Genomic DNA, 227,463 nt, shown 5'->3' with positions numbered 1-227,463 from the left:
GTTTTGGTTTTGTCATATGTGGTTTTTTTTTTTGTTCAAAGTAATATTAGTCTATTGAAGAGGACAAGGAACGGGACATTATGGAGATATGTGGAGCTGACATTGCTGAAGTTTCTCTGGTTATTTTGTAGCAATAATTTTGAAGAATGGGTTTTATTTAAAAGAAATTGTAGAAAAAAAGAAATGGTGATGATATTGAGTATTTGTGTATTTTTTGCTCTTTAGAAAGAAACAGAACCCATTAAGAGGTGGCGCTTAGGCTGGAAGTGGTGGCTCATGCCTGTAATCCTAGCACTTTGGGAGGCCAAGGTGGGAGGATCACTTGAGATCAGGAGTTCAAGACCAGCCTGGCCAACATGGTGAAACTCTGTCACTACTAAAAATACAAAAATTATTCAGGTGTGGAGGCGCATGCCTGTAATCCCAGCCACTCGGGAGGCTGAGGCAGGAGAATTGCTTGAACCTGGGAGGCCGAAGTTGCAGTGAGCCAAGATTGTGCCATTGCATTCCATCCTGAGGCATGAGAGGGAAACTCTGTCTCAAAAAAAAAAATAAATAAAAATGGAGATTATAAGGCAAATACATTAGATTTGCCAAATTTTCCTTCCGCCTTGCCCACCACTTGAGCAAGAACATTTGCTACCAGATCCCACGGAGTTCTCATCTCCTTTCACCCAGTCCATATGAGCCCTTGTCTTCTCTCTTCCAGAAAGCCATTATTTCTATTAGCATCCCAATCTTTATCACCAAACACCGTCAAGAACTAAGAAGAGTCTGAAATTTTACTCTACTTTGGAAGCTAACAAGTTAGCCTCCCACAGTTTTATAGATACAGGTTGAGTATCCCTTATCTGAAATGCTGGGGATCGGAAGTATTTTGGGTTTAAGATTTTTTTTTTTTATTTTGGAATATTTTTATTATATATACTTTCCAATTGAGCATCCAAAATCTGAAAACTTGAAGTCTGATACCCAAATCTGAGCATTTCCTTCATACATCATATCAGTGCTTAAAAAGCCTCAGATTTCACCAGCTTGGGCAACATAGGGAGATCTTGTTACTAAAAAAATAAATAAGTAAGAAAATCAGCCAGGCATGATGATCATGCCTGTAGTTCCAGCCACTTGGAAGACTGAGGCCCGAGGATCACTTGAACCCAGGAGTTCACTGTAAGATATGATCATGTCACCACACTCCAGTCTGGGCAAGCAACACACTGTCTCTAGTAATAAAAATTTTTTAATTAAAAATGTCAGATTTGAGAGCATTTAGGATTTCAGAGTTTTGGATTTGGGGTGCTCAACCTGTACTGATGACAAAAGATATGGGACTCCTGCCTCAGAGATTAAAGACTTTATTACTCATGGCATAGCAAGCATCAATTATCTTCATATTTACGTTGGTTCTCCTTGCCTCGTAAGTCCTGTGAGGAGCATTTCAGGTTCATCCTGTGAATGCAGTGGTTTGTGGTAAAGCAGAAGAACCTCAGGCTCAGGAAACCTGAGTCTTTCATAATAGAGTGGAAGTAAACCTCTCTGATGCTTGTCCCAGAGGAAAATTATTTTCACGATGTTTGATCGTTGGACAAAACTGCCCTCTGCTGTGGAGGGAGACACCATCTCTGTCTTACAACAAAAGCCACAGTGTCTCTGCTTGTAACACAAACAGAAATGAGAAACCTATTTAGAATTGTCTCCCAATAATAAATTCGTTATTTTGATTGTGGCAATGGTTTCATGGGTGTATGCATACATCAAAACTCATCACATTGTTCACTTTATGTACAGTTTATTCTATGTCAGTTATACCTCAGTACAACTGGGGGAAACAAAGTCTTGCTACTCAAATATGTCATTGGGACCAGCAGTCTCAACATCACCTAGGTGCTTTTTAGAAAAGCAGAATTTCAGGCCTTATCCCAGACCTACTGAATGAGAATCTGTATTTTAATAAGATCCCCTGGTATTTAATCATTAGCTTTTTGTTTTGAAACAATTTTAGAGTTACAGAAAAGTTGTAAAAATAGTACAGAGAGTTCCCTTTTCATTAGCTTCTCCTAATTAACATCATGTATAACCATAATACAATTACTCAAATCAGGAAATTCACATTGATACAGTGGTCTTAACTAATCTGCAGACCTTATTTGAATTTTGCCTGTTTTCTGAGTGATGTCCTTTTTCTCGTTCAGAATTCAGTCCAGGATCCCACATTGTATTTAATTTTCATGTCTCCTTAGTCTCCTCCAATCTGAGACAGTTCCTCAGTCTATTTTTTTCATGCCCTTGACATTTTTGAAGTGTACTGGCAGTTATTTTATAGAATGTTCCTCACTTTGGCTTTGCCTGATTTTTTATTGTGTGTAGATTGAGGTTTTGCACTTTTGTTAAAATACTGCAGAAGTGATATTGTGGACTTCTCAGTGCATCCTATCATGAAGCTATATCCCTGTGTCTTATTACCGATGATGTTAACCTTGATCACTTGATTAAGATAGATTAAGATAGTGTCTTCCAGATTTTTCCACTGTAAGATTACTATTTTTCTTTAGTAGTTATTAAGAATTTTCTGAGAAGATACTTTGAGACCATGTAAATATCCGGTTTGCCATCACACTCTTCACTCACTAGTTTTAGTGTCCATGGATAGTTTTCTCCTGCAACAATCATTCCGGTGTTGAGTGCCTAGTAATGGTGATTTTCTATTTCCATTATGCCTTTTTATTTATTAATTGAATTCTACTGTATGGAAGAGCTGTCTCTTATCCTCCATTAATTTATCACTCAATTATTTATATCAGTTTTGGTCACCTCTTGCCCCACTTCCTATCATCTTGGCCCACCTTTTTATTCCACTTGTTGCAGCAAACAGCTGCCCCGGTGTATGCTGACAACACCTTGCCTCATTGTGCCTTACCATATCTCCCGTTCTGGACTAGGATTTCCTTGCCTCTCAGCTTGGAATACTTGTCTGAACTTGCTCTGTTATTTTCACCCATGTCCAAACCTTGAAGTACTAGAGAGTTGACACCCGACAGAGCAACTTTTTCACAGCGAGGATGGGAGCCAGTGTGTAAATATGCCCCTCTTCTGTCCTTCAAGTGGACAGTTTTGAAGTGTGCTCTTCAAAACTTCTTGGAGAGTTCCGTCCAGGATCAAGCCTCAGTAGCCTCCAGCAGTGATCATCTCAGTAACACATCTCAGTAACCCATAACACATGGGGTTGGCTTTTCCTCCTTCATGTTTCACGCTTGCCGTCTCCCACTCCAGTTCGTTGGAATCATCTCCCAAAATAAACCAACTGCATGTAAGAAATTGTGTCAGGGTGTTTGTGGGGAAGGAGAACCAGCTAAGATCTGTGCATTACCAGTTGTTAAATATTTTGACTGTCACCCCTGTTCATAATCTAAGACCCTATGGAAAATTTCACATGTACAAAGGAGACAGGAATATTCATAGCATCAGAATATGAAAAAAGGTAAAAACTCCCAAATGCCTTTCAATAAGAGACTGGATTATGTGCCGGGCATGTTGGCTCACATCTGTAATCCCAGCACTATGGGAGGCCAAGGCAGGTGGATCACTTGAGGTCAGGAGTTCGAGACCAGCCTGGCCAACATAGTGAAACCCCATCTCTACTAAAAATACAAAAATTAGCTGGGATTGGTGGTGCGCACCTGTAATCCCAGCTACTTGGGAGGCTGAGGCAAGAGAATCACTTGAACCTGGGAGGCAGAGGTTGCAGTGAGCTGAGATTGTGCCACTGCACTCCAGCCTAGGCAACAGAGCAAGAGTCTGTCTCAAAATAAAATTAAAAAAAATAATAAAATAGAATGGAGTACGTAAATGTTATTTTTGCATTACTGAAAATGAATGACCACCCATCAAGATAGATGACCCTCTTAAACAAAATGTTGAACAAAAAAAAATTGGCAGATGAATAATAAATTTTATTCTAAATTTATGAAGTTCAAAAACATGAAAAGCTAAGCAATATATTATTTGGATATACATACACGTGTGTTAAGATTATAAAGAAGAACATGGAAATTATACACAGAATTTAAGATGTTATTTTGGAAAGGGAAAGTTGTGGGGACACACTGGTAGGGGGCACATGAGGCTTCAATGGTGTTAATAATATGTTGCTTCAGCAGGTACATGAGGGTTTATCATGATTCCTCATATCTCACATTTACTTTATATTTTTTAGGGTGAATAAAATATTTTATCCTAAAAATATTTTAGGTTTGATATTAAGGGGTTACTTTTATTAAGGGTGACTTTGAAACCTTTCTACTGCTCTAATGGAGTCATTCCAGAAAACTGGGGAGAGGTTGAATCCCTCCCTGAGGAAATTCCGAGGCTTCGATTCTACTCTGTCCTATTAAGGTGATTAAACTGCACATAACAGGATTGTCTCTAGAAGCAAGACCCAGATTTAACACTTATAAGTGTTATTTCTTTTGTCAGTCACTAGATGGATTTGGTGTGAAAAGAAGATGCTTTAAAAAAAAAATCTGAAACTGTTCTGACAACTGCATATCTTTTCGTGTGATAAAAGGTGTCACTAAGGACCTTCTTCCTCCAAGTGTGATTTTTGGCTGCTGAGGCAGCACCAGCATCACTTGGAAGCCTGTTGGAGATGCAGAATTGAAACCACACCTTACAGACTGAATTGTAAGATTCCCTAAGTGATTACTGTGCACCTCAAAGTTTGAGAGGCAGTGGTCCAGGAGTCTGGTACTTCCACCTGCAAAAGCAGTATCCAGTGCCAGGAGAGGGGGCAGCACATGGAAATGCCTCAGGTTTAACTGTAATGGACCCGTCTTTTTCACAACCCTCTTTGTGTTGGCTATTCTGTGGCCCACATATTTCTAAATAGAGTAGACTTTATTATACCTCTCTCCTCTTTCCAAATTTGCTGGGCTGTGGACTCTCATCTATTCAATAAAAACATTGAACTTCCGTTAAGCACTGAGGAGATGATAGTGAATAGAATGATATGACTTTGACTCTAGAAGCTTACAGTCTAATGGGATGCAGGTAGCAAGTGAGTAATTACAAGTTTAATGAATGTTGGAAAGTCAAAGAAAATTTTACGGGAAAACAGTTGGAGATGGGGACTCAGGGGAAGCTTTTCTGGAGAAAGTGCTGTTTAAGTTTAGATGAGAAGGCATGTGCAGGTGAGTTGTGGGTGAACTGGGGGATTGTTCCAAGCATAAGGAATGCCAATGAATGGAGCTCTTTGGACATTTGTGTTTGTATTGCCAATGCCTTGCATAGTTCTTGGCATACAATAAGTGCTTAATAAGTGTTTGCAGAATCAATAAATGTTCTGTCACATTTCAGATGTCTACTCTCTGGCACTGGAGATGGTGGAAACTTTATTTTCGTTTTCAAAGGAAATAAGATCCCTTAATGGGGAAATAAGAAAGAAGACAGAAAGCTGACTGTTGTGCAAATTGCTAAATTGGAACTATGAGTGGGAATGAAAAATTGATTTACATGAATTTTCTTCCCTGTAGCAACTTGACAATTTATTCTGTTCTGGAGAATTCTCAGTTTTTGGCTTAAAAACCAAGCTGTTCCTCCTTATTCTGAATTTCTTGGCCTGCTGTGAAACTAACATTTACTGTCTTTTACAACATGCCCTGATTAGGTCATGGAAATTCACAACTAAATCAAACTAGGATATGGAAAATTTGAAACTTTCACTGCCCATTTTATGTAATGGCGTTGGAAGGTGTTATAAAACATTGACTTTTAAATCTTTTTTTCAAAATCTATATTATACAATGAATATAATAATTGCCATCATTTATTGAACCCTTACTACATGCATTACATAGCAAAATCCTCATACTACCTCTGCAAGAGAGTAAGTTGAACCATATGAAAATTGCCCAATATCAGCAGTTTCATATGGTTCAACCTAGTATCTTCAGACTCTGACCTATAAAGAGGTTAGGGAATCCCTGATAGCCATAACTTCACTCCAAATTTAGTACTGAATCTTTTAGTACTATCTTTTATAGATAAAGAGATCCTAAGATAGTTACAGCTCCTCTATGACAGCGACCCCTTTCCCTATATTAGCCCAAGCACTTTGTGTGTGCAATTCCATCATGGTTATTTACACATTGAATTGAGGTGGTTTACAATCCATTTCCTCTGCTACACTGAGTTCCTTGAGGGTGGATGTTTTGTCTGTCTTGCTCATTTTTGTGTATGTAGTACCTAGAGTGAAAAGTATTTGTTGAATATAACTTTAAGAAAATTTTTTGTGGAAACTAAATTTTTATTGATTTGTTACTGGAGAATGTGAAGTAATCACTCCATTGGGTTTTTTGCATTTTAGAATCAGTCAGTGGAGTACTGCATTTGACATTCTTGGACTCTCAGGACTAGTTACATGCAATCATGCATACAATTGTCTCTCCACCCTGCCCCAGAGAAAGATCTGAAAGTGCTCTCTTAACTATCTCATCTCCTTTAGGCATTTGCTTAAATACCACCTTCTCCGTGCCACCTTCCCTGATCACTCTATTTAGGACTGAAGCCATTCCTCCAACACCTCTGCTTATATATATTTTTTCCCATAGCACACATACCAGCATGTAATATAGTTTTTGTTTTGCGTATTCTTTTGCATATTATCTTTCCCATCCTGCTAGAATGTAAGCTCCATGAAGGCAGGAGTTTTTGTCTCTGTTTTGTCCACTGATGTCTCTCCACGTCAAGAATAGTGTTTGGGGCCGGGCGCGGTGGCTCACACCTGTAATCCCACCACTTTGGGAGGCCCAGGCGGGAGGATCTCTTGAGTCCGGGAGTTCCGAACCAGCCTGGGAAACATGGCGAAACAGCCGGGTGTGGTGGCGCGGGCCTGTAGTCCCAGCTACTCGGGAGGCTGTAGTGGTAGGATCACCTGAGACTGGGAGGTCAGGGCTCCACTGAGCCGTGATCCTGCCACCGCACTCCAGCCTGGGTGAGAGCAAGACCCCGTCTCAAAAATAAACAAAGTGGCATATAGAAGATCTATAAAATTTGATTGGAGTAAAATGAGAAAGATCTAATCGTTTTAACGCGCTGTTCACACAGGGTTTTTCACATCGGCACGAATGAATGAACAAAATCTTTTCATATGGAACCAAGTGTACGGGTATTTGGGGTGTGTGCAGTTTCCGCGGGACATAATGACCTGTCCTGGTTTGGGTATTAACTTGCCTGGATATTGAAGAACCTCCACATTCCCAGTGGTCTCTAACCCATTGTCTGAATAATTGCAAGGTGTCCCACAGTTGGCCCCACGCATAGCCTCAATCACGATCACTCGCCCCCCGTCCCTTATTGATGCTCCCCCAGGGCGACCCCGCAAAGGCCTGGGGACCGAAATGGAACTGCCCCAGTCCCCCTCCTTCCAAGAGAGCTGGGTTTTCTGGCTTCTGGGTCAGTTGGAAAAGAGATTCCCACCCAAGTCGCAGGGTGGGAGTAGGAGGGATGAGATAGGAGTGATGAAGGAAGTGTGTCTAAAATTCTAGGCCTCAGGCCCGCAGCTGTCCCTGGAGGCGGCGGGGAAGCGGGGTGGTCGGGTCCTGCGGAGGGCTCCCAGGGAGGCCACAGGGGAACCAAGGGGCGGTGGCTGAGTGCACGAGGCCCGCCCCTCCGTCTGTTGGCCCCCTACTCTCAAAGGGAAGCCTGGGGGCGGGGTTTGTTTACTCCGTGCACGCAGGGCAGGCCCGGCCAATCCGTGGGGAGCGGCGCCTGGCGTTGCACATCCCGAGGGCCAATCGGCGCGCACTGTGCTGCTCCGCCGCCAAAGCTCGCGCGGGGGAAGCGGGGCTGTAGCTGGGCAGGGAGAGGGCGGACGAAATCGGCAGCGATCTCGGCTGCGGCGCTGCCGCAGCTGCCCGACCCGCGGGGCGCGCCCTGACCCTTCCTCTTTGGGCAGGCTCCAGGGCGCGCGCACGGTCGGCGTTCCGGGGCCTCAAACTCCTGGGCCTTGACCGGGCAGGCCGCGTCTCCCCGGGTGTGAGTCCACCGGGACCCGGCCGCCGCCTAAGCGCTGGCGCCACAGAAGCGGCGGCGCCCGAAGACGCGCTCCTGGCTCGGCCCGACAGCCTCGCTTGGCCGCCAGTTCTTCTGCAGCCGAAGGCGGTAAGGTCTGGGGCGACGGCGCGGGCCGCGCGGAGGGCCTTTGGACCCGGCCGGGCGCGTTCCTGGGTAGGTTTCCCTCCCTGCACCCAGGGGCCCCCTTGTTCCCCCACGAGTCCCATCTGTTTAGACCTGGCTTCTCCAGGCCTGGCCGGGTAACCCGTGAGTGTCTGGGCCAGAGTCGAAAGCAGAGGAGGGTCACCCTCTTAGTGCATAGAGCAAATCGGGGGAGGTAACGTCCCTGAGTCACGCCTCGTGGAAGAGGGGAAGGGCTGCTTTCTACTTTCTCGTTCTCTTCAAAGGATGGCTTCTAAATCTGGTTTTCCGATTTTTCCCTTCTCCTTTCATGACTCGCACGCCTCTGTCTCCACCAGGTGTTTGTTTTTAAAGAGTTTCTAAGCTTTGTGTGCTTGGAAGAACCTCATATGCCCCATAAAGGAACTTTTCTCTGAAGTAGAGGATCGCTTTTTGGGCCCAGACTCCTTTGAGAAAATCTGGAAAGCCAAGGTCTGTCTTCACAAAGAAGTGTAAGGGTTTTCCTAGGATCTCGCTGAGAGACAGTACAACGAAGTGGATGAGCGCCCCAGTCTCTCTTACCAGCCTGTGCTATCTTCCATTGTGTGATCTCGGTTTCTTCATCTGTAAATTAGATGCATCCACCTATTCGGTGTGTTTCGGGGAGTGAATGGACTAATGTATGGAATGCAATCGTAAGAAAATTCTCCACGTATTAAATGCCTTGCATTAGTTAGGCACTTTTATTATTGACTGCCATGGATGCTGGTTTAGAAAAAGACCCTATATTATTTCCCTGTTAGTGTTGAGACGGTGAACGGGCTCATTCCTTTTCCATATTCACTGCTGAAGCTACCTTTGAGCCCATGAATACTTTTATCTTTTCCTCATTCCATCTCAGAGGGCACAGACTCCCTGTCTCACTTATTTGCTTGCTTTCAGTAAGGCTCTCTTTCAGCTCAGCCTTCTCCTTCCCTTGTCTCCCCGAGATCTGAGTTTTGTGTCTTTTCATTTGACTTGCACAACCTATTTTTTTTTTTTTTCTGGGCCATGTGTTTTCTCTTCATGACTTGAATTTATCTTCGCCTAATAAATAAAGTTATTTACCTGCTTTTTTTTCAGCTCGTGAATATATATTCATCTGTTTTCTATATGGCATAATCATGTCCCTGTCTCTCTTTAAAAGTCAACCTAAAAATAGTTTAATTGATCTATATTGCAGCTTCCTTTTCCATTTAATTGGTTAGCCTGTTATTTAGCTAAACTTTATCACTATCAGATTACTATAATTAATCTTTAATGGCAGTGTCCATTCTCAGACAGCACCAAGAGAAAAATCAAATGCCTAAACCCCAGATTCTGTCACACTTGTGTATTGGCTCTGGATGTGTTTGTTATTTATTAGAACATCTTGTGCCTGTAACTAGTCTAGTCTAAGAGTAGACATGGTGTCTGTAGCGTTGTTCTGGCTGTGCAGTTGCAGTTTGAGCACTGTGGCCCTTACATTTGTTAATAAAAGGTTCAAGACTTACTAAACTCTTACTTTTCAGTTCTCTTCATTTCTAGGTGTTTAAAAAGGAAAGCTGAATTTTTCTAGTGTGTAATACTTCATATTCTCATTTTGTGATCATGTAATTCCTCCCACCCCCACTCTTGTGAATGTGTAGTCCAAGTGGCACATGGAAGTTTTTCTCTGGCAGCTAAAATTCTTAACTGAGCTGTGTGCCCTCAATATAACTGATGAAGTGGGATGTACTTCCTTGTCATCATCTTTTAAACTCTTATTGCAATATGTGTTATAATGGATCTCAGAAGAAACTAGAAAGCATAGATTGAGAGTTCTTTTAGATCATAGAATTTTAAATTGTAGTAGATTTTAAAGAGAATCAAATACACTCACCTCTTCATACTTAAATCCTTTCCATTTTAATCTGGGATACATGACTCTAGGTGTGCGGCATGAATACATATGAAAGTAGGCTTGTGAACTCTTGGAAATATTATGCAAAATTATGCATATTTGTATATTTTTTGGAGAGACTATTTATAGTGTCATAGTTTCTTAGGCAAAGATATTTGGTCAATTCTTTTTTTTTTTTTTTTTGAGACAGGATTTCTCTATGTTGCTCAGGCTTGTCTGGAACTTCTGGGCTCAAGTGATCCTCCTACCTCACCCTCTCAAGTAGCTGGGGTTATAGGCACACACCTCTCCATGTTTGGACAACTCTAATTTTTATAAAATTATTTCTTTCACTGAACTAGAAATTGTGTCCTCACTGTCTCTTCTGTATTGTGGGTTTTCAACTATTTGAAGATACTTATATTCCACTGAGTGTTAGAAAATATCAGTCTTTAACCTCTGCTAGTGACTTTTGTGTCATTGTTTTCGTTCACATCTCCTCACAGAACTCATAGCCCACTTGTGGATTTGTTTAGTTCATCCACATTCTTCTGACAAGCATGGTGCCCCAAATTAGGTATTAACTAGTATAGAAGACCAAGTTACCTCTCTGATTTTAAAGCATGTACTTTAAGAGTAGACTTGCTTCTTTGGCAACCACATTACACTGTTAATTTATAATAATTTACTAGTTAAGAAGATTAACTTTGGGGCTCACCTTCCTGTGTTTAGATCCTAGCTCTGCAGTTTATCAGCTGGGTAACCCGAGTAAATTATGTAAACACTCTGGGCCTAAGTCTCCTCATCTCTAATATGGGGTTAATAATAGTGTCTATCTTACACAATTCTGAAGATAATTAAATTAATGTATATATATAAGTCATTTAGAATGGGTTGTGGCATCCAAGTACTATGTATGTATGATACCTATTTTACTATTGGTTTCCTTGTCAACTAAAATTGTTGAATTATTTTGTTCATGCTCTCTCCGTTCTTAAAATCATACTTTCTGAATTCTTTAATAGAATATTTTTTGGTAGGACTTTACATGTATCTGTATTTTTATTTTGTAAGATTGCTTCTAGTCTGTTGACATTAAAAAATCCTGATTTGGTCATCCAATAAATATCAAATCTATGCATTTGATAAACATACAAGTTTGATAATTTTGGCATTGCCTTCATGCAAATTTTTCACTAAAATGCTCTCTAGGCAGGGCTGAGGGCAGAGTTCTTTACCTGCTAAAGACCTCTCTTAAAGGTGATAAAAAATTTTATTATTAATTCTTTGGTTCAGGTTGGTCAGCCAATTAGAAATTCAGCTAATTTATCATCATCTACCTCATATGTTTCCAAGTTCTCATAAGGAATATGTGAGGAACTTTGACAATTGCCTTAGTAAAACCCAGATTTTATATGCCTCGGTTTTTTTACCCTATCATTACTTGTCCTTAGTGAAACTATACTATATTCCAGTAGCATATGTTAATTACTACTTTTTTGTCTTTTTTTTTTTTAGAAAAGGATTTTTTATTATTTATTTATTTATTTATTTATTTATTTATTTATTTATTTTGAGACAGAGTCTCTCTCTGTCACCCAGGGTGGAGTGCAGTGGCCTCCTGGATTCAAGCAATTCTCCTTCCCCAGCCTCCCGAGTTGCTGGGTCTGCAGGCACTTGCCACCACACCTGGCTGATTTTTATATCAGAAAAGGATTTCTTAATTCAAGTAAAAATGTGGAATGCTTTATGAATTTGTGTGTCATCATTGCACAGGGGCCATGCTAATCTCTGATTTGTTCCCGTTTAGTATATGTGCTGCTAAGGGAGCACTGATTACTACTTTTTGTAAATGTTCACAAACTTCTCTTAGTAATGATTCTAGAATCATGTCTAAAATTACATTTAACTTCAATGATCAATAGTTGGCAGGATCCCATTTCTCTTTTTTTGAACACAAGTACTACATTTTTCTGTCTTTAGTCTTCTGGCAACCTCTCCTGCTCACCGTAGTTCCTAAATGATTGCCAACAGCTGTGTGGAATTTTATTTGGAGCAATATACCTTGTTGAAGGTTTACTTAGAGCAGTTAGGAACTGTCTTTTATCTTCATGTTCATATTGAGCTTTCATTTCCGCCAGTTCATTGATAAATTTATTAAATGCCCGTTTTGCACAAGATATCAATGCTTGTTTTACTTGAGCCATTGGAAGACAATTTTTCTTAATAAAAATGCCTGAAGAAAAAAGGTAATGTACATCTATTTCTCTCCATTCCTCCTATTGTTAATATTACCGTAGTCTGCCACCATTCCTTTAGTGTACTGCAGTAATAGCTTCCTGTTAACCTTCCTTCTTCCAGTCCTTTTCCGTCTCTGGTCCTTATGTATGGCAGCCAAAGTTATCTTTGTTTTAAAAATGCATATATGTTTTAAAAGTTGTTTCTGGGAGGTGCAGTGACTCACGTCTGTAATCCCAGTGCTTTGGGAGGCCGAGGTGGGCGGATTGCTGAGCCCAGGAGCTCAAGACCAGCCTGGGCAACATGGCGAAACCTGTCTCTACTAAAAATACAAAAAGTAGCCAGGCTTGGTGGCATGTGCCTGTAGTCCCAGGTACTCAGGAGGCTGAGGTGGGAGGATCTCTTGAGCCCAGGAAGTCAAGGCTGCATTGAGCTGTGATTATGCCACTGCACTCCAGCCTGGGCAACACAGTGAGACCCTATCTCAAAATAAATAAATAAATAAATAGGAATAAATAAATAAATAAATAAGTCTTTTCTTTCCTAGTGGCATAAGCTGTAATCTAATTAGAATTTTATTTCTGAGCATAGTACTTTCCAACTCCCTTTTTCTGTTTTCTCTTTACTGTCCTTTTAAACTCAAACCCCTCCACCCCCACTGCCCTGCTTTTTTTTTTTTTTGAGACAGAGCCTTGTTCTATTGCCCAGGCTGGCAGTGGTGCAATCTCGGCTCACTGCAACCTCCGCCTCCTGGGTTCAAGTGATTCTTGTGCCTCAGCCTCCCAAGTAGCTGGGATTATAGGCGTGTGCCACCACACCTGGCTAATTTTTGTATTTTTAGTAGAGACAGTGTTTTGCCATTTTGGCCAGGCTGGTCTTGAACTCCTAACCTCAAGCAATCCACCTCTCTTGGCCTCCCAAAGTGCTGGGATTACAGATGTGAGCCACCGCGCCCGGCCTTAAGCCCTTTTTTACCTTTGGTTTTCTTAGGGATGATATGAACCAGCAGCCAGATAGTAGGCATAGAGAGATGGTAACTCCCCACCAGTTGCTCCTTGTGTGTATTACTCAAAAGACACGTGTGAAGTGCTTGCTATGTTACAGGCAGTGTGTGAGGCACTAAGTTGACAAAGGGACATAACATAATCTCATCCTTCAAAGAATCCTAAGTGCAAGAAAAGATGAAATAGGGGAAAGTAGCTTGGAGAACCCAAAAATACAACTTTTTTTAGTTGGGTCTTTTCCAGTGTAGCTTCTTTTTTTTTTTTTTCTAAAGTGTTACGAATTCATTCAAATATAAGCGAGTGATTTGAAAATTAGCCATTGTTGATTAATCATTCTTTCACTAGTGCCACTGTTTACTATAATTGAAAAAATAGGCTGGGCGCAGTGGCTCACGCCTGTAATAATCCTAGGACTTTGGGAGGCCGAGGCGGGTGAATCGCTTGAGGTCAGGAGTTTGAGACCAGCGTGGCCAACATGGTGAAACCCCATCTCTACTAAAAATACAAAAATTAGCTGGGTGTGGTTGTACATGCCTGTAATCCCAGCTACTTGGGAGGCTGAGGCAGGGGAATTGCTTGAACCTGGGAGGCAGAGATGGCAGTGAGCTGAGATCTTACCACTGCACTCCATCCTGGGCGACAGAATGAGACTGTGTTTCAAAATAAATAAACAAGCAAACAAACAGGCTGGGCATGGTGCCTCATGCTGTAATCCCAGCTCTTTGGGAAGAATTACTTTGAGGCCAAAAGCTTAAGACCATCCTGGGCAACATTGCAAGGCCCCATCTCTACAAATGAAAAAAAGTTAGCCAGAAGTGGTGGCACGTACCCATCATCCCAGCTACTAAGGAGGCTGAGGTGGGAAGATTGCTTAAGCCCAAGAGTTTGAGGCTGCTGTGAACTGTGATCACGCTGCTGTACTCCAGTTTGGATGACAGAGCGAGACTGTTTAAAAAAAAAAATTTTTTTTTAAATAAGAAAATATATATAAAAGACCATTTCTGTGTAATCTTAAGTTTAAGATACGTGTTATCTTAAGTTTGGTAGTATTTCAGCTAATTGATTAAATCATGATTATGAGCTATATTACTCTATTTTACTGACTGGTGTACTGTGAACAGAAGAAAGTACATAGATAAGATGTATAATGCTAAACTCAATCATCTGAACTTTTAATTTTTTTAGTTTTAATTTTTGTGGGTACATAGTAGGTGTATATATTTATGGGGTACATGAGATGTTTTGATACAGGCATGCAATGTGAAATAAGTACATTATGGAGAATGGGGTATTCATCCCCTCAAGCGTTTATCCTTTAAGTTACAAACAATCCAAATACACTCTTTAAGTTATTTTAAAATATAAAATTAAGTTATTAATGACTATAGTCACCCTTTTGTGCTACCAAATAGTAGGTCTTATTTATTCTTTGTATTTTTTTGTACCCATTAACCATCCCCACATCCCCATACTACGCTTCTCAGCCTCCGGTAACCATCCTTCTACTCTCTCTATCCATGAGTTCGGTTGTTTTGATTTTTAGATCCCACATATAAGTGAGAGCGTGTAATGTTTGTCTTTTTGTGCCTGGCTTATTTCACTTAACATAATGATCTCCAGTTCCATCCATGTTGTTGCAAATGAGTGGATCTTATGCTTTTTTTTTTTTTTTTTTTTTTTTTTGAGACAGAGTCCCGCTCTGTTGCCCAGGCTGGAGTGCAGTGACAATCCTGGCTTACTGCAACCTCTGCTTCCCAGGTTCAAGCGATTCTCCTGCCTCAGCCTCCCGAGTAGCTGGGATTACAGGCACGCATCACCACACCCAGCTAATTTTTGTATTTTTAGTAGGGACGGGGTTTCACCATGTTGGCCAGGCTGGTCTCAAACTCTTAACCTCAAGTGATCTGCCTGCCTCAGCCTCCCAAAGTGCTGGGATTACAGACGTGAGCCATTGTGCCCGGCCATAGATCTCATTCTTTTTTATGGCCAAATAGTACTTCATTGTATATATGTACCACATTTTCTTTATTCATTCATCTGTTAACGAACACTTAGGTTGCTTCCAAATCTTAGCTATTGTAAACAGTGCTGCAACAAACATAGGAATGCAGATATCTCTTCAATATACTGATTTCCTTTCTTTTGGCTATATACCCAGCAGTGGGATTGCTGGATCATATGGTAGCTCAATTTTTAGTGTTTTGAGGAACGTCCAAATTGTTCTCTATAGTGGTTGTACTAATTTACATTCTCATCAACAGTTTGGGAAGGTTCCCTTCTCTGCACATCCCCACCAGTATTTGTTACTGTCTATCTTTTGGAAATAAGCCATTTTAACTGGGGTGAAATGATAGCTCATTGTAGTTTTGATTTGCATTTCTTTGATGATCAGCAACGTTGAGCACCTTTTCGAATGCCTATTTGCCATTTGTATGTCTTCTTTTGAGAAATGTCTATTCAGATCTTTTGCCCATTTTTTAATGGGATTATTTGATTTTTTTCCTAGAGTTGCTTGAGCTCTTTATATATTCTGCTTATAAATCTCTTGTCAGATAGGTAGTTTGCAAATGTTTTCTCCCATTCTTTGGGTTGTCTCTTCACTTTGTTGATTGTATCCTTTGCTGTGCAGAAACTTTTTACTTGATGTGATCCCATTTGTTTATTTTTGCTTTGGTTGCCTGTGCTTGTGGGGTACTGCTCAAGAAATTCTTGCCCAGACCAATGTACTGGAGATTTTCCCCAATATTTTCTTCTAGTAGTTTCACAGTTTAAGGTCTTAGATTTAAGTCTTTAATCCATTTTGATTTGATTTTTTTTTTTTTAGACAGGGTCTTGCTCTGTTGCCCAGGCTGGAGCGCAGTGGCTTGATTCCAGCTCACTGCAACCTCCGCCTCCCAGGTTCAAGCAGTTCTTGTGCCTCAGCCACCCAAGTAGCTGGGACTACAGGCATGTGCCACCACGCCTGGCTAATTTTTGTATTTTTAGTAGAGATGGGGTTTCACCATGTTGGCCAGACTGGTCTTGAACTCCTGACCTCAAGTGATCTGCTCGCCTTGGCCTCCCAAAGTGCTGAGATTACAGGCGTGAGCCACCGTGCCCAGCCTGATTTGATTTTTGTGTATGGCAAGTGATATGGGTCTGGTTTTTTTCTTCTGCATTTGCATATCCAGTTTTCCCAGCACCATTTATTGAAGAGACTGTCTTTTCCCCAGTGTGTGTTCTTGGCACCTTTGTGGAAAATGAGTTAACTGTAGGTGTGTGGATTTGTTTCTGGATTCTCTGTTCTGTCCATTGGTCTGTGTGTCTGTTTTTATTCCAGTCCCATGCTGTTTTGGTTACTATAGCTCTGTAGTATAATTGAAGTCAGGTAATGTGATTCCTCCAGTTTTGTTCTTTTTGCTCAAGATAGCTTTGGCTATTCTGGGTCTCTTTTGTGGTTCCATATAAATCTTAGGATTGTTTTTTCTGTTCTGTGAAGCATGTCATTGCCATTTTGATAGGGATTGCCTTGAATCTGTAGATTGCTTTGATAGCAGTGTTGACATTTTAACAATATTGATTCTTTCAATCCATGAACATGGAATATTTTTCCATTTTTTTGGTGTTCTCTTCAATTTCTTTCATCAGTGTTTTATAGTTTTCATTACAGAGATCTTTCACTTCTTTGGTTAATACCTAGTTACTCAGTTTTACGTGTGGCTGTTGTAAATGGAGTTACTTTTAAAATTTCTTTTTCACATTGTTCACTGTTGGCATATGGAAATGCTACTGATTTTTGTATGTTGATTTTGTATCATGTAACTTTACTGAATTTGTTTATCACTTCTATTAATAATATTTTTCTTGTGGAGTTTTTAGGTTTTTTCCAAATATAAAATTGCATCATCTGCAAACAGGGATAATTTGACTTCTTCCTTTCCAATTTGGATGCCCTTTATATCTTTCTGTTGTCTGATTGCTCTAGATAGGACTTCCAGTACTTTGTTGAATAACAGTAGTGACAGTGGGCATGCTTGTCATGTTTCAGATCTTCGAGGAAAGGCTTTCTAGTTTTTCCCCATTCAGTATGATACTAGCTGTGGGTCTGTCATATATGGCTTTTGTTATGTTGGGGTGTGTTCCTTCTATCCCCAGTTTTTTGAGTATCTTAACTTCTTTGAAACATAAGTATTTTATTTAAGACCTATATGTCCTTTTGCAACATGTTTCATGCTCTTTTGACTTTTTTTTTTTTTCTTGAGACAGAGTCTTGCTCTGTCACCCAGGCTGGAGTGCAGTGGCATGATATCGGCTCACTGCAACCTCTGACTCCCGGGTTCAAGTGATTCTTGTGCCTCAGCCTCCCAAGTAGCTGGGATAACAGGTATGTGCCACCATGCCTGGCTAATATTTGTATTTTTAATAGAGACAGGGTTTTGCCATATTAGCCAGGCTAGTCTTGAACTCCTGGCCTCAAGTGATCTGCTACCTCCGCCTCCCAAAGTGCTGGATTACAAACTTAAGCCACCACACCCGGCCTATGTTCTTTTGACTTTAAAAGAAATTAAACAGATCTTTGTCCAAGATGGCCGAATAGGAACAGCTCCAGTCTGCAGCTCCCAGCGTGATTGATGCAGAAGACGGGTGATTTCTGCATTTCCAACTCAGGTAACTGGTTCGTCTCACTGGGACTGGTTGGACAGTGGGTGCAGCCCACAGAGGGTGAGCCGAAGCAGGGCAGGGCGTCACTTCACCCAGGAAGCACAAGGGATCAGAGAATTTCCCTTTCCTAGTCAAGGGAAGCTGTGACAGACTGTACCTGGAAAAATGGGATGCTCTCGCCCAAATACTGGACTTTCCCCATGGTCTTAGCAACTGGCAGACCAGGAGATTCTCTCCCGTGCCTGACTTGGCAGGCCCCACATCCATGGAGCCTTGCTCACTGCTAGTGCAGCAGTCTGAGATGGACCTGTGAGGCTGCAGCCGGGTTGGGGGAGGGGCGTCTGCCATTGCTGAGGCTTGAGTAGATAAGCAAAGCGGCCAGGAAGCTCAAACTGGGCAGAGCCTACCCCAGCTCAGCAAGGCCTACTGCCTCTATAGACTCCACCTCTGTGGGCAGGGCATAGCAGAACAAAAGGCAGCAGAAACTTCTGCAGACTTAAACATCTCTGACAGCAGTGGTTCTCCCAGCATGGCGTTTGAGCTCTGAGAATGGACAGTCTGCCTCCTCAAGGGGTCCCCGACGCCCGTGTAGCCTAACTGGGAGACACCTCCCAGTAGGGGGCGAAAGACACCTCATACAGGTGGGTGCCCCCCTGGGACGAAGCTTCCAGAGGAAGGATCAGGCAGCAATATTTACTGTTCTGCAATATTTGCTGTTCTGCAGCCTCCGCTGCTGATACCCAGGCAAACGAGGTCTGGAGTGGACCTCCAGCAAACTCCAACAGACCTGCAGCTGAAGGACCTGACTGTTAGAAGGAAAACTAACAAACAGAAAGGAACAGCATCAACATCAACAAAAAGGACATCCACACCAAAACCCCATCTGTAGTCACCAACATCAAAGACCAAAGGTAGATAAAACCACAAAGATGGGGAGAAACCAGAGCAGAAAAGCTGAAAATTCTAAAAACCAGAGCGCCTCTTCTCCTCCAAAGGATTGCAGCTCCTTGTCAGCAATGGAATAAAGCTGGACGGAGAATGACTTTGACAAGTTGACAGAAGTAGGCTTCAGAAGGTGGGTAATAAACTTCTCTGAGCTAAAGAAGCATGTTCTAACCCATCGCAAGGAAGCTAAAAACCTTGAAAAAAGGTTATGGCTAACTAGAATAAACAGTGTAGAGGAGACCTTAAATGACCTGATGGAGCTGAAAACCATGGCGTGAGAACTTCGTGAGGTATACACAAGCTTCAATGGCCGATTTGATCAAGTGGAAGAAAGGATATCAGTGATTAAAGATCAAATTAATGAAATAAAGCAAGAAGACAAGTTTAGCGAAAAAAGAGTAAAAAGAAATGAACAAAGCCTCCAGGAAATATGGGACTATGTGAAAAGACCAAATCTGTGTTTGATTGGTGTACCTGAAAGTGATGGAACCAAGTTGGAAAACACTCTTTGGGGTGTTATCCAGGAGAACTTCCCCAACCTAGCAAGGTAGGTCAACATTCAAATTCAGGAAATACAGAGAACACCACAAAGATACTCCTGAGAAGAGCAACCTCAAGATACATAATTGTCAGATTCACCAACGTTGAAATGAAAGAAAAAGTGTTAAGGGCAGCCAGAGAGAAACGTTGGGTTACCCACAAAGGGAAGCCCATCAGACTGACAGCGGATCTCTCGGCAGAAACCCTACAAGCCAGAAGAGAGTGGGGGCCATTATTCAACATTCTTAAAGAAAAGAATTTTCAACCCAGAATCTCATATCCAGCCAAACTAAGCTTCATAAGTGAAGGAGAAATAAAATCCTTTATAGACAGACAAATGCTGAGAGATTTTTTCACCACCAGGCCTGCCTTACAAGAGCTCCTGAAGGAAGCACTAAACTTAGAAAGGAACAACTGGTACCAGCCCCTGCAAAAACATGCCAAATTTTAAAGACCATGGATGCTATGAAGAAACTGTATCAATTAACGGGCAAAATAACCAGCTAACATCATAATGACAGGATCAGATCCACACATAACAATATTAACCTTAAATGTAAATGGGCTAAATGCCCCCAATTAAAAGACACAGACTGGCAAATTTGATAAAGAGTCAAGACCCATCAGTGTGCTGTATTCAGGAGACCCATCTCACATGCAGAGACACACATGGGCTCAAAATAAAGGGATGGTGGAAGATCTACCAAGCAGATGGAAAGCAAAAAAAAGCAGGGGTTGCAATCCTAGTCTCTGATAAAACAGACTTTAAACCAACAAAGATCAAAAGAGACAAGGCTATTATGCAATGGTACAGGGATCAATTCAACAAGAAGAGCTAACTATCCTAAATATATATGCAGCCAATATAGGAGCACCCAGATTCATAAAGCAAGTCCTTAGAGACCTACAAAGAGACTTAGACTCCCACACAATAATAATGAGAGACTTTAACACCATACTGTCAATATTAGATCAACGAGACAGAAGGTTAACAAAGATATCCAGGACTTGAACTCAGTTCTGCACCAAGTGGACCTAGTAGACATCTACAGAACTCTCCACCCCGAATCAACAGAATATACATTCTTGTCAGCACCATATCACACTTATTCTAAAATTGACCACATAATTGGAAGTAAAGCACTCCTCAGCAAATGTAGAATAACAGAAGTCACAACAAACTGTCTCTCAGACCACAGTGCAATCAAATTAGAACTCAGGATTAAGAAACTCACTCAAAACCGCACAATTACATGGAAACTGAACAACCTCCTCCTGAATGACTGCTGGGTACATAATTAAATGAAGGCAGAAATAAAGATGTTCTTTGAAACCAATGAGAACAAAGACACAACGGACCAGAATCTCTGGGACACATTTAAAGCAGTGTGTAGAGGGAAATTTATGGCACTAAATGCCCGCAAGAGAAAGCAGGAAAGATCTAAAATTGACACCCTAACATCACAATTAAAAGAACTAGAGAAGCAAGAGCAAACACATTCAAAAGCTAGCAGAAGACAAGAAATAACTAAGATCAGAGCAGAACTGAAGGAGATAGAGACACAAAAAACCCTTCAAAAAATCAATGAATCCAGGAGTTGGTTTTTTTGAAAAGATCAACAAAATTGATAGACCACTAGCAAGACTAATAAAAAGGAGAGAAGAATCAAGTAGACGCAATAAAAAATGATAAAGGGGATATCACCGCCAATCCCACAGAAATACAAACCACCATCAGAGAATACTATAAACACCTCTACACAAATAAACTAGAAAATCTAGAAGAAATGGATAAATTCCTGGACACATACACCCTCCCAAGACTAAACCAGGAAGAAGTTGAATCTCTGAATAGACGAATAACAGGCTCTGAAATTGAGGCAATAATTAATAGCCTACCAACCAAAAAAATTCCAGGACCAGACAGATTCACAGCCAAATTCTACCAGAGGTAAAAAGAGGAGCTGGTACCATTCCTTCTGAAACTATTCTAATCAATAGAAAAAGAAGGAATCCTCACTAACTCATTTTATGAGGCCAGCATTATCCTGATACCAAAGCCTGGCAGAGACAAAACAAAAAAAGAGAATTTTATACCAATATCCCTGATGAACGTTGATAGAAAAATCCTCAGTAAAATACTGGCAAACCCAATCCAGCAGCACATGAAAAAGCTTATCCAACACAGTCAAGTCGGCTTCATCCCTAGGATGCAAGGCTGCTTCAACATATGCAAATCAATAAAAGTAATCCATTACATAAACAGATCCAATGACAAAAACCACATGATTATGTCAATAGATGCAGAAAAGGCCTTCAACAAAATTCAACTGCCCTTCATGCTAAAAACTCTCAATAAACTAGGTATTGATGGAATGTATCTCAAAATAATAGGTATTTATGACAAACTCACAGCCAATATCATACTGAATGGGCTAAAACTGGAAGCATTCCCTTTGAAAACCAGCACAAGACAAGGATGCCCTCTTTCACCACTTCTATTCAACATAGTGTTGGAAGTTCTGGCCAGGGCAATCAGGCAAGAGAAAGAAATAAAGGGTATTCAGTTAGGAAAAGAGGAAGTAAAATTGTCCCTGTTTGCAGATGACATGATTGTATATTTAGAAAACCCCATCGTCTCAGCCCAAAACCTCCTTAAGCTGATAAGCAACTTCAGCAAAGTCTCAGGATACAAAATCAATATGCAGAAATCACAAGCATTCCTATACACCAATAACAGACAGAGAGCCAAATCACGAGTGAACTCCCAATCACAATTGATACAAAGAGAGTAAAATACCTAGGAATCCAACTTACAAGGGATGTGAAGGACCTCTTCAAAAAGAACTATAAACCACTGCTCAAGGAAATAAAAGGACACAAACAAATGGAAGAACATTCTTTGCTCATGGATAGGAAGAATCAATATTGTGAAAATGGTTATATTGCCCAAAGTAATTTATAGATTCGATGCCATCCCCATCAAGCTACCAATGACTTTCTTCACAGAATTGGAAAAAACTACTTTAAAGTTCACATGGAACCAAAAAAGAGCCCACATTGCCAAGACAATCCTAAGCAAAAAGAACAAAGCTGGAGGCAACACGGTACCTGACTTCAAACTATACTACAAGGCTACAGTAACCAAAACAGCATGGTACTGGTACCAAAACAGAGATATAGACCAATGAAACAGAACATTTACAACCATCTGATCTTTGACAAACCTGACAAAAACAAGAAATGGGGAAAGGATTTCCTATTTAACAAATGGTGCTGGGAAAACTGGCTAGCCATATGTAGAAAGCTGAAACTGGATCCCTTCCTTACACCTTATATAAAAATTAATTCAACATGGATTAAAGACTTAAATGTTAGACCTAAAACCATAAAAACCCTAGAAGAAAACCTAGGCAATACTATTCAGGACATAGGCATGGGCAAGGACTTCATGACTAAAACACGAAAAGCAATGGCAACAAAAGCCAAAATAGACAAAGGGGATCTAATTAAACTAAAGAGCTTCTGCACGGCAAAAGAAACTGCCATCAGAGTGAAAAGGCAACCTACAGAATGGGAGAAAATTTTTACAATCTACCCATCTGACAAAGGGCTAATATCCAGAATCTAAAAAGAACTCAAACAAATTTACAAGAAAAAAAAACGATCCCATCAAAAAGTGGGCAAAGGATATGAACAGTTACTTCTCAAAAGAAGACATCTATGCAGCCAGCAGACACATGAAAAAATGCTCATCATCACTGGTCATCAGAGAAATGCAAATCAAAACCACAATGAGATACCATCTCACACCAGCCAGACTGGCGATCATTAAAAAGTCAGGAAACAACAGATGCTGGAGAGGATGTGGAGAAATAGGAATGCTTTTACACTATTGGTGGGAGTGTAAATTAGTTCAACCATTGTGGAAGACAGTGTGGCAATTCCTCAAGGATCTAGAACTAGAAATACCATTTGACCCAGCAATCTCATCACTGGGTATATACTCAAAGGATTATAAATCATGCTACTGTAAAGACACATGCACACGTGTGTTTATTGCAGCACTATTCACAATAGCAAAGACTTGGAACCAACCCAAATGTCCATCAATGATAGACTGGATTAAGAAATTGTGGCACATATACACCATGGAATACTATGCAGCCATAAAAAAGGATGAGTTCGTGTCCTTTGCAGGGACATGGATGAAGCTGAAAACCATCATTCTGAGCAAACTAACACAAGGACAGAAAACCAAACACCACATGTTCTCCCTTATAGTTGGGAACTGAACGATGAGAACACTTCGACACAGGGCGGGAAGCATCACACACCAGGGCCTGTCATGGGGTGGGAGGCTGGGAGAGGGATAGCATTAGGAGAAATACCTAATGTAAATGACGAGTTGATGGGTGCAGCACACCAACATGGCACATGTATACCTGTGTAACAAACCTGCATGTTGTGCACATGTACCCTAGAACTTAAAGTATAATAATAATAAAGAAAAAAGAAATTAAACATATGTAGGCTAAAAGGAAATATGGATGTCAAGAAATGACATATAGTTTTAAGGTTTTGATGACAGAAGAGAAAAATCTAAAAGTTTTCCCAAAGGTAGGAAAAATAAAAACATAATAGTTCTGGGCACAGTGGCACAGCCTATAGTCCCAGCTACTTGTGAGGCTGAAGTGGGAGGATTGCTTGAGCCCAGGGATTCAAGGCTGTAGTATGCTATGATTCTGCCTGTGTGTAGCTACTGCTTTCTAGCCTGGACGATGTAGTAAGACCCCATATCTTCAAAACAAAACAAACACTATAATAGCAATAATAGTGACAATGTCTGTTAGTCACAGAGCAGGAGTACGATGTCTGGAAAAACGATTGTACTTCATGGAAATGCTGTGGCTAATGATGCTGTTATGAACAGGGATATTGGTATGTCTGGTAAATTGAATATGGAGCCAGAAAAGTTACTGTGTTTGAGAATAAAAGTGATAGTACATGTCTCTGTCATCAAACTAGGAAATGTAGCACAGACAGATTTTTTTTCTTTTTGCTTAACTGTAGGTATATAATAAAGTGTTCTGACAAACTGTTAGACAGAGCCTTGATAGACTATATATCTAGGTTCGTCTGTTGTCTGTCTTTCTATCTACCTATCTATGTGTTAATATTAGGAGCTTCTGACTTACTTAATACTTCTTCCTGTTTGTATAAAATTAACTGCAGTAATTGACTCAGATTGGCTGTGAGCAAAAACAGAACTATTACATTAATTTGACTTACTAATTTATGTAAAACATTTTCTGACTTTTAAAAATCATCTTAATTAATGCAAGGGTAGAGTAATTATCAGCCCACCAACTATTTATTTATTAGGATTCCTATTGCTGTAGGCAGAATAAAGCAATTTTTCATATTGTGACTAATGGCAATTTTGATTAATTTTGCGCAATTAGCTTACATCTATCATAAGTAACCAGTCTGCTTTTGGTAAAATTTTCATGTCTGAAATAGGAAACTCTCAGTTTATATTTTCTTTTTTTTTTGAGATGGAGTCTCGCTCTGTTGCCCAGGCTGGAGTGCAGTGGCACGATCTCGGCCCACTGCAACCTCTGCCTCTCGGGTTCAAGCGATTCTCCTGCCTCAGGCTCCTGAGTAGCTGGGATTACAGGCATGTGCCACCACGCCCAGCTAATTTCGCCCACCTCGGCCTTCGGTGTAGCTGGGACTACGTGGAACTCCTTCTTCTATATTTTTTTCAGCCCCACTTTCAGTTTGCTTCCACTATACTTAGAGGGAGTTGCTGTTGCCTTCAGTAATGCTTCCTCCTCTTCTTTTTTTTTTTTTTTCTTTTCTGGAGACGGAGTCTTGCTCTGTCACCCAGGCTGGAATGCAGTGGCGCGATCTCAGCTCACTGCCACCTCCACCTCCAGGGTTCAAGTGATTCTTCTGCCTTACAGGTGTGAGCCACCACGCCCCGCCCTCAATTTTAAAATATTCTTAAAAGAAAAATCTTCCTCCTGTTTTTAGTCCCACTAGCCAGAGGTAAAACCGTGGTTTAAAAAACAAAACAAAACCAGAACACTTTTGAGGCTGGGTGTGGTGACTCACACCTGTAATCCCAGCACTTTAGGAGGCTGAGGTGGGCAGATCACTTGAGGTTAGGAGTTTGAGACCAGACTGGCCAACATAGCAAAATCCGTCTCTACTGAAAATACAAGCAAATTAGCCAGGTGTGATGGCAGGTGCCTGTAGCCCAGATACTTAGGAGGCTGAGGCACAAGAATCACTTGAACCTGGGAGGTGGAGGCTGCAGTGAGCCAAGATTGTGCCACTATACTCCAGCCTGGGCAACAAAAAACCAAACAAACAAACTGCTTTTGGGCCTGGTGCAGTGGCTCACGCCTATAATCCCAGCACTTTGCAGGGCTGAGACAAGCAGGGGGTTTGAGCCCAGGAGTATGAGACTGGTGAAACCCCTTATCTACTAAAAATACAAAAAATATTAGCGGGGTGTGATGGCGCACACCTGTAGTCCCAGCTACCCGGGAGGCTGAGGCAGGAGGATTGCTTGAGGCTAGGAGATCAAGTCTGCAGTGAGCTGTGATTGTGCCACTGGACTCCAGTCTGGGTGACAGGGTAAGACTCTGTCTCCAAAACATCCTCAAAAAATACTTTTATTTGAAATTCGATAACTCAAAAAGTTATATATATAGTATTATAATTACAGAGCTTGATGAATTTGTCTATTCATGCACCTGTACCACAGTGTTTTAGTTACAGAAGCTTTATAGTAGGTTTTAATGTCTGGTAAGTCTAGTCTCGTTTTGTAGTTTTTCTGTTTTAGTACTTTCCTGTTATTCTTACATGTTTGTTTTTTCATATCAATTTTAATATCAACTTGTTCAGCTCCATAAAATGGTTTGTTAGTATTTTTATTATTATATTGAATTTATAAATTAACTTGGGAGAATTTATATCTTTATAATGTTGAATTGTCTTATCCAAGAATATCATATATCTTTCTATTGTTCATCTTCTTTTAGTTTTTTTTGGGAGTATTTTAACATTTTCCTCATACAGTTTTTTTTTTTAAAGCTTTATTGAGATATAATTCACGTGTCATAATATCCTTTTTTTTTTTTTTTTGAGATAGAGTCTTAATCTGTTGCCCAGGCTAAAGTGCAGTGGTGCGATCTTGGCTCACTGCAACCTCTGCCTCCCGGGTGCAAGCGATTCTCCTGCCTCAGCCTCCCGAGTAGCTGGGACTACAGGCGCTTACCACCACGCCAGGCTAATTTTTTGTATTTTTTGTAGAGACGGGGTTTCACCGTGTTAGCCAGGATGGTCTTGATCTCCTGACCTCGTGATCTGCCCGCCTCGGCCTCTCAAAGTCTCAAAGTGCTGGAATTACAGGTGTGAGCCACCACGCCCAGCCCTATAACATCATTTTTTAAAAGATATATAAAGATGTGGTTTTTAGTATATTTACAAATATGTGCAGCCATCATCACTACCTAGTTCCAGAACATTTTCATCACTCTTAAAAAAACCCCATACTCATTAGCAGTTACTTCCCATCCCCTTCTCTTCCCAGCCTTGGAAACTACTAATCTATGTTCTGAGTCTGTGGATTTGCCTATTCTGAATATTTCATATAAGTGGAATCATATAGTATGTGGCTTGGCATAACATTTTCAAGGTTTATGCATGCTGCAGAGTATATCAATAATCATCCCTTTATATTGCAAAATAATATTTCATATATGCCATATTTGTTTATCAGTTGGTGGACATTTGGATTATTTATACTTTTTTACTATTTTGGTAATATTGCTATGAACATTTTTATACAAGGTTTTGTTTAGACTTTTTTTGTTTTTTTTTTTTGAGATGGAGTCTTGCTCCATTGCCCAGACTGGAGTGCAATGGCGCGATCTTGGCTCACTGCAACCTCTGCCTCCGGGTTCAAGCGATTCTCCCACCTCAGCCTCCCGAGTAGCTGGGATTACAGGCATGTGCCACCACGTCCAGCTAATTTTTGTATTTTTAGTAGAGATGGAGTTTTGCCATGTTGGCCAGGCTGGTCTCGAACTCCTGACCTCAGGTGATCTGCCCACCTCGGCGTGAGACACTGTGCCCGGCCAGACGTGTTTTTAATTTTTTCTTATAGGCGTTACGCATTTCTTACTACATTTATTACTAAGCATTTATTCTTTGTTGGCGTTGGGTTTTCTTTACCATTATATACTCCAAGTGTTTGTGCCACCACGCCCAATTAATTTTTGTATTGATCTGTATTAATTTTGTTGCTAATCATAAATTTACTTACAATTTAACATATGGGTCCTTGTTGACATTGTTTGTGAGATAATTCTTTGGTAGACAAGGTGTACTCTCGCATTTTGGGAACAGATTTCTGCCTGTATCTCTTAGATCAAACTTACAGAGTTACTCACATTTTATATGCCCTGATTTCAGTTTTTGTCTCTTTATTACTGAGAGGTGTGTATTAAAATTGTCTTATATGATTGTGGATTTCTTAGTTTCTCCTTGTAAAATAGTCAGTTTTTGCTTTATATGTTTATAAATTATGTTATGAAATGTATTCAAATTTGGATTATTTTTGTCTATTTGTGTCTTCCTGCTAAATACTACCTTTCTTTAATCACTGTCTTCTTTATCCTCAATAATATTCTTACTGTGAAGACAATTTGTCTATGTTTATAGAGACACATCATCTTTCTTCAGTTTGTTACTTTCTATGTATACTTTAGGCATGTTTCTTGTAAATAGCAGTTGTATTTTGTTTTCCCTTTTTTTTGAGACGTAGTTTCGCTCTTGTTGCCCAGGCTGGAGTGCAGTGGCGTGATCTTGGCTCACTGCAACCTCCGCCTCCTGCGTTCAAGCGATTCTCCTGCCTCAGCCTCCCAAGTAGCTGAGATTACAGGCATCCACCACCACATTTGGCTAATTTTTTGTACTTTTAGTAGAGACGAGGTTTCACCATGTTGGCCAGGCTGGTCTTGAACTCCTGACCTCAGGTGAGCCATCCCCTTCGGCCTCCCAAAGTGCTGGGATTACAGGCATGAGCCACCGTGCCCGGCCCATCTTAACCATTTTTAAGTACACAGTTCAGTGTTAGGAAGTACATTCATATTGTTGTGTAACCATCACCACCATCCATCTTCAGAACTTGCATCTTGCAAAACTGAAACGCTGTACCAATTAAACAATAATTCCCAGGATAGCATTAGGAGATATACCTAATGTTAAATGATGAGTTAATGGGTGCAGCATACCAACATGGCACATGTATACATATGTAACAAACCTGCACATTGTGCACATGTACCCTAAAACTTAAAGTATAAAAAAAAAGAAATAGTAAATATGGTAAAAAAAAAAAAAATAATTCCCCATTCCTCCTTCCTCCCAGCCACTGATAACCACCATTCTACTTTCTGTCTCTGTGAATTAGATTACTTTGGGTACCTCATATGTGGAGAATCATACAATATTTGTCTTTTGTGACTGGCCTGTTTCACTTTGCATAATGTCTTCACAGTTCATCAATGTAGCATATGTCAGAATATCATGCCTTATTAAGGCTGAGTAATACTCTATGTATATGTTACATTTTGATGATCCATTTATCTGTCAGTGGACACTTGTGTTGCTTCTACATTTTAACCATTATGAATAATGCTGCTGTGAATATGGTTATGCAAAAAGCTCTTTGAGACCTTGTTTTCAATTTTTTTGGAGTATATACCCAAAAGTATATGGGTATATGCTGCATCATAAGGTAATTTTATTTTTACGTTTTTGAGAAACTGCCGTATTATTTTCCACAGTGACTGTACCACTTTACATTCCTACCAGCAGGGCACAAGTATTCTAATTTCACTACACCCTTGCTAACACTTGTTATTTTCTGTTTGATGGCAGCCATCCTAATGGGTGTGAGGTGGTATCTCATTGTGGTTTTGATTTGCATTTCCCTAATCATTAGGGATGTTGAGCATCTTTTCACATGCTTCTTTGGGGAAATATAAATTTAAATCCTTTGCCTAGTTTTAATTTTTTTGTAAAAGATGGGATCTTGCTATGTTGTCCAGGCTGGTCTTGAACTCCTGGGCTCAAGTGTTTCTCCTGCTTTGGCCTGCTGAGTAGCTGGGACCACAGGCACAAGCCACCATGTCCTGTAGTCCCAACTACTCAGGAGGCTGAGGCAGGAGGATCACTTGAGCCTAGTTTTTAATCTGGTTGTTTGGGTTCTTTTTTTATAAATTGTTGCATTATAGGAGTTCTTTATATATTCTAGATATGAAATCCTTATCAAATATATGATTTGCAAATATTTTCCCCCATTCAGTGGGAGCATTTTTACTCTGTTAATACTGTCTTTTTGTGTGTGGAATTTCAACTATTTCATTGTCTAGTATGTCTATCTTTTTATTGCCTGTGCCTTTGGTATCATTCTCCACCTTTTTTTAAGATCTCTATATTTTTAATGTTTTGCTCTGTCTAGGAGAGTTATTTTTGTTTTTTCTTTAATTGGGAGTCATTGTCATTTCTGAATCTGAGGATTTTTAGGTGTTACTTCCCCCAGCAACCCCCAGTTTCTAGAGTCTGTAGCTAGGCAGAGACATTTTCTTGTTATTCCTTTGCTGTTGGTTGATTTTTTTTTTTTTTTTTTTTTTTTAACCAGCCTGCCCTGTCCATTCTTGCACTGAGAATGTGTAAAAAATGGTGGAACCCTCAATACCAGCTCTGCACTTCATGTGGTTTCTGAGGCCTTGTCTACTTTAAGGGCATTAAAAGCCAAAAATCTTAGTTACTCATATTGACAGGTTCCTCCAGGGTCGCTGAAAGCTTTACTCTTTTGTGAGCTCAGCATTTGACAGACTAATTTATCCAGCATTTCTAGATGTTTTATTAAGGTGACATTTTCATATTAGTTACCGTGTTGCCAAAAAAAAAGTTGCATTTCTTTTTTATAATTAATTTCTTTCCCTTTTTTCCTCTTTTTCCTTTGGAATTCCTTGTAGTTGGATCTCCTGGATGGAAGAACTCTTCTCAAGCTTTTCTACTTGAAAAAAAAAATTCTTTGTTTTACTTTGTGGGAGAATTCCTACCCTTCCTTTGCTTCTTTCTCCTCCCCAAATCCCCTGCTTCTGTTCTACTTCCCCTCCCTCCCTCCCTGTCTTTCTTTTTTCCTTCCTTCTCTTTTTTCTTTCTATTTTGTCTGTTTATTTGGTGTCTCCTGTTTTGTTATCTTGACCTCTATTTCATGTTAGAGATTTTCCTCAGTTGTTTAGTAAACTTTGGCCATCTATTCAGATTAAAGACCGAATCAATAAAAAGCTGAGTAAAAACTCTTTGTCCATGGGAGTTGTTAAGTGTAAGCCTTACACGGGGTGATTGAGCGCTTGCAGGTCTTTTCTCTTGGATTGCTTTCCCTCGCAGAGCAATCTCCTAGTCCCAGGCCGATTGGTCTGCGTTCTGGAAGCTGGTTTGGGGAAGAGGCCTGAGGTCCACTGTACAGCATGTAAATCTTCATTTAATCTTTTTTGTGAGATGATATAATACACAACCCTTTTGTGTACCTAGTTTCTACATCTAATCTGATTTTATGTCCTTAAAAGGTAAACCATTTGTTTCTTGCTGGGATGCAGAAGGGGCATTTTCTGTCTTTCTTTCCTTTTTGAGACAGGGTGTTGCTCTTGCCCAGGCTGGAGTGCAGTGATGTGATTATAGCTTGTTGTAACCTCAAGTTCTGGGGTTAAGCAGTCCTCCCACCTCAGCCTCCTGAGTAGCTAGGACTATGGACAGACATGTGCCACTACACTCTGCTTTTTTTTAAAAATCTTTTTGTTAAGATGAGGTTTCACTGTGTTGCCCAGGCTGATCCTGAACTGGCCTCAGGCATTCCTTCCACTTTGGCTTCCCAAATCACTGGAATTGTAAGTGTGAGCCACTGGGCTCAGCCAGAAGGGGCAGTTTCTTAGCTACATGGGTTAAGACTTTATTCAAACTTTCAATCAAGTCTTTTTATTAACAGCCCCAACTGAGATTGTTACTTTCAGATGGCTTCAATTCTTAAGCCTTTGTGATGAGATATATGTAAGATATATTTTAATTATGTATATATAACTTATAAACGGTTTGGGAGGCTGAAGTGGGAGAATTGCTTGAGGCCAATTCAGGACCAGCCTGGGCAACACAGTGAGATCCCATCTCAACAAAAAGTTTTTTAAAAAAAGCAGAGTACTGACCGGGCACAGTGGCTCACTTCTGTAATCCCAGCACTTTGGGAGGCCGAGGTGGGCAGATCATGAGGTCAAGAGATGGAGACCATCCTGGCCAACCTGGTGAAACCTCATCCCTACTAAAAATACAAAAATTAGCTGGGCGTAGTGGTGCACACCTGTAATCCCAGCTACTGGGGAGGCTGAAGCAGGAGAATTGCTTGAACCCAGGAGTTGGAGGTTGCAGTAAACCGAGATCTTGCCACTGCACTGCAGGCTGGCAACACAGCGAGACTCTGTCTCAAAAAAAAAAAAAAGCAGAGTATAGTGAAACATGTCTGTCTGTAGTCCTAGCGACTCAGAAGGTTGAGGTGTGAGATATAGATATCTGTAATATCTATAATATGTTAATATATAATATTAATATATATCTTATAGATAAGTTATATAATTAAGATATATCTTATAGATACATATATCTGTATGTTTCTAGGGATATAGATATATCTGATCATCTATATATAATTATATAGGTAGATACATCTAATTATATATACATTACATCTTATAGATATCTATAAGATATCTGTATATATAACATATATGTTTTTGATGGGTTTATCCTTTTTTATCTTTTTAACATCATTTTACTGTAATCTTTTTTTTTTTTTTGAGACAGGGTCTCACTCTGTCACCCAGACTGGAGTGCAGCGGCAAGACCTTGGCTCACTGCAACTTCTGCCTCCCAGGTTCAAGCGATTCTCCTGCCTCAGCCTCCTGAGTAGCTGGGATTACAGGCACGCCACCACTGCCTGGCTAATTTTTGTATTTTCGGTAGAGACGGGTTTCACCATGTTGGCCAGGCTGGTCTTGAACTCCTAACCTCAAATGATCTGCCCGCCTCAGCCTCCCAAAATGCTGGGATTACAGGCATGAGCCACCGTGCCCGGCCAATTTTACTGTAATTTCAAGAAGGAATGGATAGAGACCTGTGTGTTCATATTTAACCAAAGAACCTTATAGTACATTTTAATTATGTTATTTTCATGTAAAAATAGTATTATTATAAACTCAGGAGTTTTTTCTGTGTTCATTTCTACTAATGGTTATTGCAGTTTCAGAACTATAGAAAGGCATCCAAAAGGGCAATAAGAGACATAAAGAAGAGGAAAAACAGGTTAATAACAAAGAATAGGAGGCTCAGATACATGTATCAGAGGGACTTTGATGAAGTAACGTCGCCACCTTCTGGCTTTTAAAAAAAACTGTGTTGTTTCTGTAATAAAATCTGGGAACTTGTAGTCCCAGCTACTCGGGAGGCTGAGGCAGGAGAATCGCTTGAACCTGGGAGGTGGAGGTTGCAGTGAGCCAAGATCATGCCACTGCACTCCAGCCTGGCGACAGACAGAGACTACGTCTCAAAAAAAAAAAAAAAAAAAAATTCTGGGAACCCCATGACTAGTAAGTAGCTAACTTGCATCCTGTGTCAGATTTAGTGGATTTGGTCTTGTTTAGTTATTCTCTGCACTATTGAAGAAATACACTTTTTTTTGACATACGATTTGATTACAATATAACAAAGTCTTTTCAAGCCCCCTAAGAAAGGGTTCTATCTAAAATATCTTAAAATATGTCTGTTATTTTAGGTTATTTCTGCTTGCATTAAGAAAACAGAAATATTGTTTCTATGTGAAGGAAAATATACAATTTTAAAAATTAAGTTAATTTGTTGCATAGGTAGTTTGTGTTCATGGTACAAAATACAAATGATATGAGAGGCTATGAGTCATCCTACTATTTTGTAAGAATTAATAAAAAAGAAAAGAAAATTAAAATGTTTTTCTCTCAGCTAGCCAGTTCCTTTGCCTTGAGAGAATCTTTTTATACAGATGGTAATGTACTACACATACTTCTTTATAACTTTCTTTTTTTCACAGAACAGTTTATACTGGAGGTCACTCTATATCAATACACAATGAGCTGCCTCATTTTTTTTAGGCCATGATGTATTTAGCTAGTCTACTATTGATAAGCAGTTACGCGTTTTCCAATCTTTTGCTTTATAAATGACACTGTAGTGAGTATCCATATAGATATATGTGTGAGTGTGCGTGTGTGTGTGTATGATTTCATATGACTCTAGAAAAAGCTCATAGAAGGATGTATACATTTCTGTTTGTGTTGGATATGGTGACACTGCCCTCCATAAAAGATTATGCCTATTTATTCTGCTACCACTAATGTAGGGCAAACTCTGTTTTCCCTCATGTTTCTCAGGACAATGTACTGGTATCAGTCTTTTCATCTTGTCTTGAAACCTTATTTTACATTTCTCTTATGAGGGGGCTGAACATATTTTTATATGTTTAGAAGCAATTTGTGGGATTTTTTTTTGTTTGTTTGAGATAGAGCTTCACTTTGTCACCCAGGCTGGAATGCAATTACATGATAATAGCTCACTGCAGCCTTGAACTACCGGGCTCAAATGATCCTCCTGCCTCAGCCTCCCAGATAGTTGGGACAGCAGGCACATGCCACCATGACTGGCTAATTTAATTTTTTTTTTTTTTTGGTAAAGGTGGAATCACCTTATGTTGTCCACACTGGTCTCAAACTCCTGGCCTCGAGCAATACTCCCACCTTGGCATCCCAGAGCACTGGAGTTACAGGTGTAATCTACAATGCCCAGCTCATTTGTGTTTTCTGTTATATATTCTTTGCCTACTTTTTCTTTAGGCTCTCACTCTTCTATTTATTTTTAGGAGCTCATAGTTCACAAGGTAGAAATTAACTTTCTATAGTATGAGTTGCAGATACTATTTTTCCAGTTTATTTTCTCATGATTTACATAGTGATGTTTCCTTTGAATGTAAAAAAAAAAAAATGTGCATTTTTTGTAGTCATATGAGTCTTTACTTTGAAGACTTCTGGGCTTGGCTTCATATTTAGAAAGATCTTCCACACTCAGAAAGTTAAAAAATTTAACTTCTGTGTTTTCTTCTCTTACCAAAAAAATTACGTTGAATTCTATGGGCTATCTGAAATTTATTGTGAGTGAGGTATAAATTATGGCTCTAACTAATTTTTTCTATATGATTACTCAGTTGTCACTTCTTTATTGAAATAATTCACCCAATGCATTCATACCTCACTGATTTGAAGTGTCAGCTAAATTTCTTTGTGGATTTGGGTCTTTTCCTATACTTTTCTGTTCCCTCTATCTGTATGCTTTTTCATTTATCAGTGTACGATATTTTAATTATTGTGACTTTACAACTGTTTTAATAATTGGATGAGGTCAGTCCTTCTGTGTTTCCATAATTTTATGGCTATTCTTGCTTATTTTACCACATTAACTTTTGAATCAGTTGAGCAAATTAAAAGGAAAAGATATTGTTAATTTTATTGTGATTCATTCTATTCATAGATTAATTTGGGGGCAGTTCTATTGTTATGATTTTGCGTTTTGTCACTCAAGAACCTGGCATTTTTTTCCATTAATTTTTTGTATCCCTATGTATTTCTTGCTGAGTTTCTTCCTGATTTTTTTTCTATGTAAATGAGTTAATTTTTTCCATTATTTCTTTACATAGTTGTTATTAGAAGACATGGTTCTTGTGTATAAGCAAGCCGCTAATTTGGGGGGGTTAATTTTGTTATCGGTCATCTCCAGTTGAATCTCTTGGGGTTTCTCTGTAAACAGTTGTAATCATATGTAAATAATAATAGTTTTACCTCTTCAGTTCTGCTTTATATACTTCTGTCTTTCGTCCGGTTGTGTTGGTTAATAACCTATAGAACACTGTTAACTAATAGTGGTGAGTGATAATAGTAGAAATCATTTCTTACTTTTATTTAATGGGATTGTTTCTTTAGTGATGCATAATGAAAAATATATCCATAGATTCTTGAGAGGAATTTGACAAAATTACATATACATTCTTGGTAAAATATAATCCTATTAAGTAATTATTCATCACTTTTCATTATTTCATCATTTTGCATGCCATAGCTTTACATAAATGGGCCGGGTGCAGTTGCTCAAGCCTGTTATCCCAGCACTTTGGGAGGCCTAGGAAGGTGGATCATTTGAGGTCAGGAGTTCAAGACCAGCCTGGTCAATGTGGCAAAACCCCGTCTCTAATAAAAATACAAAAATTGCTGGGTGCAATGGTTCACGCCTCTAATCCCAGCACTTTGGGAGGCTGAGGCAGGTGGATCGCGAGGTCAGGAGATCGAAACCATCCTGGCTAACATGGTGAAACTCCGTCTCTACTAAAAATACAAAAAATTAGCCAGGTGCAGTGGCACACGCCTGTAGTCCCAGCTACTCGGGAGGCTGAGGCAGGAGAATCACTTGAACCCAGGAGGTGGAGGTTGCAGTGAGCTGAGATCACGCCGCTGTACTCCAGCCTGGGCGTCAGAGCGAGACTCTGTCTCAAAACAACAACAAAAATTAGCAGGGCTGTAGTGGTGCGCGCCTGTAATCTCAGCTACTCAGCAGACTGAGACAGGAGAATTGCTTGAGCTTGGGAGGTGAAGGTTGGTTGCAGTGAGCCGAGATCGCGCCACTGGACTCCAGTCTGAGTGACAGAGAGACCCTGTCTCCAAAAAAAAAAAAAAACTTTATATAAATGTAATCATACTGTATGTGTTAGTTTTTAAATTCTGTTACATTTATAAGGTTTATCCATGTTGTTGCATGTTACTGCAATTAATTAATTTTAATAGCTATTTAACTATACTCTGCCCAGATCTCTTCATATTAGAATACCCATTCTCCACCTGCTTAGGCTGACAGCTGCATTCCTTATTGGGAATTGCCCTTGGCCCCGAGTACTGTCTTGTTCAAGGTTATGCTTCCTCCCAGAGGTGTCCCTGTGGCCAGTAACTGTGTGTTGCTTGGATGTAAGATCCAACCTAACTTGTCTCTATTTGGGACAACTCCAAAGGACTCTGGGGCCATATCAGCTGAGGCCCCATTTGCAACATCATTGGTTCAATTTCTTCCCTAAGTCCAATCCTGCCGCCTTCTCTTGTTATAGATATATCTCCCCAAAGCAATTCCCAGGAAACTTTCTGCATGATAGTCTCCCTCTCAGAATCTGTTTTGGAGGAATGATTCTAACACAGTTGGTATTGGAAGTGATACTAGGTAGCAGACTAAATTTTAGAGATAGGTTTCTAAATTTTAGAGATAGGGATTTTAGAGATAGGTTTTTTTATGGCTGGTTGGCAGTGAGGACCCTGTCTCTGGTGGTAGGTAGAGTACAGATAGTGTAAGTTTGCACTGAATTTATCGTTATGTGGGACCCAAGTGAGCAGGTAAACTTTTGATGCACTGTTATTTAAACTGGTATCTGTAGACCTGGTTATAAAGTTATGGATTTTCTTGAGCTTAAGATACTCTGGTCTGTATTATTCTATCATGCCTTTTATTTATTTCATTTAAATAAGTGAGTTTTTTGTTCTTTGGGATCAAGGATCCTTTATGCTGACTTCCTACCAAAGTAGGATTTAAGAGAATCCTAACAGTGTGCAAAGATCTCCACTATTTTCTCCTTAACCAGAGGGAAAGTTGGCATGGTTGAACTTGTTCTCTGAGGTCTTATAGACAGGTGGCTGTAACTGATAGGTGTTTTCTTTCCCCTTCTTTAGATTGCCTAGGTCAGACTAGAACCTCAGAAATGTCTACGATGAAGTTTTTTTTTTTTAACTTTGTATTTTTAGTAGAGTCAGGGTTTCTCTGTGTTGGTCAGGCTGGTCTCGAACTCCTGACCTCAGGTGATCCGTCCGCCTCGGCATCCCAGAAGTGCTGGGATTACAGGTGTGAGCCTTTTTTAAACTTCATATCCTAATCATATGCTACTCCTTGAAAGAGTCTTCCAAACTGTATAGTCAATCTGTATAGCCTATGGAAGCACAAGGGAGGACCTCTTCTTTGCTCACCTGCTTACAAAAGCATTAGAAGCCACTTTAGCTGGTTTAATACAATAGTTGGGTTGACTGTAAAGTGCTTAGGTTTCTGTGTTAACTCTTCTAGTTTGATGGCATTTTCATCTCATAGTTCTTAATTCTGTAATTTTAACTAATTATCTCTATTACTAATTTAACTCGAGTTAGAACCTGATTCCCACCCTTTAGCTGAATTAGAAGCTGTTCCTTTGTGCTTCCATAGTGCCCCGAATATCTGTCTAGTGTCGTAGTATTGTAGCATGTTATACTGTATGCATTTGTCTTGCTCATTTGTTTGTGAACTTCTTGAAGAGTGGGACTCTGTTATGTCTCTTGGGTAGAGCACAGTGCTGGGTACATGATGGGCATTGACTAAATGTTTGTTGAATAAATAAATAGCCTGACTCTCATTACTCCCCATCACCCCTCAGTTGCTGGTTAAAACTTCTGACTTTTTAAAAATTCATCCAATGTGAGTCTTTCCCAAATCTCCCTGGTGAATATCCATACCTTAAAGCTGGCACACACACGTCTAGTTCTCTTCTCTGTCGTCATAAACTATTGCTGTCTCCTGCTTGCAGCTGCCTCTTTCATTGAGTTCCCAATATCTGCAGATGGCTCTGTCTGATGAGCTCATGGGAGAATTTAATTTTCCATTCTACAATCCAAATAAATTAGTCTGCTATAACCCCAGAGCTGCTGGTAAAGCAGTCGTTGCAGCTTTAGAATTCTGATGCCAAAAAGGGGTTATATGCACAGTGAATGAATAGTGCCATGGGGTTATGAACGGTGGTTGTTCCCATCACTGCAGCTGCTTGGGTGAGGCATCAGAAACCCCTTCAAGTGCACTACTGCTACAGTTAGCTATAAAGGTTTTCCCAGCACCTTCAGCTGCCATGGTCTCCACCTCAGTTCTCTTTACATCTTATTAGTAAAATGTCTTAGGAAAAAGCTATAAGCAAAGATACAGTTTAATAGCTATATGGAGAGTTTGACAAACATGCTGGATAGTTGCTTACAACATTTTAGTCACCTGATTCTATTACTAATAAAATATTTTTTACTGATGTCTTGGCTGGTAAATGGCATGTTTATCTAATTTATGGGTTCATGCTTATTACTAATGAATGCATCCCTTGATGTGAATCTTTCAGTTTTTCTTGTTCATGTTAGAATAATTGCATTTATCTGTTAAGAAAATATAACACTATATCATTGATATGTTTTCTTTCTTTTTTCTTTTTTTTGAGACGTAGTCTGGCTCTGTTGCCCAGGTTGGAGTGCAGTGGCGCGATTTCGGCTCACTGCAAGCTCCACCTCCCGGGTTCACGCCATTCTCCTGCCTCAGCCTCTGGAGTAGCTGGGACTACAGGCGCCCGCCACCAAGCCCGGCTAATTTTTTGTATTTTTAGTAGAGACAGGATTTCACCGTGTTGGCCAGGATAGTCTTGATCTCCTGACCTCGTGATCCGCCCGCCTCGGCCTCCCAAAATGCTGGGATTACAGGCGTGAGCCACCATGCCCAGGCTTCTCTTTTCTTTTTTTTTTCTTTTCGATGGAGTCTTGCTTTGTCGCCCAGGATGGAGTGCAGTGGCGCAATCTCGGCTCACTGCAACCTCCGCCTGCCAGGTTCAAGCAATTCTCCTGCCTCAGCCTCCCGAGTAGCTGGGACTACAGGTGCACGCCACCATGCCCGGCTAATTTTTTGTATTTTTAGTAGAGACAGGGTTTCACCATACTGGCCAGGCTGGTCTTGAACTCCTGACCTCGTGATCCACCTGCCTTGGCCTCCCAAAATGCTGGGATTACAGGCGTGAGCCACTGCACCCGGTCTCTTTTTCTTGTTTTAGAGACAGAGTGTTGCTATATTGCCCAGGTTGGAGTGCAGTGACTGTTCACAGGCAAAATCATTGCGTAGTACAGCCTCAAACTCCTGGGCTGAAGTGATCCTCCCATTTCAGCCTCCCAAGTAGCTGGGACTACAGATGTGTGCCACCACATCCAGCTACTTTAATATATTTTCTATGTTGATCAAATGGTAATTCTATATTTAATTTTTTTTAGGAATTGCCATTCTATTTTCCACAGCAGTCAAAACTGTTTTTTGATGACCTTGAAACTCTAAGGACAGATTGGCAGGATATAATATCTTTGGTTTACATTTTTTTCCCTTAAGTTTCTTGGAAGTGCTGTTCTACTGTTGTCTTGCTTTATATGTTATTTTTGAGAAATACAGTGTTAGTCTAATTCCCTTGCTTTTGTAAATAATTTATCTTTTTGCTCGGATACACTGAGAGTTTTTTCTTTAAATAATTTTATAAGGATATGTGTGAGAGTTGATCATTCTGAGTCAGTTTTCTCAAATATCTGGTAGGATCTTTCATTGTATAGATTCAAGTATTTTATTTCTGGAATCTTTTCTTGGAATGTACTTTTTTTTTTTTTTTTTGAAACAGTGTCTTGCTCTTTCACCCAGTCTGGAGTACAGTGGCGCAATCATGGCTCACTGCAACCTCCACCTTCTGGGTTCAAGCTGTTCTCATGCCTCAGCCACCCAGGTAGCTGGGATTACAGGCGCCTGCCACCACACCCAGTTAGTTTTTTTGTATTTTTAGTAGAGATGGGTTTCACCATGTTGGTCAGCTGGTCTCGAACTCCTGGCCTCAAGTGATCCACCCGTCTCGACCTCCCAAAGTGTTGAGATTACAGGCGTGAGCCACTGCACCCAGCCAGAATGTACTTTTAATATTAGTTCTGTTCCATTGTTTTGATTTTTTTTTATTAGGGACACCAGTAATACTAATGTTCAACCTCCTTTGCCTATCATTCATTTCAATCAATTTCTGTTTTTTTTAAATTTTATTTTCTTCATTATTTTCTTGCTCTTTGTTCAATGTCTTTTATTAAGTTTTCGTTCAATCTGTTCTTTCTACATACTTTATAATTTAGTTTTTATTTTTGGTTCAATGCCAAAGTAAAGCAAAAGAAAAAATAATTTAATAATTTAACTTTCATTTCTTATATGATGTTCATTTTGTTTGTTTCTTTCTATTTCTTTAATCAGCTCTTATTCATTTCTTTCTGTTTTTGTCCATTTTGGTACTTAGTTTTTGTACTTCCGTTTCAAGGCCTTCTTCATATCCTCAAATTCTTGTTTAAAATATTTAATCCAGTTCAGAGGATTGTGTTACAGTTGTTTTTCAACCTCATGGTTTGTTTTTATGGAGAAAATCATCAGCAGAAAAGCTTTTGTTTGTATTTTCTGACTTTTTGCAGTACATTTGTATGCATATGGTCTGCTTGTTTGTTTGTTTTTAATCATTTTGTGGACAGAGTTCCTAATTTGAGAGTGCTTCTTTTGCCAGTGTGCTTTCTTTTGTGAAGGTTCTTTTCTGAATTTGTAGTGATGATGGTGAGAAAAGGGGGAGAGGAAGAGTTGTTCCTTGATTCTATTAATATTTTGTTTTTGCAAGCTCTTTAATCCTCCCCCCGGCCCCCTGCCTTTTCTTCTTTTGAGACAAGGTCTCACTCTGTCACCCAGGCTGGAGTGCAGTGGTGCAATCTCACCTCACTGCAACCTCTGCCTCCCGGGTTCAAGGGATTCTTTTGCCTCAGCCTCCCGAGTAGCTGAGATTACAGGCGCATGCCACCACACCTGGCTAATTTCTGTATATTTTTGTAGAGACGGGGTTTCACCATGTTGGCCGGGCTGGTCTCGAACTCCTGACCTCAAGTGATCCACCTCCCTCGGCCTCCCAAAGTGCTGGGATTACAGGTGTGAGCCACTGTGCCTGGCCTAATTTCCTCCTATCGCCTGTTTTTTTCATTCATTACCTTGTTTACAAGAGAAAGCGCTTCTTTATATATGTATACCTGGTTCTCCCCCAGAAGCACTGTTTCTAGGAGGCTGCTGCTTCTGGTCCAGAAGTTTCTAGACACAAGACACACTTCACCAGGTCTATTAGCTATCAAGTCCTAACCTCCTAACGTCTGTTTAGCATTTTTGTATTTATTGTTTAACTCTCTTTCTGGGGCTGATTTTGTCTGTGCTTTCTGCAAATCCCCTGTGCCCCTCTGCTCTTTCTCACCGAGTCTTTCACCTCCCTTCACTCTCCCTATACATCCACAGGCTTGCAGAGGTAAGGAAGTGGGGTTTCTTTTGCTATTTGCTGCTTTTTTTTTTTTTCTGCTTGACTTATAGGTAATTTGAAGGTGAAGGTTGCTGTGTTTTCTGTCTCCTAGCAGTGCTAATGTTGATGGCCTAGATCCTTTGTGGGTTTTAAAAATTCTTGTGGTTTATTTTATGTTTGTTCAGGGAAGGTGAGGAGGAGAATTGGAGTCAGATTACCTCCATTGTTCTACAAACCTGGAAAGGTTCAAAAATCTTTTTCGGGCGGGTGCAGTGGCTCATGCCTTAATAATTTGAGAGGTGGAGGCGGGCAGATCACTTGAGGTCAGGAGTTCGAGACCAGCTTGGCTAACATGGTGCAACCTCGTCTCTACTAAAAATACCAAAATTAGCCAGGGGTGGTGGTGCACACCTGTAATCCCAGCTACTTGGGAGGCTGAGGCAGGAGAATCGCTTGAGCTTGTGAGGCTGTGGTTGCAGTGAGCCAAGATCACACCGTCGCACTCCAGCCGGGCAACAGAACGAGACTCTGTCTCAAAAAAAAAAAAAAAAAAAAAAAATCCTTTTCCAGATGACCTAATTTTACACCTGAAAAATCCAAGAGTCAACTGAACTCATAGTAAAATTACTTTAAGCAGTAAAATAATTAAGTTGTGTAATGGAATATAAAAGTAGTAAAAAGAAAAACATAACTTTCTTATATGCATACAGCTAGGAAAATATAATGGGGAACCCCATACGTTACAGGAACAATAACAAAAAGGAAACAAAGAGAAAAAACTCAAAACCAAAAAATAAAATACCTAGGTGTAACTATAATAGTGTGCAAAACCCATTGTATTACTTTCCTAGGACCACCATAACAAAATGCCACAAACTGGGTGGCTTAAAACAACAGAGACTTATTTCCTACGGTTCTGTATGCTGCAAGTCTGAAATCAACTTGTCAGTAGGGCCGTGCTCCCTGTAAAGCCTCTAGGAGAGGATCCTTTATTGCTTCTTCCAGTTTCTGGTAGCCCTGGGCATTCCTTGGCTGTGGCCCCATAATTCCAATCTCTGCCTCTGTCTAGGAAACTGCCTTCTTCCCTCTGTCTGCATCTCTTGTTTCTTTTTTCCTCTTAAGAGAATACCAGTGGCTGGACTCTGGCTCACACCTGTAATCCCAGCACTTTGGAAGGCTGAGTTGGGAGAATCACTTGAGGACAGGAGTTCAAGACCAGCCTGGGCTACATAGCGAGACTCTATCTCTACCAAAAATTTTAAAAATTAGCCCAGTGTTAGGGTATATGCCTGTATACCCAGCTACTTGGGAGTTAAGGCGGGAGGATTGCTTGAGCCCAGGAGTTTGAAGTTGCAATGAGCTGTGATTGCACCACTGCATTCCAGCCTGGGTGACAGAGCAAGACCCTGTCTCAAGAAAAAAAAAAAAAAAAGTTGCAAAATGAATACAGAGAAATCCCATTTACCCGTAGCCCAACTTCCCCCAAGTGGTAACATCTTATGTAATTATAGTACATTGGCCAAATCAGGAAATTGACATTGGTACAATATAATTAACTGGACTACAGATCCTACTTGGATTTCACTAGTTTTTGCATGTGCCCATTTTTTGGTGTGTCTTTGTGTATAGTTCTATGACATGTTATTAGATATATAGATTCATATAGCCACCACCACAATCAGGATACAAAACTGTTCTGTTACTGCAAGAAGGTAGCACTATTGTAACATTTAACAGCAATAGTAAATCTATCATTGTTAATTGAAAAAAATCAACATCATAGTATGATACTATTGAACAAGACTAAAATTTAAAAAGACTAAAAACAACAAAAGTGTATTTCTCTACATGCAGGTACTTATATGAAAATGCATGGAATGGTCTGGGCGCGGTGGCTCATGCCTGTAATCCCAGCACTTTGGGAGGCGAGGCCAGCGGATCACGAGGTCAGGAGATCGAGACCATCCTGGCTAACACGGTGAAACCCCGTCTCTACTAAAAATACAAAAAATTAGCCGGGTGCAGTGGCGGGCGCCTGTAGTCCCAGCCACTCAGGAGGCTGAGGCAGGAGAATGGCGTGAACCCGGGAGGCGGAGCTTGCAGTGAGCTGAGATCAGGCCACTGCACTCCAGCCTGGGCGAGAGAGCGAGACTCCGTCTCAAAAAAAAAAAAAAAAAGAGAAAAGAAAATGCATGGAATGAGCTCTGTGCAAGGATATTTACCAAACTGATAACAATGAAGTTTAGAAATGATATTTGAGGTGTTCAGATGGGGAGATTTTCTTTATCTGTATGGACTTTTTAATAACCAGAATGTTTTCATGTATCTATAATTTAAATGTTTTTAAAAGAATATATATAAGAACGCAAATATAAATGTCAGTGAATTCTATTAATGGTATTCATCTGCTAGTAAGAATTGTAGTGGAAGTGGAGGGGGCCGGAATTAAGGAAGACTTGCTTTGTATTGTATTTTCTTCTGCACTGTTGAGTTTTTTTTTCTTATGAGCATATATAATTTTTTTATTGAAAGAATTTTTTTATGGAAGGCTTTATAGGACATCTTGAAAACTGGCAGTAACAGAATAATGTATATGACTTGCTTATGTACATTTTCCTATATATACATATACCTTTACATTTAAATATACATCTGTGCATATACATGTACCTGAAAGTGTCTGTACAAATATCATTAGGTTCTTATCTTACAATAATAAGATTTAGAGTAATTTTTATTTTCTTCTTTGTGCTCTTCTATATCTTTGAATTATTTTGTAGTGAGCATATATATCATTCTACTTTCCTTTCCCTTTCCAAAGGAGTTTTTAAGAAGGTAGGAAAAAAAGAAAAAAAAACCCTGTATCCTGCCTGAAAATTGAGAAAAATGATGACAACTTTTGCAGTTAACCTATAGTTAGTCTAAAATTTCACGATCTCCATCATATCCTGTGGAGTCTGATAGGGGGTTGTGATTGTTAGGGAATTTCAGTATATGGTACATGAAAAAAATAAAGTGGATGAGGAGCATATGCAAACAAGGCAATTGTTCATTTTTCTATGAGGCTTTTTTTTAGTCATTTAAAACTATTTAATACTTTATATTCTTAAACATTTATAATACAGATAACACAAATATCCTATAATATATTTTTTAAAACCTTAAATTACTTTAAAATGAAAACTGCTTAGGACATGTCTTTTTATGATATCATGGAACATGTATATAGTAACATTTATTTAAACTTCATTATACATTTTGCTTCTCTGTGACCTTGGGCAAGTTACTTAAGCTGACTCAATTTTCCCTTCTATAAAATGGAGATAACTATTACTTTTTTTTTTTTTTTTGAGACGGATTCTCGCTTTGTCACCCAGGCTGGAGTGCAGTGGTGCGATCTCGACTCGCTGCAAGCTCCTCCTCCCGGGTTCATGCCATTCTCCTGCCTCAGCCTCCTGAGTAGCTGAGACTACAGGCGCCCGCCATCACGCCCGGCTAATTTTTTTGTATTTTTAATAGAGGCGGGGTTTCACCGTGTTAGACAGGATGATCTCGATCTCCTAACCTCGTGATCCGCCGGCCTCGGCCTCCGAAAGTGCTGGGATTACAGGCATGAGACACCCCGCCCGGCCCTATTCTCTGTAGAGTTATTTTGAGGAATTGCTTATTAAATACCATGATGACGCTGATTATATAATTGTTTCATTTTCATTTGAATGTAGATTAGGTATTTGTATAAGTACAGTCGTATTCTAAATAAGCATTAGAAATGGTGCTATTTTCTTCTCCAATTGCTTCCTTTTGAATGCCCCATTTTTGTCATCTTGGAATCTTTTGTTGGTCACAGTAATCACATTTTAATGACTCAGATTGAACATTTCATGCTTGCATAGTTCATTATACAACAGTTTGTCTATAAACATATATTAATACCAAATAATATTTTAAAAAGTCGGCCGGGCACAGTGGCTCACGCCTGTAATCCCACCACTTTGGGAGGCCGAGGCGGGGCAGATCATGAGGTCAAAAGATCGAGACCATTGTGGGCAACACGGTGGAACCCCATCTCTACTAAAAATACAAAAAAAATTAGCTGGGTGTGGTGGCGCATGCCTGTAGTCCCAGCTACTTGGGAGGCTGAGGCAGGAGAATCGCTTGAACCCGGGAGGTGGAGGTTGCAGTGAGCCAAGATCATGCCACTGCACTCCATTCTGGTGACAGAGTGAGATTCCATCTCAAAAAATAAAAATAAATAAAAAATAAATGTCATCTAGCTTGTTTTGATGGTTCAAGTAAAGATAAGTCTTAACATTTGTGATGCTAATCTAAAGCTTTGTTAATCTGGAAATGAGACTTTGCTAAGCAGCATGTGTATAACAGGTGATCTGATCCATGTAGTCATTGTGCATGAGTGAATTAATGGTTTAAAATTTAGCTTGTACTGCTTGATAAAAGAATGTTTCTATTAGGTTCTTTGCAGGGTCTCAGAATGTGATTTTATTCTTAGTTTGTGTGCTCTCATCTAATATTGCTTCTTTGGGTAGGGACAAAAGTAAGTTTTTGCCCTCAGTCTTTTGTTTTCAGTAATTAAGAACAAATAATACATATTGATAATCTGTTAATATTGCATAATATATTTGAAACGAAAGTAGCCTTTAGGTTTTATTGTAGAACATATCAATCCAGTTTTGGCTGGGTGTGGTGGCACGTGCCCGTAGTCCCAGCAAGCTACTCAGGAGGCTGAGACAAGAGGGTGTCTTAAGGCCAGAAATTTGAGACCAGCTTGGGCAATATAGCAAGATCTCTGTCTCAATTAAAAAAAAAATCAATTTGCCAGGGAGTGACAAAAGAATTCTACCTCAGTGAATTTATTTGGTGAGATAGCACTCTGTATCTAATCTTCTTTTAGTATTAAGCTGCTTGTTGTCAATCACTTTGTCAATGTGTTTACCTGTAACAGTGTTAGCCCATTTGCTCCCTATTACCACGTCTTTCTGCTAAGTATAGTTGGCTCCTAGCCTGAAAATCAAAGCACATGTACTAAGAACTTTATGCTAAATAAAACATATAAGATGAGGGAAGGCCAAAGGACTTGAGTTACTAACTAGTACATGGTTTTGTGAAAGCTGTGTTGAGCTCTGGGGAATTTTTTTTGTTTTTCTTATTTCTGAGCTGAGAATCTTGTTACAGAGGTTTAAGGTGGTTTGACTGCTAGATAAATAGATAGTGAATAGAAACTTATTTGGTATAGTCAAGAAATGAGTGAGCATTTCAGTTACTGAAGAATTACAAGATATGGCTAATATTACTGGTTTTTAAAGAATTAGAATGCAAATAATTTTTACTTAATCTTTGGTGAATTTGGTTCTGTCTGGTTCAGATGCTGTAGCTCTCTACTTAAAATCATTCTGAGGCTTCCCACTAATCTGATTTAATTTTTTTTTTTTTTTTTTTTGAGACAGAGTCTTGCTCTGTCGCCCAGGCTGGGGTGCAATGGCACCGTCTCAGCTCACTACAGCCTCTGCCTCCTGGGTTCAAGTGATTCTCCTGTCTCAGCCTCCCAAGTAACTGGGATTACAGGCATGCTTCACCACATCCAGCTAATTTTTGTATTTTTAGTAGAGATGGGGTTTCACTACATTGTCCAGGCTGGTCTCAAACTTCTGAGTGCAAGTGATCTTCCTGCCTCAGCCCCCCAAAGTGCTGGGATTACAGGCGTGAGCCACCACACCCGGCCAAATCTGATTAAAATTTTGAAAAATCAGTATCCTGCATGATCTGGCTTCCTACCTCATCTCTTAGCAGCCCGTTGCCTTGCCCTTTGTTTTTTGGCACATATTATTAGGACCTTCCTTAGACCCTGGAACCTCCCACAAACTTTTCTTCCTTTGATCTTTCCTGTGCTGTTTCCTTTGAGTAGAATATATCCCTCTTTCTTTGCCAGTGGTTTACTCAGTTTGTGGTTTTTTTTTTTTCCTTTTTTTGGTGAGCTCAGCTCAAACTTGACTTCTTCAGAGAAGTCTTCTGTAAAACCACCAGAGTTCAAGTCCTCTATTTTACATGTTTCTATGAATCTTTTTTTTTTTTTTTTTTTTTTTTTTTGAGACAGAGTCTAACTCTGTCGGCCAGGCTGGAGTGCAGTGGCACGATCTCGGCTAACTGCAACCTCCGCCTCCTGGGCTCAAGCAATTTTCCTTCCTCAGCCTCTGAGTAGCTGGGATTACAGGCATGTGCCACCACACCCGGCTAATTTTTGTATTTTTAGTAGAGACGGGGTTTCACCATGTTGGCCAGGCTGGTCTCGAACTCCTGACCTCAGGTAATCCGCCTGCCTCGGCCTCCCAAAGTGCTGGGATTACAGGTGTGAGCCACTGCACCCAGCCTGTTTCTATCAATCTTTTATGTCTCCATCATAGCACTTGTAATGATTGTCATTAAGTAGTTAATTGTGAAATTTGTCATTTAATGCATGCCTTCATAGCTGAAATATGGGCTCCATGAAGGCAGGGACTGTCATTGTTTTCCATAGTATATTTAAGGATGAACATTCAATGCTCAGTATCTTTTTTTTTTTTCCGAGGCAGAGTTTCACTCTGTTGCTCAGGCTGGAGTGCAGTGGCGTGATCATCACTCACTGCAGCCTCTACCTCCTGGGCTCAAGGGATCCTCCTGCCTCAGCCTCCAGATTAGCTGGGACGTGTGTGCCACCATGCCTGGTGAATTTGTTTGTATTTTTTGAGAGAGAGGATCACACTATTTTGCCCACGCTAGAATCAAACTCCTAGGCTCAAGCAATCTGCCTACCAGGGCCTCCCAAAGTGCTGAGATTACAGGTGTGAGCCCCTGTACCCAGCCAGTGCTCAGTATTTTTAATACTCAGTGTTTGACGGGTAGCTGGCTATCAATAAGTATTTATCCAATAAGTAAATGAATGAGTAGTGCTCAGATAACATTATTCATGTGTCTCATTATGTCATTATTCATTATTATATAAGTCTGGGCTTTTTTTTTTTTTTTTTTTTTTTTTTTTTGAGACAGAGTCTCGCTCTGTCGCCCAGGCTGGAGTACAGTGGCATGATCTCGGCTCACTGCAACCACCACCTTCCAGGTTCAAGTGATTCTCCTGCCTCAGCCTCCCAAGTAGCTGCAATTATAGGCGCTTGCCACCACACCCGGCTAATTTTTGTATTTTTAGTAGAGACAGGGTTTTGTCGTGTTGACCAGGCTGGTCTCAAACTCCTGACCTCAGGTGATCCGCCCGCCTCGGCCTCCCAAAGTGCTGGGATTACAGACGTGAGCCACCGTGCCTGGCTGCATTTTTTTTTTCTTCAATTTTTAAAAGTGAGCAATGGACTGGGTGTGGTGGCTCATGCTTGTGATCCCAGCACTTTGGGAGGCTGAGATGGGTGGATCTCTTGAGTTTAGGATTTCAAGACCAGCCTGGGCAACGTGGTGAAACTCCATCTCTACAAAAAATACAAAAATTAGCTGGGTGTGGTGGCATGCGCCCACACCTGTAGTCCCAGCTACTGAGTAGGCCGAGGTGGGAGGATCACTTGAACTCGGGAGGCGGAGGTTACAGTAAGTTGAGATCATGCCACTGCACTCCAGCCTGGGTGACAGAGTGAGACCCTGCCTCTAAAATAAAGGGAGCAATGAATATAAAAATAAGTCTCTTTTTTTGTTTAACGTGTAAAATGCCAGTGGTTCTAGGAAGAACAGCTTTTAGTAAATAAAAGTGTTTTTTTAAGAAAAATTCTTGCCTACTATTTTTTTCTGCTAAAAATTAATGAAACTAATTGTGCTCTATTATAACTTTTTAAAAATTAACGAATACAAATAAAATGCTGGTCCCAGGACACTTTTTGTTCATGAAAGAAAGATGACATTCAAAACACTATGTAGCTGGCCAGGTGCAGTGGCTCATGCCCGTAATCCCAGCACTTTGGGAGGCCGAGGCAGTTGGATCACCTAAGTTTGCTAGTTTGAGACCAGCCTGACCAACATGGTGAAACACCATCTCTACTAAAAATACAAAATTAGCCAGGGGTGGTGGCGCATGCCTTTAACCCCAGCTACTTGGAAGGCTGAGGCAGGAGGATCGCTTGAACCCAGGGGCCAGAGGTTTCACTGAGCCGAGATCGCACCATTGCCCTCTAGCCTGGGTGACAGCGAGACTCCATCTCAAAAAAAAAAAAAAAAAAATGTAGCTTACTGACATTTCAGATGTGTGATGTGTTAAATGTTTGCATGGCCTTTCATTTTCTGCTGCCAAGTCATACTGAATGGGATTATCGTACATTTTTAAAGGATGAAAATAAATAAAATACTGAGTCTATAATTCATTTAACAAATATTTCTTGAGCTTCAACCATATGCCAGGCATTTGATATGTAAGAGTGAACAAAATGGGCAGGGTTCCTGCCCTCAAGGAATTTATACTTTAGTTGGCAGAGACAGACCACAATCTGATTATCACAGAAATAAATAGACAATGGCAACCCAGTGTGTACTATTAAAGGAGAAAGTAGGAGAGCAATAGGTTGATACCCCTGACCTAGACTGGGTAGTAGAAAATGGATGGTTTTCCCCGAGGAAGTGACACTTGAGAAAGGGTCTAAAGGAAGATGAGTTTGTCAGGTAAAGGTTCCAGACAGAAGGAACAGCATGTACAGAGGCCCTTGAGGCAGGAGGAGCATGTTTTTGAACTTATAGAAGCCAATGGAACTGGATCAGAAAAGAGGTGTGGGAAAGGAGTTTAATAGAGCTGGAGAGGTAGGCATATACCACATCAGCATGCTAGACAACATTAAAGATTTGAGTCATTAAAATGTCATTACTGTCACCAGTTTAGATTATGAAATCTAAATGTCTGTCAGTAGAGGCTAGTGAAATAAATCACAGTATAACCATGTAAAGGAATACTGTGTAGCTGTGAAAAAAGTGAATGAGGAAATTTACAACTGTCAAGTTAAAATATAGAGACAAATCTCTGAGATTAAAATATTTTATTTGAGAAGAAAATTGCAGGCTGGGCATGGTGGCTCATGCCTGTAACCCTACCACTTTGGGAGGCCGAGGTGGGCGGATCACTTGAGGTCAGGAGTTTGAAACCAGCCTGGCCAACATGGTGAAACCCCTTCTCTACTAAAAATAAAAAAATTAGCCATGCGTGGTGGCAGGCTCCTGTAATCCTAGCTACTTGGGAGGCTGAGGCAGGAGAATTGCTTGAACCCAGGAGGGAGAGGTTGCAGTGAGCCAGGATCACGCCACTGCAGTCCAGCCTGGGTGACAGAGCCAGACTCTGTCTCAAAAAAAAAAGAATTGCAATTTGGAAAATACACACAGACCATGTGGTCTTGGCTGTGTCTGAAGAACAAAGAGGTTAGAGGTTTTATAAAAAGGAGAAATGTTACATATCACTCTTCAAGAAAGCTCATTGGCACTAGTAAGGTTTTGGGGAGCTGGCAAGCTCTGACTGGCATGTAATCAACTTTCACACAACCTACTCAAAAAATAAAAATTCAATTTAATATTGAAATTTCAAAAAACGGAATTGAAAAGGAGAAAAATTCTGTCATATGTATATGTCCTATATGAGATTTTAAAGGATTCTTTCAGCATAGTAGGTTATCATTTTCTCTGAATTTATTGTAATAATAATTATATATCATTTTGTTATAATATCTTGAGAATATATTATATCTCAAGTCAGATATATTTTGTAAAGTATTATAGTAGTTAAGAACACTGTTGCTGGTGTGAGATCCTGGGTTCATATTCTGTCACTGTAATTTGTACAGTTGGTTAACTTGGAAAATTGCTTGAACTCTCTAAAACTGTTTTGTCTTCTGTGAAATGAAAATAATATTTATCTGATAAAGTTGTGGTGTGAATGATATGATATACATGTGAAGCACTTGAGAGAATGCCTAGATACACTGTTCACCTAAGTAAAAGTTACATGTTATCCCTGTCTATGAAAATATCTTCTAGGGCCGGGTGCGGTGGCTCATGCCAGTAATCCCAGCACTTTGGGAGGCTGAGGAGGGTGGATCATGAGGTCAGGAGTTCAAGACCAGCGTGGCCAACATGGTAAAACCCCGTCTCTACTAAAAATACAAAAAAATTAGCCAGACTTGGTGGCACGCGCCTGTAATCCCAGCTACTTGGGAGGCTGAGGCAGGAGAATTGCTTGAACCCAGGAGGTAGAGGTTGCAGTGAGCTGAGATTGAGCCACTGCACTCCAGCCTGGGTGACAGAGCAAGACTCCGTCTCAAAAAAAAAAGAAAAGAAAAAAAAGAAAATATCTTCTAATTAATACCACATCTCAAAAGTTTGAATGCACAGAGAGAATACTGAAAGGATTTATGCCAATAAGTTATTGTAGTTGCTTCTGACAAGTAGGATTATGGCTGATATTTGTTTCATGCTTTTTGTTTTGTATATTTTCTAAATTTTGATTCATGAGCATGTATTTAAAATTAGTAACGTTTGCCATTTAAATATGCTACTTTTCCTATTAATTTTTAGTAGCAGCTTTTTTGGCAGTGTTAGAAAGTCTACAAATCCTGATTCAAATTATGTTACTGCTTGATTCCACAAATTTATCCATAACTTTGTGCTTTCTTCCTTGTGTTTTGATTAATTTTAAAAGGCTTTGTGGCTGGAGCTGCTAAATTGTGATTGGAATGGGAAAGGGCTTGCATTTTGAGACCATCTGTGGGAGTTGCATTGTCTGAAACTGACAAGAGATCATGGCAGATGGCGAGGTCAAAAGATTGACTTTTTGAGCTTGACATAATGTGTTCATGAAGCTGGAAGAAGAAATCCAACTTATTTTTTTAACTAACAGAAGAGCTTGGTGACAGGAAGAAGTGTGCAATTGTTGAGTCTGGATAAAACATAATGCATCAGTGCACATGACTGGTTTATCTCTGAGAATCATCCATACTGCCAAAGATGGCAACTTCTTGAACCTTTCTGTGCCAGATTTATTTAATTTCTAGACACTTTTGAAAGTTTAAGTCATACAATGCAAATAATTTATAGATTAAAGACAATGTCAAAAAAGACAAAAACTTTAAAACTATTTGGAAATGTGTATTTTTAAATTAAAATGCTATAAAGTATCACTCAAAGCCAATACAGCATACTTAATTTTTAATTGAATGTAGAAGGTCTCTATCACAATCCCATTTGTTTTTACAATGTCTATCTTAATGTAACTTTATTTCTTTAAAATTACATTTGAACGTTTGGTGATTACAGTCTTTCTCATATACTAGGCTGTCTTCATTGCCTGAGATAGTGCCATGCACATAGTGACTGTTCAGTATTTGCTGGATGAGTAATGAATGAATGAAGTTATTGCCTACTCTTGTTAATTTTAGAAGAGCTTTTTTTTTAACCACAATTAAACAGGTTTTTTTTTTTTTCTATTTTGAAATTGGGTTTATCTTATGGTATTTTTCACTTCTACCATGTGGGAATTATGTATTATTTATCTTAGAGAAGGAAGCCTTAATTTGTCATGAGAAATCAATGAACAGATTTTTTTTCCCCCTCTAACATTGAATACTTACCTTGTGCTAGGCAGTGTCTTAGTAATTTTACATGTATTGACTCATTTAATTAAGTGGCTGACTCTTACTATTTTAGAGATGAAGAAATTGAGACACAGAGATGTTAAGGTAAATTTGCTTAAGAAATCCATGTGCTTTGGCTCTATTTCAAACATTTATTATTTAGGTAATACTTGGAGATTCCAGTTTGTGCTGTACTCTGGTGTGGAGATTCAAAGGAATACCAAACAAAATTGTACTTTGTTCTGTGAAGCTCATTAATGTGGCTATTTTTATTGGTACCCTCTTACTATATTGTGCTGAAATAGTAATACTCTGTTAATTTCATTTTATTTGCGTGAATAACACAGTGACCCTCATTAGCCCAGCCCTTAGGAAATATAACATCATTGAGTACTGAATTCAGAAATGGAGCAGATGCCCGGAGACAAGCAGCTCTAGCCATCACAACTATGCTGTGGGCACAAAAAAACATAAAGGGTGGGGAAAAAAGGACACCTACTAGTTGAATCTGGTAGCCCACACCAACAATGTCTGCTTATATTTCATTGGCCAGAATTATGTTATCTGTGATATGGTTAGCCCATCTGAGAGGAAGGTTGACGATGTAGTATTTGTAATTGAGGGCACATTGCCACTTCAGCTTGTAAGGAAGAAGAGGAAAATGATATTGGGTAGGCAATAGTATTTCCTTTGGAAATATAGAGGGTTTCTAAAATATAACATGTTCAAACCATTTGATGGAAAAGACTTAGTAGTTTTTTTATTATAACTGTATTTCAGCAGGTCATGAGATAGTCTTAAATTGGTTAAAATTGAACTTTTTTGTTGTTAGGAGTGTTCAGAATATGTATAAACTGGAGGGCGTATAAACTCCTAACATAACTCTGAAGCATTCAGTGTATCAGTTTTTCAGATGAAGACATGGAGGCTCTAAGAGGTTAGGTTACTTGCTCAGGATCACACAACTAAGTATCAGAGCTGAGACGGAGCCAAAGTCCATACTCTTTCCACCCTACTGCACTGCTGCTTTATTTATTAGACGCTGACTTTAAGCAGGACACTTAGAACCAGGCTGTTAATTTGTCGATTTTTTTTCTATTTCATTAATTTATGCTCTTTGTTTCTTTTCATATTTCTTTGGGTTCTCACTGTTCTTTTATGTATTTAAATTGATTGATGGCTTAATGAACAAAAAGAAATATAAATATACCCTAAGTACTAGTTCTGCTAGATTTTATAAGTTTTTAAAATTTTCATTGTCATTTCTTTCTGAATATTTTATTTTTTATGTTATTCTAGTTCTAAATATTTCACATTCATGGACTGTTTAATAATATAGCTAAATATATGACTTTTAACTTTTTAAAAAATAGTTGATTCCGAATTTAATTGCATTGTAGTCAGAGACCATAATCTGTGTAATATTTCCTCTCTGAAATTTTTGCTTCCCCTTGGTGATAGCATATATGGAAAAATTGTATAAATTTGTGCCTAAAGAGATGTTTCAGATCTATTAGATACAGAATTCTGTATAGATCTGTTAGATCAAGCTTGGTTGAAATATTAATCTTCAAAATGCAATACTTAACGTTTTAACTTTAAATTATTAGTTTGAATATGCCAGATAGTCTGTTGAATGGGATATCAGGAATTTGTGCTTTATTATTTATCTCACATTTAAATTTATATCACTATAGAGGACGTAAGAAATAATTGATAAATGTAGAACAGATATAGCATAAGAACTTTATTTTTAGATTAGGTCATAATAGACATTGTACAACTACTGTGAGAAAGCAAAACTTGTAATTGTGGTTCAGGTTTTACTTCGATTTTTAAATTTATGCTTTATCATTGAAAAATTACAAATTCAGTGTTTTATTGAAAAGCAAAAAAAAGGAGGGGGAAGCATCAGGACAAATAGCTAATGCATGTGGAGCTTAAAACCTAGGTGATGGGTTGATAGGTGCAGTGAATCACCATGGCACACGTATACCTATGTATACCTATGTAACAAAACTGCATGTTCTGCACATGAAAACACAGAAAAAAAACCTTGCTTTTCTTCTACAAAATTTTACTTGTAGATTCAAATTCTAGCATATAAGACAGCCATTTGAAGCCCCCATTTCTTTGAACCCCCATTATTTATGATCTTTTTGAAGTTAAGTTTTATTTTATCCTTCCCCTTGAATGTCTTATTAAAGTTTAATTTTGAGATAATTTTAAAATAAAAGTTACAAAAATAGGTCAAAGAACTCCTAGATGCCCTTCACCCAGATTCACCACTTGTAACCATTTTGTCATATATTCTTTATTATTCTTTCTCTGTATAGTGAGATCATATTTTTGTCATCATTTGAGAGTAAGTTGCCACCATTATACCCCTCCACTCCTAAATATTTTAGTGTATTTTTTGTAAGAAAAAGGACACTCAATTGTAGAAAACTCCATAGTTATTGGAATCCAAAAAGATGTGAAGAAAACTCCAAGTTCATTGATCAAAGTCAGGAAATGTAACATTGAAACAATACTATTATCCGGTCTGTAGATCTAATCTCCAATTACCCAAATAATGGTCTTCACAGCAGTTTTTTTTTTTTCTAGTTCAGTGTTCTGACCAAGATCACAGGTCGAATTCAGTTTTCATATGTTTTTAGTCTTTTTATTTATTTTTTATTTATTTAATTTTTTTTGAGAAGGAGTCTCTTTCTGTTTCCCAGGCTGGAGGGCAGTGGCGCGATCTCGGCTCACTACAACCTCTGCCTCCTGAGTTCAAGCAATTCTCCGGCCTCAACCTCCCAAGTAGCCAGGACTACAGGCACGCACCACCACACCCAGCTAATTTTTTTGTATTTTTAGTGGAGAAGGGGTTTCACCATGTTGGCCAGGATGGTCCCGAACTCCTGACCTCAGGTGATCCACTTGCCTCAGCCTGCCAAAGTGCTGGAATTACAGGCGTGAGCCACCGCGCCCAGCAGTTTTTAGTCTTTTTAAATCTGGAAAGTTTCTCAGCCTTTATTTGCCATTCATGACACTAACATTTTTTGAAGAATTCAGGCCATTGTTTTGTAGAATGCCTCTCAATTTGGATTTCTCTGATGCTTCCTCATTATTAGATTTAGATTTTGCATATTGGGCAAATGTACCTCAGAATTCATGCTGTATCCATCTCAGTGCGCTTGAAGAGACACATGTTGGCTTGCCCCATTGTTGGTAATCATTTGGTAACTTTGATCACTTGGCTAAAGTGATTTATGCCATATTTCTTTCACTAGAAAATTTGAATTAGTAGGTATTTTGTAGGGAGATATTTCTAGGCTATGGAAATATCCTATTTTTCACCATGTTTTCACTGACTAGTTTTACCGTGTATTAACTATTCTTTTCTTATTAGTTATGATGGTTCCAAAATGGAAGTTTTACTAACTGTATCACTCATTTATATTTATTAGTTGGCGTTCTACTGCAAAGAATTTCTCTTCTCCCCCTTTAGCCCCAATAATCCTGGATTATTATTTTATTCAATGGGTTTATAATCTGTTACTATCATTATGTACTTTGGTGTTCAGTTGTTGAAAATTGTCCAGCTGTAGGCTCTTTAAGTTGATTTCTGTGTACTTTTGACATGTCTCCATCATTTTTTGAGCCCTTCCTTACTTTAGGCACAATGAGATGTTCTAGGTTTATCTTGTACTAGAATCAGCTATTTCTCCAAGAAGCCCTGGTGTTTCTTTCAGTGGATTTTCTAAAGCAGCATAGCCTAATACCATTTCAAAGCCCAGGCTCCATCACTTGTGAACTGAGTTGATATGGTCAAATTACTTAACCTTTCTAAGCCCTAGTTTTTATCTGGAAAATGGGGATTAAGATGGTACAAACCTCATAGTGTTGTTGTGAAGATTAATTTAGACAGTTCACTTAGATAATAATGCATGTCACATAGTAAATATGACATAAATGTTGCCTATTATTATTATTACATTACTATTCCCTCTGTTTTCCTTTAACAGGTTGTTCTTTTAAAGAAATTTTGAAGACGAAGGTTTTTTTCTTTTTTTCTTTTTTTTAATGGCTTTACAGAATCTTAAATAGAATACAGTTTGACATGACGGCAAAAAATGTAAGTATTTGTAAATTTTTTAATGTAAGTATTTTTTAAAGTAAGCTGTGCTTTTTCCTACATATTTTCTCACCATTCTGGTTAATCAGATTTAATTTACTTGCATGGATTTATAATTGTATTTGTTTATGTTTATGCAGAATATGAGATAAGCTTTAATGCGATTGAATATAGTGCCCTAATGGAGATAGTAGCATTCTTGCAAGTTGGCACCAAGTTACTTCTCAACAGCTGCAAATTGCTATCTCCAGAAAGTTTCCCACCCCGCCCTCCTCTTTTGGATATTGTAATAAATTTGTTTTGGTACTTGCTGGAGGGTTACTTGGCCTTTTTGAGCAAATCACTGTTTTCTTTGGCTTAATTTTTTTATTTTTATTTTTTGGTTACTCAGGGAAATGTATGTGCTCAGATATTGTCTGAAAATAGCTTGCTACCTTCCATGAGATGGTTCCTGAAGAAACATTAGATTTTAGATGTTTTGGAGAAGTTATTCAAGTTTTTCCCTCTACTTGAGGTGATCATTTCTGAATATACCTCCTTTCAAGTTGTATGTCACTCTTTATTTATTTATTTATTTGTCACTCTTTATTAATGAGTTTGTTTCCAGTTATGGTAAAGAATTGTGCCTTAAGAGTACAACATATGGGGAATTATTTATAAATTGCTTTACTGTTCCAATGTTATATGTATTAAAGTATAATTGCTTTACTGTTCCTATATTATTATGTAGGAATCTTTGACTAGGAATTAAACAAAAAGAGAATTTGTTATAAAAATACAGGGATGTCTCAAGGAATTTAAGAGTGGGAATTTTGTGGGCCTTCAGAAAGATCCAGGCCCAGAAACTAGAAATCCAGCAGGAATTGAAGCAGTATTTGGTTTCCATTTCTCATCTCTCTCAGCTTGTTACTGTGTACCTGCTTCATTTCTCCCTCTGTCTGTCTGTCCAAATCATCTTTCTCAGTTCCCCAGCCAGGGTGGTAGAACATGGCGCCACTCAGCATTTCCATCTACATGTTAGGGGACCAGCCTGTCCAGAGAGAGGTGCGAAGAAAGGGAAGGAGGCAGGCCGGGCACGGTGGCTCATGCCTGTAATCCCAGCACTTTGGGAGGCCAAGGTGGGCGGATCACCTGAGGTCAGGAGTTCGAGACCAGCCTGGCCAACATGGTGAAACCCCGTCTCTACTAAAAATACAAAAAGTAGCCAGGTGCAGTGGCAGACGCCTGTAATCCCAGCTAGTTGGGAGGCTGAGGCAGGAGAATCACTTGAACCTGGGAGGCGGAAGTTGCAGTAAGCTGAGATTACCCCATTGCACTCCAGCCTGGGGGATAAGAGCGAGACTTTGTCTCAAGAAAAAAAAAGGGAAGGGGGTAGCCTGATACATCCTGCCTGCCTGTATCAGCTCCAGTTTCAGACTCCTTAGGAGGAGCCTCTGGCACAGTTAAAGTCTCATGTTGACTAGTGCTTTAGTTAGTTGTGACCAGGAGAAGCAAGTGTTGTTGCATGAAATGGCTGCTGAGGGCCCAGCACAGTGTGTGAGGAAAGATGATAAAGGGTTTCTTGTGAGTCAGACCGATAGTTCTAAATATTGCCCATCATGCAGCCGAACAATAGCATTAACAAACAAACCCTTATTACATTATGTCTGTTTGCTTATTTTGGGTTGTAATTCAGAACATTGCTTTTAACATGCATTGGTAACTAGAAGCAGATACAGATTTTGCTTCATTATCATTTAGGGACAGTCATCAAGATTTATTGAGTCATTAGGATATGAGGGCAGGAAAGAAGTTAGAGACGTCTCAGTATTTGACTTGTGTAACTGGGTAAATGACTGTGCTGTTTAATTAGAAGAGGAATTCTTAGGGAGGTATAGGATATTGTGATAAACTTAAACATTCTGTTTTGAACGTACTAAGGTTGAGAAACCTAAAAACTTCCAAGTGGAGATATTGGCTGGGCAATTTGATAAGTGACTCTGGCGCTCAGGGGAAAGCTTAGGAATGGAGGTAGAAATTTTTGGGTCATTTCTTTTTTTTTTTGAAATGGATTCTTGCTCTGTTGCCCGGGCCAGAGTACAATGGCAGAATCTCGGCTCACTGCAACCTCTGCCTCCCAGGTTCAAGTGATTCTCCTGCCTCAGCCTCCCGAGTAGCTGGGATTACAGGCATGTGCACCATGCCCAGCTAATTTTGTATTTTTAGGAGAGATGGGGTTTCTCCATGTTGGTCAGGCTGCTCTCAAACTCCCGACCTCAGGTAATCTGCCCGCCTCAGCCTCCCAAAGTGCTGAGATTATAGGTGTGAGCCACCGCGCCCGGCCCGGGTCATTTCATATTAAAATTATTGTAAAGCAATGGAACTACATGTGATCATATAGTGAGTGCATGGACAGCAAATATATAAGGACCAAGGTCTGAGCACAGGGATTCTCCAACAAAAAGATGGAAAGCAAGAGAAGCCATAAAGGATACTCAAAGGATGGGCAAAGACAGGAAGAAAAGAGTTATCCTGATGATCTGGAGGCCCAGGTGAAGAAAGTGTTTCAAGGGGAAGTGATCAGTTGTGTCACATGTTACTGAGAAGTGACTCACAAACACAGAAGAGATTATAGATAGGGAAGAGATTGCCCTCTTACAGAGGCATTACTAAACATGTATTCAAATATGTACATTTTAAATTTTCTCATTTTACATGTCTCTGATGACAACAGTTTTTTTGTGAAGAGTTACTTTTGTCTTATCCATGCTTTATTAGGTCTCTTATAGTTGCAAATGATCAAAACCCTATCAAAACAGCTTAACACAAAAAGTGGAATGTATTGACTTATATAATTGAAAAGTCTAGAGGCTGCTTGAAACACGTCTAGATTCCGGGGATCAAACAATGATGTCAGGGGTCTGTCTTCTTCCATCTTTAGGCCTTCTGTATGGTGGCATAATGGCTTGCATTGGCCTCATAATACTTGTCTCAGAAGGAGAGAGGGAACTTTTGTTTTTTAAAGAGATGGAGTCTGGCTATGTTGCCCAGGCTGGTCTCAAACCCCTGGCTTCAAGGGATCTGCCTGACTTGGCCTCCCACAGTGCTGGGATTACAGGTGTGAGCCACTGCACCTGGCCCCTTTTTAGTATTTATGTTTCAAAATCTATGGAGGAGCTTGAGGTGACCTTGCTTCAACTCCGTGGAGAAGGAAGTGGGATACGGTAAGTGGCCAGGCTTTGAGTCATGAGCCCACTTTGAGCCTCTAAGATTAATTGTCCTACTAGAACTACATGAGATGTAGGATTGATCACTTTGCAAAAGGAAGAGGTGAGGAGCTGGCAACATATTTATTGTATCTGGGGTAAAATTGCTATCAAATAGTATCTAGTATCCAGTGATATTTTTCTAGACCAAAAATGCAATTGTGTTCTAATTTAAGCAATAATACAGTAAAGAATTTGAAATATAATTTTTGAGGGTTTTTTTTTTGCCTTGTCAATGAATCTTTAAGAAAAACATGTAGGCTGTAATACTCATTATGGAAAAATTAGAAAATACAGATAAAGAAAAGAAAAAATAGCCTAGAAACTGTCAGCAAAATTTTGCTTAAGAAGATATCTGATTTGTATACAAATTTGTATATATAGCAATCAAAATGTATAGACATTGGCCCAGCGCGATGGCTCATGCCTGTAATCCCAGCACTTTGGGAGGCCAAGGCAGGCGGATACTTGAGGTCAGGAGTTCGAGACCAGCCTGGCCAACATGGTAAAACCCCATCTCTACTAAAAATACAAAAATTAGCTGGGTGTGGTGGCAGTGTGCCCGTAATCCCAGCTACCTGGGCCAGAGGGGCAAGATAATCACTTGAACCTGGGAGGTGGAGGTTGCAGTGAGCCGAGATCGTGCCACTACACTCTAGCCTGGGTAATAGGGACTATAAAGTGCTGGGTTTATGGGCATGAGCCACCGTGCCTGGCTACTATTTAATTTCTGTGATTAATGCATTTTCTTATCTTGATATCTCTGGAACATCATTTTAAGTGTCTATTTTAGTTTAGTTTAGTTTAGTTTAGTTTGGGACAGGGTCTTGCTCTGTTGCTCCGGCTGGAGTGCAGTGGCGTGATCATGGCTCACTGCAGCCTCGACCTCCTGGGCTCAAGCGATGCTCCCACCTCAGCCTCTCCAGTAGCGGAACTACAGGCACCTTGCCCACCTAATTTCTTCTGTTCTTTGTAGAGACAGGATCTCACTATGTTCCTTAAGGCTGGTCTCAAACTCTTGGGCTCAAGCAATCTTCCTGCCTTAGCCTCCCTAGGTGCTGCTATTACAGGCATGAGCCATGGTGCCTGGCCTAAGTGGCTATTTTATGTTATTTATTGTATGGATATTACACCAGTTTCCTAATATTGACCATTAAGTTACTTCTGCTTTTTTCCTTTTTGGAACATTTTGTCCATTTTTGCTCACTCATCATATTATCTCCAGAAGACAAAATTCTATGAAATTACTGAGCCAAAGTGTGTATAATTTTTTAGAGCTTTTGATTCATATTGCTAAGATTGCACAGATTTATATATATACTTGTGGCGTATGAAAGTGACATTTCTTTTTATATGTTTATAAACCTTTGCCAATTTAATCAGCAAAAAATGATGTGCAATTTATTACATTTCTCTGATTACTAGTTAAGTAAACTAACATTCTGTATGTTTATTGGTCATTTGCATTTCTCTTTTGCATATGGTCTGTGTCAGGGTTGAAGTGTTGGAAGCCATTGCCATTTGAATGACAACCCACACTTAAATATTGCTTTGTCATATTAATAGATATATTTTTGCCAAATTAACAGATATATTTACATAATCATTTGACTTGATCCTATGAGCTCTTTAGTTTGTCTTGCACATACATTCTATCATTCCCATTTTGTAGTGACCGTTCCACGATCACCTTGCCTGTGTAAGGTAGAGCTTAACTGAGCACAGATGATCTTACTCTGAACATTTCAGTAATGTTATGTCAGTCAGAAATGTTGAATATCAATGAAATTACAATATTATTAGTCAATATGATCTGATTCTTAAAAATTGAACTTAGATACTTTGAATTCAGTAGACGCATAGTGACTGCTTACATAGTACACAACACAGCATTGGAATACCCAGATATTGTTCCACTATAGTAACCATTTTATATATATGTATCTTATAACATCATGTTTTATACCTTAAATACAGACAATACAATTTATTTTTAAAAATTGAGAAGAAAGAGAGGAATACTCAGCATATTTTCCTCAGGACATGATTAGGCAAAGAATTTAACGTGAAATATGAGTTCACTTTTTTCTCTCGTTCATTGAAAGATAGGTCCTTTTTAAATAGGTAGAATAAGGGAAGAATTGCTAATATTTTAGGATGCTTTCGCTAGCCAACTTTTTCTACTCTCAAATAATACAGCTTTTTTGAATCTTTACAAAGTGTTTATGATAGTAGAAATTAATACATATTTTGAAGTTTTAATATATTTTGGTTTTATATATATAAGCTTTAAATACAAACACCTCCCCTCCATCTATGAGACTAAGATTAGCATGCAGTATGGACTCACAGTTGACTTTTATCTTTTTGGAGTACAATTTGTTGGTTCTTAAGATGCAGGTGTACAACTGCTTAAAAAGTTTCCACATTCGTTGGCTGTTTTACTCTGCAGAAGTTGGATATTAAGAACAGATGTTTAAGCATAACGGTAACCCAGTAACTGAACTCTCTATTATGAGTGTGTGGTTTTAGTTGAGGTTTTTGAGGTTTAGTTGAGGTTGTATAATAACAAAAAGGTATAAACTGATCCTTTTGAAGTTATTATAATACATGTATTTAAATGGTTATATTGTATCAAGCATGGAATTTATTAAAGGCTGTCTTTGCCTTCTTTGCTTTCTTTTTAAAGTAGAACACCAACAAGTTTTGCCTCTGTCATCTTTCTATAGCAGAAGAGTTTAAAAAGGAGGGGGGAGTTATTAGTAATGGCACAATAAACTCTTCAACAAATCAACAACTTGGATATTTAACATTATTTGTGAGCAACTGAAGAGCCATAACATATAGTTATTTGTTGCAAATTTTGTTGGAAAGTATTGTCTTTATTTCTAACTGAAAACTGACAAGAAGCTAGACAAAGTTAAGTATCTGCACTATTATCTACATAGAATTAAGAGGCCATTTTCTAGATGACTTAGTCTCAGCTACTGTCATAAAAATTTGATGATGATAGATTCTAGAGATAGATTTGCATCAGAATCACTTGTTAGGATATGAAAAATATGTAGAAATATTACTGCTAACATACTTCTTGACAGAAAGAAACAGCTATTAGTAGAGCATTTGAATTCTTAGTAGAGCATTGAATTATCAAATAATGAAATAATTAGCTCTTACATTGATATTATAAACTATCAAATAATTGCTTATGAAAAATATAAATACAGCCAGGCATGGTGGCTCACGCCTGTAATCCCAGTACTTTGGGAGGCCGAGACGGGTGGATCACTTGAGGACAGGAGTTCGAGACCAGCCTGACCAACATGGTGAAACCCTGTCTCTACTGAAAATACATAATTAGCTGGGCGTGGTGGTGCACGCCTGTAATCCCAGCTACTTGGGAGGTTGAGGCAGGAGAATTGCTTGAACCCAGGACGCAGAGGTTACAGTGAGCCGAGATTGTGCCATTGCACTCCAGCCTGAGCAACAAAAACGAAACTCTGTCTGAAAAAAAAAAAGAAGAAAAATATAAGTAGTCAGTGTTTAAAACAATAAGTGGATAGTTATAAAGTTATAAAGCTTTGTGTGCTTTAAAGTCTTTTCAGATTGCTGGAGATCTGATGTGCTGCACAGTGATGATAATTAATAGTACTGTATTGTGTGCTTGTAATTTGCTAAAAGGATAGATCTTAAATTGAGTCTTCACAACACGCATATACACAATAATAGCTATATAGAGGTAATGGATATGTCAGCTTGACTGTGGTGATCATTTTACAATGTATACATATATCAAAACATCAAGATGTACACCTTAAATGTATGCCATTTTTATATATCAATGATATCTCAGTAAAGGGGTTAAAAAATCCTTTCCATGTGGTAGTATCTTGAAAGTATAGTTTGAGGGCCGGGCATGGTGACTGATGCCTGTAATCCCAGCACTTTGGGAAGCTAAGGTGGGCGGATCACTTGAGGTCAGGAGTTCAAGACCAGCCTGGCCAACATGGTGAAACCCCTTCTCTACTAAAAATACAAAAATTAGCTGGGCGTGGTGGTAGGTGCCTATAATCCCAGCTACCTGGGAGGCTGAGGCAGGAGAATCACTTGAATCTGGGAGGCGGAGGTTGCAGTGAGCCAAGATGGTGCCATTGCACTCCAGCCTGGGCCACAAGAGTGTAAACTCCATCTCAAAAAAAAAAAAAAAAAGTATAGTTTGAGGTATCATACCACAAACTTGTGATGTTACAAGTTAGTGTAATGTAATAAAATTGTAATGTTTCAAGATTACAAATCTTCAATGCTTACAAAAAGTATTTGATAGTAATAATAGAGCCAATTTTTGGATGTTTGCATTCTGCCAAGTTTTCAAAAATTGAGGGTTTTTTTTTTCCTCCAGGCTTTGTAATATATTTCTGATATTCGGTTTGATGATATTATTGTATTCAGCTCTGTGATGCCAAGTAGTGTAGTGGATATTACCTTAAATGAAATAAATTATCTAAAAGTGAATTCATAAATACTTGCTGTGGGTAGTCCCTCAAGTATAATACTAACAGTAACGTATGCTGACATGGATTGAGCAGTATGTGCCAAATCCTGTGCTATATGCTTTACATGAATTATTTCATTTAGTGTTTATAACAACCTGAATTGGTAAGTACTGGTATCACGCTCCAATTTACAGATGAGGAAATTGCATGACTTGACCAAGGCCAAACCCCTAGTAGGCTTGATGGTCCAGAATATGAATCCAAGCAGTTGGACTTGAGGCCAATGTATTTTACTTCCGCATTGTGGTATTAATGGTCTTTATTTGATTCCTCACATGTCATAGTATTGAAAGCATTTTAGATAGTGATTAAGAATAGTACAAATTAAGGGCAACAGTGAGGATGGAATTTTGAAATATCTATCGGCAACTTCACGGCTGCCACATTACTTATTTGCTTTCAAAGAACTGTCAGTAAAATCTATAAAATCTCAGTTCTGCTCATAAGTAATAGTATTTCATTAATTTTTATCTTAAGCTGGACAATTCATATTCCCCTCACCTTTTTTTTTGAGACAAGGTCTCACTCTGTCATCCAGGCTGGAGTGCAGTGGCATGATCTCAGCTCGCTGCAACACCCTTGCCTCCCAGGCTCAAGCGATCCTCCCACCTCAGCCTCCCAAGTAGTTGGGACTACAGGCAATATTTTTCCCCTTTTAAATAATATGTCAACATTTCATTTTAAAATAATACTCCTGTGGTTAATATAATTAATTCATTTGATGTGGCTATATATATTTGATATGGACATCTGATGGAAGATATAAAATAGCTTGTTAAGTGAACTATTTTTAACTTTTTAAACGGTTTTATTCAGGTTGGTTTGACTTCCACAAATGCAGAAGTAAGAGGATTTATAGATCAGAATCTCAGTCCAACAAAAGGTAAGGATTATTGAATAAAAATTTTCTGAATTAAGTTAGTTTTATTGCATTTGTTTTGTAAAATATGCAGCTACATGAATTACTTTAGGTATAATAATTTTATGATATTAGCACGTTGTTCCATGCCACATAACTTGTGCTGTATGAAAGTCATTTACCTCTGACAGACGGAGGATTTTTGTGTGTGATTTTTCTCTTTCCTGAGAGATCTCTAAGATCCCTTATCAATGATCTTATTACAATTGAAACTATTCAGACCACTTTTTTCTTGATTTTCTTGTTTGAGAGTCCTACTTTCAAATGGTTTAAGTTGTAAGGAAGTACAGTAGAGAAAATACATATATATGTTTTCTATATTTTATATACGTGTGTATGTGTGTATTTCTTTGACTAATATATGTCTTACTGGAAGAATGCTTATATCAGAAATCTGGCCCACTGGCTTGGTGCAGTGGCTCACACCTGTAATCCCAGCACTTTGGGAGGCCGAGGCAGAAGGATCACTTGAGCCCAGGAGTTTGAGACCAGCCTGGGTAACATAGTGAGACTCTGTCTTTACAAAAACTTAGCCGGGCATGGTGGTGTGTACCTGTAGTCCCAGCTACTCAGGAGGCCATTGTAGGAGGATTGCTTGAGCCTGGAAGGTTGAGGCTGCAGTGAGCCATAATCATGCCACTGTACTCCAGCCTGGGTGACAGAATGAGACCCTGTCTCAAAAAAAAAAAAGTATTCTGACCCACCAGTACAAGAACTTACACAGGAACCAGCAGTATCTTTCAATATGTCTCCTTGAACATTATCTTGTGGTATATAGAGATACATGCTGAAATGTCTGCGGATGATATTATATGATGTCTGGAATTGGCTTCAAAATAATCCACTAGGAGAAGGAGGGTAAAGTGGGTGGTATTATAGATAAAACAATATTGTCTTAAGTTGATTATTTGTTTAAGTTAGGTAATATTTCTGTGGGGTTTCATTATTCCTTTCCTTTCTCTTTTGTGTATATTTGAAATTTTTCATTATAAACTGTAGGAACAAGATCTATTACAATACAAATAGCTATGAGAGAAATATCAGCTTCCTTAAAGGGTTTATGTCTAAGGTGCGAGATGTACTCTAGAGCAGGGGTCCCCAATTCCCGGGCTGTGGGTTCACGGCCTGTTAGGAGCCAGGCTGCATAGCAGGAGGTGAGCGGCCAGCAAGTGAGCATTAGATTCTCATAGGAGGGCGAACCCTATTGTGAACTGCACATGGGAGGGATCTAGGTTGTGCAGTCCTTAAGAGAATTTAATGCCTTATTATCTCAGGTGGAACAGTTTCATCCTGAAACCATCCATCTCTCTCCACCCCTGCCCATGGAAAAATTGTCTTCCACAAAACTGGTCCCTGGTATCAAAAAACGCTGGGGACCACTGTTCTAGAGAGCAGGCTAGAGACATCTATATTCCAATATAAAAAGGTCTAGCTTAATTTTTTTTTTTTTTTCTTTGGTGGCAGAGTCTCACTCTGTTGCCCAGGCTGGAGTGCAGTGGCATGATCTTGGCTCACTGCACCCTCCACTTCCCGGGTTCAAGTGATTCTCCTCCCTCAGCCTCCCGAGTAGATGGGATTACAGGCACATGCCACAATGCCCGACTACTTTTTATATTTTTGGTAGAGACAGGGTTTCCAGGGTTTCATCTTGTTGGCCAGGTTTAAGCCACCACACCTGGCCTAGCTTAATAATATTGATAGTCCGTGGGAATGATTCTGAGAGTTAAGGTATGTATTATGAAGCCATTTAAGAGATACTTTAAGCCTCAATGCTCCTCATTTTTTTTCCCACATGACAACATTCATAGAAAATGATAACATTTGTGGGATGCACTAGGGCTAAACAAAAAGGCTGCTTAAGGTCAGGATTAAGCTACCTAGAAGCTTCAGCTGCCCTAGGCCACTCCAGACTGCCATGAGGGCTGAGGGACTCCATACTTTTGTATACTCATAGCTTATTCACAACACGTAACTGGGAATCTCTGCTCTAATAAAATGTAGTAATCAGGTCAGGGGAAGGAAGTGGGAACAATAAGCTTGGTAGACATGGAAGACTATGATATTGAGTATTGCGATAATGAGAATAATGGAATGATGCAGCAACCTTGAAAATAAAGAGAGGATAGCAAGTCATAAAGGGGAAAAGTGACATAGAAAAATGCTTTTGGCTGGGCATGGTTGCTCACGCCTGTAATCCCAGCACTTTGGGGGGCCAAGGTGGGCAGATCACCTGAGGTAAGAAGTTTGAGACCAGCCTGAGCAACATGGTGAAACCCCGTCTCTACTAAAAGTACAAATATTAGCCAGGTGTGGTGGCAGGCGTCTGTAATCCCAGCTACTGCGGAGGCTGAGGCAAGAGAATCGCTTGAACCCAGGAGGCGGAGGCTGCAGTGAGCTGAGATCACACCATTGCACTCCAGCCTGGGCAACAGAATGAGAGTGTGTCTCCAAAAAAAAAAAAAAAAAAAAGAAAGAAAGAAAAGTGCTTTCAAAAGACAGAAGACAAAGAAAGAGAATGGGGGTTTAGGTGAGAAAGATTGTCTTTGATGGTAGAATAGGCATCTGAAGGGTAAGTACTAGTTATAAATGTTAGCCCTGGACAGATGTTAACACCAGTAAAGTTTAGTTACAGAGTAAAACCTTCTCAGTTTGTTTAACTTTATAGAACAAATGGAGAGGAAGACAGAGAATCATTTAAGAGTGGACTAGAGAGGTCAGGTTTTGAAATAGCTATATGCGTGTGTTTGTTTTTGAGACAGGGTTTTGCTATGCCCAGGGTGGTTTTGAACTCCTGGAGTTCAAGCCTCTGGAGTAGCTGAGACTACAGGCATGTGTCACTGTACCTGGCTGAAATAATTATATGTTTTAAAAGAAAACTGTTGCTCTTCTTTGAGCTGTTAGCTAGTAACAGCAGAAGGAACTTCACATTAAGTGAACCAACAAGATTTGGAAGAGATTTCTTTTAAATATTTTTTAATTGGTAAAATTCAGTTAATATTTGTTACAGGCCCAAGATGAGAGTTGTATTGGAAGTGAGATGTAGAAAAGTATTTTTCTTAATTGAAATGATGATGTAGCAATGATATTATAGAAACTTTTGAAAAATAGAAAAAAAATTCTGCCTTTCTAATACAACCCTTTCTTTTTTGTAATTTTTCGTAATTATTTATATAACTATGTTTTAAAGTTATAAAACTGGTATATATTATAGTTGTCTATTTTCCTTTTTTGACTGAATCTAAAAAACACAGTTTCCATGTTTTGACATTTATAAATACCTTTCTTAGAGCTTCATACTGTTTCACTGTGCTTATGAGTAATGATTTATTAAACATTTTTTCATTTCCTTATTGTTGGATATTTGTCTTTTTTGTTGGTTATATATGATGCATATATATTTCTATATATGATATAAACCTATGATGTTGGACATCATAATGAATCTTTTTTTTAACAAAAGCTAAGTTTTTGTTTCTTTTTATTTATTAAGATAAGTACTCAGAAGTGCAGTTACTGGGTCACTCCCCTGGCTAATTAAACCCTTTTAAGCAACTTCCTATTTAAATTAAAATAAAATCCCAAATCCCTTACCTGCAACACCCTGAAGTTAGGTCCTGAAGTTAGGTTCATTTTTTTTTCCTACCATTTTTCCTCTGTGTTCTTCACATGTGACAATTTTCATTAATCTGTCTTCAAGTTAGCTTATTTTTTTTTCAGTTATCGCTATTCTATTAATCCTAGCCAATGATTTTTTTTTTCAGACATTGCATTTTTCCATTCGAGAATTTCCATTGGGTTCTTTATGGTTTTTTTTTTTTTTTGCTACTGAGGAGAGAGGGTGAAAGCACAAATGCAAGAGCATTGACAAAGAAATTGTAGAATGTTAGAGCAGCACTGAACTCAGTTGAGGTTAAAGATCTTAAATCCTGCTGGACGTGGTGACTCACACCTGTAATCCCAGCATTTTGGGAGGCTGAGGGGGTGGATCACCTGAGGTCAGGAGTTTGAGGCCAGCCTGACCAACATGGTGAAACCCTGTCTCTACTAAAAAATACAAAAATTAGCTGGGCATGGTGGCGGGCACCTGTAATCCCAGCTGCTTGGGAGGCCGAGGCAGGAGAATCGCTTGAACCAGGGAGGCAGAGGTTGCAGTGAGCCAAGATCACGTCATTGCAATCCAGCCTGGGTGACAGAGCAAGACTCCGTCAAAAAAAAAAAAAAAAGATATTAAATCCAGGAGGTTGACTACTTTTGTCCAGCAACACTAATAAGAAAGATAGCTGGTCTGGGCACAGTAGCTCATGCCTATGATTCCAGCACCCTGGGAGACTGAGGTGGAAGGATTTCCTGAGTCCAGGAATTTGAGGCTGCAGTGAGCTATGATTGCACAACTGCATTCCAGCCTGGGTGACAGAGCATGACCCTGTCTCAAAAAAAAAAAAAAAAGAAAAAAAAAAGACCTGGCACAGTGGCTCACACCTATAATTCCAGCACTTTGGGAAGCCAAGGCGTGCAGATCTCTTGAGCCCAGGAGTTCGAGCTCCCAGCCTAGGCAGCATGGTGAAACCCTGTTTCTACTAAAAATACAGAAATTAGCCAGGTATGGTGGCGCATGCCTGTAATCCCAGCTACTCGGGTGGCAGAGACACAAGAATCACCTGAACCCGGGAGGTGGAGGTTGCAGTGCGTCAAGATTGCGCCACCGCACTCCGGCCTGGGGGATAGAGTGAAACTGTCTCAAAAAAAAGAGAAAAAAGAAAAAAAAGATAGCTGTACTGCTCCAGGGTTGGGTTATATCCAGCCAGTACTACAGAAGGGAAAACGTGTAGATGTGAGACACATATAAAGAAAGATTGTTTTGTGGCAACAAATGAGACCTGAGAGGTAGGCCACGTTCTTTCATTGATTCAGCAAATATTTGTTGAATAGTACTTACTTACTATGTGCCAGGCATTTTTCTAGGTGCTAAGGATAAACAAGGAATAGAACAAAGTCCCTTCCCTCATGGAGCTTACATTCTGGTGAGGAAGATAGATTACAAACACATACACATAAAAGACTGGTTATGTGAAAAAATCTATATATCAGGGTATAGGACTGAGGATACAATAGCAAGGAGATTCACCTTTAGATGGGGTGGGTCAGAGAAGAATGCACTGAGGAAGTAACAATGTAGCAGAGGAGGTGATTACACAGTAGAGACCTAGATAATAAAGTTATTACTCATAATCTGTAATGCTAATTAGACTGCGACTTAATGAATCAGTAAAGAAGTATGCAAAATAGGCTGGGTGCCATGGCTCATGCCTATAATCCCAACACTTTGGGAGGCCAAGGTGGGGTGGATTGCTTGAGCTCAGCAGTTCAAGACCAGCCTGGGCAACATGGCAAAACCCTGCCTCTACAAAAATTACAAAAAAATTAGCTGGTGTGGTGGCGTGTACCTGTAGTCCCAGCTTCTCTGGAGGCTGAGGCAGGAGGATCACTTGAGCCTGGAAGGTGGAGGTTGCAGTGAGCTGAGATTGTGCCACTGAACTCCAGCCTAGGTGACAGAGTGAGGCCCTGTCTCAAAAAAAAAAAAAAAAGAAAAGAAAAGAAGTATGTGAAATAATAAGAAATGCAGTCATGTGCTGCATAATGATGTTTCAGTCAATAATGGTTGGCTATCCAGTGGTGGTCCCATAAGATAATAGTCTGTTTTTACTGTACCTTTTCTATGTTTAGCTATGTTTAGGTACACAAGTTCTTACCATGTGTTACAGTTGCCTACAGTATTCAGTACAGTAACATGCTACACATTTAGGTTTGTGTAAGTATACTCCATGATGTTTGTACAACAATGAAATCGCCTAACAAAGCATTTCTCAGAACTTATCCCCATTGCCAGTTGACACATGACTACATATATTAGTCTCTGCCCCTACTCTCTGGCACAGAACTCTTACAACCCTTGTAATTTCCTGAATGATAGGGGTGTTAGGAGAATCATTTGTCATATCATTTGATCGCTGCCCTGATTCCTGAGACAGAGTTCCTAATACCCTTGTAGATAGGAGTACTAGGAGTATCTTTTGTTGTAATATTTGGTCTTTGACCCCAGTTCCTGACACAGAACTCCTAAGACCTTTGTAATTTCCTTAGTGATAGGAGCATCTGATACAGAGCTCCTAAATCCCTCAGGATTTCCTAGGTAATTAGGAGTGACTTTTGTACAAATGAAGTGACCCTTGGTGGACTCCTGGATGGGGGCTAGTGACCAGAAAGATAAAGCCACGATTGTAAGCTTGAAGCTTTCAGCTCTACCCTCTATCCATTGGAAATGGGAGAAGGGCTGGAAATTGAGTTAATAATTAATCATCACCTCTGTGATGAAGCCTCCATAAAAATCCCTGAACTGTAAGGTTTGGAGAGTTTCCAGGTTGGTGTAGACACCCATGTGTCAGGAGGGTGGTGCACCCCAACTCTGGGGACAGAAGCTTCTGAGCTTGGAGCCCTTCCATACCTTGCCCTATGTATTTCTTCATCTGGCTGTTGATCTTGTTCATCTATGTCCTTTGTTATATCCTTTAAAAATTAACTGATAAACATAAGTAAAGTGCTTCCCTTTTGCTAGAGTTCTGTGAGCCACTCTAGCAAATTAATCGAACCTGAGTAGGGAGTTTGGAGAACCCCAATTTATAGCTGGTTGGTCAGAAGCAGAGGTTACAACCTGGTGCTTGCAACTGGCATGTGAAGTGGGGGACAGTATTATGGCTCTGAGCCCTTAACCAGTGGGATCTGATGTGATCTCCTGGTAGTGTCAGAATTTATTTTTTGCTAGTAGGGAGAAATCCCCACACATTTTGGTGACCAGAGGCAAAGTGTTTTGTGTTAAATGGTGTACAAGAGTTGGAAAAACACTTTGGTTTTTTCCCCATCCTTAATAAAGTGATACCATCAGAAAGAGAACCCTAGAAGCAGAATGTAGACAAAACTAGAAGTGGAGGTGATCCTGAAGAGAGAGAGGCAGTAAGTTCTCAGAAGTTACCACCAAATCCAGGTGAAAAAGAACAAGGGCGGAAAATAGTGGCAGAAGGGAAGGGAAAGAAATGATAAGCATGAATAATATTTTAAAAGTAGATTTGGTGACTGAGGTTTGGTCAACTCAGTCAGAGGCAAGGTACTAATCAAGGTAGATTGCTGGGATCGCAGTTTGATTGACTGAGTAGATAATGGGTAGAGATTTTCCATCCATTCTCTGTTTTACCAGCAGAACCCTTTTCCCAAGTAAAATCTTACATGGAATCCATTATATCAGTTAGACAAAATGAGGCTAATGTGGGTGGAGGACCTGGAGCTTCCTGAGGTTATTAGCAATACTTCTAATGGGAAGTAGGACAAGAGGCGTTATATGCATATACCCTGAAGAGCTCTTTTTTTAAGATTTAACTGTTTCCAGCTTCCCTTGTCCTTGCCCTCAGATATACAGTTGGCAGGGGAAATTTTTGTTACTTTTCCCCCTTAATAAAAGAGTAATAAATGCTCATTAAAAAATACAAAGATAAATGAGAAAAATACAAAATCTAGTTCAAATATACAAGATTAAAACAATATATTTTCTTTTATTATTTTTTATGTGCAGCTTAAAAATAAGGTTATAATCATATTTGTTTCTAATGTTTTGAAGTTTTGATTAAAAAATTTTTAAATTTTTTGTGGGTACATAGTAGATGTGTATACATATATATTTATGGAGTACTTGAGTTACTTTGATATAGGCATTCTTTATCAAATGTGTAATAATCACATCGTGGTAAATGGAGTATCCATCCCCTCAAGCATTTGTCCTTTGTGGTTACAAACAATCCAGTTACACTCTTTTAGTTATTTATAAATGTATAATTAAATTATTGACTGGCTGGGTGCAATGGCACATGCCTGTAACCCCAGCACTTTGGGAGGCAGGCGGATCACTTGAGGTCAGGAGTCTGAGACCAGCCTGGCCAACATGGTGAAACCCTGTCTCTACTAAAAATATAAAAATTAGCCGAGTGTGGTGGCACTCGCTTGTAATCCCAGCTACTTGGGAGGCTGAGGTGGGAGACTTGCTTGAATCTGAGAGGTAGAGGTTGCATTGAGCTGAAATCACACCACTGCACTCCGGCCTGGGCGACAGAGCGAGTCTCTGTCTCAAAAAAAAAAAAAAAAAAAAATCAAATATCAAATATTAGTTATTCTTTCTGTTTTTTTGGTACTCGTTAATCACCCTCACTCCCCCTGCCATCCCTGCCACGCCACTATGTTTCCCAGCCTCTGATAACCATAGTTTATTTTTTGTCTCCATGTGTTCAATTGTTTTAGTTTTTAGCACCCACAAATAAGTAAGAACATGTGAAGTTTATCTTTCCATGCCTTGCTTATTTCACTTAACATAATGACCTCTGGTTCCTTCCATGTTGTGAATGACAGGATCTCATTTTTTTTTAATGGCCGAATAGTACTCCAGTGTGTACATGTACCACATTTTCTTTATCCATTTGTCTGTTGATGGACACTTAGATTGCTTCTAAATCTTGGCCATTGTGAATAGTGCTGCAACAAACATGGAAATACAGATGTCTCTTCAATATACTGATATCCTTTCTTTTGGGTGTATACCTAGTAGTGGGATTGCTGGATCATGTGGTAGCTCAATTTTTAGTTTTTTGAGGAGCTCCCAAACTGTTCTCCATAGTGTACTAACTTACATTCCTGCCAACAGCGTACAAGGGTTCCCTTCTCTCCGCATCCTCACCGACATTTGTTATTCCCTGTCTCTTGGTTAAAAGCCATTTTAGCTGGGGTGAGATGATATCTCATTGTAGTTTTAATTTGCATTTCTCTGGTAATCAGTGATTTTGAGCACTTTTTATATACCTGTTTGCCATTTATATGTCTTCTTTTGAGAAATGTCTATTCAGATCTTTTGCCCATTTTTTAATTGAATTGTTAGTTCTTTTATATTCTGGTTATAAAACTCTTGTCAGATGGGTAGTTTGCAGATGTTTTCTCCCATTCTGTGGGTTGTCTCTCACTTTGTTGATTGTTTCCTTTGCTATGCAGGAGCTTTTTACGTGATATGTTTGCATTTGTCCATTTTTGCTTTGGTTGCCTGTGCTTGTGGGGTCCTGCTCAAGAAATTCTTGCCCAGGCCAATGTCCTGGAGATTTTCCCCAAGGCTTTCTTGTAGTAGTTTCATAGATTGAGGTCTTAGATTTAAATCTTTAGTCCACTTTGATTTGATTTTTGTATATGGTGAGAGATAGGGGTCTAGTTTCATTCTTTTGCATACGGATATCCAGTTTTCCCAGCACTGTTTATTGAAGAAACTGTCTGTTCTCCAATGTATGTTGTTGGCACCTTTGTGGAAAATGAGTTCACTCTAGGTGTATGGATTTATTTCTGGGTTCTGTATTCTGTTCCATTGGTCTATGTGTCTGTTTTTTTTGCCAGTATCATGCCATTTTGTTTACTATAGCTCTGTAGTGTAATTTGAAGTCAGGTAATGTGATTCCTTCAGTTTTGTTCTTTTTGCTCAGGATAGCTTTGGCTATTCTGGGTCTATTGTGGCTCTATATAAATTTTAGGATTGTTTTTTCTATTTCTGTGAAGAATGTCATTGGTATTTTGATAGGATTGCGTTGAATCTAAAGATTGCCTTGTGTACTGTGGACATTTTAACAATATTGATTCTTCTAGTCTATAAATATGGAATATCTTTCCATTTTTTGTGTCTTCTTTAATTTCTTTCATCAGTATTTTATAGTTTTTATTGTAGAGATCTTTCATTTCTTTGACTAATTCCTAGGTATTTAATTTCATTTGTAGCTACTATAAATGGGATTACTTTTAATTACTTTTTCAGATTGTTCACTGTTGCCATGTAGAAAGCTACTGATTTTTGTATGTTGATTTGTGTCCTGCAACTTTACTGAATTTGCTTAGCAATTCTAATAGTTCTTTTTGTGGAGTCTAGATTTTTCCAAATATAATATATTATCTGCAAACAGGGATAATTTGACTTCTTCGTTTCCAATTTGAATGGCCCTTTATTTTTATCTCTTGTCTGAATGTTGTAGCCAGGACTTCCAGTACTATACTGAATAACAGTGTTGAAAGTAGGCTTCCTTGTTGTGTTCCAGGTCTTATAGGAAAGGCTTTCACTTTTTCCTATCCTGTATTTTACTAGCTGTGGGTCTGTCATGTATGCCTTTTATTATGTTGAGGTACATTCCTTCTGTACTCAGTTTTTTAAGGATTGTATCATGAAGGGATGTTGAATTTTATCAAATGCTTTTTCAGCATCAGTTGAAATGATTATATTGTTTTTGTCTTTCATTTCATTGAAATGATATATTACATTGATTGACTTGCATTCATTGAGCCATATTTCATCTCTGGGATACAGCCCACTTGGTCATGATCAATGATCTTTTTAATGTGTTGTTGAATACGGTTTGGTAGTATTTTGTGGAGGGTTTTTCCATCAGTGTACATCAGGGATATTTGCCTGTAGTTTTCTTTTTTTGATGTTTCTTTGTCTGGTTTTGGCATCTGGGTGATACAAGCCTTGTAGAATGAATTTGGAAGTATTCATCTCTCCTCCATTTCAGTGGTCCCCAACCTTTTTGGCCCCAGGGATTGGTTTTATGGAATACAATTTTTCCATGCACTGGGGTGAGGGGTGGTATGGTTTCAGAATGATTCAAGTGTATTACATTTGTTGTGCACCTTATTTCTAGTGTTATTACATTGTGTTATATAATGAAATAATTATACAACTCACCATAACGTAGAATCAGTGGGAGCCCTGAGCTTGTTTTCCTGCAACTAGGTGGTCCCATCTTGGGGTGATGGGAGTCAGTGACAGATCATCATCAGGCATGAGATTCTCACAAGGAGCACACAACTTAGATCCCTCACATGCACAGTTCACAACAGGGTTTGCATTCCTGTGAGACTCTAATGTCGTGGCTAATCTGACAGAGGTGGAGGTCAGGTGGGTAATGCAAGCAGTGGGGAGCAGCTGTAAATACAGATGAAGCTTCTTTCACTCGCCTGCCACTCACCTCCTCAGTGCAGCCTGGTTTCTAACAGGCCACGGACCAGTACCAGTCTGTGGCCCAGGGGTTTGGGACCCCTGCTGTATTTTTTGGAATAGTTTGAGTAAGATGGATATCAGTTCTTCTTTAAATATTTGGTAAGATTTAGCAGTGAAGCTGTCAGGTGCTAGGCTTTTCTTTACTGAAAGCCTTTTTATTACTGCTTCAATCTTGTTACTTGTTATTGGTCTGTTCAGGTTTTGGATTACTTCATGGTTCAGTGTTGGTAGGTTGTATGTGTCTGGGAATTTATCCATTTCTTCTAGGTTTTCCAATTTATTGGCATATAGTAGCTATGTTGCTCCTAGTAGCCACTAATGAATTTCCGTGGTATCAGTTTTAATGTCTCCTTTTTCATCTCCGATTTTATTTATTTGGGTCTTCTCTCTTTTTTTCTTAGTCTGACTAAAGGTTTGTCAATATTTTCTTTTCAGAAAACCAACTTTTTGTTTCATTGATCTTTTGCATTGTTTCCTGTGTTTCAATTTGTTTTATTTCTGCTCTGATCCTTATTCTTTCTTTTCTTCTACAAATTTTAGGTTTGGTTTGCTCTTGCTTTTCTAGCTCTTTAAGATGCATCATTAGGTTATCTATTTGAAGTTTTTTCACTTTTTTGATGTAAGCACTTATACCATAAACTTCCCTGTTAGTGCTTCTTTCACTATATCCCATAGGTTTTGGTGTGTTGTGTTTCTTTTATCATTTGTTTCAAGTAAATTTTAAATTTCTTTCTAACTTCTTTTTTGACCCTCTGGTCAACTGGTAGCATATTGTTCAGTTTCCATATCTTTGTACAGTTTCTAGAATTCCTCTTGTTATTGATGTCTAGTTTTATTCCATTGTGGTCAGAGAAGATGCTTCATAATATTTCAATTTTTTGAATGTTTTAAGACTTGTTTTGTTACCTAACAAATGGTCTACTCTTGAGAATGATCCATGTGCTGAAGAAAAGAATGTGTATTGTGCAGCCATTGGATGAAATGTTTTGTAAATATCTTATTAGTTCCAATTGGTCTATAGCGAAAATTAAGTCTAGTGTTTCCTTGTGGATTTTCTGTTTGGAAGATCTGTTCATTGCTGAAAGTGGGATGTTGAAGTCTCCAGCTATTATTGTATTGGGGGTTTATCTGTCTGTTTAGCACTAATAATATTTGCTTTATATATCTGGGTGCTCCAGTGTTGGGTGCATATATATTTACAATTGTTATATCCTGTTGCTGAATTGACCCCTTTAACATTATGTAATGACCTTCTTTGTCTCTTTATAGTTTTGTCTTGAAGTCTGTTTTATCTGATACAAGTATAGCTACATCTGCTCTTTTTTGGTTTCCATTGTCATGGAATATCTTTTTCCATCTCTTTATATATCTGCGTTTGTCTTTATTGGTGAAGTATGTTTCTTGTGGGCAACAAGTCGTTGGATCTTGTTTTTTATCCATTCAGCCACTCTATGTCTTTTGATTGGAGAGTTGAGTCCATTTTCATTCAATGTTATTGTTGATAAGTACGGACTTACTCCCGCCATTTTATTGTATTCTGGTTGCTTTGTGATGTTCTCTTCCTTCCTTCTTCCCTTCCTTCCTGCGTTCCTTTTAGTTAAGGTGATTTTTCTCTGGTGGTATGATTTAATTTCTTGCTTTTTATTTTTTGAGTATCCATTGTATATTGTTTGATTTGTGGTTACTATGAGGCTTGCAAATAATGTAACCCATTATTTTTTAAACAGATGACAACTGGCTGGGTGTGGTGGCTGATTGCTGTGATCCCAGCACTTTGGGAGGCTGAGGCGGGCAGATCACTTGAGGTCAAGAGTTCGAGACCAGCCTGGCCAACATGGCAAAACCCCGTCTCTACTAAAAATACAAGAATTAGCCAGGCATGGTAGTGTGTGTCTGTAATCCCAGCCACTTGGGAGGTTGAGGCATGAGAATCACTTGAACCTGGGAGGCAGAGGTTGCAGTGAGCCGAGATTGCGCCACTGCACTCCAGCCTGTGTGACAGAGCAAGACTCCATGTCAAAAAAATTAAAAATAAGTGCGTTTTGTACCTTCAGATGATTTCTTATTGCTCATTAACATCCTTTTCTTTTAGATTGAAGGACTTTCTTTAGAATCTCTTGTAGAACAGGTCTGGTGTTGATGACATCTCTTCGCTTTTGTTGTCTGGGAAAGTCTTTATTTCTCCTTCATGTTTGAAGGATATTTTTGCTGGATATACTATTCTGGGGCAAAAGGTTTTCTCCTTCAGCACTTTAAATATGTCACGCCACTCTCTTCCTGGACTGTAAAGTTTCCACTGAAAAGTCTGCTGCCGGGTGCTTTGGAGCTCCATTGTATGTTATTTGTTTCTTTTCTCTTGGGGCTTTTAGGATTCTTCTTTATCTTTGACCTTCAGGAGTTTGATTATTAAATCCCTTGAGGTATTCTTTGGGTTAAGTCAGCTTGGTGTTCTACAACCTTCTTGTACTTGAATGTTGATATGTCTCTCTAGGTTTGGGAATTTTGCTGATATTATCTCTTTGAATAAACTTTTTACCTTATCTGTTTCTCTGCCTCCACCTAAAGTTATTAAGGCCAATACCTTAAGTTATTAAGGCCAACAACTTTTAGATTTGCTTTTTTGGAGGCTATTTTCTAGATCTTGCAGGTGTGCTTCATTCTTTTTTATTCTTTTTTCTTTTGTCTCCTCTGATTGTATGTTTTTTGTTTTTTGTTTTTGAGATGGAGTCTCACCCTGTCACCTAGGCTGGAGTGCAATGGCGCAATCTCGGCTCACTGAAACCTCTGCCTCCCGGGTTCAAGCCATTCTACTGCCTCAGCCTCCTGAGTAGCTGGGATTACAGGTGCCCGCCAGCACACCCAGCTAATTTTTGTATTTTTATTAGAGATGGGGCTTTACCAGGTTGGCCAGGCTGGGACTGTGTATTTTCAAATAGCCTGTCTTCAAGCTCACTAATTCTTTCTTCTGGTTGATCAATTCTGCCGTTAGAAGACTCATACATTTTTCAATATGTCAGTTGCATTTTTCAACTCTAGAATTTCTGTTTGATTCTTTTTAGTTATTTCAATCTCTCTGTTAAATTTATCTGATAGAATTCTGAATTCTTTCTCCGTGTTATCTTGAATTTCTTTGAGTTACCTCAAAACAGCAATTTTGACTTCTCTGTCTGAAAGGTCACATACCTCTTTTCCTCTGGGACTGGTTACTGGTGTCTTACTTAGTTCATTTGTTGAGGTATTGTTTTCCTGGATGGTCTTGATGCTTGTGGATGTTCATCGATGTCTGAACATTGACGAGTTATATATTTATTGTAGTCTTTGGTGTCTGGGCTTGTTTGTACCTGTGCTTCTTGGGAAGGCTTTCTAGGTATTCTAAGGGACTTGGGTGTTGTGATTCAAGTTTTTAGTCATGGCAGCTGTATCTGCATTAGGGGGTACCTTAAACCCAGTAATGCTGTGGTTCTTGCAAACTTGTAGAGGTGCCACCTTGGTAGTCTTGGATAAGAACTGGGAGAATTTTCTGGTTTACCAGGCAGAAACTCTGATTATCTTTCCTTACTTTTTCCCAAACAGAGTGTCTCTGTCTGTGCTGAGCTGCCTGGAGGTGGGGGAGGGGTTACATAAGTATCCCTGTGGCCACCACCACTGGGACTGCACTAGTTCAGACCTGAAGCCAGCACAATACTGGGTCTTGCTCAAGGCCCTGGGGCTCTACAATCAGCGGGTGATGAAGCCAGCTAGGTTTGTGTTCTTCCCTTCAGGGCAGCGAGTTCTCCTGGGCCCCATGCAGGTTGAGAGATGCCATCTGGGAGGCAGGGCCTAGAGTCGGAAACCTTAGAAATCTACCTGGGTCTCTATTCTGCTGTGGCTGAGCTGGCACCCAGACCACAAGACAAAGTCCTTCTCACTCTTCTCTCCCCTTTCCACAGGCAGAGGAGTCTTTCCCCCAGCCACCACCACAGGTCCATAAAGAGTACTGAGAGGCCACTTCCGGGGTTTACTTAAGGCTCAAGGGCTCTTCAGCCAGCTTGTGGTGAATGCTGCCAGGCCTGGGACTCACCCTTAAGGTTGATGGGCTCCTCTCTCATCCAGAGCAGGTCCAGAAATGCTGTCGAAGAGCCCAGGCTTGGAATCAGGGACCCCAAGAGCCCACTTGGTGCTCTACCTCAGCTGGTGGCTCAGCTGGTACCTAAACTGTGAGACAAAGTCCCCTTTATTTCTCCCTCTGCTTTTCTCAAACAGAAGGAGTTTCTCATATGACCCAGCTTGGAATGTTCTGGGTCATACGTGAAGCCAGCATGTCTCAGAGTCTCACCCAAGGCCCATGAAGTGTACTTCCTGGCTACTGCTACTGATTATTCAGGACCCAAGAGCTCTTTAGTCAGCAGGTGAGGAATCCTGCCAGGACTGGGTCCTTCCCTTCAAGGCAGTAGGTTCCCATCTGGACCATGGTGTGTCTAGAAGTGTCTTCTGGGAGCTAGGGCTTAGAATGGGCTCATGATTCTGCCAGGTGCCCTATTCTACTGTGGCTGAGCTGGTATCCTAATTGCAATACAAAGTCCTCTCTACTCTTCCTTCTCCACTCCTCAAGCAGAAGGAAGGAGTGTCTTTTGGAGGTTGGAGCTGTGCAGCCTGATGTTGGGATAGGGGTGGCGCAAGCACTCCCTTAGCCACCCCTGTTGATGTCTCACTAGGTTGTGTGCCCCCGATGTCCACTGGCTCTGAGCCCAGCACAGCACTAGGACTTGCTGAAGAGTTGTAGTCTTTTTGGCCTAGACTGCCTTTTAAGTTTGTTTAGGACCCCAGAGCTCTGCCTGTGGTGGCAGAGCTTGCCAGAACTCAAGTTCTTACCACTGGGATAGACGATTCCTTCTGTCTAGAGCTGTTCTATATGTTCCCTCTGTGGGTATCAGCTGAATTCTGCCCAGTGTTGACAGCACTGAGTTCCAATGCAGAGTCCCACAGTCACTGAGCTCTCCCTCCGCCAGGTGCATAGATTCTCTCTTTCTGCCACATGGCTGCTGCCAGGGGATGGGGGAGGGGTGGAGTTGGTAGTTCAAGACTCTCTTTCCTACCCTCTTTGGTGCCTCTTTCAGCAATATGAAGTTAAAACCAGGTATTATGATCGCTCCTGATGTTTGTTCTTATGAATGTACTTTTTTTGTGTAGATAGTTGTTAAATTTGGTGTTCCTGTAAATGGAGGGACCATGGGTAGAGGCTTCTATTTGGCCATCTTGCTCCATTCCCCAGCTAATATTTTCAAGTTTGAGAAACATTTTGTGACAACTGAAAAAACCGCACACAGAACTACATGTTAAGTCATAATCTTAGAATGTTGATTGAGGAACATATTGTTAAGCTAATGTTACTTCATTAACACTTAAAAATTAATTTGTGTTTTACTAGTCACAGCCTCATCTATATATATAGGCAAGATTGTTTGCAATAAATCTAAGATTTAAGATTGAAACCACTATCACATTATTTCTGTGTTTCATTTTTTTCATCTTGCCTTAAACTTGAAACACTTCTTCCATTTTATTTATAGCTGCATCAAAATATTTTAATAGTCATATGCTGTTCCATTAAGTGGATACATTACAATTTACCTATCCATTCCCCCATTGTCCGACACTTAGATTGTCTCCATCTTATTTCTGATAAATGGTACCACAGCAAATATCTTTCTGAATTACTTTCTGGTTCTGCTTCTGGTATGGGTATTTAGCTTCTATTGGACCAAAGCTATTGCAGATAACAACTAGAAATTCCGGATAAAACTTTTTTCTTTTTTTTTTTTTTGGAAACGGAGTCTCACTCTGTTGCCCAGGATGGAGTGCAGTGGCATGATCTCAGCTCACTGCAACCTCTGCCTCCTGGGTTCAAGTGATTCTCCTGCCTCAGCCTCCCAAGTAGCTGGGATTACAGGTATGCACCACCATGCCCGGCTAATTTTTGGAATTTTAGTAAAGACAGGGTTTCACCATGTTGGCCAGGCTGGTCTCAAACTCTTGACCTCAGGTGATCCGCCTGCCTCAGCCTCCTGAAGTGCTGGGACTACAGGCGTGAGCCACCATGCCGGGAAAACCTTTTTTTTTGAGGCAGATTCTGGCTCTGTTGCCTAGGCTGGAGTGCAGTGACATGATCATATCTCATTGCAACCTTGACCTCCTGGGCTCAAGCAATCCTTTCATTTCAGCCTCCTGAGTAGCTGGGACTACAGATATGCACCACCACACTGGCTATTTTTTTTTTTTTTTCTGTAGTGACAGGGCTTTGCCACATTGCCCAGGCTTGTCTCGAACTCCTGGTCTCAAGAGATCCTCCTGCCTTGGCCTCCCAAAGTATTGGGATTACAGTCATGAGATACCATGCGTGGCCTGGATACAATATATTTTTTTAAAACTATCTCAAAGCAATAGAGAGGGACTAACAGAGTTGTACTTGTTTAGCCAGGTGAGTTTACCATTTTTTAGTTTTTAGTTTTAGTCAGAGGGCAGGCACTAGTGTGCTCTATGCAGGATACTAAACTTTTGCAGAAAAAACAAAATCTTATTGGCTGGAAGAATTTGATGGCAGAGATTGAGGCAAACATGATGGCTCAAAAGAGGGGAGAAATTAGGTTGTTTTTTTTGTTGTTGTTGAGTTTGAGGAGTTCTTTATATATTCTGGATATTAACCTCTTTTCAGATATATCATTTGCAAATATTTTCTTCCATTCAGTAGGTTGTATTATCACTTCTTTATAGTATCCTTTGATGCACGAAATTCCTTAATTTTGATGGATTACAGTTAATTCATTTTTTCTTTTGTTGCCTGTGCTTTTCGTATCTGTCATATTCATGAAATCATTGCCAAATCTGATGTCATGAAGATCCTTCTAAGAGTTTTATAGTTTTAGCTCTTAAGTTTAGGTCTTTGGTCCATTATGAGTTGATTTTTTTAATGGTGTAACGTGAGAATCCAACATTATTTTGCATGTGGATATCTAGTTTTTCTAGTAGCGTTGGTTGAAAAGACTGTCCTTTCCTCATTAAACGGTCTTGGCACCCTTGTCGAAAATCAGTGGATTGTATTTGTGATACTTTATTTTTGACTTTTTAAATTCATTCATTCATTGTTATTTTATTTTATTTTTTGAGACAAAGTCTCACTCTGTCGCCCACGCTGGAATGCAGTAGCACAATCTCGGCTCACTGCAACCTCTGCCTCCCAGATTCAAGCGATTCTCATGCCTCAGCCTCCCGAGTAGCCGAGATTACAGGCACCCGCCACCATGCCTGGCTAATTTTTGTATTTTTAGTAGAGTCTGGGTTTCACCATGTTAGTCAGGCTGGTCTCAAACTCCTGGCCTCAGGTGATCCACCTGCCTCGGCCTCCCAAGGTGCTGGGATTACAGGTGTGAGCCACCATACCTGGCCTGTTTTTTTAATTTATATATTTAGAGATGGTGCCTTGCTCTATTGCCCAGGTTGGTCTCGCACATCCAGCCTCAAGCAATTCTCCCACCTTAGTCTCCCGAAATGTTGGGATTGCAGGTGTGAGCCACTGCATCCAGCATATTTCTGAGTTTTGTTTTTTTGTTTTTTTGTTTTTTTTTGAGATAGAATCTCACTCTGTTGCCCAGGCTGGAGTGCAGTGGTATAATCTCAACTCACTTCAACCTCCACTTCCTGGGTTCAAGTGATTCTCCTGCCTCAGCCTCCTGAGTAGATGGGATTACAGGTATGTGCCACCATGCCTGGCTAGTTTTTGTATTTTCAGTAAAGACAGGGTTTTACCACGTTGGCCAGTCTGGTCTCGAACTCCTGACCTCAGGTGATCCACCCGCCTTCGGCCTCCCAAAGTGCTGGGATTACAGGCGTGAACCACTGCACCTGGCCTATTTCTGATTTCTTGATTTTATTCCATCAGCCTGTGTCTGTCCATATGTCTGTACCATAATGTTTTTATTACTGTAGTTTTGGTAAGTTTCAAAATTGGGAAGTGTGAGTTTTCCAACTTTATTCTTCTTCGTCATGATTGTTTTGCTATTTAGGGCTCCTGGAATTCCATGTGAGTTTGAGGATCAGCTTTTCTATTTCTCTGAAAAAAGACACTTGACATTTTGATGGAGATTGCATTGAATCTCTAGATTGCTTTGGTTTTATTGATCTTAATGCTCCCTTCAAATGGAACATTTATCTAATCTTTAATTCACCATTTCATTTGCAGTGATGATAATGTTCTGAAATTAAATAGAGGTGATGGTTTTATGATTTTGTAAATATACTAAAACCTACTTTCAAAGGTGAATTGTTTGCAAGTGAATTATACCTTGATTTAACAAGACAAAAGCAAAAACACTTTCTTCAACTTGACGTCTACTTCCAGCTGTGATTTGTTCTTCCTCTTATAATCAGACTTTTTGGAAGAGGGCATATGCTTTCAGTGCCATTGTCACCTCTCATTCACTCGTCTGTCCAATATAATCTGGCTTTTGTTTCCATCAATTATATGAAACTGCCCTTAGTCTTTGTCTTTTTTTTTTTTTTTTTTTGTGGGGAGGGGTTGTTTGTTTTTAAGCATTTAACACAGTTGATATCTTTCTTTTGTTTTTCTTAATAACCTTTTCATTTTAGAACAGCTTTAGGCTTACAGAAAAATTTCAAAGATAGTACAGAGTTACTTTATACCCTTCACTCAGTTTCCCCTAGTATCAGTAGCGTACAAAACTCAGACTGGGCAATATGGTGAGACCCTGCCTCTACAAAAACATTTTTAAAAATTAACTGGGCATGGTGGCACATACCTGTACTCCTAGCTACTCAGGAGGCTGAGGCGGGAGGATCACTTGAGCCCAGGAGTTTGAGGCTACAGGAGCTGTGATTTTGCCACTGCACTCCAGCCTGGGTGACATTTTCATCACAGCATATTAAGGCACATACTATCAACATGACTTATCACTGTTGATGTGAACCTTGATCAGCTGGCTGATGTCGCTTTTGTCAAGTTTCTCCACAGTAAAGTTAGTCTTCACCCCTCTCCTTTTCTACATCATAGGCTTTGGAAGGAAGTCATTGTGTGGAGTGCACACTTGAGGAGCAGGGAGTTATGCTCTCCCTCCTTGAGGGGAGTTTCTACATAAGTTAAATTAACATTTACATCAATTAAAACTCTTTGGTGCTCTAGATTTGTCCCTTCTCCTCTATTTATTCAATCATTTATTTAGATTAGTATGGACTCATGGATATTTAGTTTATACTCTGGGTTATAATCCAGTACTACTTTTATTTTCTTGCTCACATTTCCAGATATGGCCATTGGAAGCTCTTTCAGTTGGTTTCCGTGTCCCTTGGACACATCCTAATCATTGTGTTTGTTTTTGATACTTCCTTACTTGTTGGCACTGCAAGATGCCCCAGACTCATCTTGTGTATTTCCTGCCCAGTCCTCAGATCAGTCATTTTTCCAGAGTATGGATTCCTTGTCCTGGAGAATGTTATTAGAAACCAGTATCTCAGTGCTAAATGAGCTCATTGCTACTGGAGTGGTGCCTTTCTTTTTGAATCACTGTTTTATCCTTTGTGTCTGTGATACTACATTTTCTTAGTCTTTCATAGAAGGTAGTACAGTGTAGTAGTTAAGAAGAAGAGCTCTGGAGGACTAAAATGTAATCTTGGTTCCATTTCTTACACCCAACCAAATGTGTGATCTTGAGCAAGTTGATCTTTCTAAACTACAGTGTCCACATCTGTAATGATACATATTATAATAGTAGGTTGCTCATAGAATGTGTAAAGATTAAATGAGCAACTGCACATAGTAAGTTGTGCCTAGCACATAGTAAGCATTCATTCTGTGCTTGCTTCTTTTTCTCTTGTTTATAATATTTTCACCTTCCTTTTTGGCTGTTCCCTGACAGTCTACTCTATTAGATTTCCTTTGTCTTCTAAATGCTATGGTGTTCCATGGTCTTAGGTTTTCTTCTCACCTTGTGTATTCTCCCCAGGTGATTTCACCTATTCTTATAGCTTTAATTGTCATCTGTTTTGTATATGTATGATTCCCAAATCTATACCTGTGGCCCAAATACTTGTCTTAAGATTTCGTATATCCGATAGCCTATTGGGCACCTGCATTTGGATAACTTTAATGTACCTTAGACTCAGTCTGTCCAGAATTAAAGTAATTATTTTACCCTCCCAAAATCTGCTGTCCCCCTTCACCCGCCCTTTATCCCAGCCAGAAACAGAGGTATCATCTTTAATTCCTTTCTCTTTCTGTCTACTCCCAGTCAAATCACTTACAAGGCTTGTTGATTCCACCTAACTCTCTGAGCCTTCCTCACCCATTTTCTCTGCCTTCACTGCTGCTGTAATAGGTCAGACTACTATAAACCATTTCCTGGATTACTGCAGCTGATTTTCTGTTTCATTCTCTGTACTGTAGCTGCATACTTTTTCTCAAACACAGATCTGCACAAATCTTTTCATGTTATAAAACATTTTAATAGTTGCTTATTGCCCTCAAGATAAAGTCCAAACTCCAATTTAAATGATCCTTTATGGCCGGGTGCAGTGGCTTACGCCTGTATTCCCTGCACTTTGAGAGACCAATGCAGGTGGATCAGTTGAGGTCAGTAGTTCGAGACCAGCCTGGCCAACATGGTGAAACCCCATCTCTACTAAAAATATAAATAATCAGCCAGGTGCGGTGGTGTGCGCCTGTAATCCCAGCTACTAGGGAGGCTGGAGAATCGCTTGAACCCAGAAGGCAGAGCTTGCAGTAAGCCAAGATTCAGCCACTGCACTCCAGCCTGGGTGACAGAGCAAGACTCCATCTCAAAAAAAACCAAAAAAAAAAAACAAAAAAACAAAAAAAAAACTCTTTTAAGATAATGGTTCTTGTTTTCATCTGTACTCTTATCCCAGACACCTATCCTTCTGCCACATTGAACCGCTTTTAGTTCCCTGTTCTCTTTTCTCTGTCTCATTTAGACTTTCTATATGCTCCTCTCTGGGTCTGGAATTTTATGCTTCCTTGACACCATCTTTCATGCCACTCCTGCTATATTTATACGTATCACCTAGCTAATTCCTGTTCATCCCTTGCATCTAAGCTTAGGTCTTACTTCCACTGGCCCGTAAGCCTCTCAAATAAAAATATTTAAAACTCCTAAATGGAAAGAAGATTAAAAATAATGGAAATGGCCAATGATGTACCAGGAGCAAGAATATAATATTGATATTAAATAAAATAAAACATACTTCAAACCTCAAGGCATTAAAGGGACAAAGAGGATTATTATATAATGATAAATAATCAAAACAACAGTCCAATTTTCAAAAAATGGACAAAACTTGTGAACAGAAAGTTCACAGAAATGGAAATATTAACAGTTCTTACACATATGTAAAGGTACTCAACCTCATTCATAAGGCATATGTAATTTAAAATTACACTGAGGGCTGGGCATAGTGGCTCATGCCTGCAGTCCCAGCACTTAATGAAGCCAAGGCCGGAGAACTACTTGAGCTCAAAGTTCAAGACCAGCTTGGGCAGCACAGGGAGGCATTGCCTCTATAAAAGATAAAAATAAAATTAGCCAGGCTTGGTGGCATGCATCTGTAGTCCCAGCTGTTTGGGAGGCTGAGGCAGGAGGATTGCTTGAGCCCAGAGGTGTAGGCTGCAGTGAGCCAGCTGTGTTCGTGCCATTGTACTTGTACTCCAGCCTGGGTGACCCTGTCTCAAAAAAATAAAAACACTGATGTATCGTATTTCACTCTATGATTGGTGAGTATTAAGAAGTTTGTGCAGGATTGAAAAAGAGAAGTTTGGGCCAGGTGTGGTGGCTCACGCCTATAATCCCAGCACTTTGGGAGGCTGAGACGGGCAGATTACTTGAGGCCGGGAGTTTGAGACCAGCCTGGCCAACAAGGCGAAATCCCGTCTCTACTAAAAATACAAAAAATTAGCCGGGCATGGTGGCACATGCCTGTAGTCCCAGCTACTCAGGAGGCTGAGGCAGGAGAATAGCTTAAATTTGGGAAACGGAGGTTGCAGTGAGCCGAGACCACGCCACTGCACTCCAGCCTGGGCAACAGAGCAAGACTCCATCTCAAAAAAAAGAAAAAAGGCCAGGCGTGGTGGCTTAAGCCTGTAATCCCAGAACTTTGAGAGGCTGAGGTGGGCGGATCACCTGAGGTAAGGAGTTCAAGACCAGCCTGGCCAACATGGTGAAACCCCGTCTCTACTAAAAATACAAAAAATTAGCCAGGCGTGGTGGTGCATGCCTGTAATTCCAGCTATTCAGGAGGTTGAGGCAGGAGAATCACTTGAACCTGGGAGGCAGAAGTTGCAGTGAGTTGAGCTAGCACCATTGCACTTCCAGCCTGGGCAACAAGAGCGAAACTCCGTCTCAAAAAAAAAAAAAAAAAGGGAAAGAAAAAATGTTTGACAAAAACACTCTTATCAAGGGTGTAAGGTAACATGCTTTCCTATACTACTTGTGGGAACATAAATTAGTACAACCTTTATGAGAGGGAATTTGCAATATTTATTAATTTAACATTAACATATCTTATGACTTAGCAGTCACAATTCTAGGAATTTATTTTATTGCTAAGCTCACAAATTTAGGAAATAAAAGTTAATCTTTACAGTATAATATGTAATAGTAAAGTATTGGAAACAATGTAAATCCATCACTAGGATCTAGTTAAATAAATTGTGTTCAGTACATATAATGGAATGCTATGCAGATGTAAAATTGGGAATGAGAAAGGCTATGTACAAATATAGAATGATCTAGAGGACACATTGAATTAACAAAAGAAACTGCGCACGGTGGCTCACTCCTGTAATCCCAGCACTTTCGGAGGTCAAGTCAGGTGGATCACGAGGTCAGGAGTTCGAGACCAGCCTGGCCAACATGATGAAACCTTGTCTCTACTAAAAATACAAAAATTAGCCAGACATGGTGGTGTGCGCCTGTAATCCCAGCTACTCAGGAGACTGAGGCAGGAGAATCAGTTGAACCAAGGAGGCGGAGGTTGCAGTGAGCCGACATTGCGCCACTGCACTTTAGCCTGGGTGACAGAGCAAGACTCCGTCTCAAACAAGAAAAAGAAAAGTGCAAAACAGTGATCTGGGTATGTAAGTATTTGTTTAAAGAAGTGAGGAACAGGCCTGGCGTGGTGGCTAACACTGATAATCCTAGCACTTTTGTAGGCTGAGGCGGGCAGATCCATTGAGTCCAGGAATTTGAGACCAGCCTGGGCAACATGGTGAAACCCTGTCTCTACGAAAAATTAGCTGAGGGTGGTGGTGTGTACCTGTAGTCCCAGCTACTCAGGAGGCTGAGGTGGGAGGATTGCTTGAGCCCAGGAGGCAGGGGTTGCAATGAGCTGAGATTGTGCCACTGCACTCCAGCCAGCCTGGGTGACAGAGTGCGACCCTTTCTAAAAAAAAAAAAAAAAGTGAGAAATAATGACACAACATACAAACTTGAAAACATATAATGTTTCTTGTAAGGATACACAGAAACTGTTGACATTGGTTATCTGGTAGTGGAGAAACAGTGTCTTTCACAGAGGAGAAATTTTTAATTTTAATGAAGTTCAACATGAATTTTTCTTTCATGGATGATGCTTTTGCTGTTGTATCTAAAATGTAATTGCCAAAACCAAGGTCACATAGATTTTCTTTTTTATTGTCTTCTAGGAGTTTTATAATTTTGTATTTTATGTTTTAAGTCTAGAATCCATTTTGGATTTTTATGACAGGTATAAAGAATCTGTGTCTAGATTCATTTCTTTACATGTAGATATCCAGTTCATTTGGCCTCATTTATTGAAAAGACTCTCTTTTCTCCGTTAAATTTCCTTTGCCCATTTGTCAGAGATTAGTTGACCATATTTTTATTGTTCTGTTTCAGGGCTGTCTATCCTGTTTTGTTGATCTATTTTGCCGTTCTTTTGCCAGTGCCACACTGTCTTGATTACTATGGCTTTATAGTTACAGTCTTTTTTTTTTTTTTTTTTTTTTTTTTTTTTTGAGCTAGAGTCTTACTCTGTCACTCCAGATGGAGTGCAGTGGCACAATTACAGCTTGCTGCCGCCTTGACCTCCTGGGCTCAGGTAATCTCCTCACCTCAGCTTCCCAAGTACCTGGGACTACAGGCACACGCCGCCATGCCCAGCTAATTTTTAAATTTTTTTGTAGAGACAGGGTCTCACTTTGTTGCCTAGGCTGGTCTTGAACTCCTAGGCTCAAGCTGTCTTCCTGCCTTGGTCTGAGTCAGTGCTGAGATTACAGGCATGAGCTACCATGCCCGACCTACAGTCAGTCTTAAAGTAATATAGTCCTCCAGCTTTTCTTTACTATTGTGTTGGCTCTTCTGAGTCTTTTACCTTGTCATATAAATTTTAGAATCAGTTTTTTGATAACTACAAAGTAACTTGCAGGATTTTTATTGAGATTGCAATGAATCTGTACATCAAGTTGAGAATAACTGAAATCTTAATAATATTGATTCTTCCTATTCATGAGCATGGAATAGCTCTACATTAATTAGGTCTTGTTTGATTTCTTTTATCAGAGTTTTATGGTTTTCCCCCAGAGATCTTATATATATATATTTATTGGATTTATACCTAAGTATTTCATTGTCGGTGCTAAGGTAAATGGTCTTGTGTTTTTAATTTCAAATATTAATTGTTTATTGCTGGCATATAAGAAGGCAATTAATTGTATGTTAAACCTTATATTCTGTAACCTTGCTATCATTGCTTATCAGTTGCAGGAGAGTTTTTGATTATAAGTGGTATTTTAATTTTCAATTTCTAGTTCTTCTTTGCTAACATATAGGGATATAATTGCTTTCTAATTTCACTGGTTAGGACTTTCAGCACAAGGTTTGATAGAAATGGTGGCAGCAGAAATCCTTGCCTTTTTCCCCATATTAGGAGGAAAGTGTTAAGTCTTTTATTTTTAGGTATTATTTTAGCTGTAGATTTTTTTTATAGCTGCCCTTTTTCAGATTGAGTAAGTTTTCCTTCTGTTCTTGGTTTTCTGGGAGTTTTATACATGAATGGTTTTTGGATTTTGTTAAATGCTTTTTCTGCCCTTGTTGCAATGATTACATGGTGGAGTACTGTTAATATGGCATATTATTACATTGATTGATTTTTATATGTCAAATCAGCCTTGGATTTCCTGGATAAACCTCAGTTATGAGAGAAGTACACAAATTCTCCATTTGGAGAGTATTGGTGATTAGATCCTGTTTTGTATTATTTTTAATCCTTTATAATCTTAGACATGATTCTGGGGATCCCGGGGTCACAGCAAGGAACCAGCTGAAGTTAGAGTCCCTAGAAGATAGATGATCCCCAACTTAACGATGGTTTGACTTAAAAATTTTTGACTTTATGATGGTGCGAAAGTGATACACATTCAGTAGAAACCATACTTTCGAGTACCCATACCACTGTTGTTTTTCACTTTCGGTACAGTATTCAGTAAATTACATGAGCTATTCAACACTTTATTATAAAATAGGCTTTGTGGTAGATGACTTTGCCTAACTGTAGGCTAATGTAAGTATTCTGAGCACCTTAAGGTAGGCTGAGCTAAGCTATAATGTTTGATAGGTTAGGTGTGTTAAATGAATTTCCAACTTACAATATTTTCATCTTACAATGGGTTTATCAGGATGTAACCACATCATACATACCTTCATAGCATCTATACATACATTTATAGTGGCACCAATTGTTTCAGGTTTTATAACATTTTTGAACAAATCTTCACAGCCTGGGAACAGGAATAAAAGAAGCATATTGTGGGCAAAGCATTAGGAGCAGAAGGAATTCAGAGTTCTGCTGAAAGAGTTGCTGGAATGGCTCCCTGTAGGGACCATAATAATGCATTTCTGGTGAGATGCAAATGTGAGAACTGTGCTTTTCTTGATGAGAGTAAGATAAAGTTTAAAGGGAGTAGGAAAGGGAAAAGAGTAGAGAATTGGTATTAGAAATTACTTCAGTGTTTAAAATCTTAAAAATTCAGTAGCTTATATGTTTTAGAGTTTCATGTTTACTTAAGCTGCTAACTTTTACCCGCATTACTTTTTTGGATTTTACTTCACAAATTTAAGCCCCAAAATATCTAGTAAGCCTCTGTTTTATTTTGTATTATTTTGAGTAATAGGTATAAGCAATATTTGGTTGCTATTTCAATAAAAATTCTTTGGCAGGTGTCCGAATCCCAGCGCTTTGAGAGGCCGAGGCAGGCAGATCACTTGAGGTCAGGAGTTCGAGACCAGCCTGGCCAACATGGCGAAACCTCCTCTTTACTAAAAAATACAAAAATTAGCCAGGTATGGGGGTGCACACCTATAATCCCAGCTACTCAGGAGGCTGAGGTGGGAGCATTGCTTGAACGTGGGAGGCAGAGGTTGCAGTGAGCCGAGATTGCGCCACTCTGCTCCAGCCTAGGCGACAGAGTGAGACTCTGTCTCAAACACACACACACACACACACACACACACACACAGAGTGAATGGTTCTAGCTTTCCTCTTTTTTTGGTTTAGGATAACTAAAATTACACGCCTGTAATTCCAGCACTTTGGGAGGCTGAGGAGGGTAGATCACTGGAGCTCAGGACTTTGAGACCGGCGTGGGCAACACAAAACCCCATTTCTACAAAAAGCACAAAAATTAACCAGGCATGGTGGCCTGTGCCTGTGCAGTCCCAGCTCCTTGCTCCTTGGGTGGCTGAGCTGGGACAATTGCTTGAGCCTGGGAGGCAGAGGTTGCAGTGAGCTGAGATCACACCATTGCACTCTAGCCTGGGTGACAGAGTGAGACCCTGTCTCAAAAAAAAAAAAAAAATCTTAATGATCTGAAAACAGAATTCCATTCTGCAAATAATTTTATTTATTGACCAGTTCATCCCAGTGAGTTGCTTTACCTGAAATACCTTTACCATCTGATCCTTTTTCTTGTTTGTATTTTTCCTGTTTATCTTCAGATACATTTTATTTAAATTAATAGTGGTTAGTTTGTTACCATATTAAATACTTAGATACTAGAATTCAATAAGAACTACCTTTTAAAAATGAAAATCAGAGGAGTTCCTGATTTAAAACAAAAAATAAAGGAAAATATTAAAGTGTTTTTAAAGAGACTAAGGTTACCACATCTTTTATCTTCCTGTTAACTACTTTTGCAACATATATTGTTGTGATTAGGTAGAATTATACAACTTTGCTCTGTTTCTTTGATTGCGTATTGGAAACTCTTATTATCCCTTTTTTCAGTGACGTTGTTTTACATTGGATAACATCCAGTGACACTTGTGTATTCTTTACATCCTTTAGTGAGTCCATTTGGGACCATTTACATATGAAAAGCAGCATGACTGACATTGCAGACATGTAAATCACAAATCTAAAGGAATTAGAGAAGATGAAAACATTATTTATCAATAAGGTCCTCAGTCTCCCAAATGAACAAAGTAGGCACTTGAGTAATAATTTGAAAAAAGTGATTCATCTTTTTTCTACTCCCTGATTAATAAAGGTGATATTTTCTTAGTATGCTTGGAGGTTGGGAATACTGTAAGTCAGTAGTTCTTGAATTGTATCAAGCATGAGAGTCACCTAGAGGGTATGTTATAAAGATTACCAGGCATCACCTCCAGAGTTCTGATACAGTAGGTCTGGGGTGGGACCTGAAAATTGGTATTGCTAACAAGTTCTCAGGAGAAGCTGATGTTTACTAGCACTGGACCATACTTTAAGTACTACTGGTGGCCAGGCATGGTCATCTCAGCATTTGGGAGGCCGAGGTGGACAGATTGCTTGAGCCCAGGAGTTTGAGACCAGCCTGGCCAACATGGTAAAACCCATGTCTATAAAAATACAAAAATTACCTGGATGTGGTGGCACATGTCTGTTGTCCCAGCTACTTGGGTAGCTGAGGCACAAGAATCATTTGAACCCAGGAGGCAAAGGTTGCAGTGACCCAAGATTGCACCACTGCACTCCGGCCTGGGCGACAGAGTAAGACTCTGTCTCAAAACAAGAAAAAAACCAAAAACCAAAAAACTACTGGTATATGGTAGGGTATATGAAAGTGGAGAATGAGCAATAAGTAGGATCAGCCTGATTTTCCTGCCTAAGGTTTTCATTCAATTCAGAAAATGTTTTTGGTTTTGTTTTTGTTTTTGTTTTTAGTACCTGCTATGTGTCTAATACTACGATGTCATCAAGCTTTACATGTCTTAGACTTTTCGACAGTGGATCTTTTGCTTTATTGAGAGGCTTCACCAACTAAGGAGCAGTGTCTAAAATAAAAGACTAGTAAAGAAAGAAAGTTATTCATTTTGTTGCTTTTTCAACCCTCTGTTTTTATGCTAGGCAATATTTTACCCTTTACCAATTTTAATGTGCAAACATTATTTCTGGCAATTCCACCTCTAGGTAGCTATCCTAAGGAAATAACTTTGAACAATTGATTAATGTAAACACAGACAGAGATGTTTATCATAGATGTTTATTATAAAGAGCAGAAAAGTAGCTCCTACACTGAAGTCTGTGGTTTTGCAATTACTAAATAAACTGTGTATGTATGTATATGATAGCTAATTTTGTAGCTGTAAAGTTTTGCTTATGAAGAGAAGCATTTTAAAGTTAAAAATGCTTGATATACAATAATTATTTTATGTAAGCATATTTTAATAAAATTTAACAGCTCAAATTTAAGTGAAATTGTATTTTAGGTTCTTAACTATGTGAGATTTATTTATAGAGAAAAATGAGGAAATGTAACAAATTACTTTTTACAAAGTATCTTTAGAATGTGAGATTATGATTGACTGTTACTATATATTCTCCTCTATTTGTAACATATCCATAACTGGATATTACTTTTATAATTAAAATATTCATGTTTTATATTTACATATTATTTCAAGTTTTATTTACACACATATATTAGTGTACAGCTCAGTGAAGTTTTATAAGCCAGCGCTCATATCTAGAAGCAGAATATAACCAGCACCCTAGAAGCATGCCTTGTGCTCTATTTCAAGGATAACTGCTATCATGACTTCTAAAAGCACAGATTATTTTCTCCTGTTTTTGTACTTTATATAAATGTAATCATACAGTATTTATTCTTTTGTGACTGGCTTCTCTTGCTTAAGAAGATGTTGTGAGATCAAGCTTAGTAATCGTAGTTCATCCTTTCTCATTGCTATGTAATACTCCATTGTGTGAATAAACCATTATTTATTCACTTTAATGTTATTGGGCATTTGGGTAGGTAATTTTAAGTTTGGGAATATTATGATTAGTTATGTCATAAATATTTTAGTCCATGTCCTTTGGTGAACACTTGTGCATATTTCTACAGGGCATATACCTAGGATTGGAACTGTTTGGTTGGGGTTCAGTTTTAGTAGATACTCCCAGATGATTTTTCTCAAAGTGGTTATACCAGTTCACACTCCCACTGGCAACAGGTGAGGATTTCTGTTGCTCCACATCCTTGCCAATACCTAACGTGTGTTAGTCAGGCTTCTCCAAAGAATCAGAACCGCTGTCTCTCCTATTGGTTTTTTATGACTATATGTATATATACACACACACACACAGAGACACACACACACACATATATATTTTTTATATATATATAATATATATATGTATATATACAGCTGACCCTTGAACAACGCAGTGGTTGGGGCACTGACCTCCCTGTGCAGTCAAAAATCTGTGTGTAATTTTAACTAGTAATAGCTCACTGTTGGCCAAAAGCCTTACCCATAACATAAATAGTTAAGTAACCCATATTTTGTATGTTATAGATTGTGTACTGTATTCTTACAATAAAGTAAGCCAGAGAAAGTAAAATGTTATTAAGAAGATCTTAAGGAAGAGAAAAATATGTGTACCATTCATTAAGTGTAAGTGGTTTGTCATAAAGGTCTTTATTCTTGTCATGTTAATGAAGAGTAGGCTGAGAAGGAGTAGGAAGAGGAGGGGTGGATTTTGCCGTCTCGGGTGGCAGAGGCAGAAGAAAATCTGTGTATAAGTGTACCTGCACAGTTTGAACCTGTTATTCAAGGATCAACTCTGTGTGTGTGTGTGTGTGTGTGTGTGTGTGTGTGTGTGTGTAGAGAGAGAGAGAGAAATTGATTGATTATAGGGATTGGCTCATACAGTTATGTAGGTCAAGAAGTCCTGTGACCTGCTGTCTGCAACCTGGAGAACCAGGAAAGCTGGTGATGTCATTCAGTCTGAGTCTGAAGGCTGAGAATCACGGGAGCCAGTGGCACAAGTCCCAGCTCAAGTCTGAAGGGCTGAGAACTAGAGGGGCTGATGGTACAAGTCCCAATTCTAGGCCAGAGGCCTCAGAACCAGTATGCCAATGTTCACAGACAGGAAAAGATGAATGTCCAGCTCAAACAGAAGCAGATACTCCCTTCTGTTGCCTTTTTGTTCTATTTGGGCCCTCAACAGGGTGGATGATGCCCCCTTCCATTGGAGAGGGTGATTTTCTTTATTCACTCTACTGATTCAAATGCTAGTCTCTTCCGGAAACATCTCATAGACCACCCAGAAACAATGTTTTATCAGCTATGTGGGCATCCTTTAGCTCAGTCAAGTTGACACAAAAGTTAACCATCACAGTATTTTTCATCTGTTTTCTTATACTTAGTGTGATGAGTGTGCAGTGGTAATATATGGTAGCTTTAATTTGTATTTCCCCGATGATTAATGAATTGAGAGCCTTTCCTATATTTTTGGTTGTAAATTATGCTAAAACGTTGTTGTAGTTTGCAGCTCAGTATCAGATATATTTTAGCTTTATTTCGAGGAACTTAATTATAGGAAGTATTTTACAAAATATATCAAAGGATATTATAACTTGATCCAAGGTTATGAGTATGAAACTTAAAAATAGCATACATTTAATTTTTAAAGTAAGTCTCAAGTGTTAATGTCCTGTAATATGATACCTAATGAGATTTAGTTTGAGTTGAATTATATTTTTATGATTGAATGTTATTTTCCTGTTGGCTTCAGCTATAAAAATTAAAGACGTTCTCATATGAAAATTGTTCAGTAGACGGAGTTGAAATTTTTTGCCAAAGACAAATAAGTAAGTTGATAACCAGTCTCTGTTGGCTGTTGTCATCAGGAACACTGCTAGACTCAAGTAAGATAATATTTGTAAAGAACTACCCAGATGTTTGTGTTACTTTTAGAGCTTTAAAATCTTTGAAATGTTCTTAACATCTTGGTTTTCTTTCTGTTTTATCCACTGGTACCTTACTCTAACCCTCCATGTGTAGTTCTCAGAATTTATTCCATTCTTGCTATTGTCTGAGTTTTTAGAACAAGGTGGAAGGCACAGAACAACCCAAAAACTGCCCCCCTCCACACACACATTTTTATATATTTAAGTATAATTTAAATAAATAAATACAGAATGCTGCTAACCTCATTGGCATTTTAAGATCATATTGTAATGGCAGGCTATTGAGACAATATGGGACTTGTACCTAGCATAGTGCCTGTCTCACAGGAGCTCACTGTATATTTGTTGAGTGGATAAGACAATGAAAAAATTCTACTGTTGGGTTTTTCTCTTTTTAGGTTTTGTTAGGAGCTTCCATTTGTTGTCCCCTGCCTGCCAGTTTTGGATCTTTAATTTTAAAAAGAGTATTTAAGATGGATATGAGAAAGTTACTATTATGCTGGGCACAGTGGCTCATGCCTATAATCCTAATGCTTTGGGAGGCTGAAGTGGAAGGATCACTTGAGGCAAGGAGTTCAGGAAAGTTTCTGTTAGTAAAATTTTCAAGGTGGAACTTTCTCTCAAGATAACCTCATACAGACAAGTCAGAGAGAGAACAGTAAAATTGTAAAATGACTGGAAAATAAATATACATTTTAGTCATTTTTTTATGTGGTACTTATTTTGGGAGAATCTAATTATTCAAGTACTCATTAAAATAAAAAGCAAAGTTAATGTTATCTTTATATTATTTAAGATGTATCCATGAGATAAAATAAATTCTACAATATATGTTGGATTACTTATGAACAAAGAGAACTAGAAAAAACATGTTTTAAGAAAGAAGGTAAATGAAAGAAGTTCCAAATAGAAGGAAAGAAAGCTGGAGAGGGGCCGGACACAGTTGCTCAAGCCTGTAATCCCAGCACTTTGGGAGGCCGAGGCAGTCAGATCACCTGAGATCAGGAGTTTTTGAGACCAGCCTGGCCAACATGGCAAAACCCCATCTCTACTAAAAAGACAAAAAAATTAGCTGGGCATGGTGGCCGACGCTGGTAGTCCCAGCTACTCAGGAGGCTGAGGCAGGAGAATCGCTGGAACCTGGGAGGCAGAGATTGCAGTGAGCCGAGATTGCACCATGCACTCCACCCTGGGCGACAGAGCAAGACTGTCTCAAAAAAAAAAGAAAGAAAGCTGGAGAGAACAGTGACACTTGTGTCTCAGTAGCATCTGTTATCCTAGATGATGTTAAAGAGTTCTGTTGAATGTTTTTTTTCACAACTCTCTTCTACTCTGAATTATAAAATGTAATAGTGTGGTATTAGAAAAGACAGCTAATCCTTTAGAAGTTGGTCGTATATTATTTTGACCATTGGTCATTGATTGTTTTACTGGCCAGTTTGTGAAGCTTTTCTTGATTTTTTTTTTTTTTTTAATTCCAGATCTTTAGACCTCACTATGAAAAAACCCACTTGTTAGGAAACATTGATACAGTCATTGGAAAATCTTAACCATATGTGGTAGAATGGCCACAAGCAAATGCATGAGGCTTAGGCCTGAAACTTTAGGGCTTTGTTTGATACTTGTACCAATTTATATAGAATTGATCAAAGCATATCTATGACTGCTACTGATTACCATAGAAAAATAGCTGAGTAACTGTTGCTTTATTCTGTAATATCAATGTGTATAATAAAAAATAAATTTTGTTCATTGCCTCCAGTTCTGGCACACAGTTCCTAAAGCCCTTTCAATCTCCAAAGTAATGAGTGTCTTTTGTACTTTAATGAGAAGATTGTTGACTGGGGTCCCGTAGATAGCTTTAGGATGGGGGCTGGTGCCAGAAAGACCAAGGATTGAAACTTTCAACCCCACCTCTGACTTCGAGCAGGGAGAGAGGGCCTGGAGATTCAGATAATTACCAATGGCCGTGATTTAATCAATCGTGCTTACATAAAGAAACCTCTATAAAACCCCATAAATGACAGTTTGGAGAGCTTCTGGGTTGGTGGACACAGTGAGGTACTGGGAGGGTGGCGTGCTTGGAGGTGGCATGGAAGCTCTGTGCACCCACCCCCTACCCCTACCCCATTGCCCTGTCCTATGTTTCTCTTCGATTTGGCTGTTGCCTTCCTGAGTTGTAGTAGCCTTTTAAACAAACCAGTAATAGTAAGTAAAGTGCTTTACTGAGTTCTGTGTCATTCTAGCAAATTATTAAATCTGAGGTGGGGTCATGGGAACCCTCAAATTTGTAGTCTGTAGGCAGAAATGGGAGTAGCCTGGGTATGTTATCTGTGGCTAGCAGCTGTGGCAGGCAGTCTTATGGGACTGAGCTCTTAGTCTGTGAGGTCTGGGCTAACTCCAGGTAGTTACTATCAGAATTGTATTGAATTGTTGGACACCTAATTGGTGTCTGAAGAATTGGAGAATTAGTTGGTGTGATTTAAAAAACAACAACAACAACAAAAAAACCCAAACATTTGGTGTCAGAAGTGTTGTGAGTAAAAACAGTTCGTTATCAGGTACTTAAATTCAAAGATGGTCTAGATTTTATTTGTATGATCACTGGCTTCTCTCTTTTAATATCGAGCGTTAGTTATCAAGGTAATTTTTAAATGACTTGGACATTTAAAAAATAGAATAAAATACTAATTTACAAATAAACAAGGGTTAAATCAGGCTGTATAAATTAGTGGAGTTGTAAGCCATTTAAGGCAATATCCTTATCTCCATTTGTGTGAAATTTGAGTGTGGAATCTTCTAAGATAATTGTGACTATTTTGTAGGCCATAAGGAGAAAAGTGACATCTGGTATATCTGGACCATAGACCTTAAAGGATTCTAACACAAACACCTACCAAGCTTGATTGGTATTGAACTGGCCTGGGGAAAAGTATGTCATAATAGCAGAAACTCTGTGATGGTATGGATGGAGAACTTTATAAAACCAAGGAACTGAATCCGGGCACCGTGGTCAAAGAGGAAAACTTCTAGCGTCTCCCTGTAGCCATACATAATTCTATAGGTATTACCATTCCCTCTCAACTTATTCTGTATTATTAGGGAAATAAAGTCTTTCTCTAGCATTTTTCTCTTCTCATAATATAGTTTGAAATGCAGTCACTTTTACTTAAACTTATCTTTTGGAATAAAATAATTTATGGAATTCATAGCACTCAGATTGTTTCACCAGACTACTTGTAGAAATTCTGGATTAGTTGATTAACCACAGTTCATAGCTTCCCAGTTGCACATTATCCTTAGGTTTCAAAAATTCCTTTCTGAATAAGAGATACAAAACAACCCACCCAGGAACAAATTATTTTGTTGGTTGGCAGAGCATTATCATTCTTAGCACCCATGAAATTGAGCTAAGAACCAGAGCTAATCCAAGATTTTAGAGTTGTCTTAGCTCTGCTAATTTTCTTTATTATTTTGCTTGTATTTTCATTTTCACACAACTCTCTCAAGTGATTAAGCTGCACTTAAGTATTTTTTAAAATTTTGTCTTTAAAAAGGTTCTTACTGTTTTGTTTCAGAAAGGACATGCTATAGCTAATACACTTTTTGTAATCTTATGGTGGCCATGGAAATGTGCCATTCAGACCTCCTGCTGGTGGGAGGCACAAATGACTGACAGTCCCAGCTGTGGTCCCTCTGGATCCACCACCTCATTCTTGCTGAGGTCACACTGATGGTGACTCCACATGGCCAGTGAATGAATGACTGTAGGCCTGTTCATAAGAAACACAGTTCTCCTCTAATCAGCAGGGCATTACTTCCTATTACTGCATAATAGTTACTCTAAAATTTAACAGCTTAAAACAAACATTCATCTCACATGGTTTCTGAGGATCAGGAATCTGGGAGTGGCTTATGTAGGTATTTCTGCCTCAGGGTCCCTCATGAGGTTGTAGTCAAGCAGTTGGGCAGGGCTGTAGTCATCTGCAGGCTGGACTAGGGCTGGAAGATGTCCTTCCAGGATGGCTCACGTATTCATACATGGATATTGGCAAGAGCCTACAGTTCCTTGCTGACTGCTGTTGACTTCAGATCCTTGTCACATGGTTGTCTCCACAGGACAGCAAATAACATACTTTTTCAGGGTCTAGATTTGTTGGGGACAAGTAAGAGTAGTTTGGTTTTTGTCTTAGGTATCATTTATTCTGAGATGCTTTTTCTAAACATCACTCCCACCAAGGGTTGCCAGATATAGCAAGTAGAGGACAATATTTGGAACATACTTCTACTAAAAAATTATTCATTGTTCATCTAAAATTCAAATTTAACTAGGTGTCTTATATTTTATCTGATAGCCTTTCTGGGTTTAGTTTGTCTTCTCAGTGCACCTGTGGTACCCTGTGCTATCCTGTTTCTATATTTACTGCACTATATTTTAATTGTCTATTTAGTTGCCAGTATCTTCCCACTAGGGTGAAACTTCTCCATGGGAATAAACTTTCTTGTTTTTTTGTTTTTTTGTTTTTTTTTAATTCACTTTTGTATCCCCAGTGCCAAGCACTGTGCTTGACCTATAATAGGTACTCAATAGCCAGGCATGGTGGCTCACGCCTGTAATCCCAGCACTTTGGGAGGCCGAGGTGGGCGGATCATGAGGTTAGGAGTTCGAGACCAGCCTGACCAACATGGTGAAACCCCATCTCTACTAAAAATACAAAAATTAGCCGAGTGTGGTGGCACGTACCTGTAATCCCAGCTACTCAGGAGGCTGAGGCAGGAGAATCGCTTGAACCTGGGAGGCGGAGGTTGTAGTGAGCCGAGATTGTGCCACTGCACTCCAGCCTGGGCAACAGAGTGAGACTCTGTCTCAAAAAAAAAAAAAAAAAAATGTACTCAATAAATGCATGTGGCTTTCCAAGAATGAAAACACTTGGTCTTATAATTGCATGCACTTTTCTCCTCCACCTTTTCTTGATTGTCATGATGAATCTCAGTAGAATGCTAATGCAGTGAAAGGGCTAGTAATTCCAAGATTCAGGAACTTGTGTTATCACTTTATATATAAGCTTCAGGTTCCCTTCTGGTAGCTGGAGATAATATCTGTTTCCTCTTGGAAGCAGGAAAAAAAATGATAAAGCCTACTATTTTCTAGGCTTGTACTAGCTTCAATAATTGGCAGCTGGGCTTTATGTAATGGTAATAGGTTTTAAGGACATGGAATCAAATAGGTCTGAGTTTAAATGTTAGCCTTGTCACATACTAAAGGTGACTTCTTGGGCAAATTTGTCATGTTTCAAAATGTCGATTTTCTTATCTCTAAAATGGGAGTGATCATGCACTTTCATAAGGGCTATTGTGAGGATTAAATGACAAAACAAGTGACCTTGCCTAGCAGAGTGCCTGTTTTTGGCACATGGTAGGTACACAGCAAATCCCTAATGAAGCTTCCTGGGGCTACCATATGTCCCGTGAGAGATTCTGTCTTTTGATTGATAGGCATTTATAATTCCACCAATTGTAGATTCTCATCCAAGTACATATACCAAATATCTGAACCTATGTTTTATCTCTTACTGAGATGGATTACTATGGCCACAACACACCAGAAGAATAAAATTAACCTGTCTTATGATAATCTAAAATAGCTCATTTCTCTTATATGTAGATGAACAATTCAATGCTTGTTGAATCCCATTCCCAGTGATGAGGAGAGTGACTGCATTGCAGGATCAAAAGTGGATGTTTTTATGATTGTTGTCTGCCACAAACTAGTTATCTCTGTGATGACTTTTCCAGTATCTCCTGCTTAAAATCTGGATCAGAAAGCTCATGAGGTTCTACTTTCTCAGTCTTTGGCTCTTCTGAAAATCAGGTTCAAGTATAACTTTTGGCCCTTCATGTCTCTGGAGATTTCTGTCCTTAATAGTCTTACATGCATTAGAATTGTTGATTGTACCATCTCTTATGTCCCTAACACTGTCTTTCCCCACTTGATCCATGCTTTTTAGTTTCATGAATAAGAAAAGTGAATCTCATAAAGGTAAAATGACTTACTGCAGACCACACACAGTCAGCTGGGATTTGAACCTAGGTATGTTGACTTCATTGCAATATGCATACCACATGCCAGTTGTTTCAGTGGATGAGAATTATGAAACCTGTGCATTGATATACAAACACGAGGTGCTAATATTGTGAAGTGCCACCCCGAGATACATGATAACCCCTATAGCAGAGGGTTTATAGTTGATTTAAGGAGAACCGATACATAAATAAATAACAAAACATAGTGTCAATGACTCATATAGGCAAAACCAGCTACTAAAGTCATAATTATTTTTAGCCATATAGAATATTTTCTGATATTTTATTAATCTCATTTTGTGTCTGGATTCTTGTACTTAGCATAATGTTTTCAAGATTCATTCATGTTGTGTGAATCAGTAGTTCTTTTCTATTACTGAATAGTATTCTATTATATGATATACCCCCATTTGTATATCCAGTCATGGGTTGATGAACATTTTTGTTGTTTCACTTGTGGACCATTATTAATAAAACTGCTGTGAACATTCAAATACAAGCTTATGTGTTGACATAAGTTTTCATCTCTCTAAGGTAAATACCTAGAAGTGGAATTGCTGGGTCATATGGTAAGTGTATATTTAACTTTATAAGCAATTACCAAACATGTTTCCCAAAGTGTTTGTACAAGTTGGCATTCCCATCAGCAATGTGTATAAGAGTTCTAGTGCCCTGTGTCCTTGCCAACACTTGGTATGGTCATTTTTTTTTTTCTATTTTAGTGATTCAAGTCAGTTTGGTGCTCAGTGTGGTTTTAATTTGTATTTCCCTAATGACTAATGATATTATGAATCTTTTCATGTGCTTACTTGCCATCAGTATATCTTCTTTGGTTACACAAGTGTTTAAATCTTTTGCAGATTTTTTATTGAGTTGTTTGTCTTGTTATTGTCTTATTCATGTTACAAGTCCTTTATCACATGTATATTTTGCAAACATTTTCTCCCAGGCTATCATGTGTCTTTTTCTTCTCTTAACTTTTTAAAGACTTTTCCAATATCTCCTGCTTAAAATCCAGATCAGAAAGCTCATGAGGTTCTACTTTCTCAGTCTTAACTTTTTAAAGTTAAGAGATTTTGAAGAGCAGACATGTTTTATATCTTGATACGTCAGTCTGTTTATGTTGCTATAAAGGACTCATGAGGCAGGATAATTTATAAAGAAAAGAAATTTATTTTAGCTCATGGTTCTGCAGGCTGTACAGGAAGCATGGTGCCAGCATCTACTTCTGGTGAGGGCCTTGGGAAGCCTACAGTCATAGCAGAAGGCAAAGGAGAGTCAGCAAGTCACGTGGCAAGAGAGGGAGCAAGAGAGATGGAGGGAGGTGCCATACTGTTTTAAACAACCAGCTCTCATGTGAATTACTCATTACCATAGGGAGAACGCCAAGCCATTCATGAGGGATCCTCCCCCATGACCAAAACACCCCCATCAGGCCCCACCTCCAACATTGAGGGTTACATTTCAGCATGAGATTTGGAGCAGACAAACATCTAAACTGTATCACTTAATGTGCAGTTTTTCAATTTAAAAAGATAGTTTGTGGTTCTTTGTATCCTATTTAAGAAATCTGGGCTGGGTGCGGTGGCTCACGCCTGTAATCCCAGCACTTTGGGAGGCTGAGGCAAGTGGATCACGAGGCCAGGAGATCGAGACCATCCTGGCTAACACGGTGAAACCCCGCCTCTACTAAAAATACAAAAAATAGCCGGGCGTAGTGGCAGGCGCCTGTAGTCCCAGCTACTAGGGAGGCTGAGGCAGGAGAATGGCGTGAACCCGGGAGGCGAAGCTTGCAGTGAGCTGAGATCATGCCACTGCACTCCAGCCTGGGCGACAGAGCAAGACTCCATCTCAAAAAAAAAAAAAAAGAAAAGAAAAGGGAAATCTAAGCCAGGCAGGGTGGCTCGAGCCTAGTAGTTCCAGCTACTTGGGAGGAGGAAGTGGGAGAATCCCTTGAGCCCAGGAGTTAGAGACAAGCCTCGGCAACATAGTGAAACCCCGTCTCAGAAAAAAAAGAGGAAAGAAAAGAAATTTTTGCCTAAGCCAATAATACTAAGGTTTTTTTTTTTTTTTTTTTGAGACAGAGTCTCGCTCAGTCGCCCAGGCTGATCTCCGCTCGATCTCCACTCACTGCAAGCTCTGCCTCCTGGGTTCACGCCATTCTCCTGCTTCAGCTTCCTGAGTAGCTGGGACTACAGGCGCCCGCCACCACGCCCAGCTAATTTTTTTGTATTTTTTTTTAGTAGAGACGGGGTTTCACCGTGTTAGCCAGGATGGTCACGATCTTCTGACCTTGTGATCTGCCCGCCTCGGCCTCCCAAAGTGCTGGGATTACAGGCGTGAGCCACCGCGCCCGGCCAATACTAAGGTTTTCTCGTCCATTTTCCTATAAGTTTTTACGTTGCTATATTCCTTTATTTTCCTAGAACTTTCCTAGAAGTTTTCTAATTTTAGCTCTTAAATTTAAGTCTGTGGTTAAGTTTTGTTTTTTGTGTTTTTCCAAGACAGTCTTGCTTGGCCGGAGTGCAGTAGCGCAGTCACACTCACTGAAGCCTTGACCTCCTGGGCTCAAGCTAGCCTCCCACCTCAGCCTGCCGGGTAGCTGGGACTACAGACATGCGCCACCACACCCAGCTAATTTTTAAATTTTTTGTAGAGATGGGGTCTCCCTATGTTGGCTAGGCTGGTCTCGAACTCTTGGGCTCGAGCAATCCTCCTGCTTCAGCCTCCCAAAGTGCTGGGACTACAAACGTGAGTCGCTAAGTCCAGCCTTATGATAAATTTTGAGTTAATTTTTATATATGGAATGAGAGGAAAGATTTATTTTTGTTTCATATGAATATCCAATCATTCCAGCAACAACTAGTCAAAAAAGATTATCATTTCCCATAGAATTGCTTTGTACCTTTGTCAAATATCAATTGACTATATAATTGAGGATCTGTTTCTAGATTCTGTTCTGTTCCATTGATGTACGTGTTTTATCTTCATGCCAATACCGTACTCTCTTGGTAGCTCAGTGGTTCTCAATGAAGAACAATTTTGCCCCTAGGGGACATTTGGCAATATCTGGAGAGGGTTGTTTTTTGTTTTTTGTTTTTTGTTTTTTTTGAGATGGAATCTCTCTCTGTCTCCCAGGCTGAAGTGCAGTGGTGCAACCTCCGCCTCCCAGGCTCAAGCAATTCTCCCGCCTCAGCCTCCCGAGTAGCTGGGATTACAGGTGCACACCACCACGCCCAGCCAATTTTTGTAATTTTAGTAGAGATGGGGTTTCACCACATTGGCCAGGCTGGTCTCAAACACCTGATCGCAAGTAATCCACCCATCTTGGCCTCCTAAAGTGCTGGGTTACAGGCCTGAGCCACCGCGCCAGGCCTGGAGACATTTTTGATTGTCACAACTTGGGGGGTAGGCAGGAAGGTTGCCCCTGGGTAGAGGTAGAGGCCAGGGATGGTGCTAAAGATTCTGCAATGTACAGGAGAGTCTTCCAGAACAAAAAATTAGCTGGTCCAAAATGTCAATAGTGCCAAGGTTGAGAAACTCTGCTGTAGCTGCATACTAAGCCTTAAAACCAGATAGTGTAATCTTTCAATTTTGTTATTTTACAAAGTTGTTTGAGCTATACTAGGTCCTTTGCATTTTATATAAATTTTAGAATCAACCTTATACATTTCTACAAAAAATATCTGCTGAGATTTGATTAGGATTACATTGATCTATAGATAAATTTGGGAAGAATTGACATATTAACAATTTTGAATTTTCTGATTGATTGATTGATTGATTGATTTTTGTGATGGAATCTCGCTCTGTCGCCCAGGCTGGAGTGCAGTGGAGTGATTTCAGCTCATTGCAACCTCTGCCTCCCAGATTCAAGCAGTTCTCCTGCCTCAACCTCCCAGGTAGCTGGGAGTATATATTTATTTTATTTTTATTTTTTTGAGACAGAGTCTCGCTCTGTCTGTCACCCAGGCTGGAGTGCAGTGGCATGATCGCGACACACTGCAAGCTCCGCCTTCCAGGTTCATACCATTCCCCTGCCTCAGCCTCCCGAGTAGCTGGGACTACAGGCACGTGCCACCACACCCAGCTAATTTTTTGTGTTTGTAGTAGAGACAGAGTTTCACCGTGTTAGCCAGGATGGTCTCGATCTCCTGACCTTGTGATCCACCTGCCTCGGCCTCCCAAGGTGCTGGGATTACAGGCGTGAGCCACCGTGCCCGGCCACTGGGAGCATATAGAAAGGCTAGAAGAGAAAACAGGGAACTAAAAGCAATTCAGTGTCGCAGAAGGATAGGTGTCTGGAATAAGAGTAAAGATGAAAACAAGAACCATTATCATAAAGGATCTTTTTTTTTTTTTTTTTTTTTTTTTTTTTGAGATGAAGTCTCTCTCTGTCACCCAGGCTGGAGTGCAGTGGCTGGATCTTGGCTCACTGCAAGCTCCACCTCTGTGTTCAAGCGATTCTGCCTCAGCCTCCCGAGTAGCTGGGATTATAGACGCTTGCCACCACGCCCAGCTAATTTTTGTATTTTTAGTAGAGATGGGGTTTTACCATGTTGGCCAGGCTTGAACTCCTGACCTCGGCCTGTGATCTGCCCGCCTCAGCCTTCCAAAGTGCTGGGATTACAGGTGTGAGCCACCACACCCAGCCTGAATCTTCTGATTTATAAACATGTTTTTTCTCTCCATTAATTTGTCTTCTATAGTTTCAGCAATCTATTGCAGTTTCCATTGTATAGCTCTTATACAATTTTGTTAGATTTATCCCTAAATATTTAATATTTTATGCTGTTGTAAATAATATGTTTAAAATTTTTAATATCTGATTTTGTTTTGTTGGCAGAAGATAGAAATACAGTTGACTTTTGTATATTGACCTTGTTGCCTGTGACCTTGCCAAACTCACTCCTAGTCCATTTATATAGATTCTATAGGATTTTCCATATAGACCAATATTTTGTTTATGTACAAACAAGTTTTATGTATTCCTTTCTTATTTTATACCTTTCATTTCCTTTCTTGACTTATTACACTGGCTAAGCCCCTCTAGTTCATTGTCAAAGTAGTAAAGGTATACATCATTGTCTTGTTCCTGATTTTAGGGGAAAAGCATTCAATTTTTTTACCATAAGTATGATTCTTAGCTATGGGTTTTCTATAGTTACTTTTTAGCATTTTGAGTAAGTTCCCATCTATTCCTTGTCTGCTGAGAGTTTTTGTCATGAATAATTGTTGAATTTTGTTAAATGCCTTACTTGCATCTATTAAAGATGATAGTGTAGTTCTTCTTTTTTATTCTGATGATACGGGGAATTATATTGATTGATTTTCCAATGTTAAACCAACCTTCTGCCATTTATGGGATAAACTCAGGCATATGTTATCCTTTTTATATATTCTAGAATTCAGTTAGCTAAAATTTCATTTAGAATTTTTGTGAGTGTTCATGAGGGATATTGGGCTGTAGTTTACTTACAATGGTTTTGTTTTGTTATTTTCTTTGTATTCCTTTTCTGAAGTACCTTTTAACCTTAGTTGCCATCTTACTGTCTCTATTTTCAGAGGATGAACACTTTTTATAAGAAGTCTGCTGTGTTTTGAGTGCTATATGCCAGGAACTACAAGAAGCCCTTCATATTCGTTATTTCATATAATCCTCAGAACCTTCTTGCAAGATAGATGCTATTATCATGCCCATTTTAAAGGTGGATAAAACGGAAACTCAGAGCAGTTAATTTCCCAAGTGATAGAGGCAGTTCAAATTACGTCTTTCAGGCTGGGCACAGTGGCTCATGCCTGTAATCCCACCAATTTGGGAGGCTGAGGCAAAAGGATCACGTGAGCCCAGGAGTTTGAGACCAGCCTGAGCAACATAGTAAGACCTTGTCTCTACAAAAAAATTAAAAATTAGCCAGGCCTGGTGGCATACTCCTGTAGTCCTAGCTACTGGGCAGGCTGAGGTGGGAGGGTTGCTTGAGCCTGGGAAGTCAAGGTTGTAGTAAGCTGTGATTGTGCCACCATACTCCAGCCTGGGCAAAAGAGCGAGATCCTATAAAATAAAAAATCAAGTCTTTCAAATCAGAGGTTGAAAACTGCTCTGCATTTATATCTTTCTCTAGAAATATTTTATTAATCTGAAATATTATTCACAAAACTAGGAGGAATTTAGAAAACTATACCTCTACTAATCTTTTTTTCTCTTTTTGATTTTTTTTTTTTTTTTTCCGTTAAGACAGGGTCTGTCTCTGTCATCCAGGCTGGAGTATAGCAGTACAATCTCGGCTCACTGCAATCTGTCTCCCAGGCTCAAGCAATTCTCCTACCTCAGCCTCCTGAGTAGCTGAGATTATAGGTACATGCCACCATGCCCAGCTAATTTTTGTAATTTTAGTGGAGACGAGGTTTCACCATGTTGCCCAGGCTGGTCTTGAACTCCTGGGCTCAAGAAATCAGCCCACCTCATCAATTACAGGTGTGAGCCACCGCACCCAGCTAATCTCAGAGCACCTCTTTATGCTAATTGGTTTTAATATTCTCTGTGTGCTTATTTTTCAGTTTGAGAGTGTCTAATAATTATCATATTAGGACCAGGAGTGGTAGGTCACTCCTGTAATCCCAACACTTTGGGAGGCCAAGGTGTGTGGATCACCTGAGGTCAGGAACGCAAGATCAGCCTGGCCAACGCGGTGAAACCCCATCTCTACTAAAAATACAAAAATTAGCTGGGTGTGGTGACAGGAGCCTTTAATCCTAGCTACTTGGCAGGCTGAGGCAGGAGAATCACTTGAACCCGGGAGGCGGAGGTTGCAGTGAACCAAGATCATGCCACTGCACTGGAGCCTGGGCAACAAGAGCGAAACTCTGTCTCAAAAAAAAAAAAAAAAAAAAAATAGTATATTAGTTCACTAATTTGTAAGTTTTATCAAGCACACATTATTGTGAATTATCTTGAATGTTTCTAATTGGATATGTCAACCTAAAATGAAGAAATGGAGGCAAAACTAATATAAGTGGAGAGTTTATTTGGGCCAAGCTTGAGGATTACAACCTGGGAACATAGATTCAAGTTTCCCTGAATATACACTCCTGTTAGCAGCAGTTACAAGTGGAGTTTGAAAGGCAAAATAGGGGGGGACAGGGAGTGGACTGTACAAAGTTGTTTGTTAGGAATTCTCACTGGTTTACAGAACCAGTGAGAATTGATTAGTGATTGACTATACGTTGTTAACCTATAAGGTGTGGATTATAGTGTTATTATAATTCACACCTGATGTGGATTATTAAGCTAATTTATGGCTACTTATGGCAATAGTAAGCAATTTCAACAGATGAATACATAGCTCAAAGGAGGGGAGTAGGCATGATTGTAATCTCACTTTAATGTCTATCTGGGCCTGATATTTAAAAGGACTTGCATTCCTCAGATAAAAGTTCTTTTCTTTTCTCAGTTGCTACAGTGCTTCAGTTTAAATTTCACATCTGTTGGAAGTCTTTCAATGTTGTTAATCTGGATTAGAGGTTCCTTGAGAGAAAATGCCACTTTCTTTTTTACTATACTGTATTTAATGTGCTCAATAGTATCAGTAGGCATATTTCTGTTTATGTATGTAAGATTGTAGTGTGGCTGAAGGCTGAAGGGGGGCAAGAGCACATGAGAAGCTATCGCTTCCACTTATCTGCTTTTCCCAGGTTGGATGTGTGCTGGATTATTTTAGGACCTTTTGGGCTCAAAAAATCAACTGGGAAGCCTGAGTTTAGATGATAGCTAGCTGGTGGGACCCAACTTAATTTTCTGTCTTATGCTTCGGTCAAATTTGGGAAAATACACAAAAAAGCAAAGCTACAAATAGAGACTGGCAATACAGATTAAAATGTGCCAGGCAACAGGAGGAATTTCGATGAGTAGAAATGAATATCGATCCCTGAGACAAAATAGCGGGGACAGGCAGGAAAAAGGTAGATTTCTACCCTTCTCTACTTCATACCTACAAATTTAAGGAAGTAGGATCTTTACCAACCAGAAACTTGGCAGTTTCCCACCAAGCCCGGTTGCAACTGCTATCTGCAACATCCAGGGCTCTTTTTCTCCCTCCCATCTCTCTTATCATTACCTCTGTACTTCCCTTAGTGACCACAGCTCTGTAAAGGCAGTGGCAGAAGTGGATTTGTTGGGGGTACGTTTTCAGATGTGATGAAGTAGTGGTGAGAAGGGGCAAAGAGAAGAAAATCCATGGGAGTAGTATGCCTTTTCTCAGGCCCTAGTTTAGACAGACACACAGATTAAGCTTTTTATTATGGAAAATTTCAAATATTTACAAGAGTAAAGAGAACAGTTTAATAAACCAGTCACCAGCTTAAACAACTCTTGGTTAGGTCCTGTTTTTGACCAGGGAAGAACTATATTCTGTTTCAAAGTATGTAGGATTAGATTGCCAATCATGTGCACATGGAACAAGACAACAGGGTCAGAAGATCTTCCTTAGTTTATCAGTGCCATAGTAAATCAGGGGATCCCTACATTAGATCCACAAATTGACTTCAAGTCATGACAAACTGAACTGGTGAGCAAAATTGTGTGCTCTAGATAGTATATAATTTTAATTTGATCCTCAAAGGGATCTTTAATCCCCCAAATAGGTGAGAGCCACAGTATTATGTGACTGCTCAATACTAGGTCTGGCTTGTGTGGATAAAGTTTAAAGTCAGGCCAGGCACAGTGGCTCACGCCTGTAATCCCAGCACTTTCGGAGACCGAGGTGGGCGGATCACTTGAGGTCAGGATTTTGAGACCAGCCTAGCCAACATGGTGAAATCCCATCCCTACTAAAAAAAAAAAAAAAAGTACAAAAATTAGCCAGGCATGGTGGCATTTGCCTGTAGTCCCAGCTACTTGGGAGGCTGAGGCAGAAGAATCTTTTGAACCCGGGAGGCAGAGCTTGCAGTGAGCTGAGATACTGCCACTGCACTCCAGCCTGGGTGACAAAGCAAGACTTGGTCTAAAAAAAAAAAAAAAGTCAAATAATACCTAGGTGGACAGAGACCACCTAGAATTTACTTAACTTTTTTCTTAGCAAACACCAAACCTGGATAGATTTCTCAACTTTCAAATAATTGACAGAAATTTTTTAAGGCATCATGGGATTTATTAAGAAATTCTTCAAAACACGACCAGGCGTGGTGGCTCACACCTGTAATCCCAGCACTTTGGGAGGCCAAGGTGGGCGGATCACCTGAGGTCAGGAATTCAAGACCAGCTTGGCCAACATGGCGAAATCCTGTCTCTACTAAAAATACAAAAATTAGCCAGGTGTGGTGGTGGGCACCTGTAGTCCCAGCTACTGGGGAGGCTGAGGCAGGAGAATCACTTGAACCCGGGAGGCAGAGGTTGCAATGGGCCGAGATCGTGCCACTGCACTCCAGCCTGGGCAACAAGAGTGAAACTCTGTCTCAAAAAAAAAAAAGAGATTCTGCAAAATAAAAGAAGGAAATCTGATATTTAAGAAACAGAAAGAAAATCATACTTTGAAAAAGTTGAGAAAGGAAACAATATTAGATGGTATTTTCTTTATTCTCATGGGGTTTGTTTAATGAATCTGAAAAATATGTAGAAGATAGCAGATTGACATAGAAGGAAACCAACTGAGATGTCAGCAATTATAATAATAATAGCTAAATATATATTGAGTACCAGATTCTATATTAAAGTCTTCATGAATTAGCTAATTAAATCTAAGTAAATGGTTATTCGCAAGAACATGGAGGTAAAGAGGTTAAATTACTTCCCTAAGATTGTATAACTAATAAGAAGGAGGTCTCAGATTTGATCCCAAATACACTTTGACTTCAGGGACCTAGAGAGAGAAGAAATAAGGATGATTTCACAGGATCTTGGATCATCCTTTGTACTCTTCTGCGTTGGAATTTTAAAAGAAATTATTTACGGCCGGGCACGGTGGCTCACGCCTGTAATCCCAGCACTTTGGGAAGCCAAGGTGGGCAGATCATTTGAGGTGAAGGGTTTGAGACCAGCCTGGCCGACGTGGTGAAACTCCGTCTCTACTAAAAAATACAAAAATTAGGCCGGGTGTGGCAGCTCACACCTGTAATCCGAGCACTTTGGGAAGCCAAGATGGGCAGATCATGAGGTCAAGAGATCGAGACCATCCTGGCCAACATGGTGAAACCCCATCTCTACTAAAAATACAGAAATTAGCTGGGCGTGGTGGTGCGTGCCTGTAGTCCCAGCTACTTGGGAGGCTGAGGCAGGAGATTCACTTGAATCCAGGGGAGGCAGAGGTTGCAGTGAGCCGAGATCGCGCCACTGCACTCCAGCCTGGCGACAGAGCGAGACTCCGGCTCAAAAAAAAAAAAAAAGCCCTTTTGCTGCTGCCGCCGCCGCAGCCATGAGTATGCTCAGGCTTCAGAAGAGGCTCGCCTCTTCTGTCCTCCGCTGTGGCAAGAAGAAGGCCTGGTTGGACCCCAATGAGACCAGTGAAATCGCCAATGCCAACTCCTGTCGGCAGATCCGGAAGCTGATCAAAGATGAGCTGATCATCAGCAAGCCTGTTGACAGTCCATTCCTGGGCTTGATGCCGGAAAAAGACCTTGGCCCGCCGGAAGGCAGGCACAGTGGCATAGGTAAGCGGAAGGGTACAGCCAATGCCCGAATGCCAGAGAAGGTCACGTGGATTCTGCGCCGGCTGCTTAGAAGATAAGAAGATTGATCGCCATATGTATCACAGCCTGTACCTGAAGGTGAAGGGAAATGTGTTCAAAAACAAGCGGATTCTCATGGAGCACATCCACAAGCTGAAGGCAGACAAGGCCCGCAAGAAGCTCCTGGCTGACCAGGCTGAGGCCCCCAGGTCTAAGACCAAGGAAGCACGCAAGCGCGGTGAAGAGCGCCTGCAGGCCAAGAAGGAGGAGATCATCAAGACTTTGTCTAAGGAGGAAAAGACCAAGAAATAAAAGCTCCCCCTTTGTCTGTACATATTGGCCTCCGTGATTACATAGATCAGCCATTAAAATAAAAGAAACCTTTATCTGCTTGTAAAAATAAATTAGCCAAGTGTGGTGGCATGCACCTGTAATCCCAGCTACTTGGGAGGCTGAGGCAGGAGAATCGCTTGAACCCAGGAGGTGGAGGTTGCAGTGAGCCAAGATCGCACCACTGCACTCCAGCCTGGGTGATAGAGTGAGACTCAGTCTCAAAAAATAAATAAATAAATAAGAGTAAAAATAAAATAAGCGGCTGGGCGCTGTGGCTCACGCCTGTAATCCCAGCACTTTGGGAGGCCGAGGCGGGCAGATCACGAGGTTAGGAGATCGAGACCATCCTGGCTAACACAGTGAAACCCCGTTTCTACTAAAAATACAAAAAAATTAGCCGGGCGTGGTGGCGGGAGCCTGTAGTCCCAGCTACTCGGGAGGCTGAGGCAGGAGAATGGCGTGAACCCGGGAGGCGGAGCTTGCAGTGAGCCGAGATCGTGCCACTGCACTCCAGCCTGGGCAACAGAGCGAGACTCCGTCTCAAAAAAATAATAAAATGAAATAAGCATCGCCGGGCCCGGTGGCTCATGCCTGTAATCCCGGCACTTTGGGAGGCCGAGGTGGGCAGATCACCTGAGGTCAGGAGTTCGAGACCAGCCTTACCAACAAGGAGAAAAACCGTTTCTACTAAAAATACAAAAAAATTAGCCAGGCATGGTGGCCCATGCTTGTAATCCCAGCCACTTGGGAGGCTGCGGCAGGGGAATTGCTTGAACCCGGAGGCGGAGGTTGTGGTGAGCCGAGATCAAGCCATTGCACTCCAGCCTGGGCAACAAAAGCGAAACTCCGTCTCAAAAAAAAAAAAAAAAAAAGCGTCCAGGCAAGAGGTAAAAAAGAGACTGCTACAAAAAGCTATATATAAAATTCGTCACTTTTCTACTGCACTAATAAATGGTTAAAAAAAAAAAAAAAAGAAACACTGGCCAGGCGCAGTGGCTGACACCTGTAATCCCAGCACTTTGGGAGGCTGAGGCAGGCGGATCTCGAGGTCAAGAGATCGAGACCATCCTGGCCAACATGTTGAAACCCCGTCTCTACTAAAAGTACAAAAATTAGCTGGGCGTGGTGGCACGTGCCTACAGTCCCAGCTTCTCAGGAGACTGAGGCAGGAGAATCACTTGAACCCGAGAGGTGGAGGTTGCAGTGAGCCAAGATCATGCCACAACACTCCAGCCTGGTGACAGAGTGAGACTTCGTCTCAAAAAAAAAAAAAAACAAAAGAAACACTGTTTACAATGTTATTAGGAAAAAGAAAATGTCTGCACTGTTATTAGCAAAAGACAATAAGAGATAGTGTTGAAGAGCAGTGAACATAATAGAGTGACAAATGTAAGACCGACCACCTTATTAGTAATTAGAATAAAAATGAATATGTTAACATATAAGTTTAAAAGATAGACTCAGGAATTGTCAAAAACCATATCTAAGACTCAACATTACCTGATTTTTGAGGCCTACTATAAAGCTGCAGTAATCAAGAAAATGTGTTATTGGCAAAAGAATGGACACATATATCAGTAGAACAGAATAAAGAGAGCAGAAATAGACTCACCCAAATATAGTCACCTGATCTCTGAAAAAGGAGCAAAGACAGTTTAATGGAGGAATGGGTTTTTTCAACAAATGATGCTAGAACAATCAAAGTCCGTGTGCAAAAAAATGAACCTAGGCATAGACCTTATACCTTCCACAAAAAATTAACTCAAAATGGATCATAGACCTAAATGTAAAATATAAAACTATAAAACTTTCTAGAAGAAAATCTATGTAACCTTGGGTTTGGCAATGATTTTTAGATACAACGCCAAAAGCATGATTCATGAAAGAGAAAACTGATGTTGGTGTTTGTTAAAATTAAAACTTCTTATATTAGTCCATTTTCATACTGCTATGAAGAAATACTTGCGATTCGGTAATTTATAAAGGAAAGAGGTTTAATGGACTCATAGTTCCACATGGCTGGGGAGGCCTTACAATCATGGCAGAAGGCAAAGGAGAAGCAAAGTCACGTCTTACATGACGGCAGGCAAGAGAGTGTGTGCAGAGGAACTGCCCTTTATAAAACCATCAGATCTTGTAAGACTTATTCACTATCATGAGAACAGCATGGGAAAAACCTGCCCTCATGATTCAGTTACCTCCCACCGGATCCTTCCCATGACACATGGGGATTAAGGGAATTACAGTTCAAGATGAGATTTTGGTGCGGCCACAGCTAAACCATATCACTTCTACTCTGAGAAAGATACTGTTAAGAGAATGAAAAGACAAGCCATGGACTGGAAGAAAATACTTTCAAGATACATTTCTGTTAAAGGACTTTGTGGTTAGTCAATTGCAAAGTTTTGAAGCCATGCACAAGTCAGCCCTCACTTATGACATCAGTTGCAAGTTCAGGGGTTTCCAGAACTTCCTTTAGGATTGATAATTCACTAGGAGAATTGACAGAACTCATTGTAAGCTGTTATACTCACAGTTACAGTTTATTACAGCTGAAGGAGACAGATTAAAATTTGTCAAAAGAAAAGGCACATAGGACAGAGTCCAGGAAATTATCAAATACAGTTATAAACCCCACAATACATTTTTAGTGGTTGCTTTAGAGTCTTGATTATCTTTTTTTTTTTTTTTTTTTTTAAAGGTCTTGCTCTGTCATTTAGGCTGCAGTGTAGTGTTATGATCATGGCTCACTGTAGCCTCAAACTCCTGGGCTCAAGTGATTTTCCTCCCTTAGCCTCCCAAGTAGCTGAGACTACAAGTGTGAGCTAGCACACCCAGCTAATTTATTTGTTATTAAAAAAAGTTTTAGCTGGGCGTGATGGCTCACACCTGTAACCCCAACATTTTGAGAGGCCAAGGTGGGCAGATCACCTGAGGTCGGGAGTTCAAGACCAGCCTGACCAACATGGAGAAACCCTGTCTCTACTAGAAATACAAAATTAGCCAGGCATGGTGGCAATGCCTGCCTGTAATCCCAGCTCCTCAGGAGGCTGAGGCAGAAGAATGGCTTGAATCTGGGAGGCAGAGGTTGCAGTGAGCTGAGATTGTGCTATTGCACTCCAGCCTGGATAACAAGAGCGAGACTCCATCTCAAAAAAAAAAAAAAAATTGTAGAGATAGTGTTTTGCTACGTTACTCAGGGTGGTATCAAACTCCTGGCCTCAGGCAGTTCTGCCTGAGCTTCCCAAAGTACTGGGATTACAGGCATAAGCCACTGCGCCTACCATAGAATATTAGTTATCTTTTGAAGTGATTAGAAAAGGAAAAGATTTTCTTCCAGTCTAATGATGAGAAAAGTGAAAGAACAGTTATTTTAAAGCCCCTGATATTTCCAACATCTAGGTCATAAATGAGTCTCCTTCTGTTGATAGCTTTATCTCTTGGTAATGTGCATGCCTGTGTGTGTGTGTGTGTGTGTGTGTGTTTTATTTTGTGTATGTCTTATAATTTTTAGTTTAATGGCAAACATCATGTATACAAGAACAGTAGAGACTGAGGTAGATGGTATTTTGTGTCTGGATACAGGCACACCTCTCCCATCAGGCCAATTGCCTGTGACATTGAGTCAACCTAGTCTGGAGTTGAGGTGGATTTGGATTTTGATGTTGGTATCATTATGTTCAGTGTACTTGGGCTGCTGTTACCTGGTACTTGGATCCTGGGGTACCAGATGGTTTTTCTTCAGTGTTCCTATTCCACTGTTGGCTTTCCTCAGTCCCATCATGCCTCCATCACAGAGGGGGAGTCTCTATTCATATCCTTGCCCCTTCACTAGTGGTTGACTGATGCTGCTTGTTACTCAGTGCTAGGCTTATGGTGGTGTCATAGGTGGTTTTCTATTTTCCTGGTTCAGCCTTAGCTTTAGGCAGTCCCTGTTCATTTGAACCCCAGGGGTGGTACTTAATCTGCCCTTTCCTGAGCAGTAGCAAACCTCTGCTTGGCATCAGAATCCTGGGCCAATGAGGATTCTCTCCTGCTCTCCCAGAAACAAGATGTTTGCTTCTACCTCTCCCCCAGCAGCAGTAGGGTATGTGAGAGGTGGGAGGATTACTTGAACCCAGGAGGTCGAGGCTGAAGTGAGCCATGATAGTGCCACCACACTCCAGCCTGGGTGACAGAGCAAGACCCTGTCTCAAAACAACAACAACAACCCAAAAAACTGTCAAGGTCATCAGGAACAAAACATAGCCAATAGCCAAGAAACTGTCACATACCAGAGGAGACTAAGGAAACATGATGACTAAATGCAATACAAATAAAAAAATAAATATTGGCACTGTAAGAAAAAATAGGGCAGCAGAATGGGTAATTCACAGGAGAAGAAATGCAAATGGCTAATAAAAATATGAGTATGAATTCAACTTCACTAGTAATTAAACTGCAAATGTAAATGACAAAAGCTGATTTTTGCCAGTGACATTAGCAAAGGATTGTTTTTGTTAATACTAGCATTTGGCAAGGTTGTAGAGAATATGGGAACTCAGAATGATACAACCTCTCTGGAGGATAATTTGCGCAGTACCATATCAAAAGGCTTAAAATTGTACAAATTATTTGACTTAGCCATGTCTGTGCCGTTGATTTATCCTAATAAAGTAAAGGAAGATCTGTGGGAAGATTTAGTCAAAGGGTGCCTATCACGGCATTGTTAATAATAATGAAAAATTGAAAGTAGCATGATAATTAACAGTATATTGTGATATTCTTGTATGGTGGTATTCTGTAGATATTAAAAGTTAAACAATTTGTTAAGTTCAAAAAGTTAAACTAACATGTATGGTGTGATCCCCTTTTTTGTAAAAAAAAAAATGTATCATAGAAAGACTCGATATGTGTACACAAAACATTAATTGTAATTTTTGGATGATTGAATTCTAGATGATTTTTGTTTCCTCCTGTGTGCTTTTCTGTATTTTGCAGTTTTTTCTGACATGAGCATGTGCAGTATTTTGGACATCATATAAAAAGCTATTTAAAAACGAAATCTTTTTCCTCTATCAATTAGCAAAGATTTTCTTAAAATTATTACCTTTGTTGGCAAAGGTATGAGAAATTGGTATCTTTATTTTATATCTACTTCTTATTCTACGTCTATTTAATTCTTCTTATCTACAGTATTTCTACTTATGCTTTTTTTTTTTTTTTGAGATGGAATCTCGCTCTGTCGCCCAGGCTGGAGTACAGTGGTACGAGCTCACCTCACTGCAAGCTCTGACTCCCAGATTCACGCCATTCTCCTGCCTCAGCCTCCCGAGTAGCTGGGACTACAGGCTCCCGTCACTACGCCCGACTAATTTTTTGTATTTTTAGTGAGACGGGGTTTCACTGTGTTAGCCAGGATGGTCTCGATCTCCTGACCTCGTGATCCGCCTGCTTCAGCCTCCCAAAGTGCTGGGATTACAGGCGTGAGCCACTGCGCCTGGCCCTTCTACTTCTTCTTTATATCTACTTCTGTAGGGGATCAGCACAAGCACTCTTGGGAAGCAAATTGGTAATAAATATCAAACCCTTAAAATAATTTATATTCTTTCACTCAGTAGAAAGTCTTCTGGGGGATTTGTCATTAGAAAAGAATTAGAGATGTGGGTGGAGACATGTTTATTACATGATGATATATAACTGCAAAGTATGAAGACTGTAAATATCCACTTAAAAGGGAAATAAAATATGACACAACTGTATAGTGGAATATTATGCATTCATGAGAGTATTTAAAGAATATTTATTGATGTCTCATAATCTTCTTGCTTCTTAGTCTTCTGCTCAGAATGGCATCCATGATTCTGTTTCTTTCCCCATGTTTTTTACTGTAGTCCCAGGTAAGAAAATAAGGACTGGATTCCCTCTCTTACTTTGTGTAAATAACCACAACTAGTAAATTACTTTTTCCCCCCCAAAACCATTTCCTTATGTGTATTTGTCTTCCTCAGTTTCAATTTATTTGCTTTACTTTAATTATGGGTATTATGTGAGCCTTTGCACCGTTCTGTTTTTCTGCCTGAAATTATCTTCTCCCTGCTTTTACCATGGCTGAGACCTCTTCACCTTCTAGATTGCAGCTTAAATAATACTCAGAGAGGTCTTGTAGGACCACCTTATCTATGATAAAAGAGCATACAATGTATTAATAATACCCCTTACCATCTCTCTAATGCCCACTAGTTTTTTTCATTGCAGTTAACACAGTTGATGATGTTTTTGTATTTATTTGCTTGTTTATAATGTGTCCTCCATTGGACTGTAACTTCCTGAGGCTAGGAATTATATCTTCACAAGTATATTTTTAGGTCCTCTCCTAATGTCTGGCACATGTAAACAGTCAGCAAATATGTGTAGATTGAATGAACAAACTAAATTTTGCAGTTTTGATGGCAGCTTATTAAGAATTTATCATGTAACTTAGTTAAAAGTTGTTATACCAAAGTTATTCTTATAACACATATTTATTTTAGCTATATTGGTTTGATATTTAATATATTTTATGTAGGAATGTAGAGGAAGAAGTTTAGGTTACACTCGAGGTCATAGAGAGTCTTATAACGAGTTCAGACTACCATTGGACGCTGAGGAGTATGTAGAATTTGAAGAGACAAAGAAGAGGGGAAAAGACATTTTGAACAAGACTGCCCCATGAGTTTTTTAAGACAGGACAGCAGGAATATCTTTAGCATGTTTGGGAAAACATGACAGAGAATTGTGGGTGACTAATGGAGCTAGTTGCTGGTAATTATAAATGGAATGTTACTAGTTACAAAATTTCATCTAGGTCTAATCATTAAGAGCCTGGAAAGAAGGCCAAGGTAGTTGGAATATCTTTTGTATTCAGGGGAATTCTTTTAACAGATGGGAAGCTACTGAAGGTATTTGATCAAGTGAACGTCCCTTGTCATTTATTAATTTGTTTATTAATAGATATTTATTGAGTGCATGCTGTCTACTACGTGGTCTTCTAGATGAGGAGGGTACAGAGATGGAATAGGAGGCCTGGAGAGCCAAAAACCAGCTGTGGAGGAACTCACAGACTATGGGAAGTGACAGACATGCAAATTACAAAGGGTTGATAAATGTTGTAATAAATGCACATCATCAATACTGTGGGAACTCAAAATAGGACCAGGTTTATTCAGATAATTGTGAATATCTTAACTAAGGAGGTGACATTTTCTATGGGTTTTGGAGGATAAGCACTAATTTACCAGGTAAAGAAAATTCTGACCTTAGCAGTAAAGTCATGGACCGTTCAGGGAATGGTAAATAAATCATGCACCTGGAATTGTGGGAGATGAGCCTAGAAAAACAGTTATCCTAAAACAGTTATCCATTAAGAACTTTGTATTATCTATTTAATGAGGAACCATCAAAAGTTTTCATATAGAGGACTGAAGTGATCTTCTTTGTTTTTTTTCTCATCCAGAATAGTTTACTTGGCACAAATGGACTAGTATATGCCATGGTATTAGTCCATTTTCACACTGCTGATAAATGCATACCTGAGACATGGCAATTTACAAAAGAAAGAGGTTTAATTGGACTTACAGTTCCATGTGGCTGGGGAAGCCTCACCATCATGCTGGAAGGCAAGGAGGAGCAAGTCATGTCTTATGTGTATGGCAGCAGGCAAAGAGAGGAGCGCTTGTGCAGGAAAACTCCCCCTTATAGTAACCAGCAGATCTCGTGAGACTTACCATCACAAGAACAGCACCGGAAAGACCTGCCCCCGTGATTCAACTACCTACCACCAGGTCCCTCCCACAACACATGGGAATTCAAGATGAGATATGAGTGGGGACACAGCGAAACCATATCAATTAGAATCTCAGTTTTACCACTTGCTAGCATTTATGCAAGTTATTTGATATTAGTAAGCCTCCATTTTCTCATCTCTCTCAATTAGGCTTATGAGTGGTTTATGGGCACTTTTGACCAAGGAGATGTAATGAGGTTGCTGTTAGATGGGGGAGACAGTCAAATGAGACTCTTGATTAGACATACTATTGTCTCAGTGTACTCTGAGTGCTGAGTGAAGATAGACCTTGAGACAGCCATAAAAAGATAGAAATTTAATCCATAAAGGCAGTTAGTTCAAAGTAGGTTTTTGTATGGCATGCTTAAAGATTTGGAGGCAGGAACTACTGAAAGTTTTTAAGTAGGAATCCATATGTTTCACTTTTCCCAAACAGCTTCTAATTATTTATAGTGTGCCCCTTTCACTCCTAATGGTAATTCAGTTTAGATAATAAATTATGTAATCAGTCACCTTCTAAAACAACAGTACAGCAAGAGAGATGGCTTTGGTTGAGCCATTTAGAATACAAGTAATAAGAAAAAAATAAAGGAACCACTCCACAAGTGTTGGGGTGGAAACAGAGAAGGAATAGTCTTTATAAAAGCCAAGAGAAGGCTGGGCGTGGTGGCTCACGCGTGTAATCCCAGCACTTTGGGAGGCCGAGGCAGACGGATGACGAGGTCAGGAGATCGAGACCATCTTGGTTAACACGGTGAAACCCTGTCACTACTAAATATACAAAAATTAGCTGGGTGTGGTGGCGGGTGCCTGTAGTCCCAGCTACTTGGGAGGCTGAGGCCGTGAGAACCCGGGAGGTGGAGCTTGCAGTGAGCCGAGATCGTGCCACTGCACTCCAGCCTGGGTGACAGAGCAAGACTCCGTCTCAAAAAAAAAAAAAAAGCCAAGAGAAGATCGTTGTAATAGTATTAAGAAGATGGGATTTGTAAGATCAGCAAGGTCAGATACAGCAAGGCTATGGAGCATAAGCACACATTATTAGATTTATCAAGGCAGAGTTCATTGTCTGCTTTAGACAATGCAGTTCATTTGAGCAGTTGGATAGAAGCCAAACTGGGTTTTTGTTTTTTTGTTTTGTTTTATTTTTTGAGGATAAGGACTATGTCTTGTTTATTTTTGTATCTCTAGTGCCTAACACAGTGGTTATGTCAGAGGTACTTGGTGCATTTTTGAAGATTTAATAATTAATTAATAGTTGGTGCAGGCCAGACGCGGTGGTTGACACCTGTAATCCCAGCACTTTGGGAGGCCGAGGTGGGCGGATCACCTGAGGCCAGGAGTTTGAGACCAGCCTGACCAACATGGAGAAACCCCATCTCTACTAAAAATACAAAAAAAATTAGCCAGGCGTGGTGGCGCATGCCTGTAATCCCAGCTACTCTGGAGGCTGAGGCGGGAGAATTGCTTGAACCTGGGAGGCGGAGGTTGAGGTGAGCCAAGATCGCGCCATTGCACTCCAGCCTGGGCAACAAGAGCAAAACTCTGTCTCAAAAAAAAAAAAAAAAAAAAAAGTTGGTGCAGAAGCTAAGATAGTGGCTATAGATACCTCACTAAAAAATTTTATTGGTTAAAGAGAGATGGGAAGTAGGATGTTTTTAGTTTGGTTAGCAGTTAGAAGGGAACAATCTCTGCATTTGAAATGTTAAGATGAACTCAGTGGGAAGAGAAATATTAAAGTTTCTGAAGAGGGAAGTAAGTTTGAAAGCTAAAGCCCTTGTTGCCTACAAAAGAGCCTTTTGCGAAGTGGACCCTCCTGGTTCAGTTATCTCACCCTTTGGGATTCTGTGAGCCAGCTGAGCCAGCTAATTCCTTTCATGTTAAACTAGTTTGAGTTCGATTTCTGTCCCTTATAACTAAACAAATACTTGAATTTGGATGAAGTATTCTGACTCTAATGCTCATGCTGTCTCCACTGTACCATATTTCTTCTCTAAGGCTAAAGGTATTATCTCCAAAATTTTGTCCCTCCCTAACTTGTGGGGGCTTTAGTGAACTATTTCTGTCCTCTCTAGAATCTTTGCTTTCTTTCCCTCCTATAGATCCCTCTCCACATAGCTTGTGTAGGCCTCCCTTATCTTTGTAAAGCCTTCAACTTAATTCTGTGAGCCCCACTAAGTTGTGATAAAGCATGCATAGGGGTTTTGGTAGAAGATAACGTTAACACAGGTAGATTGGAGCTGGGGCTATGTTGAGAAAAATTTGGATTACTAATTTAAGTGGTTTGCTATTGATTTCTAGATCAGAGATTTTTAATAGAACTTTCTTCAGTGATGGAAATGTTCTATATTTACAGTGTTCAATACAGTAGCTGTTAGCCACATGCAGCTCCATAGAGCACTTGACATGTGGCTAGCATGACTGAGAAATCAAATTTTAAATTTAATTTTATGTATTTATCTATTTTTGTAAGACAGAGTCTCGCTCAGTTGCCCAGGCTGGAGTGCAGTGGTGTAATCTCGGCTCACTGCAACCTCTGCCTCCTGGGTTCAAGTGATTTTCCTACCTCAGCCTCCCAAGTAGCTGGGACTACAGGGGCCTGCCACCATGCCCAGCTAATTTTTGTGTTTTTAGTAGAGAGGGGTTTCACCATGTTGGCCAGGCCAGTCTTGAACTCCTGACCTCAGGTGATCCACCCGCCTCAGCCTCTCAAAGTGCTGGGATTACAAGCATAAGCCACCGCGCCTGGCTGATTTTATTTAATTTTAATCACCTTAAATTTAAATGGCCACATATGGCCAAGGCTACCATTTTGGATGGTATAGCTCTAGACATCAGAAGTTATATTTCTCATTTTGTTTTGTTTTTAAACTAGGAGAATGATATATGTTAGAAAAAAATGGAAACAATGTGGGCATTTGGGTGGTGAGGATGAGGCAAGAAGAAAATCACTTTCTGTTCTTGATATTAATGCCTTTAATAAGGATGAGGAACCTAGGAGGATGAGTGGGTTTGGGAAGGTAGATAGGAAGTTCAATACTGAGTTGAGATTATGGGATATATAAACAGAGATGTCCAATAGGAATCTAAATAAGAGTTTACAGCAGAACAGAAAAAGCCAGGGCTAGAAGTATAAATTTCTGTAGTCATCTTTGTAGAGGTGATAAAGCTATAGAAAATAGGTAACATCCTCTAGAGTGGGGGTGTAGATCTTGAAGAAAAGAGCATCGAGCACAGAACTCAGAAAAATGTGCATATTGAAAGAGTCGAGCTAAGCGTAGTAGCTCACACTCGTAATCCCAGCTCTTTGGAGGGAGGCAGGAGGATCACTTGAGCCTAGGAGTTCAGCCTGGGCAACATAGCAAAACCCTGTCTCTATAAAAAATACGAAAATTAGCCAGGCATGGTGGTGCACACCTGTGGTCCTGGCCGCTTGGGAGGCTGAAGTGGGAGGGATCACCTGAGCCCAGGAGATTGAGGCTACAGTGAGCTGTGATCACACCACTGCACATCAACTCCAGCCTGGATGACAGAACAAAACCCTTTGTCTCTTAAAAAAAAAAGAGAGAGAGAGAGAGAGAAAGAAAGAAAGTGGAAAGAGGAAGAGCAGCAGGCAAACATGAAATATGAAATATTTACTATGCAATGTTTTTAAGAAATTGGCACCTAACCATGCAAGTGAGAGCAGAAAGTTTTTGCTTTAGGTGTAGTACTTGTCAGGAAGATTCGATATTTTACTTGAAAATGTAAGTACAGGTACAATGTAGCTAATTTCTACTGCTTCATTATATAGATCTGATAGATAGTTTTTATTTGGCCAATGCCTGCCATCATTACACTATCATGGTGTTATTTCTGCCTATAGAATCATAAATGTGTCTGTTAAATGGGCTTAATATTTGGGCAGATTGCCAATAAATGTCACAAACTCCAGTCCAAATAAATAAGTTTATAAACCTAGGAGAATGTCTAGCTAGGTGTTTTGGTGTTTTCCAGATAATCAGTAGTTGTAATTAATGATGTTTAAATGGATTTTCTACATAAGATTAAGGAGAAATTGTTTGACACGACCTATATAATCTGCATTTTTATCATCTGAGTGGGAAGTCTTATTACTTTCCCCACACTGTGTCATACACTTGCAGAAGAACATAAAAGGTAGTGATTATGCTACCTGCCAAGAAAGGCATCAGAGCAGATTGAAGGGTGTAGTATGAGTAAAGAATTTGAGACCAGAGAAAAGGCTCTGGAAAGGAAGGCAAGCATGGAGAAGGAAACTTGAAGGAATAGATAGGCTGAAGGTCAGATCTGTGGAGTAGACAGTAGGTAACAGGTCAATTTGTTGCCTAGCTCAGTGCCTGATACATAATAGGTGCTCAGTATTTATTGAAGGAAGGAATGGGAAAAGGAAAATTCATTCTGCAAGAACAGTAGAATCCTACTTTGGCTCCACCTTATTTTATTTGTAACTTGACCTCAGTTATTACATCTTTCTGACCTTGGGTTGCTGTTAGGTTTATTGTTAAAACATATACTAGATAGTTTATATTTTAACTTGTAATTATTGTCTGGCTCTGGACAATTGGAGGGTGGGGGGATGCTTTCCTATTTAGAGACATGGGAATATACTTGAGTACTTGAATGTTTAATTTCCTTTTGTTTTAAGACTATAACAGAGTAGGTGTGACCATATCTAGCCCCTGAATATTCTGGCCTTGGGTGACAAAGGTGAGCACTTCTAGCTGATCTGACAGGTTAAAGGTGTACACTCATTTTCTCTGTAAGAAGCGTCATCTGGTAAGATGATCAAGAATGGTGCAAAGCGGGATGGGGAGTTTAAATTGTTTCCAAATGTGGGAATGTAAATGAATATAAAAAATGTAAGATTTTAATATATAAAACTGATCAGATTCTGTGTAATTTCCAACTTTCTTTTTTCTTTCAAAACTCCTCTGAAATCTGACTGTCCATAAAAACTTAGTTTATAAAATTTTATCTGATTTATTTACTCAGATATTACACTGACCTCACATCCAGTTGTGAAAACAGATTTTATTGTAGAATCTGGAAAGATAGAGGCCATATAGGTTGTATTTTCAGTTTTGTTTATACTAACACGTGTTTACAACCCAATTTAATTTACACCCTGTATTGTATTATTGTTGTCATATCTCTGTATGCGTGTAAGTATAATATGTGTTGGCAAAGGAAAATTTTGAGTAAGAAAAAAGCTCTCTGATCTATTTGATTCAATATGTATTTGAGTGTGTAACAGACACTGTTTTAGACACTGGTGATACAACACTGAACAGAGCACCAAATACTTTACAGCGTCTCCTGGATATGTTGTCAAGACATACTTTCCAAGGGGAATATTTCAGAATAGGTGATAACTAATCAACGAAGGGAAAGTACCTTAGTCATCTAGGAGAGTTGTACTTAGAGTGAACTGAAATAAACTAAGCTCACTAAAGACAGGGATTTTTTGTTTGGCTTTTGTCTGTTGCATTCACTACTGTATCTCCAGGGCCCAAAATAGTGCTCGGCTCATAATAAGTATTCAGCAAATATATGTTGTTGATTGAAGTGTTTGTTTTGAATTTCTGTAATCAAAGACATGTACCTTGGTAAATTATCTTTACATCTTGCTAGTTGAAAATTCTATCTCAGTTGCTTTGTTTTGAATGTTACCTTGCTTTTTGTTTCTACTTGTGCCATATATCAGGATGCTGGAAAAGCTTATTAATATTGACAGTCATATGGTTATCTGATATTGAAAAGAATAGATTTGGAAAGGAACCTAAGAGGTCATCTTTTGTTCAGCTTCCTGCCTAGGAAAACTAAGTAAGATGATTAGGTATGTATATTTAATTAGTCATTTAAAAAAAACCAGGACAACATAATTGGGTTCCCTCTTGAGAAAATGGAGAAAGGTACTTAACCCTAGCTATAAAGGGACTAACCTGGAAATTTTAGAACTTCTGTGTGGGAAAGTGGGAAAAAAAAAAAAAAAACACAACTAAGCTGCTCTTTGTTGATATCAGAAATGGGCCTGTCATTCATTTTGGCATTGACGCATAGCCTCCTATCTCAGCAGGCATGACTGGGACATTTTTTTCCTCCCACAAGAGCTGGACAGTTATTACAGATTCAAAAAGCCCCGACCAGTTTTTCAAGAGTTTCTCCTCCTTTTTTCCCCCTGAAACTCATGGTGCTTTTGCTCTGCTTTCAAGATGCATTAAGTCTCCTGCTTTTTGACTGCTTTGGAGCCAGCAGATACTCTGATATGTATAATTCAAATTATGCAGGTTTCACGAGTAAGTTTAATCTTATTTTTTAAGTTAGTTAAAAGGCAAGTGATATTTAGAAAAATGTTAACTTGTAGTTATTTCACCCTTTTTGCTTTAAGCATTTTTATTGCTTCTCGGCCTTTTGGCTAAGATCAAGTGTGTACTTTAAGCATTTTTTAAAATAAAAATATCCTTTTAATTTAATAAGAAAACAAGGTTCTACATAGAAAAGCCCCTTCATCTAAGACCTGCACTTTTCAATTTCTTTTGAGATGTCTTTGTTGTAAACAGTATTCATATGTCTTTTGAAAGCCAGTTAACTAAAGTTTTCTTGAGCATCTTTTTAGTTTTACTGAGAAGTATTTTAAATTGAGCTTTTCTGAGCTCGATTGCTTACGTCTGACACAGTCTCAAGTTTCCACTGAATGGTAACAAAGACTGTAGAGTGTTGTTGGTACTGCAGTGAGAGGCATGCTTCCTTAGACCAGGTAAGACAGATCAGTTTGTTTCTCACTGCTGGGTGAGTTTTTACAGCGCTTATTTTATATTCTTTAAGCAGCAGCAATATTAAATTGATAAATAGCCAGGAGCACGCTGATTTCAAGACGTCCTTGCTTGTTGCAGACAGAAAAACTACAGGGTTATGTATGGGGGTTGGGGTGGCGGGGGGGAGGGGAAGAGTTAGTTTATTACTCAGTTACTCATATAAATTAATTAAAATGTGAAAATAATTCTGGAGCTCAGTTTTCTTAATTCAGGAACTAAAGCAGCAGTTGAGGAAATCAGTAATTTTAAAGGTACTTCATGGTTATTACTTGTGAAAGCAATTCAAAGGATAGTTTTTACTTTCATTTTTTTCCCCAGTAGTTAATAAAATAAGCTTTGCCCTTAACTAAACATTTTTTCCACTTATGAAAACTTCAACAGCAAAATATACTTCCCAAGGATCCTTGGAAATCAACCTGACACTTGAAAAATATTTCAGCTTTTATAGCTGTTTCATTCCTTTTTTTCCCTAGTACATTTTTCTTAAAAGTATTTGTGCTTTGAAAATGTCAGCTGTATTCTAATGAAGCTTAGGCATTGTTTGCTCATAAAGGGGCCGGTGCATTCCACTGCTTTATGGTTTATTATGAGGCACAGTGTGAGAGTGTGGGTGGCACCATTTGGTGTCTGCCTCTTGGGGTAGTGACTGCCATTATGTTAGCCTTGGACTGGCAAAGAAAATATAGCATACAAGATGCTATATGAATCTGGATACTGTGAAGAAAATCTTACCCCTAAACAATTTTTAATGAGCCCGGAATATGTGACAACTTGATTGAATTGATCATTTCAGTTATACCCTTGAAGTTTGCATTTTAGTTACATCGTATATTCTATTAGACATGTCTTATTTTTTGATATATAATAGCATTTAGTCATTCTTTGAAGTTCAGTAAGGAAGTGAATGTTTCTAAACTATGATGTTTTTAATAGATACAGTAAAATTTTAAATAATACATTTACTTAAAGTTTTAAGGAACTTAGTGTGGGTGGGGAGCGGGAGCGGGAGTGGGAGAGGGAGAGGGAGAGGAGGTCAGGCAGAGAGTCTTTATTCTTTCAGTTAGGAAAGCCCTGGTGAAGAAAAAAAGCAACAGATGTTTCTTCTGTTACAATTGAGGTTGTTTCATTCAAAACTCAGAGTAGCTGGAATGGAGAGAGGAGGTCATAAATCTGATTTAATCAGTGAATAAGTAAAATTTAGTCATTTAAAATTTATTATTTTATATTCAGGAATTGAAAGTCATAGAGTAACAAAATGAGTAACATACCCAATATTTAAAAAAAACTTTAAATATTGCCTGTAGCCTGTATAATTAATGAAAATGTGAGAAAATTAATTCTGTTGAACTTCACTTAAGGAAAAAAATTGATAATTAAATCATATAGACCATTTTTTTAAAGCCTAAGCCATCTAAAATATAGAGGAAACACTTAGTTGCAAAAGTTTATCACTAGACGATAGGTACAAAATCTCAAAATGAAAATAAAATGTGAAACATCAGTTACATATGTTGATAGATCATTTCATCTTCTGTGAGAAGCTGAGGCTTATTCCTAAGACCTTTGAATAAGAAATATGGGAGTAATATTTTGGGTTTAATTGAAATGATATGTTGCAGTTTGCTTCTAAAAAGAAAGATAATAAGCTTGGATTGGTTGCTAATGGAAAGAGGAGAATGTTTATCTGCTGAAAAGAGTAGGAATGAAGAGTGTGGAAGCATTATGCGTGTAATGAGAGCAGTCAAAATTTTGAAAAACAGTTTTTGAATTTTTGGAATTCATAATGAGGAAAGTGAAAACCTTTCCGTTTACAAGTAACACAAAGAAGTCCTATGCTGTTGTATAATGTGCGTATATACACATTACAACTTTATTCATTTCTTAAGTTTGCTCTTGAAAAATCAGTGCTGAGCACCAGCTCTTTCACATATGAGGCACTTATTCGATATTTGCCATAACCTACACTGGAAAATTTGTAGTAATTTACAGTAGCCAATAAAGTTTTTGAGCTATAGTTTAAAATTTGCATACGGATTAATTATTATACAGTTTTCTAAATAATTAGCCTAAGGAGAGAGAAGACTGGAAAAGATATCAACATTCAAGCAGATTATTAAAAATTCCTCTTGCTGTTAGCTAAGATCTGTGGGCTTACCTGAAGATTGTTTTTTTGTTGTTTTTTTTTGTTTTTTTGAGACGGAATCTCGCTGTAAGCTCTGCCTCCCAGATTCACGACATTCTCCTGCCTCAGCCTCCCCAGTAGCTGGGACTACAGGCGTCCACCACCACGCTCGGCTAATTTTTTGTATTTTTAGTAGAGATGGGGTTTCATCATGTTAGCCAGGATGGTCTTAATCTCCTGACCTCGAGATCTGCCCACCTCGGCCTCCCAGAGTGCTGGGATTACGGGCGTGAGCCGGCCAGAAGATTTTCTTTTCTTCAAATAATGATGACCAAATTTAGAGATTTTGAAGTTTGTTTGTTTGTTTGTTTGTTTTTTGAGATGGAGTTTCGCTCTTGCTGCCCAGGCTGGAGTGCAATGGTGTGATCTCGGCTCACTGCAACCTCTGCCTCCCGGGTTCAAGCGATTCTCCTTCCTCAGTCCCCCAAGTAGCTGGGATTACAGGCATGCGCCCACACGCCCGGCCTTTGAAGTTTATTGAATCATTATTTCAATTAAGATTCAGATTCTAAAACTTATCTATGTACATTTTGCTTATCTTAAGGAATAGCAACATGTAATGGTTGAATTTTTTTCTCTCTAAAATAAGTAAAACAATTTACGTGGACTTTAAAATGGATTTACAAACTGTAGATTTGCCTAAAGAACTTTTTTTACAATTCTGATCAAAGAACAGAAATTTTGATGGAATAGACAGCCTTAAAAAAAAGTTGGTCACTCCACATGTAATACATAACTGTGACAGCATCATAGATTGTGATTATAAAAAATGTGTATCACTTACAATTATAAATGTAGGCATGACAATAAGATACTTAACAAGGAAATCAGTATCAGCAACAGCAACAAGGACATGGTTTGGACTCCTAGCCCTTCAAATTGAGAAATGAAGAACAAAATCAGTTGAATTATTTTAAGATGAATTCCCACTGCCTCTGTATGTGTAAATTATCTTGGAATTATTGAATGTGTGGTCAAATTATGGTTGAGAAGAGCACATTAGTTTTAGCATATATGGAGTATAGAACATAGTATAATTTTCTATTATATTGTAGATTTATACTCTATATATGAGAAACCAAACCATTCAAGTTTGTTACCTGGAAATTGATTGGGAGTGTCTGAAGGAAAAAACAAACAAAAACTTTCCTAATTCATCTGCCATTTAGAGGTAATTCCTTAATTGTCTTTAATTTTTAATAAATACTTCCAGTCATAATCAATTTAAAGATTAAATTAAATCTTTTTTTTTTTTCTTTGAGACAGAGTCTCACTGTTGTCGCCCGGGCTGGGTGCAGTGGTGCAATCTCAGCTCACTGCAACCTCTGCTTCCCGGGTTCAAGCAGTTCTCCTGCCTCAGCCTCCCAAGTAGCTGAGATTATAGGCGTCCGCCACCACACCCAGCTAATTTTTGTATTTTTAGTAGAAACGGGGTTTCACCATGTTGGCCAGGCTGGTCTTGAACTCCTGACCTCAGGTGATCCTCCAGCCTCGACCTCCCAAAGTGCTGGGATTACAGGCATGAGCCATCGCACCCGGTCTTAAATTAAATCTTTAAGATGTATACTGAAAGAAGACTTCAGGAGTGAAGTACCTGTGGTTCTTGCTTTATGTATGAACTCTTTAGCACAAAACTGAGGTATTAGAGGAACCTGAGCCTTACCTATTTATTGTAACCCGATTCAGAATACCCAGAGAGGTCAATGATTTAGCCTTTTTTTTCTGCCTTACATATATGTATGCAACTAGAAGTAACAGCCACCTTGAAATTTCTCATCTCTGGAGTGGAGTAAAAGGGGAGATGCGCCTGATGCATATATTTCTCTGAAGAGAAAACCTTTTACATTGTTTAGGAGCAGGTAGACCAGTATGAGTATAGTGCTTTGAGTATATTATGAATTAACTATGTTTTGTGAACTGATCCAGGAACCTGTCATGTAATTATGTTGTTTCTTTCTACCAAGTTTCAAGAAACCAATTTTCAAATGAATTTTTACATGGTAACTCTTAAGCTGGAGACTATCAACCGGGGACTTTGGTTTTGGCACTTTCCTCACTTGTAGTGAAAATTTGGCAACTCTTGGCAATTTCTCTGACAGAACAATGAACAGACCACTAAGTTAATACTTACTGTGTGCCAGGTAGACATAGTAGAACTTATTTATAAAAGTTTTCAAAAATCTTTTAATGGGCTGGGCATGGTGGCACATGCCTGTAATCCCAGCACCTGGAGAGGCCGAGGTAGGCAGATCACTTTAACTCAGGAGTTCAAGACCAGCCTGGGCACATGGCAAAATCCTGTCTCTACAAAAAATACAAAAATTAACTGGGCATGGTGGCACGCAACTGTGGTCCCAGCTACTCGGGAGAATGAGGTGGGAGGATCCCTTGAGCCCAGGTCAAGGCTGCAGTGAGCAGAGATCATGCCACTGCATTCCAGCCTAGGCAACAGAGCAAGACCCTGTCTCAAAAAAAATTTAAAAATCTTTAATGGATAAATTTTTAATACAAAGAGATTTTGTTGACATTGATGTCTAACTTTAAGATTTCTTGCATTTCACAATGTGATTTAAATGTAGCTTCAGTAATAGACCTCAAGTAGAATATATTGTTGAAATTATAATATCAATAACTTACTGCAGTTTTGAATGAGCTACTTAGTGCATGGTATTATAAAACAACGATCCCCTCTTTTATTTGCTAAGGAGAAGAACTGCTTTGGAACTCTGAATTCATGGGTGGTCCTTGCTCCCTTTGAATTTGTATCCTAAAGTTTTACATTTATTTTAAGAACCCCCCTGGCCAGGCGTGGTGGTTCACGCCTGTAATCCCAGCACATTGGGAGGCTGGGGCAGGTGGATCACTTGAGGTCAGGAGTTCGAGACCAGCCTGGACAACATGGCAAAACCCTGTCTCTACTAAAAATACACACACACACACACAAAAGCCAGGTGTGGTGGCACATGCCCATAATCCCAGCTACTCAGGAGGCTGAGACATGAGATTTGCTTGAACTCGGGAGGTGGAGGTTACAGTGAGCCGAGATCGCGCCACTGCACTCCAGCCTAGGTGACACATCAAGACTCTATCTCAAATAAATAAAAAAACTTATTTTAAAAACCCAACTTTTTTTTCTTTTTTTCTTTTTTTTTTTTTTGAGACGGACTCTCACTCTGTTGCCAGGCTGGAGTGCAGTGGCACGATCTTGGCTTACTGCAACCTCCGCCTCCCGGGTTCAAGCAATTCTCCTGCCTAGCTGGGACTACAGGCGCATGCCACTGCGCCCAGCTAATTTTTGTATTTTTACTAGAGACGGGGTTTCACCATGTTGGCCAGGCTAGTCTCAAACTCCTGACTTCGTAATCCGCCCACCTTGGCCTCCCAAAGTGCTGGGATTCAGGCATGAACCACCTGTGCCCGGCCCAGGAACCCAGCTTTTTAATTCAAAGTCTGTCTGCAGTCATGGGCACCTCTTATAAATATTAGAAAAATATCTCACTTAACTGTAAATTTAAAAGGATTTATCTGTTACCCCTGTCTGGCTACCCTCTCAGAGGGACTGTGAGCTTCTTCATGAGCGTAATTTCCAGTGAAGTACTCTTGGGTATTTGAGTACTCATAAATTCTGATCCTTGTGGTTGCACTCAGCTGCCTTGATCAACTCTAGCCATTCAGTGGCTGTTGGTATGAGATAAAATGTGCTGCTTTCTGTGCTTTCTCTTTTACTAGGCCTGTAAACAGTGTCTGTGTGCCATCTGGTGGGTGTATTGACTGTCGTGATGGTGCTAACAGTGGTGATTGAAAATGGGCTAAATAGTGAAAAAATATAACACTTAAGAACAAGAAACAGAAGAAATAAGGGTCACTCAGACTCTTTTAAAATGAGAATAGAGATAAGTTCAGTGTACTAGAGTCCACTTGCATTTCATTATTTCCTTAATTTGAACAGAGTCTTACCAGACCATAAGAATCATCTGAGGCACTTAAAAATACAAATTCTCCACCTAATTTTTGAATCTTTAGGTGTCCATTGGAGCTCAGGAGTGTGTGTTTTGAATAAGAGACACCTCTCTTCCCTTTGTAGTGAATCTTGTGATCACTCATATTTGGGAAGAACTGCCGGGAAGGATTGGGAGGATCAAGTTGTTTGAGGACATATAGTAAACTTCCTCAATTATTAATCAGAAGATACATTTCAAAACTAGGAAATTTTAGTTGAGCAGGTGGAAGAAAAATGAGAAATTGAACAATTAAAAAGTTTCCTTGACTGAATATGCTAACAGAAAAAAGATTTCAAAAGGACATGTTTTAACTAAAGATAAAGAAGCCAATGAAAAACCAGCAGCATCAAACCTACAGATGAGACAAATGTTTTTGGGTGAACACTTAAAAAATTATTGAAGGAGAAGGGCCCTGCAAGTGACCCTAGTGATTTCTAAGATCTTTTAGGTTTGATGAACTAAATGAAACCAATTATAATATTCCAGATACCAGAGCTTGAATTGAGGAGTTTGCTTAAGCAATGAAGAGATACTGTTTAAATCTTGACATGTGGTAAGATGGAGACAAAAAAATGTTTTTCTCCTTTCAAATTTAAGAATTTAGGGCATTTATGGTTCTAGATACAAGAAAAGGAGGGAGCTAGCTAATCATTTTTAAAAGTGTCCCCTAAGTGAAAATGTTCAACAAAGCCAAGAGAACAGATTTGATCTTCTAGGGAAAGTATGTAGGTAAGACTGACATATAAGATTTATTCATTTAGAAATATGACCATAGAGCTATAAATACACTTATTATTATGGCCATTTCAAGGATCCTTTGGAAAGATTCTGGTTAGGTGATCCATTTGGGTGAATCCTGAATGTTCTCTATGTTCTGGCAGCTGCAGAAACATTCAGGCTTTTCCTTCCGTGTATGTGATATGTAGGAATGTGCGTGTCAGATTTTCTGTCCTTATCTTTGCACAATGGGATGCCTGATCTCCATTTAGAACCAAATAGAAAGAGGAAGGTTCCAGAGGTCAGTTTAACCATTATACTTTGGAGATATTATGAACTTTTTTATCTTCTCTTTGTCACCCATCCCAATTATAGTGATGTTGAGGTCATTCAGTTAAAAAGTTTTGTAATAGTGATTACCTTTGTATTTAATCTTAGTGACTTTTGGCGAACATGGTTCAGTCAAATGCATCAAAATAAAACATAACAGTGGTGTAATATGCATGTGCAGATAGGTAATACTACTTAGTAAATAAAATGAAAACTTTTTTTTTTTTTGAGACAGGGTCTTGCTTTGTCACCCAGATGGGAGTGCAGTGGCATGAACACAGCTCACTGCAACCTCGACTTCCTGGGCTCAGGAGATCCTCTTACCTCAGCCTCCCATATAGCTGGGACCATAAGTGTGTGTCACTACACCTGGGTAATTTTATTATTTTTTTGTAGAGATGAGGCCTTACTATGTTGCCCAGGCTGGTCTTGAATTCCTGGACTCAAGCAATCCTCCTGCCTCAGCCTCCCAAAGTGCTGGGACTATAGGCATGAGCCATCACACCTGGCCTGAAAACTTTTTTTTTTTTTTTTTTAAGAAAAAGGTATATGAGTATATTTAAACATAAAAATGAAGGAAGTCAGAGTAACTGCAAAGTTTGTTTTTATTTCATTTACATAGATGATGCTGTTGACCTACAGAGCCTGAGTTACTTTCTTCCTCTTTCTTCCCCCCCACCCCGAGATGGAGTCTTGCTCTGTTGCCCAGGCTGGAGTGCAGTGGCACCATCTCGGCTCACTGCAACCTCCACTTCCCGAGTGCAAGCAATTCTCCTGCCTCAGCCACCCAAGCAGCTGGGATTACAGGTGCACACAACCACTTCTGGCTAATTTTTTGTATTTTTAGTAGAGACAGGGTTTCACCATGTTGGCCAGGCTGGTCTCGAACTCTTGACCTCCTTATTCGCCCACCTTGGCCTCCCAAAGTTCTGGGATTACAGACGTGAGCCACCGTCCCTGGCCCAAGAGTTATTTTTGAAATACACGTGATAGATATCCCCTGAGTCATCCATATCCTTTCTCCCTGTCTACTTTGTTTTCAGTGGCATATATTGCTTTCTAGATGGCTGGCTAAAATTAGAAATACAGTCTTAAGGTTGTGAAATCATTTCTCTTTGCAAAACAAATTGCCCATTCTAGAATTGACCTGTGACTTGACCTCTTCAGTACTGTATTTGAAGCTAATTGATAGTCTTTTACAGTAGTTATTAACAGATAGTTAAAAGGTAGTACAGGAAGGAAAGAAATGCTCTGATACTACTTTCTTTTCTGACTCAGCTTATTCTTTTGTGGAACTGTTAATCATGAATGAAACAAAACCATGGGGAACTGACATATGAAGAGGCAGATCAGTGGAGCAGAATAGAAAATCAATAAATTGACCCAAATAAGTAAACTCAAGGTTGCATTTCATATCAGCATGGAGGAGAGTGAGTGGATTATTCATTAAAAGTGGCTAACTTGGGGGGAAAACCTTGGATCTGTGACTTCTTGTATCAGATAAATTCCAGGTGGGTCAAAGATTTATAATTTAAAATGAAGGCTTTAAAATTGTATAAGAAAACATGGGGGGTGTTTAATATAATCTTAGTATACATTCTAACTGCTGATAATTAATTTTTAAGAACAGCATATCCAACTGGAAATATAAAACCTGTACGATAAGTAAAATGCAGCATGTTTAAAGTGCATGTATAAAGTGCACTTCCAGGGAGCAAAGGTAAATTTAGGAAAACCCGGGCAATTAGTCTCACTTCCTTCATTTTTATATTTAAACACACACAGGCCTTTTTAAGTTTGACACAAAAGTCATTAAAAAATTACAAAATTGACTACATTCTTAAAAATGTGCAAATAGGCCGGGTGCAGTGGCTCACGCCTATAATCCCAGCACTTTGGGAGGCCGAGGTGGGCGGATTACCTGAGGTCAGGAGTTCAAGATCAGCCTGGGCAAACGGTGAAACCCCATCTCTACTAAAAATACAAAATTAGCTGGGCATGGTGACACATGCCTGTAATCCCAGCTACTCAGGAGGCTGAGGCAGGAGAATCCATTGAACCTGGGAGGCGGAGGATGCGGTGAGCTGAGATCGTGCCATTGCACTCCAGCCTGGGCAACAAGAGTAAATCTCTGTCTCACCAAAACAAAAAACAAAAGAAAAAAAATGTGCAAAGAATAATATATAAAAGCAAACACTGTTCAATTGGGGGAAATATTTGCAGCAAGTATAATAGAATAAACGCATTTCTTCAATATTTAAAGACGTTCTACCAAAAAAAAAAAAAAAAAACTCACCAAAAACCAATGGGCGGACATAATTTTCAGGAAGGAACATTTACATAACTTTTAAACAAAAGATGCTCAGTGTTTAGCCATACTCATAACAATATATTAAAACCAAAATAAGACCAAAATGAGTTACTATACTTAATTTTAAATGTAAAAGTTGTCAAAGAAAATAAAATTTAAAAACACATTGCCTGGGCACAGTGGCTCACACCTATAGTCCCACTTTGGGAGGCCAAGGTGGGAGGATTGCTTGAGCCCAGGAGTTCAAGAATAGCCTGGGCAACATGGCGAGACCCTGTCTCTACAAAAAACTTAAAAATTAGCTGGATGTGGTGGCGTACTCAGGAGGCTGAGTGGGGAGGATGGCTTGAACCCTGGAGTTTGAGGCTGCAGTGAGCTGTGATTGTTCCACTGCACTCCAGCCTGGGTGACAGAAGGAAACCCCGTCTCTAAAAAAATAAAAAACAGTAGATTAATGAGGATATATGTAAATGGACACTTTCATGCATTTCTAAAGGGAGAAATACACAGTTGATACAAATAATGTGGGTAAAGAAATATGTATAGTCATTGCAGTAGTATATGTAATACTAAAATTTTCCATTACTCAGGAGCTCAATAAATAGACTGCTGGAGCCGTAAAAGGGAATACTATGTAGCTAATAAAATAAACATTGAGGCCTGGCACGGCGGCTCACGCCTGTAATCCTAGCACTTTGGGAGGGCAAGGCGGGCAGATCACCTGAGGTCAGGAGTTCGAGACCAGCCTGGCCAGCATGACGAGATCCCCCCATCTCTACTGAAAGTACAAAAATTAGCCAAGCGTGGTGATGGGTGCCTGTAAACCCAGCTCTTCAGGAGGCTGAAGCAGGAGAATCGCCTGAACCCAGGAGGCGGAGGTTGCAGTAAACCAAGATCGTGCCACTGCACTCCAGCCTGGACGACAAGAGCGGGACTCCATCTCATAAATAAATACATACATACATAAACAAACAAATAAATAAAATACTGAGGCAACACTACATCTACAGATATGGAAAGACATCTGAGATGGATATAAAAGCAACACTCAGACTGATAGAAAAAAAGGATATTTTTTGGCTGGCTGCGGTGGCTCATGCCTGTAATCCCAGCACTTTGGGAGGCTGAGGCGGGTGGATCACAAGGTCAGGAGTTTGAAACCCGCCTGACCAACATGGTGAAACCCCGTCTCTACTACAAATACAAAAATTAGCCAGGCATGGTGGCATGTGCTTGTAATCCCAGCTACTCAGGAGGCTGAGACAGGAGAATCGCGTGAACCCTACAGGCAGAGGTTGCAGTGAGCCAAGATCATGCTACTGCACTCCAGCCTAGGCGACAGAGCGAGACTCCATCTCAAAAAAAAAAAAAAAAGAATATTTTTGCATATGTGTTCGTATATGCCTAGGATATTTTTGGAAACTTAGCTATAAACTGGCACCACAGCTGTCACTAAGGAAGGGAATATTTTGGTGGTGATTCGGGATGGCAGGAGACTCAGTTTTCACTGTACACTCTAGTTTTATGAATTTGTATATATGCTTCCATGTAGACATTCATGTACTTACCAATTTATTCATCCAACAAATATTAAGCTCTGCTGTATGCTAGTGTTGGAGACACCTAGCTGGAGCAATGAATGAGATGACAAAGCCCCTATTGTTGTAGAACTTAACATTCTGAGAGTGACAAGACAGATACTAATTATATAAGTAAATATAAATATGTAATGTGTCATATAGAGATAAGTACTATGGTGGAAAAATAAAGTATACTAAATTAGGAAGTGCTGATATAGGGTGGTAGATATCTCTGCTGCCGTGTCGACTTAGCAGACTTGAAGGAAACGGGAATAAGACACGTAGGATATCTGGGGGAGGATTACAGGCAGAGGAGACTTGAAGGACAAAAGGCCATGAAGTAGAAATTTGGTTGGCATGGATTGAAGAACAGCAAAGAGGTCAGTGTGAATGCAGAGGAATGAAGTATGGAGAGATTGACAGGTGACAAGGTCAGAAAGAGGACTGCAGATGATATAGGGCTTTGTAAACCCTCATTAAGGACTCAAGCTAACTGAGATGTGATGCCAGTTGGAGAGTTTTGAAGAGGACTCCTCCATGTAGTGGGATCACTCTGACTGCTGTGTGGAGGATAAACCAGTTGGGTTTCCTAGTATAATGTAATCCACTTATGTAATTGCAAATTTTCTAGTAGCAATATTTTAATACTATGAAGAAACAGGTGAAATTTATTTTAATGATGGATTTTATTGAACCTGAACATTTATCAAAACATTATACAAACATTACCATCTGGCCAGGTGTGGTGGCTCATGCCTGTAATCCCAGCACTTAGGGATGCCAAGGCACGTGGATCACTTGAGGTCAGGAGTTCAAGACCAGCCTGGCCAACATGGCAAAACCGCATCTCTACTAAAAATACAAAAAAATTAGCCAGGTGTGCTGGCAGGCACCAGTAGTTCCAGCTACTCAGGAGGCTGAGGCAGAATAATTGCTTGAACCCAGGAGGTGGAGGTTGCAGTGAGCCGAGATTACACCACTGCACTTCAGCCTGGGTGACAGAGTGAGACTGTCTTAAAAAAAAAAAAAAATGTTGCCAGGCATGGTGGTTCACGCCTGTAATCCCAGCACTTTGGGAGGCCAAGTGGGTGGATCAAGAGATCAGGAGTTCGAGACCAGCCTGGCCAACATAGTGAAACCCCATCTCTACAAAACTTAGCTAGGTGTGGTGGCAGGCCCCTGTAATTCCAGCTACTCAGGAGGCTGAGGCAGGAGAATTGCTCAAACCCAGGAGATGGAGGTTGCAATGAGCTGAGATCGCACCACTATACTTCAGCCTGGGTGACAGAGCAAGACTCCATCTCTAAGGAAAAAATAAAAAAGTTAAAAACATTATCATCCAACATGTAATCAGTATAAACATTGTTAGTCAGATATTTTATAGTTTTTTTGTGCTAAGTTTTCAAAATCTGATGTGTATTTTATACCTAGAGCACATCTCAGTTTAGATGCTACATTTTCAACAATTGAAGTGAAATATAGCCCTACCAAAATGATAAAGTTGTGTTTAATGGGAAAATACTTCATTTGCTTTAGTTCTTAAATACGTTAATTAAAATTAAATAAATTTAAAATCTAGGTCTAACCACATTTCAAGTGCTCAGTAGCCACCTGTGTCTAGTGACTACTGTATTAGAGAGCATGGAAATAGAGTTGTGGGGTAGGGTGGGCAGCAGCATGGAGCTGCGTCAGGAAGCTATTACAGTGATTGAAGCCAAGATGTTGGCCTGGACCAGAGTGATAGCAGAGGAGTAGGTGAGAAGTGGTTGTATTCAAGCTGTGTTTTAAAGATACAGCTTGCGGGATTTATGAATGGATTGAATGTAGGATATCAGAGAAAGTGAGATCTCAATAGTAATCTTTTCAGTCTGAGCAGTTGAAGAATAGAGTTTTCATTTACTGAGATGAAGAAGGAGGTTTCTGGGTGGGGTGGGGTTGGGTCATTCCAGAGTTAGATTTTGGGTATGTTAAGTTTGAGATACGTGTGAGACATCAAAATGGAGATATGAGAAGATAGTGGATATGTGAATCCAAAGTTCAAGGAATAGATTTAATCTGGAGAAATATACACGAGAGTCATCAGTGTATTTAAAGCCAGGAGACTAAGATGGGATCATCTCATGAGGAAGGGCTCACAGCCAAGAGATTGGAGGACCAAGCTAAGGGGCTCCCAAATGTTTAGAGAGAAGGAGCCAACAACTAAGGCTGAGAAGGAACGACCAGTAGGTTGGGAGGAGAACCAGGAGAAAATGGTGGCTTGGATGTCAAGTGGAGTTAGTGTTTCTAAAGAAGGTGTGATTTTAAAAAATGTCAAGAGTAGATGGAAGGTTAAAGTAAATGGAAGGCCAAGAATTTCAGTGGAATTGTGGGGGGAAATTGAGAAGAGAGGGTTCAAAAGAAACTGAGATGTGGAGGAAGTGGAAACAGCAAATGCTGGCAGATTTTGTGAGTAGTTTTGCTGTAGAGGGCAACAAATTAGTTGGTAACTGGAGGACTGTGGATGGTCAAGAAAAGTTGGTTTTTTGTTTTTTAGATGGAAGAAATTATGCATGTTTATGTGCTGATGAGAATGATCTGGCAGAGAGGGAAAGATTGTGATGATGCAGGAGACTGACTTAAAAGGGACACTAGCTGAAGGCATGTTTTTTAGACAAGAAGTTTTAAGGGCCAGTTGAGGTGACAGAAGAAGAAAAGCAAGAGGATGGTATAATCTATAGTTAGCATCTTACTAATTAATATGAACTTGCCCAAGTTACATTTTTCCATCATTTTATTAAGGTATAATTTACATACAGTAGAATCACCCCTTTTAGCCTAGCGTTCTGGGACTTCAGCAAACACATACACCACCACAGTCTAGGTCATTTTAACTTATTAATGCTGGGTGTGGTGGCTCATGCCTGGAATCCCAGTGCTTTGGCGAGGTGGGAGGATCGCTTGAGCTCAAGAGTTTGAGACCAGCCCGGGCAATATAGTGAGACCCCCTCCCTACAAAAAATAAAAATAAAAAAAATAGCTGGGCATGGTGGTGCACACCAATTGTTCCAGCTTATTGGAAAGCTGAGGCAGGAGGATAACTTGAGCCAGGAGTTTGAGGCTGCAGTGAGCTGTGATAGTGCCACTGCTCTCCAGGCTGAATGACAGAGCAAGATCCTGTCTCAAAACAAACAAACCAAAAACTTTTATTTTGGGCTATAGGTTAGTTTGTCCTGGGAAGTTGGACCCTGTATATATGGGATATACCATTGCTTCTAATTTAAGAGATTTATAAACCCACAAAAAATATGTATTTCTTATAGTAAGTTACCAGTTTGGTTCTTGTAGGAGGATGTGATGTAGGCTTGGGTGAAGAAGGTTTTTCCTAAAGCTAATTCAAGCAAAAAAAAAATTTTTTTCAGAAAGTCTATGCCATGAACAAAAAAATTATATTAGCATCATATAGACAAACCACAATTATGTAACTGGATTTTTCATTTTAATTGGACATATTGAAGGTGATTAATTGTAACTGGAACCCCCTAAAGAATTATAGTGGGAAAAAAAATCTGTGGTGTTTAGACAATTCTAGTGGAAAACAAAAATATTTCAATTACTCAATATATTGAAATAATATTTGAGCCAAAATCTTGTGCCTGTGCCAAGATCTGGCATAAGTTTTTAGTTCTGTTTCTTAGCCACTTCTCTAGGTGATTGATCTCATTTAGTTAATTGAGGGAATTGCCAGAACCAAAATCCAGGCAACTTTAAAAATCGTTGTTTTTAATACACTGAGTCCCAGGAATCGGCTTCTGGACAGTGTCGAGCTCCTATTGCCAAGGAGCTATGAATTTAGGCCACGCCCTTAGGAAAAACTGTTTAGACTTTACTTCTCTCAGCCTGGCTGAAATTTTGGTTGACTGAATCTTTATAATCTATTTAAAGGTGTCCTTTTGAGTCAAAAACATACATATATATATATATATATATTTCTGCTGCTGAACTTAGCTGATTTGATGGAAGTAAGTTTTGTCTAAACATGTGGCTTTTATTTCTGGATATTACAATTATTGGAATTCTAATGGAATCCTTTTAACTATTTTTAAAGCAAATTTCATTTTTACTACTTATAAGACAATCATTTCTAGATCTTCAACTTGTTTTAGTAGCTATGGCTGATTCATTCTCTCTCTCTTTTTCAGAATGACAGTAACTTTTATTTTTATTTATTTATTTATTTTTAAGACGGAGTCTCGCTCTGTCACCCAGGCTGGAGTGCAGTGGTGCGATCTTGGCTCACTGCAACCTCCGCCTCCCGGCTTCAAGTGATTCTCCTGCCTCAGCCTCCTAAGTAGCTGGGATTACAGACGTGCGCCACCATACCTGGCTAATTTTTGTATCTTTAGTAGAGATGGGGTTTCACCATGTTGATCAGGCTGATCTCAAACTCCTGGCCTCATGATGCTCCTGCCTCGGCCTCCCAAAGTGCTGGGATTACAAGCGTGAGCCACCGCGCCTGGCAACAGTAGCTTTTAAAATTATAAAACAAGTGCATGCATGTTCATAAAATGTTTTTTTCAAATAATAAAAAGTATAAAACAAATGCTTCCTCCATGCTACTCATCAGAGCTAACCACTATTAAATTTGTAGTTTCTCTTGGCAGACTTTTTATGAATATATAAAAATATATGAAAAATATATGTATATGTAGTTTTTCAGGTAAACGTAATCGTGTTCTCTTATAATAGGACATTTTTCCATGGCAATACGTGCTTGTATTTTTAGGTACTAAAATTCCATCATACACATGTACCAAAAGATGTTAAACACTTAAATTGTTTGTAGGTCTTTGCTTTTCGCCACAATGCTCCAATCCCAGGACATGTAGAATTGTTCTTATCTGCCTAGTTTATTAGAGTGTATTTCCACCAGAGGAATTGCTAGTCAGAGGGTATGCCCATTGTCAATCATGATGTCACAGAAGCCAGACATTAGCTTGCCGCTTAGGCAACAGAGGGTATTTGTTGAGATGGAAAAAAACTTTAAAATGTGTAGAATTATAGGCCGAGCATGGTGGCTCACGCCTATGATCCCTGCACTTTGGGAGGCCGAGGCAGGTGGGTCACGAGGTCAGGAGATGGAGACCGTCCTGGCTAATACAGTGAAACCCCGTCTCTACTAAAAATACAAAAAATTAGCCGGGTGTGGTGGTGGGCGCCTGTAGTCCCAGCTACTTGGGAGGCTGAGGCAGGAGAATGGTGTGAACCCGGGAGGCAAAGCTTGCAGTGAGCCAAGCTCACACCACTACACTCCAGCCTGGGTGACAAAGCAAGACTCCGTCTCAAAAAAAAAAAAAGAAAGAAAAGAAAAAAAGTGTAGAATTATTTTTAAAGCATTTATGTAAAATTTTGTATTCTAACAAGGGTCAGTTTATTCCTCTCTAATTAAAATCAACACATTGTCAGAACCTCCAGAAAGGCTCTACAGTGTTCCCTTCACTAACAGAGTGTGTTAGTCCCTTGAGTGCAGGGAACAGTGTTACTTGTTCACTGAATATCCTAATGCTTAGCCTTAGTTCTTGACATAGAATAGTAGGTGCCAAGTCAGTACTTTTAAAATGTGCCTGTTTTGCCACATCCTTACCAACTCAGTGCATTATCAGACTTGTTAATTTTTTATCAGTCTAGTATGCGAAAAGGTTTCCTTTTTTAAAAAGTTAGTTGTTTGTTTTTTGGTTTTTTTTTTTTTGAGACAGAGTCTTGCTCTGTCACCCAGGCTGGAGTGCATTGGCGCGATCTTGGCTCACTGCAACCTCCGCCTCCTGGGTTCAAGCGATTCTCTTGCCTCAGCCCCCCAAGTAGCTGGGATTACAGGCACACGCCACCATGCCCGGCTGATTTTTGTATTTTCAGTGGAGACGGGGTTTCACCATGTTGGCCAAGCTGGTCTCGAACTCTTAATCTCGTGATCCACCCACCTTGGCCTCCCAAAGTGCTGGGATTACAGGTGTGAGCCACCACACCCGGCCCAAAAGTTAGTTTTTTAATTATTAAAATCAAGCATCTTTTCATGTGATGACTGGCATCTGTATTTCTTCATATACCGGATTTATTTTTATATTGGAGTATTGCCTTTTTCTTATTTATAAGAGTAGGTTAAATAAACAAAAATTTTTAAGAATGGTAATCAAATGACCTGTGCCTTGCACATTTGTTTACCAGCCTGACATTTGTCTTCTAAGTATATTAAGTCTTGCTATAGAGAAAGTTTTGATTTTTAAGTAGTCAGATCCGTCAGTCTTTTCACTTAAGATATCTGAATTCTGTAACATGTTGAGGAGGGCCTTCCTCATTCCAGGATTATAAAAATATTATTATATTTTTTCTTCTAATACTTTTATAAAGTTTTAATTTTTATGTTTAAATATTTGATTTTTCTGAAATTTGTTTTTGTTCAATGTGAAAAATTGAAATCTAAAATTTCTTTTATCCAAATGGATAGTCTCTTGTCTCAACATTATTGGTTTGAAATACTACCTTTTTCATGTACAAAATTTTCATATATAGGTGAAATTATTTCTGGACCGTAATTTTTGTTTTGTCAATTTCTTTTTCTTTTTCTTTTCTTTTTTTTTTTTTTTTGAGACAGAGTCTTGCTCTGTTGCCCAGGCTGGAGTGCAGTGGCGCTATCTTGGCTCTCTGCAACCTCCACCTCCTCGGTTCAAGATTCTCATGCCTCAGCCTCCCAAGTAGCTGGGATTACAGGTGTGCACCACCATGCTCAGCTAATTTTTGTATTTTTAGTAGAGACAGGGTTTCGCCATGTTGGCCAGGCTGGTTTCGAACTCCTGACCTCAGGTGATCTGCCCTGCTTGGCTTCCCAAAGTGCTGGGATTACGGGCATGAGCCACCGTGCCCGGCCACATTTTGTTTTAAGAAAATCAGTTGCACAATTACAAGGTAGGGAAACTTTATTTGATAATACCAGTTCAGTCATGTTAAAAATAAAATAAACAAAGGACCTGCTGTTTAAATTGATTTCAAACTCAGGATGAGTTATGATCTTGGTTGGAAAAATAATAAGGGTTGTAATTAAACTGTATTGCAGGAAGTTTGGCATCCAGATTAGGAAACGTAATACTTTCAATCTTTGCTGATCAAACAGTTTTTATCATTTGTGCACCTGTTTTGTGCCAAGGACTAAACTAGATGCTAGGATACAAAGCTGAGAGACGTAGCCCATTTATAATAGAATTACAAGTCAGTAATAACAGGTTTTATGAGAAGCCAGAAGAGGAACATCCAGAACTTAGACCACAGGGGATGGGACAGCTTTTAAGAAGAAGGAGATGCATAGAGCAGAGGCTTTGGAGGTGGAGCTATCGGCTTCACTACTATGGGACCTTGTATTTAATCTCAATCTCAATTTCTTAATGTATAAAATAGGGTCACTAATAATCTATTTCACACTGTTGTCTGTCCTAAGCATCGATGAGGAAAAAATATACACACATACATACACACACATAAAATGTATATATATGTGTATACTTTTTTCCTCATCGATGCTTAGGACAACAGTGTGTATGTGTGCATATGTATGTGTATATATATATACACACTTTATATGTGTATGTATATATGTACATACATATACACACTTTATATGTGTATGTATATATGTACATACATATATGTATGTGTATATAGGAAACCTCTGGAACACTCTGGGGACATAATAATTGCTCTGAAAATGGTGTGGAATCCATCCATTTTGAAGTGCTAGTAGGTAGGAGTTGGCTCAGTAGAGAAGGGCCTTCTCAGCAGAAGGAAAGGTGTATACCAAAGCCAGGTGGTTGAATTGGGGCCTCTCTGGAAATGTAAAGTATTTAATCTGGTTGGATTGTGGGGTACATGTGGAGGGAGCAGCTGAAGATGAAACTGTGAAAGGAGGCAGGGGTGAGATCTCCACTGCGAGCTTTTGTGCCATGTTGAGGAGTCTGAGAGGCATTTAGGAAGTGTTGTGGAGTCCTTAAAAACGGTAATTAGGGGAGTGTTCAGAACAGTTTTGCCAATTGAAAGACTGGTTTGTTATAGATGCATGGAGTGGCTAGGAAAGCTGTTAGAGGTAGGATATCTACTAAGAGCCATGGTGCTCAGCCCTGGCTGCAGATTGGAACTGTCTGGAGAACATTTAATGGCCCGATGCCCAGGTTCACCCCAGATCAATTATATCAGCAGCTCTAGGATTGGAACCTAGGAATTGGTATTGTTCATTGTTCCCCAGGTGATTCCACTGGACAGCCAGTATTGTGAATCACTGAGTTAGAGGGTAATTGTATTCAAACCAGATATGAAGTTGCAAATTAAACGAGTGCCAGCAGCATAAAGCAGGGGTCCCCAACCGGCCACCAGGTACCAATCCGTGGCCTGTTAGGAGCTGGGCCACACAGCAGGAGGTGAGTGGCAGGCAGGCAAGCCAGTGAGTGAGCAAAGCTTTATCTGTATTTGCAGCCACTCCCCATCACTCGCATCACTGCCTGAGCTCCGCCTCCTGTCAGATCAGCAGCCGCATTAGATTATCATAGGAGCACAAACCCTATTGTGAAGTGTGCATGTGAGGGATCTAGGTTGCACACTCCTTATGAGAATCTAATGCCTGATGAACTATCTCCGATCACTCCCAGATGGGACTCTCTAGTAGCAGGAAAACAAGCCCAAGGCTCCCACTGATTCCGCATTGTGATTTGTATCACTAATTCATTATATACTACAATGTAATAATAATAGAAATAAAGTGCACAATAAATGTAATATTCTTGAATCATTGCAAAACCATACCTCCCTTCACCCCTGTCTGGAAAAACTGTCTTCCACGAAACCAGTTCCTGGTGCTAAAACGGTTGGGGACCACTAGCATAAAGGAACTAGAATAAGGAAATAACAAATATGGTGGTCAGTTGAATGAGGAGGGGATGGAGTGAAGATCTGAAGATCATTTCTAGATTAGATCACTGGGTGGATTCGATGATCGTATAAGAGCGCTCAGTCATATATGAAGAGTGAGAACAGGAAGGAGAAGCAGATTTGGGTACTAGGACTTGCTGAGTGGGTACAAGAAATAGAATTTGATTTTTATATGTAGAATTAGGGGGGAAATTAACTCTATAATGCCAAATGGGCAGAAAAACTGAAGGGAAAGGGCCAATGGAATAGTTGAAAATTCCGGAGACAGAGTAGATAATTGATGGGTGAGATCCCTGAAGAGGCAGAAAGTGCAGAGCAGAGATGAAAGAAGTCATTTAGGGCCAGGCGTAGTGGCTTACGCCTGCAATCCAGAACTTTGGGAGGCTGAGGCAGGTGGATTACCCAAGGTCAGGAGTTCGAGATCAGCCTGGCCAACATGGTGAAACCCCATCTTTACTAAAATACAAAAATTAGCCGGGCATGATGGCAGGTGCCTGGAATTCCAGCTACCCAGGAGGCTGAGATGGGAGAACCACTTGAACCTGGGAAGCGGAGGTTGCAGTGAGCCAAGATTGTGCCACTGAACTCCAGCCTGGGTGACAGAGCAAGACTCTCAAAAAAAAAAAAAAAAAAAAAAAAAAAAAAGAAAAAGTCATTTAGGCTGGGTGCCGTGGCTCAAGCCTTTAATCCCAGCACTTTGGGAAGCTAAGGGGGAGAACTGCTTGAAGCCCAGGAGTTTGAGACCAGGCTGGGCAACATGGCAAGACCCCATCTCTACAAAATAAAAAAGTTAGCCAGGTGTGGTGATGCATGCCTGTGGTATCAGCCACTTTTCTAGGCTGAGGTGGGAAGATCACTTGAGCCCCGGAGTTTGAGGCTGTAGTGACCTGTGATTGCATCACTGTCCTCTAGCCTGGGTGTCAGAGCGAGACCCCCATCTCAAAAAAAAAAAAAAATAGTAAGGGGATTAAAGAGTGTGGTCAAGTTTTGGAAGATGGGGGTCATCTGAGGAAGGCAACTAAGAAGGAAATGTCTTTGTTGTCCTACCCTTAAATGTTGCTTGTCTCCAGGGTTTTAGTGTTGGCCTTCTTTCACATACTTCCTGGATGATCTCCTTTGATATATTTTGTTACACTGTTATCTTCTAAGAGAAACATTGATAAGCTGAAGTTTGTTGGGGGAATTAAGTAGTTGATGTTATAGTTCAGAAAGTAATAGGTTGGCTTTTCCTTTTGGGGGGAATTTTCTTTGTAGCAGTTTGCTATGTTAATTTGAAATTTAAAATACTGAAATCACTTGAAAACACGGTACAGATCCCACTGTTTCTAGTATTAATAACTAGTTAGCACCATGTTTTTTCTCTAGTTATAAAACCCTAAAGCATTAGCAATTTGACAGTTTGAAAATATGTTAGCTTTTAGTCTCAATGTTTTATACTATAAAGAAATTTGAATAGTTATTTTACTTTTCATGTTATGTTTCATCAAGTATATTATTTGTTCTGTCATGTCTATTAAAGATCTCTTTCTCAATTCTGATATAAACTGTGATTTGCGTTACATATTCTCTAAAAATTTTTTCCTCTAAAAGACTAACTGAAAGTTTCGTAGTTAATTGTCAAATAATTGGAACTATTTATTTTATAGAGTTTCAGTAAAATATAAATAAGATTAGTTATGCAGCAAAATTAATTGTATTCCTTACAACAAAGCAGTCAGTAGTATGACTTTTCAGTAAGGTGTATTTTGTTCATAATATGCTTCCTAAGATAGTTATAAATTACCTCAACATAATGAATTAGGACCATGGGTGTATATAGCCAGAAAATGGCCTTGGTATTGCAGAGTACTAACTTAATGTTTTGGTATCATTTCAGGCAACATTTCATTTGTTGCATTTCCAGTTTCCAATACCAACTCACCTACGAAGATTTTACCAAAAACCTTAGGACCAATAAATGTGAATGTTGGACCCCAAATGGTAAGAAAATTATCAAATCTTAGAATCTAAAGCCAAGACTAATTTAAAGGATAATTGCATTAAATATGTTTGATCAGATATTCCAGTTAAACCAGACGCGGTAGGTGGCTCACGCCTGTAATCCCAACACTTTGGGAGGCCGAGGCAGGTGGATCACTTGAGCCCAGGAGTTCAAGACCAGCCTGGGCAACATGGTAAAACCCTGTCTCTACAAAAAACAGCTGGGCACTGTGGCGCATGCCTGAAGTCCCAGCTACTTGGAGGACTGAGGCGGGAGGATTGCTTGAGCCCAAGAGGTCAAGGCCACAGTGAGCCGTGTTTGCGCCACTGCACTCCTGCCTGGGTGATAAAGCAAGACCCTGTCTCAAAAAGAAAAAGAAAAAATTATAGTTAATTTCAGTTATCAGGTCACTTTTAAAAAACGTTCTGTTTTTATCTGAATGTATCTGGTCAAGTTTTGAGCTTGAGAAACATTGTGTGCTCTTTAATATTTAATTTTCACGTATTTGAATCTGTGGATTCTGGATGTGTAGTATTAAGTCTTTTGCTCTCTATGTGAGGTTTCTCTTGTATTTAATTGTTTAAATTGATTTGAAATGTATTATGCTTTATGTCTTCCTCCTTTTTTCTTTTTCTTATAAAATAACCTTTACTACTCTAAACTATGTATTCTCATATAAGTGGAATCTGTGACCCAACAGTTAATTTACATCTGGAGCTGTTAATTTAAAACTCCTTTCATTAAAGACTTTTGGGGAAAAAACAATATACCAATTTATTTTAATCTTTAGCAGTAGAAATAATGAATGAAAAATGGAAAACAACTGTTTCTCTAAAGACATTCATTAATTATGCTAGAGCATGAAGTGTGTAGCACTTACAGAAGACTTATTTATAAGCAAGGTTGCATTCCACTACTCTGAAACTATGTCTAAATGGCCTCACCCACCATTAGTAAAAGTACTCAAACATTTAAGCAATAACTCTTCGTTGCCGGTGTTTTCATCTTTTCATCTATAGAACAATAAGGATAAATTTTGCCCATAATGTACAACAGCACTGTGGACTATGTTAAATGCAAAGTTATTTAGACAAAAATATCTTTTAACATACTTAATGGTTTCAGAAAGTTTCTAAGACTTCAGGACACATTCTAGACATGATATTTTCCTTGGTTAGTTGAGGACTGTTTATCATCTGCAGAAATCAAGCTAAAGATACAACACAATTTACTGTAACTATGTGAAGAATGTAGTCTAGCTCCAAACCTCATAGAGATTTAAGCTCAAATAAGAGCCCTCATTTCAAGGTAGCTCAGGTTATATTTTCAGACATTTGCTAAGCATTTGCCCCTCCTCAGCCACTACTATAGGTGCAAATGAGATAAAGCACCTGATCTGCATTTTGAAATGTGATTATATAAGCACCAAAATTAAACATCCTCAAATTTTTATGAGTCTTGCCTTTACAGTACTCTTCTGTTTTGAGAGATTATTTTCTATTATTTTTTGTTTAATGTTGCTATACCCCAATGTGAATTTCTCCTTTGGAAGCATGTATAATTTTTCTCATTGTCAGTTTGAACTAATGTGCATTTTAGCCCTTACACAGTCCAGTTCTGTTAATAATAAGTAGTAATGTGTGCTACTAACTCAGTTACTGTAAATCTCAGGATCAGCAAAACAAAAGTCACAAGAAGGAGAGGCGATTTGGAACTCTACCTTCAACTGGGCCATCCCAAGTAGTTAATTTGTCCCCCTACTTCTGAGGTCCTTTTTTCAGTTCTTAGTTCTTGGGCAAGAATCAGATTCGTTTTTGGTTTCCTAATTGTTGTAAGACTCCATTGCTGTCTCTTGAATGTGTCCCTCCAAAATTCATGTTGAAGCTTAATCCCTATTGTGGTGGTATTAAGGGGTAGAGCCTTTGGGGAAGTGATTAAGCTATGAGGGCTTCATTCTCATGGAGGGGATTAGTGACCTTATAAAAGAAGTTGAGGCTGGGTGTGGTGGCTCACGCCTGTAATCCCAGCACTTTGGGAGGCCAAGATGGGTGGATCACGAGGTCAGGAAATCGAGACCATCCTGGCTAACACAGTGAAACCCCATCTCTACTAAAATACAAAAAATTCGCTGAGCATGGTGACACATGTAGTCCCAGCTACTCGGGAGGCTGAGGCAGGAGAATCGCTTGAACCCGGGAGGAAGAGGTTGTAGTGAGCAGAGATCACACCACTGTACTCCAGCCTGGGCGACAGAGCAAGACTCCATCTAAAAAAAAAAAAAAAAGTTGAAGGGAGCTCTTTGCCCCCTTCTGCCCCACTTCCTGTAGTGAAGACACTACAAGAAGTTACCATCTATGAAGCAGAGAGTGAGTCTTCTGAATTTGCTGGTGTCTTGATCCTGGACTTCCCAGCCACCAGAACTATAAGAAATACATTTCTATCATTTATAAATTACCTATGCTAAGGTATTTTGTTATAGCAGACTAAGACAAAAATTAGTACCAAGAACTGGGGTGTGGCCATAACAAACACCTAAAACTGTAGAAGTGGCTTTGGAACTGGATGATGGGCAGAGGCTGGAAGAGTTCAGAGGAACGGGCTAGAAAAAGCCTCTTGAGATGAATGGACCATTAAGGGTGATTCTGGTGAGGAATCAGAAGAGGAGAGCTATAGAGAAAGCCTCACTCTTCTTAGAGATTACCTCCATGGTCATGAACAGAATGTTGGCACAAATATGGATGATAAAGGCCATTATAATGAGGTCTCAGACAGGAGTGAGGGACATGTTATTGGAAACTGGAGGAAAAGCCATCCTTGTTACAGAGTAGCAAAAGGCTGGACCCAGTGGCTCGTTCCTGTAATCCCAACATTTTGTGAGGCCAAGGCAGAAGGATTTCCTGAGCCCAGGAGTTCAAGACCAGCCTGGGCAACATAGTGAGACCTCATCTTTACTAAAAAAAAATAATAATAATAAAAATAAAAAATTAGCTAGGCTGGGTGCAGTGGCTTATACCTGTAATCCCAGCACTTTGGGAGGCTGAGGCTGGCAGATCACTTGAGGTCAGGAGTTGGAGAACAGCCTGGCCCACATGGTGAAACCCCGTCTCTACTAAAAATACAAAAATTAGCCAGACATGGTGGCGGGTGCCTGTAATCCCAGCTACTTGGGAGGCTGAGGCAGGAAGATCCCTTATATCTGGGAGGCTGAGGTTGCAGTGAGCAGAGATTGCACCACTGCACTCCAGCCTGGGCAACAGAGCGAGACTTTGTCTCAGAAAAAAAAACAAAAAAACAAAACTGGCATGGTGGCACCTAGCCACTAAGGAGACTAAGGAGAGAGGATCACTTGGGCCCAAGAGTCCAAGGCTGTAGTGACCCTGACAGAGTAAGACTCTATCTCAAAAAAATAAAGTAAAACAACCAAACAACAACCAAAAAAGTGGCAAGGGACTTCACTGAATTGTTTCCCTGTTTTAATGTTTTGTGGAAGGAGGAACTTAGGAGCAGTGAAATTGGATATTTGGTCAAAGAAATCTCTAAGCAAAGTGTTTAGGGATCAACATGGCTTCTCTTGGCTGTTTATAGTAAAATGTGAGAAGAGAGAAATGAATTAAAGATATAATTTATAATCAGAAGTGAAGATTTGGGAAATTCTCAGCTTGGCCATGTAAGGAATAAAAAAGCATGTTCTGGAGAGAACACCAAAAGAGTGGCCTAGTCACCTTTTGATAAGGAGATTAGCCTGCGTGGGTGGAAGCTTGGTGCTGTTCATCAAAACAATGGAAGAATAAACCCACAGCATTTCAGTGATTACCGGTACTGCTCCTGCCATCACAGGCTCAGAGTGCCAAGGCATGGGGGACAGAACTATCAAAAGAGGGGCTTTAGGCGCTAATGAAACCCTGGCAATCCCTTCCTGGCACTGTGTCAAGTCTGCTCCCCAAATTTTGGCACAGTGCTCCTTAGCCATTCCAGGTGTGGCTCCAGTAGGCCCAAATATAGTGCAAGTCACAGTGGCTGCTCCTCTAGAGGGCACAGATGGTGAAACTTGGCAGTGTCTGAGTGATGCCATCTCCAGTGGGTGCAGAGTGCACAAGCTGCAGGGTGTGATAACTTCCACCTAGATTTCAGAAGATGCCCTGGAGAGCCTTAGCAGATCCTGGCAGAGAATTGCTACAGAGGTGAGGCCACCGCTGGGAACCCTCACCAGGGCAAAGCTTAGTGGAGCTGAGGGGGGCGGGGTCGCTCCCTGAGGCCCTAGTCTAGTAGAGCTTCCAGCTTGCAACTCCAGCCTGGGAGAGCCACATGCAGAAGACTCAAACTCTAACCCAGGAGAACTGCAGCATGGGCTGCCCCCAATAAAGTCATGGGGGTGAGGGCCCCTGGTACCCTGGAGGCCCAACTCCTGCTCCAGTGTGTCCAGAAGGCAGGATATCAAGTGGAAGATTATTCTGAAGCCCTAAAAGTTAATGTTTGCCCTGTTGGGTTTTGTATTGGTTGGGACCTATTATCCCTTTCTTCTTTTCTATTTTCTCCCTTTTGGAATGGGAGTGCATGTTCTGTGCCTGTCCCATCATTGCATTTTGGAAACAGGTTGGATTTCACAGACTCACAGCTGGATGGGAATTTGCCTCAGGATGAATTGCACCTTTGAGTCTTACCCATATCTGATTTTGGGAAGGAGTTAAGACTTGTGAGACTATTGGAATGAAATGAATGTATTTTGCCTGTGAAATAGACGTGACTTTTAGAGGGCCAGGAACTGAATGCTGTGATCTGAATGGGTTCCTCCAAAAATTCATGTTGAAACCTAATCCCTACTGTGGTGGTATTAAGAGGCGGGGCCTTTTGGGAAGTGATGAAGTCATGAGGGCTTCACCCTCATGAATGGAATTAGTGCCCTTATAAAAGAGGTTGAAGGGAGCGCCCTGGACCCTTTCTGCTATTAGGATGCAACCAGAAGGCATCATCTTTGAAGCAGAGAATAAACCCTCACCAGGCACTGAATCTGCCGGCACTTTAATTTTGGACCTCTCAGCAACCTCCAGAACAGTGAGCAATAAATTTCTATGGTTTGTAAATTACCCAGTTTTGTACTCCTTGCAGAAGACTTTAAAGAAAATTAATTAATTACCCAGTCTAAGGTGGTTTGTTATAGTAGACTGAATGGACTAAGACACCCAGTTAGAGCCATTTATCGCTTCTCCTCTAACTCCCTCATCCATGATTTTTTAAAAAAGTTTTTGTTTAGTTAAAGAATTCTTGGATTAGGCTGGGCGCGGTGGCTCATGCCTGTAATCCCAGCACTTTGGGAGGCCAAGGCGGGCGGATCACGAGGTCAGGAGATCGAGACCATCCTGGCTAACAAGGTGAAACCCCATCTCTACTAAAAGTACAAAAAATTAGCCGAGCGTGGTGGCGGGCGCCTGTAGTCCCAGCTACTCAGAAGGCTGAGGCAGGAGAATGGCGTGAACCTGGGAGGCGGAGCTTGCAGTGAGCCGAGATCACGCCACTGCACTCCAGCCTGGGCGACAGAGCAAGACTCCGTCTCAAAAAAAAAAAAAAAGAATTCTTGGATTAAAAACTCACCAATTTGCTTCTTAGCCTTCTTTTTGTGCTTGCCCTTTGAACTTTACATGTCTTTTGGAAGCCAAATCTTAATGGAAGATAGAAATTTCAAAAGGCCTCATGGAAAGTTTTCTGTGGTTATGGAAACTAGTTTAGCAGTACCTATTTTAGTTTGAGATACTTGCCCTTTTCTTACAGGCTGTCTTATGGTTATATGTTACAGATCTTAAGATTATTTATACAGTTGACCTTTGAACAATGCAAGGGATAAGGGCGCAGCCCCTGTGCAATCACAGATCCATGGATAGCTTTTGACTCCCCCAAAATTTAACTATTAATATCTTATTAGTGACTATAGAAGCCTTACTATAACAAATAATCAAATAACACATGTTATGTTATATTAATTTTATTTCATATATTAATATGTATTGTATACTGTATTCTTACAATAAAGTAACCTAGGGAAAAATATTACAAAGAAAATCATTAGGAAAATACATTTATAATTCATAAGTGGAAGTGGATTATCATAAAGGTCTTCATCCTCGACGTCTTCACATTGAGTAGGCTGCGGAGGAGAAAGGAGGAGTTGGTCTGGCTGTCTCAGGGGTGGCAGAAGTGGAAGAAAATTCGTGTATAAGTAGACCCTGCCCGGTTCAAGCCTATGTTGTTCAAGGGTCAACTGTATAAGATAATCTCATGGCTGTCTTATTTTAGAAGAGTAAAAACTACATGCTTCTTATAGTGAAAACCAAAATTCTGTCAAATAGTGAAATCTCAATATACCACTTTATAATTTTGTAATTTTTTTCCCTTTAGAATACATATGCTTTCTTGGCTTTTTTTTAACTGTAGATGGCAGTAGCACATAAAATATGTTGATTGAGGGCAGGAAAATGTTCAGAATAATGTTCAATTGCTATGTGATTTTCCCAGCGTAACTAATTCTATTGTCAGAGAAACCACATGATAACATTTAAATTAAGGATGTCTGGATTTTTGGTAGGAGGACTCTGAAATTTAAAACTCCATTTTCCTTAGCATATCAAGTGAATATTAAAAGTATATTTTTACCTCCAACTTTAATACTTCAGTTTGGGATATCAAATTTTTTTTTTTTTTTTGACAGAGTCTCGCTCTGTAACCTAGGCTGGAGAGTGTCGTGGCACGATCTCAGCTCACTGCAGCCTCCGCTTCCCAGGTTCAAGCGATTCTTCTGCCTCAGCCTCCTGAGTAGCTGGGATTATCAGTATGCACCACAACACCCAGCTGATTTTTTTTGTATTTTTGGTAGAGATGGGGTTTCACCATGTTGGCCAGGCTGGTCTCGAACTTCTGACCTCAAATGATCCACCTGCCTCAGCCTCCCAAAGTGCGGGGATTATAGGAGTGATTTCAAAATCACTCCTGACCTGGGATTTCAAAATTAAGGTTCAGGGTTAGAAAGCATGACTGGCTCATCACCCTGTAAACCAATTTTCTTATATTCTGTGGCTGTTCAAGTCTTACCGACTTTCCTTTTGTTTTATTTCTTACGTTTCACTCTCATTATCCTAGTTTAGGAACTTACTGTATCTCACATACTTTTAGACCTTATCTTTCCTATTCAAGTGTGTCATTTCTCTAATTTGTTCATGTAGGAAATGTTTATTAAGGAATTGCTATGTACCAGGCCCTGTGCTAAGAGAAAGGAGCAGAGTGTTGCTAATCACTCTCTGATCAGCCGCAGCTAACAATCTGACAATGAGGGAGGGAAAAAAAGAAAATGTAAACTAGAATTCACTTTCAAAGTCATTTTCATAAAGATAGCCAGTTTTTCTCTATGTCCTCTTTCCCTTCCTCCTCTCTTTTTTTCCTTTCTTTCTTTTTTTTTTTTTTGAGATGGAGTCTCACTCTGTTGCCCGAGATGGAGTCTCACTCTGTTGCCCAGGCTGGAGTGCAGTGGCATGATCTCTGCTTACTGTAACCTCTGCCTGCTGGGTTCAAGTGATTCTCCTGCCTCAGCCTTCCAGGTAGCTGGGATTATAGGTGCCCACCCCCACACCCAGCTAATTTTTGTATTTTTAGTAGAGTTGGGGTTTCGCCATGTTGGCCAGGCTGATCTTGAACTGCTGACCTCAAATGATCCGCCTGCCTTTGCCTCTCAAAGTGCTAGGATTACAGGCATGAGCCACCATGCCCAGCTTCTTTTTTTTTTCTACAAAGCCCTGTAAATCAGCAAAACCAAGCATGTAGGTTGCTAATACCATATAGAAAAAGATCTCCTTAGTAATAATACTGCAGTAGTAATACAACCTGTTTCCAGGGTAAATTGGAATGCTTAGAATAGCTTTGTAGACACTGCTGTTCAAGGAATAGAGTTGACCAGAGGCTAATCAAATAACTCACATTTTTCTTTATAAGTTGTCCATACCCAAGGTCAGCATGATAGAGGATGTGATGTAGTGATAGGTGGAAACTATGCTGTATTTTTTTTAGTGGATTTTATATAAACCTTTTAGCATATCAATAAATGAAGTTACTTTTTTCCCTATTATTTTAAAAGTTGTGTATTTTATCCCAGTTAGTAAATATTTATTGTGCCTTTCCTATGAGCATCCCCTACCACTGTGTTAAATCCTGCAAAGGACATAGTTTAGCAAGGTACTCGCCACCCCTAAAGATCCTGCACTGAAATGGGGGATGCACTGAAAGTGGGGATGTGGGACCAGACATGTGGAGTGAGAAGTGCAAGCATACTTGGAATGCAAGGCAGAATTTGATGAGAGGTACAGACACATTGTCTGTTTTTATGTTTTCTCATGAGGCAAACTTCTGAGTGCCTTATTTAATACCCTTGGTGTATTGTACATAATCAGAACTCTCCAGACATCTGTCAGTATTATTAACTTTTGTTTTTATTTTTTTAAACTATGGAATGAACGGATTAAAACTATTTCATAAACACTTCTAGGTACTGACATCTTCCTAGCCCCAAACTAACATAGTCAAACATAAACAGACGCTAACTAAGGTTCTTAAATACTTGGTAAATGAATAAATGTTGACTAGACTTTAATAACTAGGTCTGAACTATTTTTATGCTTCAGAGGTTATTGTTTGACTCTTTCCTTCAAATGCAAATAAAGAGCTTGAAATGCTTATTAATCCTTCCCTTCAGTTATGTATGGAGCAAGTTAGCAATGAACTTAATGATTCACCCTGGCTGCAGAAACATGTTTCATTTGGTCAGGGAGATAAAAACTAATTAGCATTTTGTCTTGCATAAGGCAGTAGAAATAGAACTATTTCTCTTGTTTGAGGACTTATTAACAATTACATGTAGTCCCTGTAGATATTTTTCTGTCTCAGTTGGGACTTAAAACTTACTATCACGAACACTTTCAAAACTTTACAAAAATAGAACTATATACCTAGCAGTTGCTTCAACAGTTATCCACACAGGGGCCAATCATGTTTCATTAATATCCCCATTCACTGGAGCATGCCTCTTCCCCTTTTTTTACATGAAAATACTTCTAAAGCTATTACTAGGCTGCTAGTTTTTTTGTATTAATTATTATAAATGTCTTCGGGAAAAACATGTTGTGTTTTGTTTTTTAACCAGTGAAAATTTTAAGACCTGGTAACGCATATAAGGTACCTTTCTAAAAAAGTCTTTAGGGGTTCCATTAATCCCCTTTCTAGAGTCTAGCCTTAGGAAATAGAAATTAAGGGCAAGGTCTTTGTACAAAAATGTTTATCACAGCATTCTTTATAATAGTGAATAATTAAAAATGCATATATATCTAATAGAGAATAATAAATCCACATGGTAGAATGTTTTATGGTCTTTAAAATGTCTTCAAAGAGTATTTAATAACACGAAATACTCTTTTTTTTTTTTGAAATGGAGTTTTGCTCTTTTTGCCCAGGCTGGAGTGCAATGGCACGATCTCGGCTCACTGCAACTTCCACCTTCCAGGTTCAAGCGATTCTCCTGCCTCAGCCTCCCATGTAGCTGGGATTACAGGCACACGCCACCATACCTGGCTAATTTTGTATTTTTAGTAGAGATAGGTTTTCACCACGTTGGCCAGGCTGGTCTTGAACTCCTGACCTCAGGTGATCCTCCCGCCTCGGCCTCCCAAATGCTGGGTTTACAGGCGCGAGCCACCGCTCCCAGTCCAATACTCTTTTAAAAAACGATAAAATTGCATCTATATAATAATCCAAGCTGGATAGTATCTTTGTGTACACTGTATGATGGACTGTGGAAGTCTGATTTGCTGTTGCCCTGGTTCTAGTAAATCAAGCTGTACTGCAATTCATTTCTTCGGTTTCAAAGAAAGCTTTTCATTTTTCTGATTTTTAAAGCATTATCAGTTGTCTACTTAATCCTTCCAAATTGCTATTTATTTGCTGAAACCTGCATTGTGACCTCATGTCAGTATTCAGGATACTTGTGCTTTAAGATCCTAGGATATAAGTAAATCAAAGGCATTGCTTATATTTTTAGATGACTGACATTAAGTGCCTTTTAGGCAGCAAGGTTTCCTCATATGTAGGTTAGCAATCAACGTTATTTTCTGCCTGTAGGCTTTTCTTAATAATTAAGAATATTATATTCTTTGTTCCTAACTTTACAGATTATAAGCACACCACAGAGACTAACCAGTTCAGGAAGTGTTCTGATTGGGAGTCCATATACCCCTGCACCAGCAATGGTTACTCAGACACACATAGCAGAAGCTACTGGCTGGGTCCCTGGGTAAGAGTGTTGCAAGTTACTATTTTTAAAACCTTAAAAAAAAAGTTTAGACATTTTTTTCTTACTATCTTCTGTTCTTGTTTTAGTTTAGTTCTTAAAAACAAATGTTTTTCCTTTAAAATCACCTATTTTATTTCACTTTATATCTTACATGTAAATAATCTCTGGAACAATTATTTTTAAACAGAAAAAAACAGTACAATAACTCATAACTAAACCCTGTGACTTTTTAAACTCTGCAGTAGGACTACTTTTATTATTATAACATTTAACTGCTTTGGAGATATAAAAACTATATTTTTATGTATTTTTAACTCACACAAAAAAGGAGTTAAATATTAAGTGTTGGCTATACTCGGAATTTCCCCTATGAATTATTTCCGTAAAAACCAGAAAAGGGTAGGGAAATAGGCCAAATAAATTTTTCATTAAATTTCCTCTTCTTTTTAAACCCTGAACAATTGAATCAATATCCCTTCTGTTACTAATTTGTCACTTTTAGTACAAACTTCTGTATGTTTCATCTTTGCCTGTAAAATACTTATACCTTTCTCCACTCTTTATCGTTTTAGCACCTCATACTTCCATAAAAGAAAAATAAATAAGATAAATTACTCAAAACCTCATTTTGTTACCTTAGATGTTTTGTTACTTTAGAAGTTATTTACATGGTGGAATACTGCATTGGTGATTCTGTCATATGTGAGTTTGAGCAAGCAGATGGTAAATCTTAGTTCAGTAAGAATCTCCTTGCTTCAAGGATATTGAGTGAATTAATAATCCTGGCAAAGTGCTTTAATATGCATACATATGACTATACATAAATACATGCCTACACACATGTACAAACACAAATACATTAAAGACAGAAGAGTTTTGTGTATGCATACTTTTTCATTATCAAATGAGCTGAAATGACAGAATTACCTGTAATCCTATGGGCGTTATTCAATCCTTATGAACATTCTTATGTAGATCTAAGGTTACCCTGGATTTCTCTATAGCCTTGAAAGATTATAATGTGAAATCCAAGCCTGTGCCAGCAGTGTTGGCCCACTTTGGAAGTGACCAGGGTCTGGATGTTTTCAGCCCCATTTGTGCTTTATATTGGAGGTGGCAGGATTGTCTGGTGTTTTTATAGTCAGTATTTCGCAGAGTGAAGAAAATTTTTCTCTATCTTGTTTGCAAGTCTGCAGTGTTTTCCTCTCTAACTATTCATTGAGCTCTTTTCAACTTATGATTATTATGTTGTGATATCTTTTTCACATGATAAAATTAAGATTTATTTTATGTACCTGTCTTTTGTATTTGTTAGTTTTAGTCTTTGAATATATTCAGTGTATAATTTTAGACAAGTTATAATAAAGGATTAATGAAATTAAATTGTATTTAAGTATGTATTGTTTTATGCTATCTTTTTTCCTTTTTAGTGATAGAAAACGGGCTAGAAAATTTATAGACTCTGATTTTTCAGAAAGGTGAGTATGAGTCTAACTATTTTGTTTGGAAGATTTGGCTATATAGAGAGGCTGTTGGCATTGCCACTGCTCTGGTTTAATGCGATGTTTTTCTTCGTGTAACTTTAACTTCTTTCAGTTTTTGCCATTATTTCATTCTGCATTGAGTGCCCCAGTTCACTTATAGTATCTGTATGGTTTCAGTAGAAATTACCCTGTGAGCAGATTGACTATTGGTAGTATGTCCTTTAGTCTCTCCCCTCTTTCCATCTGGGAAATGAAGAGTTCTATCAAAGTGAATACTCCACATTACCCTAACATGCCCAAACTTTAACAATTTTTTCTTTTTTTTTTTGAGATGGAATCTTGCTCTGTCACCCAGGCTGGAGTGCAGTGGCGTGGTCTTGGCTCACTGCAACCTCTGCCTCCCGGGTTCAAGCAATTCTCCTGCCTCAGCCTCCCGAATAGCTGGGATTACAGGCGCACACCACCCTGCCTGGCTAATTTTTGTATTTTTAGTAGAGACGGGGTTTCACCATGTTGGCCAAGCTGGTCTCGAACTCCTGACCTCGTGATCCACCTTCCTCAGCCTCCCAAAGTGCTGGGATTACAGGCATGAGCCACCACACCCGGCTAAGTTTTTCTTAAAACATTTATAAATCATAACAAACTAGCTTGTTTCTTAAGCAATATGTTGGGCATAAGGAAAGTTCATGTTATCTTAGAATATTAGGACAGTGGCTTCTCCATTCTGGCTGTGCATCAGAATCACTTGTAGTCTGTTAAGTAAAAAATAAATGCCTGCCACATCAGAAACTCCTACATTTTCTAATTTGCTATCTCTGATTTGCTGTGCCCTGAGAAACTAGATGGCCAATGTGTTAGAATTCAGTCTAAAATGAAAGTGACTAGGTTCTGAGTGAGAACCGTGGGAATATGTATAAAGGATGTGTGTTTTCTTGCCCTGATACTAGTGCTGTTTCAGTTCCTTGGTGGCTTTTGTTGCTTGCTTCTTGATCCTAATCGTTTTCAACAGATACAATTACTTCTGAGGAGCTGCTGTATCATAGAAATGAAATGTTCTTTACTCTCTAACGGAAAGTCCTCTTTCCAACTCAAACTGGTCTTTACTGGTGTTTATCCTTCAAAAGGGCAACAGAACAAGTTCTTGCAGATGTATTTAGCAATGTTTAAGGCCTTAAAATGGAACTATTTATCAGTTGTGATTGGTGGCACCTCTGCACTGCAAACAGTACAAAAACCAAGATTCTCTCTATACTCCTTTGTAAGTAAGAATTCTAAAGATCTATAAGTGAGAACACATAAAAGTGTTAGGTTAAATTTATAGTATAGCCATTGCTTCAACTTTCTCTTTCTACATTTGGTTCAGTGGCTTTTTTTCCTAGCATTTTTTTTATCATTCTTTAAAAAGTTTTGAATATAACTTTTCTGTAATGTAGCACCACCACCCCTCTGTCAAACCGCGAAGATTGCCACATGTGTTTTTCTTTATTCCTTGTTCTAAATAAGATTTAGCACAGTGGTGTTTCATTTTTTTCTTTATGCTTTTTTTTCTTTTCTTTCTTTCTTTCCTTCCTTCCTTCCTTCTTTCTTTCCTTTCTTTTCTTTCTTTTTTTTTGAGATGGAGTCTTCCTCTGTCTCCCAAGCTGGAGTGCAATGGCTTGATCTCAGCTCACTGCAACCTCCACCTTCTGGGTTCAAGCGATTCTCCTGTCTCAGCCTCCCGAGTAGCTGGGATTACAGACATGCACCACCATGCCCAGCAGGTTTTTGTCTTTGTGTAGAAACAGGGTTTCACCATGTTGGTCAGGCTAGTCTCAAACTCCTGACCTCAAGTGATCCTCCTGCCTTGGCCTCCCAAATTGCTGGGATTACAGGTGTGATCCACCGCGCCCAGCCTCTTTTGTTTTTAAAACAGGGTGTCATTCTGTTGCCCAGGCTGGAGTGCAGTAGCGCGATCTCGGCTCACTGCATCCTCTGCCTCCCAGGCTCAAGTGATTCTCCTGCCTCAGCCTCCCAAGTAGCTGGGACTACAGGCGTGTGCCAGCTAATTTTTGTATTTGTAGTAGAGAAGGGGTTTCACCATGTTGGCCAGGCTGGTCTTTAACTCCTCACCTCAAGTGATCCACCCACCTTGGCCTCCCAAAGTGCTGAGATTATAGGCATGAGCCACCACACCTGGCCTTTTTTGTGTTTTTTACTTTTTTGCTAATTAGGTCAAGTTTAATTTTATAAACATGACTGAAATATTTTGTTGATTTAAATGTTCTGGTTGACTCTCTTTTTAACAAGAAATGAAACTTTTACTATATATTTTGTATAACTCCTTATTTAAATGAAATACATTTATTGCAATTTATACTTGAGATACAATACTATACATTTAAGTTGTATTTACTTTTGTAAACCATAAGAAAATTTATTGGGAAAATGTCAAAAGGTGGTTTGTAGATTCTAGTTACATGCCTGGAAAGAAAGAAAAATACCTTTTTATTATTTGGGTGTAATTCTTTTGAAACTTCAAAGGAAATAATTAATAAAATGTAACATGCTTTTCAAACCGTAGTATATTAGTGGGGTTTGTTTGTTTGTTTGTTTTTTGAGATGGAGTCTCACCCTGTTGCCCAGGCTGGAGTGCAGTGGTGTGATCTCGGCTCATTGCAACTTCTGCTTCCCGGGCTCAAGTGATTCTCCTGCTTCAGCCTCCCAAGTAGCTGGGATTACAGGCATGTGCCACCATGCCCGGCTAATTTTTTGTATTTTCCATAGAGACGGGGTTTCACCGTGTTAGCCCAGGATGGTTTCGATCTCCTGACCTTGTAATCTGCCCGCCTCAGCCTCCCAAAGAATTGGGATTACAGACATGAGCCACCGCGCCCAGCCCAGTCCATCTTAAATTGGAAGCTCTCTATTTAAATCTTAAACATACAGGGTTTATACATTTTTTTAGAACCTGAGCTCTTTCAAACACCAAGACCCTCTCTTTCCAAATAACATCAAAATTTGGCCACGGGATGTAAACACTCTATAAGTTCATAAACCAAACAAAGAAACCAGGAGGAAGCATTCTTTATCAAAGGAACTAAATTAAGAAGCTAAAACCTAAATAAGAAAATGAAACCACAGACTGGGCACGGTGGCTCACACCTGTAATCTCAGCACTTTGAGAGGCTGAGGTTTTTTATGGTGAAACTTGTCTCTACTAAAAATACAAAAATTAGTTGGGCATGGTGGTGGATGCCTGTAATCCCAGCTACTCAGGAGGCTGAGGCAAGAGAATCGCTTGAACCTGGGAGGCGGAGGCTGCAGTGAGCCGAGATCGCACCACTGCGCTCCATTTTGGGCAACAGGGTGAGATTCCAGCCTGGTCAACACAGCGAGACTCCGTCTCATGTTTACTGCCTACCTCCCTCATGCCCACTGCTAAGATCTTATTGAAATTTTAGTATAAAAAATAATTAAAGGGGCTGGGCATGGTGGCTCACGCCTGTAATCCCAGTACTTTGGGAGGCCAGGGTGGCCATATCACTTGAGGTCGGGAGTTCAAGACCAGCCTGGCCAACCTGGTGAAACCCTGTCTCTACTGAAAATACAAAAATTAGTCGAGTGTGGTGGCACATGCCTGTAATCCCAGCTATTCGGGAGGCTGAGGCGCAAGAATCGCTTGAACCCAGGAGGCAGATGTTGCAGTGAGCCGAGTTCGTGCCACTGCACTCCAGCCCCGGCGACCGAGCGAGACTCTTGTCTCAATAACAATAATAATAATAATAATTAAAGTAAATCTGTAAAAGGGCTGTAAAAAATGATAGGGGTATAGATTTTCCAACTAGAAAATGAAAGCTAGTGTTATTATAATGAAAAGTGAAAGTAGAGAAATCTACATCGCATATTGCGTGGAAGAAGTCAGCATCAGAAATGGTAGCCATTGTACCCTACATTGTCACAGAGAGGCTCCAGGCTTAAAGTTGACTTGTGTAGAAAGCAAGAATGAATTGTTGGAGGAAGTAAGGAGGGTGATTAAATAAAGACTTTTAGCAGCTGGGCCAGCTGAACCATCCCAACCCTTCAAATCCCCTTGTACCTCTTATCCCACCTCCATACACAGAGCAGTTGCCCCAGAAACATTTCTCCCCCAGGGCTGAAATTTGGAGAATTGATCCCAGGGAAACAACTGCCTGCTTCAGCTGGGTTTAAGAATTTTAGTATGCCCCAGAACAGGTTTTCCTCATACTGGCATTTGTATTTGTGGGAAGAGAGAGAGACCAGACTGGCTGCCTGCTTGCCTGCTTAGCAGCAAATACAACCTGAAGTTAAGCTTGTTGCCAGCATGGCCCACTCACATCCACAGAAGTTGTGGTTAGCCCTCCACAAGTGGGGGAACCTTCTTAGGAAAACAAGCCTGCATACAAGAAGCTCATGTAAACTCTATATATTGAAAACTTGAATCCAACATTCGTGAACATGAAAGAACAGGACATTTTTGGAAAACTGTGATGAAAGAAAAGGAACAAGATGAATAAACAAAAGTTATGACCCAAGAGGATGTAGAGCAGTAAGATAAAAAAGAACAATAAAATAAAGTTGTACTTATCACCCTTTGAGAGGTCTGAAGGTTCCTGAGAAGAGATAATATTCATGAAAGAAAAAGAAGATCCTATGGAAAAGAAGCAAAGAAGAAAAACATTCTGTGAAGTTTAAAACATGATTGCCGGCTGGGTGTGTTGGCTCACACCTGTAATCCCAGCACTTTGGGAGGCTGAGGCGGGCGGATCAGTTCGAGACCATCCTGGTCCACATGGTGAAACCCTGTCTCTACTAAAAATACAAAATATAGCTGGGCATGGTGGCGCGTGCCTGTAACTACTTGGGAGGCTGAGGCAGGAGAATCGCTTGAACCTGGGAGGCAGAGGTTGCAGTGAGCCGAGATTGCACCACTGCACTCCAGCCTGGCGACAGAGTGAGACTCTATCTCAAAAAAAAAAAAAAAAAAAAAAAAAAGATTGCTAAAAACAGTTCTTCAAGATATTAAAACATGAAAACAGAATTTTTATTTTAATGAAATAACTTGGCAGCAGTCTAGTGTTGCTGCAGAGAATAGCTGGGATCGTCTTATTTGAAGATACCAGAAATCTACTGAGGCAGTGAGAACTACAGGGGCTAAAACTAGAGCAGGAAGAACCTCAGAAAGATGAGGGACTTCCACAGTAGCTTTTAGATATGGGGTTGTTTGCCGTTTGTGGGCAGGAGGCTGAGAATCTAGGGTTTTGTACAAAATAAAGGAGAAAAATTTTATGATCAGTTGATACAGAAAAAAGCACATGACTTGATTAAACTCTACTCATTATGGTAAGTGGCAAACTAGTAATAGAAGGGAACTTAGTATGTTAAAGACAATTGGCAAAAACCAACAGCAGGCCAGGCATGGTGGCTTATGCCTGGCATCCCAGCACTTTGGGAGGCCAACACAGGCGATTCTCTTGTGCCCAAGAATTCGAGACTAGCCTGAGCAACATGGCAGAACCCCATCTCTAGAAAAAATACAAAACTTAGCCAGGCATGGTGGTATACTCCCAAATAGTCCCAGCTATTTGGGAAGCTGAGGCAGGAGGATTGCTGAGTATAGGAGGTCAAGGCTGCAATGAGCCAAGATCAGGCCCCTGCACTCCAGCTTGGGTGACAGAATGAGAAGAATGTCTTTTTCTTTTTCTTTTTTTTTTTTGAGACAGGGTCTTGTTCTGTCGTCCAGGCTGGAGTGCAGTGGCACAATCTTGGCCCACTGCAACCACTGCCTCCTGAGTTTAAGCGATTCTCCTGCCTCAGCCTCCCAAGTAGCTGGGATTACAGGCACCTGCCATCATGCCCGGCTAATTTTTTTTTTTTTCTTTCTATTTTTAGTAGAGACTGGATTTCACCGTGTTGGCCAGGCTGGTCTTGAACTCCTGACCTCAAGTGATCCACCCACCTCGGCCTCCCAAAGTGCTGGGATTACAGGCATGAACCACCGTGCCTGGCCAAGAAGAATGTCTTTAAAACACACACACACACACACACACACACACACACACACACACAAAGAATGTCTTTAAAACACACACACACACACACACGCCAGGCGCAGTGGCTCATGCCTGTAATCCCAACACTTTGGGAGGCTGAGGTGGGTGGATTGCCTGAGCTCAGGAGTTGGACACCAGCCTGGGCAACATGGTGAAACCCAGTCTCTACTAAAAATACAAAAACTTAGCTGGGCATGGCAGGATGCACCTGTAGTCCCAGCTACTCAGGAGGCTGAGGCAAGAAAATTGCCTGAACCTGGAGGCAGAGGCTGCAGTGAGCAGAGATCACACCACTGTACTCCAGCCTGGGTGACAGAGCAAGACTCTGGCTAAAAAACACACACACACACACACACACACACACACACACACACACACAAACCTGACAGCAAACATTACATTTAGTAGTGAATAAAAAGCTTTCAACTTGGCATAAGAAACAAGGAGGATCCCTAGTTAATCAACACCTCTATTCAGTATTGTAGTGGAAATTCTTGCTAGTGCAGTAAGCCAAGAAACAAAATGGAAAGCCTTAATAAAAGAATTGTAAATGAAGAAATAAAATGGCACTATTTGCAGATGATGTGATTGTATCCCAAGAAAAAACAAAAGAATCTACAGACAAATTATGAGAAAAATGAATTTAGCAAGGTTGCTGGATATAAGGGCATATAAAAATGAACAGAATTTTTTTATTCTAGCAAAAAATACGAACAGGCCAGTAAACATGAAAAAGTGCTTATCAGCATTAATCATTAGAAAAATGCAAATGAAAACCACAGTGCAATACCACTTCACATCCATCAGAATGGCTACAATGAAAAGGATAGACAGTGCTAAGTTTGGCAAGGATATGAAGCATCTAGAATGCTCATACACTGCTGGTGGCAGGATAAATTGGTACAGTTGTTTTGGGAGTTAGCAGTATCTGCTGAAGTTGAATATACACATACCCGTAACTCATCAATTCTGTTCCTTGTGTATACTCAACAGAAATTTGTGCACACATTCACCAAAAACATGTACAAGAAAGTTTATAGAAACACTATTAGCCTCCAACTAGAAACAAACCAAATGCCCATCTGCAGAATGGATGAATGAATTGCAGTGTATTCATACCATGAAATGAATGAAATATAGTCACATGAAAAGTGTGAATGAATCCCTCAAATAGTGTTGTCAGATACAAAAGGGTACGTATTATATGATTTTAATTTAAAGTTCAAAATAGGTAAAACTATAATAGAAGTCATGGTAACAGATATTCTTGAGGTGTTGGGTTTGGGTGGAACTGTAACTAGAAGGAGACACAACACAGATGGTTTGCGTACTTTTCTCTATGTGTTAGGTACGTCAATGAAAATTTACATTTAAAAACTCAGGGAGAAGTTAAACACTGTAGCCAGGTAACTCTCAACTTGTAGGCTGTAAGTCACTAGATGATGGGACAGGACTACATAAGAAGAAAAGGAAAGTTTTCTTCCTCATGTTGTGGGCTCCTGTGGTGTTTTCCTACCCATCTTTTATAGACTAAGCTCAGACAAAGGAGTGGAATTGCTGGGTCATACAGTTACTCTTTGTTTAGCCCTTTTGAGTATGGCTAGACTGTTTTCCAAAGTGGCTGTACCGTTTTACATTCCCATAAAAATGTATGAGTATTCCAGTTTCTCCACGTTTTTGCTAACACTTCTTGTGAAATGGTACCTCATTAATAAAAATTAATTTAAAGCATTTTGATTTGCATTCCTTGTATATTCTAGATGGAAATCCCTTATTAAATACATGATTTGCAGAGTTTTTCTCCAATCTGTGAATTGACCTTTCATTCTTAATGGTGTCTTTTGAAGCACAAATGTTTTTAATTGTGATGTTTAATTAATTTATTTTTTTCTTGTGTTACTTATGCTTTTGTGTCATATATCTAAAACATCTTTGCCTAATCCAAGGTCACAAAGACTTAACACCTACGTTTTCTTCTAAGAGTTTGATAGGTTTAGCTCTTACATTTAGGTCTTTGCTTTGAGTTAATTTTTATTAAGGTTAATTTGTCAAATGTAACCCAGAAGCATATAGAAAATCTATGAAGAAAAAATCGGTGGTTTTTTTTTTTTGGTTTTTTTTTTTTGAGACAGCTTCTTGCTCTGTCTCCCAGGCTGGAGTGCAGTGGCGCAATCATGGCTCACTACAGCCTCGACCTCCTAGGCACAAGCAATCCTCCCGCCTCAGCCTCCTGAGTAGCTGGCATATATCACCACACCTGGCTAATTTTTACGTTTTTTGTAGCGATGAGGTCTCACTATGTTTCCCAGCCTGGTCTTGAAATGCTGGGCTCAGGCGATCTGCCTGCCTCGGCCTCCCAAAGTGCTAGGCTTATAGACTTGAGCCACTGTGCTTGGCCAAAATAGGGATTTTTAACATTCATTTTTATAACATTTTTACAGTTATTTTAATTTTTCAAACAAGCCTGGGTTTATTATTTAAAATTATCAGCTAAATTAGAAAAGTAAACTTTTATTTTAATCCTCATTTTCTAATGGTGAAATAAGCATCCTGAACTATTTTTTTCAAGAAAAGGCATACCGTTTCGGAAGGTGGCAGCAGTAGTAGTTAAGCAGATGTGACAATGGAAGTAACTTAAAGAATGAAGAACAGGCTACTCTGGGCACGTTACCTATGGGGTAGTCCTGCTCCACAAGGAGCAATGTAAAAAAAAGAAGAAGAACAGTAAAATGAATACAATAGAGTTTGTATTAGTTTTGCTCAGAAACATGACCCCCTCTCATATTGAATTTGGTCTTGTAGCCATAATTGACGATGAAATACATAACATAATACATAAACTACAGCATCTTATTTGCAGAAATACACTGGCTAATGAAGCCATGAAATTATCAAAACTTAAGCATAAAAGACAACAAAACATAAGTCAGTTCAAAACCAAAAGAACCATGGAGAAATAATAAATTGTTGGGCAACTGTCACCACTATCCATCTCGAGAACTTTTTCATCATCCCGTATTGAAACTGTCCCCATGAAGCATCAACACTACATTTGCCACACTCCCCCACAATCCCTCTGTTCTACTTTCTATGATTTTGACTATAATTTGATTTCATATAAGTGGAATCATACAATATCTTTTTATTTTTTTTTTTGAGATGGAGTCTCACTCTGTTGCCAGGCGTGTACAGTGGCGTGATCTCGGCTCACTACAACCTCTGTCTCCTGGGTTCAAGCAATTCTCCTGCCTCAGCCTCCCAAGTAGCTGAGACTACAGGCACGTGCCACCACGCCAGCTAATTTTTGTATTTTGAGGTTTCACCACGTTGGCCAGGATGGTCTTGATCTCTTGACCTTGTGATCCGCCCACCTCGGCCTCCCAAAGTGCTGGGATTACAGGTGTGAGCCACCACGCCCAGCCCAATATTTATCTTTTTATGTCTGGCTTATGTCACTTATGTCTTCACGGTTCATCTGTAGTGTAGCATGTATCAGAATTTTATTCCTTTTTAAGGCTGAATGTATTTCATTATATGTATATACCACATTTTATCTGTTTATCCATTGGTGGGCAGTTGGGTTGCTTCCACATTTTAACTATTGTGAATAATGGTGCTATGAACATGGGTGTACAAATATCTGTTGAGTTCCTGCTTTCAGATTCATCTGGGTATATACCCAGAAGTGGAATTACTAGATCATATGGTAATTCTATATTTACTTTTTTGAGAAATTGCCATATTGTTTTCCACAGTGGCTGTATCATTTTATATTTCCACCAGCAGTGCATAATGGGTGCAGTTTCTCTACATCCTCTCCAACACTTTCTCGTTTTCAGTTTTTGTTTTTTTAATAGCCATTCTAATGGGTATGAAGTGCATCTCATTATGGTTTTGATTTACATTTCTCTAATGATGAGTGATGTTGAGCATCTTTTCATGTACTTTTTGGCCATTTGTATATCTTTGGATAAATGACTATTAAGTCTTTTGCCCTTTTTTTTTTTTTTTTTTTTCTTGAGACAGTCTCACTCCCAGGCTGGCGTGTGGTGGCCTGAACTGCAACCTCCGCCTCCCAGGTTCAAGTGATTCTCATGCCTCAGCCTCCCGAGTAGCTAGGATTACAGATGTGTACCACCACGCCCAGCTAATTTTTGTATTTTTTTGTGGAGATGGGGTTTCACCATGTTGGCCAGGCTGGTCTTGAACTCCTGACCTCAAGTGATCCACTTGCCTTGGCCTCCCAAACTGCTGGGATTACAGGCATGAGCCACTGCACCTGGCCCTTTGCCCGTTTTTGAATTGAGTTGTTTGGTTTTTTGTTGTTGTAGTTCTTTATATAGCGTTTTGCCTTTTAGTGTTCTTTAACTAGAGACATTTTTTGCTTAACTTTGAAAGTGGCTTACTGGATTGGTTGCAGGACCAAATCTCTCATCTGTGTATGGCAGGTGTTGACTCTTTTAACCTTCTTTGTTGAATTTTAATGTTGATGTTAATTGAGTTTTGGCATGATATTCTATTAACCTTCCAAATAATAAGCTTAATTTCTAGATTCAGCCATTGTTGAATAGTGCCCTTTGGTTTTATATTGCTTATGAAAATTCTAGCAGCTCATGAAGGGGATAAAATCACTTGTAGTGTACCATATGTTATGCATTTCATCCTCACAACTTGTGAGATGGGTATTCTGCATTTTTCAGATGAAGGACTGTGGATCAGAGTTAAATTGAGTAAACTGCTCAAAATATGTATCTGATAGTTTACTAATGTTGATATTTAACCAAGTTTTCTTCAAGTTTTTTATCAACTTATGCACTGAACTGATTTTATAAAACTCTTACATGTAGGCTTGTATCTACATTTCAAGAGTATAGCCATCACTATTTCATAATAGTTGTCAAAATTGTAGTTGTTCCTACTTAAGGACTATGTTTAGTTTCTTCCTTTAAATATTATCCAGGTATGACTACAAATATTATCCAGGTATGACTATAGAGAGCCAATTAGCCAAGTGATTGACCGAAACCACCCTATCTTATTGCTGCCTTTAACAAAAAGACCAAGAATTGGATGAAAAACAACCCTGCTTCACTTTTGGCTTTTCAAAAGTATGTCACTGGCTGGCCTGAAGGTAGTGAGTTATCTCAATTGATTGTTCACAATCAGTTGAACACAGATCGAACTCCTTGTTCTACACTTTACCCCCTACTTCAGTAGGGGGTAAAGACTACTTGAGTAGTCTTTAAAAAAAAAAAAGAAGAAGAAAAAAGCATGTAAACACTAAGTTGAGAAATTTATTTACTTTAAGCCATTAACCAGTTCTTTTCCTGGCTATATAATCCCATACACAACATTATTTCTGCCTAATAGAAATTTTAAAAGAAAATAAATATCTGAAGTTAATTTTAATATTTTTAATTTAATCCAGTATATCCAAAATATTGTATTTCAGTGTGTAATTAAATATAAAAATCACTAGTGAGGTATTTTACATTCATTCCTTACATTAAGTATTTAAAATCCAGTGTGTTAAACTTATGACGTATCTCAATTCACACTTCCCACATTTCAAGTACTCAGGAGCCACATGTGAGTTATGCCTAGGGGTATTGGACAGTGCTGATTAGGAGGTTTAAAATGCAACTCATAAATTTAATTCATCTCTTCGATCTCAGTAAATGACCCTTCTTTCTAGAGGTCATTCTACTATTCCTTTCTTCCTTACCCTCCACTTCAGACAATTTTACTGATTTTTTGTCTTTTAAAATTTTGTAAACCCATCTTTTTGTCTCCTGCCCTACCACAGCCCCAGTTTGGGGATTCATATTCTCTTACCTGGACTATTGCAATACCCTCTCAATTGGTCTTTGTGTCTCTGCTTTTGCCTCATAAATTTCACTTCTACTGTTACTAATTCTGATTCCAAAATCTTCTGCTTTGCAGTGAGAATGTCTGCCTAACTGAAAATCTCACCATTCTACTCCGCTACTTAATACCATTCAGTATATTTTAGTGATTTCACATTATTTCAAATAAGTAGTCTGTGAGGTAAGATACGTATGCTATCCTATACTATCACAAGGGATGCATACACAACTCTTTGGGAATGTAGGGAAACAAAAGTAGATATCCTTTTCTCATATTCCTTTTAAAACTGCATGTTTAGTATCTGTTTCTATGTACATAACATAGAACATGTAAATTATTTATCAATAAATATATTCACAGTCCCACATCACTTAATGAGGGGCTATGTTCTGAGAAAGGCTTCATTAGGCGATTTCATCGTTGTGTGAACATCATCAAGTGTACTTACCCAAACCCAGGGTAGTTTAGCCTGCTACACACTTAGGTACTTGGTATAGCCTATTGCCCCGAGGCTACAAACCTGCACAGCATGTTACTGGTTTGAATACTATAGGTCATTGTAACACAGTGATAAGTATTTGTGTATTTAAACATACCTAAACATAGAAAAGGTAGAGTAAAAATACCTTGTAAAAGATTTTTTTTAATGATACACCTTTATAGGGCGCTTTTCATGAATGGAGCTTGCAGGACTGGAAGTTGCTCTGGGTGAGTCAGTGAGTGGTGAGTGAATGTGAAGGCCTAGGACTTTACTGCATACTACTTTAGACTTTATAATCACTATATACTTAGGCTACAGTAATTTATTTTTAAAAGATTTTTTCTTCTTCAATAATAAGTTAACCTTAGCTTACTATAACTTTTTTACTTCATAAACTTTTTAATGTTCTCAAACTGTTTTACTCTTGTAGTAACACTTGACTTAAAACACAAACAATATTGGCCAGGAGCAGTGGCTCACATCTGTAATCCCAGCACTTTGGGAGGCCAAGGTGGATGGATCATTTGAGGTCAGGAGTTCGAGACCAGCCTGACCAACATGGTGAAACGCCATCTCTACTAAAACTTCAAAAATTAGCCAGTCATGGGGGTAGGCGCCTGTAATGCCAGCTACTCGGGAGGCTGAAGCAGGAGAATCGCTTGAACCCGGGATTCTCAGTGAGCTGAGATCGTACCACTGCACTCCATGGGGATAGAGTGAGACTCTTTCTCAAAAAAACCCAAAAAAACCCACAAACATATTAATGGGTCCAAAAATACACTTAGATAGAATGAATAATATCTAGTATTTGGTAGTGCAATAGGTTGCTGTAGTTAACAACAATTGATTGTATATTTTATGTAACTAGAAGAATGGAATTCTAATGTTCCTAATACAAAGAAACAATAAAGGCTTGAGATGATGGATACCCCAGTTACCCTGATTAATCATTACACATTGTACAGCTGTACAAAAATATTTTCTTTATATCCTTATTCCATAAGCTTTTTTCTGTTTGTTTTTTAATTTCTAATTTTTTTTTTTTTTTTTTTACTTTTGAAACTTTTTTGTTGAACACTGAGACGTGGCTGGGCAGGGTGGCTCACACTTATAACCCAACACTTTGGGAAGCTGAGATGGGAGGGATCACTTGAGGTCAGGAGTTCAAGAGCAGCCTGGGCAACATAACGAGACCCTGTCTCTACAAAAAAGAAATTAGCCAGGCATGGTGACATGCACCTGTAATTCTAACTACTTGGAAGGCTGAGGTGGAAGGATCACTTGAGCACAGGAGGTTTAGGCTGCAGTGAGCCATGACGGCGCCACTGCACTCTAGCCTAGGCAACAGAGTGAGACCCTGAATCCAAAAAAAAAAAACCCAAAAAAGAAAACTGAGACAGAGGGCCACGCGCAGTGGCTCACGCCTGTAATCCCAGCACTTTGGGGGGCCGAGGCAGGTGGATCACCTGAGGTCAGGAGTTCTAGAACAGCCTGGCCAACATGATGAAACCCCATCTCTACTAAAAATACAAAAATTAGCCAGGTGTGGCGGCACACACCTGTAATCCCAGCTACTCGAGAGGCTGAGGCAGGAGAATCGCTTGAACCTGGGAGGCGGAGGTTGCAGTGAGCTGAGATCACGCCACTGCGCTCCAGCCTAGGGGATAGAGCGAGACTCTCTCTCCAAAAAAGAAAACTGAGACACATTATCCTAGGCTTACAGGGGTGTCAAGATCATCAATATCACTGTCCTCCACCTCCACATCTTGTCCCACTGGAAGGTCTTCAGGGGCAGTAACACACATGGAGCTGTCATCTCCTGTGATAACAATGCATTCTTCTGGATACCTCCTGAAGGATTGCCTGAGGCTTTTTACAGTTAACTTTAATTTATAATTTGAAGAAGTACGCTGTAAAGTAATGATGAAAAGTATAGTTTAGTAAATACAGAAACCAGTAACATACTCATTTATTATCATTATCAAGTATTATGTACTGTCCATAATTGCATGTGCTAGACTTTTATAGGACTGGCAGAGCAGTGGGTTTGTTTGCCAGCATCACCACAAACATGTGAGTAATGCATTATTACTCACATTAACCATTACGATGGTTACTACATCACTAGGCAATGAGAATTTTTCAGCTCCATTGTAATCTTATTGGACTACTGTTGTATATGCGGCCCATCATTGACTGAAATGTCCTTATGTGGCAAATGACTGTAGTTTTAATTTCAGTAAAAAACTGTAATCTACATAGAATAGGAAAAGATAAGTATGTTAGGTCTACAAGGGCAGAGTTTTTGTGTTTTTTCACTGACTTATTCTCAGTGTCAATAACGGTATCTGGCATAGAATAGTAACTGGTCAATAAATATTTGTTGAATAAATAAATGCTGTGCATAGAAAAACACTCTAACTTTATACTTTATTAGGCCTTTAAGGCAAAAAGTAAGTTTAAATAAACATTTTCTCATCTCTATTCAATTTAAATTTTTGACACCTGAAGTAAAACTTAAATTACTGTCTTCTTGCATTATCTTACAGATATTTGTAAAGAAAGTCTCTAATATGTATAATGGAGTAAAAAAAACTTTTTTCCCTTCTAGTAAACGAAGCAAAAAAGGAGATAAAAATGGGAAAGGCTTGAGACACTTTTCAATGAAAGTGTGTGAGAAAGTTCAACGAAAAGGTACAACATCGTACAATGAAGTCGCTGATGAGCTGGTGTCAGAGTTCACCAATTCAAATAACCATTTGGCTGCTGATTCGGTAGGTAAATCATGAACCTGACATTGATTTTGATGGATGCTACCTCTTTGTGTTATCTTTGTTATAGATTTGAGCAATCACGACTATACTTGAGGGTTTCATCCTTTATTTTGGGGGATTTTTTTGTTGTTGTTGAGTTTTATTTTGGAGGGAATTCTTTTTTTTTTAGGCGGAACCTCGCTCTGTCGCCCAGGCTGGAGTTCAGTGGCGCGATCTCGGCTCACTGCAACCTCTGCCTCCCAGGTTCAAGCTATTCTTGTGACTCAGCCTCCTGTGTAGCTGGGATTACAGGCACACACCACCATTTCCAGCCAATTTTTGTATTTTTAGTAGAGACAGTGTTTCACCATGTTGGCCAGGCTAGTCTCAAACTCCTGATCTCAGGTGATCCACCTGCCTTGGCCTTCCAAAGTGCTGGGATTACAGGCGTGAGCCACTGTACCCAGCCTTAGTTTTTTTTTGTTTTTATTTTTTAACATTCAAAAAATATTTGGCCTGGCGCAGTGGCTCACGCCTGTAATCCCAGCACTTTGGGAGTCTGAGGTGGGCGGATCACGAGGTCAGGAGATCGAGACCATCCTGGCTAACACTGTGAAACCCTGTCTCTACTTAAAATACAAAAAATTAGCCAGGCATGGTGGCACGTGCCTGTAATCCCAGCTACTCAGGAGTCTGAGGCAGGAGAATTGCTTGGACCTGGGAGGCGGACGTTGCAGTAAGCCAAGATTGCACCACTATACTCCAGCCTGGGTGACAGAGTGAGACTCCGTCTCAAAAAGAAAAAAAATTTGGTCCCCTATCCAATAGTTTTTTATTGTTTCTGAATCTTATTGTTTCTTCAATGTCTAAGTCAACAAGAAAATTTTATTTTTAATTGGAAAAGGAATACATAAGTATGTTTATAAAAAATTCAGTTGTCCGGCAGAGTCTCAAATAAATGGAGTACAGTGGTGCAGTTTCAGCTCAATGAAACCTCTGCTTCCCAGGTTTAAGTGATGCTTGTGCCTCAGCATCCTGAGTAGCTGGGACCAAAAATGGCAAGGCTCTGCCTCTACAGAAAAAATTTTTTTTTCTTTATCTATTTTATTTTTTATTTTTTGCATATGGGGTCTCACTATGTTGCCCAGGCTGATTTTGAACTCCTTGACTCAAGTGATCCTCCAGGCTCAGCCTCCCAAAGTGCTGGGATTACAGGCATGAGCCACCATGCCTGACCTCTACAAAAAGTTTTTTTTTTAAATTAGCCAGGTGCAGTGGCACAAACCTGTAGTCCCAGCTACTCCAGAGAGGAGGATTGCTTGAGCCCAGGAATTCAATCATGCCACTGCATTCCAGCCTGGGCGGCAAAGCAAGACTTCGTCTCTTTTATTTTATTTTATTTTATTTTTATTTTTATTTTTTTTGAGACGGCGTCTTGCTCTGTCGCCCAGGCTGGAGTGCAATGGCGTGATCTCGGCTCACTGCAACCTCCGCCTCCAGGGTTCAAGCGATTCTCCTGCCTCAGCCTCCCAAGTAGCTGGGACTACAGGCGCCCGCCACCATACCCAGCTAATTTTTATACTTTTTTTTTTGAGACGGAGTCTCGCTCTGTCTCCCAGGCTGGAGTGCAGTGGCGCCTCTCTCGGCTCACTGCAAGCTCCACCTCCCGGGTTCACGCCATTCTCCTGCCTCAGCCTCCCGAGTAGCTGGGACTAAAGGCACGTGCCACCATGCCTGGCTAATTTTTTGTATTTTTTTTTAGTAGAGACGGGGTTTCACCATGTTAGCCAGGGTGGTCTTGATCTCCTGACCTCGTGATCCGCCCACCTCAGACTCCCAAAGTGCTGGGATTACAGGCGTGAGCCACCCTGCCCAGCCTAATTTTTATACTTTTAATAGAGACGGGATTTCACCATGTTGGCCAGGATGGTCTCGATCTCTTGACCTTGTGATCCACCCGCCTCAGCCTCCCAAAGTGCTGGGATTACAGGCGTGAGCCATTGCGCCCGGCCAACTTCGTCTCTTTAAAATATATATATATATGGCTATGACTGTTTCTCTAGAGCACTGATTTAGCCCTATCCTATTGATTCTGATATATTATTCTTTAGATGTTCTGTAACTTTGGTTTTAATTTGTTCTTTGACATAAGAATTGCCTTAGAAAGAGTTCTTATAGTTCCAAGTTTTGTTTGTTGCTTTACAGTTTTACTTTTATTACTTAATTTGTCTATTTGAACTATTTCCCTTTTTTTTTTTTGGATTACATTGAGATTTTCCTTGGGAGCCATTATATGGTGATTTTCTTTTTCTTTTCATGTTCTCTAGGCACTTGAAAAAAAAAAGTATATAGCCTTCTGTTTCTGAGTGAAAGCCATGGTTCTCACGATGATCTGCAAGCCCCTTTGGGATCCTGCCCACCATTACCTCACTAATCTCGTCTTCTGCTATGCACTTTCTCATTTACTACCCTCCAGCCACATGTCACTATGCTCCAGCTACATGTTTTGTCCCTGATCAGGCCATTACACTTGCTGTTTCCTTTGCCTAGAGCAGTCTTCGCTAGGTATTCATATGGCTTCTCTCTCCCTGCCTTGTGATCTTCAGTCACCTGTCACCACAATGAAGCATTTCTTCTTAGCACTTTTCAATATCTAAAATACATTTTTACTAATACCCTACCACCACCACCTTCCCAGGATATAAACAAAGGTTGAGTTTTTTTCTCTTTATTCACTGCTTTGTTATTTTTCTGATAATTTAGAATGCTTGTAGTCTCAGTTCTTCAGTTGGTTACCTTTATAACTTAAGTTCCTTGAGTTACCACCTGTAGACAGTATCTATTGGTTATGAAGAAAAATGTATGTTTTTTTCTGTCTTCCATTTTTCTCTTCTACCATAGGACTCAGATTAGATATATTAGTATATTTGTTAAAAGAATAATAATACTACTATAGGCCGGGCGCAGTGGCTCACGCCTATAATCCCAGCACTTTGGGAGGCCGAGGCGGGCGGATCACAAGGTCAGGAGTTGGAGACCAGCCTGGCCAACATGATGAAACCCTGTCTCTACTAAAAATACAAAAATTAGCCGGGTGTGGTGGTGGGTGCCTGTAATCCCAGCTACTCGGGAGGCTGAGGCTGGAGAATCACTTGAACCCAGAAGGTGGAGGTTGCAATGAGCTGAGATCTCACCACTGCACTCCAGCCTGGGCAACAGAGCAAGACTCTGTCTCAGAAAAATAGTTGTTTTTATTACTTTAAATAAATAGATTGTGCTGAACCCTTTATTATTATTTAATCTGCTTTGAACAACATCCATATCCCTTCCAATATCAAAAAGAGGAAATTGGCATACCTATCACATTGCCTCCTCCCAGTACTTGTTGTTATAGTATCATTGTTTCTACAGGGTCAAGATTTCTTTTTTTTTTTTTTTTTCTTTTTTTTTGAGACAGAGTCTAGCTCTGTCACCCAGACTAGAGTGCAGTGGCTCAATCTTGGCTCACTGCAACCTCCGTCTCCCGGATTCAGGCGATTTTCCTGCCTCATCCTCCTGAGTAGCTGGGATTACAGTCATGCGCCACCATGCCCAGCTAAGTTTTGTATTTTTTAGTAGAGATGGGGTTTTGCCATGTTGGCCAGGCTGGTCTTGAACTCCTGACCTCAGGTGATCCTCCCGCCTTGGCCTCTCAAAGTGGTGGGATTACAGGCATGAGCCACCACTCCTGGTCCATTGTCAAGATTTCTAATATTTACATTCAGTTCTATAACTTAAATCCCCCACTTATTTAGATCTAGTTTTATATTTAGGTGGATTCAGTGTTCTCCACCATCCTTTATTATCGTTGCATTTCCTGAGGACCTTGTTCCACAATGTAAACCAGCATGGTTTCCTTCATTGAGTAAGTCTTACTATCAAAAAATAGAAGAAAAAGGCCGGGCACGGTGGCTCACGCCTGTAATCCCAGCACTTTGGGAGGTCGAGGCAGGCAGATCACAAGGTCAGGAGTTCAAGATCAGCCTGGCCAATATGGTGAAACCCCGTCTCTACTAAAAATAGAAAAATTAGCTGGGCATGGTGGTGTGCACCTATAGTTCCAGCTACTTGGGAGGCTGAGACAGAAGAATTGCTTGAACCCGGGAGGTCTAGGTTGCAGTGAGCTGAGATTGCGCCACTGCACTCCAGCCTGGGCGAGAGAGCGAGACGCTGTCTCAAAAAAAAAAAAGAAGAAGAAGAAGAAGAAGAAAAATGGTCAGCTGAACTGAACAGTGTCCCTTGTTATATAGAGGATTATATTTTGATACAAGTTCCTAGTCCCATTGTAGATTGGAGACAGTTTGCAGATCAGCAGTGGTCAAGGAACACATTTTGAGAAGCACAGTTTTACCCAGAACTTGAATAAATGTCCTTGATTTTTTTAAGTCTAAAATCCTCCCAGATAATGCAAGGGCTTAGAACACTTTACCTCCAATACCTTTTTCTGTTAATATGTATACTATTTGTTGTCATGTATATTAAGTTCTGTATTCTAGACTCCATAAGGCATTATTATTGTTTTATACAGTGAAAATTGAGATTTACCCATATATTTACTTTTTGGGTTGGTCTTCATTCTATCCTACATATCTAAGCTCCCATCTTAGATGATATTTCTTCTACCTGAAGAAATCCCTAGTATAGTTCAGTGTAGATCTGCAGGTAACATGATCTTTATTTTTAAGATTATTTTGTTTTATACTGTTTGAAAGTATTTTTATTTCATCTTTAATTTTGAAGGATATTTTCACGGAATATAGAATTCTTTTGGATGTTTTTGTCAGTTGGCTAAATAAAAAAATAGAATCCTTCCAGCACTTTGAATATGTAATATTAATTTGATATATTCATATCATGTGACTGTATCTTAACCCTTAAAATTTATCACTCAGTGAAAATATTTTTTAGCAGGCTTACGATCAGAAGAACATTAGGCGAAGAGTTTATGATGCTTTAAATGTGCTAATGGCAATGAACATAATTTCAAAGGAAAAAAAAGAAATCAAATGGATTGGCCTGCCTACCAATTCTGCTCAGGAATGTCAGAATCTGGAGGTGAGAAAATCTGTTTATGAATAGCTGTTTGCATTATTTTATATCACAGGCATTTTAATTTAAAAATGTAATTGTAATATAAAATATTTCCAATTTTTCATGTATACTATGTCATTTTTTAACAGACTGTAGAATTTTAGAATTGGAAGGTGCCTTATAGGTATAGTGTACAGTTTAATTTGCAAATGATGAAACTGAGGGATATAACAATTTGATTTTACTGTTTCTTAGAGAAGATTTTTATTTCATCCTAAGTTAATTCTGAGCACTCTACTAATAAACTTTTGGTGAAATGGTATCTTATTTGATGAGATGCTTGCTCTATGTATCCAAAAAAAAAAATGGATCAAACTGGCCGTTTATTTCCTTTATTGGTTACACAATATTCTGAATATAGCTGTGAAAGTCAGACTTTTACATTTGACTTTAGAAATAGTAGCAACAGAATGAACAGTGTTTCATTTGTGTCTTTACCAGAATGGATAGAATTTTGGAATGATGTATGCAGAAGCATTTTAAGTTCTGTTAACTTTAAGCATTATAGAAAATTCTTCCTAAATGAGCATGTTCCCTGACATACTGTTTCTAAATTGACTTGACATAATTTTACTATCATGGCCATAAATGGAGTAAACTGAGGTTAAATATGGCTTTTGGGCCAGGGGCGGTGGCTCACGCTTGTAATCCCAGCACTTTGGGAGGCCGAGGTGGGTGTCAAAATGGTAAAACCCCGTCTCTACTAAAAATACAAAAATTAGCCAGTGGCGGACGCCTGTAATCCCAACTACTTGGAAGGCTGAGGCAGGAGAATCGCTTGAACCCGGGAGGCAGAGGTTACAGTGAACCGAGATGGTGCCATAGCACTCCAGCATAGGCGACAAGAGCAAGACACCATCTTTAAAAAAAAAAAAAAAAAATATATATATATATATATATATATAGCTTTGGGAGATAATTAAGATTGGTTTCCTGTTTTTCTCAGTCTTTTTTCTCCCCAGCAATTCAGTTATTTGGTATTATTATACTTATGGATGGAGAGAGAAACCAGATATTCATCAGAAGCTATATAATATTTTTCATATGCTACAGTGGAAATATCCTCCTTTTCTTGTTTTTCTTCCTTCTGATAGAGTGGAATTTGAGCATCATTTTCATGACCGGTAATATTGAGCTGATACCAAAGACTCATTAAGCAAAAAAAACCTATTCACATCTACCTTGTGCTTAATCACAGGTTATATAAACAAGGCAAATCTCTGACCCCAAGGAACTGTCATTCTAACCAGGGAGAAGAGAAATGTAAAAGAGTTACCAAAAATGTGATTACTCCTAAGAAAGAAATGTACAGATTCTCTGCAAAGAGGGCTGAGGGAGGGCTTTACCAAGGAGATAATCCCAGAGCTCAGGCATGAGGTGGGAGTAGTTTGCCAAGTGGATAAGGGTGGGGAGGGCCTTCCAGACAGAGGTGCTGCATGGGCTGAGACAGGCATGAGAAAGCTTGCCTGGAGCTGGGTGTGGCTAGGGAACAGGCATGGAGAAAGGAAGATGGATATCTAAGTGTTAAGCAGTGGAGACCTGATCCTGTAAACAAAGGGAAGCAGTTGATAAATTACAAAGAGAAGGGTTGATAGGATGTTTTTTAAAGGATCACTCTGCCAGTGGGTTGGAAATAAAATTAACAGGTAGGGAAGGAAATGGAATGGGGGAGGCAGATTAGAGATGGTCTGAGTTATGGCAGCGGCCATGAGATAGGAGAGGTGTTTTAGAGGTAGAATCAGTGCAGCTTGACCTGGTTGGATGAGGGACAGGTAAGGGGCCTGGCTTGTCAGAGCTTCTGATAAAGGGATGCTCCTACAACATCTTTTAAAATGCAGAACGCCACACAGATTTTACAGTGAATCTTAAGTAATTTAAAAGTAAAACGTGGTGGATAGAGGAACCATGAATGGAAACTGCTAGTACAGACTGGACTGGATGCGGAGCAAGTAAGAGATAATCTGCTGGAGCAGAGAAGAAAAACGTCTTATTTGATGATTGAAAGACAAAATTGTAACAAATTTAGTTTAAAGATCTTAATTGCCTTTTATTTGTGATTCTAGAATCTGGCAACACCTCACTAGTAAGTAGAATGAGTGTTCCTATAAGCTGAGCAGAAGAGGTTGAACATTCTTCAGTGTTTTAAAGATAGAGAAGCAGCAAAGGCAGATAGAGGCAGAAACAGAACAAAAAGCAGATTGGACATATCAATGTTACTTTCCTAGTAAGGGTAAAATAGAGAAGACTCTTATGCCAGCTGTAACTGGCCTGTTTGGGTAGTTTGCTATTCTCTCTTTCTCTCCTGATTTCCTAGGTCAGATAAACAACTCAGTTTTGGCCTGGTGGCACGGAACTTCAGCATGAGTGACTCCATTTTAGTTTCGTCTGTTGGGCTTAGTGCAGGAGCTCAGTCCAAACCAATTGGCTCCTATAAATTTTTTTTTTTTTTTTTTTTTTTTTGAGTTGGAGTCTTGCTCTGTCACCCAGGCTGGAGTTCAATGGCGTGATCTTTGGCTCACTGCAACCTCCGCCTCCCGGGTTTGAGCAATTCTCCTGCCTCAGCCTCCCGAGTAGCTGGGATTATAGGCGCCCACCACCACGCCTGGCTAATTTTTTTTTTTTTTTTTTTTTTTTTTAGTAGAGATGAGGTTTCACCTTATTGGCCAGGCTGGTCTCGAACTCCTGACCTCGTGATCCGCCCACCTCAGCCTCTCAAAGTGCTGGGATTACAGGCTGAGCCACCGCACCTGGCCATAAATTTTCTTAATAGATGTCATTGGCTTTTGCCCAAGGAGACAGTGAGGAACTCAACTGCAAGGAAGTTCAGACCCTAATGTCTGTTTTCTCTAAGTAGTTATCAGATTGAGAAAAAAAGCAGTGGTTTGAAGCTGGAAAATTTGTCCAATAAACATGTTTCTTTTTTTTTGTTTTTGTTTTTTTGAGACAGGGTCTTGCTTTGTTGCCCAGCCTGGAGTGCAGTGGCTTGATCTCGGCTCACTGCAATCTCTGCCTCCCAAGTTCAAGCGATTCTCGTGTCTCAGACTCCCAATTAGCTGGGACTACAGAGGCGCGCCACCACACCTGACTTTTGTATTTTTTGTAGATATGGGGTTTTGCCATGTTGGCCAGGCTGGTCTCAAACTCCTGATCTCAAGTGATTCTCCCCCCTCGGCCTCCCAAATGGGATTACAGGCGTGAGCCACCACACCCAGCCTACCATGATGTGTGAAATACCTGTATTATCAGCTGTCCTCATTGGAGAGTCAGCTAAGCTGAAATTGTAAATAAGATCTTGCCTTATTCTTAGAAGAGTAATATAACAAAGTAATTAATAATAGAGTCCCTGTAACCAGAGGATTTAGGTTCAAATCTTGGCTCTTGCCATTCACTAGCTGCGTGACCTCAGGTAGTTACTTAAGCCCTCTGCCTCCATTCCCTTCGATGCAAAGTGGGTAGCAACAGGACTTAACTCATAAGGTTTTTGTGAAGATGAATTAAGATAATGTGCTTACTTTTATGTTGGCAGATAGAGTGAGTATAAACTAAGTGGTACTATTACTTTGATTAGAACTTGAATAAGAATTGTAACAAGTACTGTTAACAAGTATTCATTAAGTGTATGATTTCATTTTTGATGACAGTTGCCACAGATCTGATGTTGTGTCTACTTGTTCACTCCAGCCCCTGCCCCCTATGAAGATATGATTTGTCTTTATTCATATTGTTAAAATGGGTTGAGTTTCTCTAGGGAAAATTGTTATCTCAGAATAGGGACCTGGAAAGTGAATGACACTTTATATTCTACCTATGCTCATATTATTTTGTAACCAATGTTTTAAAGATAGAGAAGCAGAGGCGGATAGAACGGATAAAGCAGAAGCGGGCCCAACTGCAAGAACTTCTCCTACAGGTAAAGATGCCAAGATGTTTTCATTACCTTCCCTGTTTCTCCACTTCCTGCCTTTTGGAGTCAATATGTTTTCTAATTGTGGTGCCTCTGAGTGGTGTGTGGTGAGCCCTCACCACAGGGCAGCCTCTCTCACCTCCTAGCTTGTTGCCATCCATGTGCTCTGCCTTAAGATGGTCCCATCTGTTGCCATCATCTCAGCTCCACAGCAGCTTCCCTGCACTGTGTGTGACTTAACACCAGGCAGCAGTTCACTGTTGACACTCAGGCCTCTCTAAACATAAACTGTCAGGGGTCTTTTTGTGTTTGTTTATTTTAGCCCGAATTTGGAATATCCACTAGTGAAGCTAGTTAAATTTCAGGTGCTTCAAGTACAGTAATCAAATCTGCCTGTAATACTTAATTTTATCAGTAAATGACAGAATGGCATGAAATAGTTCAGTAAGATTTTTGTGGTTGTTTTTTGAGACTGAGTCTCACTCTTTTGCCAGGCTGCAGTGCAGTGGTGCGATCTTGGCTCACTGTAACCTCTACCTCCCGGGTTCAAGCCATGCTCTGCCTCAGCCTCCCAAGTAGCTGGGATTACAAGTGCCCACCACCACGCCTGGCTAATTTTTTCGTATTTTTAGTAGAGACGGGGTTTCACCATCTTGGCCAGGCTGGTCTTGAACTCCTGACTTTGTGATCCACCCGTCTCGGCCTCCCAAAGTGCTGGGGTTACAGGCATGAGCCACCACACTGGGTCTGTTTCAGTAAGATTTATAGAAATACCAAAATTTAGGCCAGTTATATATATATATGTTATATATATATGTGTGTTTTATATATATGTGTTATATATATATGTGTTTTATATATATATGTTATATATATAACGTATAGTTATATATAATATATAATATATAGTTATATATTATATATTGTTATATATAATTATATATAATTATAATATATTATATATAATATATTGTATATAATTATATATCATATATAATTATAATATATTATATATAATATATGGTATATAATTACATATCATATATGATATAATTATATCTCATATATGATATAATTATATCTCATATATTATATAATATATAATATATGATATATCATATATGTGTATAATATATTATATATTATATACAATATCTAATTATATAATATATATTGTATATAATATATACTATATTATATACAATATATATTATATAATATATACTATAGTATATATTATATATAATATATAATGTATATACTATATGCATTATATATACTATAGTATATATTATATATAATATATAATGTATATACTATATATACATTATATATAACAATATAAAATATATAACAATATAAAATTATATATATATAATATATAAATAATAATGTTTTGTTTGAAGAGAATATTGTGCAGCTTTAAAAAAAAAAAAGCTGAAACTGACAGTTTATTCCTATGCTCCTGCCTGTAGAATTCTACCAAACACACCTCCTTGAACTCCTGTGCTGCCATCTTCTTCCCCCTGGCAGCCTCTCTGTTGTCCCTATCCCTGCACAGTTATCTGCAGTATCGCCTAAGAGCTCATGCCCCAAACCCTTTCTGGGGCCTTCCTGGAATTTCCTCAAAACCATGGAACATTTTGGAGCTTAATTTTTTTGGCATGTTATTTTTAAAAACCTGTTTATCAGCATGCCTACCTGATAGCCATCTGCCTATCAGAAAGAATGGTGCTGGGCAAGATCGCCCTCATGTGTGTAGGACTTTCCCGTCTCTAGATGCCTGATGCAAAGAATGAAACCGTATTTTTTCCCTGCTTACCTCTGTACCATGAACATTGTTCTTTTATTTTTTAAAGTCCTGAACTTCTTTTCCTCTACTGTCTCTCAAACCAAATAGTTATAGAAGAGTTCCACCCAGGGGCAACCTGGCTGTCAACATTTATAGAAACAGGTCTCTCTAAACATTAAAGTGAAACCCAAAGTATAACTGAAATCAACTTGTGGTCTTCTGGTAAACATAAAACTTATTTCCGAAGGCCGGGTGTGGTGGCTCACTCATGTAATCCCAGCACTTTGGGAGGCGGAGGCGGGCAGATCACCTGAGTTCAGGAGTTCGAGACCAGCCTGACCAACATGGAGAAACCCCGTCTCTACTAAAAATACAAAAAATTAGCCAGGCATAGTGGCGCATGTCTGTAATCTCAGCTACTTGGGAGGCTGAGGCAGGATAATCTCTTGAACCCGGGAGGCAGAGGTTGCAGTGAGCCGAGATCGCCCCACTGCACCCTAGCCTGGGCAACAGGAGCGAAACTCCGTCTCAAAAAAAAAAAAAACAAAATAAACTTATTTCCTCCTAGCAGTTCAGTTTTTTTCCTTTCATCAAATAAATTAAGTTGTCATAGAAAGTAAATTAAGCAGCCGGGCGCGGTGGCTTACTCCTGTCATCCCAACACTTTGGGAGGCCGAGGTGGGCAGATCACGAGGTCAGGAATTTGAGACCAGCCTGACCAACATGGTGAAACCCCGTCTCTACTAAAAATACAAAAATTAGCCAGGCGTGGTGGTGCACACCTGTAATCTCAGGTATTCAGGAGGCTGAGGCAAGAGAATTGCTTGAACCCGGGAGGCAGAGGTTGCGGTGAGCCGAGATTGCACCACTGCACTCCAGCCTGGGCAACAGAGCAAGACTCCGTCTTTTTTTAAAAAAAAAAATTTAAAAATAAAAAATAAGTAATCCATTTGCTGTGGCTAAGCTCACTTGATTTTTTTTTTTTTTATAAGCTAATGTCACAACTCACTCATGTCATATGACACAGGTAACTATTACCTACTTGCTACCGCCTCTCTTTTATTTTTGGTAATGTAGTAGAAGAATGGTGTGAGTAAAGCAAACCTGTAGATAATCCCAATATCCTGCTTTTATCTCTATAAGTGCCCTTTCCCAACCCTTAAACCTTTTCCATAATGAACGCGTAGGAAAATGAATGAACACACTTAAAGCTGTTCAGCCTCTGGAATAGATGTTAATGAGTTTGAAAAAGAACAAAAGGCCAAAGGAAATCAATCAAAGGGCAACAAATAAGTCAGTTCAAAATAAGTGGATTATTTTTCCTTTTACTATCCAAAATAACATTATATGGTGTATGAAATTTGTGACAGTGTTAAAAAAACATTATTATGACCAGGTGCAGTGGCTCACGCCTGTAATCCCAGCACTTTGGGAGGCCGAGGCGGGCGGATCACAAGGTCAGGAGTTCAAGACCAGCCTGGCCAATATGGTAAAACCCCGCCTCTACTAAATATGCAAAAATTAGCCAGGCATGGTGGCGGGTGCCTGTAGTCCTGGCTACTCGGGAGGCTGAAGCAGGAAAATCATTTGAACCCGGGAGGCGGAGGTTGCAGTGAGCTGAGATCGTGCCACTGTACTCCAGCCTGGGCAACAGAGTGAGACTCCGTCTCAAAAAAAAAAAAAATAAATAATGAAAACATTATGTTTTTACTGCTCTCTTCACTTGAAAAACCATTGATACTATTAAATGTACACAGCATTAAGTAGTGAATCACAAATACGTAAGGGCCATTAGTTATCACTGCTTATATTCCCCCATATACCAGGGTCCTCTTGTGGCACTAGGGACACCAAGTTAGGCAAAGTGTAGGAACAGCTCTTGAGATGTGTATTCTAGTAAAAGGGAAGAGAAGCTATGCAGGAGTATTTAAGCATGTAATTCTTTTTCTCAGTTCCACAGTTTAATCATAATTTTTCCTCATTATTAAATGAATTAAGCAATGAATTCGTTTTTTAGCAACAGAAAATAATGAAATGTAACCTCAATAATGTTTGGTAATGATATTGATAGTGCTAGTTATTGATAGTGATTTTTGGACACACTTAGGTCTACAATAAATTGGTGTTCATTATTTTTTGTGCATCAAAGAGTAAATGTTCCCCTTTTGGGGAGATAGCACTCAGCCATTTTAAGATAATAGTAATCTTTTCTTTTCTTTTCTTTTCTTTTTTCCTTTCCTTTCCTTTCCTTCCCCTTCCCCTTCCCCTTCCCCTTCCCCTTCCCCTTCCCCTTCCCCTCCCTTCTCTTCCCTTCTTTTCTTTCCTTTTTTTTTTTCTTTTTCTTCTTGAGAAAGGGCTCTGTTGCCCAGGCTGGAATGTAGTGGCACAGTCATAGCTCACTGCATCCTTGAACCCCTATGCTCAAGAGAACTTCCCACTTTGGCCTCCCAAAGTGCTGAGATTACAGGTGTGAGCTACCATGCCTGGCCAATAATAGTAATCTTACTGAAACTTTAGTTAAGGTCCAGAACCTGAAATAAACAATACTGATCATAAGATTGCTAAAATGTAAAAAATAAATTTATCACTACTGGGTGACAAGATTATAACAAGCTAATGAAGGGGAATGAATGGCTCTGACTTGAGGAACTTTTAAAACATTAGATCTGTTTCTTGAGCAGATGAAAAACTTGAACTGCATACAGTCTTTCTAGCTGTGAAATTCTATCATACATTTACCTTATTAAAAAAAGGGAGATCACTTGTTTGTTTGTGTTTGTTTGTTTGTTGGTTGGTTGGTTTTTCTGAGACAGAGTTTTGCTCTTGTTGCCCAGGCTGGAGTGCAGTGGTGCAATCTCGGCTTACTGCAGCCTCCGCCTAAAAGGGAGATTACTTTCTTTGGCTTTTGAGTAATGGTTATAACTAAAAGTAGCAGCAAGATCCAGTAAAAAGATTTAGGCCTTGATGTATCTTATAATTAGTGCTGAGCCTCAGTTACCTCATCTGGAAATGTCTGGTTGGGGAAGGCTGGGGCTGGATTCCAAACTGCCCAGAGGCTGCTGAGAAGTTCTGTGGAGGTGCCTTAGAAACCATGTGGCTGTGCTTGAGGGCAGAGGTGGCAGAGCTTAGGACCTGGCCTCACTGCAGCCAGCCTGAACAGCGCCACTTCCATCTGTTTTACATGAGTTTTTTTTGTTTTGTTTTGAGACAGGGTCTTGTTCTGTCACCCAGGCTGGAATGGAGTGGTATGATCTCTGCTCACAGCAAATTCTGCCTCCTGGGTTCAAACAATCCTCCCACCTCAGCCTCCTGGGTAGCTGGGACTATAGGCACATACCACCATGCCCGGCTAGTTTTTGTATTTTTTGTAGAGATAGGGTTTTGCCATGTTGCCCAGGTTGGCCTTAAACTCCTGGACTCAAGCAATCCACCTTGATTACTTTGGCCTCCCAAAGTGTTGGGATTACAGGTGTGAGCCATTGTGCCCAGCCTCCCGTGAGATTTTATTTGACGAAACGATTTTGTGGCTTTAAAATGTTTGCATATCCCTGGGCTACACATCCTAAAGGGCATATTTGACCCCAAACTGTCAGGAGTCTGTGTTAGATAAATGGTATCACCTTTGCTGTGTCATTTGCTGAAGAGTTCCAGGTGCCTACTGGTTCTTTCCCAGATTGTGAGGTCCTGTTTCTATGGATGATGGAAAAATGTATTTATTGAGTTGGATCATTCTTTCTTAAATGTTTAATTTTTAAAATTAATTCATTAGTGCAGGCAGGATGTCTCTTTAAACTCTAATTTTAAACTATATTTTAAAGGTATTATCTTAATTCTTTTAAATTCCAACTCGCTTATGCACAATTGACCATATTCTTTTTATTGATCATTACAGCAAATCGCTTTCAAAAACCTGGTACAGAGAAATCGACAAAATGAGCAGCAAAACCAGGGCCCGCCGGCTCTGAACTCTACCATTCAGCTGCCATTCATAATCATCAATACAAGCAGAAAAACAGTCATAGATTGCAGCATCTCCAGTGACAAGTGAGTGGAGAACTAGGGATGGGTGCAGGGCTGGCCTTCTGTTAACATTTTCATATCATTTGCAAACTCAAGAAGGATGCACTTTATTAGTTGCACCCCTCAAAGGCTGGCTTCCTTGGGGCACATGAAACACCTCCTGAACCATGGGTGCAATCTTCCACTAGTGTGCGCTCCAACCCTCACCCTCTGTGGTCCCCTGTCTTGTTCCAGGCACTGTGCTGTCTGTATTATATGTGTGTGGCAGTGTCTGGGCCCAGCCTATGACATGCTGCATGTATGTGGTAACTCTGAGCAAGTAACTGTGATAAGTTAGCCCAGCACTGTGGGTCTGGGACAAGGTAGATTCATTGGTGATTCACTGTCATAGTTTATTATAGAAATATTTTAGGTCAACATGTGGCATTAAACCAATTATTTCTTTGTTTTGCTATATCATAGTTATGCATGCTTCTGTTTATTAATGAATGTATGAATAGACATGAAAATGCCTGGCACATTCTTTGCTTTCTTTAAATTGTGTTTTTACATTTTAACTAAGATCAATGATAATATTCATTATGGCAAATAAGAAGTAGCACTTTTCAAAATATAGAATTAATTTGTGATGTATTTTACCATTCATGAAAAAGTTTCTCTCAGTGGTCTTCAGGCTGTGACTAGTACCATAAAAGAGTTAAGAGTATATACAGGGTGCAGAGCGAGACGGATCCATGTACCAATTATGGCTCCCCCACTTCGCTGCCGCAAAGGTCTGTTTTCTCAAGAACAAATAGGAATGATACTGGGGCCCCTATGACTTCCCAGCCTTGTGAGGATTAAATGAGTTAATGTCTATAATGACTTGAGGTAAGCGTTTTTTAAATGTTAGCTGCTGTTACAAAAGGTCAGCCTATAGTTTATTGTTCAAATTGGGATTTATTAATGCAAAAGAAGACTCTATAATAATTGCGTCGGTACCACAGGCATACCCCAGAACTGTCCCAGGGAGACCAGAACTTCCTGTCTCCTAGAGCCGTGACATTGCCCTTGGGCTTCACTGCCACTTGTTTTCCCACTCTTCTTCCTGGCGCTCTTGCGCCCCCTGCCGGTCTCTGTTGTGTCCAGAGATTCCGGGCCACTCCACTAAGAAGGCACACACACAAAAGAAGAGTTAGCCAGGCGCGGTGGCTCATGCCTGAAATCCCAGCACTCTGGGAGGCCGAGGCCGGTGGAGCACCTGAGATCAGGAGTTTGAGACCAGCCTGGCCAACTAGTGAAACCCTGTCTCTACTAAAAATACAAAAATTAGCCAGGCTTGGTGGCGCATGCCTGTAGTCCCAGCTACTAGGGAGGCCAAGGCAGGAGAAATGCTTGAACCTGGGAGGCAAGGGTTGCAGTGAACTGAGATTGTGCCACTACACTTCAGCCTGGACGACAGAGCAAGACTCTGTCTCAAAAAAAGAAAAAAAGAAAAAAACAGCAGGAATTTCAAAACTATTTGATAATTGAGACTATAGACACAAAAAGAAATAGTAGAGGTTATGAAGTAAACCAGAACCAATAAAATTTTTTTTAAGAGTGGATTCTTGGCCGGGCGTGGTGGCTCATGCCTGTAATCCCAGCACTTTGGGAGGCCAAGGCAGGCAGATCACCTGTGGTCAAGAGTTTGAGACCAGCCTGGCCAACATGGTGAAACCCTGTGGCTACTAAAAATACAAAAATTAGCGTGGTGATGCACACCTGTAATCCCAGCTACTCGGGAGGCTGAGGCAGGAGAATCGCTTGAACCCAGGAGGCAGAGGTTGCAGTGAGCCAAGATTGCACCATTGCACTCCAGCCTGGGCAGCAAGAGCAAAACTCCATCCCCCCCCAAAAAAAGAGTGGATTCTCATTATTCTCACTATTGCCAGGTTGGAGTGCAGTGGCTATTTACAGGCACGATCATAGCTCATTGCAGCCTAAAACTCCTGGGCTCAAGTGGTCCCCCTGCCTCAGCCTTCCTAGTAGCCAGGACTGCAGGTGCACACCTCCTTGGCCATCTAAAGCTGATCCATTTTTTAATCTTCTAAGTTTCTTAACCTCTCTGAGATCGTGTTCCTTTCTCCACAAAAATAAGAATTATAATATTTACCTTGCCAGTTTCAAAAAGTTATGGGTAAATTAATATAGAACCCAGCCCAGTGGTCAGTAAGTGGTAGATATCTGAATTATTTTCCACACACTTGCAAATTCTTTATAAATATATGTCAAAGAGGACCATTAACATAGTCTCAGAAAACTGAGAATTCAGGCCGGGCACGGTGACTCACACTTGTAATCCCAGCACTTTGGGAGGCCAAGGTGAGTAGATCATAAGGTCAGGAGTTCGAGACCAGCCTGACCAAAATGGTAAAACCCCATTTCTACTAAAAATACAAAAATTAGCCAGGCATGGTGGCACGCGCCTGTACTTCCAGCTACTCAGGAGGCTGAGGCAGGAGAATCACTTGAACCCAGGAGGCAAAGGTTGCATTGAGCCGAGATCATGCCACTGCACTCCAGCCTGGGCAACAGAGCAAGACTGTCTCAAACAAACAAACAAACAAACAAAAAAACTGAGAATTCTGGAAAATGGTTAGCGTCTTTTCAGATAAAAAACACAAAACTTAGCATTCTAGTTACTCTCTCTAATTAGTCTCGTTTTGTATGGAGAATTATAAAACTATCTTCTTAGGTTAGTCTCTTAAGTCTAAAAAGAATGACGGGAAAATCTGGGAATCATTGGCCTAGGGGATTATGGACACTGTTCCCCCAGGCTGGAATCTGGTGAGGCTTCCATCTCTTGGGTGGTCCCTGACTCATGCCCTTTCCTTGGCCTTCCTTTGAGTGGAGGGAAGGAGGCTCTGAGTAGCTTGTACAAGCTTGTTATCCGACGTAGGTCCAAAAACCCTATCTTTCAGTTACTTTGGTGATGCAATCTTTCCCCATAATTAGCCGAGAGGCTTTCCACAATGAGGATTACATTTACAAAACGATCTGCTTTTAACAGATGCCTGAAATCATCCCTGTGGCAGGCACCCACTTCAGATTTTTTTTAAAAGTTGTTATTGTACTTTAATCAAATTCATATACTTTAGATTACTTAAATTGTTATTTTGCTTCAAATTATAATTTTTGCTCCTAAGATAATCTGTTATTCAAATTATCTTAGATAGGGTATAAAGTTATCCCCTCACATGATTTTAATAGAATTTCATGACCAGGTGAAACCTACCATTGTCCCCAAACCCTGTCCCTGCAGGGCTGAGGCCCATGATGAAGGTGCTCCAGGCCTAGCCTAGGAGTTGGAAGGACTGTGTCTTCCTTCTTTTGCCTCTTGATTGAAGTGTGTTGGGCTGCTGGGAAGCTGGGAATCCAGTTTGGGTACTTTCCAAACATACTTGGAAATGTGCTTGTATTACATGTGACATTTTTTCTTAAAACATTTTACTCCTTAGCCTCTCAGGACAGGATTTGGGGTTGTTTTCATTTGTTGAAAGTCTTCTATTTATTGCTTATCTGAAGTAGGCTATAGCTAACATTTGACTCATGAAAATGAAGTAAGCATTCAAAATGTTTTTTTTCCTCAAAGCTAACAGGCCAACTTGGAATAGGGATATCGTAATATTAAAGTAGAAAGGCTTTTCTTTTGTGGCAAAGCTGTAGGCAACTTTGAGAAGTACTGGATTTGGAATAAAATTTCTATCCTCTGTTTGTAACAGCGTTAGGGCTAAAGTTTGTGGGTTTCTATCATCTGTCAGAGGAATGCTGTTTTAATTGGGAAAGTGTTTTATTTGAGATGTCATTCCCCTGACAGAGCAGAATGACTCATGGCTCTCTAAATGGTAGCAATTTCTAGCACTATAGCTGGATTTAGGCCCCCATTCTGTTACTTAAACTATAGAATACAAAACTATTCAGACCTCTCCAGCACCATCAAAAACCCTTTACTTTGTTTCCTGATGCAGGTTTGAGTATCTTTTCAATTTTGACAACACCTTTGAGATCCATGACGACATAGAAGTACTAAAGCGGATGGGAATGTCGTTTGGCCTGGAGTCAGGCAAATGCTCTCTGGAGGATCTGAAACTTGCGAAATCCCTGGTGCCAAAGGCTTTAGAAGGTTATATCACAGGTATGTTAACTGATGCTTTCATGTGTTGTCCCTGATTAAATGTTGAATCCAAACTTGTTAAAACATTTCTTATAGAAAATTGCAAAATTTTAGAACATCTATGCTTGTGTTGACAAACTGAAACCTTTAACACTTTAGGACCATTTTTTCAAAAATTAGATTAAATAGATTGTTTCATAACATTATGAACTTAAATCTATACACCACACATTATATACTATTACATCTAAATTGGCTCACTCAGCACTAAATTTGGCTCTTCAGAGAGTTCTTGTAATTCCCAATACATAGCTTAGAGCCTAGTTAGAGTAAGCTAGTAAAAGCTCAATGAGGGAGTTTTAAAAAATCTTCTCTTAGTGCCCTGTGGATACTTCAAGGGAAACTTTGGGCAATTTACAAAAGAAAGTAGGTACATCCTGGCCGGGCGCTGTAGCTCACACCTGTAATCCCAGCACTTTGGGAAGCCAAGACGGGTGGATCACCTGAGGTCAGGAGTTCGAGACCAGCCTGGCCAACATGGTGCAACCCTGTCTCTACTAAAAAAATACAAAAAATTAGCCGGGTGTGATAGCACATACCTGTAATCCCAGCTACTCAGGAGGCTGAGGCAGGAGAATCACTTGAACTCGGGAGGTGGAGGTTGCAGTGAGCCGAGATCACCATTGCGCTCTAGCCTGGGCAAGAAGAGTGAAACTCCGTCTCAAAAAAAAAAAAAAAAAGTAGGTACATCCTACTTCCCTCTAATGGAAAATTTAGTATATCTATTATCTGCCCATACATAAAAATATCATTTGATTAATTGAATTCAGAGAGGAGGAGTGGACTGAAAGTTTAAATGTCAGGAGAAAAAAAGGGCAGAACAGGGTAAACCTGGATTCACATTTGTGTACGTTGCTCCTCTTTACAGTAAAACTTCTCAAGTTGACTATATTTACTGTTCCTTCTTCCTCTTTCCCCAGTCTTAAATTGTTCTTATTAAATACTGAGTAGATACAAAGGTTCTTTCCGTCTGTAGACTCTGAAGGGTCACAGTACAGTAGACCCCCATGAATCCAGCACCCAGCTGAGGAAAGCACATTACTGTTCCAGTCCACTGCATGCCCCTGCCCCAGGCTCTGTGCCCTTTCCCACCCCTCAAATATAACCATTCTCTTAAGTTTCATTGTCATTCACTTGCTTTTCTTTAGAGATAAACCAAAATGGTAAACTGGAAATAATGTATTAGTTTTGCCTACTTCTGGCCTCTATATAAATGAAATCATAGTAATATACTCTTTGGTGATTTGATTTTTTTTCACTCAATATTATGTTCTTTAGAGTCATCCATGTGATCTAATATAGATATAATTCATACGTTCTTACTCCTGTGTAAAATTCCATTATATGAATACATCACAGCTTATCTGTTTATTTTACTGAAAATAAACTGTTTCCGATTGCTTGATGTTAAAATACAGTGCTGCTTTGAACATTCCTATACATGTATCCTAGTGACCACATGCAAACATACAGATTGAATTTGTTAGGTCAGAGTTGGGTACATCTTCAGCTTTACTAGATGATACCAGAAATTTTCAATTTGATTTTACCAAATTACACGTTCCCCAGCAGAGTAGAAGTGTTCTATTTTCCCAATCAGGTGGGTCTGAAATGATACCATTGTAGCTTTTCTAAATTGAGATTGAATTCACATGCCATAAAATACACCATTTAAAAAGGTCAGTTCGATGGTGTTTTGGTATATTCACAAGGTTGCTAATCATCACCACTATCTGATTACAGAATATTTTAATTTAAAAACCCAAAAAGAAACCCAAACCCATTAACAGTCTCTCTCTATTCCCCCATTCTCCCTCAGCCCCTGGCAACCACTAGTCTACTTTGTGTCACTATGGATTTGCCTATTCTAGAAAGACTCTTTATGTCAATGGAACCCTACAGCATAGGGCATTTTGTGGATAGCTTCTTTCACTTAGTGTAGTGTTTCAAGGTTCGTTCATGTTGTAGCACCATCAGTACTTCATTCCTCTTTATTGCCAAATACTATTCCATTGTATGGATGGACCACGTTTTGTTTATACATTCATCAGTTGGTAGACATTTGGACTGTTTCCACTTTTTGGCTATCTCTAATGATGCTGCTGTTAACATTCTTATAAAAGTTTATGTGTAAACATATGTTTTTATCTCTAAAAACATACACCTACGAGTGAAATTGCTGGGTCATATGGTAACTCTGTGTTTAACATTTTAAGGAAATACCAAACTGTTTTCCAAAGCTCCTGTACCATTTACAGTCCAACCAGCAATGGATAAGTGTTCCAATTTCTCCACATCCTTACTCACTTATTTAGAGACGGAGTTTCACTCTGTCGCCCAAGCTGGAGTGTGGTGACGTAATTTGGCTCACTGCAACCTCCACCTCCCAGGTTCAAGTGATTCTCCTGCCTCAGCCTCCTGAGTAGCTGGGATTACAGGCACCTTGCCACCATGCCCGGTTAGTTTTGGTATTTTTAGTAGAGATAGGGTTTCACCATGTTGGCCAGGCTGATCTGGAACTCTTGGCCTGAATTCACCTGCCTCAGCCTCCCAAAGTGTTGGGATTATACATGTGAGCCACCGTGCCTGCCCTCCATATCCTTTTCTACACTTGTCACTATATATCTTTTGAATTATAGCCATCTTCACAGAAGTGAAGTGATATCTCGCTGTGATTTTTGTTGGGGGGGTGGAGCAGGGTGGTGGTGGAGGGGAGAGAGTCTTGCTCTCCAGGCTGGAGTGCAGTGGCGCAGTCTCTGCTCACTGCAGCCTCGAACTCCTGGGCTCAAACGATCCACCCACCTCAGCCTCCTGAGTAGCTGGGACCACAGATGTGTGCCACCATGCCTGCTTAAATCTTTTTTTTTTTTTTTTGGTATGTTTGATAGAGATGGGGTTTTGCCGTGTTGTCCAGGCTGGTCTCAAAGTTCTGAGCTCAAGCGATCCACCCGCCTTGGCTCCCACTGTGATTTTGATTTGCATTTCCATAATGACTTCTGATGTTGAGCATCTTTTCATGTGTTTATTGACTATTTGTATATCTTCCTCAGAAATATGTCTATTCACATTGCCTGTTTTTTTTTTTTTTTTGAGATAGAGTCTCTCTCTGTTACCCAGGCTGGAGTGCAATGGCGCAGTCTCGGCTCACTGCAACCTCCACCTCCCGGGTTCAGGCGATTCTCCTGTCTCAGCCTCCGTAGCTGGAATTACAGGCGCCCGCCACCACGCCCAGCTAATTTTTGTATTTTTAGTAGAGACAGGGTTTCACCATGTTGGCCAGGCTGGTCTTGAACTCCTGGCCTCAGGTGATCCACCCGCTTCGGCCTCCCACAGTGCATCCTTTGCCCATTTTTAAGTAGAGTTACTTGTCTTTTTATAGAGTTGTAAAATTATACTGAGTATACTTGAAAACAGAAGCACTATGTTTTACATGTCCTATAATTAAGATTTTTTTCACTAATTTAGAAATCTTCCTGATTTTCCTAATTCTTGAAAATATTACATATTTTGCAGATACAATTTGACTATATAGGTTGGGTGCGGTGGCTCACGCCTGTAATCCCATCACTTTGGGAGGCTGAGGCAGGCATATCACTTGAGGTCAGGAGTTCGAGACCAGGCTGGCCAACATGGCAAAACCCCATCTCTACTAAAAATACAAAAATTAGCCAGGCATGGTGACACATGCCTCTGTAATACCAGTTATTTGAGAGGCTGGGGCAGGAAAATCACTTGAACCTGGGAGGCAGAGGTTGCAGTGAACGGAGATTGCACCACTGCACTCCAGCCTGAGCAACAGAGTGAGACTCTGTCTTTTAAAAAAAAAAAAAAAAAAAAAAAAAAAGAATATATAAGCAGTGTTTTTGCCTTTGCTTTCTTTTGCTTATTTTATTTGTAAGTATAACCATCTAGAATTTCTCATCGCTTTTTAAAGGCATTTTAATACTAGTTCTAAGATACATTAAATCCAATGTAAGCAAAAGGTAGCTTTAATTTTGTTTTATTCTATGATTTGGCCCTTTGCTCACAACAGAAGAGTTTGTTGGCTGAGATTTGGTTTCCGTTTTAGTTCTTCGGTTGGCACCATTCTTCCCCTGCAAGGGCCCCCCGCCTCTCCTTGCCCCTCGGCCCACCTGTTCCGTCTCCCCACCCAGCTTTCCTCTCCCCACGCTCTCCAGCCTGGGTCCTGCTGTGTCATTGGAAGGCCAGCAGAATCTGAATAAAGGGCTTACTCAATAAATCACCAGAACTTTATTTTAGCTTACTCCCAGTGAAAAGGCTCAGGGCGATTAGGCAGGCTCTGTGGTTTTGATCTCTTCGTGACCTCATTTGCAGACTGGGATACAGACTTTATGGTTAGTTCAAAGGAAGAAACATGTGCCTCTCGTGTGTAAAGGGGCACAACGGCCTGGGTGGGAGTGTGAGAACCATTGTGTGGATCCTGTGATAATAGGAAAGAAATGTAGGCTTTTCCAACCCATGGTAAAAAGAGAACGTAATGTGTTATGCTCACAAACAAGTAAATAGCTGTGTTCTGACAGAAGGTTTCTGTAGTTCTATATACTAATTAATATTCAGCACGAGATTCTGGCTTTAATTTTATTTTCTTGTACAGACTTGTTGTTATTTAATGTATTTAAAGTCTGCTATTCTTCTTAGACTTGAAGTCTCTTTTTTTCCCACAGCTGTCTCAAAGAAAAAGGTTCGTAAGACGGTTCTAAAATTAGCATAGTCATTTAGTTTACTTTTTTCCTACATGGGAATGGCCTCTTGTTTGGATACCAGAGTTTCCAATCTAAATCATATAGTTTCATTTTTTTGTACAGTAATTGCAAAAAGATTTTGATTCAATTAAATCATAGCTCATTTTGGCAGATTACATTTTCTGAGTATGTGTTTGGGCTTATAGAATTTCTTTTTAGGAATTACTTTTTATGTATCTACCACTTATTTTGTAAAGTGGCAACTGACAGAGACTATACTCATTCATTCAGTAACTTTTTTTTTTGTTTTTTTGAGACAGTCACCCAGGCTGGAGTGCAGTGGCACGATCTCAGCTCACTGCAACCTCTGCCTCCTGGGTTCGAGTGATTCTCCTGCCTCAACCTCTCTAGTAGCTGGGATTACAGGCATGTATCACCATGCCTGGCTAATTTTTGTATTTTTAATAGAGATGGGGCTTTGCTATGTTTGCCAGGCTGGTCTCGAACTCCTGAGCTCAAACAATCTGCCCGCCTTGGCCTCCCAAAGTGCTGGGATTACAGGCATGAGCCACTGCGCCCCGCCACATTTAGATCTTACATGTTCCAGTTACTGCCTTCTTTGAGCTAACACTGTAGATGGGAAGATAAAAAGTATTAAACCAGTAAAATTACAACAAGAATTGATCAGTGTTGTCATAGGATAAATGTGGTATATGTATAGAAAAGCAGATGGGAAGGAGATATCCAAAATATTTTCTCTTCTTCTTTTCTTTTTTTTTTTTTTTTGAGATGGAGTTTCGCTCTTGTTGCCCAGGCTGGAGTGCAATGGTGCGATCTCAGCTCACTGCAACCTCTGCCTCCCGGGTTCAAGTGATTCTCCTGCCTCAGCCTCCCGAGTAGGTGGGATTACAAGCATGCACCACAACGCCCAGCTAATTTTGTATTTTTAGTAGAGATGGGGTTTCTCCATGTTGGACAGAACTCCCAACTTCAGGTGATCCGCCCGCCTTGGCCTCCCAAAATGCTGGAATTACAGGCGTGAGCCACTGTGCTCAGCCCAAAATATTTTCTGTAGACTAAAACAGTAATGTCTGTCTCTGCCTCATTAAAAACATGACTGCACGCGACCTTTTTAAAATAAGAGCCAGTTTGAATTAGAAAGCAACGGACACCAGGAAAAATCTTGTCAGGAAAAAGAATAGGTATTTGATGAGTAGCAGCATTGAGTTCACCAGCAGCAGGCACCTGAAAAGACATTGCGGCGGGGGTTTTGGCCAAAACATGTCTGTCTGCCCTCTAAGCAGGGTGGCCTTCTTACCTCATGTATTTCTGATTTGATTTTCTCTTTTCCCACTTCTGGCTTTGGCTCTCAACACCAGTCCAGGTCTTTTGTGCTGAGGGCAGCAGGCATTGAGGGTGGTACACTAGGCTGTATCCCATGGGCTGTGCTCTGGAGGGCTTATCTAAGAAAAAAGAGTAAGAAAGCGCCTGTGAGTGTTTTCATTTGAATACTTCTCTCCATAAGCTGCCTTCTCGTATTTTTTTTTCCTGCTCTTATGTTCTAGAAATTTTTTTTTCTTCCAAGAAGATGAAGAAACCTGGGTTCTTCTCACAGCAAGAGAATCGTCTAGCTGTCATGAAGAATAAGCTTAGCTCTTGCTTTTCTGTGCTTTCTTCAGACTGTAACAACAGCAGCCACAGAACTTGCAGGACCGACATTTTTTGTTCTCATTTTTTCCTTTAGATATCTCCACAGGACCTTCTTGGTTAAATCAGGGACTACTTCTGAACTCTACCCAATCAGTTTCAAATTTAGACCTGACCACTGGTGCCACCTTACCCCAGTCAAGGTACGTATTTTTTTCAGGGTTAGAAAGGCAAACCCCAGAGCCCTGACTGTCTGTGTAGGGGTGAGCCGGGGTCATGTTACTGCCAACACAGGTCCTGCTGAGCAGGTTTGTGGCAGATCTCACCAATGGCACCTCCTTCCTGTTTTTATTCCTATGTTTTACAAAACTGTTTATACCACGTTAATGAGCCTGTGTGTTTTTAATTGTTTGCTAGTGTAAACCAAGGGTTATGCTTGGATGCAGAAGTGGCCTTAGCAACTGGGCAGTTCCTGGCCCCAAACAGTCACCAGTCCAGCAGTGCGGCCTCTCACTGCTCCGAGTCCCGAGGCGAGACCCCCTGTTCGTTCAATGATGAAGATGAGGAAGATGATGAGGAGGATTCCTCCTCCCCAGAATAAAGACAAGAGAAAGCCTACGTTTCAATATGTGATGCTCATGTGTGTTTGTAGTGTGAGCTCTTGTTTTTGAAATGATTGCTTCAGTCTTTGCCTTTGTTTGCACTGTGTGTTCAGTGAAAACTAGAGAAACACAATAAGCAAATCACATGAAGGCTGAGATGATTGAGATGAAAGTTAACATAGTGTGAATGAAAGTCTGGCCAACAGAGCAGTAGATGATATAACAAAGCATGCTTTCTGAGGAGATAGTGGGGATAATCCCTGAAGAGTTGCAGTGTGAGTGCAACTCATTTATCTTCTGTGAGGTGGGATTTTTGTGTTCCTCACACCCATTTAATTATTCTTAGAATTGAGATTGCTACACGGAGCAGTCCTTGACGATCGTGTTTCTGACGTTTCTCTTCCTTGCCTGGACTGCCTTTGACAAGGCAGAAATGAACATGAAAAGTCCCCAGGAGAGGGGAGCTGTGTAGTGAGGGATACTGAGGGCAGTCCTGTGGCCGAGGGGCACAGATTGAACTGCTGAACAAGTTGGAGGTCTAGATGAGGTGCTTTACGCATCAGCTGCCTTAGACAGCTTCTAGAAAGGAGCGAGCGCTACTTCTTAAGTACTTAAGTGACATTTAGATAATTTATAGTAAAACTGAAATTATTATTAGCCAATGCATTGGTGCATAGAATTTACTAGGGCTACTTCTGGAAGCCAAAATAGAATAGCATTTCCATGTGCATTAAATACTTTGCCAGCACTGCCTTTTGCCAGCATCCTAAATCCGGAGTTTTACAAGGAAGGAAACTGTATCTTTAGGTTAATCAAAGCTATGCATTTCATATAGCTTTTTCATTTAAAACAAGACAAAGAAACAAATTCCTATGACCAAATTGCTTGCCTACAGTTCCCTGCAGTAATTGTATGATCTCACCCAGTGTGCAATTTGTGAAAATGAACCAAATGTCATTACTTTTGTCTTAAAGAAAAGTCTATTTCAAGAATATGAACAGCAATGTTTCCTTGTACATGTCACCTTTTTTCACATTTTCATTAATCAGAATGACCTTATTGAGCCTACTCCTGGGGTCAGTTGCATTTCAAACTAATCCAATATTTAGTGTTTCACAGAAACACTGGAAAACGTTGAACACTCCTACTGCCTGGATATATGGTAATGCAGTTATGTTGTTTATGGCTCAAGATGTCATTAGAAATACTGCAGTGGTGTATTCACAGCTGCTTCTTCTCTGAATGAAAGAGTGTAGGGACACCTGCCACCATGGCCAGACCCTGACTGAATTTCACATTAAGGCTTTGGAAAGGAGCAAATAATAATGGGAGAATTAACTCCAAAACTTTGACCTGAATCATGTGGATTTGTCCCAAGATTATGCTAGATGCACCAAGCATGGCCCAAATTGGTTCTTTTTTAAATCCCGTGGGGGAAGTGCAGGCTCCTTCCTGTGGTGCCTCTTTATAGCCTCACCACCATGCTGACACTGAGCATGGTGAGGAGGAGAAAGCTTTGGCTAGCTAAACATGTTTAATAAGGCCATAAAAACTGAGAAAGAAAAACATTCAACTTTAGCTGAAGCTCCTTTGATACAATACAAAAGTCTCATTCTGTCAGAAATAAGCCATAGTACAGACTCAGAGATAGAGGCAGTTTCTAGAGAACTCGGTCTTATCGTGGGTTCTGGAGCACACCTCTCAGACCAGTCAGGAACACTGGGGAGGTGACAGCAGATCCCCAGGGGCCTGCAGGGGACCTTTTAGCTGCACGGATTGGGATTTCCCTCCAAACCAAACTGTCCTTTAAGGGGCAGCCTCCTCTTTTACTAACTCCACCCTTTCTCATCTCTGGGACCCAGCAGGGACCTGGAGAGGCCAACGGCCACAGCTACCTTTGTAGTCTTCAAAATATTGAACTGCAGGTCCCAAGATGCATTTCAGGATTTAAGACAGGTGCACTAATGATAACCATTCCTTCACCAAATAGCAACATTCTTGCCAGAGTTCTTGGGAAACCTGTTTTTTTCTCTACTCTCCATCTCTGCTGCTCTCATGCTTTAAATTGATAAAATATGGGCTTAAAAAAAGAAAGCCGCCAAAGACTCTTATCCTTATTGGTGCCCCATCATTGGCCACCCCAGCCATAGGTGTGTGCTGTTGGTGGGAAACGGTCTCCTTCCTCAGTGTTGTGTTTGGGTTACTGGTGAGGCCGGCTCACAGAGTGACATCGTGGTCACCAGTGCATGTTGCTGGAGTAAAATCTTGCCTTTAGAAACTAGGTTGAGCTGTTCAGAAAGGCCAATTCTCTTCTGTATTCCCCCTCAACATTTATCTGGGTCTAAAGCTCAGCACTGAGTCACAATTTCACACAAAATCAAAGTGAGGCAGTGCCTCTCGCCTGTAATCGTAGCATTTTGGGAGGCCGAGGCAGGCACATTGCTTGAGCTCAGGAGTTCAAGACCAGCCTGGGCAACATGACAAAACCCTGTCTCTACAAAAATACAAAAATCAGCTGGGTGTGGTGGGGCATGCCTGTAGTCCCGGCTACTCAAGAGGCTGAGGTGGGAGGATTGCTAGAGCGCAGGAGGCGGAGGTTGTAGAGCCAAGATCACACCACTGCACTCCAGCCTGGGTGACAGAGCAAGACCCTGTCTCAAAAAAAAAAAAAATTGGGCGAGGCGGGGGGAAGTTGTGGTCACAATGCCCAGGCTTCTTTGTTATAGTGGCACGCTGGGTTACTTGCCACACACAGATCACTCCTCCCAGGGCTGCTGGCACACACTGATTGTGGGGAGTTCAAGAGGCCTTTTCCCCTTGAGGGTGAGTATGGCTGTCCCCCTCTCAAGCGTGTGGCATCATTCATTGAGGAAGTGCTGGCTCTATTTAGCACATGCACAGTGGCACTAGGACCTGCGTGTCTGGCCCTCAGTGGGAAGGGCGGTGCTGCCTAGGCACACAGCAGCGCTTATGGGCCCCAGGTGCCTACCAGGCTGCCTTCCTCTTCCCCGCTGTCAGTCTGTGTCCTCCACGTGCTCGTTTCCTGTGGTGAGAGCAGTTGTGGTGTTTGTATACCTTGTGCCTTATGATCAAGGTGGGCCTTGGAGGAGGGCGGGAAAGGAGCGGCCAACACGACGGTCCTCCACCCCTCAGTGACACCTACCGCCCGAGAAACTACAGACGATGGCCACATGTTTGGCATCCTTCAATTTAATTCTTTAAAGAAGTGATGGGAAGAAAAAGCTATGTGGTTTCTGCCATTTTAGCAGGATAAAGAGGATAACTCCTTCCATTAGCAAATTTTACAGTTGTAACAGTACTCTGCCATATTTGAAAAATAATGCCATAGTCAGTCCTTGAAAACAAGGTAGCTCCTATCAGATAATTCAAATGGAAATTTTTTTTTTTTTTTTTTCTTGAGACTGAGTCTCACTCTGTCGCCCAGGCTGGAGTGCAGTGGCGATCTCGGCTCACTGCAAGCTCCGCCCCCCCCCGGGTTCACGCCATTCTCCTGCCTCAGCTGGGACCGCGCCTGGCTAATTTTTTTTGTATTTTTAGTAGAGACGGGGTTTCACCGTGTTAGCCAGGATGGTCTCGATCTCCTGACCTTGTGATCCGCCCCCTCGGCCTCCCAAAGTGCTGGGATTACAGGCGTGAGCCACCGCGCCCGGCCTCAGATGGAAGTATTTCACAGAGGAGTGGCTCAGTTTAGCCCTGCAGGACATCTGTAACTTGACTGTTTGCTGAACCACAACTCTCTGGCTATTTGGGTCATAGAGACAGCAGAGTTGCTCCAATTATAGATGTGACTTAGGCTCCCTCCAGCACACACTGTGTGTGCTGGAGGGAGTGTGGATTAGCAGAGGATGAGAACTACCTCAGCTATTCCTGCCATAACCACACTGAGGAGGGGGCACGGTGGGGAGCCTATTTAGCTTTTTTTTTTTTTTTTTTTTTTTGAGACGGAGTCTTGCTCTGTCGCCAGGCTGGAGTGCAGTGGCACGATCCCGGCTCACTGCAACCTCTGCCTCCCGGGTTCAAGCGATTCTCCTGCCTCAGCCTCCCAAGTAGCTGGGATTATAGGCGCATGCCGCCACACCCGACTAATTTTTTGTATTTTTAGTAGAGTCAGGGTTTCACCATGTTGCCTAGGCTGGTGTCGAACTCCTGACCTCAGGTGATCTGCCCACCTCAGCCTCCGGAAGTGCTGGGATTACAGGTGTGAGCCACCGCCCCCGGCTCTATTTAGCTTTTTAAAAATTATTTCATTTCAAGGGCCCTTTAATATCTATCAAGCTCCCTCCCCTAACAAAATGAGCTGTCCCTGCCCAACAAGTCTGTGAAATAGACCTTAAAACTGTGCTGCCTTAGTGGTAAGTAAGGGGTGGGGGTTGGACAGTGAATCTTAAGATTTCATCCTTCATTCAGTAAGCATTTGAGTACCTACTGTGAGCAGGCATTGGGGTGGAGCAGCGAGAGCCCTGCCGATGTTGGGTTCTCCTCCTACTGGGGAAACATGATCACAGATGGAACATGTGCAGATTGATTGATGAGTGCTGTGGAGAAAGCAGCAGCATAGCGGGACCGTTTGGGAAAGGCTGCTTTGGCTGGGGGTAGCCGGGGAAGGCCCCTCTGGGAAAGAGACAGTTTTACTGAGTCAGACGGTGGAAAGATAGATGTCTCTATACTTTCTTAACAAGCCACTCTGTCCCATAACATGCACTTGGAATCTCTCCTAAGTTCCAGAGGCCCCACTGTTCCAGTTTCAAGCCTTCATTTTGGAGTCTGTTCAGGAACTTTTAAGACTTGAAAGCAAAGTTAGCTACCAGCAGTTTCCGTAAACCAAGAGAAGATTCTAACAAAGATTCACTACTTTCCAACTGAATCTATGCAGTAGAAAAATCATTAGAAAATACAAAAATTAGCCGGGCGTGGTGGCACATGCCTGTAGTCCCAGCTACTCGGGAGGCTGAGGCAGGAGAATCACTTGAACCCAGGAGGCGGAGGTTGCAGTGAGCCAAGATCCCACCACTGTACTCCAGCCTGGGCGACAGAGCAGGACTCTGTCTCCAAAAAAAAAAGAAAAAGAAAAATGATTAGAAATTAAGAACTATTTTACGTGTTTCTAAGTTGTTGGCTACATCAAAGAGATCATCTCTATTCTGCGTATGGGCTGGCTTTGGTGAAGCTGATGACTGGACTTCTAAGAACCGTTTTCCCAAATGGGTTCCCATATTCATGCACCCAAAGCAATGGCCCCCAAGCACTGATGAAAACTAATATGCGTTTCCCAAAGACCCACGCTATGTATCAGGAGCCTGCACCATGCCATTCGAATGACCCTCAGCAATGTGCCTCCCTGCCCTCAAATTCCCAGTTGATAACAGTGTTTGGTTAAATTTCCACTCAAGCCAAACATGGTTACTAAGAAGAGAAAAGCCTGATGTTTGCATAATATTTTTTTTCCCCTCAAGATGGAGTCTTGCTCTGTTGCCCAGGCTGGAGTGCAGTGGCACGATCTCAGCCACTGCAACCTCTGCCTCCCGGGTTCAAGCGATTCTTCTGCCTCAGCCTCCCAAGTAGTTGGGATTACAGACATGTGCCACCACGCCTGGCTAATTTTTGTATTTTTAGTAGAGATGGGTTTCACCATGTTGACCACACTGGTCTTGAACTTCTGACCGTGTGATCCGCCTGCCTCGGCCTCCCAAAGTGCTGGGATTACAGGCTTGAGCCACCACGCCCAGCCTAAGATTTTATGATTAAAAAAAATTCGAGCTCAATACCCACATAAATTATAACGTTTCTCAGGAAATAGTCCCTTAACAAAACGTCTCTGAGAGGTTATGCTTAGGTTATCGCTGGGATCCGATTTTCCCACATGTCTCACTCCACAGTATACTAAAGAAGAAAAAGTGAGCGGGCACAACACTTTGACTCTCTGGCTAAGCCCTGGAAGTCCCTGACAGGTCCAGAAACTTCTTTGACACCCGTTCACCAGGGTGCTGAGATAGGAGAAAGTGCTCATTTATAATGTGTATTCTGTGCAGCTGTTCTCAGACAAGGCCGGATCTTGTCATCTTACCTTTTGCTTTACAAAAAAGGCCGGTTGAAGTCAGTGCTCTTTTGCCCCTTGCTGTTTCAGCAGGTTAGACTTTGGTCTTCACTGCTTATAGCTGCATTGGAGGCCAACGTAGCTGATGCTCAGGGTCAGGCCTCGCCCCTTCGCCGCAGGTCTCAGGATGGGGGAGAACATCGCTCTCACCCTGCTCATTTAGAGATGGGAAACAAGCAAGAGCTTGACTTGCCTCCCATCCCTCAGCCTGCCTGTGGCAGAGCCTGCACCAAAACCCAGAGCTTCTTCCCTCTGTGAGGGCCACGCTGTCACCACAGTCCTCCCAGACGGGTTTTGGATTAGCATCAGTCCTGTGTCATCAAGTGCCAAACAGCTGAGGGGCAGAAGTGGGACTCCTCTCCTGAGCCCCAGCATGAGGCTGTGGTGTCAGGTTTAGGCCTCTCTCAAGTCAGAAAACCCTGGGCTGAGACCTCCACAGACAAGGGCTCCCCATGCTGGCCATTGGCAGGGGCCCAAGAAGTTCAGTGACCAACTGGTCCTTCCACACCGCACCAGCTGGTGCTGCCCATGTCTGTTGAATCATAACAGGGAAGCTTCCCCAGCTCATGTTTGGATTTAAAAACTCATCCCTTGTGCTTCAATGCATGCGATTTGTCACTTACCATACTTCACCATGGCCGAGCTTCATGTCACATGGCCTGGTAATTATGCTTGTTCACACTGGGGCCAGGGTTTTCATACTAAAACGTCACTGACAGTGGGGCTACTTTTCTCCTGAATAGCTCCTCTGGGCTTGTTGCAGTTCTATTTTTCCCAGTAGTATCATGATAGGTTCAACCTCTCAGTGTCCTGAAAAATGGAACCACCCACTAACCATATGCACTGGCTGCCCAGGTGGCTGCACTCCGGGGATCATGTTTCAATACTGAGTTCCTTCACGCACTTGGTTCACCACCATCACCCTTGAGTTTTGGACAAAAGAGGTGGGTATGCTGGGCACAGTGGCTCACGCCTGTAATCCCAGCAATTTGGGAGGCCGAGGCGGGCGGATCACCTGAGGTCGGGAGTTCGAAACCAGGCTGACCAACATGGAGAAACCCTGTCTCTACTAAAAATATAAAATTAGCCAGGTGTGGTGGTGCATGCCTGTAATCCCAGCTACTCGGGAGGCTGAGGCAGAAGAATCTCTTGAACCCGGGAGGCAGAGGTTGCAATGAGCTGAGATCGTGCCATTGCACTCCAGCCTGGGCAACAAGAGCGAAACTCCATCTCAAAAAAAAAAAAGGTGGGTAAAGGGCCATGAGCCCAAATCACTAGGTTGTTCACCTTTTCATCTGAAAATGCTTTACTGTGACTATGTGCTATTGGGTTTTATTTCCAGAAAATATAGTTCTCCTTTTTTCTGCATGAAGGATACATCGTGGTGCCACGTGCTTTAAGCAATTTAAACGAGAGATAAGAGGAAAATGCAACCACCACATCTGACTTGCCCAATGTAGACTTTCCTCTATTAGATTGAAGTACACAACCTAATATGATATATTATTTTGTAGTATCTCAGACTTTGTAAATAAATACCATTATTTTTATATGGAAATTTTATAGAAGAGCTATTTCTGTATACGTAATTATTCCTGATTTTCTGAAATTGCTTCTGGTAGATAACAGACAAGTTCTAAGCAGTGTTCCACTAAGGGTGGTTCCAGGCCTGCCTGCCGTGGAGTTGACTGGGGAAATTTTACAGTTTTGCGATCCTAGGATGCGTCCCAGACGCTCAGTCAGAAGCGCTGGAGGTGGGGCCTGGGAAGCTGTATTTGTAATGAACTCTGATGTTTTTTGTCCATTAAAGTGTATCTTTGTCCATCCTATAAGATTAAAAGAAAGAAAAAGCATCTCAAATGAGTGTAAGTTCTTGAGAAAAAAATGTATCAGACTTTTATGATTTGAATGAAATGTATTATAGAAAAAATAAACACTTTAAAATAATGTTAGTCTCATTACTAGTGGGTCAGGATGTTTTTAGTTAAAAAAGGAGGTGTTAGGCCAGGTGCAGTGGCTCACGCCTGTAACCCCAGCACTTTGGGAGGCCAAGGTGGACGTATCATTTGAGGTCAGGAGTTCAAGACTAGCCTGGCCAACATGGTGAGACCCCGTCTCTACTAAAACTACAAAAATGAGCTGGGTGTGGTGGCATGCGCCTGTAATCCCAGCTACTCTGCGCAGGAGAATCGCTTGAACCCAGGAGGCGGAAGTTGCAGTGAGCCGAGATCACACCACTGCAGTCCAGCCTGGGCAACAGAGTGAGACTCCATCTCAAAAAAAAAAAAAAAAAAGGCTTTTTTTTGTTTTTGTTTGTGAGATGGAGTCTCTGTTGCCCAGGCTAGAGTGCAGTGGTGCAATCTCGGCTCACTGCAACCCCCACCTCCCAGATCAAGGGATTCTCCTGCCTCAGCCTCTGGAGTACCTGGGATTACAGGCACGTGCCACCACATCCAGCTAATTTTTGTATTTTTAATAGAGACAGTGTTTCACCATGTTGACCAGGATGGTCTCCAACTCCTAGCCTCAAGTGATCCTCCCACCTCAGCCTCCCAAACTGCTGGGATTAAAATAAAGAACAATAGGCCGGGTGCGATGGCTCACGCCTATAATCCCAGCACTTTGGAAGGCCGAGGTGATCGGATCACTTGAGGCCAGGAGTTCGAGACCAGCTTGGCCAACATGGTGAAACCCCGTCTCTACTAAAAATACAAAAAATTAGCCAGGTGTGGTGGTGGTCACCTGTAATCCCAGCTACTCGGGAGGCTGAGGCAGGAGAATGACATGAACCCAGGAGGCGGAGCTTGTAGCGAGCCGAGATTGTGCCACTGCACTCCAGCCTGGGTGATAGAGCAAGACTCTGTCTGAAAAAAAAAAAAAGAGAAGGGTGGCTTACCCCTGTAATCTTAGCACTTTGGGAGGCTAGGCCCAGAATTGCTTCCCTGCAATTCGTAGGGAAGATGCTTTCTTATTATCTCTTACACCAAACCAGCATCAGTGAGAACAGCGACAGCAGTCAATAAAGAATGCCATGTCCCCAGGCCTCAGGTGGAATGTCACCTGACCTCCGGAACATAGCAGCCCCTCAGCACCTGATCATGCAGTCTCTACCTGTCTCAGGGAGAGGCCGGAACCCTAGATAGCTTATCTCCTATGTTCCAACAAGTTGAGCAGGTGGACAATCAGAAGGCATAGAAGGGTGTGGAGCAATTCAGGGGCCAGCAAATAGACCCAGGTCTTGAAAAGGAGATGGCTAAGTAAGCACTCGATGACATGTTGGAAGGAATGCATCTTCCCATAAAGACTCTCCCTGGAGTTTCACAAACCAAATAAGGGTGGCGGTGGTGGGGAAGTGGTGAGCCTGTGCTCAAGCCCCTTACCCCGGGGGTCTCCTGGAGTGGTGAGCCGAGCTGGTATTGTGCCTTCTCTGTTCCTCCCAGCCTAGAGGAGCCACTTACTAGTGCCGTTTGGTGAAGGTGTCCAAGGACTCATGGGAGTAACCACTGTATCACTTGGGCTTAAGAAGGTGCTTTTGTTCTTGTGGCCACATAGGGGATGGCACAGCGACTGAATACACCGCTGACCAGGGGCGATATCTGCAAGCCCACAGAATTGTCTACGAAGAGACAAACTATTTTCAAAAATATTTAGAGATTTATTCCAAGCCAAATATGAGTGACCATGGCCCCTGACACAGCCCTCAGGAGGTCCAAGAACATGTGTCCAGGGTGGTCAGGGTGCAGCTTGGTTTTATACATTTTAGGGAGACATGAGACTTCAATCAAGTATGTTTAAAAAATACATTGGTTCGGTCCAAAAAGGTGGGACAACTCGAAGGTGGGGGGCGCTTCCGGTTTATAGGTAGATTTACAAATTTTCTTGTTGACAATTGGTTGAGTTTATCTAAAACCCTGGAATCAACAGAAAGGAAATGTCTGGGTTAAGATAAGGGATTATGGGGACCAAAGGTCCCAGGCTTCAGAGAATAGATGGTAAATGATTCTTATCAGTAAGGTCTGTGTTGATGTTAATGCCAGCGGGTATAATGAAGCACTTCCCGTTCCTGGCCGGAACCAGTCTCTGAGGTTACATTTTAAGAGCGCCCTGGCCAAGGAGAAAGTCCATTCAGATGGTTGCGGGGTGGGACTTGGAATTGTATTTTTGGTTGACAGAGTTAATTCCATGCCCAGCTTCTTGAGCCTCAGAGAGAAGACAGCTTCAACCCAGAGCCTTCTCCAGAAGAAAGAACCTGACTGGCAGTCAGCTTGCTTTCTTCTGTTCCTACTCCCAGAGCTATGGCTATGTTTTCTCCATTCCTTTTTTTTTTTTTTTTTTTTTTTTTTAGACAGAGTCTTGCTCTATCGCCCAGGCAGGAGGTGCAATGGCGCCATCTTGGCTCACCGCAACCTCCACCTCTTGAGTTCAAGTGATTCTGTTGCCTCAGCCTCTCGAGTAGCTCAGACTACAGGCACACACCACCACGCCTGGATAATATTTTGTATTTTTAGTAGAGATGGGTTTTCACCATGTTGGTCAGGCTGGTCTCAAACTCCTGACCTTAAGTAATCCACCCGCCTCAGCCTCTCAAAGTGCTGGGATTACAGGCATGAGCCACCGCGTGCGGCCTCCATTCCTTCTCCTATGGGGGCTGCTTCTGTATTTCTGTGCGTCTTCTCAGAGTGCTGGCTCTTCTCACTAAAGCTTGCACCTGACGACACCGCCAGCTTCCCCGGTTTCTTGCCAGATGAAGGCTCCATCTGCCGGTCTTACTGTGGACGGCTGCCAAATGCCCGGGGGCTCCCTGATCACTGCCAGCTCAGCCTTCTCTCGGAGAGGCCTTTCCAGCCTCTTGCTGAAACTTGCTTTCAGGAGACCATCTCAGTAGAAAATGCACAGTGGTGAAGGAAGTCCTGTAGTTGGGGAGGGTGTGGGGGGCGGGGGCACAACCAATCTGGTTAATGCAGAGCAGCATTTGTCATATCCACTTTCTCACTTTATCCAAATTGCTTCAGGACATTTTTGCCACTGGGGCACGGTGATTCGTCCAACCATTTCCTTCTCGCCTTCTTATCTCCCGCCTTGGCTAAGGGGCCTAAAGTACTGTGACACATTATACTAAGGTCAGGAGATTTGTTTTCTTCTTTCATGCCCTACCAACCACTTGGTCACGGCTCTCAAAAGCCGAAACTCAATCATGAGAAGTTTGTGCACTAAAATCCAAAAATGACAATCCCGAAAAGGTCCCATCTCCACAGGAAGGACTTTCTGGTTCTGCTAATACATAGATTTGCTTTCAGACCTCCAGCAAAGGTTTTCCTCAATCTGAGTACAACAAAAAGTAATTTTACAGGATGATTTTTTTCCTTGCAGAGACAAGGTCTTGCTCTGTCACAGGCTGGAATGCAGTGACACCATCACAGCTCACTGTAACTTCGAATTCCTGGGCTCAAGTGGTCCTCCCACCTCAGTCTCCACAGTAGCCGTGGTGTGCACCACCACACCTGGCTTGTTTTTTTATTTTGTGTAGAGACAGGGTCTCACTATGTTGCCCATGCTGGCCTCAAGAGATCCTCCCACTTCAGCCTCCCAGAGTGCTGGAATTATAGGCATGATGTATTTTTAAAACTTTAAAACATCTACAGGATTTATTTTTAAAACATCTAGGTTTTGTCTGCTTTTTTTTTTCTTTTTCTTTTTTTTTTTTTTTGAGACGGAGTCTGGCTCTGTCGCCAGGCTGGAGTGCAGTGGCAAGACCCCGGCTCACTGCAACCCCCGCCTCCCAGGTTCAAGAGATTCTCCTGCCTCAGCCTCCCAAGTAGCTGAGACTACAGGCGTGCACCACCACACCCAGCTAATTTTTGTATTTTTAGTAGAGACGGGGTTCCACCATGTTGGCCAGGATGGTCTCGATCTCTTGACCTCGTGATCCGCCTTCCTCGGCCTCCCAAAGTGCTGGGATTACAGGCATGAGCCACCGTGCCTGGCTCACTGCAGCCTCCGCCTCCCGGGTTCAAGCAATTCTCCTGCCTCAGCCTCCCAAGTAGCTAGGACTACAGGCATGTGCCACCACACCTGGCTAATTTTTGTATTTTTAGTAGAGACTCTTTTGCCATGTTAGTCAGGCTGGTCTCGAGCTCCTGACCTCAAGCAATCCGCCCACCTCAGCCTCCCAAAGTACTGGGATTACAGGAGTGAGCCACCGTGCCTGGCCATGTCTGCTTTTTGTGACAGGTCACTGGAGTAGCGACAAGGCCATTTTGACAATAGAACAGTGGTGGCTCTTCTGCATGAAAGACTCTGGCCCATCTTACGATCAGCTAAATAACACTTTCCTCAAGTATTACCAAAATTTAGTTTATAAGTCATGACTAAGAGTGGAAGAAGGGGCTGGGCATGTTGGCATGCACCTGTAATCCCAGCTACTTGGGAGGCTGAGGCAAGAGAATAGCTTGAACCTGGGAGGTGGAGGTTGCAGTGAGCCGATTTCGTGCCACTGTTCTCCCACATGAGCAAAAGAGGGAGACTTCATCTCAAAAAAAAAGAAAAAGAAAAAAAAGAAGTGGAAGGACACAAGAATGACATACTTTTATTTCAATAAATGCTTTTGGAAATGATTTTTAAGAACAAAAACTAGACACCTCCTGAAAGTCGGATTAAAGGTTGTGCAGGCCGGGTGCAGTGGCTCAGGCCTGTAATCCCAGCACTTCGGGATGCTGATCGGGCAGATCACCTGAGGTCGGGAGTTTGAGACCCGCCTGACCAATGTGATGAAACCCCATCTCTACTAAAAATACAAAAATTAGCAGGGCGTGGTGACGGGCACCTGTAATCCCAGCTACTCGGGAGGCTGAGGCAGGAGAACCGCTTGAACCCAGGAGGCAGAGATTGCAGTGAGCTGAGATCCCGCCCTTGCACTCCAGCCTGGGCAACAAGAGCGAAACTCCGTCTCAAAAAAAAAAAAAAAGGCGTGCAAAGATGCCTATGATGAACTGCATTTTCCTCGGAGCAGTTGGTATTCCCCCCTCCTCTCACCCTCTTTGACCAGACGGGCATTCGGGGAATGGGGGAAGGGGACACAGCACGGCGGGGGTTCCTTGCTCCCTTCGCCAGGGTGGTTGACTCGCACCCTGCTGCAGGCCGGAGAAGGCAGCCGCTTGGAAACCCCGGGCTTCAGTCCTCAGCCAGGTCTCTGGATGTAGACCCCCGGAGTCTGTCTTCTGAGACCAACAAGGCTTGTCAATGGGCAACACAGGCTCCAGGACTTCCGGAAACAGTTTCTCAAGAAACATTTCTGAAACTGCTTGGTTAAGGATGACTCCCGCAAGGGCGGCTGTCACCTGCCTGCTGTGCCCGCACCGGGAGACTTGTCTATACATAAACTGTGCAGGTTAAAGACAGGCCAGGCCAAAGAAATAAGCTTGCAGAGGAGAGAGGGTTTTCACCTATTTCCTTCCCTACCCCAATCTCTGAAAGTTTTCGCAGGGCCTGGAGGGCCCAGCATGAGCAACTTCCTGGGCTGGGGCTTGGCCAGGGAGGCAGGTGCCTGCCAGGGCAGGCAGGGACCACTCCCTGTCATCATAACAAAAGATGACACAGAAGCAGATGGGAAAAAAGTCTGGGGAGAAACAACATGGGCAGAAAACCACAGAAATGTAAGTTTACAACACCCCTATGTTATCAGCCAGGGAGCCATGGAGGTGCTGCAGGGCAGCAGCCCGCCAGCAGGACGCCAGGTTTCTCCTTCCAGGTGCTTGCTGAGGGAGGGGCTGGTGGTTCAGCTGAGGGGATGAGAAAACCAGCAGCAGCTGCAGCAGTTGGTAGAACGGGCACACCGAGCGCGGTGGCTCACGCCTGTCATCCCAACACTTTGGGAGGCCGAGGCAGGTGGATCACAAGGTCAGGAGATCGAGACTATCCTGGCCAACGTGGTGAAACCTCGTCTGTACAAAAAATACAAAAATTAGCTGGGCGTGGTGACGTGTGCCTGTAATCCCAGCTACTCAGGAGGCTGAGGCAGGAGAATCGCTTGAACCAGGGAGTCGGAGGTTGCAGTGAGCCGGGCACGGTGGCTCACATCTAATCCCAGCACTTTGGGAGGCCCAGGCAGGTGGATCACCTGAGGTCAGTAATTCGAGACCAGCCTGACCAACATGGTAAAACCCCCATCTCTACTAAAAATACAAAATTAGCTGGGAGTGGTGGCACGAGCCTGTAATCCCAGCTACTCTGGAGGCTGAGGCAGGAGAATCCCTTGAACCTGGGAGGTGGAGGTTGCAGGGAGCCAAGATCACGCCATTGCACTCCCACCTGGGCTACAAGAGCGAAACAAAAAAAAAAAAAAAGAAAAAAGAAAAAAGAAAGAGGCTGGGCGCGGTGGCTCATGCCTGTAATCCCAGCACTTTGGGAGGCCCAGGCGGGCGGATCACGAGGTCAGGAGATCGAGACCATCCTGGCTCACACGGTGAAACCCCATCTCTACTAAAAATACAAAAAATTAGCCAGGCATGGTTGCAGGTGCCTGTAGTCCCAGCTACTAGGGAGGCTAAGGCAGGAGAATGGCGTGAACCTGTGAGGCGGAGCTTGCAGTGAGCGGAGATCACACCACTGCACCCCAGCCTGGGCGACAGAGCGAGACTCCATCTCAAGAAAAAATAATAATAAAATAAAATAAAGAAAGAAAGTACTACTGGGTATCAACCAATGGACTGACAAGCAAGTCTCCTCATCTGAATTTAGATGAGCTGTCATTTGAGCAATTTTAATTGACATCTCTTTATATATGATATAAATCATATATTCCAGATCCCATAAAGTACTTCCCATGCATAATCCCATAGCATAGCAAAATTTTAATTTTTCTATAGGACTTTGTCATGTTTAATAAACAGTATTAGAACACACTCTGCAGTTGACAGTCTGTTAACCACAGATTTTCTTTAATTTTTTTTTTTTTAAGAAGAGTCTCACTCTGTCACCCAGGCTAGAGTGCAGTCGCGCAATCTCGGCTTACTGCAACCTCCACCTCCCGGGTTCAAGCAGTTCTCTGCCTCAGCCTCCCGAGTAGCTGGGGTCACAGGCGCCTGCCACCATGCACCGGCTAATTTTTGTATTTTTAGTAGAGACGGGCTTTCACCATCTTGGCCAGGCTGGTCTTGAACTCCTGACCTCGTAATCCACCCAGCTCGACCTCCCAAAGTGCTGGGATTACAGACATGAGTCACCTTGCCTGGCCTAATTTGTTGTTGTTGTTGCTGTTTTTCGTTTGGTTTTGAGATGAAGTCTCACTCTGTCACCCAGGCTGGAGTGCAGTGGTGCGATCTTGGCTCACTACAACCTCCGTCCGCCTCCCAGGTTCAAGTGATTCTCCCGCCTCAGCGTCCTGAGTAGCTGGGATTACAGGCACGTGCCACCACGCCCGGCTAATTTTTGTATTTTTAGTAGAGAGGGGGTTTCACCATGTTGGTCAGGCTGGTCTGAAACTCCTGACCTCGTGATCTGCCTGCCTCGGCTTCCCAAAGTGCTGGGATTACAGGCATGAGCCATGGCACCTGGCCTTAATTTTATCTTTTGTTTCAAGAATTATTATTTTTTGTTGTGTTTTTTGTTTTTTTGTTGTGTGTTTTGTTGTTGTTGTTGTTTGAGACAGAGTCTTGCTCTGTGGCCCAGGCTGGAGTTCAGTGGTGCGATCTCAGCTCACTGCAACCTCCACCTCCTTGAGCTCAAGTGATCCTCCTGCCTTAGCTTCCCAAGTATCTGGGACCACAGACGTGCGCCACCACACCTGACTAATTTTCTTGTATTTTTGGTATAGACGGGGTTTTGCCATGTGGCTCAGGCAACTCCTGGGCTCAAGTGATTGGTCTGCCTTAGCCTCCCAATGTATAGGGATTACAGGTATGAACCACCGCACCTAGTTACATAAATGTTTAAATGAAGTGAGACAACACCGTCAGTAGGTGAAAGTAGGGGTGTACTTGGCATACCTGGTCTTCCTGCCTCCTATGAGGCTGTGTGTGTGTGTGTGTGTGTGTGTGTGTGTGTGTGTGTGTGTATATGTGTGTACCTCCCCCCATACCTTATGTATTGGGTTTTGTGAATGGCTCTAGACCTTTATGGCCAGAACTCTTGATTGGAAGAGGAGGGAGAAAAGGTCATCACTGCTTGCAGCTCCAGGCATAATAAGCCGCCATCCACCTGCCTCAGGAATTCTCCTCCAGCTTAACTTTCAGTGTGACAGAAACAAGTGAAAAATCTCTGAGATGAGAAATTATCTGAAAACACGGAACACTCATTCCATGGCATAGAAGGAGGTGTTGTCCAACTTTAAAAAATAAAGAAATTCAGCCAGGTGCGGTGGCCCATGCCTGTAATTCAGCATTTTGGGAGGCCGAGGTAGGCAGATCACCTGAGGTCAGGAGATTGAGACTAGCCTGGCCAACATGGTGAAACCCCATCTCTACTGAAAATACCAAAAAAAAAAAAAAAAAAAAAAAGCCGGGCATGGTGGCGGCACCTGTAATCCCAGCTGCTCAGGAGGCTAAAGCAGGAGAATTGCTTGAACCCGGGATGGGGAGGTTACAGTGAGCCGAGATCGCACCAGTGCACTCCAGCCTGGGCAACAAGAGCAAAACTCCATCTCAAAAAAATAAAATAAAAATTCTCTGGAAAATAACATGATCAGGATCTTGTTTCTTATGGACTTTCATCTGTGTAAAATTCAGGGCCTTGCACCTGATATGTAAGTTGTCAGTGTTGAATGAATGAATGAGTGAATGAGTGAACAACAAACTATTTCAAGGTATATTGACCTTTTGGTTAATTTCAATTAACCGAACAGTGCTCACACTTTCAGTGCAGATGACCCAGGCAAGTTTGAAAAATTGGCCTCTTACGAGCCTCTGTCAAGAGAGAACAAGATGGAGAAAAGAGTTCAAAGTCGCAAAGTGTGGTCTTGCCTTACCTCAGAAGTCGTGGGACGGTAGGAACAATAAAATAAGTTAATCCAAGGGGAAAATGGACTCTTGGGAAGAAGGCCGGGCCCCAGGGTCTCAGCCAGCTCCTCCCGTGGATCCTGGGGACCGAATTCCTCATCCTTTGTAGCACACAAACAATAACCCAACTGCTTTTCCCACCAGCCCAGGTCCCCACACGCTGCACCCTTTCTCTCCCCACCAGCAAGGTAAACTGTTTTCTACAAGCCAGAAAAAGACCATAGAGATATGCGAGCTACTTATCTTCCATAAGTCCCAAGCTGTGGTTCAAAGACCAAAACAGCTGCTTCCTCTGCCACCCCACCCGGGTGGCCACCAGCCAGCTGGCTGCCTGCTGCCATTAACAAGCGCGTTCTAACCAGCAGCCACTGGATTTTTCCATAGAGTGTGGGCAGCTGTTAAGAGAACACTTGCCCAGAGAAGGCACTGGGCATGGCAGGGAATGAGCTTTTAACCTCTTTGGTCCCAGAAATCTGGAATATACAGTAAAAAACAGATGACTAAGAACTAGATCCAGAAGTGCTTAATGGTTCCAGCCGCTTTCTGTGTGAATGTGTCTGTAATGTCTTCCCTGAAGCTCGTGCAGTAGAGAGGGGGACTGTCCCAAGGTCACACAGAGATTGAATCAGTCGCACAGAGCAGGTACCTCAACTCTGGAGTTCCAGCCCAAGGGCTTTTCCTGCCAGCCAGTATGTCCAGGGCGAAGAAAGCCCTCATATGCCAGAGGGCCCCACACTAGGTTTCAGGTCGTCCCTCAGGTAATGGGTCCTGAGGGGCTGACAAGCATTTCCCCCATCCCCATTCTTGTGTTCAATAGCAGCATTTGAGAGCCCTGGTGTTTTCTTTTACTTTTTTTGTTGTTGTTGTTGTTGTTGAAACTGGTCTTGCTCTGTCACCCTGGCTGGAGTGCAGTGGCGCAGCTCAGCTCACTGCAACCTCCGCCACCCGGGTTCAAGTGATTCTCCTGCCTCAGACTCCCGAGTAGCTGGGACTACAGGCGCCCAACACCATGCCTGGCTAATTTTTTGTATTTTTAGTAGAGACGGGGTTTCACCGTGTTAGCCAGGATGGTCTCGATCTCCTGACCTCATGATCTGCCCACCTCAGCCTCCCAAAGTGGCTGGGATCACAGACGTGAGCCACTGCACCTGGCCGAGAGCCCTGGTTTAAAAGGTAACTGGAGGCCAGGCCCGGTGGTTCACCCCTGTAATCCTAGCACTTTTGAGAGGCCGAGGCGGGTGGATCACGAGGTCAGGAGTTCGAAACCAGTCTGGCCAAGATGGTGAAACCCCGTATCTACTAAAGATACAAAAATTAGCCAGGTGTGGTGGCAGATGCCTGTAATCCCAGTTACTTGGGAGGCTGAGACAGGAGAATAGCTTGAACCCAGGAGGTGGAGGTTGCAGTGAGCCGAGGTTGCTGTACCCTAGCCTGGGCGACAGAGTAAGACTCCGTCTCAAAAACAAAAAAAAAGGCCTCCTGTACGGTGCCCAGAGTGTTTCCCTCTTATTCTCTGCACCCATAGGTGTATTCATAGGCCAGCGGTGCACCTCTTTTGGGATGAAAGGATGAAGAATTCGGTCTCTAGAATCCATGGGCTGGAGCTGTTAAGGTTCTATACTCCTTCCTCTCCCCAAGAGTCCGTTTTCCCCCCTTGGATTGGCTTATTTTATTGCTACTTCTTTGGGGATAAAACTCTTTTGACTGTTAGCCTGTGAGTGAATTAACTCATCTTTGAGCAAGATGCGTTTCTCTTCTCCCCAGGGAAGTGTCACAAGCCCTGAGGAAGTCTCCAAGCTGGCTGGGGCTCCTGATGAAGGTGCTGGTAGGAGCTCAGGGGATGTGTCTGGGCTAATGAGGGCTCTGTGGCTGGACACAGTGCAAAACATGGGTTCCCCCAAATTTATTTATTTATTTATTTATTCATTCATTCATTCATTCATTCATTCAGAGACAGGGTCTCCCTCTGTTGCCCAGGCTGGAGTGCAGTGGCACAATCATAGCTCACCACAGCTTTGACCTCCTGGGCTCAAGGCATACCCCTGCCTCAGCCTCTTGAGTAGCTGGAACTGTAGGTGTACACCACCATGCCCAGCTAATTTGTAAAATTTCTTGTAGAGATGTGGGCTATGTTGCCCAGGCTGGTCTCAAACTCTTGGCCTCAAGTGATGCTCCCTCCTCGGCCTCCACAAAAGTGTTAGGATTACAGGTATGAGCCACCACACCTGCCCAGGCTGGAGTGCAGTGGCACAATGTCGGCTCACTGTAACCTCCACCTCCTGGGTTCAAGTGATTCTCCTGCCTCAGCCTCCCGGGTAACTGGGATTACAGGCATGTGCCACCATGCCCAACTCATTTTTGTATTTTTAATAGAGACAGGGTTTCACCATTTTGGCCAGGCTGGTCTCAAACTTCTGACCTCAGGTGATCCACCCGTCTCGGCCTCCCAAAGTGCTGGGATTATAGGTGTGAGCCACCCCACCCGGCCATATCTTTGTTTCTTGCAACACACTTATACACATCACAATATTCTTTTCTTTTCTTTTGCGATGGAGTCTCGCTCTGTTGCCCAGGCTGGAGTGTAGTGGTGCGATCTCGGCTCACTGCAAGCTCCGCTTCCCGGGTTCACGCCATTCTCCTGCCTCAGCCTCCCGAGTAGCTGGGACTACAGGCGCCCGCAACCACGCCCGGCTAATTTTTTGTATTTTTAGTAGAGACGGGGTTTCACCATGTTAGCCAGGATGGTCTCAATCTTCTGACCTCTTGATCTGCCCGCCTGGGCCTCCCAAAGTGCTGAGATTACAGGTGTGAGCCACAGCACCTTGCCCTGGGTATTTTCATTTTTATTTATTTATTTTTTGAGATGGAGTCTCACCCTGTCGCCCAGGCTGGAGTGCAGTAGTGCAATCTTGGCTCACTGCAATCTCTACCTCCCCGGGTTTAAATGATTCTCCTGCCTCAGCCTCCCAAGTAGCTGAGATTACAGGCGCCCGCCACCACGCCCAGCTAATTTTTGTATTTTTAGTAGAGACAGGGTTTTACCATGTTGGCCAGGCTGGTTTAGAACTCCTGACCTTGTGATCCACCTGCCTCAGCCTCCCAAAGTGCTAGGATTACAGGCATGAGCCACCGCGCCCGGGCCTTTGGGTATTTTTAAAGAGTAAAGTGCCCTGAAGACTGTGTGTGTAGGCAAGGGTCTTGCCCTCCCACTGGATGGCTCTGGATGTAAAGTCATGGAAACACAGCTCCTGCATGTCTTCTAAGAGGCTTCACGGTGTGGAGAGTGCAGAGTGCTGGCTGAGGGCTGGCCTGGCTCAGCTGGAGACTGAAGCATGCCAAACTGACTCCATCCCTTAGGAACCAAGAGGACAGCCACCACCCAGAGTACCAGGCAGAAGCAGCGTGGGCCTCGTGGTAGTTGCTAATCTGTAAGTTCGATGAAGGCAGGGATTATGTTTTGATCCCCAGCGTATCCCAGGCTCCTTGCACAGTGCCTAGCACACAGTGGTGCTCAATACACATTTTTTTTTTTTTTAAACTGAGTCTCACTCTGTCGCCCAGGCTGGAGTGCGAGGGCACGATCTCTACTCATTGCAACCTCCGCCTGCTGGGTTCAAATGATTCTCCTGTCTCAGCCTCCCGAGTAGCTGGGACTACAGGTGCCTGCCAGCACGCCCAGAAAACTTTTTTGTATTTTTAGTAGAGATGGGGGTTTCATCATGTTGGTCAGGCTGGTCTTGAACTCCTTGACCTCAGGTGATCCACCTGCCTTGGCCTCCCAAAGTGCTGGGATTACAGGCATAAGCCACAGCGCCCAGCCTCAATACACATTTTAAAGTGAATTTTGGTAGAATATATATATGTTTTTTTGTTTTGTTTTGTTTTGTTTTGAGACAGTCTCACTCTGTCATCCAGGCTGGAGTGCAGTGGTGTGATCTTGGCTCACTGCAACTTCCGCCTCCAGGGTTCAAGCAATCCTCCTGCCTCAGCCTCCCGAGTAGCTGGGACTACAGGTGCACGCCCCCACACCGGGCTAGTTTTTTTGTTTTTTCTATTTTCAGTAGAGATGAGGTTTTGCCATGTTGGCCAGGCTGGTCTTGAACTCCTGACCTCAAGTGAGCCACTCGCCTTGGCCTTTCAAAGTGTTGGGATTATAGGTGTGAGCCACTGCACCCGGCCTCAATATTTCTTTAAAGAGATGGGGTCTCACTGTGATCTCCCAGGAGTTCAAGCAATCCTCCTGCTTCAGCCTCCCAAGTAGCTGGGACTATAGGTGTGCCCTACCACACCCAGCCCTAAATTAATTTTTTAAATGAAATATCTCACTAAATGACATGACAGCAACTTTGCACAGATGAGGTGAGTTCCCTTCATCTCCAAGCCAGCGGTCCCCAGAACCTCACCTATTCAGTTAGGAGCAAGAGGGTGCTGACAAGGACCCCATTAATAGGCCTGAACCATGCCATCCTCAGGAAACTGGACTCATGGTTGCAGGCCCCTGTCCTCCCACGGGACCACAGAAAATAGCAAAGGAAGTGAAAATGTCCCATCCAACCCGGGCTCTGAGACCACACCGAAAAAGCTGTGTCTGAAAGCCAGGGCCCAACACAGGGCACCTCTCTGCAGCCTCCGTGTTATTTCATAGCTGAAGAAATTCTATCCTAGGCCTTTCTTCTCTCAGATCCCTCTTCCTCCCTCCATACCCAGGCTCTGAATTCCAGGCATTACACCAACCACAATCATACACAAAAGGGCCTTGTGCTCTGATGTAGCCCTTGAAGCAACAGCAGCACCTGGAAGCCTGTTAGGAAGCAGAATCTCGGGCCCCACCCTGGACACTGCCCAATCAGAATCTGCATTTTAAATAGGAGCCCTTGATGGATCAGTTTGAGAAGTACTGGGTTGGAGTAGTAATCGTCACTGAGAAGATGACCATATCAGCATTCTATTTGCCTCCATAACAAATTATCACGAAATTGGTGGCTTAAAACAATATTCATAACCTCCCATTTCTGTAGGTCAGCGGTCTGGGCACAATGTAGCCCAGCTGGGTCCTCTATGCAG

At 40.6% G+C, this 227,463-nt stretch overlaps 1 protein-coding gene, 1 non-coding gene and 1 pseudogene across 39 annotated transcripts; 2 read left to right on the top strand and 1 right to left on the bottom strand.

The window, feature by feature from the left end:
* The first annotated feature begins 7,774 nt into the window (after positions 1-7,774).
* TFDP2 (transcription factor Dp-2) lies at positions 7,775-213,261 on the top strand. 38 transcript variants are annotated; one of them, XM_054552769.2, is made up of 15 exons: positions 7,824-8,157; positions 43,640-43,731; positions 57,387-57,496; positions 66,111-66,177; positions 152,239-152,342; positions 162,543-162,664; positions 164,095-164,142; positions 176,730-176,774; positions 179,159-179,321; positions 184,248-184,394; positions 188,272-188,340; positions 194,019-194,170; positions 198,136-198,302; positions 204,789-204,894; positions 205,109-213,261. In XM_054552769.2, the coding sequence occupies exons 3-15, from the start codon at positions 57,482-57,484 to the stop codon at positions 205,290-205,292; spliced, it is 1,389 nt and encodes a 462-aa protein (XP_054408744.1). In that variant the 5' UTR covers positions 7,824-8,157; positions 43,640-43,731; positions 57,387-57,481; the 3' UTR covers positions 205,293-213,261. The 38 variants fall into 38 exon arrangements, with proteins under 38 accessions (XP_054408742.1, XP_009237647.1, XP_002814169.3 ...); XM_054552768.2 differs by having other exon boundaries at positions 7,836-8,223; XM_054552771.2 differs by lacking the exons at positions 7,824-8,157; positions 43,640-43,731 and adding exons at positions 51,782-51,880; positions 53,447-53,478.
* LOC112132836 (U6 spliceosomal RNA) lies at positions 11,801-11,902 on the bottom strand. Its single transcript, XR_002914556.2, has one exon. It is a non-coding gene; the product is annotated as a U6 spliceosomal RNA (small nuclear RNA).
* Positions 115,051-115,878, top strand: LOC129058665 (large ribosomal subunit protein eL19-like; annotated as a pseudogene).
* Positions 213,262-227,463: the final 14,202 nt, after the last annotated feature.

The sequence above is a fragment of the Pongo abelii genome, chromosome 2 (genome assembly GCF_028885655.2).
Source record: "Pongo abelii isolate AG06213 chromosome 2, NHGRI_mPonAbe1-v2.0_pri, whole genome shotgun sequence".
NCBI classification, from domain to species: Eukaryota; Metazoa; Chordata; class Mammalia; order Primates; family Hominidae; genus Pongo; species Pongo abelii.
Note: the sequence above shows the minus strand (reverse complement) of the source record. Positions and strands in the feature narration are given on the sequence as shown.

Bases quoted from the DNA above. Each gene is read 5' to 3' on its own strand.
- TFDP2 (XM_054552767.2), top strand. The intron at 198,303-204,788 runs GTATGTTAACTG...TTTTTCCTTTAG, and splicing joins TTTAGAAGGTTATATCACAG to ATATCTCCACAGGACCTTCT. The intron at 204,895-205,108 runs GTACGTATTTTT...ATTGTTTGCTAG, and splicing joins GCCACCTTACCCCAGTCAAG to TGTAAACCAAGGGTTATGCT.